We start from the raw sequence: 220,069 nt of genomic DNA on the forward strand, positions 1-220,069 counted from the left end.
GGAACAGAGGCAAGAAACTTCTGTGTAGCAGGGAGGCGGGAAGGGATACGGACACTACCCCCTTGAAAGACTGGTGGTCCACTGATATACTCCCCACCTCTCTCTCGCCGTCTCAGGACCCCTGGGAATTAGAGACCGACGCGTGGTTGAATGAACCAGCTGAGAGAGGTGAGGAGTGTTGCCTTTACGGGACCGGCTGTACGGAAGAAGTCCTGTCCCCTTTGAACACGCTACCATGGCAATTGGACAGCCTCGAGGACACAGTCACGCCCCTCTATGATGCACGGCCAAGAGGATTGGCCAAAAGGCAGGAAGAGGAAAGTGCGGCGTGTCCAGGCACCTCGGAGGAGAAGAGAGGAGAGCGAGTTACGAGTGAGGAAGACGGAGCAAGTCGGAGTACGGAGATCGTGGAGGAGCGTAAGACGGGAGACCCTGTGCCAGGAGGCCAACGATACCCTTGTTGTAAATATAACGATACCACGCAGCGCCCAGCCACACTCATGGAGGAGTGTGGCTCAACCAGGTGCGTCACCGTGTGTCAGGCTGGTTGGGGAGGCGGGGCGACGACGTGTAAAAAGAGTATATAGAGTTCTCAATCTACCTTCCTGTCTTTTTCCTAACCCCCCCTACCTCCTTTCCTCACTACATACCGTTCACCGGTAGTGCACGCACAGTCTGTCTTTTAAAGCACCACTTGGTAGAAGTGTAAACGTTCACCGGTGTCCTCACTCCCCCTGGTTCCTCCTGGGAAACAGCTGAACACCACGCTAAGAGTCTTCTCTTTCCTCCGCATGTGGCGCTGAAGCACTTCCAGAGAAGAAGATCGGCCGCTGCAGAGAAAGAACAGAGATGGACGAGCCCCCGAAAGTCCCGCAACCTAGCCGACAGCTTGGATCCTGCCGCCCTAGCCAGGGAGAGACTAACACAGAGAAAGATAAAGACATTTATCACAATAAAACCGAAGTTACCACGCTCTGGTCTCAGTGTCCCTCCTTCGGATCCGCCACATTCTGACAAACAAAATGTGTATGAGTTGGTTTATCTCCACTCTATGTGTTAGTCTTATTGATTTTATGGTCAACACTGCACCTTGCACTTTAGTGGATTAGAGTTGAGTGCTGCTGTATCTACTGAATGATTAAGCCATGAATTATTTTCCCTTGATTGTGGTTTTTATATTGTGATGGTTTCAAATAACTTGAAAGAATAAATCTATCCCAAATGATGAGCAAATCCCTGCATGGTGTCCACACCAGTGATGTGCACTTGGAATTTACACCTTTTCCGCGCTGTGAAAGCTTTGGACTTTATACGTTAAGTCGAAATCGGTACTCAGGCATCCTGTGCTAAGAAATCACCAATGCTGTGAACTAACCAATAATGCACATACTGTTCTATTATAAACACTTCCTTTGGGCTGCACACTGACCAATAAAGTGTAGTAATGAATTCGGAGCACGTTCATCACTTATATCTACATATGACAATTATGAAAAGAACTCGCCAATTATGCAGTACACAATGGCCAATTATTCGCACATGAACACTGTATGCGCTCTCGAAGGAGGTGGCAAAGTATGCACTAAATGATGCACACACACATTTATTGTATTCACGCAACTCACCTTTATACACACACCCAGAATTGGTGTACATGCCCCTTGTTTTCAGAATTTTCGTAACCAAGTATCCAGCCGTGTCCTGCCCCTGGTCTGCTAGATTCTATCCAAATAATCGCGGGAAATTTGACCTTAAACCTCATATTCGGAGGTTTTTGCCCGCTTCAATCTTCTTATCAGCTATCACGCAGTGTATCATCTGCCTATTCTTGCGACCAGGAGGCCATACGTTGCTCAGTTTGAACCAAGATTCGCACGTCTTTCATCTCTTATTGCGCCAAAGTTTACATCGTGACTACAGGCAATATATTCTTTATGTAACATGAAGATTCGCACGTTTACTTTCCAAACCTGCATTGTGCAATATCCAATCTGTCTTGAAACATCCAGTTAATAAACAATCGTAGAAGTAATACAGGCGTCATTTAGATAAAGATTCCGTTTCGAAGAGAGCTTCCATCAAATATCAATACCCTTCGCCGCAAGATTTGGCCTATGGGAGTTAACTACAATAAGACCTTGACTAATCTGAAACTATTCTATATCTATATCATCTAGAATTTTAATTGTCTCTGATTCACAGACTACGGCTTCAGTTTTTAATCTTGATAAACTATTGGAGCAGTAGTACGTGGCTACTCCAGAAGAAGGCGCTGGTCGCCGAAACGCGCGTCGAGAAATATCTTATGCCACCTTTTTAAATTTTAATTGTATTTTTGGTTGTTATATTCTGTAATGTTAATTTAATTATTATTGATGATAGTTGATTAATTGTATTTGAGAATCAACTCCTTATTATTGTTTTTAATTTACTTTGTTAATAAAACCTGAGCTACTGAACCTATGTCCTAAGAATCCCTCTCTCATGTCACTTACCTTATGAGCGTTAAGAATTAATTGCCTAGGTTGTTAAATTTCATATCATGCCCCATTACAGTGCACATTCGCCAGTAATTTGCCCAAACATTCATGCACTGGCTCATAATGAATGTGCATTCTCGTGCATTTAGTGCAAATTCCGAAAGGATGTGCTCACTTACGCATGCAATGCACTTCTCAAAGTATCTTCTCCCCAATGGTGTGCACAATCCCCATGAAATACACTAAACACATAGCACAACAAACGAAGGAGTGTATGTTTGTGTATTCTATGCAAATCTGTCAGTTATCACGCTGGAGAAGTGTGGTTCACTGGTTAGAAGCGGCAGTCCCTGATGCAGAGGTTTGGCCCGGGACCAGGGTTCAATTCCCGACGCGGCAGGGTCTTGGGCTCAATGTCCGCGGACTCGATAATTCTCGCCTTGGTGCCAACTCTAATCATGGGTCCCACTCTGCAACTCTGGGCAATAGCTTGCTTAATCTCCACAAAGGCCCCAATAGTGCTGGGAATGCCTGGCTTCACCTTGGGGGTGCCCAGTAGGGAGCATCTCACAGGGAAAGCCAGGAAGGGTTCCAAAGCGGTATACAGCGCCAGGATGCCCCGAGATGGGGCGACAGTGCGCTTTACAAGTATACCTACATTTATAGGAAGTGCCCAATCATTTGTGGTGTGTGCACACTCCTGACATGCAGATTATGTGTTCCTGTATTGTCCAAACTCCGGCACTCATTCATAATGCGCATGATTGTCAATTAAGTTAATTCATATAGTCTGGGCAAGTAATGTATTCACTCATGAATGAGGACACCTGTACATGTCGTGCACGCTTAATTATGCTTTTAGTAGTCACTTGTTGATCACACTCCTTCCCCTTGAACTTCTACTCTTCAATGGTGTGCACATTTCAGGCAGTTCACAAGCGTGTGCCGTGTAAACTCCTGCATGCTGTGTCATGTATGTCTCCACCTGCCATCTACGTGCACCCGTCCGTGCAGTGTACGCACAGACAAAGGGCATATTCAAGTATTGTTTACATGTGCTGACTGTGTGGAAATGAGAGCATGTTGTGTACTTACCAATGAAGTGAACAGTGGTACATGTGGAGTCATTAACCCTTTGGCTTCAAAGGGTACCCTCATACACACTATTATTGCACCCAGTGTACAAGACAACGGGTGATCCCTCGTGAAATGCTTACTTAGCAGTGATTGTGCAAACAGCACATGATGTTAACATGTACCCACGTTGAGAAAACATTGCTTGCTACAAGGCTCCTGTATTCTGCTCACACACGCCAATGTGTGAATTGGTGAATGCAGGTCACACGCACTAATAATGTACAAGCTAACGAATGTGCCCACTGTGTGCAAATTCGTGAAAGTTGCGAGTATACATCATTTACATGGACACAGCCATGGCTCGCGCTGTGCACGCTCGAATGTCTAGTGCTCTTTCATCAACAGTGCACACACTTCAGAGTGATGTACAGCAGCTAATGATGCACTCACCAGTCATGTGCAGTCATGCACGTAGAGCACATATGTGTTCGGTCTCCAATAACGATCATATACATCTGGCATATATAAGAAACGAGACCTATCACTCACACATACTACACACATTCTGGTAACACTTATGCCTCGTGAATGATCGGGCATGCGCCTGAAAACTTACCAAGATGCTGCACGTGTACCAGTGATATTGAAACTCCTACATGCACTGCATACAGTCCAGTGCTGTGCAGACTTAAACATGCTGTTTACCGCGCTAACAGTTTGCACTCAGACACTCGATGCACACTCAGCAGTAATGGCAATCGTGACAGGCACACCCAGTGAGAATGTGCATAAGTGTTGATTTTACACATAAGTGCCAATGATGTGGCCGGACGGCGGCGGCGGCTCCTCTCCGGCGGCCGCCCCGGTTCCTCCGGCGGCTGCTCAAGCCCAGAGGTGGCCCCGCTGCTCTCCCGCTCCAAAAGCACCACCATAGTGGGAGCGCGGGACTGCTCTTCAGAGCCTGGGCGGCGTGCAGGCGGCTCGGGCTGGGCTGGCGGCGGTGGCTGGGCTGGCGCTGCTGGTCCTGATGCTGGAAGGGGGGAGGAGGAGCCGGCGGAAGGCGGGCGCATGCAGTTCACAGAGGCACCCGCACAAATTAAATATTTAAATAAGACATTAAGTCGCGGGGTAGGCACCCGCGTAAATTAAATAATTAAAGGAGCGGGGTGGCACCCGTAGAGTGTGGAGAGGGGACTGGCGGCGGGATTAAAGGGCGCATGCTCACAGGAACAGAGGTGTCTGAGGGGGCTGCTGAGGGAGCAGCCTTACCGTCACGCCGCTTCTTTTAATACTGTAAACAAGCATCGGGCAGACGGGCAGCAGGAATCTTCGATCTTCTGCCCGTTCACCTCTGCACAGACCTCGGCATGGGAGACAGGAAGTGCGGGAGCGCTCAGAAAAACGACAGACAATCAAGCAAAATGGTGGCAGCAGCTGCGGATAAGCCATGTTCTTTTCAGACTGGGGGGCGTGTTTTTTGTTGAGTGACTGAAGACGTCACGGAGAGAAAAGACAGCAAAAAACGCGCCCCTCAATCCGAAACAGACGGGGCTTAAAGTGACAAACACAGCTCTTCTCCAATGGCTGGCCGCCGTTTAGGAAGCCAGCCAATGGAGAAGAGCTAGCTCGTTTACCCTCTGTACTAATAAACATAAAATCTTGCCAGCGAGACTGCGCAAGCGCAGCCTACGCTAGCCGAGACCTAAAAAAGATAAGCCTTCATAACCATTAGTAATGTCTTAAAGGATGTGTTTAAAACTGTAACCAGTTCTGAATGAATATGACACTTTACAACGCACTTATTAACAACCTAGCAAACCTATGGGTCTCTCATCTGATAATTTGATCAGGAAGACTTAATGTTGTACATCAGCAGCACAATGGTATGCTGATGGAAAGTCAGAAAATAGGATACTGACCTAAGGCGTCATACAGAAGATGGTTAACCCTGTGTTAGCATTGTATAACTATGTTGTTGGATTCCTATCAACATCGTGTGTGATCAATATTATCATGTGGTCCTCCGTCCTGGGTCTGTGTCTCTAGATCACCGAGACAGCTTTAGTACCCACCATGGACGCATAGTTTACATGTGCCAACATTTGGACAACCATATGAATCTGATCTGACGGGTTCGTGCAGTGCAAAGAAACTAAAAGTGTGTGAAAAGATTAAAATAGGATAGAGAATCTCAATATAATTTTATTCAGCCAAGAACTCTTCCTAATTTAAAACAAAGAACAGCGCAAAACATAACTGCAGTTTAACAAATATCTGCATGAGGGCCAACATGTTTCAGCCTTAGTGGGAAAAAAAGGACCCTAGGCTTTCTTCAGGGCCTCTGTTCTAATAACAATGCGACTGCAAAATTAGTGTTTAGTGATAAACTTAATTCCAAAAACTTATATATTCCGAAGATCTATTCAACAATAAAGGATATGAATCTCCATAAACTGTGGCTTCACTTCTCCAGCACCTGGTATCTCTGTTGATTCCAGAGTGTCTGGGGAAGAGACCTCACCTCGTCCTGGACCTGGCTCAGGCGTAGTGAGACACCGCTCTGTCCGGCGTTGCCTCTGGCCGTGGCTGAGACAGGGGGAGGACAAACACAGCTCTTCTCCAATGGCTGGCCGCCGTTTAGGAAGCCAGCCAATGGAGAAGAGCTAGCTCGTTTACCCTCTGTACTAATAAACATAAAATCTTGCCAGCGAGACTGCGCAAGCGCAGCCTACGCTAGCCGAGACCTAAAAAAGATAAGCCTTCATAACCATTAGTAATGTCTTAAAGGATGTGTTTAAAACTGTAACCAGTTCTGAATGAATACGACACTTTACAACGCACGCCTTACAACGCGTGTCATTACAAAACACATTTTTACATCGCAAAATCCATTACAACGCATGTCGTTACAACGAATGTCACTACAAGGCATAATCCATTACAACACAATTACTATTCTAACTCCGCCGGGGCGTTACTTTGGGGAATGCGTTGTAATGGAGTATGCGATGTAATGACATACGTTATAATGGATTTCGCGTTGAAAAACATTCATTGTAATGACACGCGTTGTAACGCGTGCGTTGTAAACGTTGTTTCCCATTCTGAATTTTATCAATGTGACCAAGTCTGTTTTTTCCCCCAGATATAACAATAGGCTTTTCACAAGAGAGAGAGCAGTCCCAAAACGTCAGATAAGTATAGCTCTTTATTGTCTTAATATATAATACAGAAGCGCCTCAGCGCCTTACCCAAAGCATTGCCATAATGATATGATCCTTTGTTTCTCTTTATCTTCTTTTCTTTTCAGAAGCTGGAACCCAGAAGCTGTGAGGCGAGAAGCAAAAAAGACATTTCCCCTGAGGAATACGGCCACTGAACACCAGGAAGAACCCGCCCGACGGAGATGCCGACGAAGGACGCCACCAAACCACGAGAAAACCCGGAAGTTCAGATAAGATAATGTAACGACTTTAATTCGCAAGTCAAAAACAACTAGAAGGGCAAGAGGTTTCCTGCTCCATGGCGCAGCTTTTATATTCTGCGTACTCTTCCCCTGCTGCACACAGAGGACAAGTCAGGTAAGAGACACGCCTGAGAGTAGCATGTTGAAAAGTTATAATAAAAAAGTGTAATAAGCATTTTTGTTACCTTACATATACTAAATAATACATTATGTACAACTGAACAACCCTATTAAAATAGAATTAACATTAAAATGTCCTTCTAATTTTTTTGTCCTTGCGATGCTGAAAACTTCTTCATGCTTTGTTTTATTGCTTGTTTTGTATAGTAATTTGTTTTTACGGAGGAAGTGACATAAACAATGTGAGGGTGGATGTTGGGAAATGGTACCTGAATTACAAGAGGAGCAGCGGACGGACACTAGGTGAGAAACATGAAATACCAGATTCCGAGGACAGACTTAGGTGGGCCTGAGTGATGCCGAGGTGGTGGTGTGCTGGTGCAGAGGTGATGTTCGGTGATGCTGAGTGATACTGAGGTGCTGCTGGGTGATGCTGAGGTGGTGCTGAGTCATGCTGTGCTGAGCTGATGCTGCACTGATGCTGAGGTGGTGCTGCACTGATGCTGTAGTGGTGCTGCGCTGATGCTGAAGTGGTGCTGCGTTAGTGCTGAATTGCTGCTGAAGTAGGGCTGTGCTGGTGGTGGTGTACTGATGCGGAGGTGATACTGTTCTGATGCTGAGATAGGGCTGTGCTAATGTTGAGGTGGTGCTGTGCTGGTGCTGAGGTTGTGCTGCGCTGGTGCTAAGGTCGTATTGCACTGAATGTGCACTGATGAGGTGTTGTTGTGCTGATATAGTGCTGTGCTTATTCTGAGTGATACTGAGGTGGTGCTGAGTGATGCTAAGGTGGTGCTGAGTTATGCTGAGGTGATTCCGAGTCATGCTGAGGTGGGGGTGCTGCACTGGTGCTCAGGTAGTGCTGAGCTTGTGCTCATGAGTTGCTGAATTGGTGCTGTGATGAGGTGATACTGAGGTGGTGCTGCACTGATGCTGAAGTGGTGCTGTGTTGGTACTGAATTGCTGCTGAGGTGGGGTTGCGCTGGTGCTGAGGTGGGCTCTGCTGGTGGTGGTGCACTGATGCCGAGGTAGTGCTGTGCTAATGCAGAGATGGTTCTGCACTGCTGTTGAGGTGGTGCTGCGCTGATGCTGAGTTGGTGCTGCACTGGTCGTGGTGCACTGATGAGGAGGTGGTGCTGTGCTGATCCAGAGATGGTGCTGTGCTGATGCTGAGGTGGTGCTATGCTGATTCTGAAGTGGTGTTGCACTGATGCTGAGGTAGTGCTTGGGTGGTGCTCACATTCCATGCACCATTTGGAGAGCATGAGGAGGCTTCCCTTGATATTGGGTTTTTTTTTTACCAATGATTGAAACCTAAAAGAAAGCATCAAAAGTTGAAAGATCGCAACTTAAAGCTGCTTCCATTTTCATAAAACTGAGCAATAACAGCATGTTTCCCTCTTCAATCATATCCAATTGATCTTGTTGTTAAAAGAACAATGTAAATAGGTTGATCACTAATGTCGACCGTTTTTTTAAAATACTCTTCCATGAAGTAGGTATAATATTTAAGATTTTGACATTTGAGCTAATGAAAATAAAAATGATATAGGATGAAAAACAACATAGCCTCCTGCTGAATAAGCGCTTGTGACACCAAAGACAGTGGAAAACAAGATTAGGACATGATTTGCAGTCTTCAGCTGAATGCGTTTGGAAAGTCAAAGAAGCCCAGGCAAAAGAAAAAGTGCACCAAAACTAACCCATATGGCCGATAGTGAAGTGATCCATGTAACAGGGCGAATGCCTAGGGCATCATCAAAACAGCAAAAGAAGGGAGAAATGTAAACTATTCACCAATAAAAACAAAGTAATTTCAAAAGGCACATGAAGGTACGAATCGAAACGGATGGGTGTGCTGAAAGCCCATACAGTAGATACAGCATGTATCGAGAAACAGCACATGCGCTGCCTAGACCTAAAAATGCTGACCTAAGTAGATGTAGTTGTGACATCAGTGTGTCTTATGTGCATTTATGATGTACACAATCACTCTTGAGGGTATGCTGGCGCAGAGCAGATGTGTGCCTAGCCCTGCTTATGGTAGATTGGTGGATAGAAAGGCCAGGTTTTTAAGAATTAATGAATAAAGGAGGAGGCTCTGGTGTGGAGTAAGAGGTTGCTCTATGCTTTAGGAGATATGTATGAGAAGGCCTGTTCCCCTGATCTGGTTCTATGTATGTGTGGGAAGTGTGAGAGTAGGAGTCCTGCGGAGTGAAGGTGTTTGGGTGGTTGATAGAAGGAGATGAGACTGTTTAGGTAGGTGAGGCCCAAACTGTGTGGTGCCATGAATATTGATGCAATCACTGGCAAAATTCCGGCACAGTGTATGTAACTTTTAGCATTGAGGGCACCCATGAGATAATAGTTGTTCTGGTACAATCTACATCATTATTAGCATATGGGACTTGGAAGGGGAATATTTTGAATATGTGATTAACTCATGGTGCTCATTAAGCTTCATTGGCTTGCCACGCCATAAAAGCACTTTAATATGTATTTTTGCCTGTGGTTTTTTTTACACATTCAATTTAAGATGATCAGAGTATACTTACTGCATTGGAAAGAATGACATTATCATCAATACGGTATGTTTTAAAAAAAATATGCATCATACTATATGTACAAAATATATACCTTTGTAAAATATAATTTTGTTCACTATATTATTTTTCCTGCCCTATAATGTACTTGTTGCAACATACATACTGATAAAAATAGAATTGTATTTACTAAATACATTCTCCTGCAAATACTTATATTTTGTGATTATATTTCTACTGTTTAATACAAAAATAATATTTTGATTTACTTATCACCTCTATGTTTTATATAATAAAATATGTGGAAAAAAAAGATGAGCAGAGTATTATGCCCCAACCCATTCAAGAACCAGCTGCCACTGGTGCGCACATTTTACTGACCAGAAGTAGATTTGGAGTGCGCTGTAATATGGTAATGTAAAGGTGTGTGGGATATTTTCCAGTTGTACGTTCAAAAGGGCATTCAGTATAGGACGTCCGAAGGCGGGTGCGACTTTGAGAGCCTTATATATAATGGTCGTTTGAGGTCACACCCCCCTGCTGTGACCTGGCAGCCGACAGATAGCAGGGCTTTAAACGAGCCCTCTCTGGTTGTATGTGCCCTCTGACAAGCTGGGCTCCACTGGAGCACCATGCACAGCTGTACGGGGGAGGCAAATGTGCGAGAATGCCTGAAAGATGCATTGTTTGTGATAATGTATGGGTAGGGTTTGCCAGTATGTGTGTCTTTTTCTCTGCATGTTTGACTTTATTTGTCTGTGGTTCACTGCAACATATTCAGGTGTTTACTACCCCCCACCGTGCCCCTCCCCCGCCCCACCTCACCACTCCATGGAACTCCCTCCACGGGCCGCTACGTAGAAGTATGTTTGAGTGTATTGTTGTGGTCGATTGTGTACATGGCTGTGCATATGTGGGTCTGAGGGTATGTAACATTTACAACGCAATTTTTACAACGCACTACCATTACAACGAAACTTTTACAATGCAAAATCCATTACAACGCATACATTTACAACGCAGTCATTACAACGCATGACACTACAACGCACACCACTACAACGCATACCATTACAACGCAGTCATTACAACGCATACCATTACAACGCATAACTTACCATCAAAAACTTACCCTACTGTTGTACCCCCTGGAGTTAGAATAGTAATTTTAACCCCTACACTATCCAACACTTACCCTACTGTTGCACCCCCTGGAGTTAGAATAGTAATTTTAACCCCTACACTATCCAACACTTACCTTATATGCAAAGTAGTGTAATGCGTTGTAATGGTATGCGTTGTAAATGTACTATGCGTTGTAGTGGAATGCGTTGTAAAGGTAGTTTTAAAGTATGCGTTGTAATGGTATGCGTTGTAATGGTATGCGTTGTAATGGATGTTGCGTTGTAAAAAATGCGTTGTAATGGTATGCGTTGTAAAAGTGTGCGTTGTAACGTCATACATCCGTGTCTGAGTGCTTGTCTGCGGTTCTGCGTGTCAGTGTGTGAGAGGCCGCCTGCCTGTAAAAGCGTGTGTGTAAAATATGATCTACGTCAGTGTTTCCCAAACTGTGGTCCGCGGACCCCCAGGGGTCCGTGACACATTCCCAGGGGGTCCGTAGGCAACAGTTTTAAAAGCACAGAAACATTTCTTGTGTAATTAGCAGCTTTCCAGCAACAATAAAAGTGTCAAGAGAATGCCAGTGATTAATGTACCTGCTGGAGCTGAGGAGAGTTTTGTTCCGTGGCAGCTTTGATTGAACTAATATAGCACAGAGGGTTAATGTGCCTACTGCAAAGAGCGTGTATCATGCATCTTAAAAAGCAGTATTTTATGTGCATAGGTTCGTGGTTACTGCTTTTGTCACAGAAATTCTTTCGTTACCGTGCACTTCATAAGTGACAATCGTAATGGAGCAGAGGGATCTATAAACTGTCATCAAAGAGCTGCTTTGAAACTGCATGGTACCAGTTATTAACTTATATTTTTTCCCAGTTATTCATTATCCTGATGCTGCTAAAAAGATTTATTTGGGTGGAAATGCATTTTTAATGTTAAAGGCAGTGCTAGCCACTGTGTTATGTTCTGAATCCTGAGTTTGTGCTTTTCCAGACCAAGCACTCTTTAAACATTTTATATACACACTGATTTACATGTATGATTCAATGTCTCTATATTTGTGTGATGTAAATTGCTCTGACATCCTACAATGGTATGAGATGCTATAAAACAAATGAAATACATGTGACAGAAGGGCTATTACTTCAATATAAAATACTAAGTGCCAGATGTACGATCTGTTTTTATATGCGCGAACGGGTTCGCGAACCCGTTTATGCATGCAAAAACCTATTGAGCCATGTACATAGTCTATTTTGCGAGTCGCAATTTGTTTGCGACTCGCTAAATAGGTTTTGCAACTTGCTGTTTGGAAGGGGCATTCCCTTCCAAATAGGGAGTCTCAAAACCATGTACAAATGTTTTGCGGTCGCAAAACAGTCGCAATTACCACCTACTTCAAGTAGATGGTAATGCATTCGCAAATGGGAACGGGTCCCCAGGGTACCCCTCCCCCTTTGCAAATGCATGCAAAATTATTTTTAAGGGCAGGCAGTGGTCCCAGGGACCTCTGCCTGCCCTTAGAAAATGAAACGAAAATGTTTCATTTTATTTTTTATTTTAAATGCATGGTAAACAGGCTGCATTTTTTTAAACTGCTTTATTTAAAAGCAGTCCGAGACATGGTGGCCTGCAGAGCCCAGCAGGCCACCATCCCTGGGGGGCGGGCTGGCATTCCCAATGGGCTCGCAAATTGCGAGAGGCTCATTTATATTAAAGAACCTCGCAATTCGCGACCCAATTGGGAATCCCAAACAGTGTTATACACACTGTTGTACATTTCATTTAGCGACTCGCAATTTGCCACTCGCAATGTGCCGTTAATTTTGAGGCGCTAAATGAAATGGTCGTACATCTGGCCCCAAAATCCTTAGTACTTTGAGTATTTGTTTTCTGTGCACATGTGTGTATTTTTTTCGAATTACTGTTTTAATTTTGAAATTTAACTCATACAAATTGCTTGGGGGTCCCCGGCTTCCAGTGGTGGCTCAATGGGGGTCCTCAGGAGTCAAAAGTTTGGGAACCACTGATCTACGTCATTATCTTCTGTGCAGTGAAGTCAGACAGCCTTTTGCCTCTGATGTCCGACTCATTTTCTATGATCTCTTTCATGGTCTGCGGTGTCATGCCTTAGGATGTAAAAAAAAAATCCCCAAAAAATCTGTAACCTTCAAATGCTATTACAGATATCCACTGTCCGATAAACGATTGTTCTATTAATAATCTGTCACGTATGCTATATGGCGTAAACGTTCTTTAACTCTAATATTGGACCATTTACACAGTGCACCCCACAAACTGCCTTATTAGGAGTAGGTGTTTTTGGACAAGCCATTGAGATCGCTTTATTCACCACTATGAGAATTAAAGACTGGGTTCATTCTGCCAGGATTCAAACCTTTGATCTCGAAGTCGTGGAATCGATGAGCTTCTCCCTTTTCGGAAAGCCATTAAGACTTTTCTTTTTCCTTTAACTTAGGTTTTCTCTTCTGCAGTTTCCTTTTCTGGTACTAGGTTACGGTAAGCGCCGGGACGCCCCTTAGCTGGGGCAGCTGTGCGCTCAAACAAACCATTAACATAACATAACATAACATAACATAACATACGGCTCTTTGCAGCAGGCACTCAACCGACTGAGCTACCTTGAAAGTGCTGTAAAACCATCTTTGAAAAATTACGCAGAGCCATAGACTCATAAATAGGCAGGAATTTAAGCCAGTATATGAGGCAGCGGCATTCATTCAGCCTTTCTGGTATAACTGCAACTTTAAATATGTATTTATGGCCTCAATCATATGGGAAGCAATTAAAAAAAAAGTTGAAACACACCCACTTTTGTGTGCAGTAGAAAACATACATGTTCCATTGTCATCTATATACAGTCTTACCTATATCGAGTATTTCTTCCTCAATTTACCCTGCCTTTATTTCCAAGCGGAATCCTGAATGAATACAGCAATTCGAGAGTCGGCACATGTCTGGCTATGCACGGCCTCATGAACCTATATCTGTGAACTACTTTAATTAGCATGATATGAACAAGAAAACTTATTCCGAATGGGAGATCAGAGATAGCGAGGGTAGTATACAATGGGCTTGGTACAGTAGAGTGTCTTTATCTGTTGGTAAACATTACATTGTGGCACATAGATTTTCATCTGTTTTGGTAAATAGGGCTCCCATTATCGTTTCTGTATCATTGATACAGGAGCATTTATGCCAGCATGGGTAGATCCTATTTCCTCCTTCGCTGTCTTAATTAGGTCTAATCAACTCTGCACTTACTAAGTGGCATACTACACCCAACACAGGAGTAGAGTTGGAGCATTAGGTATACTTCCTTGTGTAGGAATAGGATATCCTGTAATGATTAGTTTCCCCTGCACCAAAGGGTGTCTTTTCATTATGCAGTCTGCACGGCAGTAAGAATTTTCTCTGTGGGTGTGAAACATGCTTCAGCTGTGGAATACAAATGTGATTTGTGTGCTATGAGAGCTGTCTGTCCTTCATTAAAAACGTCTTATATGTAGTCTGGAGAACTAAAAATGATTATATTACTAAGTTTGTTTTATTATCCCTAGTCTGTAAATATTTAGTCTCTATTATCATGTCTGCTTGAGGTCCACTTAAGGTAGTTTTGTGTTTTTAGCCCACGTTTTGTTTCAGAAAACGTGAGAGAATCAAATCATGCTGGGGCTTCACCCACAAACTATAATGTGGCAACTAAGCTCTCCCAAAAGTAAGAAATCCCATCCAGGCCTGTCATTTTCTTAACGCATTTGGAGGATGTAAGGTAGCACTCTTCTGTAGGAAGTAAGGTGCCAACCCCTTACACTCAATGGGTAACACGTAACCAAGGAACATCTAATTTAAATAAGCAATTTCAGATATTCCTTAAGTTAATTTTGTATCCATGTGTGATTAATAATGTCATTATCATGGCCACTCAAGCAGATGTTCATTCAGGTCATTGTTCGTGATGTAAATATCATAAATATAAGAAAAAGAAGGGTATTCAGTATAGAAGTACAAAGCACTTAATGACTTGATATTGTAGCTGATCTGAAACAGTTTAGAGCAGCGCAACATATTTTCTCCATTAACTTTATTAATGATACATTCATCTGTGTGCAAATGTGTGGCCACACATATGTGTAAAAGACACCACAGTTTATATAACCGAAGTATAATCATTAGCATGTTGTATAATCGTGCTAACTAAAAGATCACTTAAAGTTGTTCTAACTGCGACTAGGCCTCTGAGGCCTGAAGTTTTGATTGCTGATTTAAAGTTGTTTTTAAAAATGTGTTTTCACGTATTTCTTTCCCTTGCAATTATGTGCTAACCTTGAAGAGCTAGGACGAGTAGCTCATTGTTTGCATGTAGAAAAGTTATGTCAATTGATAGTCTCTTGTGATTTAAACCACACACAGGGAATGAGAAGATAATCCTGTACCAAGCAGCCTGGACTACAGACACATTCAAGCTCGTGTAGCTATGTGCATCTTTGTTCAATGTCATGAAAGAGGGAAGTTTACCTGCACCAAGGAAATGCCGCAACCTGATTAGCCCCATCTCTGGGGAGTACTTGGGAAAGATCTCTCAGCGAACTGTGCTATTAAGTTTTTGGTTTAGACTCTTGAACATTTCTGCCTTTTACCCTGAGCCTTAATTTGGTTCATTTCAGGCTGACACCTTCTAATTAGGATTTTCCCTTTGCCACTTTCAGATGCTTTTTTTTAGACTAGGTAAGTTCCTTTCTATAACTGATATATCTTCTCTTTTGCATTTTGGGTAACATATAATGATTTGTAATGTCCTATACTTTATATATCTAGGAGTTCTGATTACACATTTTGAATGTTATGTTTAATTTGACTCAATGATTACTGAATAAATAAAGCCTATCATTTTGGCTAATTTGCTAATAAATCATTATGGTTGCAAACCATCCTCTCTGTCCTTCTTGTGGAGCCAAATTGGTTTCACTGTGATCTGAAATTAATGTTCTGATTTTAGCTCCCAGAATACACTTTCAGCTTATAACCAACGGTCCATATGGCAAGTGACGCAATCTGTTTGATGGCTACATCACAACCAGAAGGTATAGAAAATTGCACTGCATCACTTGTATGTCATGTGTAGATTCTGGCTTCAGAGGATATTGAGTGTGTACTTGGAGTTCCCTGCCTAACAGAATGACATGTGGAACTGAATCTTTGGCCCATCCCGCTTTGATGCTGTACAAAGCTGTAGCCTGTTTTAAAGCCCATTCACTTGCATATTTTTTCATGACTTCTTCAGGTATTAAGAAGGAAAAGGCTTGCATTATTACCTCCTCGTCCTGAGCAACATCCCTTATAAAGACTGGAGGCCAGCCATTCTGTGCAAGAATAATATCATAATCAGGTAGATGCGACCAGAATATTCCTTTTATTTTCCATGATATGCCCCCCTCAACTTCTATTTTTTAGAACATAATCCATATTTGAAGGGTTTATGTGTCCTTCTGGTGTTTCAACCTGTATATATTCTTCAGATGGATTCACCAACAGAAAGTCTTGGAGAGTCTGGCAAACTACTGTCATTTCCACTGTGTTGTCGAGAAGCATGATCGCCCAAGTCCCGTTCTGCACGTGTAGATGTAGTTTGCAGGGCTTGTCTTTTAGTCAGTCTCACACTTTTTTCTCTTTATTGTTTTAAACTTGAGTCTTCGAGTTGGGGCCTTTCTCTTCTTTCTTTACACTAACCTCAGCTTCACATTCCGATTCACTTTTCTTCATAACATTTTAATTTCTCCTGCAGTACTCGGTCTGGCCACTTCAGTCAGTGCCTGTACTGTCAGAGTCCTGAAAAGAATAGAACTGCAATGAGTTATATATATATATATATATATATATATATATATATATATCTATATATATATATATCTATATATATATATATATATATATATATATATATATATATATATATATATATATATATATATATATATATATCTCTATATATATATATAACTTTTGTCTGAATTTTGTCATGTATATATTAATTATGTGAGAGACTCTTCAAATTGCTATATGACTGACAGTATATGATTGTCTTACAACCTCTTATTATGAATTTAAGAGACATCGTATATGCTTTGTGATCCAGATCAAATGAATTTTCAATTTGACTGGAAACAATATATGGACATATTACAAGAGCTTCCTGCACATCTAGTTTCCACTGTATATAATAAGCACTTTTCACTACTTGTGTTCTACTATGGACTCACTTTATAATTTCAATATGAAATATGAACTGCATGTTGTGAATAACTACACATGTCTCTCTGCTGCTGCACGTGACGCATCTCACTGTACACATACCCCACTTTCCTCTCTTAAGTTACTTTGGAAGTCACTTATTCTTCTGTTTATAGGCGATTTGGACCATGTATCTTATATGGGGACATTAGCCGATCCACGGCTGTATGTTTTTGTCTTAATCATGACGTTTTATTCTGACACGCCACACATGGAATAATGCGTATGCCCATCTGTGGGCTTAACCACTTGATTACATTCTATGTACAATGTCAATCTGTGTTATATATATAACACACACTACAAGATGGCCGCACCTATTCCATGTGAGGTGAAAGTCCCCTTGTTTATGTCCATGCCTAATTGAATGTGGGAGTGATCATTATCTGTTTAAAACAATGTCGGAAGTTAACACAGTGCATCACACACTGACGAAGGCAGACCGCCGAAACGCGTCTGTGTGCACCCCTCCGCTAAATAAAATCTAGCGCGTTTAAAAACTTCATCCTCGAGTGCTGTCTTATTCTTTCCGTGAGTTGGAGGGATTTGGAGCGTCATATGTGGCGGTGTCCACGAACCGCCGACAGCACCCGCCGACGAGTGAATAGCCGCTTTTTCGTGGAGAAAGGAGCGTGTTTGAAGTGCACGGCTGCGCACCGCCCGATCCAATCTGGGAGTTCGAGCCCGAGTACGGAATACGGAGGAGTACGCGAGTCCCGTGTCTCCCGAGGAAGACGTCTCCGGTGAGCATTATATGTTGCTGTGAAATCGTATACTCCCATCTCTGTACGTCAGGGAATATTGGAATTGTATGGCCAGGCGACAGAGGATTGAAGTTACAAACGCGCTTTGAATTGCGGGGGAGGCAGCACTACCTGTATGCACGAGTCTACAGTACAAGCTTAATACTGTATATGACACGTGCTATACCGACATGTTTTCCGATGCGGAACGACAAACAGCGGCGAAAGGCATGTTTAAAAGGCTGATAAGACCGCCAGCAACAACTGAACCGCCTACAGTGGAAACGCCCAGTGATCCACTCTTAATAACAATGACCAAATTAGAACGTCTCCATGAAAGGGAGATCCGCAAGTGGTGGGAGGCGACAAGCCTCACTAATTACATCGAAGAAGAAAGGGTACCACGGGGGCTGAGAGTCCACACCGTTCCCTCCTATGAGAATCCGGACCCACAACTGCTCACAGACTGGTTCGAACATACTGCTCAATACTGTGAGGGCACACTTAAAATACTTGTAAAATATGCATGGAGCGATAGGGAGCGAGCACTGGCAGATATTCAAGTAATTGATAATGAACTTGAAAATGAAACTGATTCTAGCCAAGTAATCAATATCACACAAATGAAGGAACAAATGAAGACCAGGCTAGTCAAATATGAAGCCAAAATAAGACTCCGGAAACAAGAAAAATACGAGAGAGACGCGAATGATTACCAAACTGGACGCGTCCTCACCTATGCGAAAAAGTTCGACGCTCCACGCAAGGCCCTCCAGAAGAGTAGAAAGGAAGGTGCTGGGACAACAAGCGGAACTGGGGAAGTGACTTCCGAGTCAGATATAACTGAGAATGAATCAGAGGAAAATCAATCAGACCCAGACACACGCACTACCAACAGAAGGCCGAAACCGGCAGAGAAAAGCACCAAGACTCCTTTTCAGGAGGAGTACGAGGTAATCCAAAGCACATGGCTCCGAGGTGGGAAGAACAAGTCCCCGGATACAAATACCCAAGGAGCAGAAAAAGACGGAGAACCAGACGGGCAGGAGGCGGGGGGGAACAAGAGGCAGAGGCAGAGGCGGCGCGCGAGTATCTCGCTGGACGAATCGGAAGCGCACCAACAAGAAATAATAGCTTCAGCCAACAAGCCGAGTGGAACGGACAGCCCTATCGACAACTCAACAAATCCTGGCACCGATAATGAGGCAACAAACTTGACGGTAGTCAATCTCACTACCAGAAGGCTTACAACTGATGAAGAGCAAGTCCTAAGCCTCGGACTAACCTTCTGTCCACATAGTGAGTTGGAATACACCCAAACCAAAATAGACCTGTTCCGCTTCACTCGCAAATTGAAACTATATAAACATTTCAAACTGCGACCACATCTACAAAACAAAGAAAACCAAGGGCGAAGAATTACAGCAACAGATGCACTGAGCGGCAAAGACCTACGCTCAGTAGAGATACTAAGTGACCTGGAATTGGAACGTACACAGAATCTTGTACACCTTGACACTGCCCAGAGAGCGGAAATGCAGGGTGTCGAACAAGAAAGTGAAACCAGTGGATTCAAACCAGTGTCCACTTTTGTTCCCCAATCCCCCTGGGATGCCATAGATGTGTTCTCGGAAGCCATGAACGAGGATCTATTAAAGTACCGTAAAACCAATCATCAAAACTCCCACCAGAATATTACGGATTCACAGAGACTAGCCCTAAAAACACTAACAACGGACACGAAAATTATTGTGAAGCCATCTGATAAGGGCGGGAACGTGGTTTTAATGACTCGTGAATACTACACACAGGAAGCATTGAGGCAACTCTCAGACGAGAATTTCTATATCAAATGCACTAATGAGACCTACCAGCAAAGTATTACAGACTATGATAAACTTATCTCTAAGTGGTACAATCATAATATGCTGAGTAGAGATGAACACCTGTTCTTACGCACTAGTTGCCCAATGACTCCTACTTTTTACCACCTCCCAAAACTTCACAAAAATCGTGACTGCCCACCTGGCCGCCCAATCATTTCTTCTATTGGGAGCCTCACAGAGAATATGTCTCGTTTTGTGGACCACACCCTATTTCCCTTAGTGTCTACCCTGGACTCTTATGTGCGAGACACAAAGGACTTCTTGACGAAATTGCAGAACTTGGTGTGGGAACAGGATTATCTTCTGATGGTATTAGACATCACCAGCCTCTACACTATTATTGACCACAATCATGGATTGGAGGCGGTGAAATGGGCACTAGAACAACGCCAACTACGATTCTCTAGACACAATTTAATGACTCTGGAATTCGTAGAATTTTGTCTAAAACATAACATTTTCCTGTTTGAGGAACAATTATATATCCAGAAGTCTGGTACGGCGATGGGTACCTGCTTTTCCCCCAGCTACGCGAACTTGTTCGTGGGCTGGTGGGAGGAGCAGGTACCCAGGAGCTGTATGGTAGGAGGCGAAGAGGGAAAGGTCATCTGTTGGCATCGGTATATCGATGACCTTTTCGTTGTGTGGAAAGGCAACCCTGAAACAGCTCAGGAGTACATCAATGTACTAAATAACAACCAAATTAATCTACAGTTTTCGGGAACAGTAAGTCCGGTGGCAGCGGACTATCTGGACCTGAAAATATATGTAGAAGATGGACACCTCCACACAAACCTCTTTAGGAAACAAACTGCTGGCAATTCCACACTGCATGCCAGCAGTAGCCATCCACCACAACTAATCAACAGTATCCCCTACGGGGAACTGCTGAGACTTCGTAGGAATTGTTCCAAACTATCTGACTTCGAAGCGGCTGCTTCGGAATGCATATCCCGATTTAGAGCTAGGGGGTATGGTGAGAGAATACTGAATAACACTCTCAATAGAGTCAGGAAAATAGAGAGACAGTCCCTTTTGAACAACAACCGTGAACAGGTCAATCGTAGAGGCTTGCCAGGTGATAACAACAAGGGCAAGTTCAGAGTCATAACCCCCTATTCAGCAGGAGCGGAAAGCTTTAGAGCAATGCTACGGAAGAACTGGCATATTCTCTTAACTGATAGCGTGCTCAAAGAAGATCTTCCAACCCAGCCACTCCTAACCTTCAGCAAAGCCAGATCACTAGGCGACATACTGGTGAACAGTCATCTAGAGAAAGTGCCCCGGAGAAGCAATACCCTAAGGGAGCAACGAGGCTTTTACCCCTGCGGCCGCTGCAAAGCGTGCGCGGGTAGTAAACGCGTCCTTTCCTATGTCATAACAGAAACTGGCAGGAAAATGTATATAAACAAATTCATTACCTGCAGCACACAGTATGCTGTCTATTGCCTACAGTGCCCCTGTGGCTTACGCTATATTGGGAGCACGATCAAGGAGACCAAGCTCAGAATACTAGAGCACATGCGAGCCATCGACAAAGTAGATCAGACCTATCCGGTGGCTCGCCATTTTGCGGAGGCCCACAATCGAGACCGGAACAAGCTTCAGTATTTCGGCCTTGATATTGTACCCCCGAACATACGTGGTGGTGACCGCTTACGCAGATTGAGGAGACTTGAGTCCCGATATATTATTGATCTCTGTACTAAACATCCCAAAGGTCTTAACAGTGGGGAGGAGATGGCCTTCCATCTGGGGAAATGAGTAGAGAATAATACCTGGTAGCCACTATTCCAAGATGATAGTCTATCCTAATGAACTGCAATGAGAACCTCTTATTATCATCGTATATGGAATAATTACATACCAATGTACATAATAGCTCTGGAACTTTTGTCTGAATTTTGTCATGTATATATTAATTATGTGAGAGACTCTTCAAATTGCTATATGACTGACAGTATATGATTGTCTTACAACCTCTTATTATGAATTTAAGAGACATCGTATATGCTTTGTGATCCAGATCAAATGAATTTTCAATTTGACTGGAAACAATATATGGACATATTACAAGAGCCTCCTGCACATCTAGTTTCCACTGTATATAATAAGCACTTTTCACTACTTGTGTTCTACTATGGACTCACTTTATAATTTCAATATGAAATATGAACTGCATGTTGTGAATAACTACACATGTCTCTCTGCTGCTGCACGTGACGCATCTCACTGTACACATACCCCACTTTCCTCTCTTAAGTTACTTTGGAAGTCACTTATTCTTCTGTTTATGGGCGATTTGGACCATGTATCTTATATGGGGACATTAACCGATCCACGGCTGTATGTTTTTGTCTTAATCATGACGTTTTATTCTGACACGCCACACATAGAATAATGCGTATGCCCATCTGTGGGCTTAACCACTTGATTACATTCTATGTACAATGTCAATCTGTGTTATATATATAACACACACTACAAGATGGCCGCACCTATTCCATGTGAGGTGAAAGTCCCCTTGTTTATGTCCATGCCTAATTGAATGTGGGAGTGATCATTATCTGTTTAAAACAATGTCGGAAGTTAACACAGTGCATCACACACTGACGAAGGCAGACCGCCGAAACGCGTCTGTGTGCACCCCTCCGCTAAATAAAATCTAGCGCGTTTAAAAACTTCATCCTCGAGTGCTGTCTTATTCTTTCCGTGAGTTGGAGGGATTTGGAGCGTCATATATATATATATATATATATATATATATATATTCCATATGCAATTGCTCGCAATTTGAAGACGCCACACATAACGTTCGGATTTCACCCGTCTTTATTCATCAGACAACAGCAGGCTGAGAGCCTGTCTTTCAGTGAAAATATTGCGCCAATTCGTGCCTATGCGTTTGGAGATAAGTCCCTTTTTCACTGGCTTGCCGTATTCAAAGGCATATTATAGTACTCAGGAACAAACAGGATGTAATTAATAAAATATTTTCTAAAGACAACTCAAGCAAACTGTTTTCTTCAACACCTTAGAACCTCTAAGCGAGTGTCAAAATATTCTTTTGTTAACTGCATTATTTAAGGAGGAGCACATGCTCAATCCCCCGCCATACTTTCAATTAAACAAGGCTGGGAAGGTCTGGTGCCTCGAGCTACTCTCCTCCGCCCACTAACGTAAGACAATAGCATTCAGAAACAGGACCCCTGGACCTTCAGTGCAACAAGGGACGACTTAAAGATCAAGATAACGGAAACAGCAGCGAAGTGATATATACTTTGGGGTCCCCCTCCTAGAGCTGCAGGGTTTGCTTTTCTGACAACCGGGCACCAAGGAGTTTGTTAGTGTTCCAGACCAAAGCAGAAATCCTGTTGGACTGCAACCCATACAGAACCCACCTAGCAGTGTTGAGCAGGAAGCATTTACTGGTAACAATCAGGCCTGTAGGATGAGTTCAAACAACCAAGGAACTCCAAGCCCTCTCTCTTAATTGAATAATATACTCGAAACAGCACTAAGAAGCAGGATATATATTTAGCAACGTTTATTTTAAAATCATAATCTAGTGCATAAAACATCACATTATAAAAAATAAGGTAGTACAGCAGATTTTGAATAATGAAATGACAGAAAGAATTCAGAGTCTGGTATATTCTGGGGACAGTGAAAAAAAAATTCTTCTCAATGTGGCAGATTTAAAAAATACAAATTGCTGATAGATACTTGCCACACACTTTTTAGTGTCGTTGTAGGCAAGTTTCACACACATGTGCAATGCAGCTGTGCACTTTGACTATCCTCTCAGTCCAGCATAGCAGCAAAGAGCTACCTCTTTTCTCCTTGATATTTTATCCCGGAAAACCTCCTGTAAGAAATGGGATTACCCAAATCTCCAAGGGGGTAGCATGGAACCAAGCGGGACGGCCAAACTTCGAGGACATGTGAAGCACTCACGCAGTACCTACAGACGACACACCAGGCACACCACAAAAGAGGCAGGACACCAGTTTGAGTTGGAAAATTAAGAAGTTTAGTATCTCCAACCTGCAAGGCAAAAATGCATCAACAGTGGTATCATAACACGGCGCCAACTGGCACCAGAGCCAAGTGTATCAAGAGGGATTATTTACATTGGACGTAAGGGCTGAGTCTGTAAGTCCATGGCTGAAAATAAAGAAGAATGTTTAAATTGTCATTAAACCTGGGGTCACAATGGCGGGGCCAACTCAGGCTCTCATCCTTAGCAGTTTAACTATAACCCAACCCCTGTAAAGAAAAACTGCATGGCATCACAGTAAATCCCAACAGACAGAAACACCTGTAATAAATAAGCAAGGGGATATAACCAGGGGCCTGGAATGACACGTCAGGCCACAACAGGGGCAGGACACCTATAATAAAAGGGCACATGTAACATTAGATATCGGTCTCTTCACCTTAGGCCAGGGAGATGGCCATCTCATCAGGGTAGTAGGCACCATGTATGCAATTGAACCTTAGGCATACATGTTATGCTGTGACATTAGGCATTTAACCATAAGCATTTCAACACTGGTGCATTATTCCTGAGCAATACCCTGGCATCTAACACATTGCGCACCTCACCAGTGCGTACATTAGGCTCACTTAGGCAGGTAAATGACATCTGCAGGGGCCCACAACCTTAGTTGTATAACAGCCTGGAATCAGCGTAGGATCACCTAGCAGGCGGGTGACATCAACATACATTGGCAATATCAGTAGTAAGTATCCAGTATGTCCTGCATTGGCGTCTTCTGTGAACAGAATGTAAATCCCCCAACATTAACATCAGGTAGGGGCCATACTCCGGGACCAGGAACACCGGTAATGAAGCAGCAAGGCTCCCTCTACCATCAACCTAGGGGTATCAAACATCAGGGTGTATTGGCATCAACTCTTCCCGGGTCACCTTAGGGGAACAATAACCCATGGGGCCCAGAACTAAGCATAGGGCAACCCCTCCCTGGGACCTAGACATGCAGATTGGCAAACACACAGGGTAACTTGCGTTAACAAAGCTCGCAGTCCCTAGGGATTAATCCTACTTATAGAAACAACCCCGGCCTCCACTTCTCACTGTGGGGAGGTTGCCCAGCCGAGGGGTCTCCTGTGTACCTTCAGGGCCAACATGGCCAGTCCCGGTGTCTAAACGAAGAAGGAAAAAGGGGGGGGGGCGAGCACCGACCTTGTGCCCCATTGCCTTCTTCACCACCCCACACAGTCCGGCTGTGGCCCCACTCACCGGCTGCTCCTGGACTCTCTTTCGCTTAGGGGCCTCAGCAGGCGCAGGGCTTCACTGAGGGAGGGCAGGCACCGACAATGTGCTTCGATGCCCCCTCCTCTCTCGCGACTACAGCCGTGCCCCTCCTTCCTCCCAGAGGTCCGGGACTTAAAGGTAGCCTCTGCGAGGCTTCAGGCCCCAAACAGGGGCTCTCTTCAGCTTCGAGGTGGAGGGACAGGCACCGGCAATGTGCCTCGAGGCCCTCCCTCCCCTCAAGCCTCTGGCCACAACACTCGGGCACTCCTTTCCGGCGGAAGTACCTGGGCCCCTCCTCCTCACGGCTCCTCCGGCCGCCTCAGGTCGGGAGGCGGGGCAGGCACCGACAGTGTGCCCCGGCCCCGCCTAACTCACCGGCCCCTCACTCGGGGGCACAGGCCGGCGGGGTGGCCTCCCGCTCCGGTCGCTTCTCCCGGGGCTCCTTCCTCTGCACAGGGGCCCTGCAACGGCACTTCACCTGGGTCCCCCTCCCTCACGGGGACCCAGAGCTTCGGTCGGCTCCTCTTCTCTGGCTGCCGGCCTACCAGGGGCACGGCCGCGTCGGCCAATCCGTGCGCGGCGTGGCTGGGGGCGTGGCGGAAGACGTCACCGGCGTCCCAGCCACGTGATGCGGGTCGGGCCGGCTTCAGGGCCTAGCGCGGCCCTCTCTCCACATCGGTGGCCCTCTCCTGGCACCGGGGGCCGCCGTGACGATGCACACCACAGCGGGGGCTCCCCACGACAGCGCCGGGCCGCGGCGGTGATATCGGCGGTAATAAGGGGTAGGCTCCCTTCTATTTAATTATTTATATGGCGGGCAGCGCGTCAAAACGAGGGTATGCTCCTCCAGCGCGATTCTCCTCAGCAGGTTGGCGCTATTCACAGCGCACTGTTCCTCCCTCTGCCCACAGCTCTCAGCTCCCAGCTCCTTTCTCTAGCCACACAGAGGAGGCAGGAATTTAGCACTTCTCCAGCGCTTCAACACACAGCGCTATGCAGGAAGTTCAGAGGCAAATTATCTGAAGGAGGTCAGCAAGACACAATTCCTCGGGGGTACAACTCCCTCTGCAGCGCTTGATAGGCAGTATCTCACAAGGGGCAACAGTTCCTCCAGACAGCCCAGGGGCCCACTCCTCACCTCCTGGGGCTTCTGTCGCACTGCGCTGGCGCAGTTCCAGGTTCAAACAGCGTCAGTGTCTTGGTTAGGGATCCTTCCTTTATCAGGGGTCCGGGAGACAGTAGAGAGGGGGGTTTTAGGGGTACAGGGCCCAGCTCACAGGCCCATGTGGCGGTAGCACCTCGTAGCAGGTCCCCTCTCCTTCTTGTACCAGCTCTGACTGACTCTCTGGTGGCACATCCCCCTTACTTATACCCTCCTCCCAGGCAGTGCCAGAACCTTCTAGAATGTTGGCAAAGCTGGCCTGGTTCAAGGGGAGGGGTTGAGCAACCTGGGTGCCAGGCTTTCCCTCCAAAAGCTTGGGGTAGCTGGGTAATAATAACTAGACTGCTGACCTATGGCAGTCCAGTGGCAAATTTATTTATTTATTTTATTCGATTTATATAGCGCATTATAACCCAGGGGTCTCTAAGCGCTTTGTCAGGTAGCACAACAAATTCCTAAAAAAACCCTACCAGGAGTTATAGCCCAACCCAGGCCTTCTGAAAAAGAACAGTTTTCAACTTCTTCCGGAAGGACAGCAAATCCGCCGACAGATTATTCCAAACTGCTGGGAGGGTATTGGAGATGGCACGGCCACCCACTGTGGCCAGTCTGAAGCGTGGTTGGGTAAGAAGGGTTGCTTCAGCAGATCTTAACGCCCTACCCGGTATGTATGGAGTCAAACGGGTCTTGATATATCTTGGGGCCTTTCCATAGAGTGATTTGTGTGCAATGCAGAGCCCTTTAAAGAGCACCCTCTGCCTTACTGGCAGCCAGTGTAGCTCGCGCAAAAGTGGGGACGCATGCGAGTTCCTTGGTTTCTTAAAAATGAGCCTGGCGGCATCATTCATCACCACTTGAAGTTTGTCCAAAAGTTTTTGGGGCAGTCCTAAATACAGCGAATTGCCATAATCCAACCTTGATAATATCATTGCGGATACCGCCTGTCTCAAGGTGGAGAATGACAATAATGGCGCAATTTTCCTGAGTTGTCGGAGAAGACAAGACCGACACAGATTCCTACCACCGTGGTGACTTGCTTCCGCATGGATAGTTTATCATCCACATGGATGCCTAGGCTTTTTACCACCGCTGCAGGTTCTGGGGATGGCCCAAGTTCTCTTGGCCAAAACCCATCGTGCCAAGGATTACCAGCAATGGTGATTGGTAGGACCTCCGTCTTGTCAGGGTTGATTTTTAAGGAGTTCAAAGACATCCAATTGGCTGTATGCTTAAGGATATTTTGCAGCCTTGCTAACGCCCCAGGAGCATCATCCATTTGGATGATGATTTGGGTGTCGTCAGCGTAGTTATACACCTGACAATCCATTTGATTGAGGAGTGAAATCAACGGTTGTAGGTATATATTAAATAAAAGGGGCGACAGAGCAGACCCCTGCGGCACTCCACATGCAATTGGCGTTGCAGTGGAGAGCAATTCTCCCAGCTGTACTCTTTGTGTCCTCCCTTGTAGGAAAGAGGCAAACCAGGCAAGAGCTGTGCCCTGAATGCCGAAATCCCTCAACCGCGACAGAAGTTGTTTATGACACACGGTGTCAAACGCCGCGGAGAGGTCTAACAACACCAGGGCACCAGGTATCTTCCTATCTGCCCTATTCCTGAGCTCATCTAAGATAGACAGCATGACCAGCTCCGTGCTGTGATTCGCACGGAACCCCGATTGATTCGGTTCCAGAAAACCGTTCCTTTCCAGATGGTCGGAAAGGTAGGACAAAACATGGTGTTCTAGCACTTTGGCCAGGAAAGGAATCTGGGAAATAGGCCTGAAATTTTTCAGGCATTTCACGTCTGCCCCTATTCTTTTTAGCAGAGGGATCAGTCGTGCTTCCTTAAAGGCTAGCGGAACCTTGCCTAATGCTAAGGATAAATTCAGGAGAGCCAAGACCTCTTCCTCCATTCCTGGCATAGCCAGTTTGAATACTTCAGGAGGGCAAGGATCGGCCTGAAAGCCAGACTTAACTCGCCCCATAAGCAGTGGCAGTCCATCCTTCGCAATCAAGGGTAGAGTGTCCAAAGGACTGTCCACCAGCTTCTTAACCGGGGTGATCTGTAGGGGGCAGGCATGCGTGGGGGTACAAGCCCATGGTCATGGCATCCATTTTAAAAACACAACATTTCAGTCAGGTGCATTTTACAATGGGGGAAATTTACAAGTGCTCACACCATTACATAGCATTACAATTTAACAAGGTGTCTCACACCACACATGGCCTATACAGGTTTAATCCCATGGGGGAGACATTCCAAATTAGGGGGGCAAAAGCGAAAAATTTCAGGGGACAGGCCAAGTCCAACACCTCCTATTCCCCAATCTTTGTTGTCCAACATTTGCTCAGTACTCCATGATTGTAATTGCAAATATACAAAAGGTGTGAGCGATCCGTGAGTCTGTTGAGTTATCATTTCAATATTAGGAGCATCCCTTCCTCAAGTAGTTGATCCCATTTCTCTATGCCACCTTTTTCCAGGGACCCCCTCAATTATACCTTTAACAGCTCTGGTGTGCCAGGGGAGTCCCAGAAGGATGCCTAATTGCAATATTAAGGAAGGCCCAAAACTCTCCATGTCTCATACCAAACACCTGCTGCTGATGTCAGGGTCTTCAAGCTAACTTTCCTAAAATATTTTTGCGCTCTGAACTTGTATAGAGAGCCTCTCTCACACCACCCATCCATCATTTCTCAATAAAGCTGCCCCATCTTTAACTGTCCTGGGAACCCAACAAACTGTCTAACAGATTAAGGGGCTGATTATGACTATGGCAGTCCTATGGACCTTGTAGTACCCACGGTGGTGGTGCAGGCACCAGTGGTCCAACCGCCCTATTACGAGTTTGGCAGTCAGACCGCCAAAGGACCGCTGCAACTGCCAGGGATCCCAGATTCCCGGCATATGCGCAGTGGTCTGAGGCTCGCAATATGCTTGGCAGTGCCGTAGCGGCACCACCAAGCATATTACAAGTTTCCTCACTACCACAGTTTTCATGGCAGTGAGCCCGCCATGAAATGTGTGGCGGTGAGGAAACGAAGGGGGCCTACAGGGTTCCCGGTCGCCTCTGGGCCAAGGGATGCATGCAGGGGAGCTCATGGTGTGCCCCCCCCCCCCTGTATGCATGCACATCCAGCTACTGCACAGTATGGACTTGAAAGTCCATGCTGTGTAGAAACTGGCTTTGGCGTTCCCATTACAGTGTCTTTCTAAGGCTCACAGCCTGGGACCACCAAAGCACCACAAACCAGACCAGGAGAAAACTCATAATCTGGCAGGCGGAGGGGGCTGCAAACGAGTTTGGGAGTGTGGGAGTGAAGTCACTGGCTTGGCAGCCCACTCCCACACTGCCAAACTAGTAATCAGGCCCTTAATCTGGAAAGCTCAAAAGTATAGTTTTATATCTAGTAAACTGAGACCACCCATATTCTTCTTTTTCCTGAGCTTCTTCCAGGAGTGCCAAGCCCCTCTGTAGTTCAAGATAAAGCTATTATTATTATATTGTACGAATTTTAAAATGATTTTTATCAAAACTTAGCTGGATATTGTTAAAGATGTAATTACGTTTGGGGATAATAGACTTTTAAATTACATTTACCCTACTGTATATTGTTAAAGGAATGTTATCCATCTTTTTGAGACATCAGCAGACTTCTTTCCTAACCTTCCCTAAGTTCTTTTTGGGGATATCTGTCATTTCCATCGTAAAGGTTATTCCCAGACATCTGAGATCTTGCTTCACTCTCGTTGCATCACATTCTGCATTGCAAGTCATTATTTCTGTCTTTTCCTCGTAAATAACGAAATATAATACCATACCATATTCTTCAATAATTCGGTTAATGACCCCCCCCGCCCCCTCCCCCCCGGCTCTTCCTGGATCTGCTGTATAAACCAACAGATCATCCGCATACAAGGCTACCTTATTATTCAGCAGGCCAGACAAAATGGAATAACCTTCTCCTCTTGCCTAATTGCTTGAACTAGCAGCTCAACTTATATGTAGAAAAGTAGTGGGGACAACAGGCACCCCTGGCGTGCATTTTTTCTAACCCAAAGTACTGCGTCAAGGCACCACTCACAACATTTGCCTCAGGAGCTTCATATAAACCTTGCATTGTCTGCAAAAAAGTCCCACTTATATCAAATTCATGAAGGGCCTCCCACAGCAATATCAAATTGACCTCGTTATAGGCCTTAGCGGTGTCCAGAATGATGATAGCAAAGGGAGACTGTGAGTCTACTGCTAGGTCTATTATACCAGTAAGCAAGTGCATCAAGTCCTCCACTTGTTTACAGGATATAAAACCGTTTTGGTCCTTATGAATCAAGAAACCCATCATCCTGCCCGTTCTCTTTGCCAATTGTCCAGCAAATATTTTATACTTGCTGCTACGCAAGAAGATGGGTCTGTATGGCTCACAATTCTTTGAGTTTTTGTTAGGTTTTATCATCAGGGTGATTGTAGCCAAACATCACGAATCAGGTGCTTCCTGTACAGCTTGGATGAAGGTAGATGCCGAAAGTGTACCAGGTTGATGCAGAAGAGCATCCTATATTTTTGTATAGGGTCCAGTCCTGGAAACTTACTGGAAGGATGTGGGTAGGATGATTGCTGATATATATTAGAACTACAACAGATCAAGGTATGCTCACATACTATCATCTTTGGGATAATTAAAGCAGCCCACAACATACAGTTAAGTAGATTGAAGTCAGGGTTGTTGTTTTATTTGATACTTCTGGCAAGAACATTGATATCTAAGATGTGGATCATTCGAACATCCCCTGCTTAGCAAATGGCTTACAAGAGTATCCTGTGTGTCTGAATTAGACAAAAACCTCCAAAGACCAATTCGAGTGAAAGACACTGCAACCGGTTTGATGCCTAGTGCAATGAGTACTTGGTCCAGTGATTACTACATCATGAAAGTTCCTAGATTGTTTTGTGTTAATGCTCATTGTTTTAATATTGGAGCACTGCTTCCACTGACCAGTGTAGAGTTGGCATTGGAATATTCTGGTGGAAGTTGGGATAAGGGAATTGTCTACAGCTCTTCCTTTTCATGTGGTGAATTAGGAACAACAACACAAGAGAATATCAGAAAGAATTAGAACATGTTTTGAAAATTGATAGTCCTATAACCCCCCCGCTGCTACTTCTAGGCGCTATGCTAGCCTACTTCTAAGTTTCAGAGATGGTGCGTATAGCATACGTTTTGAAAACAGCAATTAGCTGTTGTGCTGTTCAGAATTACCAATGTGGCTATTTCCTTAGGTCTATGAGTAGTGCTGGAGCACAAACATCAACCCTTGAAGGCCACTCTGCTGCTGCTTTCGGCTAAAGCGGATGCTGCAGCTGCGCTCTGGTGTGATCTAGTCAGCAATATCTCAGGAGAAGCTTCTCTAAAAGCTGTAGTCTGACATCTGGGTTTTATAGGGTCTGATCAAGAGATTGTTGAAATAGTCCTTATTGGTAATTATATGTTTATTTCTTATAAGGAAGACAATGATAACGCTTGCAGACATCTATGTTTAAACTAAGTTAGCCAATGGACAAACAATTATTATATAACTATATTCTAGTTATGACAAACAATCCTAGAGAGCGGAAGCATGTGATACAACCAGTTACACACTTTCTATGAAAGAAATAGTAGAGTTTAAACTATACAAATAGAGGAGTTTAACATTGTAACATGAACTCGAGGACTCATAGGGCCCGATTCACAAAGGTAACCTACACTTTTGAGTAATTTAGACTTGTGAGTATGTTTACTACTTTCTGCTTATTCACAAAGTCTGAGTGTAAGTTAATACTAAAAAAACAGTAGTAAGTCCAGCACCACACATGGCCGACCATTGGTACTGCAATACCCTCCCACAGAAAATAATAGATTAAAATAATACCCAATTGGAAATAATGATAAATGAAATTAAAATAATTAAGATAGTTAAAAATATAACTACGTATATTTAATTTTAAAATATATATCAAAATAGTACAAATTTATTACTTAATTATAACATATTTTAATACCCTATTTTGAATTAAAAAAGGACTGTAACACTTATTTTTATTGAAATACAAATACTTAATATTGATCATTTTTATACATCACTATTAATAGTTATTAATATGTATTATCTTTTTTTAAGTGGAAATTTGTTTTTTAATTTAAAGGAAAATAATTTTAATTTAATGTAATATATTTCCATTTTTGAAAGATTAATTTAAAAACTAAGTTAATCATGCTGTAGCATTTTAATTTTGTTATTCATTTAAAATAAAGGTATAAAATTAATTTACATTATAATGTAATAAAAAAATAATTGTATTATTTATTTTTGAGTTAAATAGATGTTTTTTATTTGTCCCTATACTGTACCACAGGGAGAAAGAGAAAGTATAGGTAGAAATTAAAACATTGTATTTGATTCGAAAATACATATTAAAAATATTTTTATGTTAAATATTAATGTAAATTCGTTTTATATATTTATTTGTAATGTATAACAAAATAAAATATGCTACATTATTAACTTAATTCTGAATCTAAACTTTGATAAATGTAAACATATTAAAATAATTCAAATGAATTTTCTGAAGCTTAAACGAAGAAAGAAATTCTCCCTAAACGTATTTATTATGCATTCATAATTATTAAATTGATGTATAGACTTAATCAACATTGATTTAGTATAGTATAATTAATTGTATTTATATGTTTGCCTATTTTAAAACATTGAACATTATTTCCTATGGGGTTTTATTTTTATTCTCTACTGCCATCATTTTCCATTGGAGGGGGTTGCAGTACCAGTGGTTGGCCATGTTTGGTGCTTGACGTACTATTGTTTCCACTGCTCTCTCTGCTCCGAGTTGTTTCCCGGCATACGATGTACCAGGTTCTGTGAGTGAAAAAAGATTAATTTGAAAAATCATAGAAGTCTAACATATGTTAATGCAAAATAGCCAGCAGGCATCAAAATATTCTAAAGACAAATTGCCATTTCCATGTACCAGAGCTTCACCCTTTGGTCAGTTGCAGCATGTCAAGCTAAAATGTATATATTTTGGAGATACATTTATACACTTTTCTCGCAATGCTATGAATGGAGGAAAGAACATGTGATACGAGATACAAATAAAACTAGAGATAGACACTACTGAGCTGATGCTGTGCTCACTTAGCAAGAATGTGAGAAGACCTTGACTAGGGATATATTAGACTGGGGTGAAAATGATAATTTGCTAACTCTGCAGTTCTCACTTTGTTCTGCCAAATTCAGAACTAGACTATACCTACTAAAACAGTTAGGGTACATTTTAATTGTACAACACAGGATAAATGAAATGCAGTGCTATACAATCAATATTTCGCCTAACTTTTCTAGTTGGCATAGCCTCATTCTTTCATCAGTTTTCTTCTCCACTCAAGACACAAATTTAGTTGATCAAGAGGTCAGGGTATTACTGTACAAATAGCAACAGCCCAAATTCCTTGGAACTGTCCAGGGTGCTTCATAAATCTGTTAAAAAAAATAAATGAACGATTTGCACCTAGTAAGACACTACCACCATTCGATAGGTTGGCACAACCCATTTATCTTCCACATATGTATTACCTTAAGTTTCTTTAGGACAACACAAAATTGGCATTTCTTTTCCTTATATTCAGCCTCTTGTCTGATGTCACCAAAGTGATGCAATCTGTCATTTCTTCACTGAGATTATTTCATCTTGTTGTGCACTCAGAACACACATCAAATCCTATCTTACACTAACATCACTGTGGACTTACTACAGAACTTGGGTTTGAAAAATAATTGGCATAAATCTCATCTTTCTCTGGCTCAAAACTGGGAATTTCTCAATTTTCATGTAGATGCTGCATCAGTATCACTATAACCTCATGTATTTAAGATGAGAAATATAAATAAAGAAATACGATTAGTAATAAATGCTATGGGAGAGGTGTGGCGCCGCGGCCAGGGCGACTGACGCTGGAATCTGGGGATCAGGGTTCGATCCCCGGCTCCGGCGGCAGGTTAGCCCAGCACCATGTGACTCTGGGCAATAGCTCGCTTAATCTTCCCGACGGCCCCCAGCGCCTAGAGACCCTTACGGGTGATTGTGCGCTTTACAAATGTGGATTATTATTAAGTTATCTCTTTGAGAACATTAGCTCTCATAGTGGTTCTATTATTAGCATTCTTTCAGCTAAATATTGAAATTCACCTACATTATGAAACCTTTCAGCAGTTGAAGACAATGCACCTTTGGAACAGTTTACATATGCAGACCATATACTTTAGTTCTCCGGAAGTGAGAGAAGAAGTAACATGGTGGTTAGAAATATGCAGGCTTGGACCTGAAGGTCCACTTTCAGTGCAATACAAGTAGTAGTTTTAGAATCAAATACCACAACCATTGCTTGGGTGCATGGGGCGGTCACATTTCCACTGGGGAGATGCAGTTCTTGATAGAAGAATGTTCAGGTGAATTGTCTGAACTTGCTAGTGGGGTATTTCACTGTACAGAATTTATCGAAGTAAATTTCTGCAGTCTGCTCCAGATGGATAATGCTCAGTGGTCTATTCGGGCATAGTACAGAAGTAGGATAAGTCCTTCACCCTATTACGCATGGATATTCCCTTTCTCTTACTAGAATTCACTTTTTTCCTTAAGGATCCAGATGGCGATCCCCACAGTCTTCTAAATTAGGGCTCCTTTTACTTAGTGTCATGGAGGCCTTTAGGACTATGTGGGCTTTCCCAGGATTTTTGATATAATCTATCAATATCGTCAAGGAATCCTGGACCTCCAGAACTCCCAAATGGTTATCAAGAGGTACCAAGAGGTACCAAGAGGCTTGGGAATCTTGAATTCACTGGTATATAGGCAACAAACGTGGCTCCTGTTACAGCTTCTACAGTCGCTATGGTACATTTTCTTTGCTCCTTTTGTGAGGAGGGTAAATCATTTAGAACCATCAAGTTATTTTCGTCACTAATATCTGCAGGTCAGTAGCCTGCCAATGGGATCTCTGTGGGATCCCAAGTAATTGTGCTTAGATTCTTGAACGTCGTAAAAGTGTTAAAAACCACTTACAGCTAAATATAATTCTTGACGGGATTTTCATTGTCTTCTCAATGCTCTCAACAAATGGAAAACATATTTTGTATCTTTTGTTAAACATCAGCAAATGTAACCATGTTTTTGTGTTTCATTTCTTCCCCCAGAGTTTACGAAGTAAAGGCTTTTGATGTCAATAACAGATGTTTACTCCTTATTGTGTATGTTGTTCTATTACGAGAAGAACCAAATGTGCTTTCAATTCTATTAATTATCTAGAGGTTACAAAAAAATAAACTTGGTACTTACATGTTTAAAAGTCCAAGAGCTCACAACAAGTAATCTCCGAAACCTCGAACTCACCTTTTTATCTGCACCACTATGGTCTGATGGATAAAATGAACTAAGGCATTGTGGGTTTTGACATTTCCCTTTCTTAGACTCATTACACTAGGGTGGGTTATAACTCTCAAGTCTTTTGTTATGGTGAGTCCCCTCAAGACACTGTGGGTTTGGTTGATTGGTTTCAAGGTTGCACTAACGTGGCAAACTGGATCCAGCAGGAGCATTGCTAGTTTATTCACTTCCCAATCCCTACCCCTACTGATGACCATGTAACTTTTTTTTCTGCTGTTTTACAGTAGATCGTGGGGAAAGGGGGTGGGGAATGAGAAAGAGAAATTGGGACACAGGATATGTTAGCCTTTCCACTCCTTCTGCTGAACTCAACCTTTGCAGTAGCTGCGTGGACAAGCACAAACAAAATTTGCTTTTCGATTTTGGACAATGACCTGACAATTCACAAATTCCACTATATCATCTAATATACCTCAAGATAAGCTCTGCATAGCCCGCTCTTTGAAGTTGCTGACAACTCTATGATTTCTTAGAGCTGAAAGAGAGAAAAACCTTTGTAAACACTGTATAGAATAACCTGAACAAGATTAGATTCAGAGAGAGGCTTTGCAGCAACACAATCTTACAAATATAACTATCTTTAGCACGACGGAAGTCAAGTCTGCGATTTAAAAAATTCTTAACACACATAGGGCCTTATTTACAAGCCCCTTGTGCCACCTGTATGTCACTTATCCCCTGTTAAAAATCATGCAAAGGTGGCGCAAGCGGATTGTAAATAAGCCCCATAGTTCATCATCTGCAACGAATGCTCATTAATATCAGTTTTTCACTTCTGGCAATATGTATTCACTGCCCCATAACTGGCAGTACCTGTATATCATATGTGATTCAAGTGAAATAAGCAAAGTCTGTACAAGATGACTCCAGTACATATATTTTTTATCTCAAGGCGATTCCAGAACTAAGTGTAAATCACAGTCTAAATCCTTAGTCTCTAATGTTTATCCAGAATATTTCTTTGAGTATGGAGTCCTTCACCACTCTGAAATTAAACCACAATGACATTCCCAGCAACATGGTTCCTGCTGCAGCAACTAAGTATATTTGCCTAGCAGGAAAGGCTCTGAAACAAAAGGAACTTGTGCTCAATAGATCAAAGATGGCCTCCACTGTTGCTAATCTAGAGTTGCGTGGAACTTTGTGTAGTGTAGACATCGCAGCTGCAAAGCCTCTCTCTAAATCTAACCACAGCTGACTTCCTTTGCAATGGGAGACTCAAACACCCTTGAGGTTTCGAGGAATGCATCCATGTGCTCGCATGGCATGCACACATGATCATGAGCACAGACCATGGATCTTGACAACTAGACAAGCTAAATAAAGCATATTCAAGGCATTGTGTTTTAAACTGACAGATCATGCTTCGTAGTCTATTGATAATTCAATTTGAATACGCAAAATAGTAGCACCTATGTCTTGAGATAAAATGTGGATTTTCCTACACAGATGTGCAAGAAAATCATGGAAGTGCAGACTGGCCCACTCCGTTTCCCCACCCTTGCTATCTTCTAATTTATATATGCAATTGACAGGAATTTCCTCAATTTGGAGAAGATTACAGTTCATCTCCACGTTATTGGAGGTGGTACATCACGCTCTCATTAAGAATCCCATGGATGGGAAGTTTGCATGATTGGCAGCTTTCACAGGGTCACTGCGACACTGCTGCCTCACTTCTGCTTCAGGAAGGGAATTTCCGGCATCTTGTAGAGCCAGGAGACTTCAGATGGGAAGGCTATGGGACATGGTCTTTGGAAAGCATTTCCTTAACCAAAGTTGGACTTGCAGCAAATGCCTTCCAAGTTCCTGTGACAGGAATTCCGGCATGCAGAGAAGCAGAAGTACAAAACACCCTCCTGCACCAAACTCAGGTGCCTGCCAACGTCCCCGATTGTTTTGGCTTCTTAGCAGCCATTTAGTTATTCACCTGGTTATTATACCCTTGCACTTTTGTGGTGTTCTTATCAGTTCCCGCCCTATTTGCCTTCACTTTTTTGATGACTCGTATATGCGAACTTTGTCGCTGAACTTTGTACCCACCTTTCCAGGCCGGGTTCCAGATCTGCTGTGGAGCTCCCTGCTGTGTTTTTTTACCCTGAGGGAAGGGTTAGCTCATTACTGACTGTACATTTAGCTGTGGCACTGACAGTCATATTTTTCATACTGAATATATGTGTCCTGTTCGTATTCTGAGATGGTTATCAGAAGCTCCAGTGCTTGGGCTTAACAAATGTCTCCGGTGCCTCTACCTTCCACATTATTCTGCGGGTACTTATTTGAGATACATGCCTCTTTTTATCTCAGTTTTAAGAGGTGAGCTAGTGTGGGTTTTTGCCAGCTCCCTTTTGGGGAGTTGTGGTTCACCATAAGTCTGACTTAATCTTCTATTATCTGCAAGAAAGAAGAAGGAATTTATAGAATGGGCTGATGTGTGATTTGGCACTGATCGTTGAGCACCTGGTGTGTTTCATGTTAAGGTTTTAAATATATTTTTTATTGTATTATGTATTTATTTATATGCTCCTGATAAGGTAAAGTGAAGAAGAAATGCAAAATTGCAGCTTCTGTGTCACAGCATGTTAGGAATTCGGAATCTCAATGGAGACCAGTCCCAGGGCCTGATTACGAGTCAGGTGGAGCGGTGTCCCTGGGTGGGATCAACTCCTCCTCATCATGATGTTCCCACACCCAGTTTTTCCAGGGTCTGGAATACCACATCTGACTAAACCGGCCTGGAATTCCAGACTGAAATTCACATGAGGTTTCGTCTGCAACAGGAGCCAAGCCTTGTCCACGGTCCTTGTCAAGCTTTTTCCTGACAAATCTATTCTCCCCTTTCCCTCCCCTACCCGTTCCACCCTCCTTCCCTCCACTTCCACCTCAGAGGGAAACCACTGCTCTCATTTCCCCCTGCTTTCAACGTTGAAGCCCTCAGAATGGGGGATATTTGACCGAATTCCACACAATCATTACATGTCCCCATTTCGAAGGCTCTAACTCATAGCATTCGGAATTCAATGCAGAGATGCAGCCAGTAATGGTAATTCCACCCGTGGGGAATCTCCACATGGAATTCCACCTACTTCATCATAATGTCATAATCAAGACCCCAATGTTGTAGGAAATGGAAAAACACCACTCAAATCTATTTTTGTAATTATGAACATAAAAAAAAGACTGATACTTAACTCTGAATTGGGAGAAGACATGAACTAATGCTTTGATTAGTGCCACACAAATACATTATTCAGTACCATGATTATTCATCTCTATGAATGTGTAAACATGTTCTGGCTTTGAAGTTGCCTTTGTAAACAAGATCCTCTGCTAAGTAATGGACCTCACTAGGTAAGACCTCAAGTCGCAATTATTAAGAGTAAGTGAAATTGGACTTTTCCTCTCAGTCAGGCTATTCTTACAGTTACACTTATGAAGAAGGCCTTGTGTGTTTTATTACTTCTTAAAGATGCTTGTGCAGAGCTAATATAGCCACTGGGGCAATAGAACGCTCTACCTGAAACCAGAGACTACACTACTACATTCTGCGTGAAACGCAATTGAGTGAAACTTAGTGTTAACAAACATGTTAATATTTGGGATCAGATAAGAGAGAGATTTAGAAAATGAAAAACTGTGAATTTAAATTCCACATAAACTTACACCGAAGTGGAAGAATTTTTAAGCCGTCTTTAGCTTAAGCAAATAGGAATCTCATTGGAGTGCTGGCGTGTGTATGTTAGACCATTTGGTTCTATTGAAGTGAACCATGACAACAGGCACCAGCACTCCCGATTTAGATTGAAGACTCCAAAATTTGTAAGCTAAAAGTTATATTTTTTAATTTTTCAATTTTTTTTAAACTTCCTCTACGTGAGTGAAAGTTAATGGGGAAATTACATTTTCCCATTTTGTTTTCTGAGAATTCCAATCTTAGATATTCCTAAACTATGGCATATATGCAGAACTACAAACACCAAATGCATATTTTTTTTTAACTCTGGTGATGTAGGCATGGGTAACCCTAGATAGGCTTAGACCTAGAGCCTAGAACTTGTGCCTAATTTGTAAAATTTTAAGTGCCAGCCCTCTCGTCAGGCCACTGCAAGTTGCACTACACATTGCCCCTGCCATGCTGCCAATGACAGTAACAACAGAACTACTAACCATCACACTCCTACAGGTGTGACACTACGGACTATTTCAGGCACTCAAACCTATAGGAATGGCTTGGGCGACATGTAGTAGTCAATTTTAATGAATATTAAATTAATAATTAACTGTTGTTGTGGTCATCTCTAAATTAGCCAGACAGTGCCACCTTGTGGCAGACTGCACATGTGCCGGTGTTTACAATTAAGTGCCGGTGCCGAGCTCCGGAAACCACTGGCTCAAATTAAGCAGTGCCTAGAACACCGCCCATTCTTGTGCAGCGGCACCCCCTCCATTAAGGCAGAGGAGCATCACCCCTCTGCTGCCAGTGCAGCAAAGGTGAAAAATAAAATGGTAAAAAAGTGAATTTATTTCCATTTTATTTTTCCTTGCTCCCAGCACCAGCATTATTTGAGGGCGGGCCATTGCTGCTGACTGGCAGCACAGGAGGAGGAGTTCTGCTCACTACAGTTTAAAGTGTGCATGTAACTTTGGCCAGCTGTCTTGTGATGGCCAGCCTGACATGGGCACTTTAAGCTTCTCCGACTCAAGCTGTCTTAGTCAGCTAGGTAGAGAGCAGACACTGGCCCGAGTGCCTCAGGGAGCATCAAAGCAGCCTGCTCAAACCAATCCTGGCACTTCTCCCATCCTGCTTAACATTATCAGCAGCATGAGAGCAGCATCTAGATTGGTAGAGGGGAGATGGCTGGGGCTCCAGGAGGACATGCACTCGAAGAGCAGTCCAGAAAAGAACACGAAGGCAAGGACGTGTGGGTAAACAAATAATTTATGTATTTTATTCTTTCCTTTTTGACTCACTGACAGGCACCGTGAGAAACTCGCATTGCCTTCAGCCTCAACTCCAGAGCTCTCAATCATGGCCCGTTATAAATCAAACACTGTTAACGAGCCTCAAGTGAGAGCTTTGGCTTTGAGGCTAAAGAAATTGTTGGTTTATCACAGTGCCTCTCACTGGGTTAAAATTCACCACGCTATCCGACGCCCCTCCACTATTAAGTTTCACCACCTGCCACTGTTGTCGTATGCTTATGCTATGCAACAGCGGCAAGCAATATCCTAACTTTTTATGGGCTTTTAAGGGCATCCTAAATGCTGCAGCAAGTCTCATCCAGGGCCGGATGATCATATCTGATCACATCTTCCTATCCTGATGGAACTATATTGGCCCCCCTTGCCGGCCTTCCCAATCTTCACAACTAGCTGCATCATTTACAAAGCCATCACAACCAGCACCACGCTTATTTTGTAGACAAAATCACCATCTCTGGTGGATCTCTGCACACCCACACACAGGACAACGTCAGACTGTAGACTAAGAAGTGAAAGAAAAAAAAAGTTCAATAGACACCTCTTCAAAGAACACTACATAACAATGCAGTAATAATCCAATAACCAGCTGTCTCTCCTACCCCTTATTTGACTGTGTGATTGCCTTTGACCCTGTAGAGTGTGTTGCTACTGTTTCAGCTAGATTTGTGCTACAGAAATAACACATACATTTGTTTGTGTTAAACTTTTGAGAATAAATAATTTAAAAAAGGACAACCCTAATTTAACACCCACTAACATTTTGGTGAGAGTAGTAGCTTTTGAAACTTAGTAAAAGCACATAGATACACAATGATCACTGGTATCCTGCATAATAAACACAGAATGGAGCTCAAATACACTGGGACTACAATCCTAAAGCTTTACTAGTAAAACATTTCAGCCACCATCGTGCCTCAGCTCTCCTACTCACCCACAAAGTAATAGAATGCAGTGGCAGGTGGAACGGTTCAGGATGGTGGGCGGGGGATTGGAGGGTAGATGGGGGAAGTGAGGGTGAAAAAAAAAAACATACTTTCTTGCTGCGATTCTCTTTCGTAGTCCCTCACTCCAGCCTGGAACAGTAAGAACACCAGACTCTCCATAGCCAATCACAACGCTGCAATGCAGTGCAGTAGTTGGTCTGACTTCCATGGTTTGGCGCTCAGACAGGGAATGGGAACCTGGGCACGTTCTCCACCCAGTCTGCAATACAGACTAGGTGGAGAACATGCAAAGTCCGCATGAATGTTTGGACGGCCCGAGACGGCCAGCCAAACATTAATGCACACATAGGGAGTGCAAACCACTCCTCCCCTGCTCTGTCAGCAGAGTAGCCTGCCCGCAAAGCTGTGGAAACAAGGAAAAAGGAAAATGATAATTACGTCCAGTTAATATCATTTTAATATCCACTATTTCACTGCTAAAAAGCAGTGGGGTGACGATCCTCCGCCTTAGAATGTATCTCAGAAGTGGGTAGGTTGTTCAATTGGGTTGTTGTTTGTGCTTTGGCAGTCTTTCATTAGCAATGCGAAAAACACAACTGTCCAAACATTACGAGTAGTTGTATATTTGTCAATAACTTAAAGCACCATTATGGGAGACCTTTTCTAACAGATGACACCAACTGGGACAACAAAAGTTGCCAAAGATAGAGGAGACCTGGTAGAAAATATATTTTTCAGCCGGATATTAAACAATGTTTTCTTGTATTTGCGATGATGTGATGATGATGCATAATTTGAAATGTTGTTGCCCAAGGGCCTGTCAACTCTCATCCCTTCCCCCAGAAGGTTACCTCTATACTTTCTTAATTCTTTGAGCTACATAACGTTTTCTGAGATTTAGGTTGCATCGGTTACAACTGATAGCCTTTGTGTAGAGGTGGAATAATTCAAAACCTGTGGATAGAAAATTAAAATTATGTTCACTATATACAGGCCCAGTCCACCAGGTCTTCGCCATTTGCCTGGGTCTATTAGGTTAAAGACAACTTTCATGGAGGAGTCTTTTTGCAGGAATAATGTGAAGACTGCGAGTACGATAATTATTTCCAGTCAATGCATTCCTAGGTGGTTAAAGTCATGACAACTGTGCAATAATTTCCATTGTACCTGTGCATGGGAGAATGGGGCTTGGTCTAGGGGCGAAAGGAGCCCAAGAAAAGGGCAGGGCTAGGGCCCCAGCTGTACCACTGCAGCTCAGCAACCACACCTACCCTCCATGATGAAAGAAAGTGCTGCATCTGAGGCTGCCTGCCTTGTCCTCAGGAAGATGAAAAACCCTTAGTGGATTTTGCCAGTGTAGAAACCCCACACAAAAACTGGAAATCAATCTGTGTACACATTTCTGCATCATATTACTGCTCACTCTCTTATTATGTCTTTTCACCAAGTGGCCCTGGGTTGAGGGTGATAAAACCCTACTCAAGCAGCAACCACAATCTCTGGCAGGCTGAAACACAAGCAAACCCCAAATTAACCGGTGCTTAACCCTCTGGTAGATTGGCACAAAGCAGGCCGGCCTAACTTAGAGGCAATGTGTAAAGTATTTATGAAACACTTCAAACAGTAATAAAGTGAAAACATAACACAAAAAATCTCACACCAATTTATAACAATAGAGTAGAATGTAATACATTATTTGAGACTAAAATGACAAAACTCCAATCAGAAGAACTGGAGATATGTAATTTTGAAGGTTTAAATGAAAATAGTGCCTAGAGGAACAAAGTGCCAACTGTGATTATCCGGCTGCGCAGGACTGGGACAAAGTCACAAGTTTAGGCTGACTGCAATTGAGTCCGGTCCGGAGACAGGGACCTAGTTAGCCTCCTTAGCAAAGTACCATAAATCATGGCTTGCGGAGCGTTGCGAGATCCCACATCAAGGATGTGTTGCGCAGTGATGGTTCCAAGGAACCTGTGAGACTGCGGTGTGGAGTCCTTCATCCTCATTGAGGATGCTATCGACAAGGAGTTTGTGATGCGAAGTAGGGTGTCGAGGATGCGTTGTACAGTGGCGGTTCCAAAGAAGCGGAGGGCTGCAATGTGAGGTTCTGCGTCATCGACAAGAATGCCGTCAAAGAGAGCTTGCGATGTGAAGCCCTGCATTAAAGATGAGCAGCAGCAGTTCTGAGGAGACAGAGGGCTGCGATGCAAGGTTTGGTGTCGGGATGTGCCACGCTGCGGTTGTTCCAAGCACTCAAGGACTGAGGTGGCACTATTTTGGGGGTAAGTCTCGCAGCAGACAGAGTTCAGGTCCTCGGTTCACCTCCTGGAACCGTCTCTGCCCCTGAGGCTCTGATCAATTGGACTGCCAACTAGCCGTTGGAGTCACTCTGTTGGTCATGGTTTCCAGATGCTGGTCCAGTCCTTTCACTCAGGCAGCAGGGCACCAGAGTAGCAGACCCTCTTGCAGAGCAGCATAGCAGTACTTCTGAGGCTTTCACGGGTCCAGACTTGTACTGAGGAATTGGGTCTGAGAGTGCAATATTTATATCTGGTGCACACTTTGAAATGGGTATAAGTTCTGGAGGTTTCTTCTCCCAAAGATGGGCAAAATTTCCTGAATTTCCTGCCCTGGGCCTTGCTTGTCTTGGGTCCCAAAAGACTTGTTTCACACCCTTTGTGAGCGTGCTCTATTAGAGCATTTGTGATGTGCAAGTGTGGTAGGTGACAGCACCTACCCCCTCATTAAGTCAGAGATGGCCCATCCTGCTAAGACCAATTGTTCTTTGTCTCACTATCGGAGAGCAATAAATGAAGACAAACTGCCAGCTACACCTTGTCATGTGACCCCGGATGCAGAATGCAGGCACCAAATGGTTAGGACAAGAAAATGCTAACTTTTTAAAAGAGCGATGTTCAGAACTGTCAGTGGATGCCCAGACGTGGTTATCTTGCTCACTTTGCCACTGGATTCAAGTTAGCCTGGCTGATGAGGGGTGTAAACCTGAAACCGGTCTCGGGATGCTTGTTTCCGGTCCAGGGAATACATGGCTTGGCAGTTCGGGCTGGACTGTTCTTATGAGGCACAGGGTCTAGACTGGTTTGCATATAGCTGGCTCTGAACTGGGGTGGCAAAGTGAGCTAAAAAATGATGATGGACTCAACCCAGATCTGTGACTAGGGGTGAGTGTCGGAAATGTTTCAGCGCTCCATCCATCATCCATCATCTCCTTGTGTTTGCTTTGCTAAAGGGGTTAGGCAGATGTTGAATAAGAGAGAAGATATAATGGAAATTGACCCTTGAGGGCCACCATAATGTTGGGTATGATAGGTTAATGTGAAGGGTGATAGGTCCACCAAGCTTTGTCTCTCTATCTGCTTTTCAAGTCATTTCTGGGACGTTATACTGCACACAAGTATGTCATCTCTGACACAGTCTCAATATATGGACATAACTGTTTTGTAGTACTGCTATCAAGAGCAGGGCACAATGGATACTCTCTATATTGTGGTTTGGCCTGCCCGAAGTAATGGTGACCCCAACTCTGAGCCACTGTGCCTCTTCACATTATTTAGACAGCAATGAGAGGATGTGGCATAATGACTAGAAGTCTCGACAGGGACGCTCAACATCTTGTGGTCCTGGACAAATCACTTAATCTCCCCCTCAATACCAAAATGAATGTGTCCGTCTGTAATGCAACTAGTGCTTATGTAAAGTGCTCTGATACGTTCAAGTCTAGTTGGCTGTATATAAAACTCCAAAAACAAAATAATTGAAGGATCTAGTCTCTCCATAAAAAGGTCACAAAGGAGGAAAAGGCCACATGGGGAAACTTCTCCTGGCACCGGCTGAGAAAACAGGTTTGAAAACTGAAGCAGGTTGGTGGGTGCTAAAAAGCCCTAACCACAGCAGGGGTAGGAAGAGGTCCCAAACTCTTCTTTTTCCTCTTGCAATGGAAAAATCTGGAGAAATAGATGTCAAAAATGGAGGCTAGGGTGTGATGCACTTGCTCACAAATCACAAATCACAAATGACTGTATTGTGATGGAGAGATCAAAAAGATAGACATCTAGATATAGGGCTCTCACAGGAAATGCAAGCTACAGAAGGAGGAGCTACCTTTCAGGAAGACCAGAGGCCATCTTGCTTTGTGATATTTTCCATCCACTGTAGAGTAGATGTGGATATTTTAGAATAGGCTGGTAGGCTTGTGAGGGAGATTGCCCTGATCTCATAACTGAACAAGGAAAGGAGGGCACACAATTCAAGGTCACTGGGTCCCTTCAACCACCATGATAATGAAGAGTCCATTGCAGCATAACCAGAATAAGGCAGCGGGCATGAAAGACAACACCCAGTCCTGGAAGGCAGCAGACGGAATGAGACAGGATCGGGCCGCCCAAAGCCCCAAAGCAGACTGCCACAACACACCTTCGAGGACTTGAGTAATAAGGCCCACCATCAAATTTGAAGCTGAGCATAAATCGTGAGCCCTCAAAGACAGGTGCCCCTCACAAGATCCCCATCCTCCAAGACGTATGAACATCTAAACCCAAAATCGGCTTATGGGAAAAAATATCAAAGGCATTTAAATCTCACACATAAGATAGGGTAACCAAATTTGGTACTTTTTGGACATTGGGTTACTGGGTGAGGGGGGTGAATCCCTACTCAAGCAGGAACCACCATTTGTGTCAGGGTAAAACACAAGCAAAACCCAAATTAACCTGTGCTGAACCCTCTGTAGATCGGCACAAACCAGTCAGTGCTTAACTTAGAGGCAATGCGTAAAGTATTTTTGCGGCACTTCAAATAGCAATAGAGTGAAAACACAACACAAGAAAAATCTCTTCCACTTTAGAAAAATAGAGTACATTTTAATATAATATTTGAGACCAAAAAAGATAAACATCCAATCAGTAGAACCGGAGCAAAGCAATTTGAAAGATTTAAGTAAAAATGGTGCCTAGAACTAGAACCTAGGCAATGCGTAAAGTATTTTTGCAGCACTTTAAATAGTAATAGAGTGAAAACACAGCACAAGAAAAATCCTATACCACTTTAGAAAAATAGAGTACATTTTAATATATTATTTGAGACCAAAAAAGACAAACATCCAATCAGTAGAACCGGAGCAAAGCAATTTTAAAGATTTAAATGAAAATGGTGCCTAGAACTATAAAGCACCAGCTGTGGTTATCTGCTCACGCATGTCTGCAACAAAGTCACAACTTCAGGCCTAGTGTGAGCTGGATATAGGGACCAAGTTAGGCCCGCTGAACATCAGCACCTCAACTCCTGCTTGCTGAGTGCAGTGAGATCCTGTGTCAAGGATGCATTGTGCAGCAGCAGTTCTGAGGAGCTGAGGAACTGCGAAGCAAGGTCGTTATCGAGGATGCCATCAATAAGGGGCTAACGATGCAAAGTCCTGCATGGAAGATGTGTCGCACAACAGCGATTCTTAAGAAGATGCATGGCTGTGATGCGGAGACCTGGGTCAACGGTTAGAATGCTTGAGATGAGAAGGCCAACTTGGAGGATGCGTCACGCTGCAGCAGTTCCGAGGAGACTACGGCTGCGATATGAAGTATTGCATCGGGATGCATCACGCAGTAGCAGTTCTGAAGCGGAGCTGCGAGGAGAATCCTTGCACTGCATCGAATCTGCCCTCAGGGCCACAGCTGGGCTGGAGGAGCACCTTCAGGCCCACTTCAAAATGTCGAGGAATGGGTTAGCACCACTTAGGGGGGGGGGGCACTACTCTCAGCCTCTGCGCCCCATCGTGCCAGTTGATGGCCTATTCAGGCAAACCGAATCCCGCTATTTTATGACTGTCCACGACAAATAAACAAAGTCCAACTGCTAACTGCACCCACTCATGTGACCCAGGAAAAGGCTGCAGACACCAAATGGTTAGGGCAAGAAAATGACAACTTTCTAAAAGTATAGCAAAACAAACTGATGTGGCATTTTCACAATTGTGACTTCAAATCAGACTCTACCATTAAAGAGGGCATTAAATTACAATTCTTTAGACACCAAAATTTGACATTCCTACCTTCTCACAATTTAAAGTTTTCACTTATTAAAGGTAATAAGTTAATGCAATGTTGTCCTATGGGAGAGGTAGGCCTGACAGTAGGTTTTCACTACCAGGACATATAAAACTTAAAAGTACCTGACCCACTTTCTAAATACACTGCACCCTGCACTCTGGGCTGTGTGTGGCCTACCAACAGGTTTATTTTGCCATGTTAAAATGGCGTTTTAAACTGCACACACAGGCTGCAATGGCAACCTAAGACATGTTTAAAAGGCTACTTAAGTGGATGGCACAATCAGTACTGCAGGTCCACTAGAAGCATTTAATTTATAGGCCCTGGGTAGATGTAGTACAACTTTACCAGGGACTTACAAGTACATTAAATGTGCCAACTGCGTGTAAGCCCATTTACCATGTTTAAAGGAGAGAGCACAATCACTTTAGCACTGGTTAGCACTGGTAAAGTGCACAGCGTTCTAAGGCCAACAAAAACGAGAACATCAGAAAATGGTGGAGGTAGCAAAAAGTTTGGGGGAAGACTACCCTAAGGCTGTTGGGTCTAACAGTACTGTTATGAATATTATAAATTTTCTCTTCTGGGTAGTCACCTTCTTGAGTTTCATGTGGCAGTCAAACAAACAAAAAATTAAATGTGTGTGTGATTAAAAGAATGCACATTTAGTTTATATTGTTATGCCTCCCAAAGTTATAATCAAGTTTGCTTGAATATACTCAGAGTATTTAATCTAAGTGACTGCTGTGTTTTACCTTATTTGTTATTGATTTCTTAGAATTTCTAAAAGGTTGATAACTATGTGCCTAATTTTATTGTTGTTTTCAAAAGAACACAATCTTGCAGAATGAAAATAAGTGAAATAACACCAGACCACTCTCTGTTACTTATTAATTCCATTTTAGTAACAGTGAAAAAGCTGGGCACAAAGAGAGAGGAGTTACAGAGGAATCTTCACACCAAGCGACAATAGGACAGGCCATACAGAATCATATCTCTGATTTTAACTGAAGGCTACCCGAGCTGGAGGCACTTAGCCTTTACTCACTTACCTTATCAGTGTAGCAGGTCTCGGAAGACAAGAATAGCAGGCCTTGCTATTTTTATTGAAGATAACTCCATTGTTCAAACAGGTATCTGGAAATGAACCATCTTCGAAACTCAAAATAAGTTTTTATTTGCTGCTGTGCTAGAATTACTTTACTGATTAGAAGAAGTTTAATGAGAGCTGAATTATTATAAAAGAAAGTCAGGTTCAAGCCCTTCTCATCAGATGTGACATTCCACCAGGTACGAGAGAGAATTCGACCTAACCTCCAAACCTCCAAATGTGTGGACTTTAGTCACAATGAATGACGCTCAATGTCTGATGTCTCTGTAAGTCAAGTTTCTCATGAATTCAAAATTTGCAAACATTCGTGACAAGAATTTTCAATTCTATTAAGGACTAGGAGGCGAGGATTATGCTTTCTCATTTCTTTAATGAAATGCTCAGCAGCCAATAAAATAAACAAAAAACTACATTTCCCATGAACACCAGGGAGCAACCATAGAGTGTAGTGTATAAAAGGTCCCAACATTAGTCTGTCTTCCTCTTTCTTTGTGGAAATATGTCCAAGTTAAAGTAAAATCCCAAATACAAAAGGAACAACAATTCCAAACAGGCCGCTGTCATCCAGAGGATCCTGAAGTAGACAGCCGAAGAACCATGGGTCCAGAAACCAGGAGGAGAAACAGATTCCGCCAAGGAACAAACGACATCACTTCTGGTCTGAACCTGGAAAAAGATACAGAGCCATAATATCCAAAGTAATAATACCGTACAGCAAGTCAGGGAGGGAGAACAAGGAATGAAATATTTGTAACCGCATGTATACAGTCATAATACATTAGCATACAAATATGAAACACGGGTGGGATAATCCTCGCCTCCTAGTCCTTAATAGAATTGAAAATTCTTGTCACGAATGTTTGCAAATTTTGAATTCTATGTCAGGACAGGAGGCTCCGATTATGCTTTTTTAAAGCTGATCCACCACCACAGAAGCAACACTATCAATTGGTTTAAAATAAAACGTTTTAAATACAGAAGCAGATGACCAATCTGCAGCCTTCATGATATCAAACAGAGTAACACCCATGGAATAAGCTTTGGACGCCATCGCTCCACGTGCAGAATGCGCGCCAAACACAGAAACATCAATTCCTGCTTCAGACATAAGCCACCGCACCCAGCGCGCCAAGGTAGCTGGAGAGACAGGGCGAAAAGGCTTTTGTAAAGCAATCAGCAGTTGACCCTGCATGTCGGAGCGCAAAGAAGCGGTACTCACCTCGTAATCCTTTAGGCATTGAACCACACAAAGGTTGGGGTGAGAAGGAAAAGAAGGATAAGAAATAGAAGGAGTATTAGATTTTGTACGTCTGGAAAGACGAAAAGAAACCCCTTCAGGAGTAAAACTGCGACCCGCAAGATCTAAAGCGTGTACGTCTGACACGCGCTTACATGAGACCAAACAGAGCAACATCGTCAGTTTCGCCGATAATTGCTTGCGAGACAATAAAGAATTTGAGGGCCAGGCCTCCAAGAATCTGAGGACAACTGAAACATCCCATAAGGTAACATACTTAGGAGTGGGAGGTTTTGCAAAACGAACTCCTTTAAGTAACCTGGAAACAAAAGGATGTTCACCCGCGGGTTTCCCATCGATGTGGGCATGACCCGCTGAGATAGCCGAACGGAAACCATTGACCGTCGAATAAGCAAGACCAGAGGAGGCTAAAGAGGCCAAGAAATTAACAATCACACTGATATCTGCTGAAACGGGATCAACTTGTTGTTGTGCACACCAATCGCACCAACGCTTCCAAGACCCTTTATACCGTTTGTGAGTATTGGGAGCCCATGCCTCACTAAGGAACTTGGAAGCGTCGCTTGAAAGGCCCGGGAGCGACCAGCGATCCCCGAGATCCTCCACGCGAGCAGGTGCAGGGACCCTGAGAGGATCAGGGGATGAGGACCTCCGAGAGGATCCAATAGGAGATTCCACAATGGGGGAAGGAGAAACGGCGGAGCCGAACACATTTCTAGAAGCACCGGAAACCACGCCTGAGCCCTCCAGAGAGGGGCAATCAGAATCAGATCCGTCTGAAACCGTTTGGAGTAAGCCAACACTCTGGGAATCATTAGAAATGGTGGGAAGGCATAGCAAAGAGTCGATGGCCACTGTTGGAGAAAGGCATCCGTGGCCAGAGCTTGAGGGTCCGGCCTCCAACTGTAAAAGCGCGGAAGTTGCGTATTGAGGCGAGAGGCAAATAGATCTAGCTGACAAGGACCCCAACGCCGATGGAGAGCACGGAAGACCCGAGGATGCAGCCTCCAATCGCTGTAATCCCGGAGATGTCTGGAGTGCCAGTCCGCTATCTGATTGTGGCATCCCGGAAGGTACTCCGCAATAACAGTGATCTTCTTCTGCAGACAGAAGTGCCAGAAATCCTTGGCGATCTCCGCCAAGACTTTGGACCTGGTCCCGCCCAGTTTGTTCACATAGCGGACCGCCGATATATTGTCCATCCGGAGAAGGACACAACAATTCGTTTGCAGGGGGGAAAAACATTTGATCGCAAAGGAACCCGCTAGGAGTTCCAGACAGTTGATATGTAGCGTCAATTCCTGAGGGGACCAACGACCCCCGGTCGAGACCGAGCCGCAGCGGGCTCCCCAACCCCACCGACTGGCATCGGATTCTATCACTAGATCCGGGGACACACCGAAGAGGGCTCGACCATTCCAGGCCTCCATGTGGTCCAACCACCACTGCATTTCCCAACGGACCTCCTCTGTAAGAGGAATCTGATCGGAATATCCGAGGCCCTTCCGGAGATGAAGAATTTTCAGTCGTTGCATTGCCCTGTAATGTAGAGGACCCGGAAATATCGCTTGAATGGACGACGCCAGCAGACCTACTACTCGTGCCAACGACCTCAATGACACAGTCGGTCTGGAAATAACAGATGTCAACTCTCTCTTGATATAACGCATCTTTTGGTTGGGCAAGAGAAGTTGACAAGCCACCGAGTCGATCTGGAAGCCCAGGAAATCCATACACTGGGCTGGAACCAAAACCGATTTCTGAACATTGATCAGAAAACCTAGAGACTGTAAAAGATCGATGGACAATTCCAGATGTTGAAGAAGTTTGAGTGGACAATCCGCCATAAGGAGAATATCGTCCAGATAAATAATCAACCTGACACCCTGAGACCGAAGATGTTCCACAACCGGTCTCAATAGCTTCGTGAAGCACCATGGTGCCGACGAAAGACCGAACGGGAGAACCTGATACTCGTACCAGACTCCCTGTCAGAGAAACTGGAGAAAACGACGATGCGGTTTGTAAATTGGAACCGAGAGGTACGCATCCTTGAGATCCAGACGGACCATCCAATCCCCTTCTCGAAGGAGATCCCGCAAGAGATGGATACCCTCCATCTTGAAATGCCGATAGACCACCCCTCCGTTGAAGTCTTTCAGGTTGAGAACTAGGCGAGAGCCGCCCCCTTTTTTCTCGACCAGAAAGACTGAGCTGACAAATCCCTTCGGATGACGGGTGGTTGGAAGAATCGCCCCTTTTTTGAGGAGAGAGTCTATCTCGTTGGAGAGACAAGCCTGATCCTGAAGAGAAAAGTGTAAACAAGGAGGAGGACGAGTCTGATGCATCGGGTGATAGAATTCTATTCTGAACCCTTGAACAGTTTGTAACACCCATGCATCGCTGGAGAGCATGCGCCAATTCTGCAGGAAAAACTGAATGCGACCCCCCAACATCACATCGCATGCATGAATCAGGCTCACCTGTAGAGTGGGTATCCTGGTAGTGTCCCTGCTGACCACCTGAACGTCCTTTACCGTACTGGCCTTTTCCTTTTCTTGAAGGGTAAAAGTTGGCTCTGGTTGAATAACCGGCGTCGTAAGATCCTCTGTGCTGAGAGGAATTGCCTCTTTGGGACTGATTGGCAGAACCACGGCCGAACGAGCGTCCCCTACCTCGTCCGGCCTTTGCAAAAACCGGACGCATGGCTCGGCGCAATGAGGCCTGCGCCTTGTCTATACCACTGAAGGTGGAAACAAACCGTGTGAGCTCTTTAAGAAATGGCTGACCAAACAGGAGGCCGTCCGCCTCAGGGCCAGATTCTGAAGTGGCCAATTCAGAGAGCTTAGGGTCAAGCTTCAACAGGATGGACCTGCGACGTTCTGCAGACATTGCACAATTGGCATTTCCCAATTGGCAGATCGCCCGTTGTGCCCACTCAATCATCTCTTTTGGATTGACAAGGGCAGAGGCCTCCTGCGCTCTATAACCTAGATCTAAAATCTTAGTGAGAGGTCCAAGCAGATCCAACATCTTATCTTGACAAGACCGCCAAGATCTATCAAGACCCTTCTTCAGGTCCTTTGCATATTTTTTCAAATATGTAACCATCATGGGGTCAACCTCTGGTGTTTCGGCCAAATGGGCAGACAAATCAGGCCTAGGGCACTCTGAGCGCAACCGGGCCCGAACTGAAGCTTCAAAAGGTTGGCGAATATGTGCCTCAATGTAGGAAGCTACAGCCGGTGAAGGCATCCAGGAGGAAGAGTTCGGATGAACGATGTCTGCAGGCTCGAAATTGAGCACCGGAGGACGCTCGGGAGCGTCCACGAAACGTTCCTTACAGACCCGTTTTTTAGGGGGAGGAGAAACATGGTCTGAAGAAGCGGAAGACTGTGCGTTGTCCGAATCAGCATCTTGAAGACAAGAAGTGGTGGATGGCGCAGTCGCCAAACTCTTTGCCAGACGTTGAAAGTCAGTCTTGTGAGGGTTAACAGGTGACTTCGCTGTTTTCTTGGAAGCAGGCAACCAGCCCTGCTGCTGCGCATAGAGATTCAAGTGACGCTTCAAGGGAGTAATAGCACGTACTAGTGCTTTGTTAACGGATTGCTGAACACCCTTATCTAACTGCGCAACCAAATCCTGTTCCAAGGAGCCTTCCTCCTCATCAGCATAATAATAGTCGTCCTCAGCGTCATCATAATAGTCAGCCATTCTACCAAGGTAGACATAAATTGCCCACAGGACGACTAGAATAATATGGAGTGTTGGAAAAACACCAGTCAAGGGGGAGTGTCGAGACCCCAAAGCAGGCTTAGAAGCAGGAACAAACCTGACTTGCTAAAGAATACAGCGTGGAGGGAGCTAAAGCCTGCACAAAATAGAACACTCTAGGCAGAGCCTATGCCAGGAAAATACAACCAAAGCCTTCAAAAGACCTCGGTGTCCAACGGGGTTAATTCCGGTGACAGGCTGTGGGCAAGACGTCAAAACGCCGTCACTCAACCAGCCGAGGAGAAACCAACCGGAAATGGGACAGCGCGCATGCGCGACTGTCGCCTGCCACTGAAGACCGCTGTAAGAGCGCTCGCGCTCCAAAACAAAACGGAACCCCTGCTCCCGCTCCACTAATAGCGCGCGAGCAGCTAGGAAGCACTCGGCAACGAAAAAACGGAGGTGAGGCACACGCTCCGACAACAAAGTAAACAGCACGCCAGCAGCGGCCAACACGCGCGAAGAAACAACGGAGACAGAGCCCCAGACGCGCGATACAATGCGCAAAGGCAAAGCACAAAGCCTAACAGTAAGCAACAATGCACAAAGCAAATAAGCAGTAGTAATATGAGAGAGTAAATATAATGCACTTAACTGGCTGCGGAGCAGCAAAGAAAGAGGAAGACAGACTAATGTTGGGACCTTTTATACACTACACTCTATGGTTGCTCCCTGGTGTTCATGGGAAATGTAGTTTTTTGTTTATTTTATTGTCTGCTGAGCATTTCATTAAAGAAATGAGAAAGCATAATCGGAGCCTCCTGTCCTGACATAGAATAGCGCTGCTGCCGTGCTCTCACACCCTAACCAGACCCATGCAATGGGGGTCTGATATGACCACATTGAGATCACATTGCTGGCTCAGGAAACCACTCACTGCCTCAGTCTGTCACCATCCTCACTAATCTACTTATCTGCCATGCTCAAATCATTGCTAAATTATAACCTTACATTTTTGTTTGATTTGTACCATTTGTGCTCATACATTTACTAGATTGTACTAGAATCACAGCGTTCAGCCTTGCCCCACTGAAAAAATCAGAGCTTCAAAAAGGAGACTAGTTTTGTGATGTCATTCATGCCAAAGGTTGTTTGATCATAGTTGTCAAGTTTTCAATTTGCTTATGTGTGATATTTCAGGCTTATATGTGTGGCACTTTGAGTGACACTTTATCATGAATGAAACAAGTAGTTATAACCATGAAGTAAGAGGAGCATCAGAAAACACTCCTTTGGCACAGCAACATAGTTTAAAACTGGCGTGAATAGAAAGCCATCTTGTATAAAAACCCAGGACAGACTAAATGTGCAGTCATTCAAGAAACAGAATGATTATGTCACGGCTTGCCTATAATTTATAAGTCTCGTTAATGTTTCAGCTCTTCCCCATACAATTTTAAAAAACACCAACAATACATTAGTAATAGACCATTAAACTTGAACAATAGATACTACACCATATCGTGAAGAGATTCATGTAAACCGCTCAATGAACTACTGGGTTTCCTACAATGTTAGGAGCTCTGGAGTGTCTCACGTGTCCGTGCCAGTCTCCTTTGGGACCTATTGGCTCAACTTTTGACGAAAGTTGCCCCATATAATTGCACCTGCAATGGGGCTCCGTAAAATAGACAACCAATATTCAGGTCCATTGTGCCTGCTGGCACAGTCATGATCTGCAGACTCAAGTATTGGAAATGTTAAAAAAAATTACCCTAATACAATAGTGAACATTTCAGTTGTATAAAGTGCATCAACAACTGACCCGTTTACGTCCCGGTGAAGTGGGGTTGCAGTCGTGGTGACACGCTCTAGTGTTTTTGAGCATGCCCTGGGGCATGATGGGAACGTGCAGCGGCCAGTTTAGGTCGCCGAGAGAAATTGGTCACGGAAGTTGCACTTCCGACGCTCGGGGGGAAAATAAATCATATGTTTCTCACACCAGCGTGTCGGCTGTGTTTATTACTGCAGCGCGACCGCTATAATTGGCGATGAGGCTTATAGGACGCCACGACCGCCCATGACGCAGTTCACGTCCAGAACCCACCATGTTTCAATCGGGACCTGAGCGTGGCATAGGAGTGAGCCACACCACGTGGGGGAGGAGCGCGCACCATAGACAGCAAGTGCCCTACATCAGTACTGGGTCTCCCCTCCAGCTGGGCTTTGTCCACAACCTCCAGAAGGCATGCAACTACGCCGGACGCCCTGGCAGACCTAGAGGCGGCACTGAAGGCACCAGGAGTCCAGAGCAGGACAGAGTGAAGCCCGGGTGCATTGCCTGAGGACAGGCCATCAGCAGGGTGCAGGCACGTCCAGGGACAAGCCGCACAGCCGGACCATAGAGGAAGTCAGCACCTCCCACCAAACAGTGAGTGACCAAGGCACAGCTGTGCACCACAGAGCAGAAGTAGCACATCCCAACACATACCAGAGGGGCCCAGCAGGAGTCAAGAGATACACCCCTAGGGGAATATAGCGCTGGAGGTCCAAGGGACATCCCAAGAAGGGGAAGGAAACCCTTCACCCATGCAAGCAAGAGGGCCCGGGGAGAGACAAGCCCCAGGGAGCCTGCCAGGAGTAGCCACACAACAGGCTCCATTGCACGTAACGCGGGGGAAATGTGCGCACAGTCATCCTCCCTCACCAATCTGGTCCCCTTCTTGCCCAAAAGAGGTGAGCCGACAATGCCATGGGAAGACTGTAAGCGGTATTTCCTGAATTACCTATCCGCGCTAGAGGAGGAAAGTGAAGTATCTTTCTCCAATTCAAGGAAGAAGATACTTCTGCACAACATAGGCCCAGAAGGAGTAGTGTGGCTCACTGGTTAGAGGCGGCAGGCCCGAGAGCAGAAGTCGGCCCGGGACCAGGGTTCAATTCCCGACGCAGCAGGGTCGTGGACCTTGGTCAGCGGACTCGATAATTCTCGCTTCGGTGCTTACTCTAATCAGGGGTTCCACTCGGCAACTCTGGGCATCAGCTTGCCTAATCTCCACAATGGCCCCACCAATTCCGGGGATGCCTGGCTCCACCTTGGGGACTCCCAGCAAGGGACCATCCCACAGGGAAAGTCAGGACGGGTTCCCCAGAGTTATACAGCGCCAGGAAACCTATGGACGGGTAGCAGTGCGCTTTACAAGCTCAAAAACATTTACAACAACAACAACAACAACAAGGAATCAGAGTGTATGACAACCTGGTGAAAAAGACCAGACCCCCAAAAGAGACGGACGTGTTCCAACATGCGCCAGAGGACCTGGACTCCCATTACCGCCAGGTAGTGTGCACAGCAATAGACAGATGCAATTTCTTCCAAAGGAAACAAAGCACCGAAGAATCGATAGATGAGTATGTGGCAGCGCTACAGAAGTTGGCCGTGACATGCAAATTTGGCACACTGCACGATGAACTCATAAGAGTTCAGATCATAATGCACACCGCCAACACAGAAATCCAGGAGAAACTGTGGGTCAATGGAGATGCACCTCTCAAAGAAGTCTTGGCACTCGTGAAAAAAGCAGCACTGTACAAGAGATGTGCAGAAGCGGCGAAAAGGGAGAGCACCAACAGAACCCCAGTGTGCAAGTTAACGCCATTGGTGGTCGCACAGAAACCCAATGGAAAGGTGCACCTGTGCGTGGACTTGAGGGAACTCAACAAGAATATAGTAGTGGACAAGTTCCCACTACCCCGGATAAATGAGAAGCTAGCAAAGACAAAGGGAGTCAAGTGGTTCTCCATGGTGGGTCTCACATCGGCATACCATCAAATCGCCCTACACCCATCATGCAGTCACCTGACATCGTTCATCATACCATTCGGGTTGCCATAAGTTCCTGAGGATGCCGTTCGGATTAGCGTCAGCTGCCGCAGTATTCCAAAAGCTCATGCACCGGTTGTTCCAGAAAGTGGACGGTGTGCAATACTTTCAGGACGGCATCCTTGTTATGGGGAAATCAAAGAGTGACCACGATGCAAAGCTGAATGCAGTCTTGACCATACTAGCACAAAATGGTCTCACCGCAGAATGGGAGAAATGCAGGTTCGGAGTGGGATCAGTGACATACCTGGGCCACGAGATCAGCGAAAAGGGAATAGAACCAAAACGAGCCAACGTAGCAGCCATCAAAGAAGCACCCACACCCAAGAGAAAGTAGGATGTCCGCTCCTTCTTAGGGATGGTGGAGTTTGACAGTAAATTCGTTCCGCACTCCGCATCCAAAACGCACCACCTGAGACAACTCCTGAAGGAGAAGAACACCTTCAAATGGGCTATTCCTCTCAAGGGATTTGACCAAGCGGCCCTGTCCATACAAACCACAGAAGCCAGCAACAAGGGACTGGGAGCGGTGCTAATGCAAAGATCTCAAGGAGTAGAAGTCACCATGATCAGCTTCGCCTCACGGTTACTAGCACCCAATGAGGAAAAATTCAGCGTGATCGAAAAAGAAATGTTGGCAACAGTCTGGCCCATGGAATGGTTCAGACAGTTCTTATGGGGCTCGCAATTCCTACTCCGCACTGATCACAAACCACTGGTGAGAGTTCTGACCTCTTGTGGACATGCACATGCAACTCCCCGCATAGCGAAGATGACCCTGAAGCTGCTTGACTATGTGTACGATGTGGAGTTCCTCCCCGGCTCCAAGAACAAAGTGGCTGATTTCTTAAGCAGAGCAGCAGCAATGGAACCAGCAACGGACCAAAAGTCCACGGAGTGGGAAGGTTATATGGTGGCATTCACACAAGTGTGTAAACAACAAAGGGGACCAAGGGGTCCAATGGCAAGACGAGACAACCAGTGGGATTGACACCATGAGCAAGACACAAGGCAGGAAGACCTAGTGGTCAACCTTTCTCATCGCCCCTTGTCAGACCCTGAGAAGGCCATACTACAGAAAGGCCTAGGCTTTGTCCCCACCCCCAAGGTAGACAAAGTCAGAACACATTGTGAAATACACAATTGGTTCCGCACAATAAGACTGAAGGCTTTCTTTAAAGGTACCCCGCCTATTGAACAGGATGATTCAGGACTAAGGAATCCCTGACCCTTTACACCATATGACAGTATGGTCCCAGGGGAACTGATCGCGTTCGAACAAGCTGTTCTCAAAGAGCTAGATTTACCACAACGACAGGCACCCTTCCACAACCTTTCCAATTTGGAAAAGGAAATTGTCAGAACCCTTGCTGATGATTCATCCATCACAATAAAACAGGCAGATAAGGGTGGGGCAACGGTAATACAATCAACCACTGACTACTACACAGAGTGCCTACGCCAACTCTCCAATGAGAGATACTACACCCCGATCCAAACTGACCCCACGCCTCATCTAGCCACCAAAATCTCCACACTTGTATATGAGGCAGAGACTAATGGTTGGATAACCCACAAGGAAGCAGACTTTCTTATTGCCAAGGAACCGAGGGTACCCTATTTTTACACCTTACCTAAGATTCATAAAGGGATTACCCCGGTTCCTGGCCGTCCGATCGTGTCAGGTATTGGCTCCATCCTCGAGCCCTTGTCGATCTTCTGCGACCACTTCCTGCAGCCAGTGGTAAGGGACATCCCCTCATTTGTAAGGGACACTGCTGACATCTTGTGAATCATAGAAGCAACAACACACCCACAAGAAATAGATCTCCTTGTCACTTTGGATGTTAAGGCCCTCTATACTAATATTCCTCAGAGGGCCACCCTAGTGACTGTCGAGACTATCCTTAACACCCGTGAGTGGTCATCACCCACCCCCATTTCATTTATCATGGAATGTGCTGCCCTGGCTTTGACAGAGAACTTTTTTGAATTCAAACAACAGCTGTTCCATTGTAGTGTGTTTTATCTAGGTACCTGAAGAAATGCCTATTCTTTGCCCTTGTGTGGTTATAAATCACTAATATCCCTACAACGGCATAGAAACCCTTTTCATAATTCAGTCATAGCGCAAGCTGTCACATTAAGCAAGCCTATTCCTCCAGCCCCCTAGAAAGCACACCGAGTTCTTAAACAAATCCAAGCCTCCAGCAACCTGGGAAATCCCTGCTGCTTTGTTTTGGTTTCGTCCAAAGAACTCCTGTAAAGCACTGTAAGAACGACCAGTTCTTAGTGACATCTTTATTGACGTCTTATGTCCAGCCTTACGTCAAACCCGGCACCTTTCAGGTATAAATATACCAACGTTGCCTTAAGCAAACACACGGTGGTGATGAATCTGGAGCAGCTACTACTTGCCCGAGAGCCCAGCTGATGCGAGAGCCCACGGACGCTGCCCCTCCCTTTTGACGCGCTGAGAAAGATGCTGTCTTTTCTCCTGCCGAGAAATCCAGCCTCCGGCGTTTCCAGCCTACCCTTGCGGGTGACTGGGATACCGAGTCCTGAGAGAGAGATACCAGCCCTCCTTCCTTCTAATACCCAGGTACTGAACTGACTAAACCCTTACAGAGAATTCTTGAGTCAGATTCTTGGCAAAACAAACTTAACTTAAACTGCTACTTACTTACTCCCTCCCACGTATTAGGCTTAGGTCAGGTACACCGGGGTAGGCGTATTTAGAAGCACCAGTTGAGTACGATTAGTCAATGTATATATGTATGTATCTATTTTATCCATTTTAAAGTATCATATGGCTAAGAAACCATATCAATGCTTTTACAGTATTATTTCATTATCCTGCTTTTACTGTATGCACTTTACTTAACTATAAGTATTGCAATTGTAGCAATTCATTTCTCTTGTATGAGGAAAGAGACTGCTTAATAAATAACACCTTTTATTGAAAATGCCCGTCTCTCTTTTTCTCTACAATCTGGTGAAACTAAGTACGCACCTTTGACTGAGTCAAATAGCTGTCTTTTGTTTTCACACGACTCTAGAGATATACTCTTATTCAGGGAGAGCAAAGTTGTCATGTTTTATGGTTGTCAGAAACGAAATCCCTTCTTGTCTATCCAGGGAGGTTAAACTCCTCCTCGCTTATTCGAGAAAGTTTCTAGTGAACTCTGAGCTAGCTGGCACAAAACTTAAGTCTAATATAGTCAGTAGAGACCTAGTTAACCTCAGTCCTACGTCTACACTACTGAAGATATTATTCCAATGCGCAGAGCCTATTGGGACTATAGGAACTACACTACATGTCGCCCAACGTTTGGTAAGGCGATAAATCTAACGCAAGACGTTAGAGTAACTCAGTCGTGCTTTTTCACACAGACTCTTTCTCCCGTAAATACTCCAAAGACGTCTGGAGTGGGTCAAAGGTTAAAATACGCCGGAACTTAGAAGGAAGAGATTTCTATGTATAGTTTTTGGTTTATTCAACGTTGAAGGATACAGTGTTTCAAAATATTGTGCACCTAATCTTTGTTTCCTTGAAAACTTAATCTGCAACAAAAAAAACCTTCTTGTCAGTAAAATGTCAGACAATAAAGAAGAAAGGGAGGCAGCTAGAATATCAGCTCAACTCCTAGCGGAAGACACAAGTCTCCTACAGCAAGACCCGGATGCAATACTCATCCCGGTCAGCATAAGAAAAACTATAACTCTTAAACTAATAGGAAATGGACTAACATCGAGAGGTGGTACAGTCATATTCGTAATTGAGGCACATGAATATCGGCAGACAGAGGTATTCTATTCATGGATAAACTTCCCAGCAGCAAACGCTGTCACACATGAATTCCACTATTACAAAATAGAGGAACCACCGGATATCTACACTCCTTTCGAGGAGGTGGAAATCCCATTAAAATACCAAGAGCACCTGCTCTGGTTTAACCCCTTCCACACTCATGACGAGCTGGGCTCGTCATGAGGTAGCCTCCTGCTACGCTCATGACGAGCCCAGCTCGTCATGTAACATGTGTTTTTGTTGATTCCAGCACACAGCGGGAAAATGCATAGCATCGATGTGGTTAAAGGCGCCCTAAAACATAATAATCACATCACCAGGCTCGGTCCACTAGGTAGACCAGGAGCAACGTGGCCGGTTCTAGCCAGCTACACACCACATCCCGACATTGAAAAAATGTCAATACCAGAACTTTTGGTACAGTTAAAACAACTGATTAAAATACATAGACAATTAGTCCAATATGTAATGCGCACTTCAACAGTCCAACCAGCTATTAACATTCCACAGCTGACCCCTCATCAGGGGAACACAAATAAAATAACACCACAGAACATACAGTCATGTCTGGGTAAAGTAACCATAAAACGGGAACAAATTCCATTCTGGTTAGCACAAAAAATCACTCAAATAGAGGCAGTATTTCCGGATACTACCCCTACTGAGAAACACAGAATTCTGACTATCTGCCTTCCAATGGGGATCGCACCACATGTGGAGGACTGTGACACTTGGGGCACAGTCTTTGCTTCCATTTACACAAAAACACATGGTGTTCCGTCCATGGCGGTAATACCAGATGTGCTAAGACAAATTCAAAACGAATACGGTCCAGAACCTGCTTTAACTCTGGGTATGAAATTACTGAAAGACTTCAAGCAGGTCTCAGCTTCATTATTATCTAACATAAAAGGAGAAGCAGCATCGGTGGCGATCCGTCAGAAATTGAAAGAAACAGATATAGCAGAACAGCCATTTGAACTTGCCAGAATCATAGAAAAATCCTATGAAGAGCTAGGAAGAGATAGTTTGGGTGGGAAACCAGTAAAACCCCAACTAACTGAAAATCCTGAAAAGATAGTTATTAAAAATAATCTAAACACTCCAAAAAAGAGCTGGGATGGAAACAAACAATCCACTCCCAAAGAAAAAAGATTCCAGTCCAGAGGAAAGTCTCCTCGGCGGAGAGAAAGATCCTCGGACCAAGGACACAAGTCTCCCCAGAGGGAGCCCTCTGAGAAAAGATACAACCTTAGAAATAGGGATAATTTGAAAAAACCTGATAGATATCAAGATATTGATACACGTCCCTCTCGATCTTTTCAGACTTCCTCGCAGAAATTGGAAAGAAGAGGACGGTCAGAACACAGGGAAGAGCACGTCAAGTCCAAAGACAAGGAACCTGCTCATCAAAGTAAAAAACTACAATTTCCAAAAAAGAAGGTAGCCAGCATTAAAATAATCAAACATGCCGAGGATCCTGAGGACACAGCTGAAAAACGGAGAGTGGGCTCAGACAATGCTAGACAGCGCAGCAGAAGTGAGCATAGCTCGCAAGATCCTGATGAATCATCTGGAGACAGTGGACACGAATGAATACATTCCGGTGGAAACTGCAGACACCAGAGTTAGCAAACCTCATAAAATATACGAAATAACATTACGTATAGAGGGAGATAAGACTAGGAAAATTAGGGGTCTATTTTGGGATAACCTCTCCAAAGGCTATGACATCCTTTTAGCTGAAAAAGACTGGCCACCGAGGTTTGTCAGGGAGTGCCCTCATGGCGAAGAAATGATTATGCCTGCCTTCTCAAATCACATTCCAATTCATAAAAAATATACACTTGCAAGAAAGTGGGCAGTAGCCCAAGCTCCTGCATTATATAAAAACCATGTTGGATGGGATGAGGACTCTCCTCCTCACAAAATCCAGTTAAAAAATCAACCAACTGCACAGAGGCAGTACCCAATTAAGGAAGAAGCTAAAAAACAGGTCAGGGAGATCTTAGATCAACTTGAATACCAGGGGGTGATTGAAACATGCACCTCACAAATGAATAACCCTTTGTTTCCTGTCTCCAAACCAGACGATTCATATCGTCTAGTTTTGGACTACAGACACCTTAACTCATGTTGCAAAACCTTTGCAGTACAAAACTCACATAGTGCAGCACTAATGAATAACATCGTGCGCAAAAAATACAAAACAACATTAGACATCTCTAATGGATTCTAATGTCAAAATATAGCACCTGAAAGTAGGTATTTGACCGCTTCCTCAATAATGGGCTCGCAGAAAAAATTCTGTCGACTCCCACAGGGGTTCAAGAACAGCCCAGGATTATTCTCAGCAAGAGTAACAGAGTTACTACAAATGTATGATGATGAGGCATTATCTTATGTCGATGACATCTATCTAACAGATGATGACTTGGATACTCACTTGAAAAGAGTAAACACCATAATACTTGGGTTCGCAGCAGAGGGTTACAAATTCAACTTTAAAAAGTCACGAATTGCCCATCTAACTGTCCAGTTTTTAGGATATGAATTATCAAGTGAAGGCAAAAGCCTGGCAGACAATTTCTTAGAGAAATGTGCTGTAATCCAAGCACCAAGAACGCTGAAAAACGTACAATCAATTCTAGGTTTCCTGAATTTCGGAAGAACTTACATTCTAAATTATGCAGAGAGGGTTAAACCTCTCTATGAACTAATAAAACCAGATTTTAAAACAATCTATTGGACTCAAAAACACTGAAATTTTTAGATCATTGCAAACAGACATGTTAGCTAAAACAAAATTGCAAACACGCGATAACACTTGCAACCTTGTAATCCGAGTCATCCCAGGAAGATGCGGATTCACGTACCTAACCTCTAATGAGGGAGAAAAGGTACCAATAGCATACAAATCACATTTGTACACAGAAGCTGAAAAAACATTCGGAATTAAGGAAAACATTGTACATGCGGTTCAAACAGCTGTAGCAAAAGAAAGAGACCAAGCTGACAACAGACAGATTACTGTTAGAACAGCAGAATCAGACTTTGAAGCATTGACAAGCCCATGTAATTTACCTACTGTGGCATTAAATCCAAAATGGATACAATGGGAAAATTCTCTTGCTACAGACAAAGTGAAATACTATTTTGACCCGGAAATGAAAAAATTTAAAAATCTAGAATATGAAAGAGAATATCCTCTGCCAATCGACATTCGGCCCATACAACAGTACGCCTGTGTAATATATACAGACGGACATGCACAACCCTCAGTTTGGGGAAAACAAGCCTATAACGCCACATGCGAGATTGTTAAATACGTGTGGCGCGGAGATAAATTAAGTCCTCTGGTAACAAAATCACACTCTGTGGAAAATAATTCAGATAAACAAACTGAAATAATAGCGTTGAAAATGACGCTAGATAATGCGGATCGCGAATTCCCGACACTAATAGTGTGCAAATCATATTACTGCGTAAAATCATACAATAACGACTTGCAGAAATGGGTTCAAAACGGTTACAAAGATGACACAGGTGCCACAATAAAGCAAAAATCGCTCTGGGAACAAGTAGTTCTTTTACAGAAAGAACTACCAAAGACTCACGTGATACATTCATTGAGTCATGAACGTGATGACGTTCACGTTCCAGGGAATTCATTGGCTGAGACAGCCACAGCGGAAGCAACTAAGTCGGCTTCCGTAGCTACAAAAAAGCGGTAAAAGCTTCATCAAAAGGCGACTGTTCAGCGCTACCTGTCAACTATCCACTCAATTATACATACGTAATCGATGCAAACTCCGTTCCTTTTGCTCAAATCCCTGGAGTGGGGGATAGAGTAATTCCAAACATGAACAGGAGAAACTTATTAGTGGCAGACGCACATATGGGTGAGGGTCTAAGACACCTTAAGATTAAGGAATCTCTGAAAGAATTACAATCAATATACTGGTGGCCGGGAATGAGCCTGCAAAACTACAAATTTGCATTTTACTGTAAAAACTGCAACAGAGACCGCAGTGGCGAAATGCCCAGAGCACTACCAATGCCCTTCTTTTAGAGATCACATAAATTCCCATAAAAAATGCGTTCCATTAATAATATAATTTCAGACTAGTTTCACTTAAAAAGTAGACCCCAGCACTCGGCTGACGTCTGAACTGTTATAAAAAGATTTGCGAGTTTATAGCGGCATATACGCAATTGGCATGCTACACTCTGACCAGGGTCCTGCTATTAGCTCTCCAGCTTATGAGGAGGACGTGACCAGCATGGGCACTGCATTGCGGGAATCTTATCACTTCCTTCCTGAGGGAAATGGGATGGTGGAAAGAAAAAAACGAGACATAAAGCAATCTATAACGGCTAAGGTTCGGGGGTTGGGTGGGTCAAACATTTAATAAGGGTCCAACGTAGTCTTAATAATCTGCCAAGAAATTCTCTAAAAGGTTTCAGTCCGTACGAACTATTGTTCGGGACTAGAATGCATATCCAGGACCTCGATAGTCAAACTTCAGTGGTAGAAAGAAAATGCTTTGATATCAAAGATCGTTTGGCTATTTTACAGGACTTAAATGAAACAAGAAAAGACCTGAGCAACATAAAGTTGAAACAACAGCCAACAGCCACTGAAGAGAAACCACCTGTCCCAGCAAAGCCTGTCTGGATTCCAAAGATTGGGGATCTGGTCAGAGAGAAAATCGCGGTGAAGAAGGAATGTGGGCCTTCTTACAGAAAAGCAGTACCTGTCTTAGCTGTCAATGGAACAAGATCAGTTGTACTACCGCCCCTTGCTGGTAAAAAGGAGAACCGAGTTGTATCCATTGACCTGGTTAAACCACAATCATGTGGCCAATAATAAGTAGTAGGCCAAGTGGACTCCCAAGAAGTAGCAGAACACCAAAGTTTGCTACAAATCAAGAGGTTCAAACTGAGAGACTAATCACATTTGATAAACCTACAGTGAATCAACAAGGACTATGCAACAAAGCCATGGAACTTATGCCTCTTGAAACCCAAATTACAACAATTCGTCAAGAAACACCTGTCTACAATGATGTAGCCACAGACTATGCTAATAAAACAAGGAAAAATCCAGAAGCAATTCCAATAATTGACAGAACTGCGTCAGGCTACTTCATCAACTTCGATGACTTTTCTGAGGATCCGAGCGAACCTGAGGAACAGCCAACGACAACAACAACTTTTAAAGACAAGACTAAAGAACTCTTTCATCAACTAAAAGAAACCTATCTGATTTCTCCATGGATTGAATTTTGGGCGGTGCTAGGTGTACTTTTCTTCCTGCTTTGGCTCATCATGGTGCTATGCTTGGGACACTTCATTGAGGGAAAATATGTTACAATGGACACAGCAAGCCAGAATATCAACCTGGTCCTAAAGCCACACAAGTCTTCACACATCGAGAAAAGAGAACTTTCTTCAGTAAACTTCACAGCCAATCCATTACCCGGTGGGGTAGCATGGGACAGAACAGAGTACGATATATATGGCCCGGTCGAGCTCTTGAAGTATCCTCATCAATTTAAGGTCTCATTAAGTGACTTTGTAAAACCGAGTACATTCTCTGATGATTGGGACTTTGAAAGTATTAATGATATGATGTCAGACTTAGTTATGTCAGCAAAATTTACAGAACATGATTATTTACAGGGTTCATCAAATTATGATCAGATGTACTGCTACAACCACTATGGTAACCATTATTTGCATAAATCTGCTCAGCCTAGAAATGTTTTAAATTATAATCAATGGGAACATTGTGCAACTCCACCAAAAGGTAGTTCAAAAACATCCTATGAGAAATTCCCATACTTCTCAGGGTTTAACATAAGTGAAGCAGAAACATTTTATTTCAAATTGTTAAATAAGACAGGAATGAAAACCATGCTAACAAATACAAAATTAATCTATTCAGAATCATTTTATGAAAAAATGAATACATTTGGTTTTGATTTTTGGAAAAATAACATTGAAACAAAAACATTCTGGGGTACTAAAGACTAGCAAGTCCGAGGTATAGAATCATTATTCAGAGCCTGCATGATCCCAGAACAAATTATATTTCTGAATGACACAATTCAACAAACAACCTGTCTTGGCCTAGCCAAAATTAAAGACTTAAATAAACTGTCTATTCCAAAGCCAACACCTGACAGTAATAGCACTACAGATGTTGAGATAGACGTATCCCATATTTTAACCAAAACAGAACACATCCTGATTGGAAGAAATGGTTGATCTGGCCCACAGACACAAATAACTGTCAAGATAGATTCCTGAACAAAATACAGGGGTTCAAATTGACCAGGCCAGACCCTAGATACTCCCAGTGACAACATCCAGGGATTGTAACAACATACAGTGTAGGTAAACTATGCCTTGAATGGCTACATACATCCACACTGGCAGAAATTAAGCAACACTTAACTTTACTTAAAGAAGGTGCTGACTTGCGTGATTTCGTTATGGGACCACGCAAACAGCGTCAAAAACGTTTCATAGCGGCCTCTATATATGCAGCTTATAACGAAGTTTGGAAAGAAACTCAAATTAAAACAGCAGAGAAAATACGGGAAATTGACCGTATTAATTTGGAAAAATCACTTTCTGTTATGGACAATGGGTTAATGACTCTGTCTTCCAGAATATATTCACTGGACAGGATTGTATCATCTGCAATCGATATAATAGAACAGGACATGCTAATGTTACAACATGGTCAGTCCCAATTGCATTCTATTGTACAGCTTGGCTGGACGTTACAAAATCTGAGTTCAGGCTACGTGCCTTGGCATTTAATCAAAACAACGTCACTGTTCTCTATCTTTAACCTTACTGATATACAAATCAGCTTGGCACAAAAGGGAGCAGAATATACAATTCTGAGCATTGAAAAACTTGAGAGATTACCATTGACAATGTCAGAACGACCTGTCATTGAATGGATAATACACGGGATAATAACTATTCCGATAACAACTTTCCAATTTCGATACTGCCAACAGTATATACAGGCAGGCCAGTATGAAAGGTTGGGTAAAGGATACATCAAGTCATCATGGAAATTACCTTACACTCACACATGTTGTAGTGAAAAAGGACAGAATGTATTTCTTAGTGGTGATAATTGTGAAAAATCACTAAGTGGTACACTTCTGTGTCAGGGTATAAATCTACATGGGGCCTGTGAGGGGACTTCAAATAACCTTTCATGTCACTAGCTTGGCACACCTGCAACTCGAATAGAGCCATTCTTTAGACGGCTTTCAAACGGGAGCTACATTCTAATAGTGGACCACAGATGTTGTGGCTTGGTGCCAGGAAAAGCTTATCTGGTAAGCGTAACGTCCAGGGTCACTTGCTGTGAGCAAGTATTGTATCCCAACGGCACTCCAGACAGGGAGGGAAAAATTTGGCCCAGTTTGAAAATCTCTTCTATTCGAATTGATACTTTAAGCAGAATGAAGTCTGTTCTTCTACAGACGCCAGTGCACTTGACGTCATCAAAAGAAACGTATGATCTCCAAGTTGCAAGGACAACGGCAGAGATACATAACCTTTTATCAACAAATTGCCCCCTACACTTCGCAGAAATGCTAAATGAAATCTTAAACATTTCTGATACGAATGGTATCGCAAGTGTATTTAAGACAATTTTTTCGGGACTGTTGACACCTTTCAAAGCAGTCCTGGTCATCTTTCCTAATTTTGTCCATTCACTCTTTGGCGGCCTTCCACTCCTGTTGGGACTCGTAGCAGGCATTTTATTTTTGATACTGCTGCTTCGTTATGGCAAGCCACGTCACAGACAAAACTCCAGCAACAATGGAAGAAACGATCCTAGCTATCCGCTATCGGGACCGCATAACTAAAGTACTTGGATTAGCCCGGCTAAGAGATCTGAATATGACCTGGTTTCTTTCATTCAGACCCATCTGGCAGAACTGTATCTTACCTGGGTTAAGATGTATGCTGTGCGGAGAAGAATGCGTGTTAGACGTCTGTCTCACACTACAATCAGAAGTACCATTGGATACAGATACTTTGCTAAGTCCAGTAAAGGCTCATGCATCGTGTTGTCCCCAGCGGTTACCAATCCTGATGACGGCATTCGTTGAGACTTTACCACTGCGATTAAAGGGTAGTGAAGTGCAAGATGAGAGCAGTATCAACCAGGTACGACCTTCTGTGAGCAATGCTGATCAATACATCGATGATAACAATCATTCTCACGACTGCACAGTTGCGGCATTTTCCAACTTAGTCGAACTTTCACCTGAAGCGGTAAACTGCTTTTTTGAAAATCTGTCTGAAATGATGTTCTCCCCCGAACAGAATAAACTTTTAAGCAAACAAGCACTCAGCGTTCCCTGAACTCTGAATTTGGCCTTCAGCTTTGAAAAACAAAAAGCTTCTGAAAATATTTGGAACTGTTTTGACTTCTTCCCTTGAAAAACTAAACTATTTTTCCCCCGATTCCAAAATATTTACCTTTTTTAGGCACTCATCCTCTGCTTAAAGTAGAACTATTCTTAGAGAAAAGAGCTTCTATTTTTAGGAACTCTAGAGACAATATATTACCTCAGCCTCTAGCATACTTACAAATAAATGTATTTATATGTGATGGAATGGTCTCGCACTTTCTTTTCTGTATTAGGAGCCATTTCATGTGTAATTTTCGCAAATCATTCATGCTGATATATATGTGCATCCTTTTTAATGAATGATTACACTGCTTAAAAGGATACAGTACCTATACTCATTTTTCGTGTATTTCGCATATGCCATTTCAGATGCAAAATAATGTATTTTGGGGTGGATCGGTATACACATGTGCCGTTAGATATGTTTACTATTGCTTAGTTTAGTAATTATGGACATGAATTCGTGGAGTGGGTGTAGTGTGTTTTATCTAGGTACCTGAAGAAATTCCTATTCTTTGCCCTTGTGTGGTTATAAATACCTAATATCCCTACAACGGCATAGAAACCCTTTTCATAATTCAGTCATAGCGCATGCTGTCACATTAAGCAAGCCTATTCCTCCAGCCCCCTAGAAAGCACACCGAGTTCTTAAACAAATCCAAGCCTCCAGCAACCTGGGAAATCCCCGCTGCTTTGTTTTGATTTCGTCCAAAGAACTCCTGTACAGCACTGTAAGAAAGACCAGTTCTTAGTGACATCTTTATTGACGTCTTATGTCCAGCCTTACGTCAAACCTGGCACCTTTCAGGTATAAATATACCAACGTTGCCTTAAGCAAACACACGGTGGTGATGAATCTGGAGCAGCTACTACTTGCCCGAGAGCCCAGCTGATGCGAGAGCCCACGGACGCTGCCCCTCCCTTTTGACGCGCTGAGAAAGACGCTGTCTTTTCTCCTGCCGAGAAATCCAACCTCCGGCGTTTCCAGCCTACCCTTGCGGGTGACTGGGATACCGAGTCCTGAGAGAGAGATACCAGCCCTCCTGCCTTCTAATACCCAGGTACTGAACTGACTAAACCCTTACAGAGAATTCTTGAGTCAGATTCTTGGCAAAACAAACTTACCTTAAACTGCTACTTACTTACTCCCTCCCACGTATTAGGCTTAGGTCAGGTACACCGGGGTAGGCGTATTTAGAAGCACCAGTTGAGTACGATTAGTCAATGTATATATGTATGTATCTATTTTATCCATTTTAAAGTATCATATGGCTAAGAAACCATATCAATGCTTTTATAGTATTATTTCATAATCCTGCTTTTACTGTATGCACTTTACTTAACTATAAGTATTGCAATTGTAGCAATTCATTTCTCTTGTATGAGGAAAGAGACTGCTCAATAAATAACACCTTTTATTGAAAACGCCCGTCTCTCTTTTTCTCTACAATCTGGTGAAACTAAGTACGCACCTTTGACTGAGTGAAATAGCTGTCTTTTGTTTTCACACGACTCTAGAGATATACTCTTATTCAGGGAGAGCAAAGTTGTCATGTTTTATGGTTGTCAGAAACTAAATCCCTTCTTGTCTATCCAGGGAGGTTAAACTCCTCCTCGCTTATTCGAGAAAGTTTCTAGTGAACTCTGAGCTAGCTGGCACAAAACTTAAGTCTAATATAGTCAGTAGAGACCTAGTTAACCTCAGTCTACACTACTGAAGATATTATTCCAATGCGCAGAGCCTATTGGGACTATAGGAACTACACTACACCATCAGAGTCAGGGCACGTCTATGGGCAGTGCATTTGCTCCCAGCTTAGCCTGTATTTACATGGCATCATTTAAACAGGAGAATATTTTTCATACATCCAATCCCTATCACAACAATCTGAAACTCTGGAAGTGCTTCGTTGATGACGTTTTGATCTTTTGGCATGGTACAAGAAATGACTGCGAAGACTTTGTAAGGTGGATCAATGGTCTGGATGAATATCTCAAATTCACCCATACAATCTCAGAGACAGCAATCCCATTTCTAAATGTGAACATCTACCTCACAGCAGGGGGCCTATCAACAACCCTATACAAGAAACCGACTGACCGCAATAGTTTATTGCTCTACTCTAGTCACCACCCCAAAGCGTTAAGAGATAACCTTCCTTTCGGTCAGTTCTTACGAATCAGACGTAATTGCACTACCATCTCTGACTATAAAAGCGAGGCCAATACCTTAGCATATAATCTTAAGGCTAGGGGCTATCCGAACAAACAAGTTAACGACTCATTGAAAAGGGCGAGAAACAATCCAAGGGAAGCGTTACTTGAACCCCGACAAAAACTAGTCACCAACAGTCTCACCTGTGTGACATCCTTCACCCCTGATTCCTCGAGAATCAAGAAGATCGTCCTTAAACACTGGCATATCTTGGACACGGGGGATCTTAATCTCCCAAAACCGAGGTTTGCATACAAAAGGACCCGCAATCTTAAAGATTCTTTGATACATACCAGACCTCTAAGACCCAATGCGGACACTCAGAGAACCTTATGGGGCATGCCAGCAGTGACTTGACATTATCCCTGTGGTTCATGTGTTGCATGCCCATTAACTGCTGCTATAAAAGAGTTGTCATTACAGACTAACCTCACATGGACGCAGAAAAGACACAGCAATTGTAACACCAAGCAATGCATCAACATGCTAACATGCCCTTGTGGCATGCGATACGTAGGCATGACCATGCGACCCATCAAAATCAGGATCGCTGAACATTGGAGCAACATCCGTTGCCAGAAGGTATCGACTAAACTCTACACACACTACAAAGAGACACTACTACACCCTGCTGATAATCTCTGTTGGACCATTGTTGAATCATTCCCAACAATCACCAAAACTGCTCTATTTAAAGCTGAACAGAGATGGAGGCATAGACTTGGAACACATATCAGAGGCCTTAACGATGATATCCCTTGGGGATCACTAAATTGAACCCACCATTGACTGCTAGATCTCTTTGAGATAGTATATGCATAGTTTTTTCCCATAAGCAGTTTTCAATGTAGTCTCTCCACCATCTCCTACATTAAAACGGGGGTTACTAACGATAACACCATTACTATTGGTTCCGCCAAAACCCCCCGCCGATGTGTGAAGCTTATCACTGACAATATTAACAAATAAGCAAGCAATACGATGTACACACCTTAACAACACGATGCACCTGCCTCCATAAACCTGTATGGTATACAGCCTGACATCAATAGCCCTAATAACACAAATTCCTTGGTTTGTACCACAACTGGGCTTGGTGAAAGCATTAGAGAAGCTGTAAACACGATGTTTATGTAGCAACTATAAGATGGCCACCATAGCAATGCCCTTCTACATGCCTCTGTGTACCTTTTCTATTTTTCCACTTCACTGACACGTGACGCGTCATGTGCTCCACGCAAATCTGTACTTGACCACCCGCCGCAGAGACACCTTTACCATCCCGGTGCCGGCGGAGGGGTAGGTCTTAGCAGCACGAGGGTCTGGAACGCCGGTGAGTAATTGACATGCTACAATGCAGTTTGGAGGCACGGACCTCCGGTTAACCTCCGAGTGCCCACGCTAGGCGTTGTACCTATAGGCTCTACGCAGCCCCGGTTCCGGTTGCGGTCAGGGCGCACTCTAGCTTGCTAGGGACGCACCTTCGGCAATCGCGGCCCCGGGTTGGGGGATGTTCCTCATGGTCCATGCTTGGGGGCGTTTGTTGGATGAGTTTAGCCTGGCCAAGATTTCTACCATTACTTTGGGCCAGTATTTCAACATATTCCTGTGTTTTAACTATGAGCTTTTATGCAGCTCGATTTCTCCATTTTCAACTAGGACCCGATTGGTGTCCTTAAGACCGCCGGCAACTGTAGCAAGTAATTCTTGCAAACAGTATAGGTGAGTTATGTGTTACCCGTGCTGCAATTAGTCTCACGATAACACATACCAGTTGACCGTTGATCTCTAAATTTACCACTAAACAATAGATCTATAACAGCACCCACAATACGATAGATCTACACAACACCCCAGTTAGGTTTTTCAATAAAAGTAGTTGGTTAGTTTGTACAATCATCTGGTTATGAACTTTTCAGAAATGCGGTGAATGTTGTGACTATGACCCTCATGTCACTCTATGACTCTAAACATGACTAAGTAATCTTGGACATTCACCACTGCACTTGTCCGAATTACTACGTATATAACAATCACTGTTGTGTTCTTTTACCTGTTCTCTCACGCATTTTTATTCCTACCTCCAGGTCTACGATGACTTTACAGGGTATGTAGATTTACTTACCTTATTGTCGATAGCTTCACCCTGATCCTGAAGAAGTGTCCTGATCGGTTTGGCTACTATGACACAAAACATGTTGATCTCCTGAGAGTAGGGCACGTACTACTAGATACCTTAACACTAGTTTTTTGCCCCTCTCCACCTTTTAATAAGGCAGTTTACCTTTGGATTAAAATTTGTTTAGGATAAACTGACCTATTTTAACTCACACACTCCCTTGCATCTACACATACTAGGCCCCTCACCCCCACTGCACCCATCGGCGGGAACAAAAGATCCCCGACACAGAGCCCCGGTTTCGGGTGCCCGCCAGGTATTGCAGCGCCGACCTGGCGAGGGGCAGGCTCAAATGATGAAGCATGACACCTAGCTTGCTAGGTGTGTGAGAGCCCTAGTTCCCACAAGGAGAACTCCCCTCCTTACAAAACATCATTAATCTTCACTTTTTGCAACCCTGAGGAACGTCGTATTTTTCTTGATACAACAGGTATTCACACAAGACCATGAAGGAGTGATAAGTGCGCAGCAGTGGGAAGAAGCGCACACCGGTGATGACACTCTGAAAGCTGTCAAGAGTTATGTAATGCAAGGGTGGCCAGACAAGAAGCATCTAGATAGCAATTTGAGGAAGTTTTGGGAGGTCCGGGAGGAATTATCCATAGAAGACAATCCGGTGTTCCTACTACGAGGATACAAGGTGGTCCCTTCACATCCCTTAGGGAATCATCTCCTAACCATTCTACATGAAGGACACCTAGGGATAATGAAAACCAAAGCGAGGGCAAAGCAGGCGTATTGGTGGCAGGCACTAGGTAAATTTGCTTGCTCCTCCAGTCCATGGGAAATGCTTTCGGTGGACATCTTGGGTCCCATTCTAGATACCAACGACGTGCCCAAATATGCCATAGTACTGATAGATAGATACTCCAAGTGGCCGGAAGTAGAAGTGTGTGAATAGGCCGACACAGTGGCAGTGCTATCCTTCCTTACCTCAACATTCTTTAGAGAAGGGATCCCAAAGGTAGTTACCTGTGACAATGGGCCGCAGTTCATTTCAGCAAAATGGAATGCATTCATGGACTGCAACGGAATTGAAGTCAAACATACCCCAGTGTACCACCCGGCAGGAAATGGACTTGCGGAAAGGTTCAATCGGGTAATTATGGGATCGGTACAGGCAGTGATAAGTGCAGGACAAGACTGGGAGAAATAGCTCAAACGGATGCTATGGGCTTATCGTATCACCCCAGCAAACACCTGGTACAGCCCATTCAAAATACTACGAGGACGTGACCCCTTCAGGAGGGACAATCTAGCATGGAAACAACTCATCGTCCAAAGCAGGTGGTCCCCGGCTGTGGTACGTCACAACATTGACAAGGCACAAGCCTTATACACAGAACATTACAATAAGCGTCAGAATGTCAAGGAAGTAAACCTGGAAAAGGGCAAGTGGGTAAGAGTGAAACAGGCAGTACTTAAGAAGAAAGGAGACAGCAAGTTTAGCCCGCTGTTACAAGTGGTGAAGCCGTACGCCAGGTCAGTCCTATTGAGCGATGGAAAAGTATGGTCGCAAGACAATATGGCAAGATGCAACAAAATCGTGAAGTTGGAAGACCCGGAAGACATGAGTTCACCTGCTCCGGAAGGAAGCTATGCGCCCGAAACAGTGCAGGCACTTGAGAGAACAGTGCAAGGACCGACTACTCCCAGCCGAGGTAGTGAAGATCAGAACACCTCGGAGGAGAATGAAAATGTGGAAGAAGCCAGTCAGCCTGCACCACGGAGCCCGAGTGTCAATGGAAAGGAGAGAGGGCAGCAGGTGAAAGCAAAGGTAGGAGGAGGACATCCAGTAAGTGACCAACGGGTGGGCGTTATCCCGACCCACTCACGAACAAGGTTGGGTAGACTCATCAAGATGCCAAAGAGATGTGGAAGAAGCCAGTCAGCCTGCACCACGGAGCCCGAGTGTCAATGGAAAGGAGAGAGGGCAGCAGGTGAAAGCAAAGGTAGGAGGAGGACATCCAGTAAGTGACCAACGGGTGGGCGTTATCCCGACCCACTCACGAACAAGGTTGGGTAGACTCATCAAGATGCCAGAGAGATTTGAGGACTTTGACATGGAAGTCAAGTAAGACTGTTATGTACTTGTATTTCACTGTTTTCTCCATCCATGTCCTTTCCCTGGTGGCTAAATGGGGGAGATATGTGGTGACGCCATTTTAGGTCGCCGAGAGAAAGTCGCACTCCCGGTGTTCGGGGGAAAATAAATCACAAGTTCCTCACACCAGCGTGTCGGCTGTATTTATTACTGCAGCGCCACCGCTATAGCAGTTAGTTGCAGATTGGGGTGAGAGGTCTCTGTACTCTTTTGAATATAGGGTGTGGCGTGAGCGGGGACTAATGTCTTTCAGGTATGTATGTTCCATAGCCAGGGTTTGCTTAGTGTGGTAGTGTGGAGGTTGTTGCATGATAGAACAGAAGAGAATGCTGTCCCAATGCACGTCTTGACGTCCTATCACGCTTTTCATGCTTCCATACACAAGAACTCAAACACACATGCACACCCAAACATGCAGACACCCAAAAAAGTTAGTAAATCTTTACTTGTTTCAGGTAATTAAAACCCTTACAAAAAGACGCACACACAGATACAATTATTGCAAATTGTTCTGTTTACTTTTGCAAAATGTAAGGCTGTAAACATACATTTATTTTTAGGGAAATCACTATAATCTGGTAGGTTAATAGCACAATAGACTTAAACCAAAACAACAATGTCTAGAATTAATGATGTGGATACGTCACTCTTCTGGACTGAGCCAGCTATTGCAAAATAAATCCAAGAATCTACTCCTTATCAATAATACTCTTTCTCTTCACAGTAGAGGGTTGAAAGATGAAGTAGTCCCTGTCAGGAACATGTGACCTTCTGATTATTAACCGCTTTTGGCAGTAAGGTCTCAAATTACTGGTCTACTGTAACATAAATGGATAGTGTGCAATTAAATATCAAAACACAATCGCCCACGATCTCACTCAAGTGACAGAAATTAAAGACAATGTCACTGAAGCACAGTGATATTGCGATCATGGGGTACAAACACTCAGGGATGATTATTTTGCTCTCAGAGAAACAAAACATAAATAGCAACCTTTACTTTTAGTGACAAATGTACTCTTTTAGTACTTTCATGTCAAAATGCTATATGTATTTACAAGCATTGGTATTTTTAGGTCGAGCCTGTCCCATTCCGCAGGAATGGATAGGATCGAATTCATGTCGGCAAAATCCTCGTGAAACTAAGGGCTTTCAGCTGGCGTTTTGTTTACGTTCACGTGAACCACGTGACAGCAAGCTCCTTCGTGCACGAGCTTGCCTGAGCCTTCCGCCTATCAGCCTGCCAGTTCTCCTCCCCTAATTATTCACTTCACTCCCACATCAAAGCCTCAGCCTCCCTCCCATGCCATTTGCTTCCTAACCAGCCTGCCTCGCATAATTGCATCAGACACTTCAAAGGAATGCGCCCTCCGAGACGTGCATTTCTCTTCCCCCCCCGGGTATTTTCTTTGGAAACAACAGACAACGTGTACACTATTTCAGCACATTCCAAGTCTGCAGTTTTAACTACCAGTCACCACGTCAGATTTTACTTTGTTGTTTTTTGCAGATTTATATAGGCGAACTCGACCCAAAGGTGCAGGAGCGCTTTTCATGAGCACTAGTTACGTTTGTTGTTTAAACAGTCGAAAGGTGGATTTACACAAGCAGAACTGTGCGTGCACTTCACTAAATCCTCGAATACCCCTGCGTGGTGACTGTGCCATTTGAACACGTTGTTAGATTCAGAGTGCAGAGTGCAGAGTGCAGATTCAGAGTGCAGAGTGCAGATTCAGAGTGCAGATTCAGAGTGCAGATTCAGAGTACAGATTCAGAGTGCAGATTTAGAGTGCAGATTCAGAGTGCAGATTCAGAGTGCAGAGTGCAGATTCAGAGTGCAGAGTGCAGATTCAGAGTGCAGAGTGCAGATTCAGAGTGCAAAGTGCAGATTCAGAGTGCAGATTCAGAGTGCAGAGTGCAGATTCAGAGTGCAGATTCAGAGTGCAGATTCAGAGTGCAGATTCAGAGTGCAGAGTGCAGATTCAGAGTGCAGAGTGCAGATTCAGAGTGCAGATTCAGAGTGCAGATTCAGAGTGCAGATTCTGAGTGCAGAGTGCAGATTCAGAGTGCAGATTCAGAGTGCAGATTCAGAGTGCAGAGTGCAAATTCAGAGTGCAGATTCAGAGTGCAGAGTGCAGATTCAGAGTGCAGAGTGCAAATTCAGAGTGCAGATTCAGAGTGCAAATTCAGAGTGCAGATTCAGAGTGCAGATTCAGAGTGCAGATTCAGAGTGCAGATTCAGAGTGCAGATTCAGAGTGCAGAGTGCAGAGTGCAGATTCAGAGTGCAGATTCAGAGTGCAGATTCAGAGTGCAGATTCAGAGTGCAGAGTGCAGATTCAGAGTGCAGAGTGCAGATTCAGAGTGCAGAGTGCAGATTCAGAGTGCAGATTCAGAGTGCAGAGTGCAGATTCAGAGTGCAGATTCAGAGTGCAGAGTGCAAATTCAGAGTGCAGATTCAGTGTGCAGATTCAGAGTGCAGATTCAGAGTGCAGATTCAGAGTGCAGATTCAGAGTGCAGTTTCAGAGTGCAGAGTGCAGATTCAGAGTGCAGAGTGCAGATTCAGAGTGCAGAGTGCAGATTCAGAGTGCAGATTCAGAGTGCAGATTCAGAGTGCAGATTCAGAGTGCATAGTGCAGATTCAGAGTGCAGATCCAGAGTGCAGATTCAGAGTGCAGAGTGCAGAGTGCAGATTCAGAGTGCAGATTCAGAGTTCAGAGTGCAGATTCAGAGTGCAGATTCAGAGTGCAGATTCAGAGTGCAGAGTGCAGAGTGCAGAGTGCAGAGTGCAGAGTGCAGATTCAGAGTGCAGATTCAGAGTGCAGATTCAGAGTGCAGATTCAGAGTGCAGATTCAGAGTGCAGAGTGCAGATTCAGAGTGCAGATTCAGAGTGCAGAGTGCAGATTCAGAGTGCAGATTCAGAGTGCAGATTCAGAGTGCAGATTCAGAGTGCAGATTCAGAGTGCAGAGTGTAGATTCAGAGTGCAGAGTGCAGATTCAGAGTGCAGAGTGCAGATTCAGAGTGCAGATTCAGAGTGCAGAGTGCAGATTCAGAGTTCAGAGTGCAGATTCAGAGTGCAGATTCAGAGTGCAGAGTGCAGAAGGCAGATTCAGAGTGCAGAGTGCAGAGTGCAGATTCAGAGTGCAGAGTGCAGATTCAGAGTGCAGAGTGCAGATTCAGAGTGCAGAGTGCAAAGTGCAGAGTGCAGATTCAGAGTGCAGAGTGCAGATTCAGAGTGCAGAGTGCAGAGTGCAGATTCAGAGTGCAGAGTGCAGAGTGCAGATTCAGAGTGCAGAGTGCAGATTCAGAGTGCAGATTCAGAGTGTAGATTCAGAGTGCAGATTCAGAGTGCAGATTCAGAGTGCAGAGTGCAGATTCAGAGTGCAGAGTGCAGATTCAGAGTGCAGAGTGCAGATTCAGAGTGCAGATTCAGAGTGCAGAGTGCAGAGTGCAGATTCAGAGTGCAGAGTGCAGATTCAGAGTGCAGAGTGCAGGGTGCAGAGTGCAGAGTGCAGAGTGCAGATTCAGAGTGCAGAGTGCAGACTCAGAGTGCAGATTCAGAGTCACCAGGCAGGCTTTGACAACAAGGTAGACCAGAGCGCGGGGGAGCTTAGCCTGTAAGGGTATGAACGCCATGTTTCCTGTAATTAAGAAGCAGCCTATTCAACACTTAAGACAGTAATGTCATCCCATCTGGCAAGGCCTGCGCTGGCTGGCAGCGCGCCCCTGCCTGCTGCTGCTTCTGTTACCCACCTGATCCTCGGAGACCCGCTTTGATGGAGCGTTTGCAAACACAAGTTTCTTCGCCGGGCTGGCGGCGCGCGCAGGAGATAACAAGCATTGGCATTGCCAATAGGTCTCGCTTGTGGGACCTTATAAGTATTTAGTTTTGCAGCACAATATCCTTGTTGCATAATCGGATATTGTGCTGCAAAACTAAATACTTATAAGGTCCCCAAGCGAGACCTATTGGCAATGCCAATGCTTGTTTAGGTTTGCATCACATTCCAATTGCAAAGCCTAAATGTCCCAAATAATCATAAGGACTTTTTTAATCCGCTAAAGAATGCCTGTCACTTAATCATATTGTTATAAAGAATTTTGTGAGGTAAAAACAAGAGCTACAGCCCAAGTAACCGGTGTGAGTAGGTCAGACAAAAGGTGCCGGATGCATCTGAGGTTGGATCTAGAGCCTGTTTGTTTATGTGTTTTTAATAGGTGATGCCTGATCCGTGTGGCAGAGTGCCATCCGGAGCCGCAGCCTTATTATTTTAGTTATGTAAACAAACTTAGCAGGCTCCAGGCCATCACCTTACAATGAGTCACAGCTTCTCGACCTGGGCGTGGTTCATAATTATCTGGGGTAGCAGAGCACAGCTGGAGCACTAGGTGGTTCTTTGTAAGTAATACCCCATATAGGAAACTGTTTGCATCACCTCGGTGTGCTTCTAGGAGCTAGCTTAAAATGCATGAATAAACATGTTAGTGCTGTGATGCATACATCCTCACTTAAATGTGGTAGTCTAACGCCTGAAGAGTGGTACTTGCAAGGGCTGTTTGACATCACTTACCCTGATATCATCAAATATGCTAATATGTATTCACGTCTATGAATTTTCAAATCTTGAGAGATTTGTTGTTTCTGAGGCAGGGTCACATGTTACAATAGAGCGTGGCGATTTAAGTGCAAGTGCACACATTTCAGGTGCAGTGTTCTGGCCCTCTATTAAAACCCAGGACATGTATTTAATTTACAGAAATGTGTTGAGACGCCTGAACAGACGTGCAAAAATCAGGAGTGGCCATGCAAAGCATTATTCAGGCACCATTATTGGGTTGCTATTTGACTAGTATTTTTAGGTTGTGGCGAATAAAAAAAGGAAAACTCAGCCAATTTCTAATTTTTCCTATTAAACTGCACAGTTAGTATGGCAAATTCAATATAAAATCCTTTGAAAAGTTAGAAGTGGACAAACCACTGAAAGCTCGATCCAGACTCAAGCCTGACTTAGGCTCACTTCAAGGTCATGTTGGCACCTCATGCCCATAACAAGCAGGGCTTTCATGTGGCTTCTGCTCTACCCAGGATGTGACGTTATGGATAGAGCTGCCGACTTTGGAACTGTTCAACCATGTTCAAAACTCAGCATCAGCGCTATATCCTGTGATTTTAGGAAATCGCTTAATCTACCTATGCCAAAATAATTTATGTGACCTAGTGTAACGAAGTTGGTGCCCATGTAAAGTGCTCAAATACCTTTAGGGTCAAGATTAAGCTATATAAAAACTACAGAAAATGCACAAAGATGTAAAACAAAGCATTAACATAAAAAGGAGAGAGAAATAGATACGATTGGCTGATTTATATGAAGTGAAACATGAAAATCTTGATAAAACGCAGCTTTCCAGCTTAAACTGTTTCATCTTAGTCGAACATACTATTTCACCAAACCTTCTTTTTCTTTCTAATCGCATAGAACAGCAGTATCAAATATATGCGTTCAAAGTACCAACTGTTCAAAAACCTTATGTGTTTGATTTAATAGACAGTAATGTTGTTCTGTAATAGGTTCACATGGCAAGTGTCTTTTCTCTTGGTTCACTAATGCCATTGTTGCCAGTTAGGGGCCCGGGGCAGGAATGGTTCTCAGTTCATGTTGGAAAGTTCATGATTAATAACTATAACTTTTAATAAGTACTTCTCAGTGCAGTGCTATAATGTGACATATTAATGTCAAAGCTTCCACATGTTAAAGAAATACACTTTTTTGAATTTTGAAGAGACTATAGCTCTAATTCCAAGTTGAGGCATCATTCGTCGTACATGATCAATAACGATACCACAGGGTATTTTATTTATTGTGTGCGATAAATAACACCTATTGCGAGTTTGTGGGGACTAACATACTGATTTTGGCATTTAACGCACAAAAATTCGAATGGTACAGTAAATACCATACAATTTCCCCTGTTAAATTTCTGTAGGTTTAATGTGCTGAAATGTAACGACAGCGGAGGTATTTAATGCATCCGATAATTATTGGATGTGTTAAATACAGCCAAAAGTGTCATTCAGACCCATCCGTAAGCAGGGGTTTACGCACGGGTTGGAATTTACGTCCCACTCGTAAGCAAGGCCTACATGACGTCTGTTGTATGATTTATATAGCTAACATTTTCTGGGCTCGCCTCGTACACGGACTATAAGAGTCAAGCCAGACCCATGGCTTGGCTCGTCTTGCTCTGTTTATTTGTTGGCTCACCCATCTCTTGAAATAGTATTTTTGGGCTTTGGGTGTTTTTTAATCAAATTCTTATTTTGAGTCCCCTGAACAGATTCTGTTTTCTTGCTTAATCTGACTATATCTCTTATCTCTCCAACGTTCACTGTGACAGTCCCAGAGACAGGATCTACCCAGGGTGAATGGACCCTCTGACCTCTCTTGGGTTTGCCATCTTCTTTATTAAAAGATACTGGCCATTTGTTCACAATTGGGCTATTCTGGAGTAGCCAAGAACTGGTAGGAGAAACAGAATTCCTGCAAAATTGTCAGTAATGTTTTTGTAACGTAGTGGAAATTGTCCGTTTATTTTAAGCATTCAGAAACTATTTAGGCAGTTCGCACATGCTTTTTAGAAGATCTATGTGTTTGCTATTTTAGATTTATTATGCAGAAGCAGAAGCAGTGCTTTAAATGGGCCAGTACTCACCGGTACTGAGTACCGACACTTCCTATTTTTTACCAAGCAGTGTACCAGCACTTCTCCACTGCCAAGGAGAGTACCGGTACTCCAGGTCGAATTAACAAGGTTGACACTGGGCCGGTCCCAAGGGCCGGCTGTGTTGCTGTTTTTTTAGAAGCACGTTTACCGTTTTGCCGTTTGTCTGTGTCCTTCAGCTGTGGCAAGCTGCACTATGGGGCCTGAACGGCAGCCTGCTGCTGCATCAAGTAGGCCTCTTCTCCCTCCCCACCCAGATGAAGGCTCTCATTGTTCTCAACAGCCCCCTGCCGAGCCTCCATGCTGGGACTTCTTGTAAGATAGTGTATGGGACATTTTCTACCTGGGGCGCAGCACAGTGATGTGTACAGACTGAATGAGTTGGAGGCGGGTGGGGGGGGCCTGCTCAGGAGTGGCCTCTTAAGATCCCAGGTAACAAGGGCCATTTTCACCCCTTGGCCTCTCACTGGGGTCTGACTGTCTTTCCCCTGACTCACTTGAGTTGGACATTGCACATGTTCATGACCCAGCAGTGCTCACTGTCTGCCACTGAAAGCTTACCGTCCGAGGGGGCCTTCTGCTGAGGGGTGAGAGAAGGCGAAGAGGTTAAGGGACAGAGACAGAAGAAGCAGAGAAGAGTTTAAACAAAGGGAAATTGTATGTGAGAGAGAAATGAAATCAGAGCGGAAGAGAATCGGGACACTCAGCAGGTATTTGAAAAGAAATGCGTGGAATACTTGTTTTGTGTGTATGTGTGTGCACTCTTGAATATAAAAGGATTGCGCCAAATGCAAGTAAGTAGGAACAGTATGACATTAAGAAGCTGCAAATATTGTGAAACAAGGAAATATTAACATGTGGTGTGTGTCATTCATTTTTTGTAACGGATTAGCACATTTTGTTTATTTTCATACATGTATTACATGCTTTGGTATGTCCTGCAACTGGTGTAAATGCCCTTCTCTGTGCCTATGAAAAGTTGGAGACAACTATCAAGGACAAAATGAATACTCAACAGAAATGTTTTTGTATCATCATTGTCTCACCCCGCCTCTAACCCCGCCCACTGCCACGCCCCTAGCTCAATTTAATGAGTACCTGCACTTATTTTCTTCCATTTAAAGCACTGTGCAGAAGGGATAAATACCAGCTTTTACTGCTTTTCCTAGTATTTTCATCAGCATGTGCTTCAATATACAGGCCAGTTCGTATTGCCAACTGGCCGACTTTCTTAGCAGTATTTCAATGTCCTTTCTGGTATAAAAGTTAAGAAAATCACTTAAAACTGTATTTTACTACTTATCAGTGCCTATTTTAAACAATAATTGTAGGAAAGAACTTTAAAATGTGTCTTGGGCCGGCCTTAATAATCCGCGACTGATAAACAACGACAGAAAGGTCAAGTTAAAAGAAGTGAAAACAAGCTACTTTGTATAAAGTTCTAATTAAGTATCATGTCCAAGCTGTTTTAGAATCTTAAAACATGAACAGATCTGATATTTTTCATTGGAAAAAGCCGGTAAAAAAAAAATCGCAAAATCTTTGGTTTTGCTTATTGTTATCCCGACTCCCGAGTGCGCCCTCGGTGAATGCAAACCTAAGTCCGAAACATAATAAAACCTCAACGTGAACTCTAGATTTACGGTCCGCATACTACTGGAGCATTCTTCTTATTGGACGAGCGAATCACTTCCGAGTCACCCGGGCTCTGATCCACCCCCTTGCCACTCAATCAGAGCAAACTGGCTTTTCGATTGGTTGACCCTGCCAGCCGGCTTTGAACTGTTGTAGAAATCGGAAGCAGGGAGAGAAGACTGTGTTTTGAATTGTAAGGTTGATTTTTGTATCGGGAGATCAAGGTAAGTAAAGTTTTGAATTCCGAAACCCCACCCAGCTTGATTATGGAGAGTTGACATGTTATGCAGTATTACTGGGTTGCAAGAATGTGATGATGAGACTCACACTAACTTTGTGGATACGATACCGTCTTCGAGGATAATTTAAGCTTTAGTTCCCTTCTGTCATTGTGAGCTTGTGTATGAGTGGGGCTGAGCAGCAGGATGCTGTTCCTATTGGGGCTGTACCATTTTACCTTTAACTGAATAAACGTACATAACCTAGACTAATGGCTACTGGACTGATTACCTACAAGGATCTTTCTTCGTTTACAAAAGTGGCGACGATTTTGAAAAGTACCATGCGTAAGAGCCAAGAAATTAAACAAGAAACTGAAAAGGATTTTTCTGGAGTCTGAAAAGAAGCCTTAAAATAAACCTGAGCAACGCCTTGGATGCCCCACCGGTGTCGTCTACAACGTACAGCCTACACATTGTACGTTTTGGGCATTGAACATTGTGTGCACACAGCCTACTGAATTGAAGATTTGATGGTTGACATGTGTGGCTTGAAGACAGCCAGCCTAGAGTCAGCCTACAGCATTGATGTGAACTGGAATCTTTGACTTTAAAACCAACCAGCCATATTGAAGTGAAAGTGTATTTACAGCCAATCGGTAGTACAACAGAACAGCAAGTTGTGAAGGAACTCATGCTGTGAATTATTTTTGAGGGTTGTGACCTTTGGCTCAGCTAACAGCAAGACGCGTATTCAACTAGCCTCAAATTTTGGTTGTGGGTAATTGGCAGTGCATGCAGCAGTTGCAATGCAGGAGAGGAACCAGTGACTCGGGCAGCGTGTAACTTGTGCAGCCCACTGTTATTTGTGCTTGGACTGTGCATCTACAGTGAGCCGGCAATCTGTGTTGTGAAGCTCTCTGGGGCAAGCAATGTAAATATCATAGCTAATCAAGTCGTCGTTGTGTGGGACATTGCCTGCTTTGTGCTTTAACAACACTGGTGTATTCGGGGGCTTAGTCTTTGCCTCAGGAAGTGTTTGGATGGATGTTACATCCACTACTCTGTTGGAAACCATATTGTGGACGTTTGAAAATTTCAAGGACACACCTGTTTGGGCTTATAGCTGCAACGACGCAGCTGCGAGACCCTGCTGTGACGTGTCGCCCCGTCCTGGAAGTAGCATTGTCAGCGTAATCCAGCTGCGTGATCCAGTTGTTACCGGAGGCGGCTCCTGTGACCAGTGTGGCCATGCTGGATGTAGCTATGTCAACGCAATTCAGTTGTGACGTCAGGGTTTCCTCTAATAGCAGTTCTTTGGTGTGGAGGCTGCTCCCAGTGTAGTGATTCCAGCGGGATATCTTTAAAAAAAATAAATTTATAATACATTTACAAATTTTTAAACAACAAATAAAAATACAGCAGCATTGCAAAATCAAATATATGTCAACATATCAAATCTCAAGCTGCTTGCCCCCTGAACTCCCTCCCCCACCCCTTTCCCCGCCACCGGTGTGCCTTAGGTAATCGCATTGTAAACAATAAAGGTGCATCTGAATCTCCTGAGGTAAAGAGTTCAACAACATTAGTGCAGTGCAGGTAACTTACTGTCATAGGATCTCAACACTTGTTCTACTGAGTGTCCCCTGGTTCCATGGCGTCAGTTAAATCCTCTTGCCTTTCCAAGGCTGACCCTCCTCTGAACCCGTATCAGGTGCTTGTAGTATTGCAACCAAGGCCTCCCACGCCCTTGCTGCTTCCAGTGCCTTTTCATTATTAGTTCGTAGAGCCTGTTGTAGCCTAAGTGTACCTTCGCTCAGTACCCATTTAAGTAATTCCGCCCTCCATCTCCCCACGTTGGGCTCCCTCGCTGATTTCCAATGCATTGTGATCTCTCTCTTAGCTAATACAAGTCCCAAGTCTATAAATTTGCTTGTCACTTTCGTTTTAGATGTATGCGGGAACCTGTGTAATAGACAAGTATCCTGTTCCGGTTCTATGCTACGATCAGTTATTCCACACAGCAATTCTAGTACTTGCTCCCAATACGTTCCCTAACTCGTACACCCCACATCATATGCTGGAAGTTGGCCCCCTCTAAACCACATCTCGGGCACTGAGCGGAGCGGCCGCATTACAGTATTGATTAATCTTAGCTAGTGTCAAGTACGCTCTATGCAGTATATAAAATTGCAACAATTGAAATCTGGCAATCCTTGTGCTCTTCCAAGCTCTCTTTACCAACTGGGCCAATGTCGTCTCGTGAATTTCCCTACCTAAGTCTGCTTCCCATTTCCCCTGCAACTCGTGCAACGGTTCTAGCGCCTCAGTCAACATGCGCCTGTAAAGGCACGTAATAGCCTTTAAAGGTCCCTGCAGCCATTACCACATATTGGCACGCCATTGAGGTCTGTGGTTCTGACAATCCCACCCCCGTATCGTTTCATTTCTGAGGTTAGAACTGAATGCAGCAAGTAATCCCCCGCGGGAGATCAAATCTATCCTTTAGGGACTGAAATGACAATAGGATTCCATTTTCATAGAGTTCTCCCAGCACTTGAACTCCCAGTGCCTCCCATTCAGCTAATGCTGTCCAGTTCCCGCCATGTGGGAGGGCCGTGCACATATCCAGCGGGATCTCCGTGGCATACGGGCGAGAAAATCCAGCCCGACGCTTGCACCAGTTCCAGGACAATCTCAGTGCCGCTCTTCGTTAGTAAGTGGTTCGAGGCACATCTTCTGCTCAAGTACTATAAATGACAAGATATAGCGTGGGTCCCACCGTCCCTCGGGACCATCCGGGTCCCGGAACTCCCGATCCACAGCTTGTGTGAGCCACTGCATCTTTGCCGCTAAATAGTACCACTCAAAGTCCGGTACTGCCATACCCCCGTCGGCTCTCGGTCGTATCATTGTAGCCATCACGACCCTCCGTCTGCCAGTCCCCCAGAGGAACCCTCCAGCCTTGGAGCGGAGCTGTCGGAAGACAGAGCCCGTCGCCCAAATTGGTAGCATCCTAAAATAATACAATAAGCGGGGGAGCGCCACCATCTTTAGGAGCGCCACACGTCCAGCTACCGATAACAGCAACATACTCCAAAACGCAAAACTGCCCATAAGTCCTCGTATGGCCCGACCCAGATTACCCAGCAAATCCTCGGGGGTATGATAGATGTTAGTGTCTAAGTAAGGACCGCTCCCCCAGGTGGCAGCATTGTTCTTGAGCCACGAGGCTCCCACGTGTTCTTGGGCCCCATTGTTTGGAATCCAGAAGAGAGTCAGGAGGCCCGCTGGTGCCAGGCTCCCTGCTACAGCTGCCCAGCACTTAGTGGGCAGCTGCTACATTTAGGCCCTTGCACCTTCTTCCTTGGCTGCCTGCGCAGCCTGCCCTGACATTGTGGACACAGGGCGTCCTAGCCCCTGAGAGGCCAAGTTGGCCTAGGGACAGCTCAGGTGTTGTGCCCTTGCGTGGGGTACGTGTTCATGCCCTATGTGATATTTTGCATCATGTGTCTTACCTACACCTCTGAATGTGTCTTCATGCATCATGTGTCTTACCTACACCTCTGAATGTGTCTTCCTGCATCATGTGTCTTATCTACACCGCTGAATGTGTCTTCATGCATCATGTGTCTTACATACACCTCTGAATGTGTCTTCATGCATCATGTCTTACCTACACCGCTGAATGTGTCTTCATGCATCATGTGTCTTACCTACACCGCTGAATGTGTCTTCATGCATCTTGTGTCTTACCTACACCGCTGAATGTGTCTTCATGCATCATGTGTCTTACCTACACCGCTGAATGTGTCTTCATGCATCATGTATCTTACCTACACTGCTGAATGTGTTTTCATACTTAGGAGGTTGTTTTTCCTAGTATAGGTTCTACTAGTAAGTTCATGGTTCCCTGCGTGATATTTTCCTAAGGTGTTTAGGATTGCAGAGGTGGTACTTACCTTTTACCAGTGGTTACTGGTTGTGTGCTACATTTGTTATTTGGTGCTACAGTTATTATATGTGCTAAGTGTTATTCCTACAAAGTGCTAATTCTACCAATTGCTAGTTCTAAAAGTGCATATTCCTGACAGTGGCCCACGTGGCCCTGTCCCATGTATATAATCCCCTGTAAATTCTGCCCGTGCCTATGGCACATTGTAAAGTGTGTGTTTCTTATCTAATGTGTTTGGTATAATACAAAGGCTATTTTTATATATAACCTTGTGTGGAGTTCCTTTTGTGGGGGGCCTGGGATGTTGTTTCTGGGGGTGCGTGCGCAAATACTTAACCTACAATGCCTTCGGGATTAGCCTTACTGCTTGTGTCACTTTACCTAGAGGGTGAGCAGGGGTTATCTTTGGCGTGTAACTCCCTTGCCCTGACTAGAGTGGTGGTTTCTGCCGGGCTTTGGCGCAAGCCTTAGCCAACCGGAAATCGCCATTTCTAACACCAACTATGCTCAAGGGCTGTTGTCTTCTGCGGTAAGTGATTAAGGTGGACAGTATGTGGATGTAGTTGCACTTTTGGATGAGTGTATATATATTTTTTTTTTGGGCAGGATGAGTGCGAATTGCGTTTTGAGTTGCACAGTGAATTTCCTTTAGGTGAAAGGGTCTGTTTGAGTTAGGACTAGTTTTGTAACTTTGTGGTAGTATGTTGTGTTAAACCTCATGTTGTCACTGTGTGACTACTGGGCTAGAAAATACCCAATGCATGGTTCCCTGTGTGTGGGGATGGTTTGGGGTGAGATAATACCCTGATCATCGGGATAATACCCCAATCTATATTTTCCTTTAGTAGGAATGTCTATAGTTGGAAGAAACCATCGTGTGCAGTAGTGGGAACATGAGGGTTCCTTTGTCCCAGCAAATGAGTGTGCTGTAATCGGAACATGTGCGTTCCTTTGTCTAGCAAGATGTGTGTTGTAGTGGGAACATGTGCATTCCTTTGTCCAGCGAGATGTGTGCTGTAGTGGGTTCACTTGCTTTTCTTTGTCCAGCGAGATGTATGCTGTATTGGGAACAAGAGCATTCCTTTGACCAGCGAGATGTCTGCTGTAGTGGGAACATGTGCGTTCCTCTGTCCAGCGAGATGTGCATTCCTTTGACCAGCAAGATGTATGCTGTAGTGGGAGCATGTGTGTTCCTTTGTCCAACGAGATGTGTGCTGTAGTGGGAACATTTGCGTTCCTTTGTTCAGCTAGATGTGTTCTGTTGTGGGTCCTGCAATGTGTTCTGTTGTGGGTCCTGCAGTGTATGCAGTTGTGGGGTTTGTGAGGTTGCATCCTGCCATATATATGTATCTGGAGTTCTCTCGCAAGAGATCAAGATGTATAGTATGTAATCTTTGTGTGATCTACCTTTACAATGAACTTACTTTTCTATTCTAGGAATGTAAAGATTCATGTAATGTGATTGACATGATTTTATTTTTATGATGTGAGCTTCTTTACAATTTAAGGAGTGAAATAATTTATTGAATGTGGATTTGTCACATTTTTACAGGACGTGTATTTTCTTTCATCCTGCGTCCTGTTTATTTTGTTTTCTAATGGAAGGAGATATGATGTATTCTGTGATCTCGTAGTTCCTTGCTGCTCCGCCTTTGTGAGTGTGATGTAATAGAATGTTCATGAGTGCATGGTTTGGATGAGTGGTCTGTTGGAATGAGTGGGGCTGAGCAGCAGGCTGCTGTTCCCACTGGGGCTGTACCATCTTACCTGTAACTGAATAAACCTACATAATCTACACTACTGGCTACTGGACTGATTACCTACAAGGGCATTACTTTTTCTTACAAAAGTACTGAAACGTCCTTCCCCAGGAAGAACAAGCATTGGCATAGCCAATAGTTCTCGCTTTTGGGACCTTATAAGTATTTGGTTATACAGCACAATATCCTTGGTGCAACAACATCAACTGTTGTGGCATGGCTAAACACTTATAAGGTCCCAAAGGCGAGACCTGTTGGCTATGCCAATGCTTGTTGTAGTATTCTTTTTGACACTACCACTTCTCTGTTCTCTCTTCAATCAGATTTTAAAATGTGATTTCCTCACTTATTGACTAAAATGCTCTAGAGGTCCATTGCCAGAAGTACCTCTGATGGTTCCCTATCTTAAACTCACATTACCTAACAGCAAGTGGTTCTTGAATGAAGCCTTTAAAAAAGTGCCAGGTGCATGCATCACTAACCCTTCCCCTTTTGTGATAAATGCAGCATTGTTACTCTAACAGAGGACGATGGTCCCACCTGGAATGGAGCAAATGATTTTCATGTTCAGACCTCCAGTTGGGCAAAAACAGACCTCCAGTTGGGCAAAAACACCAAACTCTACTCCCATGCGCTAAACCAGAGACAATCCATGCACACCAACAAAAGCGTATGACATTGATAGGATTAGTTGAAACAAGGGCTTACCGCCATTGAGCAAGCACTACATTGCTGCTTTTTGCAATTAGCTGGATCCACTAAATTTTATCATCTATCACTACCCACAGACAGTTTATTAACAGAAAGATTGTAAGTTGTCTTTTTCCAGCCTTCAGTTTTCCAATATCTTGCTTTTTACACAGACCATGATCTGCATTTATGTTTACTTTATTGTTAATTTGTGGAATCTGTCTAATGTATTTAACGTTTAAATTATGTAATGTATTTACGAATAATTCAACATCTTGCGATATAATTTAGCACAAACATATCATCAGCATATAGCACACTTGGGATATACCCAAACCACAAATTCAACCTAAACATTTTAAACTAGTTTAGGGCCAGGTCAAAGTGTGCTAGATACAGTGAGAGGAGCAAAAGTTAACCGTGCTTGGAGCACAAAATTACCAGAGTGTCGAGAACGACCCGAGGGTCGAGAAAGGCAAGTTGAATGTGTTGCCCACATGGCCCGCCGGTTTAGCGTAAAAAGGCCTTCGGCGGTGCAGCGGGGGCCATAGCCTCAAGCAGCAACGACCTGGGGGTCACGCAGAGCAAGGTAATTTGTGGCCCGCTTGGCCGGCCGGGGGGCACCGAGCGGCAAGGAAAAGCCTTCGGCGGCGCATAGCGGGAGGGGCAACATTTTGTATAAGGTATTGCATAGCTCGCCAATTCAAAGAGTATGTAGGGATCGAGAGGTATAGCCATGATAAAGCTCAGCGGTGATGGCGGCTGCCTCGCATAGGTGTATGCTGCGCCCCAATCCTACATTTCAGGAAAAGTGTGTTTTATTCCCACATGCTACCGCAGTTCAAGAATGAGGTGAGAGGGATGTATTGAAGTGCCTTGAGATGGGTGGTGATGTCAGGGGAGTAATGCATCGGGCACGAATTAAGCCGGATAGCGGACGGGGTAGGGGTTTCATCCCAAGTAAGTGGGAGAGAGAGGAAGCGGTTACAGTATGGCACTGTATGTTTATTAAACGCCGATCGTTTGTCAACCATTTATCTGTTTGCTTGCTGATGCAGATTTAACCTTTTCCTACAACGCAGAGGGTATCGCATAAGCAATTGCAGGCGTACCGATGTTTCAAGCGCGTATTTTTGTTTGTTATCTTGTTACTTACTGTATGGCTATCGTTTGCCGGCAGCGATTTGCACGGATTGGGAGCATTGATTACGCATGGGCGAGGAGCTGGTACAGCTGGCGCGAGGAACACAAGCTTATAGAGGGAGCCCCAAAACAGGACAGCGACGGCCGCCTGGCATGGTAAGGCGTTTGGGGGACAACAGAAACAGTTCTGGTGCTGGAGGAGCACCTTTCAGGAAAACTCGTACTGCTATTAAGGGGCAGTCATGTCTGATTTAAGTTGGCCACCAGGTGGCACTGCTACACTGTTTACTAACAAGGAACAAAGAATGCCAGGCTGTGCACACAAATAACAAATGCCCGTGGAGGGTGATGGAGCAACAGAGCAGTGAATGGAGGGAACCAACAGGGATGGGAGTATAAAATAGAGCCAGGTGGGGAGAGGAGTAGCAAAGCAACACACGCGGAAGACCCCACACAGGGGCTGCAGGTATTTAAAAGAGGGAAAGAGGCGTGGTGGAGCAAATGAGAGCGAAGATCATGTAGGCAGGTTGGAAGCAAATTAAAGTGGGCTGGGGAGCAGTGGAGGAGCTTTAAACGGGGAGATAAATAAACAAGCATTGGCTGCGCGGCCGTAAAAATAACGCAGCGCGGCTGTGAAAGCAAAAGTGATCGCGGTGAAAGCGAAACTGATCGTGATGATGCGCTCTGTGCTAAGCACACGAGGGATGCATGCGCAGCATTGGAGAGGCGGAGTGAGGCGTGGGGGGTTGTGTGCGTAACAGCAAGCTGGTGTCCGGAAAAAGCCTGTGGGTAGCACTTTGAAAACCGGCTTACTAAATGTCTCGCCAGAACTGCGCATGCGCTGGCTCAGGCGAGACCTAAAAAGGTACACTGGTTGATAGTTGAGGAAAGGGCTTTAGTAGGATAATTTTTAGAAACCAGCCCGAAGCCAGGCAGCCACCAACTGACAATTCCTGCATGAACAGATCCCCACATTCCTATTCCCTTCTATTACATCACAACCAGCACAGCATTCCAACTCATGAACCTAGATGCAAACATTTTAGATAACTTTTATGCATGGCAGTTTTGATTTTATTTATATATATATATATATATATATATATATATATATATATATTTCATTGAAAAAACCATACGTTTTATAACAGTTATAGTTAGCTGGATAATTTACTCATACGAAACCATTGAAATTCCCACGTTATAGTTAGTTGTACTCACTATAACTGGCGCGCCCGCAAAGCACTGCCAATGACGTCACTCACGGCCGCTGCGTCTGTGAGTGCTGTTGACCTGTGGGGCACTTTTTTTGCCGATTTTGGGTGCTGCTTGGTGTTCCTTGGAGGCCGCACGGGAGGACCCGTTGTTGATGTGCTCACTGAGGGATGCCTGACATTCTACCGAACGGCCTGCCTGACTGACGGACTCCAACTCCCAGAAGGCTCTGGGGCTGCTCACACCTGTGCTCGGGCTTGCCAACGCCCACAGCACCGGCGCAGTTACAAAACCTTGCCGCACTCGCTATCGTGGGTGCCGCTGCGTCTGTGAGTGCTGTTGACCTGTGGGGCACTTTTTTTGCCGATTTTGGGTGCTGCTTGGTGTTCCTTGGAGGCCGCACGGGAGGGCCCGTTGTTGATGTGCTCACTGAGGGCTGCCTGACATTCTACCGAACGCCCTGCCTGACTGACGGACTCCAACTGCCAGAAGGCTCTGGGGCTGCTCACACCTGTGCTCGGGCTTGCCAACGCCCACAGCACCGGCGCAGTTACAAAACCTTGCCGCACTCGTTATCGCGGGTGCCGCTGAGTCTGTGAGTGCTGTTGACCTGTGGGGCACTTTTTTGCCGATTTTGGGTGCTGCTTGGTGTTCTTTGGAGGCCGCACGGGAGGACCCGTTGTTGATGTGCTCACTGAGGGCTGCCTGACATTCTACCGAACGCCCTGCCTTACTGACGGACTCCAACGCCCAGAAGGCTCTGGGGCTGCTCACACCTGTGCTCGGGCTTGCCAACGCCCTCAACACCGTCTTTTAAATTGTCTTGGTCCCTCCGCTGCGCGGGAGCGTCCCGGGAGAAGCCTGGGACAAGGGCGGGGCCGTCTGCGGCCGCCCAGGGACGGAGGAGGACGGGACGGGCCACCCCCTTAACATCGTGATATCTTTGACCTATTGGTATTGATGTTCATTTAAGACTCAATTTGTTTGCATTGGTGTGGGGTTGGGTGGTACATTATTCTGGCTTTTGAAGGTGGTTCCTAATCTGCGAACAATGACTAAAATTATTCCAAGGGGTGGTGGTGGTGGTGTTGGGACAATGGATGCTTTTCTGAAACGGGCTGAACTGGATATTGACAAGGAGATAGAACTGGTAGAGAGGAGATACTCACTGGAGCCATTGCAGAGTCAGGTTTCCAATCCTGACTTGGCCACGGCCCCAGATGCTACTGATATTATATGTCCTGACCCTGGCTACCCACGGGTGTTGGTTTCGCCCACTCTGGACGATAGTGAGGCAGTTTTACAAATTTCTAATTTAGATGGTTCATTGTTAATTAGCCCCACACCCTCCCCTCCCTCTACACGTACTAGGCAGTCACGACTAGCTCCTGGGGCTACAAAGAAAGACCAACCTATGAAAAGAAAAGCTCAGGGCCCCCCAAAGGGTAGCCGTCAACAAGCAAAATTAGCAAAAAATAGAAATTCTGCAAGTGGGTTAGGCGAAAATTTAGAAAATTCTATCCCTCAAATGTTTCGCCCAGTCCCTCATCTCAGGCCTGATACACAGCCTATTCCGTCAAATGGCCCCATTGAAGTAACTATGTCTGACTTGATTGGGTACTTGGAGGAGCTATTTGGATCCCTTCTTCGTCCGGTTATGAAGAAACTTGAGATGATAGAATGTAGGCTCGATCTAATGGAAAATCATCTCAGAAACGATCGTCTGCCCGCCAAAGGGGCTCAGAAAATACCAGCATTAACTGCTAAAGTATCCCTTGCTCCCGTAGGTTCAAAGCCCAATGACCCAGCAAGTTTAAAGACTATTAGCACTAAAGTACCCACAGTCCTGGATCTTCCTGTAGTAACACCAACCAATAATCCCCCAGTTAAGTCTCCGCCCAAGGGCCTGAGTGGGAGACTATTCCCAAATGTGAATAATTCCTCAAGGGAAGTTACTCTCCATTTACCCCCGGAGGCTTGCCCATATACTGTCATCTTGGCTAATGTTCCAATGCTTCCAGAAGGTGAGGTGGAGCACTGGTCAACATTGAAAAATAAGGCCTTACACTTTCTGAGTATTAAAACAGTCTTGGGAGAACACTTGCATGCTAATTTTAAGATGGTTCGTAGAGTATCCTGGTTGGGCCATTCAAAGAAGGGAATGCGGGGGGACTGTGTTATTGTAAACTTTAGTTCACCTGAATTGGTCAGACTCATTCTCAGACAGACTGGATCGTTTAGGATTCATCAGGACTCTGTAAATGTCCTTCCAGTGGGCTACTTCTACAGTCCACATTCGGAATTAGGAATATACACAAAGGTCCAGGGTTTCCCACTAGTTGCCCCCTTAAGTAGTACTCTTCCATTAAGTAATAGGTTTGAGATTTGTAATTCACTAGACTGAAAATGATTGACTCCCTCAAGCTAAGGAAGGAGACCAAGAGGAAGTAAGGCCTCCTAGTAATGTGATAGAACATTGCCCCACGGCAAATATTTTGCCAGAGGATCCCACTCTCCTTGGGTCTGATGGTCCAGGAAAAAGTAGTACTGACCCTATTCATGATCTAGTAAAAGTCAGTAATTGTGGGGGTATCATTTTAAAGGAGGGCAAGGATGGCTTTGGATTCTCTGCTCAATCCATCAGCTCTAAACGTTCACATGCAACCACCCTGGTCTCATGGAATGTGGCAGGGCTGAGAAGTAAATTAACATCCCTGGATTGGTTAGCTTTTCTAGACACCAGGGATATAATCCTTTTACAGGAAACATGGCAGGTGACCCGGGAATATAAGCAAGGATATTTAAATTTTTATATCCCGGCTAGTCCTAGTTTGCGGGGGAGACCAAAAGGAGGCCTACTCACATGGGTAAAGCAGGATAATAGGTATTCTATTTCCCAATTGGCTACTAATAGCCCAGACATTTTGTTAATCAAATTTACCTGTTCTGATTATAAAGATTTATTTGTTTTTAATATTTACTCCAGGGGGCTACCAGGTGGCAAACCTACTGCAGCAGTCGATCAATTAGATGCTCTTCTTGAGCGTTACTGCTCAGAGGGTGATATTATTGTAGCTGGAGATTTTAATTGTTGTTTTGAACCCCTAGACAGTTATGACATAGACCTCACGCTGGAAGAGGATTACATCTGGAATATCCCTCAGTTGATAATACCACCTATCAAAAGATGGACAGAGGCCGCGCTGCAACTTAAAGTTTTATGTATTGAGCATGGCCTGCGTGCCACGAATGGAAGAACGGGTTCTGATAAACGGGGCGCATCTACCTTTAATAACACTGTATCCCATAGCCATATAGATTATATCCTTACTAATAAAGAGAATTGGGCCAGCATTGAGGATATGCGAATAGTGGAAAGAGTAGAGAGCGATCACGACCCATTACTCCTATCATTTAGGCTTTTTGACCTAACCAACAGCGAGGGCCAACCTGATTGTGTGGAAATAGCCCTCTCAAATGATTATAGACGAGTAAGATGGGCTAATTGTGCAATGAATGAAGAAAGTATTGCTGCTATGAGGGATTTGACTCTCCAGGCTATAGAGGAACTCCAGAATAACTCCACTGTGCAGGACCTTGTATCTAATACTGGCCTAATCCATTACATTTTTTTTAATCAGTTAAGATTTTTTTTTATTAAAAGGGTGGCTAAAAGACAGAGTAGGCCACTGAGGAAGGAAGACCAATGGTATGGCAAGACCTGTAGAGTAGCGTATAAGGCCCTATCAGATGCAGTTAAAACCAAAGACATAGTTAGGATTAAGACTGCCCGAGTCCTGTATAAACAAACTCAATATAAATCAAAACGTGACTGGGACGAAGAATACTGGAAGGAATTGTTGAGCGCCAGTAGTGAAAGATCAATGCGCTCCTTTTGGGATATGGTCAAATGGGGAAGGGGGGTTAAAAGGGGCGAACCTATTAATCATGTTTCACCTAATGCCTGGGTTTTTCACTACGCATCCCAGTTTGCGTCTACTGACAAAGATGGTGATGGTTGTGAGGTTTTTTCTAATCTAACCCAGGGTACAAATCATCTTTCCTTTACCAGAACAGATGTCATTAAGATCTTGAACAATATCCCAAAAGCTAGAGCTCCAGGCTTAGACTCAGTCCCAGCAGACCTTTTTATGCATGACAAGGATCTTTGGGCTTCCTATATCCACCTGTTAGTAAATGGATTTGCTATGGGCTCACCTATACCTGAGTCCTGGAAGGGTGCCGAGAACATCCCAATTTTTAAAAAGGGGGAGTGCTCGGACCCTGGAAATTACAGGCCAATTAGCCTTATAGCATGCATACAAAAGGTGGTGGCGAGGCTTTTACTACAGCGTATCCAGGGCTGGATAGAAACTGATGATGTTTTGTCGCCGCTCCAGGCCGGATTCCGTAGCCATACCAGTACGGTTGACCAAGTTTTTAGATTTGTTTTAATATACTGGCGAATAGTGCTCCTAGGGGGGGTATGCTGTTTGCAGCCTTCGTTGATCTTAAATCAGCGTTCGATTTGGTGCCACGTGCAAAATTGTGGGCAGCCCTAAAGGATCAGGGTATGCCTTTGGATATCCTGTCCCTCCTAATTAGACTACATGATGACAACTTCGCCCGAGTTCGTTGGAATCAGCAGGGGAGTGTAACTGACAAATTTCCTATTGCAAGGGGAGTCCGCCAAGGGTGCGTGCTAGCTCCTACACTCTTCTCACTGTACATCAACAAGGTGATCAGCTACTATGTACAGCAACCTACTGATGCACCAAAGCTGGATGGCAAGCTGATCCCCCCTGTTGATGTTTGCAGATGATACATTATTAATCTCAAAAACACAACAAGGCCTTCAGAAGGCCATTGATATTTTTGAAGTTTTCTGCAATGACCATGGACTTGTCATTAACACAACTAAGACTAAGTTCATGGTCTTACATAAAAATAGATATGTTAAAGGGAAAGTGGTTATGGATGGGGTCCAACTGGAACAGACACAAGTATTCACTTATTTGGGTATCACCTTATCATCTAGACTAGATTGGAGATACCACACAAACCAGTTGGTCACAAAGCATGCCCAACTATCGGGAGCACTTACTAAAGAATTTTACTTGTCACATACCAGGCCAATTACTCCGGTTTTAAAGATTTATAATGCGAAAGTGGGAGCGGCAGTCCTTTATGGAGCGGAACTGTGGGGACTTAGTAATTTAAAAAAGTTGACGGGTGCGCAAAGCAAATTCTTGCGCAATATTACAGGTCTCCCGGTTTCTACCCCGCTGATTCCTCTTCGCTACGACCTGGGAATTTATTGTCTCGAAGATATGGCCAGATATAGATCAGTTGCCTACTGGAGGAGATTATGGGTTACCCCGGAACTCTCCCAGTATGCACGAGCCTTTCTCGAGGTTATAGATGCTGATAGGGCTCACACAATGTTATGGTTGAGGGAGGTAAAAGCTATATATTCAGCCATGGGCCTATCCCCATTGTGGAATGACCCATTACGGAATACCTTTCCACCTTGGAAAACATTTAGAGACCTGTACTGGAACGTGCTTGAGGTAAAAAGATTTGGCCGCTGTACTGAACTATCACTTACGGCGGAATTTCTTGGATTGAAACACTCTACCGCTTATGAGGGTTATTGGGATTGGATTACCATCCCGGGGGACAGGAAGAAATACCATCAGTTCAGGGTAGGGACACTACCACTCAATACCTTCACTGCGAGGTGGTGCGGTGGTCAAGGCTCTGCCTGCCCCTTCTGCCCCACCCAGCGGGAAGATTTTGGGCACATCCTGTTTGCCTGCCCTGAATACAAGGTCCCTAGATTATCCTGGATAAAACCTATCTGTGTTCAGCTAGGTCTCAAAACAGGCAGTGAGTCTGTCAGGATCCTTCGGACTAATAATTCTCAGGCTGTGGTTATAGCTGTCGCTAAGTTTATTCACTGGATGTGGATCATCCGGTCCCGTAAAATGAGCTTACAGTCATATCTTAGTGGCACTTCCTTTCCCCAATGTCTCTTTTATGGGTTAAACTCACCTGAAAATATAGTATGTGTCTAATGATGAATTTATAAAGTTTAAAAACTTATTTTAACTATAGAAATGGTTTAAAAAAAAAAAATATCTGTATAATAATGTGTTTTTTTTAACTAGATTTAATTAATATTTGTTTAAATTATTGTTGGATGGCCAATAACTGATACGGAGTTTAGTGGTTGTTATTAACTGTCTATGGAGAGTAATTTTAAAGAAATTAAAAAATCTAAGTATTGAACATGTCTTGTTGTTGTAAATGTCTTTTATGATTTAAAAAAAAAAAATCGAAATAAAGACTTATGAATTGATGTCACATATTACATCACTCATGACATAGTCAGTGACATCACTCATGACATCACTGATGACATCTCAAATGACATCGTCCAGTGAATGTGTATCTTTCTGATAAAAAAAATATATATTTTAACTACCTTTTCGGAAGGCGTTAAAAACCTTCCTCTTTTGTTAATCGCACCCTTTTTAAATAATCTTCCAAATTCAGCATAAGATCGCACAGGAGCGCCGGGACACCCCGTTGGGGTATCTGTGCGCTATAACAAAACACACTAAATAAATAAATAAATAAATAAATAAATATGTGTACCTAAACATCGATGGAAGAACAAACGATTAAATTAGAGTTTAAATGGATGGGGTTTTTTAATTGATTGTATAACTAATTTATGAAGTGTATGTTAATAAATATATGTATTACCATTTATTGTTTAAAGTTGTAAATATCTGTATCACTGTCTCCCTTTATCTATAGACGGATGCTTAGGTTGGTGAGTAGGTACATGATTGTCTATATGAGTTATTAGTTAGTTTTTTGAGTATTAGTATGAGTGTCTGTTAAGTTTGGTGGGAGGTATTACTTTGTGCATATATGAATGAATGAGTGCCTTACTGTTTGCATATGTTTTGAAGACAGCATGTGTGCACGACTGTATGGTTGGATGAGTGTGTGTATAGGTGTGTTAGTGAGTGACTGACAGAATAATTTCTTTATAAGTAACTACATATGTTTTAAATTACTAGAAGTAAGAATTGATGCATATAGGTAAGTATGTGTGAGAGTGAGAAATTGTAAGAGTTTCTGTATAAATACTTTTTTGTTCCTATAAGAGATAATTTTAGTAAAAAAGTATATGTACGTTTCTGTAGAAGTAAGAGCAGTGGTGTATGTATAGCTGTATAAGCAGGTGTATGGTTGTTTTATAATTTATTTGCTTGTGTGAGTATGTGTGTGAGTAACTCTAAGGATAAGTGTCGTTTTGTAACAAAATGTATAGATGAATGAGTATTTATGATTATGTGTTTGAGTAACTATATAGATATCTTTGTGAATGTGTATGTAGATTTTGCAATTTCTGAATAGATTGTTGTAAGTGGCATTAGTTTCTACATTGTTTTGTAATTATTTGATTCTATTTGTCAATATGTGTATCAAAACTTATATTACACTGAGAGAGAGTCTGCCTTTTTTCACAAGGATGATGTCATCAGTGATGTCATTTGAGATGTCATCAGTGATGTCATGAGTGATGTCACTGACTATGTCATGAGTGATGTTATATGTGACGTCATTAGCAGTGCTTTGCGGGTCGCGCCAGTTATAGTGAGTACAACTAACTATAACGTGGGAATTTCAATGGTTTTGTATGAGTAAATTGTCCAGCTAACTATAACTGTTATTTTTATTATGAATTTAAATACATCAAAACACTGAAAATAGTTCTTTTTCTCTTTTCTTTATTGCCCTTCCTTTAGTTTTTCAGTCCCTTTAACTTACTCCCCTACCCTTAGTCCCCTTCTTTCAGTTACTCTTCAACTCTTTTGTCACTCACCATACTCCCCTTTTCTTACTCTTTCACTCAGTCCTTCCTTCCCTCAGTCATTTCAATCACTCATTTATGCACTACACTTTCATTCAAAAAAACGAACGACAGTGTTTAAGAATATAACTCTTTTTAGATAATTGAATGAGTTCTGAAAAGAACTGGTTTTTTTTCTTTTGTTGTTTTATATTTTTTTTTCCTTTTTTTTTATTTTTGAGTTTTTTTTTTTTTAAGACAATTCAGGAACTGCAATAAGGAAACTGTTCAACCGGAACAAAATAAATGAAAAATAGAAAAAAAATTATCTCCTTTCAGAGCATTTATGATTCTGAATCATTCGTTCAATTATATTTAGGCTCTGTTCTCCATGAACAATAATATCAAAACATTTGATGCACCGCATTTGCACATGTCCCAAATATGGCCTAACGTCCATTTCTGCTGTTGCTGGCGATGGAGGTGGAGCTGTAGATGTGCTGGCCACAGCTGGTGGAATCTCCTGGGCCAGAGCTCTTGTGGCTGCTTGGGCATATTGCACAGGGTGCACATTTTTCACATGTCTTAACATGGTATGTATAGAAAAAGAGTATTTTTAAAGAGGGTTTCCCCTTGAAAGAACAGTACCACAAAGGGTACACGTTACTTTAGGAGCATTTACCTTTTTTTTGATGCTCAGGAAAAGTAAAAAAATTCCAAATAAAAGAAGATTTCCCTTTCTTAGCTGGCTGACGATATTCCATGTGGGAGTCAGAAGAAGAAGATGATGTTTCTTGTCTTTCTGCCATCCTGTTCTTTTTTCTGTCTCCAGCTCCAAAAAGGGTCCTTCTTCCAAGAGAATAAAGCAAATAGTGAGGGAAATGGTGGGGTTTTGAAGATTCTAGATCTGTAACTAATATTAACCAATGAAAAATGTTGTTTTTGAGCCACATGACTTGACTTTTTTTTTTTTTTATTCAATTGTGAAGTGCTCGACCGGGTGCACGCACCCCGCCCGACGTGCGCGACCGGGTGCGCGCACCACGCAACTTTTTTGAAAAAAAATAAAGGATTTTTTGGGCCTTGGGGGTCCTTAATGGACCCCCTGAGAATACCTTGAGTGTCAGGGAGTGTTTTCCAAGCCTCCTTCTCACATTTTGAAACTTTTATGTAAATCGAGTTGAACACCATTTTGAGACTGGGTGCGCGACCGGGTGCGCGCACCCCGCTATTTTTCAACAAAAAAAAGCGTTTTTTTGGCCTGTCGAGATTATTCTGGGACCCTTTGAGAAGGTCTAGGAGGTCAGGGTGTCTCTACCTTGCCTCCTTTTTACGTTTTGAAACTTTTATGAAAATCGGACAGACCGCCATTTTAAAGTGACGTGCGTGACCGGGTGCGCGCACGTCAAGTCATGTGACTCAAAAACAACACTTTTCATTGGTTCATAGTAGTTTCAGTTCTAGAATCTTCAAAAACCCCACCCATTTCCCTCTTTATCTGTTTCATTCTCGTGGAAGAAGGACCCTCTCCAGCTTCTCTGAGAAATAATTGAAATGGCAGCCAGACAGGAATCATCGTCATCTGATTCGGATGGACAGTATCGACCTCCTCAACGGCGAGTGAAGGAATCTTTTATTTGGCAATTTTTTAAATATCCTGAAGGACTAAAGAAGGTGAATGCACCTAAAGTCACGTGCACCATTTGTGACACTGTCCTTTCTAGGGGAACCCTTAAAAAAAATATTCATTTTCAATTCACACAATGATCAGACATGTGAGGCAAGTGCACCCTGCCCAGTTTGCGAAGGCATCCACTAGAGCCCTGGCCACACAAATGCCACCAGCTGTGGCCAGCACTTCATCAGCACCACCTCCATCTCCTTCAACTGCCGAACTGGACCTGAGGCCATATTTAAAGAAGGTACACATGAGGTGCAACAAGTGCAACGAAATTCTTGTATACTCTGAACAAAGCCTTGTGCTTTTTGAAAAGCGCATCACGGTGCATGTGTGCACAAGAAGGCGATAATTTTTTTAAATTTCAGATTTTTGTTGTTCCTGTTGAACACTTTTGAAGTTCAGGATTTCAGTTTGCGTTTCAAAAAACCCCAAGAAAGTATAAAACGTTGTTAAAAAAAAAAATACAAAATAACAAACCCCCCCAAAAAAAGTTCTTTTCAGAACTAACTCATTTTTCAAAAAGAGCTCTATTTCTTATGCACTGTGTCATCTTTCTTTTGAATGAATGTGTAGTGTATATATGGCTAGCTGAAAGGAATGACAAAAATGGAGTAAGGGACTGAGCAAATGAGTGAGGTAAAGGAAGTATAGTGACTGAAGAAAGTGAAGTAAAAGAGTGACTGAAACAATGAGGCAGATGTACGTTACATGGTGCATCTCTGCAAATCAGCAGCGATGTGCCAAGTAACCTACGACAAGCAAAACCACCCAAGCGCCACCACTGATGTTCCACATTTATAATGTGGCACACCATGGGACAAAAACGGCACAGATGCGTGACACATCTGTACCGTGAAGATGTCGCATTGCTAGAGTTGCGTCGCATGCGCGATGCAGCTCCAGCAATGCTCCTGGGGGGCTCATTCAACTAATGCTGCGTCAAGCCTTATGCCTGCTTCAATCAGACGCAGGGTTTTGACATAGCATTGGCCTAAAAGTGATTGAGTGAAATCTTGTAGATTTCACTTAGCCACTTTTAGCAGGCGTTCCTGCGCAGGAACGCCCCCCCTGCACCATAACGCCTCCTTAAGGCACAGGGCTTTACAACGTGACGCATCTCCCAGATGCGTCACGTTGTAAATAACATGCACCATGGTCCATCTTTTGCACCGCCGCTGTGTCACAAAAGTGACGCAACAGCGGCGCAAAAGATGCGTAAAGGGCTTGTAAATGTGCCCCAAGATGTTTAAAGGTAGGTTAGTGAGTTAAAGGAAATTAAAAATTATAGGAAGAACAGTATGGAAAAGAAAGTAAAGGAGCAGGACTCACAGAAGAGAAGTGAAGATGACTATATGGACGGGCAGTAAGGGACAAAGAGAGATGCATAGAGTAGGGTTAGGGGAGTGAAGGTAAAGGACATGGAAAGATGATGAAGGAAGGGGATTTGAGGATGATAAAAGGGAGGTAAGTTAAAGTGAGAATTGGTAAATTCGTGATTAAAAAATTGAATAAGAGAATGAAGGGACTTAGGAAAGCATAGAAAGGGAATGGAACAGAGGGACAGTTTTATGTTACCCAATACATCTCTGCAAAATAGTAAAGATGCACCAGGAAAGATGCGATACACAAATTAATCCTTGCACCACTCATGATGTACATCACATCTAGGGCTGAAAGTTTGCACAGTATTGAAATTCTGTTACATGCAGGACGCAACTCCAGTACTTTTCCAATTTCCTCTATCTGTAACGTGCTATGTCAACCTTTACACCTGCTTCAATAGATGCAATGTTTTGACACATTAGTGTTGGTGAAGTGACTCAGTGAAATCTTGTAGATTTTACTGAATCACTTTTCAAAGGAGTTCTTGTGACGGAACACCTACCCCTGCGTGGAAATGCCCACATGAAACCTGAGACTGGTTTCATGTGGTGCAGGGTTTTACAACGTGATGCATCTCTCTGCACTATGGCACTTCTTTTGCACTGCCACTGCGTAAGAAAACTTATGCACAGGTGGTATAAAAGAGGCGCAATGGGTTTTTAAAATTTGCCCCTGAGGAATTAAATGAGTGAAAGAGTGTGAGGGAGAGTAATGGAAAGAGAGAGGAAAAGAAAAAAGGGGTGAGATACAGATAGGAAGAGAAGTTAGACTGAGTTACACACAATAAAAGAAGGAGAAAAAAATATTCAAAATATGAGTGAGAGAGTTAATGAAAAGGAGGTAGCAAAAGGGAATGAGAAAAATAAATTAGGGAGCAAGATTGACAGATGAAGTGAGGAAAAGAAAAAGAGGGGTACTGAAGAAATTGGAGAAGAAGAAAAGGAATGGGAGTGATGCACAGAGAAGGGAACATGTAGTGGGATTAGATGAGTGAGATTCAGTAAAGGGCAGTGATAGTGAGGGAAGTGATTTAAGAGTGAGGGGAAAAGAGTAATAAAAAAAAGCAAGACAAACGTAGTGATAGTAGACAATAGGAAAGACAAGTAAAGGACAGAGAGAGATAAAGGTAGTTAGATAAGGTGAGTGAGGCTCAAAAAACAGTATTAATAATGAAAGAAAGACTGTAAAGAAGAAAGAAGGGAAATAATGGGAATAAGTAAAGGAAACTAAAGGAAAGTAAAAACAGTTAAGTAAGGTGAATAAGAGATATATTAACAATGACCAAGACACAAAGAGAAGTAAGAGATTGATTAAAAAGTATTTCTGTTTTTCATACTTACCTTAGAAATAGTAACAAACAAATAGTAAATTTCTTTTAAAAAGATACTATCTGTGGAAGAAAAGAAAAAATTGAGTTATAATATACATTTCATAAAAGAAAAAAGTAGGACTGCAGGAAACAGAAAGTAAAACAAAGCAAGAGAAAGGGAGACAGAGAAAGGGACAGAATGTGTAGTGTATAAATCAATGACTAAGATGACTGAGTGAAAGAGAGGAAGGGACTGAGGGAATAACTGTGGAAAGGAAAGTATGGTGAGGGAGGAAAGGAGAGTGTGATGAGAAAATGGAAGATGAGAGAAACAATGTGTAAAACAAAAGGACTAAGGGTAGAGGAATGAGTTAAGAAGAGTGTTAAGGCACTAAGAGAAATAGAGTTAAGAAGAGTGAGTAAGAGAAGGTGAATGGGGTAGAGATAGGGAAGGAATGTAAGGGATGGACAAACGGAAATAGAGTAGGCTAAGGGAACTGAAGTATGGATTGAAGTATAGAGAATGAGGAGAAGTGAAGGAAGCAGAGTAAGGGAACAGGGGTGAGGTTGGATAAGAGAAGGGGATTGAGATTGAGGAAACAGGGGTGATAGAGGGTGGATAAAGGCGAGTGAGCATGAGACAAGGGGAGTGAGAAAGGAAAGAGACAGAGGGAGTGAATGAAACAGTGACAGAAGGGGAATCAGGGAAGGAGCAAAGAAAGGTAAATGACGAAATGTCGATGAGTTAAAGGGAGTGACCGTTAGAGAAGGGGACTGACAAAGTGAGGAGATGAAGGGAGTTAGGGTAACAGAGAGGGAGTGAGGGAAGTATAGGAAGAAACAGAAATAAAAAACTAATGAAAAAGTATTTTTTATTAGTCGTACTTACCTTATAAATATCTGTGGAAGAGAATAAACAAAACAGTTATAATAAATATTTGTGAATACAAAATACAAAATAACTTGTACAATATGTTTTATATGATTTATTTTTGCTGTTCTCAGAATATATTGATTTTCACTATAAACAGTGAGCTCAATACTACTCATCATATAACAGCGGGGAAAAAAACACAATCAAAATGATTGTGTTTAAAAAACCCAGACATTTGATTAGATAGTGTAAATATGAGAAAAAAACATGTCTTAAATGTTTTTCTCTAAATCGCAATTTCTTGTGGAAGTTTGCTACATCTTCAACAATCACAAAGTAATAAAATAATGACTTATTTTTAAATACCTCTCAATAAACTGCCGTATAAGCATGTTTTACCAACATTTATCCAAAGTAGTCATTTTGTTCTCAGATACTATTCCTCACGGCCAAATAGTATGAGTAAAGTCCTTATTTTGCAAATTACTTAATTATACTCTTAACCATTCTTTTCCCGACTTTTAGAATAAAACGTTCCAACGTGTTCTGTTCCATTAAACATTACTTAAACCTGAAACTGATACTCTCAATATGCCAAATACAAATTTCAGTTTTTAAATTCCATCACCCTCACTCGCATGATATTTCTGACCAACAAATGAAATGAAATGAAATGAAAAATTGCATTTGTATAGCGCATAACTGCCCTGAGGCCTTGCAGCGCTTGAAGATTAAATGGCTTAGCGCAGGCTCAGGGCAGATCAGCAGGATCTTGCAAACAAATGCGTTTTCAAGGCCTTTCGAAAGGACAGGAGGTTGCTATTTCCTCGAATGGCGAAGGGAAGGGCGTTCCAGAGTCTGGCCGCTGAGTGGGAAAAGGAGCGGCCACCCCAGCGGGCTTTATTGATTTTAGAAGAGGTAGCCAGCTGCAGGGTGCCAGAACGAAGGGAACGTGCTGGAACATAGGGCGTAACTAGAGGGTGCAGAATCGCTGGGCCTACACGATGGAAGGATTTGTGTAGAATGCACAGAGCCTTGAACTGCACTCTGGCAGCCATTGGGACCAGTGGAGGTCTTTCAGAGCCTTCCGCGCCGACTGCCGACGGGGCAGATTAAACAGTAGGCGGGCCGCACTATTTTGTGTGACCTGAAGCTTCTGCAGTACCGAGGCCGGAGCTCCCAGATAGAGAGTATTCCCGTAGTCCAGGCGGGAGAGAATCAGGGCCTGGACCATGATCCTCCTCGCCTGGAAAGGGAGCAAAGGGAGCACCCGCCGGAGCATCCTCATTAGTCCAAAGCAAGTGGCGGCGGTCTTGGTAGCCTGGACCGAGAAATCAAGGGCGGTGTCAAGCCAGATCCCGAGGCTCTTTATCTGGGACCTAGGGGCGGGGGGAACGCCTAGACATGGTGGCCAGACGGGTGCAAGAACAGACGGGGAGGAATTTCCGAGGAGAATGATGTCTGTCTTCTCCCCGTTGAGTTTCAAACAAGAGGCTTGCATCCATCTGGCAACAGCCTCTAGACAGGGGCCTAAGGTGTTGGATGATCCATCTGCGTGGTCTAGAGAGACCACCAGCTGCGTATCATCCGCGTAGGTGACAATACGCACACCGAAGGGATGGACTATCCTGTCCAGAGGTTCCATGTAGGCGTTAAAAAGGGTCGGGCTCAGGGAGGAGCCCTGAGGGACCCCGCACCTGAGAGGATGTTTAGGAGAGACTATCTCGCCCTCGAAGACCTGGAAAAAACGCTCGCTCAGAAAAGAGGCAAGCCATTCTAGGGGCGCGCCGACACGCCCATGCCAGCCAATCGATGTAGTAGCGTGGCATGGTTTACCGTGTCGAACGCGGCGCTAAGATCTAACAGGATAATGGCCACCTTTCCTCCCCGGTCAAGAATGGCTCTTGCTTCATCTGTAACCGCTAACATAGCGGTTTCGGTACCATGTTGAGGACGAAATCCTGTCTGGGAGGCACGCAACAGACAGTTGGACTCCAAATAGTCTGTTAAGATGTTATTCACGTGCCTCTCCAGCAGTTTACTCATCCAGGGGAGCAACGAAATGGGACGGTAGTTAGACAGGTTGCTCTGATCCAGGGTGGGCTTTTTGAGAAGCGCCCTCACCATGGCACATTTCCAGGAGGGTGGGACTGATTTGGACACAATGGAAGTATTTAAAGTTTCCAAAATGACAGGACGAATAACGTCCAAGGCTTTGACAAGGATCCGGGGGGGTGCCTGGTCATTGGGTGACCCGGAAGTGACTTTGGAGATTAATCTGTCCAGACCACAGGCATCAAGAAGCGGAATTGTGTCCAACTTACAGAGAGCCAGCGAGTCAACTAATTTGTGTGAGACAGAGCAGGCGTTGACCATAGAATTGCTAAAAGAGGAGTATATGGTCAGAATTTTCTTTGAGAAAAAGGCAGCCAGCTCATTACAGCGGTCTTGTGCACCTTCGGCTGTAGGACGCTCAGCCGGGGGTGAGATAAGGGACTTAGCTATCCTAAAGATTTCCCTGGGCGCATTGGCTGCTGCATTGATTTTCCCTTCATAGAAGAAGGCTTGCGCCTTTTTGATCTCTAATTTATAGAGCTTCATTACAGCCCTATAATCATTTTTCCTAGACAAAGAGTGGTCCTTCCTCCATGCTCTCTCAAGTTTACGGCAGTCAAGTTTTAATAACCTTAGAGCAGGAGTGTACCAAGGTGCAACTTTAGGTCTTCTAATAAGTTTACAAGGGCGTTTGGGAAGAACGTGGTCGAGGGTGCTGGAAATCCAATGATCAAACTCGTTAGAGGCAGAGGCAGGAGTCATAGCCTTCCTCGGGGGGTCTTGGGCGAGAGCGGCTGTCCAGTCAGTGAGGGGAAGTGAGGACCATTTCCTACCCAGATGCTTGGTAGGAACATCACAAGGGGAAGAGGAGTTGGAAAACCAGGTAAGGGGTATCAAAAAGTGATCGGTCCAGGGTAGTGGAACAGGGGACTCTACATTAAGGTTGGTGTTGCTATATATGTGATCAAGAAGATGTCCCTTCTTGTGGGTCGCCTGATGGCCTCTCTGGCAGAGGTCTAACGCCTGCATGTTGACCCGTAAGTTATTGGCTGACGTATCATGGGGGTCATCCAAATGGATGTTAAAATCACCAAGCAAGGTGAAGTTAGATGAGGTCAAAACTGCGTTGGCAGTGAGGTCCGTGATTTGCGTGATGAAGTTGTTAAGGGGACAGAGTATCTTTTCTTAACAGTAGTAATCTTCCTACGCCAAGTAATTTTACTGAAATTTGGGTTGCAAAAACACCAGATAAGAATTTGGTAAGTCAGAAGGCAAACGTTTTTTAAAAGTCAATTGACTATCATTACAGTGAGTCCAGCCTGTTGGAGATTTCAAATAAGCTGTGTAATGTCCTGATGTTGTTTACGGACCATCATGGAAGATAATTGCTACAGTTACAAAAGTTCTTCCAGAAATTGATAGTTGAGAAGCCACAACATTTTTAATTGAAGTTGTACATTTTTTTCCATTAGGTCTGCACCGATGGAACATTAAAATTACATACTGTCCATATCTTCTGATAAATAATGTTGATAACATTTCTGAGTTACATTGAGAACAGACCATGTTTTGATGCGCATCTCTAACTAGATTATTGAAAGACACTGCTTTACAGTCTGGTAATGTTAAATATATAAATGTATATCAGTAAAACTTGAAAATGAACAATTGTCGCAATTATTATGTTGCCATTTATAAGAAAGGCCAAAAAGACTATCTATATCTATACCTTCATCTTGTAAAACTGTAAGCATATACATAATAAATTCTTGACAATCTTGCTGAATATTCTGAGAAAATTGATTTAGTCCAGTACATATGTCTAAAACATTTCGAAGTTCAGAAACATTTCCTATTTGACTATTATCACTGTTACATTTCTGAAACACAGAATTTAGTGAACAACAAAATGTTTGGTCCCGATTTTCAACAATCTGTTGCTGTAAACTTTTAAGAAAAAAAACAACATTAATCACTACATTTGCATAGCCGTTGACACCAGAACTATTTTCAAATTTAAATCCAACAATCTCTTCAGTAGTAACTTTTTTCTTTTTGCTACCAATCACAGGTTCATTTATTTTTTTTCGTTCCTCAACTACTTCAGTACATTTTCCCTCATATGTCCTTTTTCGACCTACCACACACTTTTTAATTAAAAGATATTGAGGTAAACTAGGAGCATATTCTCTTCTTAACCTGTTATACTCTTTCACACAATTTAGATCTTCACTAATCTTTTTCTCATCAAAATCAATCAGATACAATCCAGATAAAGTTCTAACACGAGATAAAGCAACATAGGCCATACCCTCTTTGAACACAGTACTTCCAATATTTATCAAAGCACTATCTATACTTAAACCTTGAGATTTATGAATAGTCACCACATATGCCAAACAAACAGGAAACTGTTTTCGTCAGACATATAAATCTTTTACAAGCAAAAATCGATTTGAACAACGACTGACTTGTTGTACCTCTTCAATTCCATCAAATTTGATTTTTTTTAAATTCAATCTCATCTCTATTTGGGTAATTCATAAAACCAACAACATTACCCATTGCTCCATTCACCAAACCTCTTTCCACATGTAAATTTATTCGTAAAATAATACGACATTTTAAACATACATACAGATTCTTTTCTAAACCAGCAATTTTAGATATTGATTTCTCTAAAGAATCCAATTTTAACTTCAACATTTCTGACAAAATAATAGTACTTCCTTCATGCTCTATTCTATCTTTAGCTTCCAGTTTCTTAATTTCTTGGTTTTCTAACTTTAAATTTTTTTCATTGAACATAGAACATTCGTGTAGAGTTGGCATCAGGCATATAACTGATTTATCTTCTGCCTCTTCACTATATATTTTCTCTGCCACATTATTTTCATTTGGAAACAAATTGGAAAGTAATCGTGTTTGTAAAGTTTCTTTGGCATGTTCCCTTAGTTTTCCAATTCTTATATCTTGGAGAATATTTCCATATTTAGTATCCTTTGCCTGTCGCATATTTTGAATAAGTTCAGTATATTTGAAATGTGACCATATATTAACATTTCCAATACTTCCCAGGCACTTTCAGGTGTCTTCATGTGTCACAGTTTTAAATACAGGTTGTCCTTTTACAGGAGTTAGCTGCAGTAGATCTCCAAAAACTATGACGTGTTTGCCTCCAAATAACACATCATACTCTGTTTTAAGAATCTGTTGCATTCTTAAATGCACAAAGGCAAGCATTAGATTTCATACCATGCTTACCTCATCAATAATGAGAAGTTTCATTTTTTCAAGGACTCTAGAAACTTCACAACAAGCTTCTCCAGATAGCTTGTGGTATTGTAATTTATTTTCATGTTCAACTGGCAGCATCAATAAACGATGTAAAGTAATCCCTTTAATATTGTGTGCTGCCAACCCAGTTGGAGCAGTAACAACACAAGAGTGAAGAGTCCGTTCTTTGCTGTAGATATGTAGCAATTCCTTTAATTAGAAAACTTTTTCCAGTTCCAGCTTCTCCACTCACATATAGTCGGACAGGTTGAAATGACATACATGAGCATTCTTTTTTCTCATGACGAAAACCATGCTCAATCTGCTCTGTCACTTCATCATATATCTGTTTTTGCTCAAGATTAAGTTGCTTTTCCAATTCTTCTAAGTTTATTACATCCTCTTGAACTTGTTCCATTGCTCTTTCCACCTCATCCATGGCAGTGGCTGCTTCATTTTGAATAATTGGTTGTCCAAGTGGATCTTGACTCAACGATGCAGAACTTTGACTATCTTGAGAACTTTCTCTAGCAATCTCTGCTGCTATTGTTGCTTCTTGCTCTATTTCGTCCTTCAACATTTGCAGATAATTACTAAAAACAGGACATTCTATACTATTTTGAGATGCGTTGAATGAATCTTCATAACTGTGAAAGTCACCAAGTAGTTCCTCTTCTTTACGCCTTGGTTTAAAGAGTTGCAAAAGAGCGAAATAGTAAAATTCTCTTTTGTCAGGAGTTTCACCACTCAGCTTTTTGTGATTAATCAAATATCCTTTTCTTTTTTTTTTTTAAACCTTTATTTATAAAGTTTTCTTGGCAAACCAGTGAGAGATATAGGCATTACAGTAGGTTACACATAACTACATTGCATTCCTAATCTGATACATAAAGAAAATACGGTGACCGGTGAGTCCGGGCAATCGGGTACATACATACATCCGTGCTTAAGCTGTACTTCAGTACAAGGTCCATCATGGAACTCACAGTAAGATTACATAGCAGAGGAGGTCGCCGTAGAAGGGCATCAAATACATACAAACAAATAAACAATCGTAGAAAGACCTATGCATATTGACAGTCCTATACCCCCACGATCCTGGTTCCATTCCATTCCAAGCCGCCCAGCCCAACACGCACCCTTCCTCCCTCTTCACACAGTGCAATCAGCAGTTAGGATAGAGGATGTCCCGCGTTAAGGAATAGAGGTATATAGCATCCCACATAGGATTCAAAGGGGTATCTTTGACGGTCTCAGCGAAGCAGTCCCCTCAGCCGTCATTCTCGACTGCCAGCATCTGATTCTGCCGATCCCACAGCTTCCCTAAGTAAATAGCTCTCCAATGGACCCCAAATATCGCCCGGCCTGCTTCGTACTGGCAGCAAATCAGCATATACATTGTTCTGATCCTGGCAATAAATCAGATCAGCAATCCACTCCTTAAACTTTGGAGCCCCCCCCTGCCCCACCTACATGCCACACGTCTTTTGGCCAATAGCAGCGCTACATCTACAAATCTGCGAACAGTCTTAGGTACATCCCGGGTATAGCCCAACAGCATTATTAATGGATCTCCATCGACCATCCCTCCAGTCATAACCTGCAAAGCTTCCTGTACCTGCTCCCAGTACTCGCGCACACCCGGACATTCCCACGCCAAGTGGAGAAATCCAGCCCCTTCCGCCCTGCAGCGTTCACATCTATCGTCGTCCGCTAACCTAAATCGCAATTTTCTAACAGGTGTATAGTAAAATCGTTGTAAGAATTTGAAATGAATAATCTTCAGCCTGCTACTAGGCGATATCCTAGCTGTGACGGCACAACAATATTGCCATTTATCTTCGGGGACCAAGCCGCCCAGGTCTTCACTCCACCGTCTGCGAGCGGAGCTCTCAGGCCCCCGGTGTTGTAGTCTGATATTGTTGTACAGCCGAGAGATGAGGTGACGACCATCGGATAGTAGCATGGCGTGAAGCGGTAGGACCACATCAGGTTCCTTCGGGAAATCAGGCAATAGCGCTCTCCTCCCCTGTCTGAGCCGGACGTAATAGAACACCTCAAGAGGGGTGGGCGCAGCATTACGAAACATCTGTTCCTGGTTCGGAATTGGCCGTTGAGGAACATGTCCCCCTACGCGGCCACCTTTAGGCGCTTACACATTAGCCGAAAACCTGCCTCCTGTAGAAGTGATATGTCAGGGTGATACGCGAGTGGCAGTGCAGGTGAGTACAACTGCGTGGCATGGAGCATCTTCGCGATGCGAGTCCATGCGTCTATGGTGCATGTCACCGTAGTGAACGGTGTGTCTATGTCCCTTACCGAACCAAGTATCAGGCCATTAAGAGGCAGAGGCCGCGCTATCCAGTCTTCCGCCGCTATCTGTGGCATATAGGGCGTGGGGCTAATCCAGTGATAGGCGTACTGCGCCTGTGCAGCCATATAATAGGTTTCGAAGTCAGGCACGTCAAAACCTCCTGTCTCATAGGGCTGGGTTATAACATCCCATCGCAGCCGCGGTTGTTTGCCCCCCCCCCCAAAAAGACCGAAGCTGTCTAAAAAAAAAAAAAATAAGGTATGTTCTGGAATAGGTATAAAAACTGTGGTAGTATCACCATCTTTATTAGCGACGCTCTCCCTGCCATTGATAGTGGCAGCGTCTTCCATCGCGTTATGTTATCCGCTAGTTTCGATACAGCCACTCCGTAACTCATCCTCAGCGTCTCTTCCCTACTCAGGGAAACCATTATTCCCAGGTATCTAAGTTCTGAATCGCACCACTCCAGCGGATAGTCCAGCTGGAATTTGTGAACCGCATCCGTGAGCGGGAAAAATTTAGACTTTTTCCAATTAATTTGCACCCCTGCGATGCGACCAAAAACCAGAAACTCTCGCAGAATAGGATTGAGATTGGATTGCGGATCTTTCACATAAAGTGTGATGTCGTCCGCATACAACGAGACACCGATTTGGCGTTGGCAGCAGCGAAAAGTGCTGTCTCTGTGCAGTTGACGGATACGACATGCCAGTGGCTCTATCGCTATAGCGAAGAGCAATGGGGAGAGAGGGCACCCCTGTCTAGTGCCTCTGGTTATTAGGATCGGGGAGGATAGCAAGCCATTAATAAAAATTTTGGCCGTTGGCGCGGTATACAGCAGTTCCACCCAGCTAACAAACAGCCTTGGGAATCCCATTCTGTGCAGAACAGCAATCAGGTACGCCCATTCGACCGAGTCGAATGCTTTCGTGGCATCTAGGAATACAGCGGCGACTGGGATATTCGGGGCGATCGTCTGAATTAAAGAGAATAGCGTTCTGAGGTTATGGGAGGTAGCCCGGCCCGGCACGAAACCAGCCTGATCCGGAAGTACCAGCTTAGTCATTATCAGCGAAAGACGTGTTGCAAGGACTTTTGCAAGAATTTTAGCATCGCAGTTTATAAGCGACAGCGGTCGATAGGAGTCCGTATCTGTCGCCTCTTTCCCTGGTTTTAACAATGATGTAATGACCACTTCCCTCATTGACCTTGGCAGTATACCAGCGTCCAATGATTCTACATATACTTCACGCAGGACCGGTGCCATGATATCTATGTAACATTTGTAGAACTCCGCAGGGAGTCCGTCCAGCCCCGCCGCCTTTCCATTAGCCAATGACATGATTGCATCGCGTATCTCATCAGTCTCTAGCGGCGCGCTAAGGAACGTCCTATGCACATCGCTGATCCAGCACAGCGCAATGTCATCAAGGAAGCCGCTCATGTCAACTGCAGTGTTCTGCTGCGAAGTGTAAAGGTGAGCATAATGCGACATAAACACCCCCTGAATGCTCTCAGTATCCTGATGCCGTTCACCGTCCTGCGTGACAATTTCCAATATATTAGAGCTAAACCGCGGCTTCCTCGTCATTGCAGCCAACACTTTGCCCGGCCGCTCCCCCTCGCAATACCTACGCGCTTGCCAGTACTTCCCTCTGAACTTGACCTCTCTTGCCGCTTCTTCCTCATATTCAGTCAGCTTGTCTCTAAACATCCTATGTAATCCCGCGTCCAGCCCCGTCGCCATATCAAGCTCTAGTACTTTCAGTTCATTCTCCAATCTACTCAGCGTCCTTTGTATATCCCTCAGCACCCCCCCGCCCTTGGAAATGCAAACCCCTCTGATCGTGACTTTGAATGCCTCCCACACCGTTTCTACACTAGCCACCGAGTCCTTGTTCCTAGGGAAAAATTCCTCAACCTCGACTCCCAGCTCTGTCTTAAACACTGTGTCTAGTAACATGGACGGAACCATCCTCCAGGGAGGCCTCGGGCGGTTATGACCCGGCATGGCAAGGGATACCAACACCGGGCAATGGTCAGAGTAAGTCCTGGGCAAGTGTGTAACCGCCCCCATCCCTTCACAAAGTCCCCTTGTCACAAAACAGTAGTCCAATCTAGCCCATGTGTTAGTATACGAAGTGAAATGTGTGCCCTCCTTGCGTGTGGGGTGTGTGTGCCTCCAACAGTCTCCCAACCCAGCTTCCTCTATAATGCCTACCAATACATCTCGCGCGTGTCTGTTATATTGTGCACAACCATCTAACCTATCCATTCCAGGGAGTATAGCAACATTAAAATCCACCCCCAGATAACATGAGTGGCACCCACCCCCATTATATGTCCCCAAATCGACGTAAAGAAGTCCGGAGTGTCAACATTAGGAGCATAACAACTCACAATCACAACGGTATCCGTGCCCAACCTCCCCCAAACTAGTACAAAGCGACCATTAGGGTCCAGAATCTCTCCCAACAAGTGAAAGGCAATAGATCTTTTGATCAACACAGCAGTACCCCGTGAGTGTGAGGAATATGATGAAAATTTCCTGACTGCAGCCCACCGTCTAGCAAAAGCGGGATCCTGTCGTGGCTTAAAGTGCGTTTCCTGCAACAACGCTATGTGCACATCATGTCGGTCCAGATAAGCAATAACGTTTCTCCCCTTCCTAGCATCATTAATGCCCCTCACATTCCATGACAGAATTGACAGTGAATTCCTAGACTTCTCAGCCATAATCGTCTACGTCAGTTATATTGAGACACATATCCAACCGCCCTATCCGCCCGCCAGTCACCGCAATGTAATCCCTCCAGCGGACATGCAATTTTCCGTGTAACCATCGTTCGTAGTAACCAATCCTCTCAGCCTTATCCCTCATCCCCTGCCTCCCCCCACCCAGTGCAGACTTCCCGACCTCCCCCCTGACTCCCAAACAGACATAACAACAATATCCCAAAGTCTCATCCACTTCAGTAATGCGCTAAGCATCCAACTCGTGTACTCTACCCCCCAACTTCCTCCCACTGAAGCATCCCCAACTCTCCAGCAAACTGTCCCTCCCCCTCCCTCATCACCGCTAGCAAACCCCCAATGAGCTGCAGTGCAAAAAACAATGTCAATGGGGCACACCCTAGTGGGGTCATCTAAAGGCACGCACTTCCCCACCCCCTTTCATCTCGTGCCGCAGTGTGAACCTCCCCGCGGAGGTGTCCACCAGAGAAGGGGGTGTCGCCTGGCATACGTTACCACGATCGGTCCCAGCGTCGACTGCAACAGCATCTCGTATCCGCAATAGAAGTGTCCATACAGAGTCTCCAATTCGGCAGCATAGATGAAGTTGTCCAGTATGACCCACTCTTGTCGTATTTTAGTCATTAATCTATGCTAGCCTTAAACTCTAAGGGTGTTAGTCTCCCTCCTCTTCTACTTCGTCCTCTGCTCGACGGGGGCCTTGTCCTCTCTTCAGCGATTTCAGGAAGTCCTCAACTTGTTGTGGGTTCACAAAAAAATGTTGTTTCGCTTGGTGCGTGATTCTAAGTTTTGCAGGGTATAGTAGAGCGTAATCAATTTGCAGGTTTCTGAGTTTCCGTTTCACATCCAAAAACTTCCGTCTTTGATCTTGTACCATAGGTGTGAAATCTGGGTAGAGAGAAAAATTCACTCCGTCACATGACAGTTGTTTCGTGGTTCTGGCAGCCCTTAAGCAGTGTCTCGCTATGATCGGTCTGGGCTGCGCACCTGGTTTGGGTTGGGGACCTAAAGACCGATGCGCCCTCTCAACAATGAATTGATGCGAGAAGGCCTCCTCACCCACCGCCGTTTTTAGAATCCGTTCCACATATTCCTCCATCCTCCCAGTGTTCGTTGATTCCGGCACACCTACCACGCGTATATTATTGCGGCGGCTGCGCTTCTTCCAACTCCTCATTCTTCGCAGCTATCACCCGAAGGATGTTGTCCATCCTCGACAGCCTAGTATCGTGTGACGCCACTGTATCATCATTGTCTGAGATCCTCCTCTCCGCCGCCGCGATGCGTTCCTCGTGAACATCCATTTTGTGTGCGATAGCGTCCATCCTGGAGGAGAGTCGATCCACCTTGTCCACCACCGTCGCGAATCCCTGTTTCATCTCCTGCAGGATGAGGTGCATATCCGGCGCAGCCGCGTCGCGGCTGTTCCCAGCCACGGGCACGTCGTGAGGCCCTCCAGAGTCCGATTCCAATCTAGCGTTTTTCTTCGCCGGCTGGGTCGATTTAAAGGTTAGTTTTGGCTGCCTAGTGTCCTGCCGCCCCATGGTAGCGCTCTTTGCCGACCTGACCCTATTGACAGAAGTCCCTTTACTCCGTCCGCCACCTGGCGATCCGGAGGTTTCCGACATGAACTGGCGCAGTCTCAGGATCCTCGAGCAATACACCAGTAGTGCTCCGAAATCGTCTACCGCCACCTAGGCCTTCCACCCGTGCCGCTCCGCCTTCACCACCGTTGGTCCTCAGATCTCTTTGCACTATGGTATAAAGTGTTACGCTACGTCATACATATCGTGCAGGGGCAAGTCCAAGCCAATCTCACAAGGTCCCAGCACCTATTGCCCAGTAGCAGGACTCACGGGGTCTCACAGCTATCCCCTAGCTCCACCAGCGCAATGAATCCGGCAACGATCAGCATATATTCTCTGAGGTGCGCCTTACAGTCCACAGGCTCCCCTGTCACCAATACGCCAGCATACACAGGTCTCTCCGTGCAGCAGAGAGGGGGTCAGCAGCTCCGTGCGTATTTCCACAGTACATCAACTATTCGTGCCGCCACCACGTGTATATCAAGCACTGGGCCCCATGCAAGGATAGATAGTGCCATTCAACGTTTTGCGTTACCTCTGCAACATCCATGTATACATTAAAGCTGTTCTCCTAGCACCGCCTCCACCGCACCTTGACAGCGGTATGACGCTCGTACCCTGATGACATGCGAGCCCGCAGTCCCCAAGTATCACAGTCTGAGCACGTCAGCGCCGCCTGGGAGGCCAACGGTCGTCTTTCACAATGCGCGTTTATTCCCGCTGTCTGGCGCAAAAATGTCCGCGGCAGGACCGCTACTAACAGCACTCAGCCCAGCAGTCCTCACCGCCTCCAAACGCAGGGAAACAGGGGGGACGTGCAGATGGCATCAGCAGTTATTGCAATGATCGAGGTAATGCTCCTCCGTCACTCACAGCCTGTCCGGTGACTCTCCAGGCCTCTGCTCTGCCCCCGAATGCCTCAGGCTGTCTCCAAATCTCTCACTCGTTCCCCTGACCTGCCCAAGTCCAGTAGTATTGGCAGCAGTGTGCCCAGCTTCGTACCTCCAGCTCCTGTCCACAGCCGTTCAAGTCCGTCCAGCAGCAAGCAATTCAGGGCCTACCGACCTCGTGAGCTCGCCGGCGTCTCGTAGGCTCAGCGCCCCGTCCCGCACACCAGAGGCTCCACAGCTATGACCGGCTGGCCCTTCCGACGGGGATATCTCCGAAAGTACGGGTCCGCGGCTCACCAGAGTTTCAACGAGTGTTGGAACCGAGGCCCTGCATAGTTTCACCGATTTTCGTCGACGTTGGACGTGGTGAAGAGAGGATAATGTCAGGATAGCGGCACAGGCTGCAGGAGCCTCACACAAGTGCGGCCATGCTGCTCGTGCGCCCTGTAGCGCCCCAAATATCCTTTTCTTTGTTTCACCAGACATCCTTCACATCCAATCACAGCATATATACCTTTATCAATATCCTCTGTAATATTCCTTGTAAAAGTGTAGTTTTGTAGTATTTCATACAGACAAATGTTTTCAAGCAGATTACTTCTATTTGGATAGTATGTATCCAACATGTTTGTCTTCAGAATGTCTGTACTGTTTGGTTCTTTCTCTGCTAAATATTCAATTTCTTGAACAGTTTTCAAAACTTGGTTTCGTGATCTTGCCAGTCCTAAACTCACCCAAATGATTGTTCGAGATTTTGTGTAAAGACTTGCTGATGATAATCGATCACAACATTCATATGCTCCAATTTCTCGATGAGATAACATCTTCAAACTGTAGGTATACAATTTCTTACTTAGGCTCTTTTCATGAGAAATGTCTTCCCACATATCCTTTAGTTCCGTCTTTTCAGATTTGGTGATGTAAGACGTTACATATCGAGCCACAGCAATAGAGTTCTCTGAAACATATTGAATATCCATGTTAGCATTCCACATGGACAAAATGACTGGGTTATAGTCATTTATGTATTTTGACTCTTCCTTTCTTCTTAAATTGTACGTATTTTTTGGTGATTTTCTTGTAACAGTATGTCGCAAAGACGAATTTGTTCACTCTTCCTTTTGGAATTATTGGTCGTGGAAATCCAAAACGACATTTGGTATAGAATTTATCCTTTGATTTGAATTTCCGTTGACAATGTTTGCCACAACGATGGCTTTGAAATCGTAACACTTTTCCTCTTAAGTCCTTATCAATTGTACTTTTGGGTATATCACATGTTGCATATTCTTCAATGAAATGAGATAAAAATAACAAGAAAACATACAATAATCAAAATAAAAAGATTGAAGAATTTTTGTATAAACTCACTGTTTCAGCACACGTTTATTTGAATGTTGTGGAGGGTCTATCACTATGTTCAGATTCTGATCTAGGGATTATCGATGCCCTTGGAGTTTGCTACACTTTTTTTCTCTACATAGTTTACCTTCCCTACGAGTAGCTAACTGAGTACATTGTAGGGGCCCCCTTTTTTCCATTGTATTCTTCAATGAAAGACAGTACAGTGTCATCTGAGTCTTTTCCAAATTTGGGAGCATCTTTGATCCACAATAGCATATGAATATGAGGAGCACCTCTCGCTTGATACTCTTTTCTCCAAAAGAAATCCAGAACTTCGCCAAGAGGTGGATTTTTTTTTATTTGTAATAAAAGACATCATAGCTTCAAATCTATGTAGGTCAGTAGAGACGGTGAAATGGTATGAAAACAGACACAGATAATAAAATAGTATAATACAGAAAAATTACTAGAAACAGACACTGAAATGTTACATCCAGAGGCTACAAGAAGCACACAGAGGCGCAGATAGAGAACACAGACAGAAAACCGTACAACCAGAGAGTGCGAAACTACAGACAGAGAGGAAACATATTTATCATGGTAGAACTGCATAACACACACCAACAGCCAAATCATAATAGACTTTTCAATTATACAAGAACAGATGCAGAAAGATAGTACAGCCAGAGTTAGAGAGATAATGCAGATTTAGAAGAAATAATGCATGCAGACAGTAAACTGTTACAAGCAGAGGATAGATAAAGTATGACTGCAAAGAATACAACACATGGAGCAGTGCCATAAAAAGATAGTGCCGAGAGACAATAAAATAGTATGAGAACATACATAAATAATGCAAGCAGATACAGACAAGGTACTCATAAAAGATAAAATGATACAACACAAAACAAATGGTGGAAACGTTGAGAGAATTTGTTCTTATTATTTTAAACTACAGAAAAATAGATCCCCTTTACAAATTAGAAACTCACCTTTAACAAGCATTGGCATTGCCAATAGGTCTCGCTTGTGGGACCTTATAAGTATTTAGTTTTGCAGCACAATATCCGATTATGCAACAAGGATATTGTGCTGCAAAACTAAATACTTATAAGGTCCCACAAGCGAGACCTATTGGCAATGCCAATGCTTGTTATTTATCCAATACATTTGGTGCTCTCACGCCGTGGATCAGGTTTAGGCTAAGACCGCGCTACATAACAATTAAATACATAAAAAGCTCTACAAAACAGCCTTTGAGAGGCATCTACGGCTATGGACTTTTCGCCATGGCAGCCGCCCCAGGCAGCCTGGACTTGGTGGCATAAATCTTTTTTACGGATACCGCGCTGTTTCACAATGTGCTCACAGGTCTCGTGCTGACACTTCCTCGTTACGTCACCAGGACACAGCTGCAGGACAGGACACTGAAGAGGAGGCGCGCGGGAGAAACGAAGATGGCACAGAGAGAAGTAGAACCGGGGACAATAAAAGCAACAGATGTGAGGTAAAGAGGGGGTGCCAGATAAAAGTGTGGGATGAGCAAGTAAGTGAGAGGGTAGAACGCAGATTAACATACAAACGAGAGCCAGAGTGAAGAGTTAGAGAACAAGAGGCATGGGAACGACAACATATCTAGACAGACGGAAAAGGAGAAAATACACCAAAGGGAGTACTGGTGTTAAGGAAAATAAGAGTGTTATAGACGATAAAGTACAAACATGAATAACTAGAGAAATCAGAAGAGATGGGTGGAATATTGAATACATGGGGAAGCATGGAGACTAAGAAAAGGAGACCAAGAAGCAAGGAAATGGAAATTGAAATAAGAAGAATGAAACTAAAAGGGGAGGAGGAGAAGAAAAAGGTGGAAGCGATGAAAAAGAAGAATCTGGGAATATGGAAACAGGAGAAAGAACAGGCAAGTAAGAAAATAAATATATGCACACTTTGGCAGTCCCCACAAAAACGCAATTAAAAGCTGACACGAGAGCGCAACAACAAAAAAGAGCGGAAAAATGAAAGTACGGCCGGCCTGCGGGCGGCCTTGATTGAATTAGGGGAGGAGAAGCTAAATGCAGAGCGGGAAACAAAGTACGGCCGGCCTGTGGCCGGCCATGATTCAATTAGGGGAGGAGAAGCCGCAGAGCACACGCTGGGCGAAGCCCTTTGATGTGCTGTGCGGCAAATGGAGGGAGGCTGATGCGCGTTCATGTTTTAACACGTGGTTCACATGAACTGCATGAAAACGCCAGCAAAAAGCTGGTGGTTTCATGATGTTTTCGCCACTTGAATTCTCGCTCCGCTCGATGCGCATGCGCGCATCGATAGATCGCGAGACCTAAAAATGGTTTTGAAGGTTCAGAACACTCTCAATTACACTCTAGATTCTTGGATTTGAGCAGCAAACACTAAAAAAAAAAGAAACACAAATTTTATTACCATGTTACACACATCTTTATTACACAGCATAGAGCCTTTTTGGCAAGTAAGAGGCCTAACAGACATGCTACCTAAGATTCTCTAGCAGTACATACCAGACTTTTTAGCAGAAAGCATTTTCCATACTAAATCGTTTTTAAGTCATCTTAAACACATGAGCAGCATGTTGCATGTAATTTACCATCTCTGTCTCTGCAATCAGTATGTGTAATTTATCATCTCTGTCTCTGCAAGCAGTATGTGTATCTCTGCTCATAAATCGTTTTAAATCCATCTAAAAAACATGAGCAGCATGTTGCATGTAATTTACCATCTCTGTCTCTGCAAGCAGTATGTGTGTCTCTGCTCATAAATCGTTTTTCAGTCATCTTAAACACATGAGCAGCATGTTGCATGTAATTTACCATCTCTGTCTCTGCAAGCAGTATGTGTATTTTACCATCTCTGTCTCTGCAAGCAGTATGTGTCTCTGCTCATAAATCGTTTTTGGATGTATGACGTTACAACGCATACTGTTACCACGCCTACCATTACCACGCCATTTTTACAACGCAGGATCCATTACAACGAATTACCATTACCACGCATGTATTTACAACGCATATACCTTTACAACGCATACAATTACAACGTAAGTATTGGTAAGTATATAATATTTTTTTAAATGTAATTTAATTAAAATTAATATAATGTAATTTAATTTAATTAATTTAATTTAATCAATTTAATTTAATGTAATTTAAATTTAATTATATTTAATTTTTACCCTGTACCCTTTTACCCAAAAACCCAAAACTGACCCTGAACCCTAAAAACACCTCTTTACCCAAAAACCCAAAACTGACCCTGAACTCTAAAAATACCCCTTTACCCAAAAACCCAAAACTGACCCTGAACCCTAAAAATACCCCTTTACCCAAAAACTGAAAACTGACCCTAAACCCTAAAAATACCCCTTTACCCAAAAACTGAAAACTGACCCTGAACCCTAAAAATACCCCTTTACCCAAAAACCCCAAACTGACCCTGAACCCTAAAAATACCCCTTTACCCAAAAACCCAAAACTGACCCTGAACCCTAAAAATACCCCTTTACCCAAAAACCCCAAACTGACCCTGAACTCTAAAAATACCCCTTTACCCAAAAACCCAAAACTGACCCTAAAAATACCCCTTTACCCAAAAACCCAAAACTAACCCTGAACCCTAAAAATACCCCTTTACCCAAAAACGCACTTATAATATTTTTAATAAAATGATATACTTACCAATACTTACGTTGTAATGGTATGCGTTGTAAAGGTACCTGCGTTGTAAATACATGCGTGGTAATGGTACTTCGTTGTAATGGATCCTGCGTTGTAAAAAATGTGTGGTAATGGTAGGTCGTTGTAAAAGTTGCGTGGTAAAGGTTGTATACCATCGTTTTTAAGTCATCTTAAACACATGAGCAGCATGTTGCATGTAATTTACCATCTGTCTCTGCAAGCAGTATGTGTAATTTACCATCTCTGTCTCTGCAAGCAGTATGTGTGTCTCTGCTCATAAATCATTTTTAAGTCATCTTAAACACATGAGCAGCATGTTGCATGTAATTTACTATCTCTGTCTCTGCAAGCAGTATGTGTAATTTACCATCTCTGTATTTGCAAGCAGTATGTGTGTCTGCTCATTATATTTCACCGTCTCTACTGGCCAAAAACATGCCACCTATATATAAGCATATATATATACCAGACTTTTTAGCTGAAAACATTTTCTATACTAAATCGTTTTTAAGTCATCTTAAACACATAAGCAGCATGTTGCATGCAATTTACTATCTCTGTCTCAGCAAGCAGTATGTGTAATTTACCATCCCTGTCTCTGCAAGCAGTGTGTGTCTCTGCTCATAAATACTTTTTAAGTCATTTTAAACACATGAGCAGCATGTTGCATGTAATTTACCTTCTCTGTCTGTGCAAGCAGTATGTCTGTCTCTGCTCATAAATCGTTTTTAAGTCATCTTAAACACATGAGCAGCATGTTGCATGTAATTTACCATCTCTGTCTCTGCAAGCAGTATATGTGTGTCTGCTCATAAATCGTTTTTAAGTCATCTTAAACACATGAGCAGCATGTTGCATGTAATTTACCATCTCTGTCTCTGCAAGCAGTATGTGTCTCTGCTTATAAATCGTTTTAAAACATCTAAAAAACATGAGCATCATGTTGCATGTAATTTACCATCTCTGTCTCTGCAAGCAGTATGTGCGTCTCTGCTTATAAATCGTTTTTAAGTCATCTTAAACACATGAGCAGCATGTTGCATGTAATTTACCATCTCTGTCTCTGCAAGCAGTATGTGTGTCTCTGCTCATAAATCTTTTTTAGGTCACCTTAAACACATGAGCAGCATGTTGCATGTAATTTACCATCTCTGTCTCTGCAAGCAGTATGTGTGTCTCTGCTTATAAATCGTTTTTAATTCATCTTAAACACATGAGCAGCATGTTGCATGTAATTTACCATCTCTGTCTCTGCAAGCAGTATGTGTGTCTCTGCTTATAAATCGTTTTAAAACCATCTAAAAAAAATGAGCAGCATGTTGCATGTAATTTACCATCTCTGTCTCTGCAAACAGTATGTGTGTCTCTGCTTATAAATCGTTTTAAAACCATCTAAAAAACATGAGCAACGTGTTGCATGTAATTTACCATCTCTGTCTCTGCAAGCAGTATGTGTAATTTACCATCTCTATATCTGCAAGCAGTATGTGTGTCTCTGCTCATAATATTTCACTGTCTACTGGCCAAAAACAGGCCACCTATATATAAGCATATATATATATACCAGACTTTTTACCAGGAAACATTTTCCATACTAAATCGTTAACACCGAGCACAACCCATTTAAATGACCACTACAAAGCAAAACAGAAACCTAACTCATTTCAAAAATTCTTTTCCAATATACACCATACAAAAACACAATATGCTTCTTAATCTTCCCCATACTGCATACAGCAGTGTATCTTCATAATCATATTTCAGATACCACACAGGCACAGAGTAAGATGAGACACAGGCACAGAAAACCCTTTAAGCTAAAAGAGGCAAACTGTTACAAAGCACACGTGACATTATTGAAAATTATATAAATATAATTTCTGACTTTAAACAGACACTCAGAGTAATCCTTGACCAAAATTTAAACACCACACTTTTTACCAGAAAACATTTTCCACAGTAAATCGTTTTTGACACAGAGCACAGCTCATTTAAATTACCACTACAGAAACAAAACCGAAACCTAACTCATTTTGAAAATACATTTCCAATATGCACCATTCTATTTTTAAACAGCATTACAAAATAACATGACACAAAATACGAGAATAAAGAAGCAAAATAGGCTTCTAATCTTCCCCATAGTGCATACAGCACTCTATCTTTATTAAAATAATAATTACTCACCTTTAAAAATGCTTTGGAAGATGTAGACAGTGTCAATCACAGTCAACAGATTTTCTGCAGCAGAATCTCTGAATTATGCTTCTGACACTAGAGCCTGATAATAATGGCACAGATTAGTTTTCATTTCAGAACCATATTCTTGTACATAGCCAATAAAAATTCTTCCCTCACAAATTCAAAACCAAACTGCACATTTTAATTGGTTGTACATTTGAACACTTTGAAAGTCACATAACATTCACCCATCCCCCCAGTGCTCATTCCCCTGTAACCATGGTAACTCCCTCCTAACCTAGCTCACAGTGCAGAAGTTCATCATACAATGTTGCAAAATATTCCATCAAGGGTGTTTGACCTCTCACTGTACTACCTAATCATGTGCCATGTTTATTTAAATGACTTTTTCCTCAACCATTGAAATGACTTCTTTCAACAAAAAAAAGCATGCACCCTAATTTTCAGTGCTGAATTTTAAGAAAGCACCAATCATTTCTTGTTTTTCAAGTGCACTGAATGTTAACCAGTTATTTTTCATAACTCCCACTTTCAAACTGGCATTTCATTTCCACAACTCATCTGAATACAAGCACATCTACCTTGAAGATGCAAAAAGTCTGGTTTGTGGGTCATAGCTATGTCCACTGGGCTCAAAAATACACAGCTAACAGAGGTAATTCCAACCTTGATTTACCAAAGGTGAACATTGTATGGATTGGACAGAGAGGATTGAGATGTCACCAATTGATACCATTGGTAAAATCCTTTATGCATCTTCCACACCCTGACCTTATAATTGTGCACTGTGGTGGCAATGACTTGGGCACTTTGACTGGGGTAGGTCTGGAAATGCTTTTAAAGGACATCTTTGGGCAATTGATGACACTTTTTCCAAAGACTGCCTTGGTATTTTCTAATATATGCCAAAGGCAAAAATGGAACTGGTCCAACCAATTTTGTCCACAGATTGTGAAGCAAGGAAACATGTAAATAAATCTGTTTCTGCATACATGAGAGACTATGGAATGGGTAGTATATACCACAACAACTTGCGTTACAACATGCAAGGCATCTATAGGAGAGATGGTGTACATTTCACCGATAAGGGGAATAGAGTCTTCCTCGGTAACATAAGACTCTGCATCGGTACTTACTTGTAAGTACCAAAAACACCCAATAAACACAACGGCTCTTTTTAGAGCCATCTAAAATCTAAACACTCAAACTTATAATTTAACTCCATTTTTAAAATATTTTTTTGTCGCCGTGCGTGCACCCGTAACTTTTTGGCGAGAAGAAAACAAAAAAATGTTTCTTTTTGGCTTTGGGGGTCCTTAATGGACCCCCTGAGAAAACCTAGGGGGTCTCCACCCTGCCCCCTTTCCACGATCTCCGCTATAGTTTTTAATAGTCTTGTAAATAGAGGTTCGCGACCGGGTGCGCGCACCTCGCAACTTTTTAGGAAAAAAAAAAGATTTTTTTGGGGCCTTGGGGGTCCTTAATGGACTCCCTGACAATACCTAGGGGGTCAGGGACTGTCTACTAAGCCTCCTTTTCACGTTTTGAAACTTTTATTTAAATCGAGTGAAACGCCATTTTGAGATGGGGTGCGCGATCGGGTGCGCGCACCCCGCAACTTTAAAAAAAGAAAAAAAGATTGTTTTTGAGCCTTGAGGGTCCTTAATGGACCCCCTGACAATACCTAGGGGGTCAGGGAGTCTCCACCCTGCCCCTTTTCCATGTTGTGCCCCTTTGTAATCTACAATATGTGGACTCGCACTGACAAAATAGCGGTCAATACTTCCTGATTTCCTCCAAATCGAATGTTGACAAACGTCAAACAACTAATCAGAATTCCGCTCGCGCACGGGAAGGTGCGTGCACGGGTGCGCGCATCCGTGCGCGCACTGTGCGCGCTTATAGATATATAATTGATTTTAACTTTAATTTTCTCAGGCACTACTGGAGGGATTTACACTATTTAACTAAAAGCGTGATCTGCATACCAGACTCTACCATTTTGCCAACTTTGGTGTAATTCCGTTCAACCGTTCGGGCTGTAGCCGTGTCTAAAGGTCCTATGGAAAATAACATGGGGAAAACACGTTTTGGGACCCCCCTTTTTTCTCGGCCCCCGCTTCACGAATCCCCCCGAAACTTTCAGGGAAGGAGCGGAGCGGAGCTGGCCGCAAATTCCTCCACTGGCGCCAGAGTTATTCCCAATAGAATGTTGCGGATTTCCTATGGAAACTAGGTCCTAACTATAACTACCTACTGGCGACCGCCAGTAGGTAATATAATATATTCTTCTGCTATCATGGGATACCTGGAGAACTATGTACAAATACAATGTAGATTTAGGATGCTAGATAGTTCAATAAAATGCACAGAACAGAATAAAATTACACATAGTCCTTAAACTTCCTCGGCAATGTTTTTTGACGACAACTCCTCCACACAGGATTTTGGTCATTTGCTTTCACCAATGTATCATCTTTCTTTACATCACACTTCCACCCACTTCCTGCACGTTTCTCCTTTAAAAGGCTACTTTCTCCGCCCTTCAGCCCAGCAGTGAAATGAGCAGACTCAACCTTCCACACCTCGCAACATTCCTCAAATTCAATTTTTTCCGTCTTCCACTATAACAGAAAACTTCAGGACCTTCCGAACCTTTTTAGATTCAGACCACTTGGACTCACCCTTCCTGGGTAATTGGAACTTCCTCACCCTTACCAAGTCCCCAACCTCAAACTTAGAGGCGCACTCATTGACTTCCGCTATGGCTAATCTGTACCTCTACTGTTCATTATGCACCACTGCTTTAAAGTTTTCTTCATCCACCTATGCCACCTTACTCTTATTCATCCACGCCGGAACAGCAACTGTCTGCCCCTCAATAGCACAAAAGGGATTTCTTTATTGGTAGAATATGGAGTAGTTCTATAATTCCACACCAATTTTCTTATTTCCTCTTTCCAATCCAACCCACTCCGTAAAGACAATTGCAAATTCTCTGCTACCACCCCATTCAATCTTTCAACCAACCAATTTTCTTGGGGATGATATACAGCCGTTTTCTTATGCATAATACCACTTTGAGATAAAAAAAAAATCTGTAAATTATTTTGCTACAAATTGCGGACCATTCTGGATATCCTTCCCCTATGAAAACTTCTTTACAAAAATCTATAACAACCTTAGCTTTAGCTTCCCTAACAAATGTAATCTCGGGCCATTTTGAATAATAGTCCATGTTGCAATGCAAAGGAAGTCCAGAGGTAGCCATATTGTATGTTATAACAACATGGTTTATTAAGCTTAGTTACAGGTTAATTGGATGGTAAGTATGATAGCATGTAGATACCGTATAGCCCCAACAGGAGCAGCCTCTCTGCTGCTCAGCCCGTACACTCCAACTGACACTCAGCACATCACCAGGCACTCAGCATTCCATTCATCACCAAGCACTCCAGCACGCATCCTGGCTGAGCAGTAGGGAAGATGTAGCTAAGGAAAAGGAATGGCAACAATTAAGTCACAACAGTAATTCCTTTTTGTTTCAATCTGTGCCATCCCTGTCCTTCAAACTTCTTTTCATATTATTAACTTCATTCTCCTTTTTTAATATTATTCTATTTATTTTCTGCCTCCTCGCTCTTTCTCGCGCTATGCTTCAATACAGTTATTTTTCCCATTTATAAGTCCCTTTGTTTTCCCTTCCACTCTGATTTTTCTCTCTAACTTAATTTTCAGTCATCTTTACTTTTTATCTTTCCCCGTTGCACAGTCACTGACTTCAGAGTATTGATGAGTCCTTATTTTGCTATACTGCTTTACTCATGATTTACATATGAGCCGGGCAGTAAAATAAAATCAGCCTTAGCAGAAATGTTCAGGCAATCCCCACACTGCAGAAGGCTGCATATAAAATTTGGCCTTTCATGGTTGGAATATGGCAGTTCAGTCAGAAAGATTGAATGGCCTGCCTGGCCTGAGTTACATCACTACACCTTCTTCATTTCTGGCATTAACATGAGTTACTTCTCACTGCTGTTTCTTGACAGATTTCTTCCACCCCTTGGCTCTCTGGCTTCCTAAGCACCCCTGGGCACCTAGAACATATGTAGTTTCCATTTCCGTCTTGAAGGGGTCAATAGCAGTCCTCAATCCCACGATGAGCTCCCGCAGATTTCCTGTATTTCACAGTCCCATGAAAACCACTCTGATAAGTAGTTGCCAGATCTAATATTTTGGAGTAGAGCAGAGCCTAGTCTGCAGAAGAGAATCAACAACTCTTCTCTGAAGTAGATTTACTGAATTTAATGCATTATCCATGGTTAATTTTGATTCAACAATGCTGAAGAGGAGAGTGGAGCAATTACTCAACAAGCACACACAATAACTAAATGATCTACCAAGCTGCTTAAGCTGTGAGTTTGAAAACTCTCAAATGAACTTCTCATTCTGTTTTCCTAATGTTAAATCTGGTATTGCCTCATTAGCCTTTCTTAGAGATCCCACCACTGGACTATTGCAGGGTGACTTAAATATGAAGAAATGACCTGCTCCTCTTGGCAATGTGAAAACAGCTCTTTACTGTTGCGGCAGGAGGGGAGACCGTCTTCACACAAGTAAACAGCTGGTCTCAATTTGCTACTTCACAGGCTTTTTATACACAGTCAGTCAATACTTGTTACAAAAGATGAAATTGTAAGTTAATCAAAAGTTATACTTTCATTACAAAACATGAAGTCACCTGTGACCCTAAACTTTAACCTAATTATCTACACATCTTTTATTGCCATTCTAACAAAGCTTAACAAACTAAGTATTCTTCTACTCTTGAATGCATGTGTATTTGAGTTGAATGTATGTGTATTTGAGTTGAATGTATGTGTATTTGGTTTGAATGCTTATATATTTGTGTGTGTGCTTTATCATTGTGCTCCTAAAATCTCTGATCAGATTCTGTGTGTTCTTGGCTAATTCAGTCTCCTGCTCCTATTGTCTAATCATTTTTCAAACTATTGAAAATACAGAATACGTGCCAGTGGGCTTGTGTACTAATGCCATAAATTCCTTCAAGCTTGTCAAAACCGAGTTTTCCTTTAACTACGACCTTACAGGTCATGCACTCTGTTCTCAAGTAAACTCTTCACCTCTTTCGCATTGGCATGAGCTTTTGGACTGCACTGCTCTCGAATCAAACCTCGCAGAAGCATAACGGGAGAAGGACAATGAAGGAATCCGAATAGAGAAGGTACTTGCACAAAAGATCTTATGGGACCACCATGGGTGATAACTAAAACTAGCCACAGCGCAGACATACATAAAGGGAATTGGAAAGGACGCTATTACTAAGGTGTTGCAAAGGAAACTGAATCGGACCGCCGTGAGTGACTTTTTAAAGTATCTACAGTACAGACACAACCAAGGGAAATGTAGAAGGGCGCGAATCCTAAGAATAATACCATTGCTGGATATCAGAAAATTGGAACAAAACCCTGGCCCCTGTACAATTTGCGGACCTCAATCAGTGTGCATAAGAACCTATGGCAAAAAATCCCCCGAGCCTTAAAACGGATATCTCTGTACTTCTGGTGATATCACTAGGATATTGAAACATCGTTTCTTCTCAAGTAGCAACACAAACTGGTCCCCTGGAACCCATATGTGGTATATCTTACAAGGTCCTGAAGAAGGTGGTTTTCGGACAGCTATTAAATCCACCGAAACGCGCGTAGACCATTCTAGTGCTGGGTCTCATATATTTTTATAGAGACATCTTGAGTACCTAGTTGGGATATAGTTGGTATTTGATTTTGTGAGAGTGGAAATAGTGGTATGAGAGTTGTGGTGCATGAATGAAGTGGTCTGGGGGGACTTATTGTTATTAGGTGTGTTTTTTATGTAAAAAGTATTTTTTAGAAACAGTATAAAGTAGGAAAGAAATATATGTATCGACGAACATATGCATTGTAGAACTGATGTCTACTGCTTGTTAAGTGCTAAATGGACTGAATCTAGAAAAAAGAAATGAAATATATAAAAAAAAAAATAATGAAGAATTTTTTGATACAAATAAAAATGAATCTTTGAGGTAAAATGCTGTGTTCATAAGGTGTACTTTTTGAATTGAATAATGAAATGATGTGAAATAATTTCTGTATGTGATTAATTTGGTCGATGAGGGAAAATTTTGATACTACTGCACTGCTCTTTCACCATTTATAGCTGTGCGACGTTCTCTACTGTTTTCTGGTGTTGCAACTTGTTCTCATATTTCCTTTCTTCCATAATAGGACCTTTTAAGTCTCTTAGCGGCTACTGTGCCTCTCGATCTCTCGTTCACATTGTGAGTGACTGGAAAGGAGGGCACAGTCTGTCACCTGTCATTTCCTGCCTCTTTTGTGTCTCTGCCAGCTGCTCACATATTTTTCTTTCTGACACTACTCCTCTCTCTCCTACGATCCTCGCTATTCTCTTCTTTCATTGCATCTTAACTGTCATTGCATCTAACCTGTCATTGCTCCTTCTCTTCTGTCACTGCCACCTCTTCTTCTGTTGACCTTCTAGTATCCACTGAAGGAAATCTCAAAGCCTGTTTAAAAAAAAAAAAAAGTGATTAGACTAATTGAGGTGCCAAAATGTAAAGTTTCTGTTACCTGAATATGATAACTGGGAATATGTCCAAGATGTCAACATAAAATGGACTGGTTTTATGTGCATGCATGAGGCTGGTGCCTCTGAAAGAATGATGGGTCTTAGACAGTTTTAGATTGGTGTGCCCCAGTCACACCAGCATTCTGTTGCACCTGTGACTTACTCTCCACTTTTAGTTTAGTAAACCTCATATTATGTCTTACTTTCCATTGCTGACATTATGCTGCAATAATCTTTGGTATATGCATGCTACAATAATCTTTGGTACAGGCATGGTGCAATAATCCTGTTTTATGCAGTTAATGCTTACCAAAAGTTGAAAACCGTTGCTCTGGCATTGTTGTAGCATAAACAACCAATTGCAAATGCTAAGCATTCTCCCCAAATACAGAAACACCAAAGTAAGTAGCTGTATTTGTGAATGCAAAATTAGAATAAATACAAAAGTAGAAATGCAGTGTCAGCATTTCATTAGTTTTGCTACTGAGTCAATAGGGCAACTGAAGGTTGTAGGGATAGAAAACTTTTCATAGCCAGTGTCACATTTAGAAGATCAAAACTAAGTTATTCCTTAAAGACGAGTGATATCTGTGCCTTTCTTAGAGAATGTTTGTACATTATCTTGGAGAGCAGAACTGCTTAGTCCGCATTTAATACAGCAAAACATTACAGGGCTTTAGGCGCAGTTCTAACTCTATCAAATGCAAGCTTTTTGATTTCTTGTAGTCTTCTTGTGCTACACAACTTAGATTGATGTGAACATTAGAAGAAAGTTTGTCTTTATTTTTTGCCTTCCCTTTCACCCATGTATCTTTACACTTAGTATTCTTGGATCCTGCTCCTACCTGGCTCTCGCATTTAAACTGAGTCATACTTATTCCTACATTTTCATCCCTTTTATGCAGATGGACATCCAGCGGTCCCTACAGTTGCTTCAGATGAACATTTTCTCCCAGTGTTTCTCGCCCTGTGGAAAGTATCTTGCTGTGGGCAACAACTATGGAGAGATCGCCATATTCAGGTAACAGCTATCATTATTTAATAGCTCTGGGGGAGCACCGTATTTAGATAGCAGCTTTGGAAGTGTGCCTTATATAAATATAGCTTCTGTGGAATGTACCTTTTTCAGTCAGACGTTTATAATTGACAGAACATATCGTTATGCGTATGTTCAGAATTTTTATAAAGTTTCTCTTGCTCCTGAATCCTATCGATCTGTCTATCAACTATGCATATGAACTTTATTACGATCAATAATTGTATAATCAATAGAATTATATGGACTTTTGTAAGACTTCTTATGTGTTGTTATTGGTGTCTCCAAAACGTTATATTTGCGCACATTATGGGACACAAGAGAGGGTAGCTGATGGCTTGTTTGTCTACTGATCATTGGATAATCTATCCATTAGTACCCCCGCTCTTGTTCACAGTGGCCTGAAACATCCTCAATCTACAGCCTTCGATTGATCCCATAGACTAGTTATATTGCTAGAAATAACTGGATCATGAGTCACTGTAAAACTAAGTTAATGAAGATTAATCAATGTGTTGGGAGTTTTAATTTATCAATCAGAAATGTATTTGAGCACTTTAGTAAATGCACCTACTTGGTTGTTACTCCTGATCCTAGATTCAGCTAATGTCACCACTTCTAGAGGCAGAATGCAAATGTTTGCTCTTTAGTGTGTTCTTTAGTTAAATTTAATTGTGGATGTGGTGCTCACCCATTCACATATGTATTCTCTTGCGACAATACATTGATAAGCGCCAGCAGCACAGGACGAAACCATCTCCTTGTGGGGTCCTGCTAGGACCTGGTCTACATTGCTCAGAAGTCCTTTTGCCCAGGAGCGATGGGTGGTCAACCTCATTGTGCCGATAAGCGCCTTCAGTAGCTCGCAGCTGCGGGTCAAAACCAGCTTCTTGTGGGGCCTTGCTAGGGCCAGGACTATAATGGCCAGAAGGAAGCTCTTGTGTCCAGGTGGGGTGTGGGTGGCCTCATCGCATTGATAAGCGCCTTCAGCAGGTCCGGCTGCACCCAGCTGAGACTGGCCTGGGCCACATCTCTTGGGCCAGCTTCAGACTTTCTATAGTCCTGGGTAAGCGAAAGTCCCCCACTGTCCCCAGTAACTCGAAGTGCCTGCGAAAAGGATGTGACATTACGTCCTATTTGTCTTTGGTGGTCAGGGCCATGACTGAGGAGTTTTTATCTGTTGAGGAAGAGTTGGACTTGGCCACACTGTCCACAGCTGATGACATGAGCAGCACAGCATCAAAGGGCGTGCTTGCTTTTCAAACCTTGCCTAACAATAAAACCTTGTTCAGTTCCATTTCAGCCAGCAGCATTCGTATGACGAAGGCAGTGTTACATCAATCTAGTAGTGGGGTCTCTTTTGCTTCTCCCTCCTCCTCCTGCCTAAGAAGGCATGGAGGTTTGAGGGTTCTATTTCAAACATGGAAGAAGGAAGAAACGGAGTACAGAAGGGGGTATGGAACATAAGTAATTATGCCTTTGAGGCACTATTAGATAAGTTATATGCAAGATTGGAGACTCTTCTAGTCAATTCTGTTGTGTTTTGTAATGAAAGGTTCATGAAGATAAAAAACACCATTGTTACCATAACTTCTGTTAATAGGAATGCCCCGATTGCATAACTCCCTGAATCTGTTCCAGATAAGATAACTGAACAGCGTCCACTGTCTAAACCGATACATGACAAGATTCCCACCAATCCACAACAGAGTAGAGGGGTTGCTGTGGGAGGAGTAGATGCATATATTAGTAAACGAGGCCCCAATGATCTCGATATCTGGCATAATCTTGTTAGCCTTTCAGGTACCAAGGGGCCCTATGCCTCTCACTAGTGCCCTATCTGCAGCTAGGGTGGATGGATTTGTTCAAGGTAGAAAGCCAGCTTGCCCGTTGCCTTAACCTGATTCACTCAATTTACCACAAGTTTTCACCTTGTTTGTCCTCATCCTGGCGAGGATTCCACCCCTAAAGGAACATTTTCCAGAGCAATTCAAACACTTGCTCAACAAGGTCGTTCATTGGGTTGACAGGTGGTTAGGATGTAATTCTCTTCCATTTAATGCTATCAACATGGTCAGGAGATTCCTGTGGTGGGTGGACAAGGCGCCTAAAACTCTAAAGGGTTATTGCATTATTGTTAATTTGAACTACACCGCTTTGGCTGGTAAATTGCTGTTTGAAATTTCAACCAGGCAGAACAAAGCAGATTATGTTTTGGCCCTTCTTCTGGCTTTACATTTTTTTTTTTATAAAACTAATTTCACCACTTGACTTGACACCTCGACTAATTCCCACACATTGCTCTACTAGCAATTTGCAAGTTTTGGCTCGTCCAGAGGTTTCCACTTTCAATAGGTTTGAGCCTTTGAGTACCTTGGCCAGCATTGGTTGACTGACCTTATTGCTTACCCTTAACACCATTACACCCACCGTTGTGGGACCCAGGGATGTCGATACTTTACACTCATTGTATACCCTGGAACATTGCTGATCTAGCTAGCAAAATGGAGGACACTAGCTGACGTTCTTTTCTAGAAAATTTTAACATTATTTGTTTGTAGGAAACCTGGGAGGTTTGTAACAGCCTATTCCAAAATGGGTTTAGCTCGTTCTCAGACTCAGCAATTCCTACATAGGAAGGCAGGGCGAAGGGTTCTCTTTTGATTTTGATTACCTTGCAGCTTAATAGTAAAATTATGAGCGTGGAGACCTTTAACTGCAATCTTAATACTGACTATTACTGAAAAGCTGAAGATTGCAGCTCCTTATAGATGATTTGACCATCGGTGTTTGAGGTCCCATTGGGACCTGCTTATGTCCCGTAGGGAGAACCGGAGGTACAGAATTGAAATTTTCATCTAGTCAGGCCAGGTTCAAGCCTGCAGGTAAAGAAGTGAAATCTATCCTGCAGCAAGAAGCGAGGGAAGAATTGTTACGTGCTAGCTGTGCCAATGTTTTGGGAAATTGTTAATCATCTGTTTTTTTAATACTTAATGAGAGGTCCTCCTTATCATTCATTATTCTTCCCGATACTTGGGTTACTCATTTTGAAGGCATTTATAATGCTCCGTCTGCTAACCCTGCTGATGAACTTATTCACTTTGTGTTGCCTGATGTTAACTGCACACTTTTTTCCCATTGGGAGGAAGTTGGAGGCGCCATCAGTGGGCTAACTAGTTACATAGCACAAGGCCCTGATGGAGGACTGCTGAATTTGTTCATTTTAAATGTCCCTTTATTGTGACCATTTCTTGCCATCTATATCATTGCTGCAGTCAAGTACGTTCCCTTAGCTCCCTGGTATAAATCTGAGATTGTCTCCATTTTTAAAGAGAGTAGCAGAGATGATCCCTGCTTTTATCATTCTATTTCGCTCATAGACTCTGTGGTGAAGGTGATAGGGAACATGGTCTTAAACCGACGGATGGCTTGGGCCAAAGTCAAGCTTTTTATTTATACCTGCTGTACAGTATGGTTTTATACGAGGTCTGGGGATTGTGGAGCAATGTCTGAACTTCTATTTATTCATCAATATGTGGTGGTCAAGAAAAGCTCTTTCCACATGGCATTCATGGATTTGAGTTCAGCTTTCAACCGGATTAACAGAGATAAATTGTGGTCAGATATGTTAAATATCGGCAAAGAGGCCAATATTGTTTCTTTTCTGTGCAATTTGTGCATTGATTTGGTGGCTTCTGTTCGGCACTTTAACCTCGGATGGGGGATAAGGCAGGATTATATTGAAACGCCATTTTTATTTATGCTTTACATCAACAGTTAGAATTGGTATTGGTCAACGGAAGGCAGGACAGGCCACTAGCGTGGCCCATACCAGAACTACTATATGCCAATCGCTGTCCTTATATCGGGAATGGTGCTTGACCTCCTTGACATGTTTACTAGCTTTATGGACACTTTGGATCGAAGTATAAACTCTAAGAAATCTCACATCATGGTATACGGATCCAAAAAACACCAAAACCTGAGCTTCTAATTCTATCAGATTCTAATTCTAATCAGCAAGGTTGATTTGTTTCCTAATCATGGGGTGACTTTTGATGCCACAACGTCCTTATCCCCTATGTTGAGGGCTAGAGAATATACCTTTTCTAGGAGCATTGCCTCTGTCTTTTGCGGCCTGGCTTGGTAAGAAGTCCCTTGATGCCATGATGAAAACTTATAAAGCCAAATGCATACCTGTTGCAGCCAATGGTTGTGATATTTGGAGCTATGCCAACCTCTTCCAATTGGAAACTGTTGGAAACATATTACTGAAACTTGCATTATCTTTGCCCTAGAGCTTAGCCTCATTTACCACCCATGAAGAGCTGGGACTGGGGTATCTAATTGATGTCATATAGTAGTATCCATTGACTGAGGGGTGTGTGTGTGTCATCTTTGGTCACAAAGTTGCATTTTCAGATAACACCATAGGTTGATAATGTATTTGTTACAGTCCTCCTTGTTTAAAATGCAGATCACGAGTTAAAATCGTTGTAAATAGCTAAGTGTATTGAACACATGCTGCGGCATGTAATTTTTCATTACTCCAAGTCTGAAAAAATGAGTTATGAGTTATATTGGGTAGTAACAGCCTATTCCAAAATGGGTTTAGCTCGTTCTCAGACTCAGCAATTCCTACATAGGAAGGCAGGGCGAAGGGTTCTCTTTTGATTTTGATTACCTTGCAGCTTAATAGTAAAATTATGAGCGTGGAGACCTTTAACTGCAATCTTAATACTGACTATTACTGAAAAGCTGAAGATTGCAGCTCCTTATAGATGATTTGACCATCGGTGTTTGAGGTCCCATTGGGACCTGCTTATGTCCCGTAGGGAGAACCGGAGGTACAGAATTGAAATTTTCATCTAGTCAGGCCAGGTTCAAGCCTGCAGGTAAAGAAGTGAAATCTATCCTGCAGCAAGAAGCGAGGGAAGAATTGTTACGTGCTAGCTGTGCCAATGTTTTGGGAAATTGTTAATCATCTGTTTTTTTAATACTTAATGAGAGGTCCTCCTTATCATTCATTATTCTTCCCGATACTTGGGTTACTCATTTTGAAGGCATTTATAATGCTCCGTCTGCTAACCCTGCTGATGAACTTATTCACTTTGTGTTGCCTGATGTTAACTGCACACTTTTTTCCCATTGGGAGGAAGTTGGAGGCGCCATCAGTGGGCTAACTAGTTACATAGCACAAGGCCCTGATGGAGGACTGCTGAATTTGTTCATTTTAAATGTCCCTTTATTGTGACCATTTCTTGCCATCTATATCATTGCTGCAGTCAAGTACGTTCCCTTAGCTCCCTGGTATAAATCTGAGATTGTCTCCATTTTTAAAGAGAGTAGCAGAGATGATCCCTGCTTTTATCATTCTATTTCGCTCATAGACTCTGTGGTGAAGGTGATAGGGAACATGGTCTTAAACCGACGGATGGCTTGGGCCAAAGTCAAGCTTTTTATTTATACCTGCTGTACAGTATGGTTTTATACGAGGTCTGGGGATTGTGGAGCAATGTCTGAACTTCTATTTATTCATCAATATGTGGTGGTCAAGAAAAGCTCTTTCCACATGGCATTCATGGATTTGAGTTCAGCTTTCAACCGGATTAACAGAGATAAATTGTGGTCAGATATGTTAAATATCGGCAAAGAGGCCAATATTGTTTCTTTTCTGTGCAATTTGTGCATTGATTTGGTGGCTTCTGTTCGGCACTTTAACCTCGGATGGGGGATAAGGCAGGATTATATTGAAACGCCATTTTTATTTATGCTTTACATCAACAGTTAGAATTGGTATTGGTCAACGGAAGGCAGGACAGGCCACTAGCGTGGCCCATACCAGAACTACTATATGCCAATCGCTGTCCTTATATCGGGAATGGTGCTTGACCTCCTTGACATGTTTACTAGCTTTATGGACACTTTGGATCGAAGTATAAACTCTAAGAAATCTCACATCATGGTATACGGATCCAAAAAACACCAAAACCTGAGCTTCTAATTCTATCAGATTCTAATTCTAATCAGCAAGGTTGATTTGTTTCCTAATCATGGGGTGACTTTTGATGCCACAACGTCCTTATCCCCTATGTTGAGGGCTAGAGAATATACCTTTTCTAGGAGCATTGCCTCTGTCTTTTGCGGCCTGGCTTGGTAAGAAGTCCCTTGATGCCATGATGAAAACTTATAAAGCCAAATGCATACCTGTTGCAGCCAATGGTTGTGATATTTGGAGCTATGCCAACCTCTTCCAATTGGAAACTGTTGGAAACATATTACTGAAACTTGCATTATCTTTGCCCTAGAGCTTAGCCTCATTTACCACCCATGAAGAGCTGGGACTGGGGTATCTAATTGATGTCATATAGTAGTATCCATTGACTGAGGGGTGTGTGTGTGTCATCTTTGGTCACAAAGTTGCATTTTCAGATAACACCATAGGTTGATAATGTATTTGTTACAGTCCTCCTTGTTTAAAATGCAGATCACGAGTTAAAATCGTTGTAAATAGCTAAGTGTATTGAACACATGCTGCGGCATGTAATTTTTCATTACTCCAAGTCTGAAAAAATGAGTTATGAGTTATATTGGGTAGTAATAAATGTTTTATTATTGAGGCAAAAATAACTAAATTTCAGGTGTGCTCTATATCAATCGTTCTGAATAGTTTGATCATACATACGAAGATATGTTCCACCCTTCTGCTCTCGAAAAAAAAGATAAAAACACTTTCGAATTGCAGCTGCACTCTTAGCAACTTCCAAAGTGTCACTGTGTATATCTGCATTGCCCTTTTTGGTCAGCAAGTAGACAAATTGGAGATGAATCAGTATCTTGCCATGCACCGTACCTTACAGTCTACTATCAGACGCACACAAGTGCTCCAATACTGTTGCACATGTCCCTCTGTCAGCAAACTCTAAGTGACAGACTGGTGGTGATTTAGTGAGGCTGGCATGAAACCTAGTTCTGGCTCAAGAATTCTAGAGTCCCCCACTATGTTCCTTTACGGCCTCTAAATATGATATTTGCATTCGATAGTAAGGTTTATTAACTGGTCCTTTTTACCCTTGCTGTCACAGTATAAGTAATTTGTTTCAAGCATAAGATGCTCTCTTACTGGTAGAGGCTTTTTGTGAGTTGAGTTTGTTTTTAACAATGAGCTCTCTAAACCTCTGAAACTGCATCCTTTTTAATAACAACAGAATTATACATATTTTCTCAGTATTTGGTGCACTAGTAGTTGATTAAACATTTGCTGAAGAAATTGATTGAAGTAGAGAGGGTTTAAAAACCTTTTAGTATAACTGCCCGTACTCAGTTACCATTTTAAGGTGCCATTTATAAACTCTGTGGTTTTTGTGTTGAGCAGCTGTTTTCTAAAGTACATTCTTTCATGTTTCAAGGAGAATATTTTTGTTTCCAGTGATTTGCTGGTGGTGATGAGTGAAGATCCTTGGCCTGGAGCAGTAAAAGAGCTTAGAGTTTGTAGGTTGTGTAAAATGACCCAAGAAACCATTCAGCACGTTTTACCAGTTTGTTCGGACTATTGAATTGCAAGTGACTTTCATAAGATTGTAGCAGATAATATTGCTACATCTAATACTGTTATTCATTTAGTGTTGACAGTGGTTTGTATTAGGTTGCTTCATTTTGTGAAGCAATCCTGAAATTGAACTAGTGGAATTGAGAAAACTATAAAGACATTGTTTGAACAGTGATTTTATGATGGATAATTGTGTACCTGAAAAGTTCTGTGGTTTATGTGCATATGTTTTTTTTTTTTAAGAGAGAAGTTTTTTTATAATAGTTGCAGAATTGCCATTGTTGAATCTAGTGTAACATGTAAACAACAAATTTATTTATTCAATGCCTTTGCATTATACACGTTTGCTTTCATTTATATGAATTATTTCCCAATACTGAGACAGGTGCAAAATATCCAGTTTAATTGAGTACAAACAATAATGCATTCCGCATATTACCCTGATATTGAGCCTTACCCTCCCACATTTTTGGCACGGTTTTAAGCACGCCTTTGCTTCATACACAGGCTTTTCAAGCATTCTGCATTCATCAATAACGTTTCCATTTTATGGTGGTAGGTGCTACTGGATCATGCCTGTTTTGAGCTAAATCTATTTTGGCGACTATTAGACCTAAACTTAGATCCCCAAGACTATTTAGTAAAACTGTTTGTAGTGTGAATGAGATCCTAGGTACACATAACGTTATTGCATGCCTTTTCCACAGCCCTCCAGCTCTATACAATATGGCACAAGTCTCTCCCTCCTCTGTTTGATATGTAACATATAAAGGTGAGGAATCCTCTTTAACTGCACTAGACGTTAACTCTGGTATAGTGTGCCCTATGTACATATTTACATTTTATTGCATGACATTTTAGAGTAGAAGCTATTTCTCAGGGCACTGCCAACGCCTCCTGCCATTTGGTTTCCTCCGCTGAGCTCATGTCTGTCTACCAGGCAGCTTTAAGCTTATCTAAGGTATCTGGTGTCCTAATTACTAAAGATTTGTAAAGGCTTTGGTGCTTTTTTTCTCTCCTCCTGGAGTGCCTCCATGGTGAGATTGGCCTCCAATGGAGTGAAATTGGGTATGGAGTCTAGTTGCCTTATGTGTGGGTGTGGTGCATGTGGTAGTAGTAGAAATTTGTAAAATTTCATTTTCAATAAGCCTGGAGTTTGGAAAAGTGAGTAAAGTTTATTCATGCCTAGTTATTTAAAACCATAGCATTTACCTTAAATTTAATAAAAACATTATTATAAAACAATTCCAAATACTTACTTAAAAAACACCATCTTACGTCATTCTTTCTGTCTTGCTATGCTCCGAGTTAAAAAGACATTATGTTAGAAAATATCATATTTATAAAATATTAGCAACTTTTATGTGTATAAAAGACAGAACCATTGCAGCTGCTTCCACACCCTAGAGTGCTGTAGGTTGTCCTAAAGTGCATATGTGTTGTGCTATATTTCTTAATAAAATCCAACTAATGTAGCTGTAGTATGTGCAGAAAAACCAGAGTGTTATATTATTCAGATTATGTACAATGCCACTTTTTAGAGCTTTTAAAGTTCTCGTTTGAGGGAGTGCTCAGGAGTAGTTAACCGTTTTTCCCTGCACTTTTTAAGAATTTCATGAGTCGACAGTTCATCATAGGATCAGTGAATCTAAAACAATGACAGCCTGCCTACAGGTATGTATTCCCCGCTCGTTAAATGGAACTTTCAGCTATTGTCTTTTTTTTTTAATAATCCCGGGCATACACATGTGGTGTGTATGATATTTTCTACCCCTTTATTACACAGCCTTCAAGGTGCTTTGTTCCATGTTTTCCCTTTAGTTCTCCAGGGATACTGTCGAGATGGAAATGCATAAAATCAATTTCCAAGTTTCTTGACCATCCATCTTCTAGATATGGTTGACACTTGAGTATTTTATATTCATTTATCACGGACCAGGCATGCGGTCTGCCGGCTAACTTCTCTTTATCGTTGAGAAGTGATCATTTCTTTACTGTAGTATTAACTATTTTTCTAAAGCAGCTGGAGAAAAGGAATTTGCCCATATTGTTTGGATTTTCAGTGCTTTGTTCTCTGCATCCAAGTAAAGTTGTGCTGGTGCTATTATATTCCTCTGTATCTCCTGCCACAGAGCTAGGCTTAATTGAATTTTGGAGGCTGACCTTATTCTATTCCAGGTATTTACATAGCCCCCTTGCCTCGCTGTTAATTGATTAATGAGCCCACACTCCAGTCTATCTGGGCTGGCAGTGCTTTCAAAGGAAGGTGGACCAGTGATCTAAATACTTTCAAAGATATTAGATTTAAAAGTGGTGCATCTCTGCCCCGAAGTACTTCACTACCATATGTAACGGTCAGAGTATTCCTGCTATGAATTTCAATAGTGGTGCATAGCTTGGATCGTCTAAAGTTCTTTGTTGGATACTGAATGCCTGGGTCAAGGAAACTGCTTTTCTCTTCAAATCCTTCCTACGCTATTTGCAAGTGGCACTATCGTCAAAAAGAACTCCCCAATATCTGTAATTTGTTGTCTGCTCAAGTAGGTCCTCTCCCAAGAACCATTTATGTCTTTTATTTATTCTGCCACTTACCACCATGATCTTTGTTTTAACTGTCATGCCATTTGTTGACATATAAGCAAAACCGTTCTATGCGTTGTTGCACGCCGATTTTTGTCTGGCTGATAAATATAACATCATCCGCATATAATAAGTGTGATATGACCACAGATCCTCTTTTTGGTGCATGAGAATTTACTACATCCAGTTCAATCGAGAGGTCAGTTAAGAACAATTTGAGTAAATATGGAGCAAGAACACAGCCCTGCTTTAGGCCATGATTTGTCACTATTTTCCTTGATAGCACAGATGCATCACTAATTTTCACCCTCGCCCAAATGTTCATATATAGCAGCTCACTAGCTTTTGAAAGAGGGTCCGGGATACCCCAGAGTGATAGCTTTTGCCACCAAAGGTTGCAACTCACACAATCAAAAGCTGACTTATAATCCACATAGCACAAGTAAAGTGCATGTTTCTTGTGTTTACGTTTATCCATTATTAGTGATACAGTCAATAAATTGTTTTCCGTGCCTGTTCCTTGAAAGAATCCTTTTTGTTTTGGGGGTTCGATCTTATTATCCTTTGCCCATTCCAGCAGATCACTAAGTAGCGGACTGGCAAAATGTTTAGCCGCAGCATCTTGGAGGGTAATTAGGCAATAGTTTTCTGGTTGCCTATTGCCATCCTTAAAGATTGGATTGATTGTTGATCCCACTCCATGAGACGGGGATCATCTGTTGCTGGAGTGCACAGTTATATACCTTAGTTAATATACTTGCCCAAAACACTGCATGTGATTTGAAAAGAGCTTGCGGAAGCCCGTTCGGACCGGGGGCCCCATCCTTCCTAACTCTTTGTATTACTTTGCTAGTTTAATCTTCCGAGAACCAGTAAGGGACCTGCTCCTGTGAGCATGGCTGATTCCTTATTGCATGACTGTGAGTTTGGATACGAAAAGGTTAATTTACTGGAAGGGTTAAAGTGCTCTGTCAAGAACTTTACCCGGTTCATGCTTATTACTCATGCTGGTACTCGATTTAAACCATTAAATAATTGCCAGAAATTTCTTGAGTTTTTCTTCTTGGAGAGAAATAGGACCTTCGCCCTAAAAAGTTTGTTTTACCTTTGATTTTTCTTCCCATACTGTATTTCTGGACTATTTGTTTGTACTATTGAAAAATCTGCGAAACCCTAGATTTTCTGGATATTTCTTGATCAGTCTCCAAGACCGATTCCCTTCTATTCTCAATGCACAACAATATGCGTTTGGAAAAGGATTTAAGTATGGTGTCTATCACATCCTTCAAAATCGGGTAATGCTTCCACTTGAGAAAGTAATGCACACACCCATAATGGAGTTTCCTTGGGTAGCCAGCCCTGCAAGCAATTTGTTTCAATTTAGCTGCCCATATGTTGAGGACTGTTCTGGTTTGTTGTGGAATGTGATGTATATAAACAGTCATGGGGAAAAGTGACCCAATTCCCATGGCTCCCTTCTATAGGCCATTGCAGTGTCCCATTTTATGTTGATTTACAGCATTTTATTATGGGGTCTTGTTCTGCTAGAGAGAGGAGTTAAGGATGGATATAAATGTACATATGCTTTTGAGTTTTTAGCATGTGCTGTTTGTCACAATCTCTGAAACGTATAGTGTTTGTATTGTAAATCTCTGTTCCCAACTACCTACTATGCACATCTTCCACATGATGCTGCAACACACTTGCTTAAAATTATACCCCTGATGAGTCTGCAGTTTACAACTATAAAGAGGTGTGAATCATCTCTCCTGGCCTGATGTGCTGCCTGCAGCCTCCACCCTGATGTAAATGTGTGCATTATAGTAGGCTATTGGATAGTAGTAGCAGAGCAATGGGTTTTCCCAGCAAACCTGGAGCCCAGGATGTGCACCTAGGAGATTTTATTTGCAATTATCTTATAAGCTTCAACGTATCCACACTCTAATAGCTCCTGTTTCTCTTGATTTCCATCTTCCTTTTTTGCTACCATTTTTATTAGGGCTCGCTGCGAAAAGCGCGCGAGAGCGCTCTCTCGCTGAGAGCACTATAGTTGTCAGTTCAGCCGACAAGGACTGGAGACAGGAGCTGGCCACGCGCACCACGCGCAGCATTGGAACAGCATGGCCGAGTCGGATTACGGCGCGCGCCTTAGGATTTGGTCGCGCGCATGAGCTGCGTGAGCTTCTTAAGTTTCGGTTTTGTCGGTTTCGTTTTTACCTCGGAGACCCGGTGTGAAGAGGAGCAGGGCAGCGGGGAGTTGTGGACGAGCGTCGGTGCCCGCGGAGGAACCACGACGAGCAGCAACGGAGGCGGAGGAAGGGGTAATGCTTCTTTTTATAGCTTGTTTTTAAATGCAGATGATCCTTTCACGGCCGCGCTTTACTGCCGTGCGGCCAATGCTTGTTTTTCTTGCAGCGGCGGGCACAAGCGCGCTCCCAGAAGCAGGTCAGTTGTGTTGCCAGCAGTGTGTCCGGGTTGCTGGGGACCTCGGTGGGTGGTCCGGGGACATAGGGAAAGGGAGATTACATGCAGACAACCGACGAGCCGGTTGGGTGGGGGCGAGCGAGGCAGAGAGAATCTCTGGGCCTTGAAAAGCAACAGCTCGGGGGAAGCCTTGTTCTGTGATTTCTTCCACGCTGGTGCCTCGCCGTGGGAAGGAACTTATTATTATAGGGCACGATGCGTTCGATTAAGAGCAGCTCACGTTATTTTTGTCCCTCCTTTTATTTTTTAAGAACAGATGTTGTATAAAATAATACGTTCCCAGCCGCTACAATCGAGGAAAGGGCATTGTTATGCAGGTCTTGAGTTCAAGCGTCCCTCTCGCTGCTTGCTGGCTATGGTGCTGGGCTGGACACTAGCTACAAACAGTGCAGCAGGTGTAGTGGCTCCAAGAATGTTAGGGACCCACCTTGTGCTTTACTTCCCAAGCACTGTAGTGTGGTAATGTTCCTTATTTGTACCAGCGGTGGGCACTTTTGCTACATCACGGACGCAATGGGACAGGGCAGGTGCATATGTCACACTCGACGCTTGCCAGCTGAGTGGTCGCTCCCTCTGACTGTGGTATCCCTGTGGTATCCCTGATTAGCGCTTCCTGCTTACATCTGTGTCATTTCAATCGCCTGCTGTGCGCTTTGGCTGTGGTATCGTTGATTAGCGCTTCTTGCTTAAAACTGTATAATTTCAATTGCCTGCTGTACGCTTTGGCTGTGGTATAGTTAATTAGCGCTTATAGCTTAAAACTGTGTCATTTCTATTGCCTGCCGTGCGCTTTGTGCTCCGCTTTGATTGTTGCACTGCTCTGATTCCCAACGCGACTTTCCGACCTGTAAATTGTATTCCCCCCAAGCGCCCTCCATTTTGTTGTTGTTGTGCTCCTACCTAGCCCGCCCCGCCTCCCAGCTGAGACGCCCTCCCACAGACTACTTCAGCGCTCCGTTACCTTGAAACGCTGTGACTCACTCGACGCTTGCCAGCTGAGTGGTCGCTCCCTCTGACTGTGGTATCCCTGATTAGCGCTTCCTGCTTACATCTGTGTCATTTCAATCGCCTGCTGTGCGCTTTGGCTGTGGTATCGTTGATTAGCGCTTCTTGCTTAAAACTGTATAATTTCAATTGCCTGCTGTACGCTTTGGCTGTGGTATAGTTAATTAGCGCTTATAGCTTAAAACTGTGTCATTTCTATTGCCTGCCGTGCGCTTTGTGCTCCGCTTTGATTGTTGCACTGCTCTGATTCCCAACGCGACTTTCCGACCTGTAAATTGTATTCCCCCCAAGCGCCCTCCATTTTGTTGTTGTTGTGCTCCTACCTAGCCCGCCCCGCCTCCCAGCTGAGACGCCCTCCCACAGACTACTTCAGCGCTCCGTTACCTTGAAACGCTGTGACTCACTCGACGCTTGCCAGCTGAGTGGTCGCTCCCTCTGACTGTGGTATCCCTGATTAGCGCTTCCTGCTTACATCTGTGTCATTTCAATCGCCTGCTGTGCGCTTTGGCTGTGGTATCGTTGATTAGCGCTTCTTGCTTAAAACTGTATAATTTCAATTGCCTGCTGTACGCTTTGGCTGTGGTATAGTTAATTAGCGCTTATAGCTTAAAACTGTGTCATTTCTATTGCCTGCCGTGCGCTTTGTGCTCCGCTTTGATTGTTGCACTGCTCTGATTCCCAACGCGACTTTCCGACCTGTAAATTGTATTCCCCCCAAGCGCCCTCCATTTTGTTGTTGTTGTGCGCCTACCTAGCCCGCCCCGCCTCCCAGCTGAGACGCCCTCCCACAGACTACTTCAGCGCTCCGTTACCTTGAAACGCTGTGACTCACTCGACGCTTGCCAGCTGAGTGGTCGCTCCCTCTGACTGTGGTATCCCTGATTAGCGCTTCCTGCTTACATCTGTGTCATTTCAATCGCCTGCTGTGCGCTTTGGCTGTGGTATCGTTGATTAGCGCTTCTTGCTTAAAACTGTATAATTTCAATTGCCTGCTGTACGCTTTGGCTGTGGTATAGTTAATTAGCGCTTATAGCTTAAAACTGTGTCATTTCTATTGCCTGCCGTGCGCTTTGTGCTCCGCTTTGATTGTTGCACTGCTCTGATTCCCAACGCGACTTTCCGACCTGTAAATTGTATTCCCCCCAAGCGCCCTCCATTTTGTTGTTGTTGTGCTCCTACCTAGCCCGCCCCGCCTCCCAGCTGAGACGCCCTCGCCCCTCCCCCCCACTATCCATATATGACAGTAGCTCCCACGCGCAGCGTCCACGCGCAGCGTCCGCGCCCAATCCGCGCCGAAGGTGCGCCAAAGGTAAGCCCGTCTACGCCCGTCCGCGCCCGGACCGCGTCCAGCGCCAGTCCCCCTGCCCCTCGCGCTGCCCAGCCCCCCCGCGTTACCTACGATGCCGCCACCCTCCTAGCCCTTAACCCCGGTCGCGCCCCCACCTGCGTCCAAGCCGCTCCTGGACGCACCCATGGACCGTTCTCCTGCCTCTCCTGCAAATTTAGCGGCACCGACAACATCTCCGCTGCGACCACAACACAGATTCCCGACCCCAACCACCTAGAATGCATCCTTCTCAACACCCGCTCGGTCCACAGGCACGCCATTGACCTTTGGAACCTACTAGACACCATCTCTCCTGACGTCGCCTTCCTAACGGAAACATGGATGAACGCTTCCTCCGCCCCTGACATCGCCATCGCTATCCCTGATGACTATAAGATCACACGCAAGGACCGCACCGACCATACAGGAGGAGGAATCGCTATCGTCCATAAAAAATCAATCCGCATCTCAACCAGCTCTGACGCTAACCTCGCTAACTCCGAACACCTTCACTTCCAGATCCACATCGACCCCAAAACCACACTCCGAGGCACCCTCCTCTACAGACCACCAGGACCCCGCGCAAAATTCAGTGAAGACATCACGGACTTCATCACCCCACACGCGCTCCCCTCCAAAGACTACATCCTTCTGGGAGACCTCAACTTCCACCTTGAAAAGATCAACGACCGCAACACCGCCACCCTCTTGGACAACCTCGCCAACCTCGGACTTAAACAACTGGTCACTTCCCCCACCCACATCGCAGGTCACACACTTGACCCCATGTTCACCTCCAGCAACCATGTCTCCTTCAGCCACACTACGAATCTCCTCTGGACTGACCACAGCTGCGTTCACTTCACCTACAACAAGCCGAAACCCATCATCCACCTCCAACCAACTCTACAAAGAAACTGGAACAAAATCACCACGGAGCAAATCTCCACATCGCTCCTTCAAACCTCCCCAGCCCTCTCTTCTAACGCCAACGAAGCCGCCTCCAACCTCACCCTTTGGTTATCCAACACCGCCGACACCTTAGCACCACTGAAAAAACGTCAACACAAACTTGGCATCAAGAAGGCCTCATGGTTCAACGATGACCTCAAGAAGTCCAAGAAACTGTGCCGCTCCCTTGAAAAGGCCTGGAAAAAAGACCCATCCACCAGCACCAAGGACGCCTTCAAAAGCGCCATCCGTACTCACCACCAACTAATCCGAAAAGCCAAGAAAACAGCATTCAAGGATCGACTTGACAACAACGCCCACAACAGCAAGGAACTTTTCAACATCGTCAAGGAATTTTCCAACCCCTCGGCCAACTCCAACGACATCACCCCCTCTCAAACCCTCTGCGACTCCCTAGCCTCTTTTTTCCACAACAAGATTGCTGACATCCACAACAGCTTTGACAAACAACCCGGAAGCCAACCCACCCTACCACCAGCTGACCATCTTCCCCTCGTTAACACCCTTAACGCCTGGAACCCAATCTCCACGGAGGACACCATACGCCTGATGAATTCCATCCACTCTGGATCCCCCACAGACCCATGCCCTCACCACATCTTCAACAAAGCAGACTCCATCATAGCTCCGCACCTCCGAGACGTCATCAACTGCTCCTTCAACTCCGCTACCTTCCCAGAAGACTGGAAACACGCTGAACTCACCGCCCTTCTGAAAAAACCAACAGCAGACCCCACCGAACTCAAAAACTACCGCCCCATCTCGCTTCTTCCATTCCCGGCCAAAGTCATCGAGAAAGCTGTCAACAACCAGCTCGCCGCCTTCCTCGAAGCCAACAAATCACTCGACCCCTCACAATCTGGCTTCCGAGCCAAACACAGCACTGAGACCGCCCTCATCGCAGCAACAGACGACATTCGAACTCTACTGGACAATGGAGACACAGTCGCCCTCATCCTCCTCGACCTCTCTGCAGCCTTCGACACAGTCTGCCACAGCACCCTTTTACAACGCCTCAGAAACATCGGAATCCAAGGAAAGGCACTGGAATGGATCACCTCGTTCCTCACCGGAAGAACCCAGAGAGTCCGCCTCCCACCATTCAAGTCCGAGGCCTCTGAAATCATCTGCGGCGTACCACAAGGATCCTCACTCAGTCCCACCCTCTTCAACGTATACATGAGCCCCCTCGCGGCCATCGCCCGCCAACACAACCTCAACATCATCTCTTACGCGGATGACACTCAACTGATCCTATCTCTCACCAAGGACCCCAGCACCGCCAAAACTAACCTACACGAAGGAATGAAAGAAGTCGCCGAATGGATGAAACAAAGCCGTCTGAAACTGAACTCAGACAAAACAGAAGTCCTCATCTTAGGTAAATCCCCCTCTGCATGGGACGACTCCTGGTGGCCGGAAGCCCTCGGAAATGCACCCATCCCGACAGACCACGCACGGAACCTTGGCGTCATCCTGGATTCTTCACTCTCAATGAACAGACAAGTCAGCGCCGTATCCTCTTCCTGCTTTAACATTCTTCGCATGCTCAGAAAAACATTTCGCTGGATCCCCTCCGAAACAAGGAAAACAGTCACCCACGCTCTAGTCACGAGCCGACTGGACTACGGAAACACCCTCTACGCAGGTACCACCGCTAAACTCCAGAAGAAACTACAACGAATCCAAAACGCCTCAGCCAGGCTCATATTAGACATCCCACGCAACGAACACATCTCTGGTCACCTTAAAGACCTCCACTGGCTACCCGTCAATAAGAGGATTACTTTCCGTCTGCTTACCCACGCACACAAATCACTCTACGACATCGGACCAGATTGCCTCAACTCTCGACTGTCCTTCTACACCCCCTCCCGCCAACTTCGCTCTTCCAGCCTAGCCTTCGCCACTGTACCTCGCATCAACAAGACCACCAGGGGAGGCAGATCCTTCTCATACCTGGCTGCCAAAACATGGAACTCACTCCCCGCTTACCTTCGCCTCACCCAGAATCACCTAGCGTTCAGAAAGCAGCTTAAAACGTGGATATTTGACAAATAATCCTCCTCCCCTTCCTAAGCGCCTTGAAACCCTCTGGGTATGTAGTGCGCTATATAAATTTTATGACTTGACTTGACTATGTCCTGTCCAAGGATATTTATCTGGTGAAAGTCCACTAATGGGAGCTTCGGAAATTAGATCGGAGTTGGAGACTGTAGCTCAGTAGACTGAACATCTGCCCAGGCCTGTGTAGTGTTCTGGTCACACAGGTTAGAATCTCTGGCAGAAGCTAGTCGCTCTTTCAATGGCTATACATTTAGTTTCATTTGTAAAGAAATCGTGCATGTTAAAAAGCATTTAAAATCATTCTCGTGTCTATGGATTGTATAGTTGTGTGAGGCTGTAGATACAAGTCAATAAAATATTCATAGCGCTACAAAGTGAGACAGCAATTGCAGTAAGCGCTATGTGAAAAGAGCATGTTACATTGGTGGGCTGATGGTCTGACTCTGACGGAAGGAAACGGTGCTCCCAATCTGCTACTGAAATTAACGCAGCCTCTGCCAACTCCTGGGGAATTCTGCCTCAATTAGCCAGGGATCCCTGTCCACGCGCCGTCCTCGTATACGGTGCACAGACGGGCTGCCGGGGGGATGGACCGAGGTCGGTGCGACCAAAGCTTATTAGCTGCAGTCATACCTGATTCCGTGCAGAGAGAGGCCCGTCGGAGCTCCGAGCATAAACAGAGGCAGGCACCAATTTCATGGGTGAATATTCTCATGAAAAATTAATAAGATGACATTTTATTCAACACTAGCGAGGGGCAGGCTGCTATAAATCTCTGAAGGGATTACTTGCACGGCAAGGAATCCAGTGTACATTTAGCCCTTGGTCTCTATAGCTGGAAGGATGGGGTTGTGTCCATTCAGTGTGTGGCCTCTCTGCTGGAAAGATGAGGCCACCCTTGCTCCGTGCATAATCAGTTACTAGTTACTAGTTACTAGCCTCTGCATACAGTGTGCAAGGCCTTTAAGTCCTTGGCCTTTGTTAAATATGATGCCCTATGCAGGCGAAAGGAGTTCAGTCTGCTTGGGTTTTTTTTGTATTCTTTGAGTCCGTTGTCCCCTCCTGCCGCAAACTATGCTTCTGCATCCTCTGTTGTTCTCGTGTCTGTTTCCGCGTGCGCACACGCGCATCTGTCTGTATGTGTACGCTTGGTTGCACGTGTATTTTATTTGTTACTTCATAACCCAGTGTTCAAATCATCCCTTCACACGTTCGCTCCAATTTGAGTGCACGATTCAACCCCCATTCTCACGCAATCGCATTGGTACGTTTATCACTTGATCTATGAACGTGATAGTCTGCGGAAGCTACCGTTTAAGCGGCCAGGTGCAGGCAGAACAGGATCATAATAGGTTCCCAGTCCCATTTCCAACTTGCTGTGACAAGTCACAGTTTTAGTCGAAATGTAGGGAAACCACAGAACGGGGCTTCAGCTGGTCAGGCATCCTAATATGTTTGAGAATCATTTCAGTCAGCTCAGTTCTGGGGGAATATTGTCCTGAATATTACTTTCATAATGGGGACATCCTAAAGACATGAGCGTATTGTCCACTGTAACCGCAGGAGGGATCCATAGTGCCTTGATTCTAGGAACCTTCATTGAACACACTCTGACATTTGGGAATTAATGTACCTGTGCTACGCCAGGGTTGCAACAGAAATTGCTTGAATTATCCAGGTGGTTGTTCACGTCTGAGACATAAGGGATGAGACCCTCCCCTGATGCTGTCATTTCTCGCAGTGGCATTACGCACATTATTGGGGTCTAACTGTAGAATATGCTGAGGGACCCCTGAGACTTCTATATCTGATAGATATCCAGTGACTTTAGGCTGAATGGGACCAGGGCTGAGGGGCATCCTGCACCCTCACACACACCGCACCCTCACACACCGCACCCTCACACACCGCACCCTCACACACCGCACTCTCACACACCGCACCCTCACACACCGCACCCTCACACACTGCACCCTCACACACCGCACCCTCACACACCGCACACACACAGCACCCGCACACACTCTGCACACACTCTGCACACACTCTGCACCCGCACACACTCTGCACCCGCACACACTCTGCACCCGCACACACTCTGCACCCTCACACACTCTGCACCCTCACACACTCTGCACCCTCACACACTCTGCACCCTCACACACACTGCACCCTCACACACTCTGCACCCTCACACACTCTGCACCCTCACACACTCTGCACCCTCACACACTCTGCACCCTCACACACTCTGCACCCTCACACACTCTGCAATGGAACATACACTCCAAATACCACTCAGTGCCACATAATTATATGCAACATAATTACACTGCACTCAATGCAACATACACTCCAAATACCACTCAGTGCCACATAATTACACGCCACAAAATTACACTCTACTGAATACAACATACACTCCCCATATTACCTCTCAGTGCTACATAATTACACGCCACATAATTACACTCTTCTCAATGCAACGTAAATACACTCCACATAATACCACTCAGTGCCATATAATTGCACACCTCATACTTACACTCTACTCAATGCAACATAAATACACTTTATCTATCTGTCTATCTATCTATTGCCCTCACTCTATCTATCTGTCTAACTATCACACTCACTCTATCGCCTTCACTCTATCTATCTATCGCCCTCCCTCTATCTATCTATCGCCCTCCCTCTATCTATCGCACTCACTCTATCGCAGCATCACTCAGCACCACCACAGCATCACTCAGGGGCACTACAACATCACTATGCGCTACCACAGCATCACTGAAAGCCATATCATCACTCGTCACCACCACATCACTCAGCGCCACCACAGCATCAATATGTGCAACCATTCAACAACTGGTTCAAATATGTTCCCTCAATGTTTCAAGCTTTATTACAAATGTCACAAAAATATGTTAATATTTCACTTCTGTTCTTGGATTTTCGTCACAATAAAATACAATGAACATAATCTTCACAAAAGTTATTTACAAAAGCTATTGCCATTATAAATTACAATAACTTTTAAGTATTCTTAAAAAAATTAAAAGCCATTTTTATTTGTAATATCAATACATCTAAGACCCGTAAATACAACACATATTGCATTACAAATGCTATAGGTGTCACATTTGCAAAAGTTAAAACTATTGGCATTGTAAATGACAAAGTTATTAATTTCGCTATTTTCAAAACCAACACATAATCAATTCAATTCAATTCAAATAATCTTTATTTCGATCATTTCAGATCATAAAAGATAAACACATAAGCATACTATAAAACATTAAGACGATTTCTGTATTACAGGTTTTTTTTTTTTTTAAAAAGCCATGATTGGAATCTAAAAAAAATATATGATTTAAGGTTAAAAGTTAGTAGTAATCAAAAAATGTGTCATTTACAGTACCAATAGCTCAAACGTTCCTAATGCGAGACCTATTGCATTGCAAATGCTTGTCTTACTTTGTTTTTGCTTTTTATTCTATTTCTTTGCAATATCTCCTCTATTAATTTTTTTGTCTCTTTTTGTTTCCTTCCATAGCCTGTCTGCTGCACTGAGTTCTGAAGCCAAGGAGGACAACAAGAAGCCTGTGGTTCTGTTCATAGGTGATTCCAACCCTATAATCTTTCCATTTTTAAATTCGTAATGCTGACTAATCTTGGTCCAGAAGTTGTTTTAGTGAAAGCAACCCTGTGTGGAAGAAGAGAGGATGTGTGACTAGGCATACGGCAGGACCGCTTGCTCCATCTGTTTTTATTATTAATCTAATCTCTAAGACCCAGCTGGGCATCTGTCCATTTTGGATTTTGGTCTTAAACTTTATTTGGTATTCTGTATTCTCCTTCAAGCTTGAAAAGATTTTGCGAAACATACATGGCTAAGAAGCCTCTTAATGTTCTTCTTAACCCATTTACATGTGCCTGTGTCTCCAGGAGCTCGCTCTTTGGGCTACTAGCTACCTAAAGCCTTTTAGAAAACATTGATATTTGATGGGGATAAATGAAATTATTGAAGCAGCTGATGTGTTATCAGTTCTTGCATTCATTAGGTTGTCTTCCCAACTCGATATGTTATCAAGCTACGTCTCTCCGTTTAGACCAGGCAGGCACTTGGGTCTGTGCCTTAATTGCATGGCCAGATGAGAAAACACCCCAGACTGGTATCTTAAATAGGAGACCAGTCCAAATGGAATTTGAGGACGTTCTTCAGATAGTTAACGGTAGTCTTCTGTCTCGTTCAGCAGCCAATCCACATACTGCTATAAAGAGTACTTGCCTGGACCTCTGACCTGGTGTTTTCCTTCAAAATGGTGGAAATCAAAGATAGTAAATTCTATTATTGCCCACAAGTGATTTTTATTGATCCAACATCTATTCTTTCTCGTTCCAGTACCTATGTATTGAAGAGTACCTTCACTCCGAGACCCACACACCCCACAGCCTAATTTAAAATAACATAGCTGCTTCCCATATGACCACCTATAAAAATGTTAAAGTACAACTCAGCACGTCGGAAGCCAAAAAGTCTAACATTCGTTTAATGCAAAAAAAGCGAGCAGCTCAACAAATAATAAAGAGACCATTGTCAATTCAACCGACCAGAACTGTCGCCCGAAAATGGCCAATTTCAGCTTTTTAATGCTAAAAGGCATGCAAAAATAATTGGTTTCTATCAATTTTTCCCTCCATACATGTCCATGGAGCTTAAATATGTGGCAGAAACTTGTTACATTTAGCATACCTTATCTAATGAGCAGGTGGCAGTATCTTCTTACACAGAAAATGCGAGACATCCTTGAAGCAGAGAAACAATACATAAACACACTGATGACTTCATTAAGTTCTTAAAATTGCGTTTTTGATTGCCAATATCCAAAGCAAGGCAAGAATTGTGACAACATGCGCTAAATGTGCAAATGCACTACTCGAAATAAAATGGCTTCTATGCCTACTAGTGCCATGAAACTAAGCAGTCGTATTAAGACTTCAAATAAAAAAGTAAAAAATAACATTCGTATTTGATTATAAAATATATCCGTGCACATGTAAAGGGGAATTGATGTTAAAGAAATAAGATTACAAGATTGTTTTTGCAAAAGATTAACACCTTCTATGTTTTTACCAAGCAGTACTCCTACAGGAAGGCCAACATTCAGATTATGGGAGTGAAGAAGTGTGGCTGGAATTACAGGAGCAAAGAAAAGTAGGACTTGTAGTTATGAATATTGCTAGTAGATAAACACAACAATACCATCTTATCCTGTTTCCTCATCCCAGCACTTAATTGAGAAATTCTGCAAGAAAAAAACACAACAGTAAAATATTACCCCATAAGCAACCTCCTGAGGCATGCCACAGTTTGCTCTAACCCTCACCTCTTCCTCACCACTAGTCTTGAAGTAGCCCAGAATGACCTTATAAAAAATGCTCAACCTGAATAGATTTGCTCACACAACCAGCTTCCTGTGAGTAAATCCTTTTAAGAGAACAAAGCCAACGTTTTCTCATGAAAGTCAAACCTGCATACATTAGTAGGTTTGAGAATCGAGGCATAACATTTTGGCTTTGACCTGAGCCTGAGAAATATCCTCAAGAATTACACAATTTAGTCTAATGGAGAAGGTCACACTGTGGGTATTCTCTTTGACACTCAGTCATCAATGTAGTTACTTGCTGCAATTATCCGCATTTACTTACAGTAACATTTTGTTAAATGGAGTGCAACTTAAATGTAAATTTGCCTGAGCAATTCACAAGGTGCTTCCTCAGAAACTGAAGTAAAAAGAGAATAAATGTTTCAATTAGAACCATTTTATATTAAGAAATCTGCTGTAATCAGAAGTCTGGCTTAATGAACATACTGGCATAATTAAACTGCTCATGACACAAAAAGAATTGGGGACCGGGAGCTATACGGAAAAAGGAGAGGTCCAGTACCCACGCTCCCAAAGAACAACGTGTATACACTGGGGGGTAGCTGTTCCTAAGTTCTAATGAAGGAGTCAACCAAAATTTGGTTGATGAGAAGGAATCAGTGGTCAGAATCTAAAAACGGTTGGATTTATAAGTAGTGATGGAGAAATTCCTCCTTTTGGATATAGTGCCCTCACACACCCTTGCGGGTGTCATGCTTCATCATTGGGCATTGCTCCTCGTGGGGGTGGCGCTGCAGTCCCTCAAGGGCCCCGCGAAAGGGCTCTTTAGCGGAGATCTTTTTAGGAGGCACCGCAGTTGTACACGTGGGTGTGTGGGCCTAGGTAGGTGAGTAGGCAGGGGAGTTAAAACTACCAAGCGGTACCCGGAACCTCTGTTTATTCGTGGGTCCAAGTGGTAAGTTAAAAAAGGGGTGACAATCCTGGAGCTCCTTTTAGAAACCAATACAGAGGGCGTATGTATGACTAACCTCTGCTCTCAGAATAGGTGCCAAGGTGAGTGAATCACACAAAAAAGGTGGTCAACATGTTTCGCGCTCTCTGTTGGTCCTTAAGGGATCCTTAGGCGCTTCGTCAGGACTGAAAAGTAGGTGAAATAGAGTAAGAAGACAGCAGGTCCCAGGAAAAAAGGAACTTGTGATACCTTATTCTTAAGGAGTGTGAGCGTCCTTGAGCTGATAGGAACTTTCAATGTAGGTGCCTATCCCCAACCTAATAAAGCAAAACAAAAATAGAGAAAGCCACACAAATATATACAAATATATTAAAATGTTTTTTAGATGTAGGGCAATCATTATTTCCATGCATTGTGCTTTGCCGCTCTTGCATGCACACGTGGGAACTATAATGTAATACCTGGGTGTAGAATAACTGTAAACAAAGATATACCACAGGGTGACTTATACAATGGTGCACAAGGGTGGAGCTTATAGGCAGAATCTGTAATTTGGAAACCCTATAGTTCCCACATGCACATTGCCCGCTGAGAATGGTTCCGGCATTAGTGCTATAGGGTTTCCAAATTACAGATTCTGCCTATAAACTATGAATGTTTCCCGTTCTAAGGCACCTAATCTGTGATAAAGCACTGTGAGCACACCCTAACTCGTATTGAGAAATGAGGATGCTTGTACGCCTGGCTTCGGTGACGTGAATGAAGAGCAGAGGTGCCTAACAGCAATTAATCTTGAGAGTGCACACCAAACATGTTCCATGCAAAGCCCTTTGTTAGTGTTCCAAAAAGTCTCCATCAGCTGAGAGAACTACATGGCTCAAACTGGGGACTGCCGTAAAAAAAGTAAAGGGGGAACATATCCCCTGGTCTGCATACTGCTTCCTAATTGTTCAAGAAGTCATCTGTCCACAAGCAAGGCTGTGCCAGTGTCCTGAAAAGGAAGCCAAATTGGGCAAGTCCAAGCCTTGCAGAGGCACATCTCATAGCATTGCAAACATGTTGGATCCAAGGTATAGTGTGGAATAGTGCAACGTATGCTATCTCACATCCTCATTCCTAGTCATTGCATTAGAGGTGGAAATAAATCAGGATATAGGAAGGCTATATATCCACTCATTCCAGTGGGCTGTATAAAGGTACAGCCTTCCCATTTTCTTCCTGTTTTTACACTTTCTCATGACTAAAACGAGAACCCTGTCCCTGTCTGGTTTGAGTCCCCATAATCGCACCAGTCATCCTTCCTGTGTCGGACATGGGGAGGTCTGCGTAATACAATGCATATGGTCCACCCTTCTAGGAGGTATGGCAGTAGTCCATAGAAGATTTACATTCTTTGTTTGATGTCTGACTGTGGTAGAGGGTAAGAACTGATAAACTCTTAACTTCGTTTTTCCTGGTTTAGTTGAGCTTTATGCATTTTAGAGATGTCTGAGTGTCCATGGTCAGCCAAGGAAAAGGAACACAGAGGTGCTTAAACCTGTAAGCAGAACGATCATACACATTTACAGAATTTGGCTTTCTGTTTGGGTACCAGCTGGCTCTTTTTTGGTATTTTGCAGTGCACGCAAAAGAGGTGAATATGGCTATAACGAAGAAAGATGTTTTGGCAGTGGAGTTGAGAAATGTTATTATGAGATCGCACATGAAGAAAATCATGGCAGAACTGAAGTACGGCAAAGATTCTAGAAAGACAGTGCTCTTGGATAATTTAGTCTCTTCTGTATCCAGAACTACTTCACCCCTAGAGAAAAAGTAGGGAGGCCTATGAGGAAGAGGCGGAATTATTTGAGTAGCAGATTAAGACAATAATTTGGGAGATTATGTCCTCCATGCAGAATCCTCACTCAAAATCTCACACTATCTGACCAGAGAGATAATACTAATGATACCTCAGATTCTGAAGAGGAAGGGGTGGATGCTCCTCCGTCAGATCGAGAATTCATCAAAATATCTAGCATCTCAGCTGAAGCAGTGTTAAGACAGTTTCAAAGAACACCCACTGAAGAACTGCCTTACAATTACATGTTCTTGGTGTAATATTACATGAGTGGAGGGATCAAATATATGGCCCTGGATTCATATTGAGGTATCAAATTGAGGAAATGGACAAGAACGTTTCAGATACAGTGGCCATTGACTTGTTGGTTGCCAGTTTGCTATGGATAACTTCAATCACAGGAGAAAGCATATTAAAAGAGCCAATGGATAAGAAGATTGACTTTGCATTAAAGAAAGCTTATGCAGGGATAATCTTTCATGACAACTGGTATTTACAATAGATATGCTAGTTCGTCTGTAGCAACATATTTTAAAGAGATTTTCAAAAACATTCAAGTAGGTTCAGAATGCTTGACTTTAATTAAAGGGTATGGAAAGATAAGTGGAGTTTGCTTCCAATATTTCGTTTGGTATAGTATATACAGCCGTACTTGTAGAATGAACTACTTTTGCTGCAAGAAGGGAGGTTTACCTGAGATAGTGGCACACTAATACAGCACAGAAATCAGTGGTATTACGCATGCCTTTGTAAAAATGTTTGGAGCAGAGCTTGAGGAGAAGTTGCATCAAGGAGAAAAAGCATTTCTTTCCATTCCATCAAAGCCAAAGTATATCTACTTCTTCAGATCTAGACTCCAGTAAATCATCGTTTCCCTCAATCTCTAGCAAAATTCAAGGACACTGAAAGGGAAGAATTTCAGTCAGTTCGAGCAAAAGAATAAATCCTCTTTGCCAAGCAAATGGCAACGCTCCTGCCTATGCTGGAAAAGGCGAAGAGTGGCCATTCAGGGGATGGATAAGACTCTTCAGAACAAGTTGAGAACAATCTACTTGAGATGCCTGGGCCCTGAGCATTATGGGAGAAGACTATCCAATTGAGTTTATATCTCTGCCTCCAGAGACTGGAATTATTCATACACCAAGCCCTTCAGACCGATAGAGAGAAAAGCAACAAAGTGCCTATCTTATTCTCTGATACTTAACAGAATGTTGCAGGGCTTACATGTTTTGCCTTATTTGAATCATTGGATGCTGCAAGCAATATCAAGAGAGGTAAAGGAAGTTGGGACCACAAGTGTTTCAGGAATGCATGACCAGACATGGCCTGATCATCAGTTGTCCAACGTGTCAGTTGACTCCTGCACAGAGCAAGAGCTTTATAGGAGCACATTTCATAACAGCATTGGCATTTGCAAACCCTCTGATTCGTAAAACGGAGGTTTTGTGAATACTTAAGTCCTTTTTAAAATGTACAAAGCCCTTTTAACCATTTGGAAAAGGTTTTCCAAATCGTTGAATGAGTTTAGGAAATCATTATGCATTGGTATTTGAGGCCATGTTAAGGGCATCCCTTCCAAATACTGTTTTTTTTTTAAAAAGAGGTGGTAAAAAAAGGAGGTCCCTATGGGACTCCAACAACCCTTTGTGAATGTGGTCCACAAGGTCACTGCTTACTGATAAAAAAAATTTGAGACATTTTTAAACACAGCCCATTTTCTATTTAGGAAAAGAAGTTGCATTAAAAAAAAAATTAAAAATTGCTTATTGACAAGCAATTGCAGACAAGGTGATATGACCCCATACGACCAACCATACTGTAGCCAATCATAGTGGATTCAATTTGCAACCTACCTCACTAATATGTATAAGGTAGATCGAATTGTGACCCACTGTGATTATCTTTTTAGGGAATCAACTTAATAATACAAAGGTCGGTTCGCAAAATATAAATGTATTCGGTAGAAGCCGGTGCGCAAATTGCATCAACTTTTACAAAGTGCATTTTTTGTACCTTATGCCTAATGTCCCTGTGTGGCGAGACTAAGGTGGACTATTGTACATCTGTTGGCTCAAAATCAAGCAACAATGGTCCAGTTGTATTTATTTTGGGGGTTAGAGGTAATATTAGAGCATCCCCATCCATCACAAGGTTCTCTCTATAGTGATGGTTACCACTCTACCAATTTAAATGTTTCAAAAAGTGATACTAGTTTGTTGAGACAAGATTTGCTGTGCCCCTTGAGATCTCAATTGTATTATTAATATTGAATTGGTCACATAATTGAAACACTTTGCATGCATTATTAATAAGTTCTTACAACAAATGTATTAGCAGTCATACAAAGTACAGGATTGTAGTGCTTCCAATTTGTAGTATTTCCATGTTGTAAATTCAAAGACTAATGTGTTAGCAGTCCTACGTTATGCTGAGTTATTGTTATAGTCTGATCATGCCAACATGTGTTTCGCCGCACTTTCGCTTTTTCGAGGCTGTGTAGGACGAGAAAAGCACAAGACAAAGGAAAAAAAGATAAATGTCAGTAACATCATTTGATACATTCTCACATATTCCTTATTACCTCAAGGTTTATAGTGGTTAATATCTTGTACATTATTCTCTTCTAAACTAATTGCCACTATTACCTAAAGAACAGGGTAGGTGTATTGATGTGTGATCCACAAACTGTATTTCAGTCATAACTCTCTTCATATGGTAAGAGGTCTATTTTTGAAATTGTACTACTATAATTATTTTATCAAAGAGATGGACTGGACTTCAGGTTATTTAGTCTACAAGAATTGTGTGCCTCTTACTATGTTTCTGCTAAGTGTCCATTCATAGTATGGTAAGACCTATATTACCCATTTTGGGTTGTATCTAGTTTCATCATGTCTAAATTAAATTGGTGATCCCATTGCCTTTTAGAATAGCTAAACCTATATATAATTCATACCTCTCTTGTTATTGATGAATGGTATTCCATTATGTAAGGATCAATCGTAAATCTTCAACAACTTTCAGTGTACACCATGGGGTTTACATAGTTGTACCATAATCCCCAGCAGTGAGCCACATTGCTCAAACAAACTTAACTGAAAGAGTAAGGGAAGATCAAGCTCCAAAAAGAATCGTATTAGTAGAAATGTTACAGACTGTGACTTTTATTAAGTATGTAGTCAATTAACATACTTTTATTAGTAGCGCTCTTTCATTGAGTTTTTGAGCATCCACATCCTTCTGTAGTCCTTGGGGTTCAGTGTGCTATTTGAAAAGTACTCCAGGTGAATTATTGCTGCCCCATATTAACAGGTTGTTTGCAAAAAGAATTAGAGCCTCACTAGTAAAAGAAGTACTTATACCAAAGACTGAATGGGGGAATGAAAAGCCACAGCAAACTAGTAGTACAGGGTTATTTGACATCCTGTATTGCTAGTTTAGTAAGTCAGACTTCATCTTTGCTCGCTCCTGGCTTATCTGGTAAGGTTTTTGAATACCACATCATTACAGTATAAAAAGCTATTCCACTTTGTGCAAGCTTTCTGCGCATCTTTAGTTGCTAAAACCAGTGTCACTGACCAAGGGGTTTCCATTCCTTCCAGACCCTTCTATAGTACTAATAACAGATTCCAGTTTTACAGGCCGCCTTGTTGACAGTATGGGAAAGATGGGAATTCAAAGAGTCGGTAGTCCTCGAACCGGAGAGAACTGTCTACAATGTTAAGGGTTCAGACTCGTTTTCCAGACACACTTATTCAGCAGCATCTTGTTCAAGTAAGAACAGACAATCAGGTGGTCGTGTATTATATAAACAGACAAGGGGGTTCCTGATCTACTTTTCAGTCTGGTGGCCATTGATAGGAGCATGGGTAGAACATCTACTTGCTCTTGTAGCTGCTTATATGAAAGGGAAGGGCAATGATAAGGAAGTTTATCCCATCTCAAGATCTATCTCTCCAGTAATCTTCAAACACATATGCCCAAGATTCAGTGAACCATTTCTAGACCTATATACTTCACAAGAGAATACTCTTTTACTGAGATTCTGTTCCCAATTTCCATCCATGGGAGCCAGAGGGAGTGGATGCCCTATCTTTACTTCTGCTTCCTCTCCTTTATTATTTACCTCCTTTACCAGACAAGCTGAGTTCCTTCTGAAAAGCCAGGAGGAAGCAGCAGAAGTAAAAGTGGTTCTACCAACCTTCCTTGGGGATCGTGGTTCCCTTGTCTTTAGTCCATGGCTCTATCTCATCCTTGGAAAATCTCTCTGTTGTTTTCTTTTTTGAGTACAATGGTGTCTTCTTCTTCAGCTCTTAGCTCTATCGGTTTGCAGGTTCAAAGGGCTGGGTAACAAAAGAAGAGGATGCCAGAACACTTACCTGAAACCATTCATTGTTTCACATGCCCATACCCTGAAAGCTTATTCCAAACACTGAAAGAACTTCTAGTAATGGTGTTCGTTGAAGTCTTTTCCACGCGTTGATTATTACATTACTCTTATATTACAGTGTCTATATGAAGGGTTTGGAAAGAACTTACTGTATGAACGCTTACTGTGCAATCCGCAGCAATCGGAGCCTGTTGTGAGCCTTGGGGAAGTTTAGCTGATCGTGAAGTACTATGTTTTATGATGCTTAAAGAATGTGTGCGCTCCATACCTCTAATTCGTCCTTTTTCTCCTCCTTGAGATTTACTATACGAGGATAACTTGAAGAACATATTTCCATATGAGATGCACTGCTTCTGTCATCCTGTTTTGTATTGTAGATACACGCACCTCAGTGATTTATTGTGACCAGGAAAAAGGGCAAAAAAACATAAGGATGGCCAAACCATCTTTCCTATTTTTACAGTGATGATAAAATAATGGAACATTGTGCTTTTAAAGGGCACGGTTTGTCTAGAAATCTCATGAATGATCTCATATTTTGGTTGAAATGTTACGTTATTTCATTATGTGCACATTATATTCCTGGAACCTGCAGTTTCCTCAACAATGTCTGAATAAGACACTTTTATCAGTTGGCCAGTTTTGTCTTGTTAAGGTACTGACTTTGTGAGGGCACAGTCCTCATACCACACTCTACTGCTTGAACATCAGTTGGAGATAATGTTGTTGAAGCTCACTCTGTCTTTGTTACAGCCCATGAAAGTCCAGTGTACAGTATGGTGTCCACTGATCGACAGCTGATCAGCGCTGGGGACGGAGAGGTGAAAGCTTGGAACTGGAACGAGGTTGTCAAGAAGGTGAGTCTTAAATTTGGGGCCTATAATAACTACAATGTTCATGCAGTACCCAATATTATTATTGTAAGAAATCTATTATTCACTTTGGGGTACTTATGGGATTCAAAGGTAAATGCTGTTTGCTTAGCAGTGACCCTGCCTATACTCATGCCCACCAAGCCAGAAACCCATAATAGGCATAAAAATTAAATATTCTCAAAAATAGATTGTTTATTAAGTGGAGAGCAACTATTAGTACCCCAAAAATAAATTTAAAGATTGTGAACAGTTATCTAGAAATATATTTTCATCATTTTTCAATTTCCAAAAATATTTCTGAACATTTCTAAAATCATTAATATTCAACAGGAAGTAGACTGCTCCTAATACTGAGTTTTCTTTTTACTGTAGGTGTTGAAACTTAAACAACTAAGACATGTTTTGAAGTATTTTAGTTCTGCTATATTAGTGCTTAGAAAAGATCATTCTTTGCCCCAAAAATATATATTCACTTGCACCAATAATGTACACACATCTTTTTGTCTTGTGCCTTTTTTATTAGTGAATAATTTCTTAACTAAAATCCATAGAAAAAGTTTCATAGGCTGCCACTATAAATCCACTGACATGAAGTCCTTTCTAGAACCAATCTTTTATAGGGTCATCAATATCACAAGCAGCATATGCAATGAGTAGGAACTATAGCCTGTTATTCTTGAGTATACATGCTACTGGTTCATATAATATACCTCTATATTGGTCAACTGACAGAAAGCATGCCGGGGACAAATTTTAATGTTGATTTAAAATTGCCTGATGGATTTGGAATTCAACTGGCAGGCTGTTGAACTGTTTGGATGGATTTTGACGCAGAAGGGATTAAGTAGTAACATAATGGCCTTACAAAAAGATGTATACATTTTGGATGGCCCTCAAGATATATATTTCAGATGTAGGTTGATCTATTCTTACATCATTGTTTTATGCTATGAAGCAATGGACAACAATACTGTGAAACGTGTTGGCTTTTACAGTTTGAACAACTTCAGTACAAAGATCGCTGAAGAATATGAGCAGTCTTGTTCTGGTTAAATACTATTGATTTTAGAGTTTTGTACTTTCATAAATATTGTTGTAATTCAAAAGGATGATTACAATTATTTCTAGATGAAACCCATTATCTGTACTTGTTGCTAGTGTTTGAAGTGAGATGTTGGTGTACTTATGATTGCTTCCCTTAACACCAGTATTGAATGTTACTATTTTTGAAAATAATTGTAAGGAGTATCTTCTGTGCGAGCTAGCGCTGACTGTGTGCACCAGAATAAGAAGCAATGTTTCCTGTATTATTGATTGCTAATAGCATTGTTTAATTAATGACACTTTTTCGACGGTCCTGTTAATCTTGCATATATTGTTTCCTTGCACCAGGGAATCTTTTCCATTTGCTCTGCATCTTACTATGACCACATTTCCCTCTGCTTGCTTGATATTATTAGGGTTCCTCATCTGTCCTTGTGTTGAGGCATGGTTCCTGTTGTCTTTGCATGAATATATGTGTATTCATTTAGGGGCAGCTCTTACCTACACCCAGGGGAATGTTTTGCTCTGCCCTGGCATGTTGTTAGAGGAACATTTTTGCCTGCCACTCCTGATCCACTGCCCATGTGAATTTTTCAGATATTGCTCCACAGCTGAGCCCTGCCATTTCAGTCCTAGTCTCACTTGCATTTTCTGTTTCAGGGGTGTAAGGAAGCATGGAGCCGCACAATCCATTCCAGGTGAGTAGTTTCATCTGCTCTGCGGGTGACACAACTGCGTGGGGTTCACGTAGGTTCAAAATAGTAAGATACAACATTACAATAAAGATAGTAGGCAGGCAGTTGCAAAGATAAGGGGTCCCTCTTATGGGAATACCATGTTTCCAGTGCATGTTTTTAACATGACCATTTAATTCTGGGAATTGTCCTGCTTAATTTCAATAGAGCACATTGGGTATCAATATCAACTGACAGAGGTTTGTTAAAGTTGTGAACAGGAAACAATGTGACCTGGTGCATTGATCACCCTACAGGTGAGGGAGAAAATAATATATATTTTTATGAATTAAGAACTGCTATCTGAAATGTTGTACTTAGTAACATGGTGGTACATTAATCATATGTGGTAGAGTAGTGATATAGAGAGGTGGGATGAATGGGATGATACCTTAACAGCACTTAGTCTCTTGAGCACATCTCCAAAAAGCGATTAAGAGATGAGTTGAAGGACCACATTTCTGTAGGTAGTCCTTTTTCAAATGTTAAGTTTTAACACAATTAACAATTATCAATGTTTAGTTTACTTACTGAAGTGAGATTTTAATCATCACCCTTGTGAAAGGCCAAATAGCAATATCTGTGGCATGGGCCTTGAAACAGAAGAACAAATTACCCATTTTAGCCACTCCGTGGTGGGAGATTTCTTAAACGAAACTATGTCCAGTTTGGACCTAGTAATATTAAATCAAATAAACCCTCTAACTGGGAAATTGGACCCTACCTACCTCGGAAGGGGAAGTGAAACAACAATCGATTACATTCTCACGACAGCGACCCTTGTAAATAGGACCATGAATTTTAAAGTTAAAATTAACACATTAAGCTATCACTGAGCTTTAACCTTCGAATTAATTCTGGATCAAGGTCAGCTATCAGCTCAAACCTTAATGTACACCCTCGCCCAGAACAATATACAACTAACAAAAACAAATGGTTATACCCTCGGGTGGGGGAAGATTGATCCAAATGAGTTGACAAACAAGGTTGTAACCGCAGCACAATCAGCAATAATGAAGTGCTTAGACACTGAGGCAAGCGATGAGGAAGTTCTATCCCATTTTAAGGTGATCCTAGGAAAAGTAAACAAATGCCTTACTGTGAAGCAGAAAGGGATCACGGAAAGAAAAAAAGGATGGTTTAATCATGACTGCTCAGCTGCCCATAAAAAGCTAAAGAGAGCATTAACCAAAACAATAAGAGATCAAGAGGAGGTCAGGAACCTGAGAAAAGCGTACAGGCTGGCGTGCAAAGTGAGAAAAGAAGAGTTAAAAAAAGCATTATGGGATCAGTTGCACGAAAGCTCACTAAACAAAAATAGCGAATTATTTTGGAAGGTGGTAAAAGCACCTTTCCTGACGGATATAAAAGATCAGCCAAGCATAGATGTAGCTATTGAGGGACAAACCTGGGTAAATCATTTTGCAAAGATTTTTGGCAAATTCCCAGTAGTAGCCCCTACAGAAAGAAACAATAGCTCAAATCAGGATAATCCATTTCCAATCCCATTAGTAGTCAAACTACACGAGGTAATAACTGCAGTGAATGCCAGTAAGAGTGGAAAAGCCCCTGGCCCGGATAGGGTACCAGTTGACTTTTTTAAATTTAGATTAGATCTTTGGGCCTCCATCATAAAAAGGGTGTTTGACGCAACAATGAAGTGTGGATTACTTACATACTGGACCCAATCAATTTTGGTGCCCATCTTTAAGAAGGGAAATAGAGAGGAGGTGACGTGTTATCGACCGATCTCCCTCCTGGACTCACTGGGGAAAGTACTGGGCAGAGTGGTTCTCCAGCGTTTACAGGAGTGGGCGGACGATACCGGGACCCTCTCGGATATCCAGTACGGCTTCCGAGAGGGCCTCGGAACAACGGAACAAGCCCTGAACCTGGCCCTGTTGATGGGAAAATATGTGTCGGCAAAGCGCGTGAAGTTATACATGGCATATGTTGACCTTTCCGCGGCTTTCGACTGCGTCTGCCACTCAAAACTATGGTCCGTCTTGACCAACATGGGAATAGACAAGGTTCTTGTGACCTTTCTCAGGGAACTCTACTCCAACGCCTCCTCCAGGGTGCGTTTTGGAGTACAGGGTGAACTGTCAGAACCTTTTTCCGTAGAGCGTGGCGTCAGGCAGGGATGTGTCCTTGCCCCCTTCCTCTTCTCCCTCTATACCAACGGTCTTGAGGTAGAGATGTTGAGGGGGGGCTTGGACTTGCCCCGTGTGAAAGATCGACTGGTGCCCGCTCTTTTGTACGCGGATGACGCGGTAATCCTAGCACGCACCCCACGTGAGCTACAAAAATCTCTGAATAGCTACGCAAAATTCATGAGCGACCTAGACCTCCACATAAACATAAAGAAAACATACATTATGGTAGCAGGCCAAATCAGGAAACATGGAAAAAGCATTTTCCTCAACAATGAAAAATTAGAATCAACCCCCCAATACCCCTATTTAGGGATAATGATAGACGAGAAGCTCAACTGGAAAGCGGCCATAGAAGCGCGTAAGCATCAACTTTTGCGCTCTATTGCCGCTCTTATGAAATTCGCCCAGAAATTAGGGAAAAAGCCTCCGGTTGAACTACTTCAGATCTATAGAGCCAAGTGCCATTCCATCGCACTTTATGGGGCGGGCCTGTGGGGTCACAAAAACACAAAAGCCCTCCAGGTAGCGGAGAACACTTTCACAAGATTTTTATTGTCAGTCCCAAAAAGAGTCTCCACCTTTGCCAGTCACGCAGAATTGGGATTGCCACATATTGAGGACTTGGCCAAAATTTAACCCGTACTTCTCTGGCGCCGAATATGGGTGTCAACAAACAACACTCTCACCAAAGACATCATTGCGGACTGTATGACTCTAGATTGTGTTGAAAAAATAGACTGGTTAACATACGTAAAAAATCTTCTCACTGACTTAGGAATGGCTGAGTGCTATCGCAACCCTGAAACGATTGCTGAAATTCCAAAAAAAGAGCTCAAGGCAAAGGCCCTGAACCATTTTGAAGAGTTACGTATTACTGTGGAGATCAAGAAACTATCTGTACAACACTCTCTAGCGGTCATGACTACTCTGGAAATGGAACCATATTTAACCTATGTTGATTCGCAGTTCGAACGATTCTTATTAGCGAGATTCAGGTTGAACATCTTCCACAGGGTTGTAGCATTTCCTAACAGAAATAGTTGGGAAGAAACTCTAATGGCCTGTCCATGTGATGAACTATCCGATCAGTCAACAATTCACACCGTACTGTTCTGTAAATATTACTTCGCACACCGCAAGCTCTGGCTAACCCCCCTGCTGAGAACTTCAGGCCTCAGAATATGTCGTCCTGCTATGTTGTGGCTACAATTTTTAAACTCTGAATATGTATGTAAAGTTGTAAGCACCTTATTAAAATATATTTTTAAACAAAGGCTAAATCTTCAAAATAATAATTTTTAAATCATCTTGATCAAGCAATAGTGACATAAATTTTAAAATGAACCGAATACGCACTACTACTGTTAAAACGCACGTAAATGAAATGTATAAACGCTTTTATGGTTTTTCTATGTAAAGTTGAAACCGAATAAAGATTTTACTTACTTACTGAAGTGTTAGAATACATAGTATGTTCAAAGTAGGACAAGATTGCTCTTTAAAACCTGCTGGCAAAAGTAAAGTGGATGTTGAATAATAATTCACAAATTCTGTAGTGAGGAGTTGCACTAATTGTGTTTCAGAGCTTGGCGCTGTGGTGCACTACATGTGCCTAAAATATAGTTTCTCCTGGTAATAAAAAATGGATACATGTTCAGTTCCCTGTAACTCGCTTCCAAGGAAAACCGTTGACGTGTGGTGGAAGTTCGATGATATCTTTTTCTAACTTTCCTCTGCATAATGTCTCCCTTGTAATTCCTCCCTCTGCCGCCTTGTTACTTTACATTAGGGCTTACTTGCAACATGCTTTCCTGCTCATATGGTGAAAGATAAAGAAATCGAATGGCTGTATTGATGGCGCAGCCCCATAATGATGTTTAAAATGCAATGCCTAATGAGCGATCAGAGATGTAAAAGCAGATATTTAGTTCCAATGCAGAAAAATAAACCTTCTTGCCTTATCAGTAACCCCACAAAATAGGAGGATTTGTACAAACATGCTTTAATAATGGAAGTTGTACTTAATGTCATATGTAAAAATCTGGAGAATGGATTAGAGGGTGAGGTGATCATAGTAGATGTGTGTGAATCATTTCAAAACAAGACACTAGGCTGTTAATTTAGAAATATGTAAGAACCAGAGGCACGATAAACTAACATTTGAAATTGCAATAAAAAAATGACAAACGGAATCTCAATCTACGAATTGCAATTTTAAATGTATAAATTTATATCATTTCATAGTAGCTTATTGTTAGGATTCACATTCTCAATTTATTGATTTCAGATTTTTGATTTGGTAGCTCAAACTGTGAATCGTGTCCCTAATTGCATAAGAGTACTGGCAGCGACTGATGACATCTCACTCGGCAAGTAGGCCAGAAATTTCGCATTGGAGGCCAGAAGAAGTGGCCTAATCCTAGTTGTGTAAATATTTGAAATGACAAGCGAGGAGGCAGAACGAGAGGAGGAAAGAAGAAAAAGGAAGCAAAAGTTTAGTGACCAAGAATTGGAGATTTTGGTGAGGGAGTAATTGGCAACAATTTTCAGTTGTTTGGAAAAGTTCACCGTCTGTGCTCGAAGCCACAAAGAGAAGGCTATGGCAGAGGATAAAAACTGTCCGTCACTACCAAGAGCATTTTATAGCTCTATAAGAGGTAGTATGATCTTAACACCAAGACCAAAAAGTAGGAGGAAGGAAGCGGTTAGACTAGAAGGAGCCCATCCATCGAACCGCCTGTGGAGGTGCCTTCAGGACAACACAGAGGCCCGAGGATGCAATTGGAGTCAATCACATTTACAGGTGTGCCCCACCGCAAATACCACCAGATTAATACACATCTAAAACCGATTTCAAGTATAAAAAAAAACATGATTCAAGTCCTGGACTTCATTTTGCAGTGGACAGCCCAATATCACAGTAGTCCGGATCATTGTCTGAATGACATTGATAGCATGTTGTTCTGAGCAACATCAAATGCTTTCTGGTACTTGTAGTACTGTACGGAATAACAGTGCTCAGAAAGTATGCCTATGTTATGCACAGATAATAGGCCCTACACCCATGCATCCATCGAAAGGTTACATTGTACAACATGAACATGTATGATGACAAATTCTATATGTCTGAAAAAATGTGCATTAAGAGCATTGATCTTGAGCCCTGTATATGTTTAGGTTTAAGTTTTTGTTAAGGGTATGGCTGCCCTAGGGCTTAACAGCGCTGAGTGAGAGTTGATAACAATGAAAAGGCAAAAGAATCCCTTAAAGGGCTACTGGGGGAACAGCCATGCCTTGACCTTTTGCAGAAAGTTGGGTTCCTCTTTCAGGAGTCTCAGCCTAAGGGGCATGGAGTTTCAGAGCTTCGTGACCAGATGAGAAAAAGATCTCCTCCCTCATCTCAATCTCTTAATTCTTCAAATTCTTAATAGTTGTTCGTGTGCTGATCTTAAACATCTGGGGGTGGTACATACGGGGAAATAAGACCTCTGATTTTAAGAGTATCCCTTCCATTTACTGCTTTATGTGCAAGGCAAAGTGACTTATACTTGATCCTAGCATCGATAGTCAGCCAATGAAGCAGTTTCAAGACCTCCTTTGCTCATTCACAGCTCTGAATTTTGAGGAGTAGCCTGGCTGCCCCATTTTGGACAACCTGCAATGTTTTTATGACAGAATTTGGTGCTCCTAAATAAAGCGTGTTTCCATAATCCAGGCGGGAGACCACCAAGGACTGTACCACAGTTCTTCTTAAATGTTCCGGGATAAAGTCCAAAATCTTCTGGATCCTTCTAAGTAGCCCAAAACATGTAGCAGCTAGCTTTTTTGCTTGATCGTTTATCATATGCATTTTATCCATCCACATTTTCAAATTCTTTATGGGTGAATTTGGAACAGGAGGATTCCTCATACAGCTCGGCCAACTGATCTCTAGCCTGGGACAGGGATTGTTCCCCAAAATCAGCAACTCTCCGTCTAGTTAGACCGTTTCTTTCAAGACAAGGCACTAGTTGAGGGTTTTCAAAATTCACACCATTTGGCAAGGAGAATACCAATTGTGTATTGTCCACGTAAGAAACTATGGACATCCCTAATAACTGTACAATTTTTGCCAGCGCACATATATATACGTTAAACAAAGTAGGGCTGAGTGACGAGCTCTGTGCCACCCCACATCTAGATGCATAGTATCGGAGAACCATTTGGTTTCCATAATCTGGAAAGATCTGTCCTTTACAAAGGAGGTGAGCCAATCCAAAACTTTATCTTGCTTCCCTACTTTCTTAAGCCTTTCTATCAAAATTGTGTGGTCTACGGTATCGAACGCCGCACTAAAAAAACAGAATTGCGGCCAAGCCATCCTTGTCAAGTATGCTTTTAAGCTCCTCAGTAACCACCAGGAGAGCAGATTCAGTACCATGTTGTACACGGAAGCCCGTCTGTGTAGGGTGTTAACAATGGTTCTCTTCCAAGAAATATGACCACTCATAGTTGACATGTTTCTCTAATATTTTTCCTAAGAGATGTAACCGCAAGCTAGGGCGATAGTTGCCTGGCATTTTTGGGTCTAAATGGGATTTTTTCGACAAAGGCCTGATGATTGAATGCCCATTTCTTTGGTACAATACCTGATTCTAGTGAAAGATTGTGCAAATCAACTTTAGTCGGGAGGATAACCTCCATACCCTTGGATAAAATGTGTGGTGGTGCTGGATCTAAAGGAGATCCTGATTTGATTTGTACTCACAAATGCAAGGGTATGCTCCTCATTCAATACTGGGAAATTTGTTTTAAGGCTGGTGATTTTAAGATCTTAATGATGCCCTCTTTTTGATTCAAGTCTGTGACTATATTGCACAGAAGTAAATCATAAATATCTACATTTGCTTCTGAAAAAAAGCCCCTAGCTCATTACATCTATTCTTGGTAGTATGTAGAAGAGTATTACGCTGTTCTATCGATGTAAGCGCTTTCACCACCTTGAACAGTTCCTTATGAGAGTTAGAAGCCTGGTTAAACTTTTCCTCATAATACTTGGCTAGAGATTTTTTAATTTCATTATGTTAGTGTCTGATGGTCAATTTACATTCAATTTTTAGAGCTGGTTTATATGATTTCCTCCATTTTCTCTTGAGTGCACCATTTTCTGTTTTAATTTCTTCTGCATGGATGTTTCTTGTGCCTCTCTATATACTGATTTTTGACCTTCTTATGTTTGTTTCCATTGCCAATTTTTAGCATCTTTTGCACCGCTTTTCTTCTCTGGTTCTTATTTTCGAAAGCCCACTCATTTCTGTGCGTAGGTACTGTAAAGAGGGCAGTAAATAGCTGCCAACGGGTCCCTTGTCACGAAGATCACCTCGGCTAGTTGTGACTTTTTAGTCAACAGAACTTTGGACTGTGGAAATGATTTCGCTTTTGACATGTGTATGGGCGCATGTGCTCAGCCAGTATAAAAGTAAACAGAAGCGGGGTCAAATTGACCCTTGTGACAATGGATGAGTAAGTAGTTTTTCACTAAACAGTTGTGTACACTTGCCAATTTATCTGTCAATATTGTGAGAGCTATATCTGGAATTTGAAGTGATAATTAATGTTTGGTGGGAATTGTCCGGGGTCTTGTCTGGAGCCTGGAGGTTTATGTGAAGCTTTAGCATGTGCTGGAACCGATGTTTCCTCATCAACACTTTCCATTGCTGTTGATATTGTGTGCGAGGGTCACTGCTATACACTTGGTATTGTTTTTTTTTTTGTTTTTTTTTAAAACAAATGTATTGAAAAAGAAACCACATAAAACAATACAAACTAAAACAAGTGCAGTGAAGTGCGGTCATCAAGATTTTCCAATACTCGCAATATAGTGGTACAGTAAAAGACAATTCATTACACAGGGTCTACAACATAATCACCTGTTTCATTTTTCCTGTTGTCCCTAAAACATTACAGAGTCTCATTATCAGATGTCAATGGTGAAGTATTGCTGAAAAGGGTACATAGCAAACCTCTACTCTCATTCCAAGGGCCCCAGATTTTTGTCCATTTACTTGTGCATCCCCTGCTTTCGTAGATAAACCTCTCCGCCTGCATACACCAGTCCATGTTGGACTCTCAATCAGTGTACCTTGGCTTAACCACTCCCTCCCATGTTCTGGCAATATTGTGCTTTGCCACCATGTATCCCAACGAGACCCTGTCAAGGGGGGTGGGGCACGCCGCGGACATGCACAACGGAATTACCTTTTGCATCATGGTAAATGTAGTTTTCAAAGTTGCAGATTTGTCAAATTTCATGGCCAGTATCCGTATCCCTATACACGTGTTTCGAAATTCCTTTCTCTTCAGTAGGGAAAAAGTTCATAGGTTCCTGTGCATGCTGCCGTCCTCTTATCAGGAATATTACCACTCTCAGCATGCGTCGCGCGCCCCTGAGCTCGTCAGCTCGCGGCTCATGGGAGCCTTTTCAACAGTCAAGGGGGGTGGGGCACACCGCGGACATGCACAACGGAATTACCTTTTGCATCATGGTAAATGTAGTTTTCAAAGTTGCTGATTTGTCAAATTTCATGGCCAGTGCCCGTATCCCTATACACGTGTTTTGAAATTCCTTTCTCTTCAGTAGGGAAAAAGTTCATAGGTTCTTGTGCATGCTGCCGTCCTCTTATCAGGAATATTACCACTCTCAGCATGCGTCGCGCGCCCCTGAGCTCGTCAGTTCGCGGCTCATGGGAGCCTTTTCAACAGTCAAGGGGGGTGGGGCACGCCGCGGACATGCACAACGGAATTACCTTTTGCATCATGGTAAATGTAGTTTTCAAAGTTGCTGATTTGTCAAATTTCATGGCCAGTGCCCGTATCCCTATACACGTGTTTCGAAATTCCTTTCTCTTCAGTAGGGAAAAAGTTCTTAGGTTCTTGTGCATGCTGCCGTCATCTTATCAGGAATATTACCACTCTCAGCATGCATCGCGCGCCCCTGAGCTCGTCAGCTCGCGGCTCATGGGAGCCTTTTCGCTCTTGTTCCAAGCTTAGTGTTTTAGTTCCAATGAAAAAGAAACAAAGTTGCAAGGTTTTTTCACTAACATTATTCTCCCATATTCTGTACCTTGCTTTCCAGTGACACCTCTGTGAAGAGCACTTTGGATGAAGGGAATGAAGTCTGCAAATGCTTATACCTGTGTTTTTAAAGCAGGGGCAGGAAACCGACAGCTGAGAAATGAACCCTTGCAAGAAAATTGCTGTATATTCGGATTAAGTAATATCTGGTGGAATTATCGCACATGTTGCAATGGGGAGAATACATGACCAAGGAATATGAAAGACCGGTAATCGAGCAGAACGACGTTGTATTGAGTAGCTCTAGCAGGCATGTTTCTTTATTCTCAGGTGCCTGTGTCAAGGGCCCAATCGCTTCAAATCCTACAAGGGACTAGTCCTTCTTTTTACCGTCTTGAATGTATGTGGTAAAATTACCTGTACGGTTAAAGAAAATGAGGCAGGGGAAAGTGAGAGAGGGAACCAAAAATGTGGTATACAGAGACCTTGTTGCTTCAAAATGAGGATGATCATCAGTAATTCAAAAGAGTAGATGCTTAAAACAAAGGAGACCTTCCTCTAGACGGTTGACATTTACAGGGTACCTGTACACAGGCTTATTCAGAGACTTACTGTGTGGTGTGTGGCATTGGCAGGATTAGTACATTCTCTATATTTTGAAACCTCTCTCTTCTTCAATGGCGTTTTAAAGGTAAGTATGTACTGGGAAAAACCCATACCTTAAAACCCACATGACAAATGAACATGAGTGCCTCATGCTATAAAGGAATGCCATTAGCATAGCAGTTATGCAATTGAAGAGTATCTTACCAATATGTCCATCGCTGGGGCAGTGATGATTGCTTCAGGAGACCAGTAGACATTTCCAACAACTAGGTGAAAGACGCAGATATGCGAGCAGAGGGAGAAAATGGAGATGCACAACAACCCGCCTCCGTATGCAGGAGAAATGGAACCCTGGGCCTGAGTAAGAGAAAACAAAGCCAACATGAGGGCTGCAAAGGTCAGTAAAAAACCCATGAAGAAATAACCAAGCATGTGAACAAATGCACAGTTTTTGACAATGAGTGAATTAATTATGGGTCTTTTTTGTGCTGGTGGACCAGCACAGAGCTGAAAGTAGGAATCAAACACCCATGAACTCTTATCTGGTTGGTGATATAGTACACTTGAAAACTATGGGCTTAATATCTATACAAATGGGGGTGGGGTCGCACACTACTCACACCGGCGGTATCGCCCCTAAGGACTCTGGTTAATGTAGTTACGTGTTCCGCGATGCATCTTCTTTCGATTCTCTGCTATCTTCGCTGTCTTCGCCATCCCTGGACACGTGTTTCGGGGTATCACCCCTCGTCAGCAGGGATAGACCGTGTTCTGGGGTTGCCGGTGGCTGCCAAATATCTGCCAGGTTTAGTACCACTCAGGCGCGCAGGAGCGGGGTCCCAGGCTCGTCAGCCAACTGCTCAAGGGAGCTTTAACATTACAAATGGGGGTGGGGTCGCACACTACTCACACACCGGCGGTATCGCCCCTCAGGACTATAGTTAATGTAGTTACGTGTTCCACAATGCATCTTCTTTAGATTCTCCGCTATCTTCGCTGTCTTCGCCATCCCTGGACACATGTTTCGGGGTATCACCCCTTGTCAGCAGGGATAGGCCGTGTTCTGGGTTTGCCGGTGGTGATACCCCGAAACACGTGTCCAGGGATGGCGAAGACAGCAAAGATAGCAGAGAATCGCCTTACCTTCTCTGTGATATGCCTATTCAGTTTCACCCGCGTCGTTTGTAGGCCTATTTTAGGCTGGTGTGTTCCATCAGCTGATCTGTCCCGATGATCTCTGGTTTAAGTACTTTGAACCACTGAATGATGATCTGTTACCTAAATGTTATACCTTGCACATTGTTCTGATTTGTCCTTTATTTAAAACTCGCTGGCATAAGTACTAAAACCCATTTTTTATTTCCTTTGATTTTTATCAGGCTAGACCTGCTGTATTAGATTTGCAACTTTTAGAAAAACATAAAGCCTGTTGTAATGTGTCAAAGTTCGGTTTGGGGGTCTATAATTCTGCATTATAGTTTGATCCTGGGGATAACTGGCTCTTGATGATTTCTATACTTGTACACTGTCAATTTTTTAAATTGTATTTTTATGTATAATGATGTTGGACCTTTTATCACATGTCACTTGTATGATTTTCATTACAAAATCGTATAAAGTAATATAGATTGTTTGATATCGCTTTACCCTTCCAATTCCTGACAGCCTGTCCCATCATTACATGCTACTCTCTGCTAAACCTGCCATGCATGTAGTTCACACTCCTACTGATAAATACTGCTGGGCTTGCAGGTCGGTGCTTCACTTTGTGGCAGATACTTGTTGGTAGAAGGTTGCAATGATGAATGAAGCATTGTTATGCTATTTCTGACAACCTGCATAGCTCTCTTCAGCCAACTCTGATGTCCACACACTCGTCAACGTTTGCAGGAAAACCATTGTAGAATGTAGGGCGCAGCTGAAAACATGATCCTCTAAACAGCACAGTGGGCAGAATCTCCTGGAACAATTGTGCCATACACACAGAGGAAAGAAAATGGGGACATACCAATCTCACAGTCAACCTCACCCACCTCAACACATTCCATTGCACGTTCCTACCATCAAGAAAGTGATTAACAGAAGCGTTGTACTTTTTGACCATATGAAAACAAAGCTCACCAATGAGTCCCCCCCCCCTCCCAAGGAAGAGTCCCCCGAGCCCCTTCCCACCCCTAACCGCCAACCTCTGCAACCCACCAGGTCTCCCAAACTGGGCCTGGAAAGAGTATGGTTGACAATCTTACACACTGCAAAACAGCCACTGCTGACCAGCTCGATGACCCGAACACTGCAGGCAATCTTGGAATCTCGAGTTGTAGGCAAACAAGTCTGCGGCCTCGCAGTTGGAGGGGTTTGTAGTCCTAGCCACGAAATTCCAAGCTAAGAAGCAAGTTACTTTCCTTACACGCTCCAACAATCAAACAATAACGTAATTTGGAAGTGAGAAACCCCAACAGACGGTCTGCCATCTGCCATGGCCCTTTAAGTGACCATAGAGTCCTGTCTGAAGGCATCTATATTCCCTCAACTCTTCCCGTGGTTTATAGATCCACCAGTAATGATTTGCCACCAGTCCTCTTTTATTAAATGTGACAGTTCTCCTGCTACCCAACCGTGCTTTCCTGAGGTCTGCTCTTGGTTCAAGCTACCCTGTAGCAGCCGGCCCAGGTGCTGATATTGGTGGGCTTAAGGAGTTCCTTCCCCAGTCTGGAGCAACTCCTCCTTCCTAGTAGTATAGTCTGTGCTGGGGAGGGCACTAATTCATGGAGGTGAGCTCCCTAACTTTCTAATCAGTTCATGACTTGGTGTAGGGCAAGCAGCAAACATGCAGCCTGACCCCAGACTCCCCACTCTCTTTTTAGGTCTCGGCCTGTAATCGCATCCGAAGGATGCGTCAGGCTGGAGACTTATAGCGAGCTGACACCGGGGAATGAGGGACCAAAACTGTCACGCGCTTCTGCCCGGCTGGATTCAGCTGCTTGCACGCGCACCAACATTCACGCATGCGCGAAGGCACATCGACTCGCTCACACACACACCCCCTATCCCACAGTCACACACACGCACTCCAAGACACATACACACACACGCGCGCACACACACACATACACAGGCCGCCCCCGCCCGCCCGTACATGCTTTCCCGCCCCTCCGCCTCCCGCCCTCCCGCCCGCAGCAGCAGCTCAGCAACGCACTCACCGGCTCTCCTCAGCTGCAGGGCCCGGCAGCAGGACTCGTCTTCCCTCGTTAGGCACCGGGGCGCAGGGTAGGCTCCTGCCTCCTCCGGTGGTCCCAACACGGCTCCAATCGCGGCTCTTCCGTGGGAGGCGGGGTAGGCTCCCGCCCTCCTACTTCCTGTTTCCGGGTGTCGCGCCGGCCTGCCTGACTTCCTGGTCGCAGGCCGGCAGAGTAACGAGGATACGAAGGCGGTATTTATTTATTTATGTATTTATGCTTTTTTATATAGCGCGGACTTTACCCGAAGGCGGTATTTATTTATTCATGTATTTATGCATTTTTATATAGCGCGGACTTTACCCGAAGGCGGTAATGCTTGCCTTAGCGTAATGGTGTTCCTTCTTAATTTATTGGTGGTGTCCCTGTTAGAATTATTCCCACTTTTAGTCTAGCAATGCTTGGCATGATGTAGGCATCTTTGGCATTATTGAGACCATCCCTGGTATAATGGGACCACAACGTATTGTTATTTTGTGGCATATGCGTGCAAAAAAACATAAATAGCCATTACATCAGGCTTGCCAGACCTGTTGGCTTAGCCACTTCTTGCTTTATGTGCGAATGGTTGATTCCTAATGTATGTTTACTAGCCATAACTGTACTGTTATATGTTACATTTTAATTACAGTGTTTGCCTTTTACAATCATTTTCTTACAAACTACCTCGTAAAACAAAAATATTTATGGCTAAAATATTTTGCACTCTTTGCACAATATATTTGTGATGTTTACACTTACCTATTTGAAATTAAAATGTCCAAATGGACATTTAGTCAATTACCATTAAAAAGTTTAACTTTTTTGCTAAGATATTCTTGTAATCTTTTATGCAAACAAATTTAAATACTGCATAAATAATTTTAACAACAAATACTTTATATGTAGCTTTTTATGTACATAAGAAAACTATAGCATAAAGCAAAAACAAATTGCCATTTACAAGAATAATAGCTCAAACTTAAATAATGCCGGGACCTATTGCATTGCAAATGCTTGTTCTAATCAGTTATTGTATATATGTGCAGTGTAGGGACATACCTGCACTGATATTGGTGCCTCTTTGATATCCAGCAACCCCTAATCATCTTTCATATGACCTGACGATTGAGGGCAGTAGCAGCCTGTTATGATGGACTATCCAGCGTGCCTCATACCTAATTGATGCCACCCACAAAACTACCCCTGGGTGATCCATGAGGGGTGACTGCAGCTGGCCACTGGCCTGGTCTGGGAGCTCTGGATGTCTGAGGACTAGAATCTGCCCCATGGCAGTAGCTACACAGAGCGTAATAGCCCTCTCTCACAGGGAGGAAACACATGTTTTGTGTGGTCCAGTCGTTCATAATGGACAGCCAGGGAGCATGGCGGCCTAGTCCAGCAGTGGTGACGTGGTACTTATAACGGACTAGTAGCTGCTGCTGCAACAGGTGTAGCCACCAGAATTCAGCATTAGCTGGACCCCCTACAACAATATGTTTACCATTATTTCCTCAAGTTTGTAGTTTAAAAAAATACTAATGAGGGAAATTATTAGATCAAGAGTTCCTTGAGGTGTAACCAAATTAGTATTTTGGGACATTGACTTTGAATTGGTTGAACCCAAGGCTTGATAATACAAATGCAGAGGTAGATCCAAGCAATTCATACCTAAAAAGCATCCAAAGGTAAAATAAGTGACTACCCTAGGCCAGCGGCCATTCTTAGTTTCTTAGTTTCTCAAGTACCTGCGAAAGGGCTAACAAACGAGGGAAACATTACTGCTGCCATTTGCTCTTTGTAGGTAAAAGATTACTTACAAGAAACAACAATGTTTAGAGTTCTCAAAAGCTTTTGCAAATGGAGGAAATTTCGATTTCACAGTAATACCTAATCTGTTTATTGCTACCATATTTCCTATATATCGTATATGTGCTCATCTTTGTTATAAGGTAATCCATTCATTGTTGGTTCGAGTTGAACAGAACCTTTCACGGCTGAATTACCAGTATAATTTAGCACACCTTAAATCTCTATATTGCCCATACGGAAAAACGTCTCTAGATAGAATTTGGGGAAGACTGGTGCAACATTACTTGTCTGTTTATAGACTCCCGACCTATAAATTCTTGGTGGAAAAACTTGGGAGCAGCGGAATTCCAATGAATCTCTTAATCCCAATGTAGCTCGTAGTTCCTGATCCTGTCCGCATAATCTGTTTTTATGTCGTTTATCTTAATGTGCAACAAATGCCTTATTTTGTCAATCTAAGGCGCACTAGCTTTTAAACACACTGTTTAAAATATTGACTTATTTGATGTTTGGAGGCTATGCGTGCAGTCAGTTCATGTAATGTTTTTTCATGTTATGAAAATAGAACCAACTACAAATTATATTGGACTCATACCACTTAGATCTTATTACAGTTAAAGCTTGGTTGACACAATCTGTGAAAGCCAAGTTTTTATAATGTTCTATTATTTCTGAACAAGTTATTTATAAGCAATGTAGAACTTTCCATGAAGCATATGTTATACCAATCTTACGCTCACTATGTCCTTCATTTTTTTTTTAAACTTTATTTTTCAATTTTGTGATGTAACAGTTACACATTAAACCCCCCCTGCTGCCCCCCCCCCTCATATGGCATCATAAAAACACATGTATACAGATCGACAGCCTCATTATGGCACTTTTTGGAAATAGGTTACACTTGGGTATACTCAGATCCATGAGAAAAACTCAATTGACAATTAACTGAACAAATATGCTTTATCGTGAGGAGATAACCAGGGCCCGCACCACGCACTACATCAAACACCACTCAGGAGTCACCGCCCGCCTTCCCCTCAGACCCCGATCCCTGTGTTGAAAAAAGGTCGCCACTAGACCCTTCGGAATCACTGTGTGAAGACTGCTCTCCCATTGTTAATCCTGAGATACACATGGCTCGCTAAGCGAGCAAGTCCTCTTGCAATTTCCCATCTCTCCTTGTACTCTGCATATGCGTTTCTTCTGCCAGGGTCCATTCTCTGACATCCTTAAGCCATGCAGGAATCTCTGGGGCCCTCTGTCTCATCCACGTTATAGCTACCCTGCGCCTGGCCAACACTAACATCAGTTGCAACAATTTATAAGAAAGTTTCCACTTCCTCGGCCTAGGGACTAACGCCAGTAGGCAATGTAAAGGTGTCAGTGTAATCCGAAGGCCTGTAGTAGCCGTTATGTGATCTACAACGCTTGCCCAAAAGCGCCCTATTAAAGGGCAGTCCCAGGCTAAGTGCAGAAAGCCCGCCCCCTCTGCGCTACATCTGGGGCAACTGTCCCCTCTGCTCTCCGAATAGCGACTCAGCCGAACCAGAGTGAGGTAGGTTCGGTGTAGGAAATTTAAAATGAATTAGTTTAAAGTGTGCATTGCATGATACCTGTCGTGTCAAAGCTCCTATGCGTTTACGCTGCCCCTGGTCTAGGGGCGTACCCAAATCAGTCTCCCAAGCCGCCCAGGCCGGAGGGACCGGCGGGGCGGAGTCGCATCTCATGGCTGTGTATAGTAGGGAGATCAGCTGGCGTCCCCTGCCGCAGGTCAAAAGAATATGTAAGGTGTGAGTCATTGGGGGCGACTCCGGACACTGAGGCCAGACCGATCTAATTATGTCGCGCAGTCCCTGGTAACACTATGTCCTTCATAACAACTGTTGCAATTTTATAGCTACATGAAGGAGCAAAATAAAATATGCATTTATCAAGAAAGTAGTCCAAAACAAAAGCCCAGGAGGATCAACACTGAGCAGATAACCCTGATACATTTCTCAAAAGATTAGGGAGCTTCAAAAAGATCTCAAAATCGACTGTAGAAGTTAGATGAACTCCATTGAATATAGAAGCAAAAAACCAGCACGAAAGCAACATGGCTTGCAAGCTTCTTCCTCCTTACTAACTACCTAAAGTACAAAATGAAAATATCAAAAGAAGAATAGGAATTAAACCGCTCAATTGAGAGACTCCAACATTGCACAAATATTCATAGAATTTTATAAATTCCCTTCTGAACTGAAGCATGCCCTTCTGATTTTAGCATACATAAAAACCCCACTAAAATCATCCTTAGATCTTGCATGTTCAAAGCGGTGAGTGAAATGTGCAGAACTGGATGCCATGATGCTGCAAAGCTGAATTATTTTAAAGACACAAATAGAAAAATTGTTTCTAAAATGCTTCATTTGCACATGTCTGAAGCTAGCTCTTTCTGTCATGACAGGGCGAGTTTGGAAATCCCAGAGATCAACAGCATCGTTCTTAACAAGAAGGTGAGGTTCTGCCTCTTAATCTGGTGCGAAATTCCACTGTGCCCCTGAAGATCCTCCCTCTTCCTACCACTTTCTGTGACACCTCTCATCCGTGATGTACTTGTACATTCAAAGCTGTTAGAACTTGTCTGTGGCATGTACTAGATTGTCTATAAAATGATATCTTCTTATCTCCCTTCCCCATTTTATGCTGCCTCTCTCTTCCGTACTTTTTTTTCACAGGATGACACACTTCTCATGGGTGGAGGAGATACCTACGTTCACGTGATGGATTTAGAATCTGGGACCTTTACGGTAAAATATTGTCTTTCTTTCATCTATTGTAGAGGGGGAAAGAAAGAGGCACATCTTTTCGGGGTCATTGGCAGTGTTTGCTGCATCCATCTTAGTCATGGAGTTAACATATTCTTCTTTTATTCCGTTTGTCCCTAGTTGCTTGATTCCTCTTTTAGCTACTTGTGTTCACTACTTTGTTTTGTTCAACATCCCTGCTGCTCCAAAATAGCCCTTTGCATATTTGTTGACCCTAATACCTTTTTTCCCCTTCTTCCTTGCTTATACCCCTTCCATATGTTGTGGTCTCATGCCTGTTTTCTCTCTACACCATGCAGCATGTCCTGAAGGGGCACAAGGATTACATTCACTGCCTGGCTCTCCGGGAGCAGTTCCGAGAGTGTCTGTCGGGGAGCGAAGATGGAACTGTGCGCCTCTGGGGTAGGTATTGTAGTGAGAAATCTTTGGGGGTGGAGGGGAACCTGTGCACCTCTGGGGTAATTACAGTCAGGGGTCGGGGGTGTAGACGTGCAGGCTTTTGGTTGCAGAAGCAGCAAACTTAAAAAAAACAAAACATCTTTATTCGTCAATTTGCACAATAGGCGCATGACCCTGTACACCAGAGTCCACTGCAGCATCACATTACAGAGGCATGGATCAGCAATTGACTTTTGAAGAAAAACAAGATTATCAGCATAATCAACAGTAAGAATTACTGAAAATAACAACCCCCGAACCACAACTATTCCCCTCCTCCCCCCATCACCTTTAACAACTATGAAAAGACTACAATGTATTCAGAACTCGGCTGCCAGACTACTTTTACATATAAAGCCACATGACCACATCTCCCCTGCCTTGAAAGCCCTGCATTGGTTACCATTTGCCTGAAGATCCCCGTTCAAGCTGCTTTGTGTCATCCACAAAGCGATACATTGAATGGGATCTCTCTTCATCAGGAATAAAATCACCAAACACGTTCAAAAAAGGATCCTCCTCTCTAGAGTGGCACCTCGCCTCAAAATCCCAACGTGCAACAAAAAATCCATGGGTGGCACATCCTTCTCTGTTCAAGCAGCCAAACTATGGAATTGTTTACCCTCCAACTTAAGATACACGGATAACCACTGTATCTTCAGAAAACTACTCAAGAATTGGGTCTTCCTCGCATAACCACCATACACAAACATAAATATACAGCACATCCCTCCTGTATATAAGCATTTATTTGGACTATTGATATGTACTATATGTGTATTAATTTGTGTAAACTTGTATAATAATTATGTTTTTTTTAAATATAGATATTCGTTATTTCTGCTTAACAAATGACATATTACTGATAGTTACATTATTCAATTTTTTTAACATGTATATAAGTGACTGCATAAATAAGTAAATCTTTTATCATAACTATTTACAATTGCTTCACTATTGAATCACCCACAAAAAATTATAATTCATTTAATGTACAATAACTCATGAAAGCCAGTTTATTAAAGGCATCTTTAATCTACACATACTACTTTCCATATATGTATGTATATATATATATATATATATATATATATATATATATATATATATATATATATATATATATATATATATATAATATACCATGTACTTACGTATCTATACATTTATTACTTTTTCTTCTGATTCAGCATATCCAATACATTACTCTTTCTCACCCTATACAGCTCTCAATGTATTCTCTACCTCAACTCTGACTCATCTCACACCTCTTCCCACTACTCTTTCCAATGCAATATCCTATTGCTCACCCTATACCTCTATCAATGTCCTCTACATCCACTCTCCTCTCCCATTCATCCCCAAAATAACCCTTTCTAGCCTCTTCCCTCCTCTACCCCTCCTTGCATCATCTCATACCTCTTTTACTATTCAGATCACCCAAACAAGCCTTTCTAAACCCTTACCCCTGACTCTTCCCCCTCCACCTCCCTTTTACTCATCCCAAACCTTCTCCTACTGCTATTCTATCCCTCCTCCCCTCTTCTATCCCTCCACTTTTCCTTTTCAATCAAAAAACAGAATAACATGTCCACCCCTCAAATTAATTTCATATTTCTCGATACTAACTCCCCTCCACCTCCCCTTTACTCATCCCAAACCACCTCCTACTGCTATAAACTAATTTTAAAAAATTAATAATTTACTAGACCCTTCCCTCTTCCTTCTCAATTCAAATAACTAACATATCCCCCACTCAAATTAGTTTCATATTTCACTATACTAATTAACCACTAATCCTTTATGGGTTCCGGAGTAGCATGCTACTCTCCAAAAATGCGATTCGACGCCTCGTCTGAGGTAGTAAGCTCTATAAATATGCAATTACAATACAATACAACTTTGTAAGCTGTGCTGGGATGGAAACTGCCGAACTATTTGAAAAGTCGCCCTCTAACTACTTATACTGTGATACTGCACCAATTATACCCATTTTTTTTTTAACATGCTTGTCTCTGTGCCTCACCTACAGATCTCCGCACTGGAGGGGAAGTCCACACGATTGAAGTCTACAAATATGAGGTATGCATGTTGTGCTCCATTCCTATTCTTAGACTCTTGTGCAATACTCTGTATTTCTTTTTTTCGAGTATATGTTTTTTATTAGTAAAATCCCGTTCATGTCCTGTGATTTATACGTAGTGGAAGTAAAAGGCACAAATATTTAATTGTGTATCCAAAATACTGATATCTGCTAATTTACAGAGTAACTGGTCCGTCCTTGTGTGCTTATTCGGACAGACGTGCTTGCATAGGTATAAGTTCTGTATTTTATTTTGGGCGGGGTAAAGAAACAAATTTCTTGTATTATGTGAGTCTGACAGATTTTCATAATGATGCCATAATCTGACTTCACTCTCGCTGTGTGGTGTAGCAGTCTAACATGGGTTTTTTCTAAAAGAGTTCTTGTCTGAGGTATGGATTATTTAGTAATGTTGTCTACAATTCCTATTGTGAGGTCAGTCAGATGTCTGGTTCCTTTAGGTGTAACGTGGAATCATTTTACAATCTTCTGTCTGGGTTATTGAGCGATGTCCGTCTGTTGTGCGGTTACAGCAGTGACGTCACTGCCTGACTCCCAGTGCCCATAGCATGTCGGACAATGATGTCAGGATCATTACGTGATTTTAGTCTGACACTGGGTTACTGTAATGACGTGGGTCTCAGGTTGTTATCTAGGGTGATGTCACAATCTGACATCTGTTCCTGTAGTGATGCCATTAAATTCAGTTTCAGGGTGCACGTCCATCCACGTCTCTTGTAATGTAATTAACAAACTAGAAAAACCTGTATTTATATTTCCTGGAGGGACAGTTTTAGCACTGCTTGCAATTCCGTTATTTCTGAAGTTTCTGATTGGCAAATATTACCAAACCCCAAGAACAGCAGTTATTTTCTGAAATGTATCTCCAAGAACAGGAACCAAAGAACTGTTTTAAGGAATATAAAAACAGAGGAAAGTCCAGTATAATCTACAGTAGGAGGTTCCCCGTCCATATGATCATATGCATAATATTAATACCTTGAAGACATTTATTGATTTTCATCCCTTCATTTTGGCACAAGTAAGTTATTTTCACCATTATCCAGAATCATCATCACCTTAAATGGAAATGTCAGTGGAAAATCATGATTATATGTAGTTGAATGAATAATAAATCTTTACCAATCAAATAGGCATTTGGGGTATTTTTGGAGATCAGTGTGCTTTTGGGGTAATGAAGTTGGACGGTCAAAAAATATCAACCTAGTGTGCAGTAGAAAATAATAATTTCATGGGATCTTTCACACAACCTCAGGCGCAGCAGCATGGTGTCTGTCTGCAGTGGTGAGGATCCTGGGAGAGTTTTGTTTCCTTTGTAGAATAGCATGCACCATTATTTATCTTCTAAATCTAGAAAGACTGTCTTGTGCATGGAACACTGCCACCAAACAGACAGTGTAAACAGTCTTTATGCCAACTCCGAAGGTACTTATTGCAGAGTTTAGTTGCCCTGTTTATCGCAGATGCGTATTATATTCTTTGTGTTTTTCCTCAGGAGTGCGCGAGGCCCCACCATGGTAAATTTATCACCTGCATAGCCACAGACTGTGATTTTATGGTGAGTATTTGTCAGCAGACTAAGGGAACATGTTGAGATGCTGGGGAAGGTGTGGAGGGAGCACAACATAACTAAGGATTATGGGCGTTCAGAGTTCAACTTGAGGTGACTCTTTTGACATGTTTTTTTCTATGAGGTTTGTAGTGCTGTTGTGTGAGTTAATTCTGCTTAGTTGGGGCGGTGTGGATGCTTCTTGTCTTGGCTGTTTTGTTATTATCACTGTGGATGTAAGTGGAGAAATCTACCCTTCACTGCCACATAGGAGAAACCCCAACTGCCAGGTGTCCTGATGGGTATCGTGTCTACTACAGAGTCGGCATATGGGCACACTGCAGTGAATAACCACATAGTTGTTTCCCTTCTCACCCTTGAAGGTAATTGCTCCGGAGAGGAAGTAATGGGTGCACCAACTTGCTGCTTATCTGTTGTGGTGATTCCTGAAGAGTAGGCAAAGATTGAATGTGACTTAAGAGTGACTGTCCCTCTAGCTCCAAGGGGGTCGCAGAGGCTGAAGATGTTGTGAGTCATGTAGCAAAGGTTATGTCAATCTTTGACTGTAGGTATGTCTCAATACTTTAGAACCGGTTTATATGGTGTACTCAGTGGCCATCAGATCCATCCCATGTTGTCACTATAAGTACTTCACTTGGAAGAATTCAAGTGTGTCTTCAGTATTCAGGCCCTTTCTGACAGAGTGAGAGTTTGTCCAGCTACTCAACTACTCTTCCTTCTTTTCTCAGGTGTGTGGTGGGGGCCCAGCTTTAACTCACTGGCACCTGCGCTCTGTAACCCCAACCACTGTCTACCCCCTCCCAGAGGTGCAGCAGCAGGTCATGTTCTACCAGGATTTGGTGAGTATCATTTTCTGCACATCACAAATATTCCCCATAATATTTGTTAAAGCTTGTGTTTATTTTACTTATATAGTTGTAATTTTTCCAGCGATTCATGGAAGAGGGCAATTAAATGTCATTTCAATGAGCTATAAGCTTCAGATGCCTAGAAAATGGGCGTGAAAGGTTTGGGGGAAGTAGGGGAACCACAGATCAGCATTCGACTCTACGTGTAACAAATTCTCCTGGTGCTGGTTGAAAAGATTAGTCTAAGTTTACGTTGAAATGGTAGTTAATTGGGTTTTGTGCAGGGGACTGCTTTCTTGGTTGGTCCTGTGAGGAAGCTGAGTAAACTTGGAAATGAAAGGTCCAGACCACAGCAAGACCCTGAGAAACGACGAAACTGGCTCAATGTCACTAGAGATAGTATGATACCTGCACTCTTAACAGTCCCACTCAAGTTGTCAGGGAACCCAGACAAGGATGCAGTGAGTTTTAATAGCTGGGTGGTTAAGGCTTTAGACCTTGTTGCCCCCTCCAGATTGGTCACCTCCACCAGTAAGAGACCATCAGCCCCGTGGTTATCCCCCGAGCTCCGATTTGAGAAAAGCCTTTGTAAAAAAAATTGAGCACACCTGGAGACAATGCTACGACCCCGAAGCCAAGCTTGCTTACAGAAAGGCCCTAAAAAACGTACACAAACTTAAATGCAGAACCATGAGAGATTACATCTCCCACAAGATCAAACTAGCAGAAAATTCTGTGAAAACACTTTTTAAAATTGTTCAAGACTTTGCCAATCCTGCTGCTCCTGTTAGTACAGTACGTCCTACTGCTTTCCTCTGTGCTGGATTGTCTGATTTTTTTTTTTCAGGACGAAATCCAATCTATATATGACACCTTCCCTTCCCTTCCAATCTGACCCTGCCCGAGCACAATGCCTATTTGGACAACACTGAGGCGCAGACTAAATTCCTTCCTTTTTCTCTCAATGACTTCTTAAAATATCTATTCGCTTGTAAAACTGGCTCACCTGGTGATCCCTGCCCTGCCCAGATTTTTAAACTCCTGGCCACCTGCTTTAATAACCCTCTGAACCAGATTTGGAATGCCTCCCTGAGTTCAGGCATCTTCCCTGCAGTGTGGAAACAGGCTTTCCTACTGTCAATCCTCAAGAAGCTGGATGCTGACCCCGTAGAATATAAAAACTTCAGACCTATCTTTCTTCTGCCTGCTCCGGCAAAAATTCTTGAGCAGCTAGTCCAGAGTCAACTCTCTGATTTCTGGAATCTAAAAATCGATTCCATGACTTCCAATCCGGCTTTAGAACAGGCTGTAGCACGGGAACCGCCCTCCTAGAAGTGTCTGAAAGTGTTCGCGAGACTGTCGACCAGGACAATGCAGCCATGCTCGTGCTAATAGACCTGTCCGCCGCCTTCGACACAGTGGCCCATTCGATTCTCTTGGCGAGATTAAAGTGCTTGGGAATTCAGGGCACGGCCCTGTCCTGTATCTCGTCCTTTCTGGAGCACTGGTCAGAGCAAGTCTTCTTCAGGCTATTCACGTTTTTCCAGAAACCCCTGGTATGTGGGGTTCCCCAGGGTTCTGCACTGAGTCCTCTGCTCTTCAACGCCCACCTCCTGCCACTCGCAGCCCTGGCTGAATCCTTCAGAGTAAAGGTGATCTCCTATGCGGATGACACTCACCTGTTGATCTCCTTTAAAGAACAATCAGAGGCTGCATTTGCCAACTTTAGAAGGTGTATGAGTAACATCTTGGCTTGGGTGACTCAAAATTGTCTCTAGCTGAACTCGGAAAAAAACGAGGTGCTCTTCTTCAACAAGCAATGTGCTTTGGTGGCCTCAAGAACTAAATCCCCCCTCCCCCCCTCCCCCCGAGCCAAAAACTTGGGGTTCAGATTTGCCAATGAGCTCTCTTGTAAATCTGAGATTAGGCAAGCATTCTCCGCCTGTTTTGGTAAGCTTCGAACTCTGAGGAAATTGGTGGGATATTGGGGTATAATGCAGCAGTCTAGGTTTGTGAGTGCAGAAGGCACAAAGTGGAGATAATCTTGCCTTCTCATCTGGGCAGACAACCAACCAATGACAATTCATAGCAGTACGTACATTTTCACTAATTCAGACCGTTTTATTTTGACTTGCTGAATCAGTGCAAATAATTCATGGTTCTTTCTAGAGCCAATTTTCAGGTGAGCAATATGTAATTTTCAGTGTATAGTAAATGTAATTATATCCAGTCTTCTTAATTCCATTACCTATACCAGAATTTGGACTAGGCTTTATCACATAACTTTCCAGGATTTTGGTTTTGTGAATTAAGTCCTAAAGGACAGGCGTTAAGCTCTAGAAGTTAGCAAGTTGGCATTTAACCCTAGCGTGTTTATTCTTCTGAACCTTTAGAACAGACTTCTGTGTCTTCTGGATTAGTTAAATTGCTGCCCACCGCCTTTGTAAAGAGAAGAGCTTGCATATAACATTCTTGTGGCTCACCCTTAAAAGAAAGCAGACTGTCTATCGGTCTTGTGCATTGTACAGAAAAGAGGCAGTGCCCAAGAGGTGGTTGATTGATTATATTTCGATTTTATTCAAACATTTTCCATCAGTAAAGTCTTAGATCAGATATCTCGGTAGTACCTGCCATCACCCTAGATCATTTGTGTCTGATAACTCTAGCTTCTATTTTTCCTTTTATCCCTGCTATCCCTTCCCCTTTCTCACTCATCTTCCAATGTTTATACTCCCAGCTCCTGTCTGCAGGACATAGTCCAACCATCAACCACTGCCAAATCAGCGGAGACATCAAAGCCCAGATCCCCTGCACACCTCGAACCATCTACTCTATGAGAGTCAATGAGAATTCCCAGGAAAATAAGGTAAGGTAAGGGTTGGGACTGGAATGAGGCCTGAGTCTGGGGTCCCAGAGTGGGAGCTATCAGAGTCTCATGAATAGTAGAAACACACGTGTGCTATAAAGCAGTAAGGTGTAAGGAGTAATACAAGGACTTAAATTTACCTTGGAAGATGGGAATGTGGCAAATCGGCAGACGCCAGAGTGAACAGTGAGGTGAAATGGAATTCAAGGCTGACGACCAGGAGGCAAGGGATCAAATAGAGATGGTCTACTTGCTCTAAGACAGACTTTTTACGGTAAATTCAAGACAGTAAGCAGAGATCAGAGGAGACCTGAGATGGGCAGAATTAGCTCAGACAATCAAATAAAGGTAGTCCAGAGAAATACAGGAGCCAAAGGGGGCCTGAAATGGTGAAGTTGAAATTGGGCAAAGGTGCAACAGGTCCACCAACAGTGGTGGACGGATGCATAGATCCTTATGAGAGTGAACACTGCCGGGAAGCACTTCCTGCTGGCAGATCAGGCTTTTCATGTATCTTAATACCACTTATTGTGCGCAGAATAAAAATGTTGCGGTAGGCCGTCAATAAATCTTCAGCTGTACTCAAAGCACCACATTGCAAGAACTCCCTCCACCAAAACCAATGCACACCCAGTCGTTTAAAATGTTGTCCTTCCTACTGCTGCATGTAAATCTCTCATAGCAAAGAATACTGTCAGCCTGTGGCAGTGGTTGCTGCGGGTCCACCAGTAGACGCCTGCACCGAGCCAAGCACCAAGTTGTATACTAATACATTGTAGCATTTTGGGACTGGGATACAGTTGAACTTGGTAATAGTTCGGAGCAGTAATATCTCCTTTCCATTTTTTCTCTTTTTTCTGTGGGATTAGAATAATAAGAGTTTTGGTACAATTATTTTCATAATTATTCATTTTCTGTAATTAGTTATAACATGGCAACATTAAGGGACGGGGGGCTTTACTTATATTAGCCCTATAAACAGTCACCTTTTTTAATCCATGAGTCACCTCGTTCGAATACGGCAAAGATGTATTCTTCGAAGAAGGTCACAAAATTGACATATTGTTACCTGTATTTACCTTATAAATAGTCACTATTGTCAACCCATGAGAATCACTTCACTTGATCACTGCATAATTGTCTCTTCTGATGAAAGTCACGCACTTGACACGCCACATGATCACCAATGCTTCCTAATTTTAACATGACCTTCTGTTGATAGACTTCTATTCAGGCATGTAACAATGGACCTGAACAATGCCTTGTATGTAATAGCATGGGTTTACACAGTCTCAAGTGGTTCACTTGAACCGTGTTCTTTTTTGACACCATGTCACAGTGGGTGTCTGCCAATGACTTGAATTGTCTCATACCTACTATGCTCATAATATGTAATTCAATCAGTCTTTATTTCGATCATACTGATCATAAAAGTCACACAAAATAGTTACAACAATACAGTAAATAATCTTTAAATTTAAACAGGATCTCTTAAATAAGCTCATAATATGTATCTGTATGTGGCTTAGCCCTGAAGAAGTCGCTGTTTACTCATTCTGATGCGACGAAACATGTGTTGGCTAAGGCTTTAAACGAAAATGCTCACGAGAGAAACAATAAATCCTGGATATAAATCAAGCATGGATGAAGAGTGTCTTTTAAATTGTCATTAATTTGTTCTGTATACTACGAGCGTGTGCAGGGGAATTTTGTGTTTAAAGTTGAAATTAGCTTGAGTGACAAACCTGGCACATGGAGCCTTGGATTGTGTGCATAAAGGTCACCCCAAAATGCCAACACTGATCCCAGACCAAAAGCTCACATTTGTCAGCCTATTCTCACAAACCTCTGAATGCAGAGTATATCATTCTACAAATACTCACTTCTTTTCTCAGTGCTCTACCAAGCTTGTCAATCACTCCTAGATTAAATGCGGGCGGTTACTGTTAAAATGCTTTTACAGGCTGCCACTATGTTATTGATTCATTTGCAACCCTCCATGCCTCAGTTCCAAGAAACAATCCAAAAAGACAGATGGTCGGGGGTTTTATGGCAGTGATGTTATGAAGGCAGGTTATTCACCAGTCTAACAAGGTATGGATGTAATGCCTTTATCCAGCCCGAATCTCTTCCATATTCACCTGCTTCGCATTGTTTCACTATCTAGTCACAGGGTTGCTTTATTCCGCCATCTAGTGTTTGGGTCCGTAAATCTTAACCTGGTACCAGGTTTTTTCTTCAGCATTGACTATAGGGACCAAGATGTTGAACATAATGCAGCACCTTAATTTTTAGATCCTCTTTTCCACTATTGGGTTTAGAAGCGAGTAAGATTGCAAAGGGATCCAGGCCGAAAATGTGCTGTGCTGACTTATCAGATAAAACAAAGGTGAAGTAACCAATATGCAACCGCGGAGAAGATGACACCAAATATGGATCGAAGGAGAACAGGGTTTTCTGGAGAAAACTTGTAGTGTCAGACGGTTGGAAAATGTATCTTTCGGAACTGCTGTACTTCGGAGCTCTGTATTTTTCAAATAAAGGCAATGCAAAATATTACCATTAAAATGTTCCCAACATGCCTTCGAAAATGTGCACAGATTGATGGCCATGGGGTATGCATTCTCTGTCTTTCACGCGACCTGTTAGCCCTGTGTCCCAGAAGATTCTGGAGATCAGAGAGAAACAAAAGTAGGCAAACTAGGCAATGGAAAGGCCAGACCTTGACAGAATATGGCTTATCTGATGAGTAAGAACGGGTTGACATATCCATGCTTCTGACGTTGAGAACATAACTTGCATAGACATTGCGGTAACAGATACAATACTGAAAGGCATTCTTTCGATGTCACAAACAACTTAAACAAACAATGCCTTAGAAAGAAAAGCCTTCAGGGTCAAAAACATCAGACTCCAGTAAGGTGAAAGCTGATCCAGCAACATTAAAAACACAGATGAGCGAAAGGCTGACAGCCTCAATACACAGATAAAAAACAAATATAGCGACGCAGTAAAAAAGCCTAAACCATCAGGCTCCACATTGACAGAGGACGTAGAGACTGTAGCATGCAAAGGACAGGCACTCTCAAACATTGCATCCCAAGATACACATGGTCATAAAATGGGCAACGGTAGGAGGGGGCAACGCAACATCAAAAGACGAACAAAAACTGGAAGTTGAAATAGTAGATATCCTTAAAAATATGGATTTGATGCATTAATGTCCTTGTTCAAGATCCTAAGTAAAATTGGACCTAAAGAACCAAGAGAGACAGAAGCACAGAAGGAATAAATTGTGACTACTCTCACAAAAGGAACCACAAGATTAGAGGGTAGACCCTGAAATACACACAGAGGAGGACCTGCCACAATAGGGTGCACACAACTACAGAGACATTTGGGATCAGATGGCGGTAGATTCACCACAAGAAGAGGTAGATACATACCCACTAGAGCATCCCTACCAGGTAACCTAACCTTCTCATGCAGTGATATAAAGAGGTGCAGTTATGTGTGACCTGCCACAAGTGCAGGTAGAGGAGTCATCATGTATGCTCCTAAAAGCACTACACCCTTTTCAGAGAACGAATCACTATCTTCCAATGCTGCCTAGGGTATTACAGCAAGATAAGGATGTTTTTAAAGAAACAGAAAAATATAGACCATGCCCTCAAGCCCACACATATATCAAACGCCACATAGAACTTGTCTCTCATTGTGGCTAAAGCCTGGAAAAGAGATAGTAATGCAGCGGATACTGGACAACAACCAGATAATGAAAGACCAGAGGCATTGGGGAAAACGATGGAAAGAGGGACTGCAACACAGTGGAAAATAGCTAAGTCCAATGCTCTCCTAAAGGTAGGGACACCACAATGGAAGGAAATAGAGGAGCTCATGTAATGCTTTCTTGAACAATTTAGACAAAGGCAAAGCGTATTATTGCAGAGGATAAGACCATTTCCAATACATACCTCAAATCATTCCTGGATTCTGTAGATACAGCTATTAGGCAGCTGTGTATATGCATAGTACTTCATAGGCATTCGTGCCTCAGAATCCCTGGCTTCAAACCAGAGAAATAAACATCAGTCATCAACAGCCACTTTAATAAATGAAAACAACAACCGACATGGCTCGGGTTATGGGAGCTTTCCAATGATAAGGGAAGTCTCAATAGAAGAATTCCTACTCCTAGAATGAATAACCGGGGTAATAGACCCTTTTTAGATCTGACAAAGACGCAATCAGCAGAGGGCCAAAGAACATCTGATGACTTCACAATGGCAACAAAGTTCGCTTGCATGCTACGCCTTTCGGCGCAGAGCGAGCAGAAGAAGTCTTTCCTCTAGAGAAAGCACACAAACAAAGTGACTGCATCAATCTGCCCCAGAGTAGCTAATGTTGCAGGGATTCTGCACATACACAGAAGTATGCGCAGGATAATGGGACCTTGTGTATAGGGGCTAAGCCTTCCCACCACCTTAGTGCCCAGGACCGACTAGCTGCACACTCACAGAGAAGCAAATGATTAGACACCCCAGAACACAACACTTCCGATTTTCTCAGGAATCGTGGTAACGAGGCAAAACCCTTTCGCTAGCACTTTTTTTTTTTTGTCCACAATAAAGTCCGACAGAGACACAAAATAGTTTAGAATATTTATTTTAACTATTGTGCTCTATAATGCAGTATACGTGCCACAACAAGCAGAAAAATGCATAATACAAATATTGTCAGCATAGCAAGAAGCCCATATATCATGAATATAACCTCCCTCCCCTTGCTAGGAATTGGTATTAATATATAACAGAAGATCTCTGGGTTTTAATTAACAAACTACATAGAAGGGGGTCTAAGGGCTGGTTTACCGACTCATACTAGATACATGCCCCTATCATTAACCTGATTATATACAAAGGAATATCTAGGAGTCTAAAAGTGAAATCAAATCACAAACACCTGTTGACGTGACAAATAAGAGAGTGGCAGCTACATTAACCAATTGCACCACGTGATATAATAACACCACATTCACGTGAGGCACATACTCAAGGTGAGAATTTTCCCATCAGTTGTCTAACTGTTCCGCCACTTTTACATCATACTAGGCTAGATCTATTGACTCCAGTAGCCTCCCATAACTGCGATGTAATCTACAGCAAGGTATAAATAGAGGCAATGTGTCCAAGACATATACTTAGTCTATTACCGCTATGTAATCAATATACAGCGGACCACTGAATCTTATGAATAATACCGATCTCTATATCAGTAATGTTTATATTACAGAGATTGTGGTATCTATTTTGCGCAACAACATGATCACTATCTATGATGGTACCCCACAGATCCTTAATCAGATCATAACGACATCCAGGGAATAGGTTCGTTTAGGCCCTCCTTGTCGCTATTCAGCTTATATACCCATTTCTGTTCTTTTCTGAAGAGAAATTTGCCTACATCAGGGCAATGGTCAGTCCTGTTGATGTGATCTTATTTTGTAGATTGTGGTGGAGCATCTGAACCTGACAATCAGGTGATATGATTCCTTTTTATTTTTGTCACTAATTTTACAGCAGTAGCACCAACTAGGTCCTGATGAATGCATAGGTACTTCCTTAGATGCAGAAACATGTTGACCACTCGCTGAGCAGATATTTTGTTAAATCTGCTTCTACACCTTTGCTTTTAGAGTTAGGGAGCTGAGAGAAAACATTAAAAGTCTTTCCTCTACTCCGTCTCACCTAATTTTATATTTTCACTAATCACTTACTTTGCACTGCTTTTTCAGTTGTCCTATCACACTGTTTCCGCTCACCAGACAACGGTGGGTCTTCTTACTCTCACAGTCTTCTATTCCGTTTCGTGTGACTGTGACTGCACTGACTCCTGGGTAAGGAGAACCCAAATGATGTAAAAGTTGCGGAACAGTTAGACAACTGATGGGAAAATTCTCACCTTGAGTATGTGCCTCACGTGAATGTGGTGTTATTATATCACGTGGTGCAATTGGTTAATGTAGCTGCCACCTCACTTATTTGTCATGTCAACAGGTGTTTGTGATTTGATTTCACTTTTAGACTCCTAGATATTCCTTTGTATATGATCTCTGGGTTTTGCCAGCAGACCCCATACCTTAGTGCCTAGATGATATATCTACATCATGGGAACCACATTGCTCTTCTCCCTGGAAAGGTCCCTCTCCAAGTTTGTGTTTTTTATGTGTGCATCCCCGTAATATCAAACTACTCGTCTCCCACCAGCTGCAGTGGTATGTTGTGTCTAAGTGCTAGGACCTTACCAGAACAGAACAACATGGGGCATTGTTGATTGATCTTGCTCACAATGTTCAGACTAAACTCCAGGAACAGGCAGAAAACGAACACAGCGAACAGTTCCCATGTGAAAAGCACGGACAGAGTTGTTTGTTGCAAAATAAAAGCATCTAGTAACGTGCAAAGCTGAATCATGGCTGCAGGGCTCTTGCTAATTTAGTGATGTCGACAATGTCCCCACCAGCCACGTGACACTAACACCAGTAAAAGAAGGAATCCAATATTTCTTTAAGACTGGAAAGAAATCAAAACAGACAGTCGGATGTTCAGTATTATCAAACATGAATATTGCATAGAACAATAAGGCAAACCAAGATCATGTATGCAAAATAAACAAAAATACAACAAAGAACAAAGTGAAGCACTGTCAAATGACGTTCAAAACTTTTTTCTAAAGACTGCCATAGAAACAGTGCAACTGACCTATAGAACAATGGAGTAAACTCTGAATATTTGCTCAGATTGAAGCAAGACCTTGGACTGAGATGGATCCTAGGCCTAAGGTTCTTAAACATATTTTGTCACAAAACAAAACTTCAGGATAACAGCACTGCAGGACATCAATCCCTGTTAGAGAAAAGAGACTACCTGCAATGCTCCCCCTTCCAGGACAATTCTTCCTCTTCTCTCTCCTTCCCTCACCAACTACTTTCCTCCACCCCCACGCCACACAGAAGCTCTTACTCCAATTTCCTACCTAACTGAAGTGGTAATAAATGGGACTGTTAAACCTCATGGAATAGGAAATTTTATGTGTACTCCAGGTCTGCACAGTTCTCTTCCAGGGGATCCTCATCAATAGTCATAAGCATTAGAATATTCCCGCCCATGTGCGGGACCCCGGAAACACTATATTATATGTGCCCCACATATATATACTCATATATATATAAATACATATATATATATAACATGCAATAGCAGCCAATAAAAACAGAGCTGAAATATGCTGTGTAGAATTTCCACCATACATGCAATAATAATAAGCATTAGAAACATGAGAAACAACACAAAGTTTGTTTTAGAAACTGTTTTAATGCTCAGAAAGCAGTAGAAATTCTTATAACTCACTGGAAGCATAGAAAGCTCCCAGGCTGCATTGCAAACACACAGTCTAAAAAGACTGAAAAGCTAACCTGTAGCTACATTGCAATAAACTGACACCGTGCCTTTAAGGCACTCATGACCCCCAGTATCCCATCATGCCTCAGGGGTGACAGTTAGGTCAGTTGTTCTTTCCGGCTCCTTCAGAGAAGGACCCTGGTTACACAGCTCCACTAATTTTCCTGTTTTTTGACAGAAAAACTCTTCACTTTTGACAATTTTTTGTTCTTACTCGACATTTAACATCTAGTCAAGTAAGATACTGTCTTTTTCAGTCAATTTGGTGAGCATTTTCTCCTGAAAATGCCTTCACTCTTTGACAAATGCCCTTCTTGTGGCAACAAGAAGGCCAAGTCAGACAACCACGACGTCTGTATCCTGTGTCTGCCTGAGGAACATGATCCAGGCACCTGTCCTCATTGTGAACACCTGTCAGGAAGAACTTTAAAAGACAGGGAGAGGATTCGCATTTATGGCCTAGCTCATAGGTCATCAAGAGGAAGATCTCCGGTGAAGAAGGGCTCCAAGAAGACTCATTCATCTTCCAGAAAGAAGTCTTCATACCCCTCACCCTCAGCGTCGGGCTCGGCGCTGAGAAAAGAACCACCGGTGGATCATTCATCGTCTAAACTACCGTCGACGGCGGGCTCGCCGTCGAAGAGAAGACCAGGTACGTCGACGACGTCGAAGGATCCAGTTCCATCGTCGAAATCTCCTCCGTCGGCGTCAACCGGGCGACGTCCGACGTCGAGGAAGGGAACTCCGCCGCCGTCAACCGGGCGACGGTCGGCGTCGAGACCCAGGACCCCTCCGCCGTCGTCAACCAGGCGACGACCGGCGTCGAGGGAGGTCACCCCTCCGCCGTCGTCATCCAGACGTCGACCGGCGCCGAGAAGTGTGACTCCTCCGCCGTCGTCGAAGAAGCGACGTTCGGCGTCGAGGACCAAGACCCCTCCGCCGTCGACAGGGAAGAGTCGATCGGCGTCGAGGATGCAGTCTCCGTCGGTGTCTCGTCAGCTCTCGGCGTCGAGGGTGTCCAAAACCCCTCCACCGTCGTCGCACAGACATTCGACGTCGATGCAGAAATCTCCGTCGACGGCTGATCATCACCGTTCGACGTCGAGTGAAAGACCTCCGTCGACGATTAGACCTCGTCAGTCGACGTCGAGGCAGGGTGCTTCGTCGACGACGTCAAGACTTCCGTCGACGACTGGGCATCGTCGTTCGACGTCGAGGGAGAGGTCTCCGTCGAAGGCCGGTACTCACCATTCGACGTCGAGACGTGGAACTCCGTCGGCGGCTGCTAATCGCCGCTCGACGTCGAGAGACCATACATCCTCGCATAGACACTCTAAAACAAGATTGTTTGATCCGCCGACTCCCCGAAAGCACTCGACCACGAGGGAAGATCGCTCGGCGTCGAGAGGTTCAGATGTGGTGATGGTAACGGAGTCAGCTTCCCGTCATTCCACCTCAAGGTCCTCTGGCTCCTCAACTACGTCTTCGAAGTCCAGAAGTCCAGTACGCAAGTCACCTGAGCGTCGGACGGACCCTTGGGCGGATAAGGTCAGACTTTCACCTAGATGGTATAAGTCTTTGGATCATTGGAGAGATTCTGGAGCTGCAAAACGTATGCAGGACTACGCCAGCTCGCAGCACAGGTCTCCTCTTCAGGATCTAGTGGAGGAGATGGACAAGCATAGCCCTCCCAGGCGCAAATCTCCGGTGAGAACACCAACTAGATCTCCCAGAAGGACCCGATCTCCCAGAAAAGACCCAGAGGAGCGGGTCAGGTCTCGCTCTCCTAGACGTGAGGTGCGTTCGAAACGATCCAAGGAGAGGAGGCACAGTGTCCACCGTAGACGTCGACGAACTCCGTCTACTTCCTCGACCTCTTCTACCAGGTCTTCCAAGAGGGACTACTCCCCTACTTTGACGGACAGTCCTACGTCCCGATCCTCCCCAGTGGATGACATTGGGACGTATCTGGACGTCTTGCAAAGAGGAGCTCAGAAGCTGAACATTGAAATGTCTGTCCCTCAGGTTACCACGACACTCATTTTCGAGACTCTACACAAAAAGGCGATCACCAGGCCTCTACTGCCATTAGTTCCGGGGATTATAGATCCTGTCAAGGAGGTATTCCTAACTCCGGCGGCTATCAGAGCGGTGCCAGCCCGCATCCAAAAGAAATACAAACCGGCCTCTTCTGACCCGGTTTTTGTAAGATCGGACCCGCCAGCAGACTCTGTTATTGTGGCGGCGGCGAGGAAGACACACGCAGTGGCAGGTTCTTCTTCCGTCCCCCCAGACAAGGACAGCAAGACGCAAGACTCCTGGGGTCGCAAAGTTTGCAACTCAGCTGCGTCGACTCTGAAGGTTTCTAGTGCGGCTGCACTTCTGGGTCGGTACGACAGAGCCTTATGGGACTCTATGGAAAGGTTCAAAGCCAAGCTGCCAAAAGAAGACCAGCAGGACTTTGAAGAAACCGTGACTGAAGGATGTCTGGTGGCGAATCAGATGATAAGCACGGCTGCGGATGGTGCTGTCCTGTCGGCGCATTCCTATTCTCATGGGGTTTGTGCCAGGAGATCGGCATGGTTATGCTTGACAGGCCTGAAGCCGGATGCTCAACATCGCATCCTTAACATCGCATCCTTAATCTCCCCTTTTTGGGTTCCGCTCTTTTCGGTGAGCATGCGGACGAAGAAATGACCCGAATGAAGACGGAACTAGACACAGTGAAAGCGGTGGGCTTGGAAAAGAAGAAAGAGTTCAAGCGTCGTTTCAAGCCCAACAGGGGGAGAGGGGCTCAACAGAGGGTTCAAACCCCTCAATGGTCCCAAAGTAAAGCCCAAGGAAAACCCCAGTTTCGAGGTAAACCGGGCAGAGGTAGAGGAGGTCATCAACAATCCTCTACCACTACAAGAGGAGGAAAAGCCTGATCAGTGGCCTCCTCTGGCGCCGTTGCCCACTCCAGTGGGAGGAAGTGCTTCACAACACCTGGCAGAGTGGGTCAGCATCACCAAGGATCAGTGGGTGCTGAATATACTGCGCAATGGATACAAACTACGTTTCCTGGCTCCTCCAAAGAACATACCTCCAAAGAGCGCTTCCCCTCACCAACTAAGCTTGCTCCGAAGAGAGGTAACAGTTCTACTACAAAAGCGAGCGATAGAGGAGGTTCCTCTCGCTCAAAGAGGAAAGGGAGTTTACTCCAGGTACTTTCTTGTCCCCAAAAAAGATCAGGAGGACAAGTTCAGACAAATACTCGATCTGCGACTTCTAAACAAGATCATCATCAGAGAAAAGTTCCGCATGCTGGCTCTTCACCAAATATGCCCACATCTTCAAGCCGGAGATTGGATGTGTTCGGTGGACTTGCAAGATGCGTACTTTCACATCCCAATTGCTCAACAACATCGCAAGTACTTGAGGTTTGTCGTAGGGAACAAACACTATCAGTACACGGTGCTACCCTTCGGTCTCAAGTCCGCACCACGAGTCTTCACCAAATGCATGGCGGTGGTGGCGGCTTTTCTGCACAAGAAGGCACTCTTCCTATACCCATACTTGGACGACTGGCTCCTAAAAGGTCCGTCTCCAGTGCGGGTAAAGCACGATCTACATCTGTGTCTTCTCCAATTGCACAGGCTCGGTCTCCATGTGAATCTGGAGAAGTCAGTCCAGCGGCCTACACAGTCAATTCACTACCTAGGCTCCGTTCTGGACACAAAAGTGGGAAAAGCGTTTCCTTCGGAGGAGAGACTTTTTTCCCTGAACCAGAAATGTGGAATTCTGATAGACTCTCGGCTTCCAACAGCCCGACAAGTCGCATCCCTGCTGGGTTCCATGGCATCCTGCATCTTTCTCATCCCAAACGCAAGGCTGAGAATGCGGCCTCTACAGCAGGCCCTGGAGGATCAATGGGACCAGGCAACAGGACTTTGGGAGGATCGCATCAAGCTCTCCCAAGCGACGAAAGATGCCATTAAATGGTGGACACGGAGAAAGAATCTGCTGGTGGGGGTTCGGTTTCACCAGCCTCTTCCAAACCAGTCGATAGTGACGGATGCCTCTCTACAAGGTTGGGGAGCGCATATGGGTCCGCTTCAGATTCAAGGCCTGTGGTCTGCGCAGGAGCAGACATACCACATCAATATGCTGGAACTCAGAGCGGTATTCCTGGCTCTCAAAGCGTTTTTACCAGCGATAGAGTCCAACTCAGTCCTAGTTCAGACAGACAACACGACCGCCATGTTCTATCTGAACAAACAAGGAGGCACAAGATCTCGCCCTCTGTCTCGAGAGGCTCAGGCAATTTGGCATTGGCTCCTCTCTCGAGGCCTCACGATAGTGGCGGTGCACCTGCCAGGCGAGTTGAACGTAAAAGCAGACGCACTCAGCAGGCACTTCGAAGATCAGCCAGAATGGGTGCTAAACGACGATGTGGTGGAAGAGCTTTTTCGTTGCTGGGGTCGTCCAGCCATAGATTTGTTTGCAGACGACGAAAACTCCAAATGCCACGCCTTCACGTCCAGGTTCCACCGGCCTGGAACTCAGGGGAATGCTCTGCTGATGGATTGGTCAGGGACGTTCGCTTACGCGTTTCCTCCCCTGACTCTGATTCCGAGAGTAGTTTCCAAGCTCTGCAGGTCGAACATGGAAATGATCCTGATAGCTCCGGATTGGCCGCGGCAGTGGTGGTACCCGGACCTTCTACATCTGTCTGTGTGTCCGCACAGACGACTCCCTTGCAGGCCGGACCTGTTGAGCAAAATGAACGGGAGGATAATGCATCCCAACCTCCCATCATTGAACCTAACAGCATGGCTCCTGAGGTCCTGCAATATGGACATTTGAACTTGCCTCCTGAGTGCATGAACATTTTAAAGGAGGCTAAGAGACCTTCCACGAGAACGTCTTATGCGTTTAAGTGGAAGCGGTTTTTCCTATGGTGTAGGGATCATCACCTTGATCCGACTAAAGGACAGGAGGACGTCATTTTGCCATACCTTCTTTCCCTGGCTACTGCTGGTTTGAAATACGCTTCTATTAGGGTGCATTTCTCAGCCATAGTAGCATACAGAAAATCACCAGATCAGGTTTTTTTCTTGCAGGTTCCAGTGGTTAAGGACTTCCTCCAGGGGTTGAAGAAAGTGTATCCCCCTGTGCGAAATCCTTCTCCTCCATGGGAATTAAACCTGGTGCTATCCAGGTTAATGTCACCACCTTTTGAGCCCATCCACAAGGCCTCTTTGCAACATCTCTCTTGGAAGGCGGCCTTTTTGGTGGCGATTACCTCTGCTCGCAGAGTCAGCGAGATTCAAGCTCTATGTGCGAAAGAACCATACACTATCTTTCATCACAATAGGGTAGTCCTAAGGGCTCATCCAGCTTTCCTTCCTAAAGTCATCTCTGATTTTCATATAAATCAGTCCATTTCCCTCCCTTCAATTTTTCCAAATCCTACGACCCCAGCCGAGCGGTCACTTCACTCCTTAGATCTTAAGAGAGTGCTCAAGTTCTATTTGGAAATGACCAAAGGGATTAGGAAAACGGATCAACTGTTTGTGAACTATGGTTCAATGCGAACAGGTTTTCCAGCGGCCAAGAGGTCCATCGCGAGATGGATTGTCTCTTGCATTAAATTGGCTTATCAGCTTGCAGGCAAGCCTTTGTTGCAGTCGCCCAAAGCGCATTCCACTAGAGGGAAGGCCGCTACAGTAGCCTTCTTGCACGACATCCCAATGTCCGAGATATGCAAGGCTGCGACTTGGAAATCAGTTCATACCTTTACGAGACATTACTGTCTCGAGTCTGATTCCAGGGCCGATACTCAAGTAGGACAAGCCTCTTTGAGGAATCTATTTGGGTAGCCTATGGCCTGTACAAGCTTAGTGAATACTAGGCTTAATATGGTTTATTACTGTATTGTTACTCCTTTGCCCGCAGGGAGATGAGGTGAGGCTCGCTATTCTATTCTAATGCTTATGACTATTGATGAGGATCCCCTGGAAGAGAAGGATTAGTTACTTACCTGTAATCCTAGTTCTCTTCCAGGGGTATCCTCATCAAAGTCATAAGCAACCCTCCCGCCTCCCCGGGCAAAGGACATTCTTTAATAAGGAGATATGGTTAACCTATTTTGTTATTGGGTTTATTTTCAGTCTCCGAAAAGAACAACTGACCTAACTGTCACCCCTGAGGCATGATGGGATACTGGGGGTCATGAGTGCCTTAAAGGCACGGTGTCAGTTTATTGCAATGTAGCTACAGGTTAGCTTTTCAGTCTTTTTAGACTGTGTGTTTGCAATGCAGCCTGGGAGCTTTCTATGCTTCCAGTGAGTTATAAGAATTTCTACTGCTTTCTGAGCATTAAAACAGTTTCTAAAACAAACTTTGTGTTGTTTCTCATGTTTCTAATGCTTATTATTATTGCATGTATGGTGGAAATTCTACACAGCATATTTCAGCTCTGTTTTTATTGGCTGCTATTGCATGTTATATATATATATATGTATTTATATATATATGAGTATATATATGTGGGGCACATATAATATAGTGTTTCCGGGGTCCCGCACATGGGCGGGAATATTCTAATGCTTATGACTTTGATGAGGATACCCCTGGAAGAGAACTAGGATTACAGGTAAGTAACTAATCCTTATTACCCATTCTATGGATTTCGACTCTTAATAGCATAGCATGGCCGGACTGCTACCACCCGATAATGGTAATTACAAGTGCACAGATTACACCTTGCCAGCACCTTGCATCTTGTAAAGAGGCCTTAGAGTGTGCATACCTAAATCTCGTAAAAAAGTAAGTCCAACGTCATAGGCTACTTAATGCATCTGGTGTATTGAATATTAACTGATGCCTTGCTGAAATCTATTTGCCGGAATTAGGAGTATATACAAGGGGTCAATAAAACAAACAACTTTTCAAAATCCCAGCTATTAAAAGAGTTAAGAAACCCACCAAGGTCTATCCTACCATCAGTGTGGAACTTACACATTGTTCTAATGCAGCTGTTGCAAACCATTCTTTGAGCCTCACTTTAAAGCATGTAGTGTAGTTCCTATATTCCCAATAGGCTCTGCGCATTGGAATAACATAAACAGCAGTTTAGACGTAGGACTGAGGTCATCTAGGTCTCTACTGACTATGTTAGACTTAATTAGGTTTGCCAGCTAGCTCAGAGGTCACTAGAAACTTTCTCGAATGAACAGGAAGGAGTTAACTTTCCTGATTAGACAAGAAGGGATTCGTTTCTGACAACCGCATAAACATGACAACTTTGCTCCCTCAGAATAAAGAGTATATCTCTAGAGTTGTGTGAAAACAATAGACGGCTATTTCACTCAGTCAATCGTGCATGCTTAATTTCACCAGGAGTGCAGAGAAATAGAGAGACAGGCGTTTTCAATAAAAGTTGTTAGTTATTGAGCAGACTTCTTTCTCATGCAAGAGAAATGTGTTGCCACAATTGCAATACTTATCATGAAGTAAAGTGCGTACAGTAAAAGGAGTATTATGAAATAATACTGTAAAAGCATTGATATGGTTTCTTAGCCATATGATACTTTACAACGGATAAAATATATACATACATAAAAACATTGACAAACGTACTCAACTGGTGCTTCTAAGATACGCCTACCCCGGTGTACCTGACCTAAGCCTAATACGTGGGAAGGAGTAAGTAAGTTGCAGTTTAAGTTAAGTTGGTTTTTGCCAAGAATCTGAATCAAGAATTCTCTTAAGGTTTTAATCAGCTCCGTACCTTGGTTCTAGAATGAAGGAGGTCTTGTATCTCTCTCTCAGGACTTGATCTCCCAGCAACTCGCAAGGGTGACTGGAAACACCGGAGCTGGAATTTCTCGGCAGGAGAAAAGACAGCGTCTGTCTCAGTGCATCAAACGGGAGGTTCGGCTTCCTTCGGCACTTGCATCAGCTGGGCTTCGGGCAAGTAGATAGCCGCTCTGCTCCAAACCACCGTGTGTTTGCTTAAAGCAACGTTGGTATATTTATACCTGGAAGGTGCCCGGTTTGACGTAAGGTTGGACATAAGAAGTCACTAAGAACTAACAGTTATTTCTGGACTCCAGGAGTTCTTGTGCAAATCAAAACAAAAGCAGGGGGAATTCCTGGGCTGCTGGAGGCTTGGTTTGTTTAAAGAACGCGTTGTACTTTCTAGGAGTCTATGGGAGTAGCCTTGCCGTATTTGGACTGCATGGGCTATGACTAAATATGGACATGATTATTATGCCTTTATAAGGATATGTTTCGTTATAACCACATAAGGGCATGAATCATGGATATCTTGATTAGGATCCTAGATAGATTAATAACAAGCATACTTGAAACACTTGACAGCAAATTTGCCTTTTTGGTGGCATTCACATCACTGAGAAGGGTAAGTGAGATACAAGTGCTTACCATACAAAAACCATATTTCCAAATGCATAAAGACAAGATAGTGATTAGAACCAACCCAGAATTCATAACCAGGTTAGTATCCAGCTGTCAATCTAATCGGACCATCCAGTTGCTGGCCCCCAAATGTCTGCGAAAAGAATGTTACCCACACTACACGCCAAGAGGGTCATCACGTATTATATACAAGCTCTAAAGGACATTAGGAAATCACAACAGTTATCTGTAGTACACACAGCACAATAAAAAATAACAACCAGTGTCAAGCGCTTCTAGAGCCTGTTGGATAGTGCAAACTCTCCAGTTGTGTTACCTGATGTCAGGGAAACCTCTTCCGTTTAAACCAGGGCGACTCCTTGTACTGCCACAGTGCGCTTGTGGCCCTCCTGACCTTTTTACACATGGTCCCTTAGTGAACAGCAGCACTGAGCTGCAACTTATTTGACAGAGCACTAACATTCAGAAGGATGTTAAATTGTAAAGCATTTATTCACAGATTAACTGAATTTAAAAAAACGCATCACAAAAGATGTTCTGGAGCACTGCACTTTGCTTTAGGAACAACTTGATGCTAAAAGTCAGTATGCAATAAACATGTAAAAATGTGATCAAGTCCTTTCAAAAAAGTATATTTCTCTAACATGATTATAGCACTTCATTGAGTGCCATCTTTTAGAAGTGATGGTTTTCAGACAAGAACTTTGAAACATCCATGCCTTCCCCTATCTCTGATGGCAATGTCAATAGTGAATCACATTTCAAGTCAGTTGTCATGTCCACCCTTGTTGTGGCCTAAGATGTTTTTATACATGGAGCAAAATTAAAAATTATTAAATCAAACCCAAGAGACAGTTTTGTGCAGTGCACATTCTGTCCTCATGTATTTGAAGGGCTTATCATATATTATAATGAAGAAAAAGGAGACAAGGTGAAATAAAACAATTGCAGAGGATCATACAATTTGTTCAAGGGGAAAAGTCGGGATTGAGCCCAGGTTTTTTGGTTTCACATTGGAGAATTCTGCCACTAGAGGATCTATTTTGCTCTTTCATTTTGCATCAGAGTTAAAGATTTGCCTTTTAATTTGTGGCACATTAGGTTATAGTGTGGCTAGCAGACAGAAGCTACTTGAAAACTGGGCTTGTTTTTGGCTTGAGGATCAAAGAGAACCTGTAGTTGAGCAAGAACCAAGCATCTTGCTCAAGCTTGGCTCACTCAACCCTTCAGTAGCTTCCCTACCTTTAACACATAACTGCAATTAAGGGGACAAAATCATTGGAAGAACATGATTTAACCAAGATCAAACAATTGGGTGAAACAGGAGTACGAACACCATAATCCTTGTTTTAACTTTCCCTATGTACCACGTCTAGCGATGGAGGTTGGGTGTTTCTGTCTCCCAACCTCAGTGAATTGGACACCTTGTTGGTGGATTTTGGCCAGTATTTTTATAGTACTTGCTTCCTTAACTGAGCCTGTCTCTAAGCACTTCTAAAGTATATAGATAAGACTCAAGCCATAAGGAGATTGTAAGGCTCAAGATTCTATTTAATTCCAATTCAATATTCACGTTACTTCTAAATGATGCTCTAAATCGCAGATTTCTCCCCTTAGAGGTCTCCTAAGGCACCTGACTGGGTCCGGAACTATTACCCAGTAGTGCTCCCACATACCACTAAATAATTCTGTGCAACTCTGCATTGGCTCCTTACCACTGGGAAGTGGTGGATAAGAGCTGCAGATAAACCCTTCTGCGCTGATGTCCGTTCTTTTTGCTTATTTCAAAACAAATCTGTAACTCTGCTCCCAATTTTGTTGTCCTTCCCACAAATTCTAATCTTAATCTAGTATGCAAGCTAACGCTATCCTCATCTAAAATGATAGGTCTCAAGTGATGCTATGACTTTTGGAAGCAGATGTTGGGCACGGATCTGTACATAGTGTGTCTCTGTTGTTAGGGCTCGGGTCTCAATTTTAAGTTGTGTGATAAATGCCCCCTCATAGACCCAAAGGCAATCAGGGACCAGAAAGCAGAGCTATACATCACCTAACATAAGAATAAGTCACAGCACTGACATAAGTTTCACTACTGTGCAGTGGGATTCAACCATATCCGGCCACTCTGTATCCAAAGAGAAGGCTTTAGAGCATCACGATGTTAGTCGTTCTCCCTCTGTGTTCTGCAGTGTAAGAGCCGGCTTCTTGTGATCCTGATTTTCTTATAATACACAATACTCCAGAGTTCCTGGTAGTTTAGGCTTTAACCTGCAAGGTGAACCCAAATTAATTCCCCATGACTCCTCCGGATAGGGAGTGTAAGTGGATTGAGTCATTTGGAAAACATATGTTCCCTTCAGCCAGCCTGGCATTTGTCAGTGTTGTTTGTTCATTAGGTTGCTAAAGCCATGCCCTCTGTGACATGGCCAGCGAAATCTTGCCAGTGTTCACAGCAGATCTAAGAGCCTCTTTGGCTCTATTTATCACATCCATGAGGCAGTCAAATATGTGATTTGTGTTGGCATCGATATTACTGATTACCTGGGAAGGGGAGTTGGCACCATGGTTGAACCCCCCGATATGTGTGCATGCATTTCATAGGATTAACTGGCAATAAACAACCCTCTCTCATGGATATCCCCTTTGATGGCTTACACCTTTTTGGTGAGGAAGCAGGTTCCGCCTTGGCGTGCTTTAAAGATAGTAGGGACCCGGCATATTCCCTGGGCATCTTGACCCCTGCCAAGCAGTTGACGACCTCCAGAGGACGCTGAACCTTATTATATCATTGGAATTCACTGAAGTTGCATGTCACTCCTTCGCAGTGGCTTCAATTTATTTGAACTATTGTGGATGTCAGACAGTTGTAAGCCTTCCCCCGTTGTTATGAGTCCAGGGCATTCAGACTATGAATCCTTGTTTCAGCCCCGGTCCCAGATCTCCGTGAAAGCAGCTGAGTCTTCTTGGCCTCTTACCCTCCTGCATCCTCCATGTCCATTACTCCAACTGGCACATGCTGACTCGACAATAGAATATGAAGTACCAGTGGGCCGAGCATCGCAGCAATCTATTGTATGCCATCCAGATTGCACAGAAGACAGTTCATGATCTGCAGTGATTGGTGCCCACATACAATTGGTCCAGCAGCAATTCCATCTCCCTTCCCAACCTGTTTGTGACAGTGGGAACGGTCACATTACTACTCAGTTGGGGAGGTGGAAAACAGAGAAATTGGGTGTCCAATGGAAGCCTAGTTCTATATCGATCTGTTGGAGCTATGGGCCATTCATCTAGCTCAGAAAGCCTTCCTGCCGTCAGTCAGTGGGAGGCCGATTCAGGTTCTTGCAGATAACATCACCGCCATGGAGTATTGCAGCAAGCAGGGCAGAATGGATTCCTGTGTCATGTGCCATTAGGCTCTGTGCTTCTAGAGGTGGTTGGATCATCAGGAAATTTTCCTGATCATAAACCATCTGAAGGGATCCCTGAATGCCAGGTTGGATAAGGTAAACAGGTGGTGTCTGGCAGATCATGAATGGTGTCTACATTTTAAGATGGCGCAGGGTATCTTTCAGCAGTGGGGAAAACACTACCTATATTCTTTTGCCACTGTCACTGACCCACAGTGTCAAACATTTTGTTGCATCTGAGTTCTCCCAAAAACACTCATAGGCTGGCTGTAATGGAACATGGGACTTCTGTGCCCTTTCACACCTCTCGTCCTCCTTTTTCTAGTTCTGAAAAAATATAGAATGACCAGGCCCAAGTCATCTTAGTCTAGTGGCTTCAGATTGGGCCAGGATGGTGTGGTTTCCGGAACTTCTGGCCATTAGCACCTGTCTTCTGTTCAGGCTAACACTTTGAGAGGATCTTCTAAGATCACAGCAGCAGGGCAGGGCCCTCCCCCCAAAACTTCGCAATCATTGCCTCCGTGCATGGAGATAAAGCAGCAGCAGTTGACTGTTTTTTATTTACCTCCAGAAGTGACGATGTCATGCGCGCTGCCAGGCTCCCGTCTATAAGTCTGTCTGTAGTGGACTCTATTGAATCATATTTGTTAGCCCTTTCGGCCTTTCTACGTTTGTGGACTAACCACCTTTGTTTAAATCACCTGTTGTGATGAAATGTATTAATGGTTTGACATGTGTTCCTTCCCAAACCGTATGTGATGCCACAGTGGGACATTTATTTGGTATTGATGCTTCTCATGTGTGTACTCTGAGCTTATGCATAGTTGATTGCTGGTCTCCTGGCTTAAAAGACTGTCTTACTCCTTATTATTACTTCAGCTCTTGTGAGTGAGTTTGAGGCACTGTCAGCGCAACCGCCCTATACCACTTTTTTTTTTAACTAACTGGTTCTGAGGAATCTGGCTTCCTTCTTGCATAAAGTTGTGACATTTTTACATATTGGGCAATCCATCAGCACAGATAGACGCAATAGTTGTTTATGTTCAGGGTTTCTCAAAAGGGGGAGAAGGCAACGGGGCAGCGGAAATATGTGTCTGTAGTCAAATCAAAACGAGTTTTATTCAGTTTTAAACATTAAAATCATAAAAGAGGCATATAAAAAGAATATATCATCCTATTTTACATATAAAATTCATCAAAGCTCATATCATGAATATAAATTCCTGATAATTCATAGAATACATGTAATCAGTCGATGATTTCTAAAATGTCCCATATCTCACACTAATTACTTCCAACGTATTTTATATCTTGCGATTTAGTTACTTAGGCATTTCCTCTTTAGAAAACCCACCATAGCGCCAATACAGTAGCAATTTCCCAACATCTGTAAGTACATGAAGGCAGGGCGACATTGCCTCCATCCTCCCTGTTTTAATAGGGGTTTTTAACCATTTTCGCCTTTTGTTGCTATAAAATTTACAAAATAAAATTACATGTATTGTGGTTTGTAATGAGATATTGTCACAGGGGCATCTGCAAAGTTCCCTTGACCAATCGTTAATAACTAGATGGCTGGTCAAGCGATGGAAAGTCCCATGGGTTTATTCATCTCTAGAGTTAACCTAGTTTCTTCCAGATGGGTCATACAAACTTCAGGTGAAGAAAAAAACTCTAGATGTCCGATGTCCTGCATAACATTTTTTACATATTTATGCCATAAGATTTTGCTGGCATTATCTAATCTCATTGCATCCATTATTATTTCCCTATTAAGGCCAGTACTAGCAGAAGTCCAAATTCTGTGCCAGAGCAACACATGTTGAACCTTAATTAAATCAGAAATATATGGAACTCCTATTTCGCTGTGACAATTAAAAACTGGGGCGCTAACTGGGACAGCTAAAATAAACCTTAAAAAGGCATTTTCCATACATTGAATTGATGTACATGCTTGAAAACCCCAAATGCCTGCCCCATAGACTGGTATGCTCACACATTTAGCTTGATACATTTTTAATAGAATTTCAGGCTGCCTTTTCCCCAAACTTTTTGTAAAGTTATTTAGGGCCGCAGGGGACTTCATGAAAAGTAAGCTCCTGGTCTTAATAGCTGGTGCCCAAGAGCCGCTTCGGTTAAAAAGGACACCCAGATAACAAAAGGAGTTAAAAGTTTCCACCCTACTCCCCCCGCGTAGTAACTTCTAATCTTGTTTTTCTCTCTCCCACATGACATACAAAGCTTTTCTTTGCATTCAATGTTAACCCAAGCCGGTCCATAAAACTAGTATAAAAGGAGAGAGCCCTCTGTAATCCGATCTGGGTATGAGCCATAAGTACAGCATCATCGGCATAGAGGAGAGAGGCTATCGGGCGGGTATTTACAGATGGTGGATCCCTAGCGTGTGACACCAACTCTTGTTCCAAAGCGTTGGTATACAGTGAGAACAGTAGTGGTGCCAAGTGGGCAACTTTGCCTTACGCCCTTTTCCACTTTAAAATGGCAGGGTACACTCTCCCTTAATTCCATAACGGACTTTTGCAGTGGCACCAGTATATAGCTGCCTTAAAAACTGAATTAAAACAGGGTCAACTTTTAATTTATTAAGAACACCCCACAGCTTATTGTGAATTACACAATCAAAGGCAGCTGTGGGGTCGACGAATGCCAAATAGAATTTCCCTGGTTTAGCCTGCGTATATTTACCAATTGAAATACTAAGGTTTAAATCTTTTCGTTAGTTCCTAAGCCGGCTCTGAAACCAGACTGGACGTCGCTTAAAATACCTTTTTCTTCAGTCCATGCCTGTAATAGATCTAAAACAATCCTGCCCGCTACCTTCATTAAGGAGTCCAACAGCGATATTGGACGGTAGCAGGCAAGGTTCTCCCGCTCACCCTTTTTAAAAATGGGGACTATAATTGTGTCTGTAGTCAATCCCATTTACCTACAGATTAAATTCCTCACCCACCCTGAAGTGGCATGCTTCATCAGAGGACCTCTCCTCAACCCATGATATTGAGGGATGTGCAGGACAACCCTCATCCATGGGGAGCTCTTGAGGTGTAGGTCCTACTTGGTTATAGGTATGGGCATGCTATCTAAATAAAATGGCAGCAGAGGTAGAGGACTCTTAAAACTACCTATTGGTGGACATGTGCTAATTTATTTCTGTTCCCAGCAGGTAGAGGTTTAAAAAAGCGGGGGTATGATTCAACCAATAAACAGTGGTCGACAGGTTTCTACCTACAAAAACCCTGAACACTGGTGTACACATATTCATCGGGACCAATGATTCCTCTGTGCAAAGTAAACAATATAATGACAGGTGTAGAAATATACAACCACTAATCCAATCCATCACCATGCCCGCATTCTTCACCCCTCAAAATAGGATGGAGAGTCTTCATCAGTAGGACCCCAAAAGTGGCTTTATTATTAATCATACCAATGACAAGAGAGTGAGGACGGTCAGCTTTTTGTGGCATTCTCTCTGGTGGGAAAATAGAATGCTGAGCAGAAGAATACCCTGTCAAGGTGGATATTCCTCTGCATTAATATCTGCTGCACACCAGCCATAAAGCAGCCATTAGTAGGTTTGAGAGCCTTCTTCACCAGGGCTAAAGATACTGCCACTGCTTTGGCACATGGCAGTCCTGCAGGACGTTTGGTCTGGCCCCACTCCACAGATCCTCCACCTTGGAAAGTTCTGCTTTGGTATACATCTAAAGTGAGGAGTCTGTGGTTAGAACAAGTTACTTACCTTTGGTAACTCTGTTTCTGGTGAACACTTTATCTAACCAGGTTTCCTTAGTGCCCTCCCACCTCCCAATTCTGTGCTGTGGCCTTTTTTTAAAGTCTGAAACATTCCAAAATTAGAAATCAGCACACTTGTATCAAAAATTGTGAATGCTTCACATCTATGGTGCACTTTAGTGCAGCCCTCGGTCTCGCCACATACTTAAGGGCCCCCTGGGAAAATGTTTTTGAGTATCCATGGCTTAACCCAAGTTTACATTTGATCAGAAAAGGTGCCAAACTAGTATATGTGGCAAATATCTCCACTAAAAGATATTTGTGAGCAGCAACATCGTCATCCACACACACCTTTAGGAAGCATTATTGTGTCAGTCAGGAAAAGGAAGGAAGTGCATGTGGTACAGTCCGTTTTGAACCATATTTTTAGTCCTACAAACCCTTCGCACACACCTCTGTAAGAGGGGTAAAAACCACTGTGAATCTAGATTAGTTAAACATTGTATAAGTAACTGGTTATTAACTGCACCAATAGTTATGTAGCAAATAACTCTAGTCGATTCACATTCTCCCCCACCTCACTGGTGAAGTGGGCAGAGAGGCGAAGAGGTCCATAATTTAATATAGCAAAAAAAAAAAAAATCTTACAATTGAGGGAATCCACTCTGGCAATCTCATTGTCACTGACCCGCTTGTGATCGTTGCCTCCCCCCCCCCAAAAAAAAACATTGGAAAAGCCAATTGGTCTCGCCTTTGTGCCATTTTGACTTTGCCAATGGCTTTTAGCCATGCTGCACAGCATCTGCGGTGCTGTTTAGTGTGGCTAAAGTTGAAAAAAAACAAAAAACAAGCAAAACCCTTTAAAATGGCCACACAATTCATTTTGTAGGCACATGCACCACACATATGTGCACCTACAAAATGGTCCAGGCACTTTTTTCTTTTTAGTTGCCAGTCCAATTTGTATTGGTAACAAAAAGAAAAGAAAATATGGTCAAGTATTTTTTTTCAAAGTGGATGGGAGCAGCGGGATCAACCTGGAGGAGGGTGGAAGAACCGCGAAGCAACTCGGGATGGGACGCAAAAGCAATGGGGAAGGACTCAATGGGACATGAGAGCAACATGGAGGTTGTTCAATGGGCAGAAGTACACAGGTGAGCAAAGGAAGGAGGAGGGTTTGCAGAATCATTCGTGCCACAGAGAGTAACATGGAGTGCAGGGAGAGAGTTACTTGAGGGAGATGCAGTGGCATAGCTAGCCCACGTGCCTGTGGCATCCCTGCGTTTGCTGCTCGGCATGTAAGAGCGGAGGGAGGGTGCTGGTGATTCCTGTGTCAACCGCAGGTAAGAGCGGGGGACGCTGGAGATTCCCACGACGGCCGCAGGTACGGGGTGGAAGCTGCCGCCCCCTTAACCCAAAATGTGGGCCACCTTGCTACACCACTGGGGAAATGGCTCAAAAGCGCACACTGATAGTGTGCTGCACGCAAAAAATAGTGCTTGAAAAGCACGCAGTAGAAGCAACAATGCCAACCAGTCAAAGAGATTGTAAATAGGCAATACTCCATGGAAGGGTCAAACTCGAGAATGACAACCTGGGATACAAATAAGAAGCAAGCAAATGAGTATCCATGAAAGCCAAACAATGGTAAGCAATGGATGGATTCCAAGCCCCTCTAAGTTCTTGGTAAGCCACAATATGCCTTTGCAACAGGCAGTGTATGTGTTGTCTAAAAGTAGTGGCTTAAAAACCTGATACTAAGTCAGGAATTCCTTTACCAAACTCTATATAGTGGAATAGTGTGACCCTTCCACTAGCTGGTGGCATAATGCAATCCACGTAAATGTAGAAGAGTTCTGCGCTGCAAAACTATTGTTGCAGGTAAGTAGCGAGTTTCTTATTTACCCTCCACCTGAAATTGGGAGTTATACTCAGCAAGGTGTGCTGCAAAATCTTTGAAAAAGGTAAACTAACTTTTTCAATAGTAGATCAGTGCTCCTTTTGTTGTTAGTGGATGCTTTTTTTTTTTTTTTTTAAAGCACCTGTTGATGTTTCACATTATATTTCTGTACTCTCCACTATGCTATGCTTAGGTGGATTTGAACACTGAATTTCGACTTTGTGCAGTTGTGGATGCCACATCAGGCATGCCACAAGAGCTGCCGTATCTCCTATAATAACCTATCTTGTGATTAGCATCACCTTTTGGTGTCCAATTTGGGAGGTTGCAATCTAGTTCAACCTTTTTTTCTTCTTTTTTGACAGGTATTGACGGCTGCCGGGACAAGCTCGAAAATCGACGTCTTCACAAATTTTGGATACCGGGCATTTTCTTTCACATTTGTGTGACACACATTGCACTTAATATTGTATTTTCTTTGTTTTTATTAATTTGTTTTTGTAATAAACTGGAATGACTGATTGTTTTGTTTCTTTCATTGAAAGTGTGACAATCCCCTGAGTACATCTTGTCTTGGATGTGACTGATTCTGTACATCTCTTCAATTGCAAGAGCTCATTCTGTCCGAGAAGTGCCATTAGAATATCTCCTCCGGTTTGAGATACTTTCTCTCAACCATAGTCGGTTGCATCAGTATTTCACAGGGTAGGTACCTTCTTCCCATTGATGCCCTCCTCACTGACAAACGCCATGGTGTTTGGGTGAGGGTGCTTTAGTTTAGAGCATCTAGGTTTTTGCTTCCAGAAGTGCCACTGGACCCCTACTGGTGCCCGCTGTCATTGATTTCAAGTTGCCTATCAGGGGTGCTGCTTGCACTCGGTCCTGCACTGGGCATCCCATCTTTTAATGCCCTTCTGTTTGGCCCATAAAAGAGGTATCTACCTTGGACTGAGTGAAGGGACTCCTCCCCTCCCCTTCCCTCCCCTCTCTTTCTAAATCTAATTAGGAACTTAATTCCCTGTATGCTTCTGCCCAAGCCAGGAGCCATGATTCAAGCTCTTTGATTTTGAGCCCTGTTGCTAAAAGTTCTTCTACCCTAAGAACCTTGCACTTCCATCCCTTTTTGACCTGGTTGGCTAACCATTTGTCAGCCAACACAGTAAATCTCTCTAGATTCCTTTGTAATAAATCAGACAAGTACTTTACCAACAGCAACTAATTAAGCCGGCTATTAATCCTTCAGTTCGATCCCTCATAGATTCATCCCAAACATTTGCCATGTCATGAGCGCATCATACCCTTCTTTTGTTTCACATTCTCTGAAGATACTGTACTGGTCTTAATGCAAACAGTCTAATCTGAGCAATAGTCACTTTGAGACATTCAATGACTGTGAGAAGTTGGCCTGATATGTGATGTCCACTATTCTAGTGGGCACCCTGTATCAGTCCAAACAACCCTTATGGTGATGGTTGTAAAGTCAACCTTATAGACCAGCTATCCTAGTGGTAGCATGGACAAAGCAGTCTTAAGCTAACACTTCAGAGAGCATGTGAAGCCAATTGTTTTACCAATAATAACCCCTTGAATATCAAATGAAAGGACACCACACAAGGTATATATAAAATATATATGTATTTATTTCTAACACAACCCCTCTGCACTCTTTATGAGGTCAGAGTTCGAGATACAGCACAAGTAACTTAATAAGCATACGTTAAGTTGCACAATTACAATTCTGCCCTAGGGGCCTCGTAAACC

At 43.3% G+C, this 220,069-nt stretch overlaps 1 protein-coding gene across 2 annotated transcripts; it reads left to right on the forward strand.

Annotated features, from left to right (window-relative positions):
• The first annotated feature begins 84,868 nt into the window (after nt 1-84,868).
• THOC6 (THO complex subunit 6) lies at nt 84,869-218,830 on the forward strand. Of its 2 annotated transcripts, none has more exons than XM_078652894.1 (13): nt 84,869-84,988; nt 134,547-134,662; nt 156,218-156,282; nt 165,984-166,087; nt 167,810-167,847; nt 185,172-185,220; nt 185,443-185,514; nt 185,832-185,934; nt 188,003-188,052; nt 189,570-189,632; nt 190,373-190,483; nt 193,230-193,358; nt 218,674-218,830. In XM_078652894.1, the coding sequence occupies exons 2-13, from the start codon at nt 134,547-134,549 to the stop codon at nt 218,755-218,757; spliced, it is 984 nt and encodes a 327-aa protein (XP_078509020.1). In that variant the 5' UTR covers nt 84,869-84,988; the 3' UTR covers nt 218,758-218,830. The 2 variants fall into 2 exon arrangements, with proteins under 2 accessions (XP_078509020.1, XP_078509019.1); XM_078652893.1 differs by lacking the exon at nt 84,869-84,988 and adding an exon at nt 92,579-92,686.
• Nucleotides 218,831-220,069: the final 1,239 nt, after the last annotated feature.

The sequence above is a fragment of the Lissotriton helveticus genome, chromosome 7, assembly GCF_964261635.1.
Source record: "Lissotriton helveticus chromosome 7, aLisHel1.1, whole genome shotgun sequence".
Classification (NCBI taxonomy): Eukaryota; Metazoa; Chordata; class Amphibia; order Caudata; family Salamandridae; genus Lissotriton; species Lissotriton helveticus.

Bases quoted from the DNA above. Each gene is read 5' to 3' on its own strand.
- THOC6 (XM_078652893.1), top strand. From the start codon at position 92,600: ATGGGCGAGGAGCTGGTACAGCTGGCGCGAGGAACACAAGCTTATAGA. The intron at 156,283-165,983 runs GTGATTCCAACC...TCTTTGTTACAG, and splicing joins GCCTGTGGTTCTGTTCATAG to CCCATGAAAGTCCAGTGTAC. The intron at 185,935-188,002 runs GTAGGTATTGTA...CCTCACCTACAG, and splicing joins TGGAACTGTGCGCCTCTGGG to ATCTCCGCACTGGAGGGGAA.